Source organism: Mustela erminea, chromosome 11 (assembly GCF_009829155.1).
Source record: "Mustela erminea isolate mMusErm1 chromosome 11, mMusErm1.Pri, whole genome shotgun sequence".
Classification (NCBI taxonomy): Eukaryota; Metazoa; Chordata; class Mammalia; order Carnivora; family Mustelidae; genus Mustela; species Mustela erminea.
In genome coordinates, this window is record NC_045624.1 from 91,231,796 (window position 1) to 91,481,189 (window position 249,394).

The following is a 249,394-nucleotide window of genomic DNA, read 5'->3' on the forward strand; positions in this document are numbered from 1 at the left end:
TAGAGGCCAGGCATTTGTCCTAAAGAAGTCTGATCACATTCTTAAGAATCAAGAAGGAGATCAAAATTAAGTTTCCTCTTCTTTGTATGTGGTGGGTTTTAGGTTCTTTCTTCTACTTGATGTCCAAAGGCACGTGTTTCACAGAAATAAAACTGATTGTAAATAAACAACAACAAAAAAACCTTCCCAGTTTTAAATGAGACATTGTTTTAATTCTAATACATTAAAGTTTTTACATTATATTCATTAGTGAATATAGAAAAATACAGTCACTTATATTTTCACCTCCTCTACATACTGAGCATTTTCTTTACATCCATGTTTGTAGAAATATTCACGTACATACAGATTATGTCCTACTTAGTGTGTGTGCATGTGTGGGTGTATTATCTATTATTTCTAAAGTAGATCTGCCAATGGTAGATGCTAATACTGTTGAGGACTTGCATGTATCCAGTATAATTAACTCACCTCATTCATACAACTCTAGGAAACAGGGCACACCCTATTTTCATTTTATGAATGAGAAAGTAACAGCACAGAGAGTTCAAATAACTGTAGACCCAAGATTTAAACCCAGGCATGTGGAATTCAGAGTCTAAGCACTTAACCCTTCCCCAACCCTACCTTTCCAGTGTTAGTGCCGCTCTCATTGGGTTCTTGTGAGATCAGGAACATGGTGCCTGTGACACACTGGGACAGATCTGAGCACACCCACCAGTCATGTAACAGGTTATACTGTCACCACCGGATCATCTTCAACCAAACAAATGAATTTGCTTATATTTGAAGGAGAAACACCTGGGCACCTTCACTTGCTGTGGCTCCCTTGGGGTCAGTGCCCCAAAGAAGACATCATAGGGACTATCTCAGGGAATGACTTAGAAATGTAGAATTGACCAACATTACAACCAGTGCTGACTTTGAAGGCTCAGTTGTTGGGCTGTCCCTCACCTTGGACTCTCAGTTAGATTGCACCAAATGAAAGAACATGTAGGCAAAAATAGACTTTTGATTGTTTTTTATTATGCGTATTATGAAAAACAGTACAAAATTCAGGTATCAAAGATTGCAGCTTCTGGATGTGTAGAATAAAAAGCTAGTTGGCTGTGGTTTAACTGTCCTTATTTCATCTTACAACACCCGAGCCAATGCTTACAGAGTGCCATCCAGTAGGGGCCGGTTTGACTTCAAGTATGTACCACAAGTCAACCACATTTGACAGAGCACGTAGACAAAAACAAAACAAAACAAAACAAAACCCTGGGAAAAGAAAACACCATCACCACACCAGGGCCCTCCTTCCACCCACACTGTTTCCTGAACCACCACCCTTCCCTCTCTGCATCTCCCAGTCCAGGGCAGCCCAGGTCCAGCTGGGGAAGGAATATTTGTAGAAATATACACATACATGTAAATGAGTGTCCAACTTGTAGTATGTGTATGTGTGCCTGTGCGTTTCTATTATTTCCAACTTAGAGTTGCCAACAGTAGATGCAAATGCTGTTGAGGACCTGCATGTACCCAACAAAATTATCTCATCTCAGCTACACAACGACAGAAGACTAATCACTCTAACTCTAAAGACTAATCACTCTAACTCTATCTGACAAATGAGAACAAGAGCACCAAGATTCAGATCCAGGCACTTGGGATGCAGAGTCAAGCACTTATCCTTGGGACAGGTCTAAGCACACCCACCAGTCATGCGACAGGTTATACTGTTGCCAATAGAGTATCTTCAACCAAATGATCTGAATCTACTGACTTTTGAAGGAGAAATAAGCTGGGCACTTCACTGGCTGTGGTTTCCCCTGGGGCAAGTGCCCCAAAGATGGCATCATAAGGACTATCTCAGGGTAAGAATTAGAAATGTGGAATTGACGATTATTACAACCAATGTTGAACTGGATGGCTCAGTTGTCATACTGTTCCTTACCTTAGACTCTGAGTTAAATTGCACCAAATGAAAGAACACAAAAGCAAAGTAGATTTTTTTTAATTGCTTTTATTGTGCCCATTATGAAAAGCAGTACAAGTTCCAGGTAGTGAGGATGGTGGTTTCAAAGTATGTAAGATAAAAAGCTTCCAGGTAATCATCTTGTTAAAAAGTCCAAGAGACTGCATGCTGGCTGTACTCAGAAGCATGGGGACTGGGTGGCTGAGGAGCTGGTGGACATTAAGGAGACAGCAGTGCTGAAACCCCATGGCCCCGCCCCTGAGTCATGGCAGAATTTGTTCTAGCTGCAAAGTGAAAGCTTCTGTTTGCCCAGTGGTGCATAAATCAGTTCTGCAATAATGACGCAGTAGAAAAAGACACATGAGAATGGAAATAACCCAATCTCAGAAAGAAAACCCCACTTGATCCTTAGCAGAGACTTTTAGGGACAATAGCCAATGGGAAAAAGTGGAACCTTGTGCCACCATGTGTTAGGAACTCTTCCCATTGCTCTAGAGTGCTGGTCCCCCAAGCAGAGAGACAATGATGATGGAGTAGACCAGGCTTTTCAGGAAGAGGAGGAGGTAGGTGTAGTAGGCAGATGTGTTCATGAGCTGCAGCTGCAGGGTGTCTAAAAGAAGCATTTTATTAATTTCACGTGTTGTTTTGAAAGGCTAGGATTTATTAATGGGTGAGGGGTGATGGTATACATTTCTGCTGACTTAGGTTCAAGTGACACACTCACACCAGCACAAACAGATAGTAAACATCTACATCACCACCACCACCACCACCACCAAAACAACTCAGAACCTAGTTTGTAGGTTACGTCAGTCACACATCTGTGAAATTCACCTCGAATTTTCCAAAGTATTAAAAAGTAAGGTTGTGTTTATAAAGAATGAATCCAATGGGAAAAAGGCATTGATGAGAAATATATTTTAGCATTTCTTCCTCCCTACCATGTCTCTAAGTAAAATAAGAGGAAATATCCATTAAGTACAAACTAAATGTCACTTATTTTGAGAACTTTGCATGCAAAGCCTGAATCTTATTTAATTTTTATAACCTATGAGATCATTATCTTCATTCCTATTTTACAAATAAACAAAGAACACAGAGAAAATCTATTTGTCTAATTTCATCCAAGTAGTAAGTACGAGAATCCAGATTTCAATCCCAGCAACATGGCATTTAAGAACACTTTCTAGGCTGCTCATGTATAAAGTGGGAATAAAATCTTTCACAGTGAGTACTAAAAGAACTAAACAAGATATATTCACAGTCCAACACAACACCTCTGTTTGAGAAGCTCTCAGTGTCAGTTCATGTTATTAACCACCAGCAAGAACAGAGGCTTAAAAATATAAAAGCAAAATGATAGCATGTCCTTAGTCAGTAAAAACAAAGGCCACAGAAGTAAGTGAAGTCTGTTGTGGAAGGAATTCAGAGCACATCACTGCATCCCTAATTTATAGTCTTTTCACACCCAAAACACCATTTACTGTGTGAAGAACACTCCTGAGAAATGATGAACTGACATAAAATATCACTCAGCTTTATTGCAAGATCCAGCCATTCTGAGGCTTCTCCCTGAAGTCAGGGAAATTCAACAGTTACATTGATCAGGAGGAAAAAATGCTACAGCATAAAATAAAGGCAAACATAGAGCAAAACTTACCATTTTTATCATTCAGAGACGCTTTTGTGGAGTTAATAGCAGTAAGCTCTAAAGAAATGAGAGCAAGTGTTATTTATTTTTTCACATCCCTTTTTTGATGTTTCTATATTGTGGATAGAGGATAGATAGATGATAGATAGGAGGACAGAACTGATCAACAAAGAGAAGAGAGACATTACAAATATGAGCTCCACAATTCCAGAAACAGTTGGTCTGATTTTACGTAATTCAGTAGATCAATTAATATACTGTATTTCTGCATCTAAAGATGTTGCAAATCATGAATGATGCATTTTTTCTTTTTTTCCTTACAACTGGAAGGTAACGTTTAAGACTATCATGTTTCCTTCTGTGCTTGTAGCTCCTAGCACAGTTTTTCTGTTGCAAAGAAGATGTTCTTTTTATTTATTTATTTTTAAAGATTTTATTTATTTGTCAGAGAGAAAGCCCAAGCTTCTAAGAACCAGCACTAGAAATCTTCTGTAGAATTGCATTAACAGAAATGTCTTCATTAGTTTTGTTGCTATGAGAAGACCTTGGGAGATATTCCTTTAAGAGATAGGTGCCACGTAAAACACATCATAAACAAGAACTTTTCTCTTACCATAATAATCACCATGGAACTTACTCTATTTTTTACTTTTCTTTGATCACTAGAAAAACCAAAACCTAACAGGATAGTTCAGCCCAATTGTTGAATTAAATTTATGCATTGTTCACTTGCTTCCTCTCTGTTAGTTGCAGAAGTTAAAAATTAGGGCTGTCTGTATAATCTTATTTTAGTTAATTTTAGGAAAGGATACAAGTAAATATAATAAATATACAAATAAATTCATCCATGTTATGTTTTCAACAGCAAGCATTTTCTGACATAATCTCATTTGCTCTTCCTCACAATTCAGGTGGAAGCAAAGGTAAATGTTTAATCCAAATTTGATCATTGGACAAACTAAGAATTTGTGAAATAAGAAAAATGCAACCCAGGAAATTTTAAAAATCTAATTGCCTATATTTATCAGCCTGTTCATGAATTGGGCAACATTCTATCTATCAAACAGAGGAGAACCCCAAAGGGTAGAGGAAAGAGGTTTTTCAAGATAGACAGGGAGTGAAAAAGAAATTATTAGCAAGAGTCCATACTTTCCGGCAAGGTCATGCTCCTAAGGTAATGGCCCTCCATTTTGTCAGCAAAATTCCTAGTGCTGGTCAGGAAATTCCCATGTCTACTGGTTACGGGTTACACTTCTGGGTGTTAAAACTGCAGTTGGGTAGGTATGAAAACTTGGTGTACTGATTTGTGGCCTTCAGCTAAAGGAGTGCATTTTGAGCCTGTGGTTGTTCTTTTTAACAGTCTTTTTAGCAGATCCTTTTGATCAGACTCTCAGTTTAACTGAGAGATGGGTTCTAGATTGAAAGCATTAACACCACGCTCCAGAACTGCTCTGAAGTTCTCAGTATTTGTTGTTCTTCTGGGTGATATTAACAATTCTTGACTTTTTCACTTAACCCTTGTGGTATTCACAGGTTACCACTTCAGGTTTACAATTTTTGAGTTGGCCATTCTCTTCATTCTTTTGTGATGTTACAGTCTTAGAAAAATAATTTGCTTGGAGATTACTGGCTTTGAATTTGCATGTCAAGCTTTTGAGACAATGTAACACACCAGGCAGATTTTTAATAATGTCTATAAACAGGATAACTCCCCATGTTTGAAGAGCTATTTGATGCCATGGTGCCCAAGACTCAAAGCAATTAAAATCAAGAAAGTAAGAAAGACACTGCTGAAGGAGTCACTCTGTTAAGCCACATGGTTTGCACAATAATCTGTTGCTCAGTATTAATGTCCCCAATAGTGTTCATCTGTTCATCTGGTTATAGCACCCGGTATTGCCTACAGCACAGATCCAGCCTTGATCAGCCATAAGCAAAGGCTATCTCACTTTGAAAAGCTGTTTTGGCCAGAGTCTAAGGATTTTTGTTGGGTAGCCATCACTTTAGCAAGGGATTCCAAAACAATTTCAAGAATGGAGGGAAAAATCTTGATCATACCTCATTTACAGTTATCCCTCACCAGAGAATTAGGGCCAGTCACAAGAGTAAATACTGGAGGTTTCTTGGTAGTTCCTACTAAATCTGGATATAACTTTAGGGGAGTCAGACAATGGGATGTCTTATTTACCCTGAGAAAATTTAGGACCAAGGTTAAATTATTAACCTTGCTCTTAATTCCAGAGGTTAAGCCCCTTGGCAATGATGTGGGAGAGACAGGCCATTACCAGAGTAAAGGAAAAGAGAAGAGGGAGAAATGATTTCACATTTAGTTAAATATGGATTCTTAAATCCTTGTTTTGGTGAAAGCAGTCTATTTCGATGTCAGCTACTTCTCTTTCCCTCAATTTGATTCAGAAACTCCAGGGTCTGGGCAGGACCAGGTGTCAGGTGGAGATTTCCATAGCTGTGTGATGTGCAACTGAAGTTCAATACCTTTATTTTTACAGCAGGAGCACTAGGTAAGTTCCCTCTTCTACTGGGGTTTGGGGGCTATCTTCTTTTAATGTTGTGTCTAAAATACCTAAATATTTGTGACTGAGAGGATCCTGGGGTCATTTGGGCACCATCCTCCGAAGGTAGATATGGGGGTGTCTGTAATGCCATGAATTTGGTAGTCTTCTGTTTATGGCTGCCATCTTTTCAGAGTGGAAAATCAATTCAGGCTACAATGAGTGCTCAAAGGAGCAAAGAGTGGAACAGTCTTATCGTCTTTGGTTTTAGGTACCTCTTCCATTATTAACTTTTTATTAGTCTTTTGCAATGAGTCTTTAAATGAAAGGACCTTGGAATGTTTAACCCTAAAGGCTTCTGTTTAATTGAGAAACCCTTTCTTTTAAGGGCACTTCTTAATGATCTTATCGAGTAGGAGAGTTCCCCCATATGGCCATTGTATTTTTAGGTGGTCATTGCCCTGAGGCCTGGCAGTAATTTTGTAGAACATTAGCCTCAAATGGAGTTAACCCACACCCCAGTACAGCCATATCTGGCCACAAGTGAGTTAGACCCCACATTTCTCTCTGGCATTATTTTGAGGCCTTCAACCTGATGGTTACCAAGCCAGTTCCCAAGGACACACAACAGACTTGATTTTGTAATTTTACAAGGTATATGTAATCTGGGAATATAGGTCTTAGGTAAAAAATACACATGTATGTCAGAAAATTGTGTGCTTGACTGTTTAGAATGTAAGGATCCCATTAGCTAAAACATGGGCTTCTCAGAACCAAACACCTAAAAGTGATGTGTCCTGGAATTGGGGATTGTGTGTGTTTTACATGGTAGCTCCTTGCACAGAAGTTTTCTTGAGGTTGATGGGTGACCTGGTGCTGATACAACCTATTTTGTGACTAACTCATACTGTCAAGGAAGTGCTCTTGAGGTAGCAAATGCTCTCACAGCCTCCAAATGCTTGATTCCTGCCTGCATTTTTTGTGGCTTTTTCCACCTTTCCCTGTTACCAGTAGCTTTGTCTACACAAATGAAGACAGACAATTATGTGCACATAATGTATGGGAGGTAAAAGATGTTACTGCGTTTTGGCCACAAGAAGACTCTATGCATCACCAACAATTCTCCAAGGAACTTGATGAAGTTTCCACCTGGGGCATTTGATCTAGATCATTAGGGGCTTGACTCCTGGCAGGCCCTCTTGTCCCTTCAGTTGTCTCTGTGTGACTAATGCCAGATCAGTGGGGCTCCAAATCTTCTAGCTCAACTTAACAGTGGCATACCACTCTGCCAGTCCAGGCTGACCTGCCCTGTTAGATTAGGAGTTCAAACACAAAGAGAGCAGAGCTTAGAACCAAAGAACTCACCCACAGCCCTTGGAATAAGTGAGAATGCTGAACTCAAAGGGCTCACAGTTAACACCTCTTTGTTTTTCTTTGTCTCTGAATGTCCCTGGGAGTCTACTTCGTATTCCAGTGTTGGCAGCAAATCTGTTAAAGAATAGAAATTCAGCCAAGTAAATGTTAAAGATCTCTAATGGTGCTATTAATCAATTAAGGAATAACACAGCAACCCATTATCAAATAGAGGGGAGCTCCAAAAGACTACAGGAAAGGAAAAGGTTTTAACAGTAAGGAGGGGAAAAAAGGAAATTCTTATAAAAAAAATCCATTGTTTTAGGCAGTCACCCTCCCAAGGGGAAAGAGTGGGTCAATCAAGAAACTTTCTGGGGCTGAACAGGAAATTTCCATATTGACTGGTTGAAGGTTATTCTTTTGGAGGGTTTAGATTGCACTTGGATTAAGTATTAAGTCTTGCTTTACTAACTTGAGGCCATAAACTAAGGGTTGCTATTTTGGGTCTTTCAACACTCCACGAAGACAAAGTCTTACTTCAGAAATTCAAGCTTGTATATAGCAAAGCTCTTCACAGTTCTTGTTATGTACTCTTTCCCCATTGCTTAAAAAGTAGCCTATGAACCACAGGGAAAATTACAAACTGATTCTTTCTTATGGGCTCTCTGTGGCCTTGGTCTGTGATGTTAATGTCAGGACTTGACTTGACTTCTGAGTCTAGTGAGTTACTGAATCACAATGGGATCTGGGCACATTCTGCTGTTTGCCCACACTGTCTAAGTATGACCAGTGTCTACACCAATGGGGCTCTTTTGGGATACCGTGTCTGAATCATAAGTGACCCTGAGTGATTAGGAAAAGAAGTATCTATTGTAGAAGTATCTATTGTACTATCTATTGTAGCCATCCTCCTTGGGACAGTAGTTCATCCTGCATCTCTTTCAGGCCTGGCACACACTAGGACTGCAATAGATGTTTGCTGAGTCACTTTAACTCATGGTAAGAAATACATTCATTGTGCAGAATGGAAGAATGTACACATTAACCTCATCCATCTCTACTTACTAAATTTTATCTTATGGTGGTATATAAAATACAATTCTGAAAAACCTAATATCATACTATTATCTACCTTAGCAGCCAAATTATTATTTTTTTGTTGTTGTTGAGCCACAATCTGGTTCCTTTAAATGGACAGCATTTTGACCCCTATAACTCTTGTTTATGGGTTATACTTTGAGTAGAGAAAGAATGAAGTGAGAAGGACTTTGCTGAGTAGAACATTCTTGAAAGCTGTATAGTTGTTCTTATTTCCTGATCAAGTAAAGTCATCAAAAGCGAACTCCCTGAACATTTCTTTTGTGTGAGGTTGCTAGGTGTTTCCCTGTGTATTATTTCATTTAATCCATGAAATGACTATAAAGAATATCACTGTGACATTAATATTTTAGATGATAAACCTGAGGTGAGAAAGGTTAAATGAATTATTCTTTTTGTTCTTCTCTGTATGTTCCAAAGCCCATACTGTTTTTTTATTTTTATTACTTTTTAGGATTTTATTTATTTATTTGTCAGAGAGAGAGAGGGAGCACAAACAGGAGGGCGGCCGGCAGAAGGAGAAGCAGGTTCCCTGTTAAGCAAGAAGTCTGGACTCAATCCCAGAACCCTGGGCTCATGACCTGAACTGAAGGCAGATGTTTAACCAACTGACCCACCCAGGTGTCCACAAGCCCATGGTATTTTTTTTTTTAATTAAAAAAAAAAATATATATATATATTTATTTATTTATTTATTTTGAGAGAGAGAAAGAGAGCTCGCACTTGGAAGACAGGGCAGAGGGACAGAAACTCAAGCAGACTAAGTGCTGAGAATGGAGCCCCAAACTGCGTTCCATTTCACAACCCTGAGATGACCTGAGCTGAATGAAGAATCAGATACTCAACCAATTGAGCCACCCAGGCACTGACACAGCCTATACCATTTGACTTCGATGAGTAAAGAGCAACGTATTTATGCTACCATTAAAGGCAACAGCATTAAAGAAAAAAATTTCTAATTGCTTGTTTTCATTAATACTTGACAGAAAAGGTTGAGTTTTCCCTTTGAAACAAAGGGTTCTGGGAGGTTGTGTTTATGTTTACATGTACCTACCTTTCTTTATTGAAGGAAAAAATATCTCTTGATCAACATTTCCCTTCTCCTGCTCATGGTTGATGATACATTTGTGTCTTGATCCATTGATGCTCCAGTCACGGTCAGCCAGCTGAATTTCCTATATGTGTTCTTAGTCTTCATGGTGTCTCCCTGCTGGGATTTCAGAATTGTTTTGTCATCCTTTTCTTGCCAATCTATCTTGAAAACATCAGGGAAAAAATCCTCAAGAAGACAAAGATATGTTCCAGCCTTACAGAGTTTTATTTCAGCAATTGAAGGAAAGAAAATTGTAGGCTTGGGGGTAATGTCTTCATCAGGACTTTTATCTGTGGGAGAAAATGGAATAACAAAACATTATTAGAGAAACACAAATATATTGTGTGGTTTGAGACCACCCAGCATAGAGTAAACAGAAGGAAAGATTTCCATAGAATTATTGCCTACTATGGCCTTTCATTCACAGTGAATTATGAGGTGCTTATCTTCTTAATTTCCATGCGAAAAGAGGTTATAGAGGTTATGTAACTTGCCCAAAGTCACAGCTCTTAAGTGAAAAGGCCTGGATCAAAACATGGCATATTTTTACACAATACAGTCACTTGTTTGAATGGGAATCTATCAAGTTAAACTTTTAGTTACAAATATGGATCCCATGACCACCTCTGAGTACTGGAATTCTATTCTTCTTGATTTCTGATTTTTTAAAAAGATTTTTATTTATTTATTTGACAGAGAGAGAGATCACAAGTAGGCAGAGAGGCAAGCAGAGACAGAGGGGAAAGCAGACTCCCTGTTGAGCAGAGACCCTGATGTGGGGCTCCATCCTGAGCTAGCACTGGAGCACTTCTCTCACAGGTCTCATCAGATAATGGAAATGCCCTAAGGTGACATGATAAGTGGGTAGTCTTTAACAAGCTAGTTCTCCTTTCCTCGTATGTCAGAGTGACCTCATTAGGTTGCATGCGGAGTGAACAGGGAATGTAAGCAAAGCTTGTTGCCTGTCCCAGATGCATAGAAAAAGCTCAAGAAATGTTGGGGATTGGTGTTTCATCTTAAAACTGGACTGGTTGCAGTAGATGATTTCTGGGGTCCTCTTATAGGGATTATAGTTATAGGGAATATTACAGCCATGGAAAATCAGGGGGGGGTATAGATAGAGAGAGAGAGAAAGCATATTTTAAGCTCTAAAGAGTAAGGGGCCATGAGGAAACTTTCAGCAAGGTTGCAGAACTCAAGAGTATCTCTCACATTGGCTAGGAAGCAAGGAGTATAAGTTGTTCTTGAAGAACAGATTCAGATAACAGTTCTGGACCTCAGAACTTAGTAAAAATTCTTCTCAAACTGGTAAATAGTTGCTTGTCTTTCATGAGAGAGTATTTTTTTAAAGGTTATAAAAAAGTTATAACAAACTTTTTTTTTAAGGTTATAACAACATATATATATATATATATATATATATATATATATATGGAGACAGGTTATTATTAAGTAATAACTTAATTGAGTGTCAAGCATTGTGCATATTGATTCCTTCCCTGCAAGCATAAAACATGGGTTATTCATCCCATTCTGCAGATGAGACAGAGGCTAGGGATGTTGAGTAACTTACTTGAGATTGTCCAGCTAAGAGCACACCAAGAGCATTAAGTCCGCCAGGTTTTCGAAGACTGGGCCTACGTAACCTACATTGTGATTCAGGAATTAATTTTGTCTTCATTGAGATGTTGCTTTGAATAAAAATTGTAATCTTGGTTTCAATAATGAGCTTCCTGCTTGAAATCTGTATTTTGCTTATTCCTTACACTGACTTCTTCCTCCCTCTGCTGGTCATTGCAGGTATGACATATATCTTACAGTTACATCTCTCTGTATGGGAGCCCAGGTAAACAAAGTTTGTAACAGCAAGGATTAGCTTAGTGAGTGGAGAAGCCCAGAAATGCTAGACAGGAAACCAGTTTTTCCGGTTGTATACTCAGTGTGCTTGTTAGTTTTAGGTCAGTGGCTCATCCTTGCAGGGATCCAATTTCCCCAGCCTCAAATGAGAGGATTGACTGATATGCTTAGTGTCGTATGTACCTGTGAAAACTATAGGGATTTGCTTGTGAGTGTGCATATTTTTATGTTTATATAAATGGCACAGCATTCCTATCAATCCATGTCTGTCCATCTGTCTGTCCCCCAATTCACTGGTCCTCGGTGCTGCTCCTGGTACCACTGGCTGCACCACTGGATTCATCCACTGACAGGGACAGACACTCGTGTTGCTGCCCAAACTGGCTGTCACCAGCAAGGCTGTCCCTGACAGCTCAGGGACTCTGCATCCTGGGAATAAGCATTTCCCCAGGAATCTGATCCCAGGGTGGCTGGTCCCAGTAAATACACAGACACGTTCTCCATAAACATTGCCCGTGCTCTTAATCTGACAGTGAAGTTTTTACAGACCTGATGGCTCCCACGGAGCATCCCATTGTTTGAGGACGTAATGGGCTCCTGTCTGAGATGAGGAAACTGAGGGTCTCTGTTTGTACCTGGTGTCCATGAAGTGTCTCCCTCTGAGACGAGCTTCTCCATGTGCTTCAGGTGCAGCAAAGTAAAGGCTAGCTCACAGAGGCTACAGTGCACAGCAGAGCCATGCTACCTACACTATGGCCGGGCCCCCTGTATCCTGCCTGTGAGCCCTGGAGTCAGTGCTCCTGCTGCTGTTTCTTGACTTCTCATCTGCAGAAAGGAAAATCAGTAGCTACCTCATAGTTTCACAAAGATTAAATAATGTAATACATGCAGAATGCTTAGGAGTGTGTTGGACAAATGAAGATCATTAGTTATTACATTTACTATTAACAGTAATTGATTAATATTGTATATGAATAAAATAAATAATGACATTAACATTTAATTATTAAAATTAAGATTATACTAAATCATTTTTAATTAGTTGTGACTTGAAAGAGTTTAGTTTCTTAGATATCTTTTCTGAGTTTTAGTTGTTACAACTATCCTCAGCTTATTATCCAAACTTTGTCTAAAGAACTTTCATTAAATAGAGATCTCAATATTATTGTCACAAAGTCTTGTGGACAACATACTTTGCATACTATGGAGTCCTGTTTAAGAAAATGTGTCCCTCTCCAGCACCATGAAAGCATTCTATCATTTCTTGTCATATTCATATTCAGATTTGGGTCCACGTTGATCCTGGTGTTAGCGTGTCTGGACTCCTGTGAACTCATCATCACTCAGTCTCTCCTTTATTTGCTCCTTGAACTTGTACATAGGATCCCTGCAGCAGATTCAGAACAAAGAACAGGTCAGTAGAGACTTTATCAGTTACTGGGTAAATGAAGAAGTGAGTTGTATTGATTTCATGTGGAATTCAGTAAGAAACTGAGTGGGCACTGGCAGAGAAGTGAGCTGGTGAAGAACTCTGATGATATTCATTCCTGAGGAGCTTACATTGAGTACAGAGTTATAGAGGGAAAAGGGGGGCATCACGTTACCTGATTTCAAGCTTTATTACAAAGCTGTGGTCACCAAGACAGCATGGTACTGGCATAAAAACAGACACATAGACCAGTGGAACAGAGTAGAGATCCCAGATATGGACCCTTAACTCTATGGTCAATTAATCTTCGACAAAACAGGAAAAAATATACAGTGGAAAAAAGACAGTCTCTTCAATAAATGGTGCTGGGAAAACTGGACAGCTCTATGTAGAAGAATGAAACTCGACCATTCTCTTACACCGTACACAAAGATAAACTCAAAATGGATAAAAGACCTCAACGTGAGACAGGAATCCATCAGAATCCTAGAGGAGAACATAGGCAGTAATCTCTTCGATATCAGCCATAGCAACTTCTTTCAAGATATGTCTCCAAAGGCAAAGGAAACAAAAGCGAAAATAAACTTTTGGGACTTCATCAAAATCAAAAGCTTCTGCACAGCAAAGGAAACAGTCAAAAAAACAAAGAGGCAACCCACGGAATGGGAGAAGATATTTGCAAATGACAGTACAGACAAAAGGTTGATATCCAGGATCTATAATGAATTCCTCAAACTCAACACACACAAAACAGGCAATCATATTAAAAAAATGGGCAGGAGATATGAACAGACACTTCTCCAATGAAGACATACAAATGGCTATCAGACACATGAAAAAATGTTCATCATCACTAGCCCTCAGGGAGATTCCAATTAAAACCACATTGAGATATCACCTTACACCAGTTAGAATGGCCAAAATTAACAAGACAGGAAACAACATGTGTTGGAGGGGATGTGGAGAAAGGGGAACCCTCTTATACTGTTGGTGGGAATGCAGGTTGGTGCAGCCTCTTTGGAGAACAGTGTGGAGATTCCTCAAGAAATTAAAAATAGAACTTCCCTATGACCCTGCAATTGCACTCTTGGGTATTTACCCCAAAGATACAGATGTAGTGAAAAGAAGGGCCATCTGTACCCCAATGTTTATAGCAGCAATGGCCACGGTCGCCAAACTGTGGAAAGAACCAAGATGCCCTTCAACGGACGAATGGATAAGGAAGACGTGACCCATATACACTATGGAGCATTATACCTCCATCATAAAGGATGAATACCCAACTTTTGTATCAACATGGACGGGACTGGAAGAGATTATGCTGAGTGAAATAAGTCAAGCAGAGAGAGTCAATTATCATATGGTTTTACTTATTTGTGGAGCATAAGAAATAGCATAGAGGTCATGGGGAGTTAGAGAGGAGAAGGGAGTTGGGGGAAATTGGAAGGGGAAGTGAATCATGAGAGACTATGGACTCTGAAAAACAATTTGAGGGGTTTGAAGTGGCGGAGGGGTGGGAGGTTGGGGTACCAGGTGGTGAGTATTATAGAGGGCATGGATTGCATGGAGCACTGGGTGTGGTGAAAAAATAATGAATACTGTTATGCTGAAAAGAAATAAATTTAAAAAAAAGAATATTCTTGCATAGATATTGAGCCTGTGATTGATCTTTTCTATTCCATATGATCTAATAATGTTATATGTCTGTAAATATAAAATATCAGAAAAAATAATGGCCAAAAATGTGGCTTGTATGAAAAGAAACTCCTGGTTATTAAGGTTGTCAGAATTTTAGTGATACATGGATGTTAGTAGTATATTTCTCTTAGTGTCAGGCTATAAACCTAATGAGTATCAGAATGTAAAATGCCTCCTTTTCTAGGAACCTCACTGTTTGCAGAGAGACTGTGTATGTGTGTGTGTGTCTGTGTGTGTGTGATGATTTAATAACAAATACTGACTCTCCCGCTGTTTTAATACTTACAGAGTTGCACACCCAATGTCCCCTGACTCCCCTTCTGTCAGTCAGGCTACTATTGGCATCACTCTGGGCAGCTGTCATGTTACTAGGAATCCTAGTTGGGGGATGGAGGGACGAGGTCATATAGGATGATCGGTGGGCTCCCCAACCACTGGGTGTGTCCCGCCTCTGCCTTTCAGTGTTCACTTCTGTGGGGAGACTTCTTTTGCATGGTGGACGTTGTGGGGGACAAAACTTAGTTTGCCAACACACCAACCTGCTAGACTCTGGGAGGAGGGAGACCATCAGAAGCCAGGGAAGGATGGGGCACCACAGAGAAGCCCACATTGGCCTGGTGCGTGTTCAAGGGCTGGAGACAGAGTGATGTGGGCAGGAGCCCAGCCTGGCAGAGCTTTTCCAGGCATTAGGAGCTTCTGGCTCAGACAGGTGTCTTTTGGGAACAGGTGCCTTCCCCAGGTCAAATGTCTAGCTCAAATGGTGCTGGATTATGTGTCTGTCAGCTGATGACAGCAGTGACCAGTACCTTTTACTCCCAAAGTGATCCTGTCACAGGTACAGCCTCCCACATGTTCTGTACCATCATCGTCTATAATGGTGAAGCCTCGTTTTGCAGTGTGAGCTCCTGGAGACTGCAATTCTCTCTCCTGGTCACGACTGTCCTTCCAGCTTTTTCCTCAGGGGCTTTCGGCTGGGAGTTCCCCATCATCCCATTCCCTTCTTGCCTGAATGCTCTTGTGGTTACTTGATTTCCAAATGTCACCTCAACAGGCAGAAGAAGAACCAGTTAGTGTCTCCCCAGGTTAGGCTCCTGAGACAGCTGGGACTGAGCTAGAAGGAAGACCCAGGAAGGGTTGATTTGAAGGGAGTTGCATTCAGGGGTGTAGGGATGTATGTGAGGTGGGTCTCGGGTCTCCATTCTTCAGTGAGCCCAGAAGAAATCCAGAGCAGCTGGAGGACAAGGTGGGGAGAGAACGTGGCTCCTCTCTCCAGCTGTCAGGCCAGTCTTCTCCAGAAGACAGTGTGAGCCCTGGGGGAAAGGACATTCTAATACCTGAAACAGCCAGTGCCTCTTTGTTCCTGGTGATCCCAGTCCCAGGACACTAAGCACTGTGAGCATCTGAATGGCCCTGCCCCTCAGGGAAAGAGAGATGGAAAGCAGTCAGGCTGAGCTGAGACAGCAGCTCTAAAAGTCAGCAACCCTCGAGTCTCCTGTGGTTTCAGAGGTGCTGTAAGCCTGTGCTTGAAAGGCCCACCTATAGCCCCTCAGACTTGTTGTGCCAGGGACAAAGCTTTCCACACCCTCTGTGTGTGCAGCATCATCAGTCTCATCTTCCAAAGCTAATTTTGGGTGAGCCCCTTCCCCCCTCTGCTTCTAAAGGTTGAACATTATCATTCCTCTAGCTTTCTTCTCTTTCAAGGTGTTTTGGGTGTTCATGTTAATTTTAGTGTATGCTTGATAACTTGCGCCCCAAATGCCTGCTCCACTGAATCTTTAATGAATTTGCTAAGAACTACCATCATGACAATATTGAGTCTTCTAACCTATAACATGGATCATCTCTGGATTTATTTAGATATTTTTAATTTTTCTTAATTTTATTAATTCATTTTATTCTTAATTTTTCTTAGATTCTTAAATTTTCTTATATTTCTTAATATTCTAATTCTTAAATTTTATTAATTTTTCTGCAATATTTTGTAATTTTCCACATACAATATTTGCTCTTCTTTTCTTTTCTTTTTTTTTTTTTTAAGATTTTATATATTTATTTGACAGACAGAAATCACAAGTAGGCAGAGAGGCAGATAGAGAGAGAGGGGGAAGCAGGCTCCCTACTGAGCAGAAAGCCCGATGCAGGACTTGATCCCAGGACCCTGAGATCATGACCTGAGCTGAAGGCAGAGGCTTGAAACCACTGAGCCACCCAGGCGCCCTGCTCTTCTTTTTTTAAATTAATTCCTAAATGTTTTATTTCTTTTGGTTCTATTGTAAGTGGAATTGTTTCTTAAATTTCATTTTCAAGTGGTCAAGCCAGTATGTAGAAATCCAACTGATATTTTGTACGTTGAATGTGTACTTTGTGACGATGCTGACCTTGTTCATAAGTTCTACTTTTGGTTTTGTGTGCGTGTAGATTCTATGGAATTACCTACAAACAAGACCATGTCATCTGTGGTTGAAGACGTTTTGGCATTTCCTTTTCCATCTGCTAGAGATCTTCGTATTTTTTCTAGTCGCACTATCTAGAATCTGTATTACCATGTTGAACAGAAGTGTCAAGAGCAAACATCCAGGTCTGGTTCCTGTTCTTTGGGGAAAAGCATCCAGTCCTTCAGCATTGAGTATGATGTCAGCTGTGGGTTTTCATAGATGTCCTTTATCAGGTAGAAGGTGTTCCTTTGTGTTGAGATTGTTTCTTCTGCCAATGGAACTATTCTCTTAAAGCACTCTAGTAAGTATTTCATTTCAGGTTACAACTTTTCTATTCTAGATTTTATTTCTTCTAAATACATGTTTGTGTTGTAACTTTGGTATACTTGTAACAATATGCATTTTTGGTTTTTTGTATTTATTTCATTTATTTGTTTATTTTTGGCTCCTGTCCACCACCAGCAGGTCCAGGAAGTCGCAGTCACCACGGTCCAGGTAGAGCAGCAGCGCGCACGTGGGGCTGGTGCACAGCCTGAAGCTGAGCTCTCCGCTGCTTGCCCAGTTTGACCAGCGCGCATAGGGAGCCCAGGGCCCAGGGCCGCCGCCCAACTGCAAGCCACCAGCGCCTGCCTCCAATGCCAACGCGCGTAGCAGCAATGGCGGTGATGGCAGCAATGAAGGCCACCACAGGCTCTGCGCCCAGATGCTGCTCAAGCTTCATAGTTAAGGGGGCAGGGGGCGGGCAGGGGGCGGGCAGGGGCCGGGCGTCACCCGCGTGTCCACCGCGCGGAGCAGGACTCCCTCACCGGCTCACAGTACCATGGGCCTGGCTGCGAGGCAAGACACAGAGGCCCAGGTACCGGATACCCAAGACTGAGGTAGCGGTGGCAAAGGCACCCCTCCTTCGCTGCGGGCTCCAAGGAAGGATGCTGGAGGGATGCCTTAGCAGCCACCAAGAACAAAGCTGTGATCCTCCTTAGTATTTTAAAGGTGTTTTTGAACATGAACTTGTTACAGCTACTTCGAAGTAACCGCACACCTCAAAGAGTTTGTATTGAGTGGTAGGGGTTATCACCCCCAAACAACAGTCACATTTTTGTGATTCTTTGACGGTCTTATTATTTTTTATTGAAAAATATTTTGTTGAAAATATATTGTGGCAACTTGAGATTGTGACTTTCTCCAGAAGGTTGCTTTCATTGCTGTCTGCATGCTGAGAAAGCTGCTTGGATTCATCTGTGATAGTCTGTCTCCTGCGGTATGTGACTGCTCATGCCTCTCCTGTTTTCTTTCCTAGTTATTTTAGTTTTCAGCCTAGCTTCCTGGCAATCACCCTGTGTCTACACAGCTTCATGGTTGCCAAGATTACTTAGGGATGTGTCCCAGCAACTTGATTAAGACTTAGCTTCTGCCATATGGTTTTGTTGTAGGTCTTGTGGAGCACATTCCTATTTTACACAATTAGCACATAGATTGTACATGCTAAAGTGTACGTCTTCTCAGCTTATACTTTTTCTGAGTCTTTTCATGGCTCCTCTGCATAAGACGGTCAGCTCACTGTCAACCAGCCATGTGTGGCTGGGTTGGGCTTTTTTGAGTCCCTGCTAAGCACGCACACAGCTTCAGCCGAGCACATGCTTGCTGCAGTCATGACCCCAGCCGCAGACCCGCAGAGCCCCTGGCCTTCCTGCTTGCACACCACACAGCTTGTCAGCTCCCCTTCTCATCGCTGCATCCCAGATTAACCAGCTCCTCACACTGTGTGACTTTGGATCCCATTCACAAGGCCTCTCCCATTTGGGAGGAAACTTCCGGCTCACGATGCTCAGTGTGGGAGCTGGGGAAGAACAGGAGCAACGCAGACGAGTGCACTGCTGTCGTTCCTGAATTCTGTAGGTTTTCAGCTATAAACCATTCTCAGACAATCGTGCAAATCAGACATTTCCCAACCACCGAAATAGTCACTTTTGTTGCTCTAGTCTGGTTTAATTTTTAGCATTCATGGGAAGATTTGTTGACCATAAAGAGGACCTTGCTAACATTCACTTTTAAATTATGTAAACTATACATATTACTATGTTTTAATCCAATCTTTGGCTTTATTTAGAACTTGGAAATAATCCCAAGACATGTCAGCCCCATGAGGCTCAAACGCCATTATCTTGACAGGTGGGCAGTGAGCCTAGAACAGGAAGACATGGTGTGACCATCTCCTCAGACTCGTTTCCGGGTGAGAAGGCATGTAATCTGCCCCAGTGTCTCTATAGCAGTTTAATAGGCTGGAAAGTGAAGGCTCCCAAAAGCGATGCCTTGTCTGTGTATTTTACCACAAACTTCTCCTGAACTATGGGACATTTATGAGGTTAAGATGTGGAACACATCTTTTCTTAAGGTTCTCTGCTATTTATTTGCCTGTACCAGATAGGTTCTTGGCTATAATGCAACAGACATTCTCAGGAAAAGAAAATATCTTACTTGAGGTATACTATCTGAAAGAATTAAAGCAACTGTGAGGCAGGCTGCTTCCTTCGTGTGTGAGTTGGCTCTATCCCTTACCTGCTACCCTGGTCTTCCTGCGGCTACCTTTTTTTATGTTCCTTCCCTCATTGTGAGAGTAATACAGTCTTTTTTATTTTTTTAATATTTTATTTATTTGACAGAGAGAGATCACAAGTAGACAGAGAGGCAGGCAGATAGAGAGAGAGAGAGAAGGAAGCAGGCTCCCCGCTGAGCAGAGAGCCTGATGCGGGACTCCATCCCAGGACCCTGAGATCATGACCTGAGCCGAAGGCAGTGGCTTAACACACTGAGCCACCCAGGTACCCCAATACAGGCTTTTTAAAAAAAAAAATGTGCATAGAACAAGATCATAGAACTTGTGAACTCTGTGACACATCACTGTGGACAGTTTGTCTCTTATTTTGTGTTTATATGTTCACATAATTGTTGTCATATCACCAATATTATTCATATCTTGTTTTAAATTCTAATGTAAAAGTAATAAAGTCATTTTGCTGTAGAGATTTTGGAAGATCCAGAAATGATTGAAATCACCTGGGTATTTCCTTCTCTTTCTGATTTGCACATACACATACACACACACACATATATATATATATGTATATATGTTTTTATTTTTATAAATATGGTCTTATGGGATATACAGGTTTTTCATTACATATTTGCTTTTGCTTGATAGCATGAGTATTTACTGAATTGTTGCTTAATACATAAATATAAATTTTAGTGCAAAATATTTCATGGAAATATAATAATTATTTGACTTTTTTCTATTCTTAGACATTTAGACTTTTTCTGGTTTTAGAGAAAAATGTGCATGAAGGAAAACAAGTATTATTTTGTCAGAGCTATTTCATGAATAAAAAAGTGCTAGATGTAATGACACAAATGTGTGCATTTGTGCAGGTCAGGTAAGCTCCATCTGTGCTGTTCTGAGAATAGACCAAATGACAGAAGTGCCACCAGGAGGGGTGTGGGAGTCTGAGGATTAACCAGAAAGAGTTTTATAAGGTGGAGAAAGGGGCTAGGAGGGTATGTACATTCTGGTGTTGGGACCCAAATCTCCAGAACTTGGTGGTGTGGTCACATAATATCCTGTCTCAGGTGGAGAGCCACATATACACCAGGTCCACTGATGATGTCTAAGCAAGAGGTGAATGTACAATGTACCCTGAGATTACAATGTACCCTCCCACACATGCTGGGCTGAAAGAGTAACATGGGCTCATGCTCACGGAAGCCAAAGCTCACACAGATGTTGGTTCTCTGTATAGAACAAGAGGAGTGAAGTCTAGGGTGAGAATATGCTTTGTGAAATCAGACTGTAAAAGTCAAAGCAGTGATGTCTGCAGTAGAATTTTGTTTCCCCAAGGCCTGAACAGAGTGGATCCTGGGATTGGGCACAATCTCTGTTCCATGTTTGGGTGGGGTGTGGGTGTGGACACTTACTTTTTATGCTCACATCACTGAACACCCCTCCTCTGCTGGGCACCCCCCCTCAAACACACTTATCTGTTGTGCAAGTCTTCTACTGAGCATTGCTCAGCCTGCCAATGCTGAGCAGTCACTTGTCCCTGTAGGGACTGGCATGACTCAGTCTGTGAAATTCAGTGACACAGTTGAACTCAGAGCCTCCATATGTCCATGTGTTCTTGTGAGGAAAGAAGCACCTGCTGTTGTGTCATCTACAGTCACCCTGTGCTAGTAACTTCATGGGCATGGGTCTCATGTCACCCTGCCTACACGGACAAAATGAGACCAAAAGTCTGAGCCTCAGTAAATCACATGCCATGGAAAAGCACAGATCCTGGTGGAATGTCAGGGGTCACCTAGTGCTACAAGAAATCTCTGCTGTTTCCTTCAGAACAGTGTCATCAGAGTGGACTGAGTGTGCAGCAACTCAACAGCCCTGGGCTTACAATCCTAACTCACATAGCAGCTACAAGAATGAACTTGGTAAAAATAGAGGGACCCTCACCCATAACCAAAGAGTATATTTGAGAGCATGTGTGCAGATGGATATATTCTTTACATTAGTTGTGGCCTTTTGGAAATGAGTAAAGTTGGCTCTGGTTTAACTGTTCTTTTTTTTTTTTTTTTTGGTTTAACTGTTCTTATTTCATCTTTCAGCACCAGAGCTAGTGGTTGCAGAGCCCCAACCAGCAGGGGCCAGCTTGACTTCAAGCACTTCCAGGAATCAACCACATTTGAAGGAGAACATAGCGCCCTCCTTCCACCCACACTGTTTCCAGGATCACCACCCTCCCACCCTCCCCCTCTTTGCACCTCCCAGTCCAGGGCAGCCCAGGTCCAGTTGGGGAAGGAACATGCTGGAGAGTTGAGCCACAGGACACAGCGCCTAGGACCCCCAGCAGTGACCTTAGCTCACATGACTTAAGTAATTTGCTATTTTCCTCTCTGTGCTGCCATGCTTTCCACATGCAGAAATAGTTCCACACGTCTGAATAAGGGCCCAGACATGTGTCCTAAGTGGTCTGAAGAAATTTTTGACAAGGAGTAGATCAAAATTAAATTTCCTCTTTTTTTTATCCTGTGGGCTTTATGTTGTTTCCACATGGGAACCTCTAGTTGGTTTCCAAAAGCACCTGTTTCCCAAGAACTGAATCTGATTGTAAATTAAGAAAAAATCCTTCCCAATTTTAAATGACATATTCTTTAAATTCTAATATATTGAAGTTACTACATTAAATGGATTTGTTAACAAAAATAGAAAAAATAAACAATCACTACCTTTTTCACCACTTAACACACTGAATATTTTGATTTACATCCATGTGTGTAGAAATATACACATACATATTAATGAGTGCCCTAATTGTTAATGTGTTTGCATGTGTATGTGTGTGTTTCTCTTATTTCTAACGTAGAGCTGTCAACAGTAGAGGCTAATGTTGTTGAGCACTCACAGGTACCCAGGAAAGTTAACTCATTTTATCCACACAACTCCAAGAGATGGGTCACTTCAACTCCATTTCACAAATGAAAAAATTATGTCAGAGGGTTCAAATACCTATAGAACCAAGATTTAAGCTCAAGCATATGGAGTTCAGAAGTCAAGTACTTAATGCCTTTGCCATTTTACCTTTTCAGTGTTAGTGCAGCTCTCTTGAGATTCTTGTGACATCAGGAAGTTTGGTGCCTGTGACACACTGGACCAGGTCTGAGCACAGCCACCAGTCATGTGACATGTTATAGTGTTACCACCAGAGTGTATTCAACCAAATGAGTCTGAATCTGCTAAATTTTGAATGAAAAATAACCTGGAAACCTTCATTGTCTGTGGCTCACGTAGGATCAGTACCCCAAAGAAAGCTTCATAAGGACTATTTCAGAGAAAGAATTAGAAATGTGGAATTGACCATTATTACAAGTGATGCTGAATTGGAAGACTCAGTTGTCATGCTGTCCTTTACTTTGGACTCTCAATTAGCACTAAATAAATTACACAGAGGCCAGAGAAGGCTTTTGATTGCTTTTATTGTGCCTATTATGAAAAACACACAAATGTTAGGTAACAAGCATGTGGGCTTGCAGGTATATAAAATAAAGACTTCAAGGCAGTTATCTGGTTTAAGAGTTCAAGGAATGAGGTTGTAAGGTGTATGGTGTCTGTACACAGAGGCATGGGGACTGGGTGGCTGGGAGCTGGTGGACAACAATGAGCGGGTGGTGCAAAAGACTCTGTGGATGCCCCCTGGCCCAGCCCCTGAGTCATGGCAGAATTTGTTCTAGCTGCAGAGTGAAAGCTTCTGTTTGTCAAGGGGTTTGTAAGCCTGTTTTTGGATAATGACACAAGAAAAGACACATGTGAACTGAAATAACCCAATATCAGAAAGAAGGATCACTAGATCCTCAGCAGATACTTTTAGGGACACTAGCCAATGGCAAGAAGTGACACCTTGTGCCACCATGTGTTAGGAACTCTTCCCACTGCCACTGAGTGCTGGTCTCCCAAGCAGACAGATGATGATGATGACGGAGTAGATCAGGCTCTTCAGGAGGAGGAGGAGGTAGGTATAGTAGGCAGATGTGTTCCCAAGTTGCAGCTGCAGGGTGTCTAAAAGAAGCATTTCATTAATTTCACATGTTGTTTTGAAAGGCTAGGACTTATTAATGGGCGTAGGGTGACTGTATACACTTCTGATGACCTAGGTTAAAGTGACACACTCACACCAGCACAACTGGAGAATAAACACCTACATCACCATCTCCACCACCACTGGCCCCAAGACAACTCAGAACACAGTTTGAAAACACAGTTTTCAAACATCTATGAAATTCACCTAGAACTTTCCAAAGTAATAAAAAGTAAGGTTGTGTTTTAATGAATGAATCCAGTGGGGAAAAGGCATTGGTGATAAATAGCTTTTGACATTCCTTCTTCCCTACCATGTTTCGAAGTAAGAATAAGAGGCAATATAAGTTCTGTAGAAATTTCATGGATAGCAATTAGCTTAAAACAAATACAACTTTGTTGGACTTTGTAACACCTCAGAATTGCGTTGGATCTTATAAATCTGACTCATGAAAAAAGAAAGAGTAAGAGGCAATATCCACTAAGTACAAACTAGCTGTTACTTATTTTGGCAACTTTGTATGCACAGCTTAACCTTATTTAATTTTTCAATAACCTATGAGATTATTATTATTTTCACTCCCATTTTTACAAATAATCTGAAGACAGAGAGAGAAGGGCTGATTTCATGCAACTAGTAAGTACCAGAAGCTAGATTTCAAATCCAGCAATACCTCATTTAAGAACACTTTCTCAGCTCTCTATAATTCTGCATATTCATGTGCAAAAAATAACAAAGATATAAAAATGATTAAGCAAAACTATAAGCTAGTATGATGATAATGAAGAAGGTGATGATGATGGTTACAGCCCACAAGTCTCTTGATACTGGACATGGAGGGTGGATCAGCAGGGCTAGAACCAATGTTCTTCATCATTACCTCTGTTCATATGTTGGGAGAAAACACCAGGAGCTAGTACTTACGATGTAGCAGCTAAGTGAGATACCTATGCTAGACATTTCACATATGTCACGTTATATCTTCTATGAATGAGTTAGGTGTTATTTGTGTCATTTTGGTGTGTTCCAAAAATGTAAATAGTTTAGCCACAGTCATGCAACTTATATTTAAAAGAGTGGAGTTTAAGTCCACTCTGTGGCACCAGAAGCCCTGCACTCAAACCCCCTCCCCATGTGTACACCTGTCTCAGGGTCTCGGCTTTGGGGATTAGAGCAAGAATAAAAACTAAAAGAGTATATGAACTCTTGATTCAGATGGTCTGGTATGAAGCCCTAGATCTTGCTGTGTGGTATGGAGACAAATAAATTTAGCTCATTGCCCCCCTGTGTAAAATGGGAATAAAATCCTCACAGTGAGTATTAGGAGATTTAAACAAAATGCACTCCCAATGCAGCACCTTCTGTATGAGAAGCTCTCAGTGTCAGTTCATGTTATTAACCACCAGCAAGAACATTTCTTTTAGAAATTTAGAAGCAATCTGGAAAAAAAAAATCTAGAAGCAATTGATATCCTGTTTTCCTCAGTCAGTAGTAACAAAGGTCACAGAAGTGAATGAATTCCACTGTTGAAAGAATTCAGAGCACATCACTGCACCCCTAACTTATCGTCCTCTCACACCCAAAGCAGCATTTACTATGTGATGATGATTCCTGAGAGATGATGGATTGTCTTAAAATATCACTCAGTCTATTGTCCAAGATTAAGCATTCTGAGGTTTTTCCCTGAAGCCAGGGCAGTTCAATGGTGATGTTGACGAGGAGGAAAAAATGCTACAGCAGAACATAAAGGCAAACATAGAAAAAAACTTACCATTTTCATCATTCAGAGAAGATTTTGTGGAGTTAATAGCAGCAAGCTCTGAAAGAAATGAGTGCAAGTATTATTCAATTGTTCAAATCCATTATTTGATGTGTATCTGTGATGTGGATAGATAGATGATAGATATTTAGATGATAGATAGATGATAGATAGATAGATGATAGATAACAATTAGTAAGCAGAGAGGAGAGTCTTTACTAATATGACCTCTGGAATCCCAGAATTGATTGTTCTGAGTCTGTGTAATTTGGTAAATCAATTCAAAATTGTATTTTTGTACATGAAGATGTTGAACTTTATGAATTATGCATTTCTTTCCTTTTTTCCCCCATAGCTGGAGGGTAAATGCCTAAGACTACCATATATATATGGTAGTCTTAGGTATTCATATATATATATATATGATTATATATATATATAATATAATAATTATATTATATATATATATATATATGATTTCTTTTCAGCAAAACAGAATTCATTGTTTTTTCACCACACCCGGTGCTCCATGCAATATGTGCCCTCCTTAATACCTACCACCTGGCTGCCCCAACCTCCCAATCCCCACCCCTCCAAAACCCTCTGGTTCTTTTTCAGAATCCATAGTCTCTCATGGTTCACCTCCCCTTCCAATTTCCCTCCACTCTCTTCTCTCTATCTCCCTATGTCCTCCATGCTATTTGTTATGCTCCACAAATAAGTGAGACCATATGATAATTGACTCTCTCTGCTTGACTTATTTCACTCAGCATAATCTTCCAGTCCCATCCATGTTGATACAAAATTTGGGTATTTATCATTTTTGTTCCAATTTTAGTATATGTGCTGCCGAAGCGAGCACATATTTATCATTTTTGATGGAGGCATAAGACTCCATAGTGTATATGGGTCACGTCTTCCTTATCCATTCGTCCGTTGAAGAACATCTTGGTTCTATCCACTGTTTGGCAACCATGGCCATTGCTGCTATAAACACTGGGGTACAGATGTCCCTTCTTTTCATTGCATCTGCATCTTTGGGGTAAATACCCAGGAGTGCAATTGCAGGGTCATAGGGAAGCTCTATTTTTAATTTCTTGAGGAATCTCCACACTGTTCTCCAAAGTGGTTGTACAACTTGCATTCCCACCAACAGTGTAAGAGAGTTCCCCTTTCTCCACATCCTCTCCAACATATGTTGTTTCCTGTCTTGCTAATTTTGGCCATTCTAACTGGTATAAGGTGGTATGTCAATGTGCTTTTAATTTGAATCTTCCTACTGGCTAGTGATGATGAACATGTTTTCATGTATCTGATAGCCATTTGTATGCCTTCATTGGAGAAGTGTCTGTTCATGTCTTCTGCCCATTTTTTGATATGATTGTCTGTTTTGTGTGTGTTGAGTTTGAGAAGTTCTTTATAGATCCTGGATCTCAACCTTTTGTCTGTACTGTCATTTGCAAATATATTCTCCCATTCTGTGGGTTGCCTCTTTGTTTTTTTGACTGTTTCCTTTGCTGTGCAGAAGCTTTTGATTTTGATGAAGTCCCAAAAGTTCATTTTCACTTTTGTTTTCTTTCCCCTTGGAGACATGTCTTGAAAGAAGTTGCTGTGGCTGATATTGAAGAGATTACTGCCTATGTTTTCCTCTAGGATTCTGATGGATTCATGTCTCATATTGCCAAAGACTATTTTGTTTTCCTTCTCTGCTCATAGCTCCTAGCAAGTGCCTACTGCAAAGTAGGTGTCATATAAAAATTTGTTGAATGGAAAAATAACCAGAAACTGGCTGCTGTACAGTCCTCAGCACCCACTGCTGACTTGAAGTACAGTTCCCAAGATGAATCCATCCAACCCTAGAATCACAGCAGAACCTTACATGTTGGAAGGAGTCTGGTTTAGGTTACTTTCCCATCTAAGCAAAATAAAGCAGTCCTATCTTTCAAATCATACAAACTTCAATATCCTCACATACTGCACATGATTTTGTGGAGTGGTAGTATTTGTAGACATGACAACAGTATGAATGAAAGTTAATACCTATTAAATGATTACTACTCTGCCAGACACTGTGTTAAATGTTCACATGTATTACGTCATCTGATCCCCCAGTTACACTCATATAAGCTGAATTTGCAGGACTCCGTCTTACCCAGAAGGAAATAAAATTTAAAGAGTCTATGTACCTTGCAAAATCATGCAAGTGATTGTTAGAGCCAGCCCTCAAAGGATGATGGTGGGCATTTACATGAGTGAGAGCATGTGAAAAGCACCTTGTAAAACACCCCATAGAAATGGAACATAATTCCCCATTGTACACTGTCAAACACCATCTATTCCAGATATCTTAGTCTTTCATCTTAGCCAATGACCTTTTCATTACAGATACTCATTTTTAAAAATATTTTATTTATTTATTTGAGAGGGAGAGAGCATGAACAGGGAAAAGAGACAAAGGTAGAGGGAGAAGCAGATTCCCCACTAAACAGAGAGCCTAGGGGCACTTAACTTAGTCAGTTAAGTGGCTTTCTTTGGTTTAGATCATGATCCTGGGTCCTGGGATCCAGCCACCCTTCAGGTTCCTTGCTCAGTGGGGATCCTGCTTCTCCCTCTCCCTCTGTTTGCCTGTAGCTCCCCCTACTTATGCCCCCCCTCTTCCTTATTCTCTCTCTCTCTCTGTGTCAAATAAATAAATAAATTACTAAAAATATAAAAAAATAAACAGGGGGTCCAAAGCAGGACTCAATCCCATGACCCTGGGATCAAGACCTGAGCCAAGGGCAGGTGCTTAACCAACTGAGCCACCCATTCACCCCTGAATGTGAACTTGTTTGTAGGGATAGAATGAAGACCGTGTCACATTTAGAGCCATCTAAACACACACAAAAAAGGAGTTGTATTTACCTATAGTGTAAATACAAAACAAAGACAAAACAAAACACAAAATCACCCAACATACATACTAAGACAAAATTCAGTGAAATGATCATTGACCACAGGATACAGGAAGAGAGAGTTGTAACGCTCTTTTGTTTTATCCTTTTTCTGATCTATTTAACTTTGTCCACAGAGACATGGTTATGGTGTGCAATTTTATGTACTCCACACAATCTTATTTTGGTGGGCTTTTGAAGAAATAGGTTTGAGATATAACATTTGAATATATCCCAGAAAGGAAAATGTTACTATAATTATGTTAATTATAATTATAATTACTATAATTGTTAGATGATCATATTATATATAATTACTATATATAATATACAGTATATAAAATACTATATACAACTATAAATAATTACTAGAATTCTTAGATGTTAAAATATCCTCAAGAACTTACTTTACAGTGCCTTAAAGATCTCCTTTTTTTCCATACAGTGACTTTATTGATCATATTTATATCTGAAATTAATATAACACTGTATGTTTACTGAGAGTAAAATAAAACTTTAGAAAAGATAAATGAAAATCTCTTATCATCATGTATTGTTTGACATAAAGACAGTACAGTAACAAGTTTCGTATAAAACCTGTACATTGGATCTAGGTGCTCTTTCTCAAGACTTGTCAAAAATGAGGACAAGATGAGTTTTATCTCTTGAGAATCACTTCATCATTCTGTGCTTTCATGTATCTATATACATATATATAAGTTTTTATCAAAAACAAAAACAGGGATGCCTGGGTGGCTCAGTCAGTTGTACATCTGCCATTGCCTCAGGTCATGATATCTGGGTCCTAGGATCTAGCACCACATCAGGCCCCCTGCTCAGCAGGGAATCTGCTCCTCTCTCTCTTTCTCTCTCTCTCTCAAATAAATAAATAAAATCCTGAAAAAAAAAAAAGAAAATTCTGTGAACCAAAATTAGAAATCTGCTATTGAATTGCATTAACAGAAATGTCTTTTTTAGCTTTCTTGCTATGAGAACTTGGAGACATTCCTTTCAGAAATGCTAAGTAAAATACGTCATATACACAGGAACTTCTCCCTTACCATAATTCTCACCATGAAACTTACTATACTTTTTACTTTTCTCTGCACACTAGAGAAATCAAAACCTAACAGGATACTTCAGCCAAGGGGTTACATTAAATTTATGCCTTGCTCATTTGCTTCCTGTCAGTTATAGAAATTAAAACATTAGGGCTGACTTATAATCTTATTTAAGTAAATTTTAGGAAAATATATAAATAAATACAATGAATATAGTAATAAATTCTCCCATGTTGTGTTTTCAACAAGCATTTTCACTGGCATAATTTCATTTGATCTTCATCATAGGTCAGGTAAAAGTAAATGTTTAATGTGAATATTGTCATTGGAGCAACCAGGAATCTGGGAAATACCAAAAATTCAAAACTGGGTAATTTTAAAGATTTAATTGGCTGTATTTATAAGCCTATTCATGAGTCAGGTATCATCCTATCTAGGAAGTAGAGTGGAGCTTCAAAGGCCAATAAGAAAGAGGTTTTTCAAGATAGGGAGTGAAAAAGAAATTATCAGCAAGGAAACCATTGGCTGAGGCAAGGTCATCCTCTTATGGGGAATGGAGGGGGACCATCAGTAAACTTCCTAGTGCTGACCAGGAAGTTCCCATGTCCACTCATTAAAGATTACATTCCTGGGTGTTGACTCGGCAGTTGGGTAGGTATGAAGACTTAATGACTTGTGGCCTTAAGCTAACTGAGTATATTTTGAACCTGTGGTTTTCCTTTATAACAACTCTACCTTTTGATCAGACTCTCAGATGAATGGAGAGATGGGTTCTAAATTGAAGGCATTAACACCACTCTCAGCAACTGCTCTGACATTCTCACAGTAATTGTTGTTCCTTTGGGTGATAACCTTTTTCTTAACCCTTGTGATAGTCACAGGTTTCAACTTCAGCTTTACAATTTTTGAGTTGGTCATTCTCTTCATTCGTTGTAATGTTCCAGTCTTAGATCATTTGCTTGGAGATTACTGGCTTTGTATTTGCATGTAAAGCTTTTGAGAGGACATAGCACACCAGGCAGATTATTATGATGCCTCTAAACAGGATAATTCCTCATGTTTGTCATAGTCCCCAAGACCTGAAGCAATTAAAATCAAATAAGTAAGAAAGACACCATTAAAGAGTGACTTTTAAGCCACATGGCTTGCACAATGATCTGATGTTATTGGGTTTTAATTTTCCCAATAGTGTTCAACTTGGTATAGAACATGGTGTTGCCTACAGCAAAGATCCAGATTGCTCAGCGGAGTCATAATCAAGGGCTATTTTACTTTCAAGAACTGCTTTGGTCAGAGTCAAAGAGTTTTACTTGTTTGTTTGTTTGTTTTTTGTTTTTTTGGGGAGGCTACTCTTTGCTTTAGGAGAGCATCTGCAACAACTTCAAGAATGAAGGGAAAGATCTTGATTGTACTTCTTTATAATTATCCCTCACTGAAGAAGTAGGACCAGCCAAAGGAGTGAATCCCGGTGGTGTCTTGGTAATTCCTAACTAACTTCCAATAGAACTTTAGGGTAATCAACCAATAAGATGTCTTATGACCTTGAGAAAAATTAGGATTTTTTTAGGGTTATATTTTCTGCTAGGTAGCTCTTATTCTAGAGATTAGGCCTCTTGGCATTGACCTGGGAGAATCAGGCCATTGACAGAGTAAAGGAAAAGAAAAGAGGGAGAAAGGATGTCATATCTAAAGTATGAAGCTTGGAACCCCTGTCCAGATGAAAGCAGTCTATTTGGATGTCAGCTACTTCTCTGTCCCTCAATTTGATTCAGAAACTCCAGTGTCTGGGCAGGACTAGGGGTCAGGTGGAGACTTCTGTAGCTGTGGAATGTGTACAAGGTTCAACTATTAGTTTTATAGCAGGAACACTTAGTAATGTCCCTCTTCTATTGGAAATGTCCAGGGCTATCTTCCTCTGATATTATGTCTTAAATACCTAATCACCAGGCTGCACCCTGTGACTGAGAGGACCCTTTAATTGTGCTTTGAGAAGGTTTCTGTAACCTGATGATTACAGGCTTGAGCATCAGACAATGAGGACTCACATCCAAAGGATCAGCAGAAGTTTGTACACTGAGACAATTCCAGGAAGTTTGCAAGGTTTTCCTAAAGGCTCCTGTGATTTTCCCTGTGAATTATGTGCCCTAGTCACTGGAGATCACAGAAGGTGTACCCAAAGAGGAAACCCATTTTTAAGAATGTCTTTGCAACAATGAGGACATCAGCCTCTTGACAGGGAAAGGTTTTACCTCACCCAGAAAATATATAAACAATGACAAGAGCATATTGACAACATGTACCAACTGGCAGTGGAATGAAGTCCAGCTGCAGGTGTTCAAAGAACCCAGAGGGAGGAGGCATGAAGCCTCCAGAAAGCAAGCAATTTTTCCAGAATTATGGACCTGACAGGTCAGACAATGGTGTTTTATACTTTTGAAGTCTCCAACCTGGTGGTTACCAAGCCAATTCCTTAAAACACAAAAGGACTTTTAGATTTGCAATTTGGGCTCACCTGGGTGGCTGAGTCTGTTAAGCATCTGCATTCAGCTCATGTCCTGATCCTGGGGTAATGGGATTAAGCCCCATTTGAGGCTCCCTGTTTAGTGGGAAGTCTGCTTTTCCCTCTCCTTCCGCCCCACAACTCATGGTCTACAAAAAAGACTAAAAATTATGCACACATTAGTGTATGGCCAGTAAGAGATGTAACTGAGTTCTGGCCAAAGAATACTCTTGTGCAACACCAATTCTCCTGGACAATTCCTGAGGGTTCCACCCGGGGGAACTCAGTATAAACATTTAGGGGCTTGGTTGTGTGCCAGGTCAGTTGGCTTCTGGGCAAATATACTAGCTCAACAGAGCTGAAAAAACAAAACAAAACATGCTACCTCGACTTAACACTAGCATAACACTCTGCCAGCCCAAGCTGGCCTGCCCTGTAAAGCAAAATCAATTACAGTAGGAGTTTAAACAAAAAGAGAGTCAAGCATAGAGCCAAGAACTCACCCACAGCCATTGGATCAGGTGAGAAATATCCTGAATTCAAAGGACTCACGGTTACCAGCTCTATGTTTCGCTTTGTTACTGAATGTCCCTGGGAGTCCATTTCAGATTCTGTCACAGCCATAAAACCTGTTAACGAACAAAAATTGGAACTAAGTAAATGTTAAAAATCTAATAGCATTATTAATCAATGTATTAATGAATCACTCAGCATCCCGTCTAGGAGTAGAGTGGAACTCAAAAGGATTAGAGGAAAGGAAACCTTTTTAACAATAGCGAGGGAGTAGAAAAAGAAAATTCTTAGCAAAGAATCCACTGTTTTAGGCAAGGTCATCTTCCTAAAGAGAAAGAGGGGATCCATCAGGAATCTTTCTGGGGCTGATCAGGAAATGCCCATGTTGACTGGGTAAATGTTACCCTTCTGGAGGGTTGAAATTGTACTTGGGTTAGGTATTAAGTCTTGGTTTAGTGACTTGGAGCCTTAAACTGAGTGTTACCATTTTAGGCATGTGGGTTTTTTTTTTTCCCCCAACGTTCCAAGAAGACAAAAATTTACTTCAGAAATTTAAACTTGTATATAGAAAGCTCTTCACAGTTCTTCTTACATGTTTGTTTCCCACTGCTTAAAAATTGCTTGTGAATCACAGAGAAAAGTATAAACTGGCTACTTCTTAGGAGCCTTCTGTAGCCTTGGTCTGTGATGTTTATTCCAGGACGTTACTGAATCTACTGAGTTACTGGATCACCATGGGCTAGGAAACTTTCAGTTGGCTGCCCACAATGTCTAAACTGGTGTCTACACCAATGGGTCAACATTGGGACACCATGCCTGAATCATACCTGAATCATAAGGGACCCTGAGTGATTAGGAAAAGTCTATTTGCATTACGGTAATGATCCTCATTGGGATAGTAGTTCATCTTGCATCCCTTCCAACCTGGCATTCACTAGGACGGCCATAATGTTTGCTGAACAGCTTTACTAATGGAAAGAAATGTATTCATTTTGTAGAATGAAAGAAACTCTATACATATGAGCCTCACCCAATCTTTACTAATGGCACTTCACCTTTTTCTGGTATATAAAATTCAAATCTGAAAACCTCAAGATCATACTAAAACCTCAGTAGCCAAATTACTATTTTAAGTTGAGTTGTGATTTGGCTCCATCAAATGAACACCATTTTGTGCCCTGTAACTCATTGTTAATGAGTCATACTTTGAGTAGAGCAAGGTTAAAGTGAGAAGGACTGTAATGCCAAGAAGAATATTCTTGAAAGATATATAATTGTTCTTCTTTCCTGATCAAGTAAAATCATGAAAAGTGGACCCTCTGAACATTACATTTAAAAAGGAGGAGGGCACTCTGGCGAGATGGCAGAGAAGTAAGAGACCCTGTTTCAACCAGTCCCCTAAAGTGAGCTAAATATCTACTAGAACACTCTGAACACCATGAAATCGGCCTGAAATGTAAGATTATATACTTCTGGATTTCTGTGGGGGCAGAAGATCATCAGTGGAGGGGTAAAGCAGAGTGGGAGTGTTTGGATTGATATCAGAGGATAAACAGAAGGAGAGGGAGCCATCAGAAGGGAGACATTGGGAAGTAATACAACAATATGAAAGTGTCCTGTGCTCACAGACCAGCATTAACTTGGAGTCTGGTAAAAAGTACAAAAAAAGAACAAAAGGTCTTGAGGAAAAATTGGTAGAATTGCTTGGCCACAGGCTTGTACCTAAGCCCATGGTTCGAGGTTGGTCACAGCTTGTGCCCACTCAAGCCTGAGAGCGCCCGACAGGGGCTCCTGCCAGTGGTCCCTGAGCCTGCAACTTCCCAATCCTTGCACCACCACTGGGGTTGGGTACACCCCAGCCCAAACTGAGAGAGCCTAATACAAGCTCTTGCCTGAAGTCCCTGGGCTGACAGCCTTCCATGACCTGCACTGCCACTGGGTTTGAGTGCACTCAGGATGGGCATGGACTCCAGACAGTCAGCAACAACAGTCACCAGAATCAGGCTAGCCTGGACCAATATTGCTCATTATTTTAGGGCACGGCGGTGCAGAGACAAGTGTGGTCCTCAGGACGACCACTGAGGTGGTGGGTGGGAACAGGCAATGCTGTGGCAGTTTGCAGTGTTCAATGGAGTTTGCAGAGGGCAAGTCTGTGTACTCTGAACAATCCAGAGGGGAGTAGACAGAGGCTTCTCTCTGAGGCGGAGGTCTGGGTGTGGACAGTTTACTTTGCACTAACCCTCCAAAAAGCCACCAAAAGCCATGAAAGAACAAAAGCCTCCAGAGAACCAAAGCCTGAACAGCAGGTTTCCTCAGAGCCCAGCCCCTTGATAGGTGGCAGGGCAACTCTGCCCATGCAAGACTGACTGAAGAACAATGCACAGGCCCTGCCCCCAGAAGACAAACTGAAAAGAACAAGAGGACAATAACCACAGGATCTCCATAAAACTGGAAAACCCTAACAATAGGGGGAAAACAATATTTTAAGCTCCCATTATTGCCTCCAAAAGTGTATATTTCATGAACACAACTTTTAAAGTGATTTGTTCTCATTCTTATTCTGTTATTTTTTAAAACTTACTTAGCACTACAACTAGATGTTTATTACAACACATTACATAATAACATTTTTAACTTGAACATTTTTCATACATATACCTGTGTTTCTTTTTTTAATATATAAATATAGATAGATATAGATATAGATATAGATAGATATAGATATAAGCTTCAAAGTAGTCTTTTATTTCCCTATTCAATACTAACCCTATATATAAAATAGTTTTAATTTCCCTGTATCTCTGGAAAGTTGAGTCCTTTAACAAACATAACAAGATACACTCAGGATGAACTGAAATAACCTTCCTCGCCCACATCATGGGTTATAAACACATTCCCATCTTATTCTGTCAGTGTTTATGCATATTTGTTTCTGTTTATGTACTATATAAATCTTATTCTTGGAGCTCATTTTGGCTGTTTTGTTTTTTTCTTTTCTTTTCTTGGTTTTCTTGTTGGTTTTTTTTGTTTATGTACCTTATAAATCTTACATTTGGGGCTCATTTTTGCTGTTTTGTCCCCTTTTTTTTCCTTTTCTCTCTTTTTTTTTCTTTTTTCTTTCTTTTTGGTGGGGATTTCTGATTGCTCCAAAACTTGGTAAGGTGCACCTTGGCTAGATTGTGTTTGATGTATCCAGTATGTATCCTTTCAAACATCTCTTACCAAAATGACTAGGAAGAGGAACAGCAAAGAGAGGAGAAATTCAGAGACTGTGACCTCTGCCACAAAACTATTGGATGTGGACATAAACAATATGTTGGAAATAGAACAGGGTAATAATTATCCAGACAATAGCTAGGTTGGAGAATACCATTAGTGGCAAAAGAGAATCAGTAGGACAGAAGTATGAGTTGATCCAGCAGAACTTAAAAATGCTATCAATGAGATTCAATCTAATCTCAATACTCTAACAGCTAGGGTAAATTACATAGAAGATCGAATTAATGATCTGGAAGACAAGCTGATAGAAAAGGAGTATCAGGAGGAGACCTAGAACAAACAGATTAAAAGCCATGAAAACAGAATTAGGGAAATAAATGATGCCATAAAACATTCCAATGTCAGCATTACTGGGATTCCTGAGCGGGTGGAGAGAGAGAGGATTAAAGATATAGTTGAAAAAAATCCTGGATGACAATTTTCCTAATCTGGGAGATAGAACAAGTGTTCATTTTCTAGAGGCAGAGAGGACACCCCTGCAAAATTAATGCATCTAGAGTGATCTCTGGACAATTAATTGTGAAAATCATGGGTCATAAAATCAGAGAGGATGTGTTAGAGAGATTCCTTATGTACAGAGGAAGGACCATCAGAATAATGTCAGACCTAGTCCACAGAAACCTGGCAAGCCAGAAAGGGCTAGCAGGACATATTCAGGGCACTAAATGAGAAGAACATGCAGCCAATAATACTTTATCCAGCAAGGCTGACATTCAGAATGGATGGAGAGATAAAGAGCTTCCAAGAACGGCAAGATTTAAAAGAATATGTGACCATAAAGCTGGAACTACAAAAAATATTAAGGAGGGTTCTATAAAAGAAGAAAGAACCCAAGAGTAACATAGAACAGAAATTTACAGAGACAATCTATAGAAACAAGGACTTCACAGGCAACATCATGAAAATAAAGATTTATCTTTCAATAATCGCTCTCAATGTGAATGGCCTAAATGTACCCATAAAATGGTGCAGGGTTGCAGACTGGATAAAACAACAGGACCCACCCATATGCTGTCTATAAGAGACATATTTGGAACCTAAAAATAAACCCAGACTGAAAGTACAGGCCTCAAAAGAAAGCTGGGGTAGTGCTTCTTATATAAAATAAATTAGATTTTAAGCTAAAGACTATATTCAGAGATACAAAAGGACACTACATTATTCTTAAAGGGTCTGTCCATCATAAAGATCTAACAATTGTCAAGTGTTTAAGCCCCTAGCATTGGAGCAGTCAACTACATAAGCCAGCGGTTAATCAAAATAGTCATGTTGATAGGAATACATCAATTGTAGGGGAATCTTAACACATCACCAGCAGCAACAGAGAGGTCATCTAAGCAGAAAAACAACAAAGAAACAAGATCTTTGAATGACATATTGGATCAGATGGACCTTATAGATATATACAAAACATTCCACCCTAAAACAATAGAATACTTATTCTTCTTGTGCACACATGGTACTTTCTCCAGTTTAGACCACATACTGGGTGGCAAATCAGTGCTGAACCAATACCAAAAGACTAAGATTATTCTTAGACCACAATGCTTTGACATTGGAGCTCAACCACAAGAAAAAGTTTGGAAGGAATTCAAACACTTGGAAGCTAAAGACCATCCTGTTCAAAAATGTTTGGATCAACCAGAAAATCAAAAAAGAACTTAAACAATTCAAGTAAACCAATGAGAATGAAGACTCATCAGTCTAAAACCTACAGGATATGGCAAAGGCAGTCCTAAGGGGAAAATATATATTCATCCAAGCCTCAGTCAAAAAAAATGAAAAATTCCCAATTACACAAACACTCGTTACACCTTAAAGAATGGGGAATCAAAAACCAATTAAGCCAATCCCACAAATGAGAAGGAAAATAATTAAGATTAGAGTAGAGATCAATGTATTAGAATCTAGAGATACAGTAGAACACATCAACAAAATAGAGGCTGGTTCTTTGAAACAATTAATAAGGTCAATAAACCACTGGCCAGACTAGTTCAAAAGAAAAGAGAGAGGACTCAAATGAACAAAGTTATAACTGAAATGGGAGAGATCATGACTAACACCAAGGAAATAGAAATAATCATCAGAAATTGTTATCAACAACTGTATGCCAATAATTTAAGCAACATAGAAATGCATGCATTCCTAGAGACCTATATTCCAAGACTGAAACAGGAAGAAATTGCCAATATCTAGTAACAAGATTGAAGCAGTGATCAAGAACCTCCCCCAAAACGAGTCCAGAACTGACAGATTCCCTGGAGACTTCTATTAAACATTCAAGGAAGAGATAATACCTATTCTCCTGACATTCTTTCAAGAAATAGAAACAGAAGGAAAACTTCCAGACTCTTTCTATGAAGGCAGGATTACCCTAATCCCCAAACCAGGTAAACTCCCAACAAAAAGGAGAATTTTAGACCAATATCCCTGACGAATGGACTCCAAGATTCTCAATGAGATCCTAGCAAATAGGATCCAACAGTACATTAAAGAGATTATCCATCATGCCCAGGTGGGATTTACCCCTGGGATGCAAGGTTGGTTCAACATTTGCAAATCAATCAATGTGACAGAACAAATCAATAAGAGAAGAGAGAAGAAACACATGATCTTCTCAATTGATGCAGAAAAAGCATTTGACAAAATATAGCATCCTTCTGTGATTAAAACTCTTCAGAGTATAGAAATAGAGGGAACATTCCTCAACTTCATAAAAATCTGTCTATGAAAAACCCACAGGGAATATCATTCTCCTATGGAAAAACCTGACAGCCTTCTCAATGAGATCAGAAAGATGACAAGGATGCCCACTCTTGCCACTGTTGTTCAACATCATAGTAGAAATCCTAGCAACAGCAATCAGATGACAAAAAGAAATAAAATGTATTCACAGGGCAAAGAAGTCAAACTCTCTCTCTTTGCAGATGACATGATACTTTATATGGGCAACCCAAAAGACTCCACACCCAAATTACTAGAACTCATACAGCAATTCAGTAATGTGGCAGGATACAAAATCAATGAACAGAAATCAGTTTCTTTCTTAAACGCGAACAATGAAAATATAGAAAGGGAAATTAGGGAATCGATTCCATTTACTAGAGCACCGAGCACCACAAGATACCTGGGAACAAACTTAACCGAAGAGGTGAAGGATCTGTACTGGAAGGACTAGAGAATACTCATGAAAGAAATTGAAGAAGACACAAAAAGATGGGAAAACCTTCCGTGCTCATTTATTGGAAGAATAAACATTGTTAAAATGTCTCTACTGCCCAGAGCAATGTGTACTTTCAATGCCATCCCGATCAAAATTCTACAGGCATTTTTCAAAGTGCTGGGACAAACAGTCTTAAAATTTGTTTGGAATAAGAAAAGACCCTGTATTGCCAAGGAAATGTTGAAAAGGAAAAACCAAGCTCAGGGCATTATGTTGCCTGATTTCAAGCTTTATTACAAAGTGGTGATCACTAAGACAGCATGATACTGACACAAAAACAGAAACATAGATCAATGGAACAGAATAGAGGGCACTGATATGGATCCTCAACTCATGGTCAACTAATCTTCGATTAAGCAGGAAAAAAAAAAATATCCAGGGCAAAAAAGACCATCTCTTCAATAAATGGTGGTGAGGAAATAGGACAGCTATGTATAGAAGAATGAAATCGACCATTCTTTTATACCATGCAAAAAGATAAACTCGAAATGGATGAAAGACCTCAATGTGAGGCAGGAATCCCTCAAAGTCCTGGAGAACAAGGGCAGTAACCTCTTCAACATCCACCACAGCAACTTCTTTCAAGACATGTCTCCAAAGGCAAAGGAAACAAAAGCGAAAATGAACTTTTGAACTACATCATGGTAAAAATCTACTGCACAGCAAAGGAAACAGTCAACAAAACTATGAGGAAACCCACGGAATGGGAGAAGATATTGCAAATGACGCTATAGACAAAGGGCTGATATCCAAAATCTATAAAGAACTCCTCAAACTCAGCACCCCAAAAAACAGATAATCAGGTCAAAAAATGTCCAGAAGACATGAACAGACAGTTCTCCAACGAGGAAATACAAATGGCTAACAGACACAGGGAAAAATGCTCATCATTATTAGCCATCAGGAAAACTCAAATCAAAACCACATTGAGATACTGTCTTATGCCAGTTAGAATGGTCAAAATTATCAGGACAGGAAACAACAAGTGTTGGAGAGGATATAGATAAAGGGGAACACTCAGTGTTGTTGGGAATGCAAGTTAGTGCAGCCACTTTGGAAAACAGTATGGAGATTCCTCAAGAAATTAAAAATAGAGCAACCATATGATCCTGCAATTGCACTACTGGGTATTTACCCTGAAAATACAGATGTAATGAAAAGAAGGGCCATATGTAGCCTGATATTCATAGCAGCAATGGCCACTATCACCAAACTGTGGAAAGAGCCAATAGGCCCTTAACAGATGAATGGATAAAGAAGATATGGTCCATATACTGAACTGTAATATTACCCAGTCATCAAAAGGATGAACACCCAACTTTTGTATCAACATAGGACCGGACTTGAGCAGATTATGCTGAGTGAAATAAACCAAGCAGAGAAAGTCAATTATTATATGGTTTCACTTAATTGTGGAGAATAAGGAATAACAGGGAGAATATTCGGAGAAGGAAAGGAAATGTGAATTGGGGTAAATTGAATCATGAGATACTGTGGACTCTTAGAAAGAAACTGAGGGTTTTGGAGGGGAGTGGGTGATGGGTCAGCCAGGATATTAAGGGTATTAAATGGGTATTAAGGAGGGCACGTGTTGCATGGAGCAGTGAGTGTGGTGCATAAATAATGAATCTTGGAACACTTAAAAAAAAAATAAAATTATATTAAAAAATAAAGTGAGGTTAAAGTTATTTTTTTTAAATATATTTAAGAGAGAGAGAGAGAGTGAGAGAAAACATGAAAGGGGGTAGGGTCAGAGGGAGAAGCTGACTCCCTGCTGAGTAGGGAGCCTCATGTGGGACTTGATCCTGGGACTTCAGGATCATTACCAGAGCCAAAGCCAGTTCTTTAACCAACAGAGTCACCCAGGCGCCCCTCTCTGAACATTTCTTATGTGCAAGGTTGCTAAGCGCCTTCACATGTATTGTTTCATTTAATCCATACAATAAGTAGGAACTATATCACGGTGACAATAATATTTTGGATGATGAAACTAATGTGAGAAAGGCTAAGTGAGTTTGTCTTTCTTTTTTTTCTCTCTCTTTTTTTTTTTCTCTTCCACGGGCCATATTATTTTTTTTTTTTAAAGATTCATTATTTATTTTGAGAAAGACAGAATACGGGGAGAAGAGGCAGACAGAAAGAATCTCAAGCAGACTCTGGGCTGAGCATGGAGCCCGACAGCGGTCTTGATCTCAAGAGCATGAGATCATAACCTGAGCTGAATAAATGAGGAGTCAGATGCTCAACTGACTAAGGTATCCGGGTGCCTTCAAAGCCCATGCTATTTGAATTCTATTGGGAAACAGCGGGACATTTATGCCATCATTAAAGAAAACAACATTAGAGAAAATATTATATATATTTGTTTTCATTAATACTTGACAGAAAAGGGGCACCTAGGTGGCTCTGTGGGTTAAAGCCTCTGCCTTACGCTCAGGTCATGATCCCAGGGTCCTGGGATTGAGCCCCACATCAAACTCTCTGCTAAGCAGGGAGCCTGTTTCCTTTCCTCTCTCTCTGCCTGCCTCTCTGCCTACTTGTTATCTTCGTCTGTCAAATAAATAAATAAAATCTTTAAAAAAAATACTTGACAGAAAAGGTAGGGTTTTCCCTTTGAAACAAAGTGTTCTGTGTGGTTATATTCATTTTTATGTGCACATACCTTTGTTTACTGAAGGAAAAAGAATCTCTTGAACAACTTTTTTTCCACTTTCGTGGTTGACGATACATTTGTGTTCTTTATCCATTGACGCTCCAGTCACGGTCAGCCAGCTGAATTTCATGTATGTGTCCTTAGTCTTCATGGTGTCTCCCTGCTGAGATTTCAGGATTGTTTTGTCATCCTTTTCTTGCCAATCTACTTTGATAACATCAGGGAAAAAATCCTCAAGAAGACAAAGATATGTTCCAGCCTTATGGACTTCTACTTCAGCAACTGAAGGAAGAAAAACTGTGGGCTTGGGAAAAATATCTTCATCAGGAGTTTTATCTGTTGAAGAAAATGGAATAACAATTAGAACATAACTAGAGAAACACAAACATTGTGTGGTTTGGAAACAACCAGCACATAGTAAAGGGGAGGAAAGTTGCTATAGAATTAATGCTTTTTGTAGCTTTTCATCCACAGAGGGTTATGAGGTGCTTATTTTCTTAGTTTCCGTGGGAAAAGAGGTTCTAGAGGTTAGGAAACATGACAAAGTCCCAGACATTTAAGTGAAAGAGCCTAGATCAGAACACAGGATATTTTTAAATAACACACAGTCACTTGTTTGAATGGAAATCTATCAAGTTACACTTTTAGTTACAAATATGGGTTCCAAGCCCATTTCTGAATATTAGCTTTCTTCTCCTTGATTTCTGATTTTATAGAACATCTTGTTCTCATATCTGAACCACTGCAGGATTTTGAGTAGGACAATGTTTAATGCTGCACCTCCAAATAATTTACAATGCCTGAAATTTAGAAACCAAATGGCCATATATCCAAAACTTCTATTTAAAAAAAAATTTATTATTTTCAGAAATGTTATTAGAGTAACCTAATCTTTACTTCAGGAAATGTTCACTAAAAGCTAATTTTATATTGGCATTTCATTTGAAGTTGAAGCATTACTGAGAAGACACCACATTTTGACTCTTCGCAATTCCCTTTAAATCTGAATCTGCCCTCTAATCGTCCTGAACTTGTTGTAGTACCCCTCAATTGCCTTTCATTTCTCCTGATGAATAAAGTCACATATAATGATATAATGTTAACAGCTCTGGTCAGAGTTTCTTGTAAATTTAATGTCAAATTTTATAGTGAAACATCATGGTTCTCAAGGGCATATCACTTGAACACTGGGAAATTGTTTGGTTATACATTTATTATTAACTAATGATTCAAATTACAAATAGTAATACTCTTTCCAATTTGAGTTCAAACTGAAACACAAAAGCTTTATTAATTTTTTCTTTCCAGTCGTTTGGAGTTAGAATAATAATTTCGTGGCCATTTCCTAAGAAATGACTAGGATTTCTCCCTTGAGAAAAAAGGGGAAAAAAATTCCTCAGAATTTTTGCCTGTGCACCAGAGCTCCCGATTTTTATACTAAATGAGTAAACAATGAGTTTTTTAATTCATTCTGTAAATAGGTATTAGATCATAATGCACTTGTTTTAATTTTGTACATCTTCCTGATAGTACAAATAGTATTTTACTGATTATAATAGAAAGACACTGTATTTTTCCTCAACCATATATTTTGGTTTTTAATTTAAAAAGCACGTTATATAAAGCAAGATTTATTTTTCAAATACATGGTATTCCCATAATTTTTGCTCCTACTCAATACATTAAAGAATCTAATTTTTATCTTACAAAGTTTGGTTTCTGTTAGTAATACTTCTGATTCATCATAGTAAAGAACTTGATAATCCAGTCATGGGCTTGGGAAAATCTGGATGGTAAGTCATTCTGCCTACATCCTGTCACTTTTCTTTATCTAGAGTCCTGGGGATTCATTCTTTTTAGGAAAAAAGGTATCTTGAACTTCCATAACTTTTTCAATGTGATAGATAACTGAGCATTAAGTAATATTCTTCATTTTTTATGGATTCTGCCTATGTTTTATGGAATTTCTATTACATATTTTTTTCAACATTCCTCATTTTAGGATTTTATTTATTTTAGAGAGAGAGAGAGAGTGGTGGGGGAGAGAGCGGGATTCCTGAGCAAGCTCCACACTCAGCCTGGAGTCCAACACAGAGCTCAGGGCTCAATTCAACTACCATGAGATCATGATCAGTTGTTTTATAGAAGAGCCACCTAGGTGCCCCTCACTATTCTTTATTAAACTTATTAAGAGTGTTTTTTATGGCCACAATCATTTCATTGATTTACAAAACAGAAACTGATTTACAAAATAAATATTTTTTTCTAATACATTTATATTATTCATAATCACAAAAATTTTCAGGTTAATTGCCTGAGTTTATATATTTGATGAATATAAAGCTGTATGAATCATATATAAATTAACCAAATGCAATGACATTTTCAATTAAGTATGATACTTTGAATCTGCATATTAATACTAATTCAAAATTCCTCTATTTTATTCTTCTCATTTTATTAAAAATACTTAAAGCTATTTCTTATGTAAATATGACTTTCAAATTGATGACATTTCTAAGTATATTTAAACATAGTAAAAAAAAAAGTAGTAACTGTATTTCTAAAAATATTCCTAAGTATTTTCTAAATAAAATTTAAAATTCTAGTTGTTTTTCTGCTAAATACCAATATGAAGCCCATGTTTGTGTTTGACATGATATCATAAGATAAAGGATTAAAATTTATGTAGCCACAACAACTTAAAAATTTAAAAAAACAAATTTGAATTTCATTTTTATGCCAAGTAAGGGAAAAGTCCATTAAACAAACTCCTCTAAAAAAAAAAAACTTCAGGTTTTTTGTGTATCAGTGGACAGTAAGGTAATTTTCCACTAGAGTGGTTAGAAGTAAAGCCAAATCCTCTGGAGAATTTCTGCTCTGTCAGTATGATTGGTTAAAAATCACTCTCCAGGGGCGTCTGGGTGGCTCAGTGGGTTAAAGCCTCTGCCTTCAGGTCCTGGGATCGAGCCCCACATCGGGCTCCCTGCTCGGTGGGGAGCCTGCCTCCTCCTCTCTCTCTGCCTGCCTCTCTGACTACTTGTGATCTCTATCTGTCAAATAAATAAATAAAATCCTTAAAAAAAAAATCACTCTCCATACTGGATACAATTCTCCCTCTAGGTTTGAAATGAGGCAACATGTATGCAACACTTGTTAAGTGTTATGTGCCCAGTACCTTATTTACAGTCTCTCATTTAATTTTCATATGCCCCCTGTTATCCCATCTTTTGGATTAGGAAGCTGAGACCAGAAAATAATCACCCAAGTTCACAAAAGCAACAAGTTGTGGAGCTGGAACACAGGTCAGTCTGAGTCCAAAGTACAAATCTCTGACAACACGCTTTCACCATCAGAATAGACAATGTGTCAACTCACACAAGTTATTATCTGATCAACTTTGTTCTTGAGTCAAATTCTTTCAAGACAATTATGCATGTTCTGCATAAGCACTTCATGCAAGTCCACTTGGACACAAGGTCAGATGCTGTTACAGTGTTTGCACAATGTAGTCTATGCCGACCTTTACCAGAAGGATTGGTATAAAAATCTCTCCTAAAATTTTCACATCTAAACATGCTACGAAAATGAGACACTATAATCATAATTAACATTACCATAATTATTAGCAATTTATTTGTGATTATTGTTACTCCAACATGACATTTTATTCTCATGGGACCAAACTTTCCCTTACTAATGGGAATGCAGTATTTGGGGATAACAATTGGACCTATGTCATGTTAGATTGCTAGACTGTCACCTGCCTGACCAGGTCTGCTGAAGGCCACCATCTGTGAATGACATTAAATGTCATGATGCCCGCAGTAAAGATGCAGTGGGAGCATGAAATGCATTTGTTAAGGATCATTTATTTTATTTCGTAAAATGTATGTGGAAGGAAATGCCCAGTCTTTCACTTTGCATTCCTCCTAAAGGACTCATGCATTGAAGTCTTTTTTTTTTCTCATTTTGTGGTGGGGAAAACAACATGTGTGAAAATTGGGTGGGTTTCGTTTTTTTTCAGTTAATAAAAAGTATGTACTCTAATTCATATTTCTCCTACCTTTGAACATAAAATTATACCCTACGCTTTGTACTTTTTTTCTTCTACTTCCCTAAATGCTTTTGATCTTCTATTTTTATTTTATTGCCTAACTGTACTTGCGTATTTTATTTTAGGCCTTCTCAAACAGATTTTATAAGTAGGCAGTATAAATAAATTAGAAATAGTTTGTATATTAGAGCTTGTTTCTGTTTCTGCCCGACGCTTGGTAATTTAGTGAGGTCTACCTTGAAGTTGACATGAAAAATGGGAGACACTACATCAAAAACTAATCATGTACTGTATGGTGACTAACATAATAATAAAAAAAAGAAAAATGGGAGAAGATGTTTGCAAATCCCACTCTGTGATATAAATACAAAACATTCAAAATTCAAACACACTGAAATGGCAGAGCTTAAGAGGAAGCTTTCATCCCCCGAATTATGCCTCATAAAACAGAGGTTGCCTTATGTTTCAGTTTGGGCAACTTCTCATTTTAAACAATGGTCTTGTAATACTCTACTTTGATTAAACAATGCACTTGGACAAGATATCAACTGGAAATAAACTCAATTAAAACTAGTTTAGAGGTAGTACCAGTTAAAAAAAAAATTAAGAACTTTCATAAGGATTTGGTAAACATTACCTGGGACTAAAGTCTCTATACAATACAAAACTTACATTGTACATATACATAATGACAGAATAAATGAAAAAATGCTTTTGTTTTCTAAGTGGATTAAGGTCTCTTCCAATTAAATATCCAATGTTCTCATCATCAAGGTACCCCCAAACTTACATTCCTACCCTAAGATGACTCAGAAATTTGTTTTAATGAATACATTTTAGATGCATGTAAAGAATCTGAACACAAGTTTTACAGAAATTTGAGGCAGAAAAAAGCAGTATTTTTCAGGTGATATTTGTAATAATACAATTTTAATTTATAGGCATAATCCATTGAAGGTATAAACTATTAAAAGTGAATATTTGAGGGATGCCTGGGTGGCTCCTTCTGTTAAGTGTCTGCCTTTGACCAGGATCATGATCCCAGAGTCCTAGGATAGAGAACCTTGCTTGGGATCCATGATCATTGGGAGTCTGCTTCTCCTTCTCCGTCTGCTCTCCCCCCTAGCTCCTATGTGCTCTTGCTTTCTGTCTCTCTCTCATGTGTGCATGCTCTGTCTCTCAAATAAATAAAAAATAAAACATTTTATTTAAAAAGTGAATATTTGATTTTTATGTACATTAGTATAATTTTATATATACAATTACAAAACCTCTCCCTTGTTTACATCCAGACGTTTCCACTGGAAATGGAGAGATCAGCTTAGGTTGAGGCTAACAATATATGAGGTACTGCTTACTACATTCTGCTTGTTTTTAGAAACATGTTAAAATGAGTCATAGAAATTGGAAGTATTCTGCAAATACTGACCAATTGTTCTAAAGTGACCTGTAGACTAGATCAAAATTAACACATTTTTCTATACTCCTGATTTGAGAAGAACTCCACTGGATGATAATTGGAATTTGTAGAACTAACTTTTTTAATGATGGATCATGTCTCAACTTATGCAATAGATATTTTCATATTTAATTTTATTTAGTTCTGCAACATCTACTTGAGATGGTGGCTACACTGACAGACTGAATGGATGGAAATATAGCACATGTTAACAGAATACGTGTCATTATACATCTTTGATACTTTATTTTTTCTCTTTTCCAATTTTTCCCTAATGGGCATATATTATTTTTATAATTTTAAGAAAGTGATAATGATGCTAAATTTATTTGCTGAAGAATGATTATATAGGAAGTGATAGATCCTGACTCATAGTCCACATTTTTCTCTGCACCACAATCTCCCAAAAAAAAAGTTTTCAGGACTTTCTGAGGATTACCTCTGTGTCACCATTATTTAATTAGATTGCTAATTACATTGCAGTCAATTGGGAAAGAAACAGTCCTACTAAGTTTCTTTTCGGGCACCTGGGTGGCTCAGAGAGTTAAGCCTCTGCCTTCTGCTCAGGTCATGATCTCAGGGTTCTGGGATCAAGCCCCACATCAGGCTCTCTGCTCAGCAGGGAGCCTGCTTTGACCTCTCTCTCTCTCTCTCTCTCTCTCTCTCTGCCTATTTGTGATTTGTCTGTCAAATAAGTAAATAAAATCTTTTAAAAAAAAGTTGTTTTTTAATTTATGAATTCATGTTTGCCTATGATGACAAGAAAAACACCAAAATATATCATTCCTTTCATTTTTCCAAAGTTTCACCACCCTTATGAAAATTCTTTGAAAACATTTATTCAACTAGATTCTGTAGGGTAGAAACATTTGTGTGAGATGTTCTCCCTCATCCAAAATTTTATCTCTAAGTCTAATGAAGAATGAAAAAATTTACTAGGCCGAATTTGGAAAAACCAAACCTAGCTTATGACATTCTTGGATATGTCTGTGCAGTTAAATATGTCAATACCTGATATGAATTGCCTTCAAACAGAAATGCAAGTTTATCAATTTTTTGTTCATTCCTTTCCTTTGGTTATTTTTAGAATCTAAAAAATAAGATACACAAATTTATGTACAAATCTCTCAACACAGAAATCCTTAAGGGATTAATGGTTCTACCCCTTAGGAACTCCAGATGCTCTAGCTAGATAGCTCCTTGTTAATATCCTCCAAGCTAGATCAGGAAGCAACTACCCCAGGACTGGGACAGAGTCAACAACCTCTCTTAGTAACCCTCTGCTATTTATGACCAAACTCGGACCAAACTTAGAACTCTGAGCCAGCACCAGCACCTACCCTGCCTCCCACCCCCGACCCACATCACCTACCTCCTCTCCCCACTTTATAGGGAAGAATTTTAAAATATCTTACCTGTAACCCTGAGCAATGTGCCAGGACCAAACACTTTTTTGGCCGACCAGCTACCCCAGATACACTGTCTGAAAAGCTTTTACAAAAAACTTCCTGTGTGACTCCTTTAAAATGAGGCCATATTCTTTCAATATTTATGTAAATATATATAAATAGACACTGCTAACATTAAACAAAGATGAATCTCAGGCAAAATCACATTAGATATGTACATAGTCAAGAATGGATGACCTGACCCCTCTCTGCCTGGACAGCTGGTGGCTGCCTTTCCCATCTCAATTACACACATTGGAGAATCTGATTTTACCTTTAGTCACCATGTTCATGGACTTCTAAATCTTTTTTCTTAAAAGGTTTTCATGTATCATATCAGTTTTTTTCCTAGAGTGTAATTTATAGTTACTATTTCTGTGATTTTAACAAGAATAAAGATATAAATAATATTTTTTAAAAATTTAAAAATTAATTTTAAGTTAATATTGAAAAAATTAATATATGAATGTTCAGTATTTTATAGGTATATATATACTTTTTATCTCTACACACTGAGGAGTGGTTAACTGGCTTGATTATAAATTAAATTCTTTCCAGAATTCAGCTTTCACTGATACAAGAACAGATGAGTTATTAAAGAGTGAGAAATATTAACCCATTTATTGCTGAAAAACTGTTTTTTGAACTTCAAATTACCCTAACAAGTTCCAGGATATTGATTTAAAACCCTGAGCTGCTCATCAGAAGATCTTAATTTGGTTTGGTCTTTTTGCCTCTGTCCCAGCAGGAGTGCAAAGGCAGCTCTGCGTTCTGCAGCTGAGTCCTACATAGAGTACAACTGCTCCTGTTCTTCTGCCAGCTTCTATATTCCCAACAGATTTGATGCTAATACAGAAAGATTGAAAGGATTGGTGTCAAAAGGACTTGTCCCTTTATAAAAATACCCTAACCATTGGGGCGCCTGGGTGGCTCAGTGGGTTAAGCCGCTGCCTTCAGCTCGGGTCATGATCTCAGGGTCCTGGGATCAAGTCTCGCATCGGGCTCTCTGCTCAGCAGGGAGCCTACTTCCTCCTCTCTCTCTCTGCCTTCCTCTCTGCCTACTTGTGATCTCTCTCTGTCAAATAAATAAATAAAATCTTTAAAAAAAATACCCTAAGCATCACATTGTGAGAATTTAATAAATGCATATTCAACATGACCTACTTGATGTCTTGGGAGGAAGAGAAGCAATTTTAATGCCATGATTAGAAACAGAAACATTGTTTTCTGCATGAAGAGTCATAAAATTTTGAGCTATCACTATTACACATTCAACTGCATACTTTATTTAAAAGGTCAGACTACAAAAGGCTATATATTCAGAATACATTGATGGCTTAATGTTTCTCATAGCATATAATGGCTAGACCATGCAGTAAGGAACAAACAAGTATCTATTGTGTCCCAAACTTTGCCATAGTAACTAGTCATGTGAATGTAGGCAAATAACTGAACTCTCTAAGCCTCAGTTTCCCATCAGTGAAATTGGAATGAGAAGATTCCATGTATAATGCTGTTAAGGATTGAGACAAGGCACAGAAACAAGGCAGTATGGTGTCTGACTCTCACTAAATGTTAGTTAATAGTATTATTATCTTTAATTGAATGGTTTGGGGTGCCTTAATCAAATTTTCCACTAAAAAATGTAGATTTTGTAAGCAATAAGTATCTATTACATAAATTAAGAAAGCAAAGGAGTTCTTGAATCTGACGTTTTATGTGTCCGGCTATCACAGGCCAAAATACATGGGGCTCAGTCAAGTTGCAATATATAACACTTATCCACTAGGCTACAAGCTTTTTGAGTGTTGTCACTGTGTCTTGTGCATCCTTTTACCTCTAGTGTCGAGTGTAGAAACTGTCTTCAATAAATGAACAACCAAGGATGCAAAACCATGCTGACAGCTTCTTTTCATGGACTCTCGATATGAAATGGTTTTCTGAGCTCACAAATTCCATTAAACTGGACCATCTCTAGGCAATATTACAAAAGCCACCAAAGCACAGATTTTGACTAAACTCAGCCTACCCACTAAGAAACTAAAGTAATAACATTATGTTGATTTATTGATGTTCTATGATTGTCCACTGAAAGAGTTAAATTTTTGCACTGCTCTTAAAGATGAGATCAAAACCAATCATCTAGGCTTTGCAGATTATTAGAGAAAGGAACACTATTCATTAAGTAGGAGCAGTATTAAGACTATAGGTACTTCATCAAAGAGTGTCTCACTTAAAAGGCCACCTACATGAAAAACATCTTGAACAAATAACAAATATGTCACAGCCATGATCTCAGAAATATTTTAATTTCAAGCCTGCATCTATAGTTTTGTGTGTATATTTTCTACAAATAGAATTTCAATATGCTTGCAAGCAAGGAAGTAAATAAACCATTCACAAAGTAGTTTTATTTCCATATACAGTGACAAGTTTTGTCGCTATATATGGAAACATTTTTTAGCTGCAAAATTCCTATCTAAATGCTAAATTGATTCTACATGTTTTTTCTAAAAAGCATCTATCAGTTTTTCATTCATAGTACCTAAAAATAACAAAGTTACTTACCAGGAGAAGCTATTATAAGCTTAGTTTCTTCCACAGATATCTTGATCCAGCCTGGTTAACGGTTATCACACTGGTTAGAGCTTCTACAGAAATGTAAGCCTTCCCCTGAGGTTCATGTCAGGGTCAGCAGGTACTGACCTTGTACTGGCAGTGTGGTCTTTTGAGGTCATTAAAAGTTCTTGAATATAGGCTTCATGGCATCTGATATTTTATAAATTTCCCCAGATTAATAGATTTAAATATCTGCTTTGTTGGAGGGAGCAATCATGGAAAGTGCTGATAAAGAATAGAGATGAAGAAAGCAAATAAAAAGAAAGAGAATGGGAGGGAGAGAGGAAGAGAGAGAGACAGAGAAAGAAAAAAGAAAAAAAAAGAAAGAAAGAACAATGGAAGGAAGAAAGGAAGAGAGAGAGGGAGAGAAGGAAGGAATGGGAGGGAGGGAGGGAAGGAGAAAGAAAGTGAAAAAGAAAGAAAGAAAGAAAGAAAGATCAGGATAAAGTGGTCAACCAATGACTTTGCTAAATTACCAGAAACAGTGTTCAGAGAATTAAGAGGTTTTGATTTCCAGGGGTTCTAGTGTGAGAAACTGCTCTGAGATGCATCAAAGGAAACCTCTTCTGTTCTCACAAACACTGGCCTACTGTGTCAGCAGTTAAGGGTTATATTTCTGAAGGGGACAGGCTTCACTAACTGAAGAAGCTGACATGCCAACAGAAATATACTTGAGAAATGTGGACAATGGTCTCCAGTTTTTAGTAAGCCACTTTTACCATTCAGCAACACAAATCCTCACCAGGGAAAGCAAAATGAGAAAACACTTTCTAGGATGATAGTATTTTCCTGAAATAAAAGGAAAAAATTGTAGAATTCTATCTCCCACAGAAAAATAGATTCCTTATTAAAACTCAGATTGGAAAACAAACCCTCTGCTATGCTGAAAGAAGAAGCCTCTTGGAAGCTATTCTGTGATCTTTGGAAATATACCTGTGACCTTGCCTCTGTGGATAACTAGCTTTGACAAGGCATTTGCCCTCCCTGTTTTCCCACATCCCATCTGCTGTGTGAGCATTAAGCTGCGTATGTGCAAAAGGCCCTTCCTGTTCCAACAGTTTATGAAGCTGTGATTAAGAGCCAGAAAGGGTCTGCTGTGGCTGCTCAAGTGAGAAAGCAGTTGAAGGTTAGTAATGGAGAAGGTTTCCTTACAGATCCCTTCTGACTTTGTGACATTGCAAGATCCCAGCATGCACAATAGCAGGGTTTCCTGAGACTTCATGACATTAAGGGTTATCAAGGAAAAGACTCTGTTGTCTTTCTTATCTGAACCAAAGCAGGAACTGGGCTTGTGTCGTTCATAATCCTGGATGAGTTATCCAGGATTCATTTCAGCAGTTCTCCTTTTTGTTGGTAGCACTGTTGAATAGGCTCTCCAAGGACCCTAGAGAGCTTGCATCATAGGTGCATGCTTCTGTCTGCTGTCCTGGCAAAGGAGACTCGATCCTGAGAAATTCTATCTTCATTTGAAAAGCAAAGGAGAGAAGTCAGAGGCAATTGCATAAACTGACAGTGGACATGAAAACAGTGAACCAAAGAGACAGGAGTTTAGTCAACCTACAAATCAAGCTGGAGACACATGTCCATTCATGGGGTTGGCGTTGCCCTGGGGTAGTCAGAATTTTCTCCAAAATGGGCATCCATCAGGACTGGGGAGATGTTAACAAAATGGTTCTTCAGAGGCAGGACTGGGGAGGAAGTTTTGTTTTAAAACCGATGAAAGACCTTCACAGTAAGATATGTCTCAGTGGCATTTTACTATGTTCCTGGCATAAAAAACTCTCAGATCCCAAAACACCCCTGTTATAATAACTCAATGTTATCTTCTTTTGGGGGACAACACTTTCACTTTTTTCCTTTAAGTTTTACTTCAGTCCCACCTATCGTTGAACTCTTTTTCTCTCTGCGTTAATGGCTTTCTCACCATATTTGGTAAGAGTATGGAGAGTATAAAGCTATCAGAAAAATGGAAGAAAAGATGTATTACTGTATATAATAACAATGGCATAATAATCCCACAATGTTATGCAGGACTTTATGCATTTTATATACTTTATAAAATGAACTTTATATACAACATTATGCATTTTATAGATCAGTAGTCTGAAGAAAATTCACAAATTTGGAAGAATTTGAACAATTACTGTAGTAATTACTTTAGGTGTTATGATGTTACAACACTCTTGTGGGTAAGAAAAATGGTGGAGGAAAAAAATCCTTTGTTTTACTACCCTGGACTCTCTTCCTATTCACAATTCTTAGCTTTTCAAAAGAAAGCAAACATTACTGTTGTTTGGAGGACAATGTAAGTTGTGACATTTAAAGAGTCCCTGAGTTCCTGTGGTGGCTGAACTGGGTCAGTGAAGCAGTTCCGTTGTAAGGGAACTGTGATGTATTGACCCTGTGCTAGACTCGTCCTGTATGTAACGGTGTTCATTCCCTGACAACCCCATGAGAAAGACTGAGTAACTTCCCTGGATTGTGGCAGTTAAGTGGCTGAGCAAAAATTCAAACAAGTTCTCCATCACTCCAAAGGCTTTGTAATTTCCATCATTCATTCATTCATTCATTCATTCATTGTATAATATTGAACACATTGGGATGGCTTCCTTCCCAGAAAACTTCTTATAGATGGAGAAACACAAAAAATTCACATGTCCAAAAGCCAACCTCGTCCCCACAGAGGTAAGGATAAAGATAAAGTGACTTTGGGTCACTTAGGTTTAAGTAGTCAGGAGTAGGCTAGATTTGAAGTTTGTTGTTGTTATGTTATGAGGGTTTGAATTTGTTCTTTTCAGAGTCCAGACACCTAAAAGTCCTCTAGTTGTATTTTGTCTTTGTCTCCTCACCTGTCTTTGAGTCCTCTCCTTGTTCTGCTCCCCAGAAAGAGTCTGTTTCTAGAAGCTCTCTGAGCTCTGTCGCACTGTGCCTTTTGCCCAAGGTTTGCTAATGTGGTGGTAAAAGGACAGGGAAGCAGATATTGTCTGGTATCTTTACTAAGTCCCAATTTTAAGGGGATACAGTGAAATTGGGTCTTAAAGACATGGTCTTCACCAGTATTCCTGCCTCTTTTCCAGAGGTGGAACATTTTCAATCCTTGTCTCCCTCCCCATCTGCAGGAGGTTCCCACCAACTTCAAGCTGAGTTTGGATGCCCATCCTTGAGCAGATGAAAGCATGTTACTTTTGGACAGAAAGGAGATCTTCTGGGCAAAGTTTCAGTGATTGCCTCCTTTGCCTTTCTTCAACTGCCATGGGATTCCACCAGGGCCTTCCTCTGCAATGAAGTCACTTTTTTCTATGGTGGGTAGATTAGGTCTGGATGGATCATAGCTCTTGTTCCCCTCCTGCAGCACCAAGGGAAGCTTTCTCTGGATTGTCCCTGATCTTCCATGTAAGAATTTTGTGGGGTTCTCGAGAAGACACAAAAATATCCCTTATATATTCCTAAGGTTCACACATTTCCTCCAGTCTATGGAGCTTTTATTATTGCATTAGCAAGTTCTACTTGAATCATCTGATCAGGTGAATGTGTTTGACAACATCTGTCCAAGGTGAGCAAAGCTCACCTCCTGTTTCTCCCTGCAAGTGCCTGTCTGTCTCCAGTTTTTCTAAAATCCATATACCCTGCAACCTCAATTCCCTGAACGACTCAAACAAATTATTAAGTTTTATTCCTACTTTTTTGAATATTATTGTAAAATTGTAGCAGTGCCATTTTCGCCTCTCTACATCTCTGAACTCAGGTGGCTCCTGTGCAATATATTTTGGTTTGTTGTTATTTTTCTATTTTCCTTCCACTAAAAGTCTAAAAATTGGGCACCTGGGTGTTTCAGTCAGTTAAGCCTTCAGCTCAGGACATGATCCCAGTGTCCTGGGGTTAAGTCCAGCATTGCCCCCCTCTGCCTCTGCCTCTGCCTCTCTCTCCTTTTTATTCTCCTTGCATTTTGCTTGTTTTGTTAATGGCATTGGTTATTTTTCTTGAAGAACATTGACCTATCATTTTGTAGAATGTCTTATATTCTGAAATTTAAAAAATTTTTCCTCAAAAATTTTTTCTTAAAGAGAAATAATAAATAATAAATAATAAATTAAAATAAAATTCAGAGAAGTAAATTTCAGATGATTTAGCCTTAATTCTACTATTTGTCTTTTCCATTGTTAAGTTGGGTTTATTTCCTTACTGAGTTGTGACATTTCTCTTAGTACTCTGAACACTAGTTTTATCCCTGATTTGTCTTTTGAAAGTATTTTCTTCTAGTACATGGCTTTTCCTTCCATTTTCTTAACATTTCCTATTTTTTTTTTTTTTAAGTCTTGCAAGATAAGAAATGTTAAATTTGAGGAAGTGCAGTTTCTCAAACCTTTCTTTTATGAACTTGTTTTTGGTGTCCTAATTGAGCAATCTTTGCCAAACCCAAGGTCACAAAAAATTTCTTCTGTATTTTCATCCAGACCTTTCATTTTTTAAGTTATACATTTATGACCTATAAAACATTTTTAATTAGTTTGTATATATGGTGGTTAGTATTGATTTTTACTTTTTTATTTGTTGTTGTTTTCTTCACATAGATGTACAACATATCATTTGTTGAAAAATCTATTTTCTGTTTATTGGATTACTTTGGTAACATGTTAGAAATTAGTTAAGCACTTATGTGTCACATTAGCTGTGAATTATTTTCCTTTTAGCTATGTATCTATGAATTCACTAATGCTCTGCTGTCTTGTCATTGAAGTTTCATAGTAGTGTTAAAACTCTTTTCCAAACTGGTCTGGCAATGGTATGCCCTTTACCTTCCTATATGAATTTTGTAACCAGTTTATCGATTTCTATGAAAAGTCCTCCTGGATTTTCATTGGGATTACACTGAATCTACTTAGCCTTTGGAGAACTTTTGACATCTTATATATATTAAGTCTTCTAATCTATGCACATGGTATACCTCCCCATGTATTTAGTTCTTCTTCAACTCTCTCATTAAAGTTTTATTGTTTTCAGCATACAAATCCTTCATATTTTTAGAAAAATTTTTACTATGTATCCTAAAGGGTTTTTTTTTCATATTGTAGTTATGGCTATAATAAATGATACTTTTTTTAAATATTTCAGTTTCCAATTGTGAATTGCTAGTATATAAACACAATTGCTTTTGCCTCTCACATCTATTTTACAGTGTATAGTCCTCCATTGTGAGCATGTGTCATCATTTACTTAAGCAGTCTACTATGTCTGGATATTTATGTAATTTCACATTTTGCAGTTACCCAATGAATACCTTTGGCATAATTTTTTCAAAGTGTTGAGATTGTACCTTTAAAGTAAATTTCTGAAAGTATTTTTGCTAGGTTGAAAGACAAATGCCTATGAACTTTTGTTCGATATTTCCAAATTCCCCAATGAAATGGTTGTATTTTACATCTTACCAGAAATGTATGATTGCCTGCTTTCTTTCACAGCTTTGTCAACAGAAAAATAATAAACTTTTATTCTTTTATTAACTTTGTATAAATTTAAGAGCTATTTATAAATTTTGTTTTCATAAATAACCTTTTCATATCTTTTGTCATTTTCTTATAGGATATTTTAAATGTTTTACCTCCATGTTTAAAATGTATTTTTAATTTGAGGATAATTGACCATTACGTGCTATACAGGTTGTAATATTTCCTCATGGTTTGCCATTTGTCCTTTAACTTATGGTGCTTTTTGCCATGAAAACTTTGTTTTCATTTTCATGGAGTAAACTTTGTCAATATTTTCTCTTATTTCATCTTGAATTTTAGTTATAGTCACAAATTCATTTCATCAGTCTTTCTTGCACAGAAAGTGTTGTCAAATGTTCTCTGCAGCATCATGTAATAAGTATTTGTTGTGCCCAGCGTGACAAATCGACCAAGAAAACGTGAGGGTAAAAGGATGGTGAAAAGAAATTAAGAGACAAAGAGATGGGGGCAGGAAGGACACTAAGGAGGATGTCCAACAGTGCCAATTTTATTCCACATCTTACAATCATTTATAAGGCAGACCACAATAGGAGGAATACTACATCAGTACCTAGTCAGATGACCGCAAGTTTCTATAACAAGTTTACATTAACTACAAGCAAACATCGTGATGCCAGGTAGTCTCAGCTAAAGCCATTAGCAAGACAATCAACCAGGGAGTGGGTTATGGGAGGTACAGGAACAAGGACCAACTTAGAATTCATGACCCTGACGACATTGTTCCCTTCTGTAGGGAGAGTGTGTGGGAAGTCACATAGGTGAGTGCATGACACATAGCACAGACCCTTTCTCAGTGTTACTCAACTTTCCCATCCTTAACCCCTTGTCAAGGTGTCCAGACTTTAAAGGAGACACAAGTCAGGGCCTGGTTTGATCCACGGCTCCAACCATGCCGTAGCCTCCAACATCTCCCCCTTCTTTTTTAAATAAAGCAAGCATATGAATTTGTGCCTGAGCCTGCAGTCGTTGTTGTCCTGTACAAAACAAGGAAACTCTCCATCCCACGAGCAATATAGCCAAGGCAATGAATATAATGATAAAAATCCAAAAGGAATATTTCATTGTATTTCTAGGATTAAACCCATGCAACCCATCCAAAATCTGAGATACTATAGCAGCAGGATTTTGTACATCTAGTTGTGAATGCCCTATATTAGCAATTTCCTTTTGCAACTCTGCAAGATCTAGACTTACTTTACTATGAAACCATATTCCTTGCAAATGATGTTTAACAGCATCTCAAGAATAATTCAAGGCTTTCAAAGGAGTGATGCAGATATGTTGAAATCCTCCATGACATACTAAAGACATTTGAGTTCTTAACACCAATAATTGCTGCCCCAAAATTCTACTGCTTCTTCCAATCCTTCCAACCAGCTTAAAATTTTTTGTTCTATATGCTCCTGAGTAGCCAAGGCATTAGAGATATTTTGGGCTAAAGAATTCACATGTGTGGCAGTTTGTACAGATTGCAAAAGAGCTATAGTAGAAACAGTAGCCATAGTAATTAGAGAAATTAATACAGTTATCCCAACAATAAGTAACCCTATAAAGCGCTTAACTCTTTTCACCTGTGCCTGTAATTCTAACGCTAACTGATACCCATAATTGGCATACCAGGGATTCTCCATTTCCTCCGGGAGGAACACATATGGAGGTTGCATAGTTACAAACACTATCATGGGACCTGTGCCTGACGAAGGCAGGGACACAGGTAGACAATTTGTTAACACACAATGGTCACAAAGGATATTATACAATAGATGTCCCCCTTGGAAAGAGGTGAGAACTATTGATCCGGAGCCCACTATCAGTAAAAAAGGTCTAGGAACACAGGCCCACAAAATCAGATTATAGTCTTTTTGTGGCAGTATAACCACTCCTGGCTATTTGCACTCCGATTGGTCACAGGGCAGCAACCAGTTTCCAGAGTTCTGCATGAAACATCCCTCCGACTGTAAGTGGGGGAGATGTCTTCTTCTCCGTCTGTTCTGGCTGTTCAATGTGAGGCGAGCCATCCTCTGTTGGAGACCTGAGGATTCAGCACCACCTTTCTGGCATCCAGCGTGGGGTGTCCTCATCCTGCGAAAAAACACAAACAAAACCCCACATCCTCTGCAGAGGACAGGATCAGGACCCTTCCATACTCCAGTCAAAGGATCTTTTCACCAGGCATATGGAAGTGGAAAAAAATCAGGATGCCAAAAGTGTTCAGTTGCTGTGCGACCTATATCGTTGACATTCAAAAAATTTTAAAATATAAAGAGTTAAAATTAAATGCATATGAGGAGAGTATATCACTGTTCCCTATAGTATCTCCCCCTCTTTTACTTTTTGAGATATTATTTAAGAGTACCATTAGCTCTTTTGACAATGGCTAGTCCTTGTGAATTATAGGGGATGTCCATTGAATGTTCTGATTTGTTTGCAAATAAGTATTTTTACATTTTTGTAAGTCACAGATATCTTAAGAAAAAAATATCCCCAGTCTGGAAGAGCAAACATTAGAGAACCAGCAATGTTTAAAATAAGATAAAACATTAAGAGACACAACATTACAACTTCATTCAGTTCATCTAGTCTCATGTTACTAATTCTGGTTTACTCCGAATGCAGCTTTTACTTCTGGAAATTTTTACCCATTTTAGTTCCCAGGATTTTAACATATCAAAGACCTGTATTTGTCCTGAAAGTTTTTATATGAATCTCCTTTAAGACAAAACTATTTTATATGAGAATAAAACAAAACATAAAAACTGGGTTTTCTCTGGGCAGGCAAAGAGAAAACCATTTATAGATCAACTAACCTAAGAAAACTTTGCCCTTTTAAACAGAGAGAAAACCATTTACATTTTCTTTTTAACAGCAGATTAATTAATCCAGGAAAACTTTGTACTTGAGTGGATCATCAATATAGATTCGTCATGACACAGGGCTTTAGTCTTTCTTTCTTAAATATTATGCCTCATTTGAACAGAAACATTTTACAGGAAAAGATTCATTAGTCTTTTTTCTCCTCTTGTGAATAAATCCACCAAAACTGATCTATTATGGTTAAATTTTTAACATATTTCAATGTTTCCTTTTTTAAGCTATAAACCAAGGCAAATAAAAGTCATTTCCCCCAAGCCTCTTATGACTTACTATATACCCTTAAGTTTATCTCCTTTCAGTGTAATCAGACATTTTCACTTTAAGACAAAACTACTCATTCTTTTAGGTCTTCTTTTTTGTGTATACAGTTAATCTTAGTCCGTCCTGATCATACTTAAAATTCCTTTTTTGAAGATTTCCTCTCATGAACCTTCTACAACTTGCTTTTGCATTCAGGTTTTGTCCCAAGCCATTTCTTTCCAAACAACCATTTCATTTAGGACAAAATTACCTTCTCTTACCCTCAACAAAATGTACTCCCATTCCTTAAATATTTCTCTTTTTTTCCCTTTTTTTAAAGATTTTTATTTATTTATTTGACAGAGAGAAATCACAAGTAGGCGGAGAGACAGGCAGAGAGAGAGAGAGAGAGAGAGAAGCAGGCTCCCCGCTGAGCAGAGAACCCAACATGGGACTCAATCCCAGGACCCTGAGATCATGACCTGAGCCGAAGGCAGCAGCTTAACCCACTGAGCCACCCAGGCGCCCCTCTTTTTTTTTTTTTTTTTTAATTTATTTATTTTTTTATTTATTTTCAGCATAATGGTATTCATTATTTTTGCACCACACCCAGTGCTCCATGCAATCCATACCCTCTCTAATACCCACCACCTGGTTCCCCCAACCTCCCACCATCCCCCCACCCCTTCAAAACCCTCAATTGTTTTTCAGAGTCCTTAGTCTCTCATGGTTCACCTCCCCTTCCAATTTCCGTCAACTCCCTTCTCCTCTCTAACTCCCCATGTCCACCATGCTATTTGTTATGCTCCACAAATAAGTGAAACCATATGATAATTGACTCTCTCTGCTTGGCTTATTTCACTCAGCATAATCTCTTCGAGTCCCATCCATGTTGCTACAAAAGTTGGGTATTCGTCCTTTCTGATGGAGGCATCATACTCCATAGTGTATATGGACCACAACTTCCTTATCCATTCGTCCATTGAAGGGCATCTTGGTTCTTTTCATGGTTTAGCGACCGTGGCCATTGCTGCTATAAACATCGGGGTACAGATGGCCCTTCTTTTCACTACATCCGTATCTTTGGGGTAAATACCCAGGAGTGCAATTGCAGGGTCATAGGGAAGTTCTATTTTTAATTTCTTGAGGAATCTCCACACTGTTCTCCAAAGAGGCTGCACCAACTTGCATTCCCGTCAGCAGTGTAAGAGCATTCCTCTTTCTCCACATCCCCTCCAACACATGTTGTTTCCTGTCTTGCTAATCCTCTCTCCCCATTCAATGCTACCCCTATAGGTAAACCAATTTTTAATCCCCTTTTATCTTAGGAAAGTTGAGTCCTTTAACAAAGATATCAAGATACATCCAGGAAGAATCAAAACAACCTTCCTCGCCCACACTGAGAATTTTAATCACTCTCCCATCTTTTTCTTCCACCAGTGTTTCTGTGTATTTGTGTTTGTCCTGATAGTATATAAATCTTACACTTGGGGTTCTTTTTGACGAAGTTCTTCCTTCATTTGCATATATATATTTTTTTTCTCTCTTGTCATGTACTTTTATCAGTCTTTTTTTTTTTGTCTGTTTTTGTTTGTATACTTCATAAATCTTACCTTGGGGCCCATTTGGACTGAACCTTCTCTTTCATCTTCCCTTTCTTTCCTGTCTCTCTCTCCCTCTCTCTTTTTTTTTCTTTTTCTTTTCTCTTTTCTCTCATTTGGGTGGGGAATCCTGATTGCTCAGAAGTGTTCCAGGGTGCACCCTGACTGCACCACGGTCGATACGTCCAGCTACATCTGTTCAGCCATCTCTCACCAAAATGACTAGGAGGAGGATTGCCCAACAGAAGAAAAATACAGAGGATGGACCTTCTGCAGCAGAGCTAACGGCTATCAACTTAGACAATGTGTCGGAAAGAGAATTCAGGCTAACAATTATCCAGGCAATAGCTATATTGGAGAAAGCCATGGATGACCAAACGGAATTGATTAGGGCCGAGCTAAAAGCAACCGGACAGGATGTTCACAATGTTAGGGCAGAGCTAAAAGCTACCAGGGCTGAGGTTCACAATGCTTTCAATGAGTTCCAATCTAATCTAAATTCTCTCAAAGCTAGGGTAACTGAGACAGAAGATAGAATTAGTGATCTGGAGGACAAACAGATAGAGAGAAAGGATCAGGAGGAAGCCTGGAACAAACAGCTTAGAAACCATGAGAACAGAATCAGGGAAATAAATGATACCATGAAATGTTCCAACGTCAGAATTATTGGAATCCCTGAAGGGGAGGAGAAAGAAAGAAGTCTAGAAGATATAGTGGAACAAGTTCTTCATAAAAATTTTCCCAATCTCGTGAATGAAACCAGCGTTCATGTACTAGAGGCCGAACGATCTCCACCCAAGATTATAGATTCTAAAAAAACATCAAGGCACCTGATAGTCAAATTGAGGAATCATAATCGTAGATATAATCTCTTGAAATCTGCTAGGACAAAGAGGCTCCTTACTTACAAAGGAAAGCCCATCAGAATAACGTCAGACCTGTACACAGAGACCTGGCAAGCCAGAAAGGGCTGGCAAGATATATTCAGGGCACTTAATGAGAAGAACATGCAGCCAAGAATACTTTATCCAGCAAGACTGACATTCAAAATGGATGGAGAGATAAAGAGTTTCCAAGACTGGCAAGGCTTAAAAGACTATGCAACCACCAAGCCAACACTGCAGGAAATATTAAGGAGGGTTCTATAAAAGAGGAAAAATCCTTAAATCTTTCTTACATATCTCCAACTTTCCTATATACAGGGTTGATTTCTCATATCCATCAGCCTTTCTATACCAGTGTCTCCTTTTTTTCTTCCTAAGACAGTGAGTTTTCTGGGTTTCCCTCCCATTGTAAATGATGTCGCAGACAAAGGGAGGGGGATCTTTCAGATGCTGTCCTGCTCAAGTCCCTTGCAGGAACTTAGGAGCTTCTTAGCTAAGGTCTGTCCATATAAACCCCAGACCAGGCTACTCCGTGGAGTAGATGACCGTTATGCCATATGACGGCCGGTGAGACTCAGGGTGCAGCCTACTCAGACTTCGTAGCTGAAGCAGTCAAGCCATACAGACACATTCACATAGTCAGGCACTCTTCAGATTCAAACAGGTTGGACACCCTCCCCTCTGGGTATCCCTGGCTAATGGGAGGTGATCAGTCTCCCCTTCCATTCTTTACAAATGGGTCTAGCTCAGACAGTGGCCCAGGGGCTGTTACAACAGAACTCAGTTAAGCACAAAAGATGCTTACCAACAGATTTCAAAAGCACAAACCTAGTTCTAGTGACTAGCGCTCAAGCATTTTATCCCATTTGATTTTAAGTTTCAGGTTAGCAAAGACTTTGAAAGCTACTTTAACAATTACCCATTAAAACTTTGAGACAGACAATTAACCATCAGTTTAGTCATCTCCTTGCTAACAGATTTTAACCCAACAGATTTTAATACAGATTTTAACTTTAAGAAGTTTAAGAACACGAGCTTATTTAACTTTAAGGAAAAATTCTTAGGTTTCACATTTACTACTCAAAAGACATGTTCATCCTAATTAACCCAACAAACCTAACTTAGTTCAAATACTGATTTACATTCCACCTGGTTCCACTCCGTTTCGAATGTTTACCTGAGACCTGGATGGGAAGATCTGGAGTGGGGGGGGAAGGTGTTAGGTCCAGGGGGCGCTCTTCTTGTTAGAATCATGAGAAGCTATAGAGGTTAACTCTATAGAATGTTGCGGATCTAAAGCCTCTCAAATATCTTCCCAAACTTTCATGGTTCCTTCAGGGCAAGCACATGATCCTCTAATTCTCAATTGATTTTGATTTTCTTGCCTACTTTCTGCCAAATTTGTAAATTTAGGTTCCTCCTTTAGGGAACCAAGGACAAAGATCATACACCACACCAAAAAATTGCTGTAAAGCCTTCTTTGAGTGCTTAGACCCCTTCTGCTTTAAAAGGGCCTGCAATGCCGTAACAAAAAGATCCTTTTGCACAGAATGAGACTGCCCCATATTATTTTACTCCTGCCCTCACCCGTCAACCTGGGCTCCTCTTACTGAAATCTTGATAATCACTTACCTGTACCTGCGCACTCCCTTGAAACATGCTCACAGTCTCTGTTCGGGTGCCACTTGTCATGGCCGGGGCGACAAATTGACCAGAAAAACGTGAGGGTAAGAGGATGGTGAAAAGAAATTAAGAGACAAAGAGATGGGGGCAGGAGGGACACTGAGGAAGATGTCCAACAGTGCCAATTTTATTCCACATCTTACAATCATTTATAAGGCAGACTACAATAGGAGGAATACTACATCAGTACCTAGTCAGATGACCGCAAGTTTCTATAACAAGTTTACATTAACTACAAGCAAACATCGTGATGCCAGGTAGTCTCAGCTAAAGCCATTAGCAAGACAATCAACCAGGGAGTGGGTTATGGGAGGTACAGGAATAAGGACCAACTTAGAATTCATGACCCCCACGACAAAATTTTCCCTTCTGTAGGGAGAGTGTGTGGGAAGTCACATAGGCCAGTGCATAACACATATCACAGACCCTTTCTCAGTGTTACTCAACTTTCCCATCCTTAACCCCTTGTCAAGGTGTCTGGACATTAAAGGAGACACAAGTCAGGGCCTGGTTTGATCCATGACTCCAACCATGCTGTAGCCTCCAAAGTATTTTATTTAGTTTTTTGGCCTAAGGTCTCTGTTTTGAGTCCTCACATCCGCCACTGTAGCACAAAAGCAGTCACAGACAGCAAATGAATAGGCATGGAAGCACTCCATAAATGGCAGCAGGTGTTCTTTTTGTATTACTAAGAATAATAAAGGAAAAGAGTAGGTTATAGGTTTTGTTTCATATTTTGCTATTGAAGGAGCAGGAGGCTGGCTGAGGACAAAGCAAAATCTGGTGGCTTGCACCCCCCCTTCACCCGCTCCCCTCCATATGTGTAGCATTCCTCAGGCACCCCTGACTGCCATAGAGCGATGAATAGTTAACTTGCAGAAATCACAGTCCTGCAAGGTAGGAGTCTCCCTTGGTTTGCAAATGTCTTTGAGATTTACAACAAAGAAGTTACCTTATCAATAGCCCTAATGTCACCCTCCCCTCCATGAAAAAACGAAGGAGGCGGAGGTAGAAAGAAAAGTAAATAAAGTTAAATTTCTTCTAAACCTTAATCTCACTAACAAGGACGTTTGATAGCAGGAATGTAACATTCCACCAGGAGACTCCCAATTGTCTTTATGTTAGTGCCTCATTAGAGGGAAAGTGGCCTTGGCTTGATAGTAACCAGGCCTTCAATATCCTGATAGTGTTTTTTTTTTTTTTTTTTTTTCGCATGCGTGGGCTAACCAGCCAGTTCTGCTTCTGTAAGATTGCTTTGTCTGCTTTTGCGCGCGGGTCCCCTGACCCAATCCACTGACGCCAAGTATGCCTGTTCAAACTGTCAATCAATCAGCTCAGCCCCACCCAAAACTTGTTTGTATCTGTCTATAAAAATCCTGCACCAACCCAGCTCCGGACCTCTCGGCGTTAATTGTCAACGAGCGGCGCAGAGGTCCAGGTTCGAACCTGCAATAAACGACCCTTGCTGCTTGGCTTTGACTCACGTCTCTGGTGGTCTTTTAAGGTGGGGGTAATATTCAGTTGGCATTTCACTATATTACGTTCAAATATGCCAGAATAACCCACATAAGTGATGTAAACTCTGAATATAGTGAATATTAGATATGCTCCAAGCACTTGGAAGAAGTTTGTGTGTATAATTTAAGTTACCCCCCCCAACAGTTTCTTCAGTTAAATATGATTATAATTTCTATTTTCAAGTGAGGAAAATGAATCAAGGATATTTTAAGCAACTTATCTAGAGTAGGACAGTATGGGCAGGATGGATATGTCACAAACGGGCACTGAGGAAACACTGAGAAATAGGGAAACAAAATAAAAATAAATGTCACTCACAGTATATTATTCTGGGACAATGATTGATAAACATGTTCAATAGAGGGCCAAATAGTCAGCATTTCAGGCTTTGTGGGTTTCTGTTGCAACTACTCAACTCTGCCTTTGTGGTGCAAAGCAGCTTCAGACAATTTGTAAGCACAAGGTCAAGGCTGTGTTTCAATGAATGCTTACAAAATTGGGGCTTATCTGGCAGGGGAGAGTTTCCAGACCCCCTGTTATATGGTAAATACTATTGTCATTATGGTTAATTGTAGCTTTTTAATTTTTTTCTTTTTTCTTTTTTTTCAGGGAGTTATAGAGCTCTAATAGTATTAGATGGGAAAATATAAATATATAACCATTTTGTGGGGGAGGAGTCAAGATGGCAGAGAAGTAGCAGGCAGAGACGATATCAGGTAGCAGAAGATCAGCTAGATAACTTATCAAACCATTGCAAACACCTACAAATCCAACAGGAGATTCAAGAGAAGAAGAGCGACAATTCTAGAAACAGAAAACTGACCACTTTCGGAAAGAGAGGATCGGTGGAGAAGTGAATCCAAAGCAAAGGGAAGATAGACCGTGGGGGATGGAGCCGGCTCCCTGCAAGTGGCAGAGCAAAGGAGCACAAAATCAGGACTTTTAAAAGTCTATTCCGCAGAGGGACATCGCTCCAGAGGCTAAACTGGGGTGAAGCCCATACGGGGTCAGAGTGTCCCCAGGACACGCAGGGTCACAGAAGGATCGGGGGTGTCTGAGTGTCCAAGAGCTCACAGGTAGTAGAACGGATGGGGGAAGCCAACTACAGAGCCCAAGCCATGGAGTGAGCTCTCAGCTCGAGGTTACCTTGAACCAGTCACAGGCTGGGTGAGCTCAGAGCATAGCCAGAGGCCAGGGAGATGGGAGTATTGAGTGCTTTTCTCTGAGGGCGCACTGAGGAGTGGGGCCCTGAGCTCTTGGCTCCTCCAGGCCGGAGACTGGGAGGCCGCCATTTTCATTCCCAGCCTCCGGAAATCTATGGAAAGCTTTCAGGGTACAAAAGCTCCCACAAGCGAACCCGAGTGGATTACTTAGCCTGGACCCTGGCAAGAGCGGTGCAATTCCACCTGGGGCAAAGACACTTGAGAATCACTACAACAGGCTCCTCCCCCAGAAGATCAACAAGAAATCCAGCCAAGACCAAGTTCAATTACCAAGGAGAACAAAGGAATTCCAGAGGAGGAGAAAGCAAAGCATGGAACTCATGGCTCTCTCCCCATGATTCCTTAGTCTTGCAGCTAATTAATTTTTTTTATTATTTTATTATTTTTTCTTCTGTTAATTTTTTCTTAACTTTCACCCTTTCCTTTTTTAACGTTTTTAAACTAGTGTATCTTAACAATACCTTTAATTAAAAAACAATACTCTTTTTTGAATCTTCATTATTATAGTCATATTTTATCCTTCATTGTATCTAACTTTATTTTTTGTATGCACATAGGGTTTTTTCTTCTAAAAAAATTGGGGTACAACTTCTTCTAATAGATTAAAATATACCCTAAATCTAACTCTGATCATGTTCTAGTCTCTAGCCTAGGCAAATTCCCTCCACTTCCTTTTTCTTTATTCTCCCAAACACCTTAATTTTTCAACTCCTTTTTTAGATATATTAAAAAATTTTTTTTAATCTTTATAGGTATATTCCATCCCTTCATTGTGTTTACCCTTATATATGTTTTTCATTCTTTAAAATTTTGGGAGATAGTTTCTTATAAGAGTCCAAAATTTAGTGGGTGACCCTGTTCTAGTCACCCGTCTAATATATATATATATTTTTCTTTGTTTTCTTTTTTTCTTTTTATTTTTTCTGAATATTTCTCCACCTCATGAATTGGGGGTCTGTTCTGATTTAGTTAAAGTGCATTTTTCTGAGGTCTTTGCCACCCTTTTTGTATATTATTTGCTCCTTCATATATTCTTATCTGGACAAAATGACAAGGTGGAAAAACTCACCACACACACACACACACACACACAAAGAACAAGAGGCAGTACCAAAGGCTAGGGACCTAATCAATATGGACATTGGTAATATGTCCAATCTAGAGTTCAGAATGATGATACTCAAGTTTCTAGCCAGGATTGAAAAAGGCATGAGAGATATTAGAGAAACTCTCTCTGGAGGTATAAAAATCCTTTCTGGAGAAATAAAAGAAAAAAAAATATATAGCCAAGTTGAAATTTTAAAAAGATATCAATGAGGTGCAATAAAAAATGGAGGCTCTTACTGCTAGGATAAATGAGGCAGAAGAAAGAATTAGTGATATAGAAGATCAAATGACAGAGAATAAAGAAGCTGAGCTAAAGAAAGACAACAAATACTGGACCAGGAGGGTAGAATTTGAGAGATAAGGGACACATAAGATAAAACAACATGAGAATAACTGGGATTCCAGAAGAAGAAGAAAGAGAGAGGGGAGCAGAATGTATATTGGAGAGAATTATTATAAAAAAAAATTCCGTAATATGGCAAAGGGAACAGGCATCAAAATCTAGGAGGTGCAGAGAACCCCCCTCAAAATCAATAAGAATAGGTCCACACCCTGTCACCTAATAGTAAAATTTACAAGTCTTAGTGACAAAGAGAAAATCCTGAAAGCAGCCCGGGAAAAGAAGTCTGTAACATACAATGGTAAAATTATTAGATTGGCAACGGACTTATTCTCAGAGACCTGGCAGGCCAGAAAGAACTGGCATGGTATATTCAGAGCACTAAACGAGAAAAACATGCAGCCAAGAATACTATATCCAGCTAGGCTATCATTGAAAATAGAAGAAGAGATTAAAAAAACTTCCAGGACAAAGAAAAACTGAAAGAATTTGCAAACACCAAACCAGCCCTATAGGAAATATTGAAAGCGGTCCTCTAAGCAAAGAGAGACCCAACAAGTAGTAGATCAGAAAGGAACAGAGACAACATACAGTAACAGTCTCCTTACAGGCAATACAATGTCACTAAATTCATATCTCTCAATAGTTACCCTAAATTTTAATGGGCTAAATGCCCCCAATCAAAAGACACAGGGTATCAGAACAAATAAAAAAAAAATTCATCAATATGCTGCCTACAAGAAACTCATTTTAGTCCCAAAGACACCTCCAGATTTAAAGTGAGGGGGAAAAACAATGTACCATGCTAATGGACATCAGAAGAAAGCTGGGGTGGCAATCCTTAGATCAATTAGATTTCAAGCCAAAGACTATAATAAGAGATGAGGAAGGACACCATATCATACTCAGAGGGTCTGTCCAATAAGAAGATCCAACAATTTTAAATATCTATGCCCCTAACATGGAAGCAGCCAACTACATAAACCAATGAATAACAAAATCAAAGAAACATATCGACTATAGTACAATAATAGTAGGGGACTTTAACACTCCTCTCACTGAAATGGACAGATCATCTAAGCAAAAGGCCAACAAGGAAATAAAAGCTTTAAATGACACACTGTACCAGAGACATCACAAATATACTCAGAACATTTCATCCCAAAGCAACAAAATACACACTCTTCTCTAGTGCACATGGAACATTCTCCAGAATGGATCACATCCTGGGTCATAAATCAGGTCTCAACCGGTATCAAAAGATTGGGATCATTCCCTGCATATTTTCAGACCACAAATCTCTGAAGCTAGAACTCAATCACAAGAGGAAATTTGGAAAGAACCCAAATACATGGAGACTAAACCTCATCCTTCTAAAATATAAATGGGTCAGCCAGGAGATTAAAGAAGAATTGAAGAACAATGGAAACAGAAGAAGAATGTAAACAAATGATAATGAAAGCACAACAGTTCAAAATCTGTGGGACACAGCAAAGGCAGTCCTGAGAGGAAAATATATAGCGGTACAAGCCTTTCTCAAGAAACAAGAAAGGTCTCAGGTACACAACCTAACCCCACACCTAAAGGAGCTGGAGAAAGAACAAGAAAGAAACCCTAAGCCCAGCAGGAGAAGAGAAATCATAAAGATCAGAGAAGAAATCAATGAAATAGAAACCAAAAAAACAGTAGAACAAATCAACGAAACTAGGAGCTGGTTCTTTGAAAGAATTAATAAAATTGATAAACCCCTGGCCCGACTTATCAAAAAGAAAAGAGAAAGGACCCAAATAAATAAAATCATGAATGAAAGAGGAGAGATCACAACTAACACCAAAGAAATACAAACTATTATAAGAACATACTATGACCAACTCTATGCCAACAAATTTGACAATCTAGAAGAAATGGATGCATTCCTAGAAACATATAAACTACCACAACTGAACCAGGAAGAAATAGAAAGCCTGAACAGACCCATAACCAGTAAGGAGATTGAAACAGTCATTAAAAGTCTCCAAACAAACAAAAGCCCAGGGCCAGACAGCTTCCCGGGGGAATTCTACCAAACACTTAAAGAAGAACTAATTCCTATTCTCCTGAAACTGTTCCAAAAAATAGAAATGGAAGGAAAACTTCCTAAATCCTTTTATGAGGCCAGCATCACCTTGATCCCAAAACCAGACAAGGATCCCATCAAAAAAGAGAATTACAGACCAATATCCTTGATGAATACAGATGCAAAAAATCTCACCAAAATACTAGCCAATAGGATTCAACAGTACATTAAAAAAATTATTCCCCATGACCAAGTGGGATTTATTCCAGGGCTGCAAGGTTGGTTCAACATCCATAAGGCAGTCAATCTGATACAATTCACTAATTAAAGAAAGAACAAGAACCATAAGATACTCTCAATAGATGCTGAAAAAACATTTGACAAAGTACAGCATCCCTGCCTGATCAAAACTCTTCAAAGTGTAGGGATAGAGGGCACATACCTCAATATTATCAAAGCCATCTATGAAAAACCCACCGCAAATATCACTCTCAATGGAGAAAAACTAAAAGATTTTCAGCTAAGGTCAGAAACATGGCAGGGATGTCCATTATCACCACTGCTATTCAACATAGTACTAGAGGTCCTAGCCTCAGCAATCAGACAACAAAAAGAAATTAAAGGCATCCAAATTGGCAATGAAGAAGTCAAACTATCACTCTTTGCAGATGATATGATACTATATGTGGAAAACCCAAAAGACTCCACTCCAAAACTGCTAGAACTTGTACAGGAATTCAGTAAAGTGTCAGGATATAAAATCAATGCACAGAAATCAGTTGCATTTCTCTACACCAACAACAAGACAGACTAAAAAGAAATTAAGGAGTCAATGCCACTTACAATTGCACCCAAAACCATAAGATACCTAGGAATAAACATAACCAAAGATGCAAAGAATCTATACTCAGAAAACTATAAAGTACTCATGAAAGAAATTGAGAAAGACACAAAGAAATGGAAAAATGTTCCATGCTCCTGGATTGGAAGAAAATATTGTGAAAATGTCTATGCTACCTAAAGCAATCTACACATTTAATGCAATCCCTATCAAAATCCCATCCATTTTCTTCAAAGAAATGGAACAAATAATCCTAAAATTTATATGGAACCAGAAAAGACCTCGAATAACAAAGGGATATTGAAAAAGAAAGCCAAAGTTGGTGGCATCACAATCCCAGACTTCAAGCTCTATTACAAAGCTGTCATCATCAAGACAGCATGGTACTAGCACAAAAACAGACACATAGATCAATGGAACAGAATAGAGAGCCCAGAAATAGATCCTCAACTCTATGGTCAACTAATCTTCAACAAAGCAAGAAGGAATGTCCAGTGGAAAAAAGACAGCCTCTTCAAGAAGTGGTGCTGGGAAAATTGGACAGCCACATGCAGAAAAATGAAATTAGACCATTTCCTTACACCACACACGAAAATGAGACTCAAAAATAGATGAAGGACCTCACTGTGAGAAAGGAATCCTTCAAAATCATTGAGGAGAACACAGTCAGCAACCTCTTTGACCTCAACTGCAGCAACGTCTTCCTAGGAACATCACCAAAGGCAAGGGAAGCAAGGGCAAAAATGAACTATTGGGATTTCATCAAGATCAAAAGCTTTTGCACAGCAAAGGAAACAGTTAACAAAACCAAAAGACAACTGACAGAATGGGAGAAGATATTTGCAAGCGACATATCCAATAAAGGGCTAGTGTCCAAAATCTATAAAGAACTTAGCAAACTCAACACCCAAAGAACAAATAATCCAATCAAGAAATGGGCAGAGGATGTGAACAGACATTTCTGCAAAGAAGACATCCAGATGGCCAACAGACACATGAAAAAATGCTCCACATCCCTTGGCATCCGGGAAATACAAGTCAAAACCACAATGAGATACCACCTCACATCGGTCAGAATGATTAAAATTAACAAGTCAAGAAATGACAAATGTTGGTGAGGATGTGGAGAAAGGGGAACCCTCCTACACTGTTGGTGAGAATGCAAGCTGGTGCAACCCCTCTGGAAAACAGCATGGAGTTTCCTCAAAAAGTTGAAAATAGAGCTACTCTATGACTCAGCAATTGCACTACTGGGTATTTACCCTAAAGATACAAATGTAGTGATCCGAAGGGGCACACACATCCGAATGTTTATAGGAGCAATGTCTACAATAGCCAAACTAAGGAAAGAACCTAGATGTCCATCAACAGATGAATGGATAAAGAAGATGTTGTGTATATACATATAATGGAATACTATGCAGCCATCATAAGAAATGAAATCATGTCATTTATAACGATGTGGATGGAACTAGAGAGTATTATGCTTAGCGAAAGAAGTCAATCAGAGAAAGACAATTATCATGTGATCTCCCTGATATGAGGAAGTCGAGTTGCAACATGGGGGTTTCAGCGGTTGGAAGAAAATAAGTGAAACAAGATAGGATTGGAAGGGAGACAAACCATAAGTGACTCTGACTCTCAAAACAAACTGAGGGTTGCTGGGGTAGGGGGTGGGAGAGGGTGGTGAGGTTATGGATATTGGGGAGGGTATGTGCTATGGTGAGTGCTGTGAAGTGTGTAAACCTGGTGATTCACAGACCTGAAACCCTGGGGCTAAAAATACACTATATGTTTATAAAAAAAATTTTAAAATTACAACAAAAAAGTTAAAAAAAAATAACCATTTTAAGTATTATATATACAAATATGTTTTACATTTTCACATAAATAATGTCATTATAAAATTCACAAACCAACAAAAATATTGAGAGCATTAGTGCTGAAAATACTGACTCTACCTTTGCCCTCCATCTTGATCAAGTCCTCTCCTGGGGCGACATGTTCTGGGACTCTTGGAGCTTAACATTCGCATCTTAGAAATGCCGAAATCTGAGGAAATTTGCTCTGGCCCTCACTTAATTTTTAAATTTCATGCATAATTCTTCTAAAAACAGGTTTTCAATGGCTACATAGTATCTTGTCACTTCAGAGCCACATAAATAAAGCTGTCCTTTCACTCCTATTCATAATTGTAGCGTTTCATGGTTGTCCTATGTTGAAAAGTCACAGTAGCTCCATCTCATGTGGGCAATTCAATACATTCATGTATTGCTCATCTGAGGATTAAATAAAATAATCTGTTTAAAATATTCAAAACAAATACTCTGAGAAACTTAATCCCTCTTATTATTCACTTCTTTCTTGAAAGAGTTCATTGTTCTCTGACTCCATATTTCATTCAGGGGGTCTTCTTAACTTTCTTCTGTAGATGTGTTAGGAGACAGGAGAGGCCTTGTTGAGACCTAGGCTCTCAGATTCGTTTTCCTGGAACCCACCCCAGTCAAGAACCATGGTAGGCAGGGTATGGAGCACGAAGATTCTCAGTTTGCCCTTGAGAAGGTTCTGACATTGCTGGGTCAGGAATTCATTTTGTGTCCATAACATCTCTGCCCTTGATAGCACCACCTGATTCTTAGAAGGAGAAACAGAGAATGAAGCTGTTGTCATGATCTCAGGGAACCAGAGGTAAACTGTATGCATGGTGACTATGTGGTCAGATATCCAATTACCAAAAGTATCAAGTTTTTCTGAAGTAAAGAACTTTCCTCTGCATTGGAAAGTGGACTCTAAGGAGATGGGGGAGGAGGTTTTGTAATTTCACACATTACTTGTGTGTATCACTATGTTGATGGAGACCATCCCGCTACTAACTACAGAATTTTATTCTCAACCACGATTTTTAATCTTAGTAATTTGTGAAAGACCTTCACCATCTTTTCTTTACAGATAAAAGGAGCATGCGTTATCCTTTTTAATCATCTGATCTGTATTCAGGATTTTTATTTTCCTTGCAGAATCCTGGAGAAAATGTTCTTATAGGTGTTTCCACCATCTTGGAGGTGCCTGATGTACTCAGGCCATGTTCCAATGGAGTAGTGCTCCTTTTGTCCTAGTATTGACCCTGAATGTGGAGTGAGGTGTTGCTTCTACCTCTATGGTACAGGGTTTATACCTTGGTGTCTTCTATAACTGAGATACCTGCCATTTACTTAGGGATATAACAATCAGTGGACTCCTCAATATGGCCATAGGATGGTAATAAATCCATGGAATTTTTGTGTTTCACAGATCATTGTAACTCCAAAAAACTGTAATGTCCATGGGTAAAATTGGAAAGTAATAAGAAATAGCTATGTAGTCTTTATATGCCTTTACTGTCTTCACTGAAAACCATTTAGGGACTAGAAATCTCCCTCTATTGTGCATTAACAGATAAATGGGTTTTCCTTGGTACCATTCACTATGTATATTCCGAGTTCCCTGACAGCCTAATTTAGTGGAATATCAGTTCAAACTGCTTTAATTTGTACCATAATTGTCAACCTCATATGGGCTCACCGTGTGAGCAGAATCTAAGATGTTTTCCTGCCAACCTCAGGAAATACAACAGAGAGACTTAGGCTGGGCCCCCAGCTGTGCAGCCTCTGTGGTTGCCCATATTGAGAAGAATGTGGGTGGGTCAGACCAAAAGTTGGTTCTTGTGCAGCTTCTCTTGGCAACTCTGATGCTGTGGATCCTAATCTAGCTGCCACAGAAGTACATGTCCCCATCTTGTTTCCTTAGGAAATTTATTTTCAAGGTTGAAGTGAAAGTTTGTTGTTCTTCCTACTTAAGTGACCCTAGGTAAGATGTGTTGAGACAACTGTGAGATATTCTATCCCTGATCTTGCTTCAGTCAGTACTAATACATGACTTCTTTGTTAATGTTCTCAGTGGTAACCTTGCAAGATATAAGGGCAATCTCAACTCTTGCTCTGGAGATTGATGTGGGTTGCTCCAACTTTGCCTGACCAAAGCCAACTGCAAGCAAAGAAGAGAAATTCCCATGAAAAAATTACATGGAAAAAAAAAACATAAATAATTTCCTGAGTTTCTTCTGTAAACTGAAGTTCCTGGGGGACAAGTCATAGGCCCGGGAGATGAGAAAATGAATGCTTTCAGGTGTGGCGTCTCGTTGCCTGGGCTGGCTTTCCTGTGACAAGTTAAGAAGTAAGGTTCCTGTTACAGAACTCCTCAGTTTAGGGGCTGAAGGGTGGGGCTGCTTCAAGTTTCTCAGAAGAAGTGGTGGCTTAGATATTTCTGTGAGTTGTTCTTGATCTGTCCCAGATGTGAGCAGGTCTGGGGCTTTCTGTGCCCCATGTAAGTGGGCTCCCATTCCAGAAAGTAATTCCTGGTAAATGGATTTTTTGGGGTGTGGCAGGATTATTCTCAAACCCACTCAACCATTACCCTGCAATCTCATACTGCAGAACCTTGCTCAGAAGCATGAGGACAGGCATTTTATATAGAAAAGTCAATTGATGGTTTATTGGCATTTTACTTATTTTCTGAAGACAGCTAATACCTGCATTTGTGTTGTAACACATTGGAATGATTTGTGTCACTCAATGTTCTATATTAATCTGCCCCTGGTGTCGGGGACAATGTAGTGTTCCTTATATTGTCCTGCAGTGAAGAAGTGGTTTAGTTCAATAATCAAGAGACGCCAATTGATCTGGGTTACTCCCTTTCTCTGCCACCTCACCCTGTACCAGCTGTGTGACCTGCATGAGTCACTGACCCCTTAGTACTTCAGTTACCTCAGGAGTCAGACGTGCTTGCTAATACTGCAAGAGAACATTTAGGTGATCTGGCTTACAGGCTAACATGTGCTGAAAAGTGAGAACACAGAGAGAGAACTCGGACACACTCACCCATATCCTCCTCCCCAACACACCCTCCCTCCATACACATGCAGGTGGGCTTTTCCCTCTTGGCAGGTTCCCCCTCATCTTTCTCAGGGAGAATTAACAGTGGCCCAATATGGTGGCCCCTCTAACAACCTCAATGAATTCTGAGCTCTGTTGTGATGACATCATGCTGGCACCAATCTTCCCACACCACCTCCCAGCAAAAGGAACTTGTTTCAATTCTAATTTATTGGACCTCTAGTGTTCATCTAAGGAATTGCAGTCCTTAAACCTTTAGTGAATTCCTGTTCAGAAGGCATGAACTTAATACCTTTGGCTCAACATTAAGCCTAAGTTCATTAAGCTCTAATTTTTTTAGATTTAAAATGGACCGATATTAATTAAATTACAGAAGATTTTTTTTTTTTTTACATGCACTAATAATAGCACACAGTGATACCCTGTCTCAGCGTGAACTTTACCCACATACTGAGTCTCTGGATGTTGAGATGATGGACAATAGTACAGCCTGTGTGCTGTCAGCCCCTACAAAAGACTTTCACTCCAAGAACACTTGGAAAGCACAGCTCTTGAGGTCAGCTGGAAATATGTGCAAGTATAATCCAAGATGGCTTCCTGGGAAGCTCCAGGAGTGTTTCAGACCAGAGGAGACTGAGGCTGGGACCCTAGCGGAGGGCTGGTTCTGGTGGCCACTGTAGGGAAGGATGTGGATGGGTACAGACCCAAGACGATCTTCTATTGGTTGTCTTCACAGTTCTAGAGTGGTGAGTACCATTGGCACAGTAGTAAATGACAACATCCTCTTTTTTTATAAAATTTATGGCAGGGATTGAAGTAAAAATTTGAGAAATCTTTTGCTTCAACTTTGCTCTTCCCACATACATGACTTTGAGTTGGAATTTTTATTGACCTTTCAAAAATCTGATGCTCCAAAGCCTGATTGTGTTTTTGCCCCTACCAGTGAATGACTACCTTTTTAATAATTGTTCTGGATTTCTTGCAATATATGTCAATATTTTCTTTACTTAAAAAAATTTTTTTCTTTATTTTTGTGGAATGGATATGTGGAAATGTTCCATCCTTGATGGAACTCTAAATAAAAGAAGAGCATTTCCAATGAACTTCCTTTGAAAAGATTTTATTTATTTATTTGAGAGAGAGACACAGACAGAGAGAGAGTACAAAAAGGGGCTAAATGGAGAAGCATATTCCCTGCTGAGTAGGGAACCCAACACAGGGCTTAATCCTAGGACCCTGGGATCATGACTTGAGACAAAGGATGACACTTAACCAACTAAGCCACCCAGGCTCCCCAAACTTCTAATAATTATAAGAAACAATACAGAATGTCTTTGCCCTCTCATCTAGATTGAAATGGTCCAGGAGTGTGACTCAAGAGCTCAAAAGAAGTAGAAAGTGAATGCTTAGAGCCATGACACCCCTTCTGCCAGGCTGTGTTCTATAGAAGCAGGCAGGATAGTGGGGACCTGGTGGCTGGATGCCTCCTGTCTTAGTGGCAGGAGGGCATGGCCTGAAATGGGGAGGATGAAAAAAGTGGTTGATGAGGTCGATGGCTGGGCCTTTAGTGCTGGCTGCTGACTTGTAGGGAATGAGGGCACTGTGTTTTGTAGGCTTCTTGCTGCTGTGCCCATCTCAAAATAAGACTGGTGGTATCTGGAGGACTGCTGGCTTAAATGTGAAGATACTATGAAAGAATCTTGATTTTTGTGCAAATGAGAATTGTTTCTACTTGCCAGGAACTATCCTATGAACATACTTTCTCAATATAATATTTTAAAATTTTGCATGCTTAATAAATGCTAACTTTCAGAAGAGGAAAGAAATATTTAGGGCACCTGGCTGGCTGAGTTGGAACGTGTCTGACTATTGATTTTGACTCAGATCTCAGAGTCTTAAGATTGAGCCACACATTGGGCTTGTGCTGAGTGAGGAGCATGCTTAAGATTCTCTCTCCCTCTGCCTCTCCCCACCCCTCTAAAATATGAGCTAATACTTAACAAGTATTTTTTATTCTTGAAGTATAATGCTAGATGTCCTTCACCTTTTCCATCCTCGCAGCAATTACATGATATGGATGCTTGCAGTTTTCATTCCATAGAACAGGGCAGTGAGGGTCAGAGGAGTGACAACTGAATCAAGGAAATTCACAAAGCTGCTAAGTAGGACATGTGGTTAAATATTATCCTTGAAGAAACAGAGAAAAAGACAAAGATGATGATAAAAATTCCCTTGAACATCTCACCAGGAGTGGAAACTCTCTCTATTATGGTCTCTGGACTTCTCGATTTCTTCTTTGAAGATACATGGACATAAATGCTGTTTTGTAGGCTGCAAATCCCTTGATGAGTCATAGATGCAATACACACAGGGTTTTGCATTCTTCTTCTTTCAGTTCACGTTATATTCTGAGCAACTCGACATGTCACTAAAGTATTTTTTCATACCACTTAGGAGCTGCCTGAATCTGTGCAGATTTATTAATCTCTTTCTGCCTCAAAAATCCTCATCTGAAAATAGATGTGATAGCAATCCTATCAGAGATGTTAGTGTACATTAAATAACTAAGAGCCTTTTGGTCTAATAACTGCTAGTCCAGGTTCTGAAATACAGTAAACTTTTGATAATAATTACATGTTTTCTACTAATATCATTTCACAAATTCAATATCCTCATATTGTCAACCATTATTATTTACACCAAATTTTCATGTGAAAAAGCTTCAGTGACCCTTTTGTAGTACTAACTTTGAAAATCAGTCACATATTATTACTATATTATTTTTATGCATTTATTTTTCCAATTTCCTCTTTTCCTCCATCTTTTCTTCAGCAAAGCTTTTTAGCTTGCCTTTTGTGATTTCCATATGGTTTTCTCTAAATGTATGCATGACTTAAAACTTGAAACAGTTCTGGGGCACCTGGGTGGCTCTGTGGGTTAAAGCCTCTGCCTTTGGCTCCGGTCATGATCCCAGGGTCCTGGGATCGAGCCCCATATTAGACTCTCTGCTCAGTGGGGAGCCTGTTTCCTTCTCTCTCTCTGCCTGCCTCTCTGCCTACTTGCGATCTCTGTCTATAAATAAATAGATAATATCTTTAAAAAAAAAAAACTTGAAACAGTTCTGCCTAAAACTTGAGTGTGGTTCTGTTACATACCATGTGGAGTTGATGTAAACTCTGGTTTGAGCCCTGCCTGAGGAGAAAAGAGAAGAAGCCAGGATGGCTGAGTTTTCCTCCTGAGGCAGCTGCTCTTTTTTCCCTCTTTTCCAATAAATACCATTTCTGAAGTGATCCATACTGGGTAGTTTGAATGTTGTGGAGGTGGAGGATGGTAGACCAGAAGGCCAATGGCCTACAACTATGAGGACTGACTCTTGCTAAGCAGGAAGCTTCATTTTGGGAATGAAAAGGACTAGGAGACAGAAAGAAGATACCGATGGTCACTCTGGAGAGAGGTCCCCTGGTCCACCATGGCTGCTAGGCGTTTCCTTACAGTCTCTGTGTCTGTGTTTGTGTTTATGCCTGTGTGTATCGGTCTGTGTGTGTGCATGCATGAGTGTGCAAATGCATTTGCATCGCTTTCTGTCCTGTGTGTTTGTGCATATGTGTGTCTCTGTGTATGTGTTGTATTAAGAGGTAGCAGTTGTGTGAATATGGCTAATTGGGGGAGCCCACACCTTCTACCTGACTGTATGTTAAGGAAGGCTGAGAAAGAGTATCTGACATTTTTCCTTCCTAGAGTGGAAACAAATGGATTCTTTCACTCAGATTCATAAGGTGTGGTATTTCCTGAACATAGACGAGGGTTTCAGATGCTAGGAGCCTAGAAGGGAGATAAATGGTCATTTCAGACACATTCATGGAAAAATATATTTTCTAATCTTGAATTATTTCAAACATGGAAGTAAACAAAGGCAGAATTTATCTTTTATTTATTATTTTAAACGTTTTAAAAAAATAGAAATTTTATTTTCTTTACTTTTCATAACTTTAACAGCTTTCAATATTGAAGACATTTTCTACATGGTAGGTGAGCACATTGCTCCATCATCTCATTTAATCTTCACAAAGCCTACTAAGTGGGTGGTTTTATTATTGGTTCTATATTTTATATGAGAAAATGGAGGCTTTGGACACACCAGATATTTTATCAAAGGTCTGACTTGAGTAAGTGGCAGAGCAATAGTCTGTACCAGAGGATCTATGTCTAGAACACACAATCTTAAATAAGATATTTTATTTCTTCCATACATACTTTTAATATATATATATTATATATATATATATATATATATATATATATATATATATATACCACTATGTAAAAGAATATACACGTATATGTACATAAGTATGTATGTATTTACAGAGGGGTCTATATATTTCTCTCAATGTACCAGAGTGTGTGCTTAGGATTCATTACAGGAAATACTCTCAATGTGCTGCTTTCTCAGTAATGCTTCCTGGGATTCATTGATTCACAGATTAATTCAGCAAGTGTGTATGGAGGCTGCACTAGAGACAAGGCTTGCACAGACCCTGGGAAGGTCACAGTCACAGAGAAAAAGGTCCTACTTGGGAGCACTCATCTTCATCTTCCTTCATTTGGCACCACACCTGGCCCTCATACTCATATGTCTATGACCTCAGTCCTGTGCCCTCTCTCCATTTCAAGCCCCTTCTCATAGAGCCTGAACCATAGATAATCTCTGGAAACCTCAGGAAATGAACTGCTATGTCCTGACTCTCAGGCACTTTTCAACAAATTCAGGCAGAAGCTCTCCACAGTAGGCAGTCGGGTCAATGGGAAGTTGCAGCAGGAAGCCTGGCATCCTAAAGGCACAGCTGATGGCTGTCTGCTTCTTTTCCCCTTGATTTTAGTCCTGAGGTACCTCTCAGGGAGCACAGGGTGGGGACTGAGGTTGAGGCTAGGACTGGGGCGGAGGTTGTCCTGTGGAAATGAGAGAGTCCAGAACTGAAGAGAGGTTCCTGGGGCTGATTGTAGGCTCTTCTAATACTTTGTACATTTGCACGTGGCTTCATCTACTGTGTTCTCTGGACTGTAAAGAAGAATTTCAGTAGAGGGGACAGGATGTCTCAGTGCTGCCTATTTCCTGTTCTCATCATATTGCCTATACGCATGTATTTTAAGAGACCTAATACATCAGATACCCAAAGGCTGATTCTTTTTTTTTTTTTTTTTTTGTACCAATAAATCGCTTTTTTTTGGTAGGTACAGCGTTGAGTAATTATCCTTTTTTCTACTGTGGGTATAGATATAGATATTTCTGGTTGCATCATTTTGGCTACTAACTGGAAAGAGAGAGAGTGAGACAGAGATATAGACACATATGTAGATAGAGACAGATATGGAGACAGAGACTGACAGATATGTAGATAAGGTATACCTAGTATAGATACAAATATTGCAAATGGGTGTCAAGGAAGACTTTTCTAAATTAATTGTCCCAATTATTTCATGGTAAGGAGTAGAGACAGATGCAAAATTTAAAAGAAGTACCAATGATAATACTGAGTCCTCCTCTAGGCTGTATGTTTAGTTCTTGGATTTCTCATCTCTTAATCTCAAAGCAGTTACTGCAGAAGGAGCATCTGCTCCACAGAAGACAACTGGAGATGCTCATGTCCTCAGACTCCACAGTCCGGGACCCATGGGGTCTATGCAAACCCTGACTTTTGTTGTTGTTGCTGTTTTACTGTATTGCTCACGATGGTCAGTTTTTCTCAAGGCTTTAAATTGTAAAATTTGGTTTCTAGATTCAAACAATAGTATTTTCATTGGTTCTTTGACAATACTTTTTTGTAAGTTAGTTTATTTTTTTAGAGTCATAAAACTTCACAGATTAAGTTTTTTAAAATGCTGTATCTTGTCTACATAACTCCATGTAATTACTACCTTCTGAACAGTCTCTTAGCACAGATATTTCCTTTTTAAGTAAATAAAACAGGACACAGTCTTTGCAGAATAATTAGAAAAAGTCACTTTTGGTCCAGGTTGACACAGCACTGCTCAGGGTATAGAGGAGGGTGGCCATGGGATGGGTTTTGGCCCCCATGGTGCCCCCTCACTTAGGCATATATGAGCAGGGCACACTGGTAACACCAAACAGAGGCTGCAACTTCAGTTTCCTTACAGGGAAAGGAAGTGTCATTTTTGTTGATAACATATACCTGTCATTTCTTCCTCATTCTGATTTTGGAGGGAGGTACTAACCTTACCAATTGAAAATAGATTCCTCTAGTTTGGAACAGCTTCATTCAAGTTAGGACAATCTCCTTGGGCACATTCCTCATTGTTTCTGTTTCTCTGTCTGTCTCCTGCTCATTCTCATGATGACATCACTAAGCATGGGGAGAGAGTTCCTTCTTCCAGTCTTCCTCCCGCCACCTTATTGCACAAGATCAGAACCTTCTTGTGCAACAACCAGCCCTGAACCCACCACCACTGACTTACACCATGCCATGGGCTGTAAAGTTTCCACCCTGTAGCTTCTGTTCTTGTTGAAGCATCAATTCTTTCTGCCATGATATAAGTGCATTTGCAGGATTTTCATGGTGATCATGAGATTTCCTCCAGAGATTGAACACCAAGCATATTATCTGGCAGCTAAATGGGTGGAATTCCACCTTCAGAATGAGCTTTTCACAACTACTGAATATCTCTGAACAGCTTACTTCTTTCTGAGATAATAATACCATTTCAACATAAGAGTCTATAACTAGGAATGCAAGTCAATAGAAAATTATGTCAAACCAGACATTTAAGACAGGGTTAGTGACATCTGTGGGGGGTACATTGATGGATACTCTGATGGATACATCAGAGTCCCTTTTCTCTTTCCTCTGATACTGAGGCATTACACAGCAAGACATGTATAAACTGCTAAATACAATGCCTACCTAGTATATAAGGAATTTTCAGTTAAAAAGAGCTATTATTAACATCTTATCTGGAACATTATGTTTATTAAATTTCATACAGAACTTAAATCTTTTTCTTTGAATGAACAAAGGAAAGAATCAAAGAAATCTATTGACCTATGGATTATAAATACTAATTCTACCACTTCCAGAATAAAACTAGATTTTTGGTAACTGTTTGGTAACTTCAACTTAAAAGTTAAAAAAAATCAAAAGGACAGAACTCACAGTAGGTAGGGATAATGAGTTTGTGATCAAACATTTAAATGTTAACTCATACATGACAGAAAGTTAGATGAAGGAAGGACAGAAAAGATACATCAATTATAACCAATGTGAGAAGCTGGATTTTTGTTGACATTATGAAAGTGGCAGGCATTTCTCGACTTTCTTTTTGTAAGAGTTAGGATTGGTTCACTAGTGTATACTTGTTTATTGTATTAATGAACATCCAGAACACTGAATTGAACTCAACATAATACTGGTTCATAAAGCCCTGTAATCATTTATTGACACAGAGATAGAGATCTCTTTACCTTTTGCTACTTAGATGATGATGACTTACCTAATAACTTGACAAATACCTCAGAATCCCTCATTTTCCTGAAGAACAAAAGCATTAAAAATAATCTATATGCTCCTCTCTATTAAGCTGGTCAACTAGAAAAGCACAACATTTAATGATAATTTCTCAACACTTGTCCAGTTTCCTGTTTTCTTACTGAGGGAACAGGGCACATCCTGTTCTGTTAAAGATGGGACTTTGGTGGCTTTGTGGAAGGTGAAATGAAAGGAACTAGATAAAATCTCCCAACTCTGCAGTTTGTTTTACTTATTTGGGGGCAAATATAACCCAAATACTTGACTATTACTTGATTTTTATTCTTTTGCTCCTCCATGTGTACAGTGGACCTCTCCTACCTTGCCCTGGACATTACGAAGTGGACCTTCAGGGACTGCACAGATGGTTTTCCTTATTCTCTGGTTGCTGTCTGGGAGTAGCCAGTGGGAGCATCAGCAAGAGACTGGGAAGTGGAAGAGAGTGAGGTCTGGGTTCCCTCCCTGAAGGGGGCCTGCATTGTCACAGGGGCCAACATATAGTGCCAACTCCTGCCATACCCAGAGGTTAATGCTCAGGAACAAGAGGTGCATGAGGGAGAAGTCTTTCCCTTTTATACCACTTAACCCACTGGAGGGATTTGTTTCTTTTCCCCAGGGCCCACTGGCTTGGAATTCTAGTATCCAAGAAGAAATGCTTTTGTCAGGTGACATGGTGATTATTTTTTTGAGCTTCAGTTTCCATTGGCCAACTTTGCATTTGAAAACAGAACAAAGATTCCCATGACTGTTTCCACAAAGGTTAAGAATCCTGGGGCACAAAGCAATGGGGGTAGGGGTGGGGTGTGGAGCATTAATCCTGAGGAGGAAAAGGGAAATTTCCCAGTACCCATCCTTTGTGCCCCTCAGCATCCATACTGTTAATTTGCCTGGGGGAGAAATCCATGCGCCCACAGCAGGAGGTACACACGGTCATACTTGAAAGCATATCTTCCTCTCTGCCTCCAGATGAACACATGAGGTTGATTTTCTATCAACCTTCTATGAAAGGCTTTCAGGCAAAAAAAAGTGGGAAACAACTTTGTTGAACAAAACTATGGTTGTGTACAATTCTGCTTGAGATGGTCTTATTCTCTCATCTGCAAATAGACAAAAGAGATATAAAAAAAATAAAAACAAAAATGAGGAAATTAAAATACAGTGTTAATAGGAAGACTCAGTATTGGTGTCACCGTCTATACCTGGTATCTGTTCTACAGAGACACAAAGAAACACTCAGGCCATGAAGGTACACAGAGCTCTGCGGGCATGAACCTTGTCTTTAACTTGGCACATGGAGTCAGTAGGAATCAGCAGAGAAAAAAGGTTTTGTTTTGTAAATGAAGCAAAGTTTTATGGAGAAGAGCAGAAAATGAGTGGTTAAGACATAGGCTATTCCACATATTTCTAACCATCAGATGTCACATGGTATGCCTAACTGCTCAGTAACATGCAAGAATTTGAATATTAAGTAAAATGTGAATTCTGTTTAACAGTAAATTTGAATATAAAAATCAAAAGCCATACAGGTTTTTCTATGAATCAATAAGGGTATGAGTGGCATGGTAAAAACTCTCCTGTTCCCAGTGTTTAGAAGTGACGTCTCCAAGGTGTGCCCTTTCCTCTACCCAAAACTGTGTTCCTGAACCCATTCTAGGGAGTGGAACATAAAGAACATCCAACACAAAACAGTCAACATAGATCTCCACGTGTGCCCAGAAATTTTCAGAACTGTGATTCTTAGAAAATGACTCTGATGTAACAGACATTAATTTTTCCACAGTATGAATGTGTGTGATCGGTTGGTAATGGATAATAGAACTATGAAAACTATGGTTTTATGGGGCACCTGGGTGGCTCAGTGGGTTAAAGCATTTGCCTTCAGCTCAGGTCATGGTCCCAGGGTCCTGGGATCAGGCCCTGTATCAGGCTCTCTGCACAGCAAAGCCTGTGTCTCGGCCTCCTTGTGATCTGTTTCAAATAAATAAATAAATAAATAATCTGTATTTTGAATGCTCAGTCAGCAGAATTTCTGTAGGGAATGATGGTGGAATATGAGATAAAGAGAAGATTCCATTCAAGAAACTTGATAGATGTAGTTGTTAGTAGATGGAGAAGAATATAGGACTGTAGGCTGAAAGGATTTGGGGGGTAAGATATGTAGTTCAGTTTGGGATATTTTGAGTTTAAGGTGTATTAGAGTTCTCCAGAGAAATAAAATACATATGTATGTATGCATATGTATGTGTTTATATATAAAAAAAAAATAATAATCTGAACAAAAAGAAAGAAAGAAAGAAAAGAAACTATGATTTTATGAGATGTTCTAAGACATTATTCAGCATTAATTTCATAATATAATGCTGCTTCTATTAGTCAAAATTATTGTGTCTCACCCACCTGAAAAGTGAAATAAATGAGTTGAGCCCAAATCATCAGGATATTTCAAGCATCCATCTATGCAAAATCCCCCACCCATGAGGTAATATGAGCCCCTCTCTAATAGTCAAAATGTCAGTCTCAGTTCAGCAGACATCAATGGAGTCAACACCGTACTTGGTCCTGTACATTCTAATAAGATGCTTTCAGTGTTGTTAGAATCAGCCATTTAAACAACCATTTAATTAGCAACCATTTACTTAGGATAGGAGGTTTTGTTGGTCTCTGGATGGTTTGGCTTTACTGTGTGTGGCCCAAGTGTCCTTGGTAAAGCTTAACTTATCCACAAGGAGAAGGGCAGCTAGAGGAAATGACTCCAAATATGACTCGTTTTTCCCTCCACATAGGGGTTGTTTGCTCAATACACAGGGCCATTCTCTTTTTAGGTTGTAACTCAAAGACACTATGGACCCATGTTGAAAACTGAGATTTACATTGACCTGGGATGACTTCTCTGACAGTGTCTTCATATGTACCTAATTTCTCTCTAACAAAACTCTAATACTCAGGTCTCAGAGTCACTCCCGTGTGGAGTCAGGCACTGAGAGAAAAGGGTTCAGGGGTATTAAGATATAGGAAGACAAATGAAGGACTATCCCCCAAACAGAGCAAAAGTAAGTTTCTGTCCCTCCCCCTCCACCACCTCCTGCACATGGTGGAGGTCTTCATCTTGACCCAGGCTTCATTAGAGGAAAGGGGCGTCAGCCTTTTTCACAATTAGAATCGTGTCAAATATAAATTCCCTAGTGCAAAACCTCAGGGAGACAGATAAGGAGTTAATGAATCTGAGGGACTAATTACCTACAAATGTTTTGGGCTTTCCTTTCAGCAATCATGTTTACCAGTGCTATTAAGTTGTACATAAAATTTGAATCTTCAATTGAAAAGGCATTTAATTCAGCTTAGACTTCCTCAGAGCTTTTTCTTTCCCCCCATATATGACAGTAGGTGTTTTCCTGTTTGGGACTAGAGGTTCAGTAATATAGTTTTTCTTTTCCTTTTTCCCCTTGAGAAGTTGACAAATTTTATATGAATTTAGTAAACATAGTGATATCTTATTGATATGATTTTTCTTTATTACAGAGGATCGACCCCATTACTGTGGTAGTTAAACTACTTCCCTGTACAGATGAAAGAACAGAAGTCCAAAGAATATGGCCCCCAAATCCCATATGCAGTAACATTCAAGGAGAATTGGAAGTAAGGGCTCTGGGTCTCATCCAGGGCTGTTGCATCAACCTGCCTGAGGATCATGTCTCCCCACATCAGTTGAGCACCAAGTATGTCAGTGCATGAGGGTGCTGAGAAGTTAGTCCTACCAACTGTTTGCTGTGCTTTGCTCACAGAGTCTTTACTGCAAAGTAATAGGCAGTGGGCAGGACAGCAGTTTGAAAACTGGAGTCAAGAGTCCACTTCCTATTTCAGTTTTCAATCATTTTATGGTAAATCTCTCTCTGAAATGATTTGCACAATATTTTATTCCCACATTCTTCTTTGGAGATGGCCAGAATTTTCCATCGCCAGCCTGTCACAACTCCGTTCAGTAGAAATAAAGATAAGTCACAATATGAGACTCATTTTCTAATGTCGCATTTTAAAAAAGTTAAGGAAACAAATAAAATTCTAGGATTATTTATTTTATTATTATTTTATTATTTATTTTATCCATATTTTATGGATATGTGACATATCCATACCAGGATTTCCCCATTTCTAAATTGAGGGTAGTAGCATTCATCTCAAGGGCAACTTCATTACTTCAAAATGTAATTAATATAGAAATTATTAAGAAGGTATTTCATCTTTTTTTTTAATAGTCTCCAGAACATGGCTTGTATGTTACACAAGCAGCCCATCTCAGGTTGAACTAGCTATGTTTCAAGTGCTCAGGAGCCACATGTGGCTAGTGGTCACTGCATTGAACAGCACAGATTCTGCTCGAAATGCTTCAAAACGCTGCACCGGACGACCTTCAGAGGAGACCCTCCAGACTGGACAGCTCCCTGGGTTTGTGCCCACCTGCATGCCAGGGGCTCCTTAGGTTGCAGGGTTCTGTGCAGTGGACCAGTGGAAAGGGGAAGGTTCATTAGTGAGGGTCAGGGTGCTGAGAGCTGACTCTAAAACAACCCCAGAGACCCAGAGTCATTGGAATGTGCCAGTCTTCAGTGCCCTGAGAGACTGAGACCTTTTTGCTCAGGGGCCTGGTCAGAGCACAGGGCTGTGGTATTCCCAGGCAGCACAGTAGTACACGCCCTCGTCACTTTTCTCCAGTTTCATCACCCACAGACTGCAGCTGTTTCTATTCTTGCCCTTCTTAGCAGTGACTTTGTCAGCTTTCAGGACATAATCCGATTGCACACGGAATGTGGACATGTCTAGGTAGAGGAGCCTCTTCGGTGCCGTACCCTCCTGGTGGCGGTACCAGTGGATGTAGTTGACCCAAGTGTCCACTTCGCAATCCAGAGGATGTGAACTGCCCACACGTGCCACCAACAAAGCAGTCTGACTCAGCTTGAGCCCTGCTCCACCACCTGCCAGGAGAGAGGGAAACAGCTGTAAGACAGTGATGGACAGGAACCTCAGGGTGTCCCCTGTCCTCTGCACCGGGGAGCAAGTCAGGACTTACCTGGAAACAGGAGAGCACACAGAATGGCAAGGGGACCCAGCATGGTTCTGTCTCCTACCTGGTGGAAAGAAACCCTGGGTGACCTTCTGGCTGCACCTGCTGGGAAGAGACTGCCTGGGTGTGTTGCAGAAGGCAGTGAAGACCTGAGCCTCTGTTTCCCAGAGGCACCTGCAGTTACTAGTGAGAAAGAGGCTGGGAGGAGAGAGGGAGGGGCCAGAGGGCTGGGACAGGTCTGACCACAAGGCAGGAGGGAACATCAATGTTTAGGCTGCTGAGAATCCTGAGGACTGTTGGTGCAAGGAGGGCACCAGTGATATAACAGCAATCCTTGATTGGACCTAAGCACCACACTAACTGGTTTCTGCTTATTGTTTGACCAAATGCTCTCCTGGGTGAGACAAATGACATAAGTGAAACAATTCATCCTGGAGGGTGTAGTGCCCTTTCTTCAAAGGGGAACAGTCCATGGATTGGGGAGCTCAGAGTCTCACAAGCAGGGGAGCACTCTGCCCAGGGGTTTGGGGCAAGAGGGAGTTTTATAGAGACTCCCACATCGGGCTCTCTGCTCGGCAGGGAGCCTGCTTCCTCCTTTCTCTCTCTCTGCCTGCCTCTCTGCCTACTTGTGATCTCCCTCTGTCAAATAAATAAATAAAATCTTAAAAAAAAAAAAAAAAAGGAGTAAAGGGAGGAATAGCAGGTCAGTCAGGGGATAAGGAGATAGTGCTTGGCTTAGGTTGATTGGCCGGGGTTGCAGACCTGACCTTACTTAGAACAGGGGAATCCTTGCAGATTCTTGGTGTTTGGTGCCTGCTTAGTCGGGATATACTATGTTTTTTGTCAAGGGCAGCATTTACAGGGACAGGGAAGTTACCTAAGTTTCAGTTTGCTGACTCGGCACCCCAGGCAGGAATGGATCCACCCTGGGTCTGGAAATGCATTTCAACAGGTGACAATTGTGTTCCTCTACTTCTCTTCTTGCTGTGGTACATCTGTGCTCTTGTGTTAGTGGTGCTGAGAGGTCATATTGTTAAAGATGGGCATATTTAAAAAAATAATAATAAGGGAAACTTTTGAGCAAGAAGCAAAGGGTAGCCAAGACTTCACCCCACATGCATATAGAGAGTGGAGGGTCCTGAACAAGACCCTGTGTTCTCCAGGAAGAGAGAAATCCCTCCTTGAGGGAGCAACACTTGCTGTCCCCCCAGGTCATCCTGCTGCTGCCATGAATGAAACTTCTCTGATGGCCCAGACCTCAGCCCCAGGGGAGAAACAGGGTCTTAGAGCAGGTGTGGACTCAGGCAGATCCTGTGCTAAGAGCCAGGTGCTGAAGCTTGGACATTTCACTGAAACTGAGAGGCTGGCATGCTTTCTCTGACCAGGGACAGCTTCCTTCTTCCCCTGGGAGAATGTGAGACCTAATCCAGATGCGCTTCTTTACTAGGTCACAGGGAATAAGTTGGATGTACATGCGATGTCAACTCTTAGTGAGCAGGAAACCTTAAAAACCCCAAACAGGAAAGCCATTGGTGTTTGGTTGAGAGAACTATAGATAAGATATTCTTTTCATCTTTAATTTAGATGTTTTAATACTTTGTGTCAAATACACACTTTTGTTAAAAATAATTCTCATTTGGGGCACCTGGGTGGCTCAGTGGGTTAAAGTCTCTGCCTTCAGCTCCGGTCATGATCCCAGGGTCCTGGGATCTAGCCCCACACTGGGCTCTCTGCTCAGCGGGGAGCCTGCTTTCCTCTCTCTCTCTTCCTACCTCTCTGCCTACTTGTGATCCCTGTCTGTCAAATAAATAAATAAAATCTTAAAAAAAAAATAATTCTCATTTATTAGATTAGCAACCCCTTTTGTTAAAACAGGTCATCGGTAATATCCTGGCCATTCACAGGCTATAGGATTACAGAGGCTTAGACATTTAAGATGAAAAGGAAAGCCCCCATTCCAGAAGCCTCATCAGTCCTCATCTTTAAAGATGAGCTCCCTAGTTCCTGTGACTCATTCAACATGACAGGACCTTGAGCAGTTGAGGCGGGATTAGAACCCCCACGCCTTCTTCTCTACTCTGTGCCCCCTCTCACTGAGTGGATCTGGCATTTCAAATTCAGTCACTACATGCAGAGCACCCCCCACGTCTCGGCACAGGGCCAGGCGCCTTTCCAAACATAAACTTTATTTGTGTAATCCTTGAAAATAATAAAATTCTGTAGGCACAATGGTACTCTCAATCAACAGATGATGACAGGCTCCTTGAAAATTCTTCACATCGGAATTTCCAAACAGTTTAACAAATCTGATAATCCCTGAATAGGGTTTATTAGAAGAAATGAACATCAATTATGTTGGTATACATTGGATTCTCCTCAAAGGATATATGGAAATGTGTGTGAGGGAGTGTGTGTGAATGTATTTGTGTATGTGCATACAAAATTAATTTGCTAGATAATTTCTTTTGTTCCTCAAGGGAAAAGGCAGGCTCACATAGGGTTGTCAGATTTAATGGGGAAAAAAGTTGCAAAGTGCTATGCGATATTTGGACACAAACTGCAAAAGTATTAAAGTATTTGTGTTCTTTTTTTAAATTTTTAAATTTTTTATTTTTTTATAAACATATATTTTTATCCCCAGGGGTACAGATCTGTGAATCGCCAGGTTTACACACTTCACAGCACTCACCAAAGCACATACCCTCCCCAATGTCCATAACCCCACCCCCCTTCTCCCAACTCCCCTCCCGCCAGCAACCCTCAAAAGTATTTTGTTTTTTATCCGAAATTCAGGGAAATGTAAATCAAATCCACAATGAGATGTCATCTCACTCACACCTGTTATAATGGCTATTATCAAAAAGCAAAGAAATGACAGGTTTCATCACAGAAGCTGCGAAGGAGGAAGAAAAGAGACTCTGGCTGACCATCCTTTCCTCAGGGACCCCATGTGTCAGGGACAGGAGGCTGCCCCAGGAGCAGCTCTGAGAGCAGACTCTTCCAGGCAAGCTCAGTGTCTTATAGCCCTGGAAGTTCTTCCAACTTGTGGTTTCAAAATTAGAAAAATATAAAATTGTCATCACACTAAAGCAGAGAGAGTGTTCTTAAAACAAAATGGTTGTAAGAGGAATAGACTTCAGAACCTCAGCCAAAGCTTCCCGTCTGCCTGCTTTTCCCTCAGGATCTCAGGCTGCCAGTGCTCGAGGTCTGCAGGAACAGCAGGTTCAGACTGACTCCATGTGCCTGGCAGCCTTCCAGACCTGCTGACCTCGGGAATGCCCAGCCATGGGGCTCAGCCTGGGAGCCCGGCTCCCTCCACGGCCAACAATGTCATCTGATCAATGATGTGCTGAGGGGGGACGTCCTTCTCAGTTCAGAGCTATCAAATGGAATGATACCTCGTAACTCTGGGAGGATTTATAGCACTGACAAGGATAGAATGACAGCTCCAGTCCAAGCCCTACCACCTGAGGATGTGTGTCCCTGGTCAAATCCCTGTAAATGGGAGTAATAATGCTCACTCTCCAGACACCATCCACCATGGGCCAAGGATTGGGCTGAGTTAGTTGCTTTGTAAATCAATATTATCAGCCAGTCTGAAGTACAATGTGATTCTTATAACCACTTGCTTCTTATAATGACATGCCAACATAGTTATAACAACCAGTTTTGGCAGAGCAGCTCATTGAAATCTTAAAACATTTCATCTCTGCAGTCACATAAGTAATGGAGCCTTGATTTAAACACAAGACTAACAAATGCAAACCTGTCACAGTGTTCATTCTATACATGTAGAATTCTCTCTTTATATATATACACATACACAGAGACAGAGAGAGTTATGTTTAAGCTCTAAAGATTAAGAGTAAGTAAGGTTGTCTTCCATCCAAGTACTAACCAGGCCCGACCCTGCTTAGCGTCCGAGATCAGACGAGATCGGGCGCGTTCAGGGTGGTATGGCCGTAGACAACTATCATATGATCTCCCTGATATGAGGAAGTGGTGATGCAACATGGGGGCTTAAGTGGGTAGGAGAAGAATAAATGAAAAAAGATGGAATTGGGAGGGAGACAAACCATAAGTGACTCTTCATCTCACAAAACAAATTGAGGGTTGCTGGGGGGGAGGGGGGTTGGGAGAAGGGGGTGGGATTATGGACATTAGGGAGGGTATGTGCTTTGGAGAGTGCTGTGAAGTGTGTAAACCTGGTGATTCACAGACCTGTACCCCTGGGGATAAAAATATATGTTTATAAAAAATAAAAAATTAAAAAAAAAGAGTAAGTAAGGTCATGAGAAAGATTTCAGAGAGGTTGCAGAACTGAGCAATATCTCTCACATGTCAAGGGAGCAAAGAACAGAAGCTGTTCTTGAAGAGCAGTCATTCTGGTAACAGTCCTGGGCCTCAGGACATAGTAGAAATTCTTCTAGCACTGTCGAATTAATAGTTGCTTTTCTTTTAGAGAGACTAATTATTTTTTTTTACGTTCATAACAGTAATCATTGATCCATTAAATAATGTCAAATACACTTTATTGAATGACATACATGGTACATATGGATTCCTTCCTTGCAAGTATAAAGTAGGTGTAATTCATCCCATTCTGAAGATGACAGAGTCTTCAGGAGGTTGAGTAGCCCCACTAAGAAGAGCTCACCCAGAACTTCAAGTCAGCTGGGTTAATAGGTTAATGAAGTATGTTCTCTATTTAACCTCCTTGGATGTTTTTCATTCAGATAGTATTTTATGTTCTCTCTGAGTTGTTGCTTTGAATGCAAATTACGATCTTATTAGGTTTTTCATTTGTTTTAAATAATGTGCTTCCCTCTTAAGAACTGCATTGTTTTACTTATTACTTACACTGACTTCTACCACCCCCTCCTGGCCATTGCAGGTACGTCCTGCACCTGATCATCTTCAGTATTGCTCACCAGGTCAGTGAAGTCTATTACAGCAAAGATTCACTTAGGAGTTGAAGGACCCAGAAATACAAAGCAGGAAAGCTGTTTTTTCCAACTGTGTACTCAGTGTGAGTGGTAGTTTTCTGTGAGTGCCTCATCCTTGCAATGCCCCCATTTCCCCAGCCTCAAATGAGAAAATAGACTGATAGGCTTGATGTCATATGTACCTGTAAAAACTACAGAGATTTGCCTGTGAATATGCATATTTACATTCATATACATGGAACAGCTGTCCTATAATCCATGTCTGTCCATCTGTCTGTCCCCCAAGTTCATTGCTCCTTGATGCTGCTCTTGGTGCCCCTGGTTGCAGCCACTGCATTAATTCATCCACCGACAGTGACAGACACTCGTGCTGCTGCCCAGACTGGCTGTCACCAGCAAGGCTGTCCCTGACAGCTCAGGGGCTCTGCACACTGGGAGTCCCCTGTCCCCCATGCTGTCAGTCAGTCTGCTGTTGACATGACTCTGGCCAGTGTCATGTTATTGGGAATCTTAGCTGGGGGATGGAGGGTCAAAGTCCTGTGCAATGATCTCTGGCTCCCCTACAAAAGGGGAGCTCTACCTCTGCATTTCAGGCCTCCCTTCTGTGGGGAGACTGCTTTTGCCTGTTGCACCTTCTGGGAGACAATACTTAGTTTGCCAACACACTAGCCTGCTGGACCCTGGGAGGAGGGAGAGCACCAACATCCAGGGAGGGATGTGGCACCACAGAGAAGCCCACATTGGCCTGGTGCGTTTTCAAGGGCTGGAGACAGAGTGATGTGGGCAGGAACCCAGCCTGGCAGAGCTTTTCCAGGCATTAGGAGCTTCTGGCTCAGACAGGTGTCTTTTAGGAGCAGGTGCCTTCCCAATGTCAAATGTCTAGTTCAAATTGTGCTGGATTATGTGTCTGTCAGCTGACAACAGCTGTGACCAGTGCCTTTTACTCCCAAAGTGATCCTGTCACAGGTCCAACCTCACATATGTTCTGTACCATCACCGTCTATATGGAGCCTTGTTTTTCAGTGTGAGCTCCTGGAGATTGCAATTCTCTCTCCTGGTCACGACTGTCCTTCCAGCTTTTTCCTCAGGGGCTTTCGGCTGGGAGTTCCCCATCATCCCATTCCCTTCTTGCCTGGACGATGATGTGGTTACTTGATTTCCAAATGTCACCTCAACAGGCAGAAGAAGAACCAGTTAGTGTCTCCCCAGGTTAGGCTCCAGAGAACAGCTGGGACTGAGCTAGAAGGAAGACCCTGGAAGGGCTGATTTGAAGGGAGTTTCATTCAAGGGGGGGTAGGGGTGTGGACGTGTGTGTGAAGTGGGTCTCCGATCTCCATTCTTCAGTGAGCCCAGAAGAAATCCAGAGCACCTGGAGGACAGGGTGGGGAGAGAATGTGGCTCCTCTCTCCAGCTGTCAGGCCAGGCTTCCCTAGAAGACAGTGTGAGCCCCGGGGGAAAGGACATTCCAACACCTGAAACAGCCAGTGCCTCTTTGTTCCTGGTGATCCCAGTCGTAGGACACTAAGCACTGTGCACATCTGAACGGCCCTGCCCCTCAGGGAAAGAGAGATGGAAACCAGTCAGGCCGAGCTGAGACAGCAGCTCTAAGAGTCAGTTTCCTGTGGTTTCATAGGTGCTGTAAGCCTGTGCTTGAAAGGCCCGCCTGTAGCCCCTCAGACTTGTTGTGCCAGGGACAAAGCTTTCGACACTCTCTATGTGTGCAGCATCATCAGTCTCATCTTCCAAAGCTAATTTTGGGTGAGCCCCTTCCCCCCACTGCTTCTAAAGGTTGAACATTATCATTCCTTTAACTTTCTTCTCCTTCAAGGTGTTTTGGGTATTAATGTTAATTTTAGTGTATGCTTGATAACTTATGCCCCAAATGCCTGCTCCACTAAATCTTTAATGAATTTGGTAAGAAATACCATCATGACAATATTAAGTCTTCTAATCTATAACATGGATCTTCTCTGGACTTATTTAGATATTCTTTAATTTTTTTCTCTGCAGTATTTGTACTTTTCCACATACAAGATTTGCTCTTCTTTTCTTAAGTTGATTCCTAAATATTTTATTTCTCTTGGTTCCATTGTAAATGGAATTGTTTCCTAAATTTCATTTTTCCGGTCAAGCCAGTATGTAGAAATCCAACTGATATTTTGTACGTTGAATGTGTACCTTGTGACGATGCTGACCTTGTTCATGAGTTCTACTTTTGGTTTTGTGTGCGTGTAGATTCTATGGAATTACCTACAAACAAGACCATGTCATCTGTGGTTGAAGACGTTTTGGCATTTCCTTTTCCATCTGCTGGAGATCTTCGTATTTTTTCTAGTCACACTCTCTAGAATCTGTATTACCATGTTGAACAGAAGTGTCAAGAGCAAATATCCCAGTCTGGTTCCTGTTCTTTGGGGAAAAGCATTCAGTCCTTCAGCGTTAAGTATGATGTCAGCTGTGGGTTTTCATAGATGCCCTTTATCAGGTAGAAGGTGTTCCTCTGTGTTGAGATTGTTTCTTCTGTCAATGGAACTATTCTCTTAAGCTCTCTAGAGAATATTTCATTTCAGGATACAAGTTGTCTATTCTAGATTTTATTTCTTCTAAATACATGTTTGTGTTGTAACTTTGGTATACTTGTAACAATATGCATTTTTAGCTTTTTGTATTTATTTCATTTATTTATTTATTTTTGGCTCCCGTCCACCACCAGCAGGTCCAGGAAGTCGCAGTCACCACGGTCCAGGTAAAGCAGCAGCGCGCACGTGGGGCTAGTGTACCGCTGAAGCTGAGCTCGCCCCTGCTCGTCCTGTATGCCCAGCACGCATAGGGAGCCCAGGGCCCAGTGCCGCTGCCCAGGTGCAGGCCGCCAGCGCCCGCCTCCAACAGGAATGCCCGCAGCAGCAATAGTGGCAAAGGGGACTAAGGCCCTTATAGGCTCCCTGCCCTGAGGCCGCTCAGGCTTCATAGCTAAGGGCACACAGGGTCGGGGGGCAGGCGTTCCCCGCACCAAGCGAGGCTCCCTAGCCAGCTCACAGTGCTGTGGGCCCGGCTGCGGGGCAGGCGCAGAGGCCCAGGTACTGGCTTCCCAGGGCAGCAAAGGAGGTGGCGAAGGCGCCCCTCCCCCCACTGCAGACTCCAATGAAGGATGCCTGAGGGATGCCTTAGCAGCCACCAAGAACAAAGCTGTGATCAACTTGAGTATTTAAAGATGTTTTTGAACATGAACTTGTTATAGGTACTTCAAAGTATTTGTCTGCTAAAGAGAATAACTACACACCTCAAAGAGTTTGTATTGAGTGGTAGGGATTATTACCACCTAACAACTGTCACACTTTTGTGATTCTTTGACGGTCTTATTATTTTTTATTTAAAAATATTTTGTTGAAAATATATTGTGGCAACTCGAGACTGTGACTTTTCTCCAGAAGGTTACTTTCATTGCTGTTTGCACGCTGAGAAAGCTGCTTGGATTCATCTGTGATAGTCTGTCTCCTGCGGTATGTGACTGCTCATGCCTCTCCTGTTTTCTTTCTTAGTTATTTTAGTTTTCAGCCTAGTTTCTTGCGAATCACCCTGTGTCTACACAGCTTCATGGTTGCCAAGATTTCTTAGGGATGTGTCCCAGGAACTTGATTAAGACTTCGCTTCTGCCAGATGGTTTTGTTGTAGGTCTTGCGTAGCACATTCCTATTTTTCACAATTAGCACATAGGTTGTACGTGCTAAACGGTACGTCTTCTCAGCTATAATTTTTCTGAGTCTTTTCATGGCTCCTCTGCATAAGACGATCACCTCACTGTCAACCAGCCATGTGTGGCTGGGTTGGGCTTTTTTGAGTCCCTGCTAAGCACGCACACAGCTTCAGCCGAGCACATGCTTGCTGCAGTCATGACCCCAGCCGCAGACCAGCAGAGCCCCTGGCCTTCCTGCTTGCACACCACACAGCTTGTCAGCTCCCCTTCGCATCGCTGCATCCCAGATTAACCAGCTCCTCACACTGTGTGACTTTGGATCCCATTCACAAGGCCTCTCCTAATTGGGAGGAAACTTCCAGCTCACTGTGCTCAGTGTGGGAGCTGGGGAAGAACAGGAGCAACGCAGACGAGTGCACTGCTGTCGTTCCTGAATTCTGTAGGTTTTCAGATATAAACCATTCTCAGACAATCGTGCAAATCAGACATTTCCCAACCACCGAAATAGTCACTTTTGTTGCTCTAGTCTGGTTTTATTTCTAGCATTCATGGGAAGATTTGTTGACCATAAAGAGAACCTTGCTAACATTCACTTTTAAATTATGTAAACTATACATATTACTATGTTTTAATCCAATCTTTGGCTTTATTTAGAACTCCCGAATAATCCCAAGACATGTCAGCCCCTTGAGGCTCAAACGCCATTATCTTGACAGGTGGGCAGTGAGCCTAGAAACAGGAAGACGTGGTGTGACCATCTCCTCAGACTCGTTTCCAGGTGAGAGGCATGTAATCTGCCCCAGTGTCTCTACAGCAGTTTAATAGGCTGGAAAGTGAAGCCTACTAACAGCGATGCCTTGTCTGTGTATTTTACCAAAAACTTCTCCTGAACTTTGTGACATTATGAGTTTAAGATGTGGAACACATTTTTCTTAAGTTTCTCTGGTACTTACTCGCCTATACCAGACAGGTTTTTGGCTATAATGCAGCAGACATTCTCAGGAAAAGAAAATATCCTCTTTGAGGTATATTATCTGAGAAGATTAAAGCAACTGTGAGGCAGGCTGCTTCCTTCGTGTGAGTTGGATCTATCCCTCACCTACTACCCTGGTCTTCCCGCGGCTACTTTTTTTATGTCTCTTCCCTGATTGTGACAGTAACACAGGCTTTAAAAAAAAAAAAAATTTGCAGAGAAAAAGAATCATAGAACCTGTGAACTCTGTGACACATCACTGTGGACAGTTCGTCTCTCATTGTGTGTTTGCACGTTCACATAATTCTGGTCATATCGCTGATATTATTCATATCTTGTTTTAAATTCTAATGTAAAACTAATAAAGTCATTTTGCTGTAGAGATTTTGGAAGATCCAGAAATGATTGAAATCACCTGGTTATTTTCTTTTTCTGATTTGCAAAAACACACACATATATGTATAGGTTTTTATTTTTATAAATATGGTCTTATGGAATATACAGGTTTTTCACTACATTTTTGCTTTTGCTTGATAGCATGAATATTTACAGAATCATTGCCTATTACATAAATATAAATTTTAGTGCAAAATATTTCATGGAAATATAATAATTATTTAACTTTTCTTCTATTCATAGAATTTTTGATTTTTTCTGGTTTTAGAGAAAAATATCCATGATAGAAAACAAGTATTATTTTGTCAGAGCTATTTCATGAATAAAAAATTGCTGGATGTAATGACACAAATGTGTGCATTTGTGTAGGTCAGGTAAGCTCCATCTGTGCTGTTCTGAGAACAGACCAAATGACAGAAGTGCCAATAGGAGGGGTGTGGGAGTCTGAGGATTAACCAGAAAGAGTTTTGTAAGGTGGAGAAGGGGGCGAGAAGGGTATGTACATTCTGGCATTGGGACCCAAGTCTCCAGAATTCGGTGGTGTGGTGACATAATATCCTGTGTCAAATGGAGAGCCACATATACACCAGGTCCACTGATGATGTCTAAGCAAGAGATGAATTTACAATGTACCCTGAGAAAGAGCTCTCTCCCAAACATGCTGGGCTGAAGGAGTAACATGGGCCCAAGGTCATGGAAGCCAAAGCTCACACAGATGTTGGTTCTCTGTATAGAACAAGAGTAGTGAAGGCTTTGGTGAGAATATGCTTTGTGAAGTCAGACTGTAAAAGCCAAAGCAGTGATGTCTGCAGTAGAGTTTTGTTTCCCCAAGTCCTGAACAGAGTGGATCCCGGGATTGGGCACAATCTCTGTTCCATGTTTGGGTGGGGTGTGGGTGTGGACACTTACTTTTTATGCTCACATCACTGAACAGCCACCCTCTGCTCCACACCCCCCCTCAAACACACTTATCTGTTGTGCAAGTCTTCTACTGAGCATTGCTCAGCCTGGCCCTGCAGTCACTTGTCCCTGTAGGGGACTGGCATGACTCAGTCTGTGAAATTCAGTGACACAGTTGAACTCAGAGCCTCCGTATGTCCACGTGTTCTTGTGAGGAAAGAAGCACCTGCTGTTGGGTCATCTACGGTCATCCTATGCTAGTAACCTCATGGGCATGGGTCTCATGTCACCCTGCCTACACGTACAAAATGAAACCAAAAGTCTGAGCCTCAGTAAATCACCTGCCATGGAAAAGCACAGATCCCGGTGGAATGTCGGGGATCACCTAGTGCTATAAGAAATCTCTACTGTTTAAGCCCCCATGTGGGTAGGAGAAGAATCAATGAAACAAGATGGGATTGGGAGGGAGACAAACCATAAGTGACCCTTAATCTTACAAAACAAACTGAGGGTTGCTGGGGGGAGGGGGGTTGGGAGAAGGGGGGTGGGGTTATGGACATTGGGGAGGGTACGTGCTTTGGTGAGTGCTGTGAAGTGTGTAAACCTGGCGATTCACAGACCTGTACCCCTGGGGATAAAAATACATGTTTATAAAAAAAAATTAAAATAAAAAAAAAAGAAATCTCTACTGTTTCCTTCAGAACAGTGTCATTGGAATGGACTGAGTGTGCAGCAACTCAACAGCCCTGGGCATACAATCCTAACTCACATAGCAGCTATAGGAATGAGCTTGGTATAAATAGAGGGACCCTCACCCACAGCCAAAGAGTATATTTAAGAGTAGAAGCTTGTGTGCAGGTGGATATTTTTGTTCCATTAGCTGTGGCCTTTTGAAAAGGAGCAAAGTTGGCTGTGGTTTAACTGTTCTTATTTCATCTTTCAGCACCAGAGCTAGTGGTTGCAGAGCCCCAACCAGCAGGGGCCAGCTTGACTTCAAGCACTTCCAGGAATCAACCACATTTGAAGGAGAACATAGCGCCCTCCTTCCACCCACACTGCTTCCAGGACCACCACCCTCCCCTCTTTGCACATCCCAGTCCAGGGCAGCCCAGGTCCAGTTGGGGAAGGAACGTGCTAGAGAGTTGAGCCACAGGACACAGTGCCTAGGTCCCCCAGCAGTGATATTAGCCCACACAGCTTAAGTAATTTGCTAGTTTCCTCTCTGTGCCTCCATGCTTTCCACATGCAGAAATAGTTCTACATGTCTGAGTAAGGGCCCAGACATTTGTCCTAAGGGGCCTGAAGAAATTTTTGACAAGGAGTAAATGAAAATTAAATTTCCTCTTTTTTGTATCTGATGGATTTTATGTTGTTTCAATATGGGATCCTCAAATTGGTTTCCAAAAGCACCTGTTTCACAAGAACCGAACCTGATTGTAAATAAAGAAAAACGCTTCCCAATTTTAAATGAGATATTGTTTAAATTCTAATATATTAAAGTTACTACATTAAATGGATTTGTTAACAAAAATAGAAAAATAAACCATCACTACCTTTTTTGCAATTACCACACACTGAATATTTTATTTTACATCCATGTGTATAGAAATATACACACACATATTAATGAGTGCCCTAATTGTTAGTGTGTGTGCATGTGTACATGTGTGTTTCTCTTATTTCTAATGTAGAGCTGCCAACAGTAGAGGCTAATGTTGTTGAGCACTCACAGGTACCCAGGAAAGTTAACTCATTTTATCTACACAACTCCAAGAGATGGGTCACTTAAAGTGCACTTGACAAATGAAAAAACTATGTCACAGAGAGTTCAAGTAGGCATAGAACCAAGATTTAAGCCCAAGCGTATGGAGTTCAGATGTCCAGCACTTAACCTCTCTGCCATTCTACCTTTTCAGTGTTAGTGCAGCTCTCTTGGGGTTCTTGTGACATCAGGAAACATGGTGCCTGTGACACACTGGAACAGGTCTGAGCACAGCCACCAGTATTGCAACATGTTATAGTGTCACCACCAGAGTGTATTTAACCCAATAGGTCTGAATCTGCTAAACTTTGCAGGAGAAATAACCTGGAAACTTTCGCTGTCTGTGGCTCACCTAGGATCAGTGCCCCAAAGAAAGCATCATAAGGACAATCTCAGAGAAAGAATTAGAAATGTGGAATTGACCATTATTACAAGTGATGCTGAATTGGAAGACTCAGTTGTCATGCTGTCCTTTACTTTGGACTCTCAGCACTAAATAAATTACACAGAGGCCAGAGAAGGCTTTTGATTGCGTTTATTGTGCCTATTATGAAAAACACACAAATCTGAGGTAACAAGCATGGTGGCTCCCAGGTTTATAAAATAAAGTCTTCAAGGCAGTTATCTGGTTAAAGAGTTCAAGGAATGCAGTTATAAGGTGTATTGTGGCTGTACCCAGAGGCATGGGGACTGGGTGGCTGAGAGCTGGTGGACAACAATGAGGAGGTGGTGCAGAAGACTCTGTGGATGCCCCATAACCCCACCCTGGAGTCATGGCGGAATCTATTCTAGCTGCAGAGTGAAAGCTTCTGTTCGCCCAGGGGTTTGTAAGCCTGTTCCCAGATAATGACACAAGAAGAAGACACATGTGAAATGAAATAACCCAATGTCAGAAAGAAGGCTCACTAGATCCTCAGCAGATACTTTTAGGGACACCAGCCAATGGCAAGAAGTGACACCTTGTGCCGCCATGTGTTAGGAACTCTTCCCACTGCCACTGAGTGCTGGTCTCCCAAGAAGACAGATGACGATGAAGATGGAGTAGACCAGGCTCTTCAGGAGAAGGAGGAGATAGGTATAGTAGGCAGATGTGTTCCCAAGTTGCAGCTGCAGGGTGTCTAAAAGAAGCATTTCATTAATTTCACGTGTTGCTTTGAAAGGCCAGGACTTATTAATGGGCAAAGGGTGACTGTGTACACTTCTGATGACTTAGGTTAAAGTGACACACTCCCACCAGCCCAACTAGAGAATAAACACTTATATCACCATCTCCACCACCACCGTCCCCAAGACAACTCAGACACAGTTTGCTGGTCAAGTCACTCAAACACCTGAAATTCACCTAGAACATTCCCAAGTAAGAAAAAGTAAGGTTGTGTTTATAATGAATGAATCCAATGGGAAAAAGGCATTGGTGATAAATAGCTTTTACCATTACTTCTTCCCTACCATGTTTTCAAGTGAGAATAAGAAGCAATATAAGTTCTGTAGAAATTTCAGGGATAGCAATTAGCTTAAAACAGATACAACTTTGTTGGACTTTGTAACACTTCAGAATTGTGTTGGATCTTATAAATCTGACTCATGAAAAAAGAAAGAGTAAGAGGCAATATCCACTAAGTACAAACTAGCTGTTACTTATTTTGGCAGCTTTGTATGCAAAGCTTAACCTTATTTAATTCTTCAATAAACTATGAGATTATTATGATTTTCACTTCCTTTTTTACAAATTAACTGAGAACAGAGAGAGAAGGGCTGATTTCATGCAAGTAGTAAGTACCAGAAGCCAGATTTCAATCCCAGCAACATGGCATTTAAGAACACGTTCTCAGCTGCTCTATATAATTCTGCATATTCACATGCAAAAAATAACAAAGACATCAAAATGATTAAGCAAAACTATAAATTAGGATGATGATAATGAAGATGGTGATGATGACGGTTACAGTCCACAAGTCCCTTGATACTGGACACGGAGGTTGGATCAGCAGGGCTAGAACCAAAGTTCATCATTACCTTTGTTCACATGTGGGGAGAAAACGCCAGGAGCTAGTACTTACGATGTAACAGCTAAGTGAGATACCTATGCTAGACATTTCACATATGTCACGTTATATCTTCTATGACTGAGTTAGGTGTTATTTGTATCATTTTTGGTGTGTTCAGAATATGTAAATGAAGGGTCCATGGACAAAAGGACGAGACCCATACAAAGGAAAAGTTACGCAGGGTTTTATTTTGTGCCAGCACTGAGAACCAAACCCACCCGTGGGGGTCGCCTTTCACAAAGGGAAGGCAACCCCCTCCTATTCTCATAGGCCAGTTATTGAGTAAAAGCCGTAGAGTTGAGCCTGGCCAATGAGAATGTGGGGCACAAAGAACGTCATACAATCAAGCTACGTTACACACGGTCGGCCAATCGGATTACACCCTACCTTATGATAGTCATTTAATTCAGCCTATCACCTTGGCTAGAATTGGCACCTTAGTTTGGCGCCTGAAAGGTGGGGCTCACATTCCTTAGCGGGTAGAGAGGTAATACGTGTGCTTTTACTGATTGCATGTCTCCACCTGACCAAACATATCCTGGTATCTGGACCCATTATCTCCACCATGATTGACATGTCCTGGTATTTGCGCTCCATTATCGGGGGCTATTCGGCCATATTTTACCAGCTGGCTGTATTTCACCAGCTGACTATATTTCACTGGTTCTGTTTCTAAGCACCTTCCTCTTGGGGGAAGGGGCAGGGTCAATCTAAGTTCACTACCTATATATCGGGATGGCTATTCTATGGGGATGAGGCCAGTACTGATCAAGTAAGCCCTTACAGTAAAATAGTTTAGCCATAGTCATGCAATTGATAATTAAAAGAGTGGAGTTTAAGTCCACTCTGTGGCACCAGAAGGCCTGCGCTCACACCCTTCCCCATGTGTACACCTGTCTCAGGGTCTCGGCTTTGGGAATTAGAGGAAGAATAGAAACTAAGATAGTATATGATCTTTCGATTCAGATGGTCTGGGATGAAGCCTTAGATCTTGCTGTGTGGTATGGAGACAAATAAAATCCTTCACAGTGAGTATTAGGAGAATTAAACAAAATGCACTCACAGTGCAGCACACCTTCTGTATGAGAAGCTCTCAGTGTTAGGTCATGTTGTTAACCACCAGCAAGAACAATTTTTTTTATCCTAGAAGCAATCTGAAAAGCAATCCAGAAGCGATTGATATCCTGTTTTCCTCAGTCAGTAGTAACAAAGGTCACAGAAGTGAATGAATTCCATTGTTGAAAGAATTCAGATCACATCACTGCACCCCTAATTTATAGTCCTCTCACACCCAAAGCAGCATTTACTGTGTGATGATGATTCCTGAGAGATGATGGATTGTCTTAAAATATCACTCAGTCTATTGTTCAAGATCCAGCCATTCTGAGGTCTTTCCTGAAGCCAGGGCAGTTCAAGGGTGATGTTGATGAGGAGGAAAAAATGCTACAGCAGAACATAAAGGCAAACATAGACAAAATCTTGCCAATTTCATCATTCAGAGAAGATTTTGTGGAGTTAATAGCAGCAAACTCTGAAAGAAATGACTGCAAGTATTATTCAAATGTACAAATCCATTATTTGATGTGTGTCTGTGTTGTAGATAGATAGATAGGTATATGATAGATGATAGATAACAATTAGGAGAGAGGAGCCTTTACTAATATGAGCCCCACAATTCCAGAATTGATTGTTCTGAGTCTGTGTAATTCAGTAAATCAATTTAAAATTGTATTTCTGTATATGAAGATGTTGAACTTCATGAATTATGCATTTCTTTCTTTTTTTTCCCCCCATAGCTGGAGAGTAAGTGCCTAAGACTATCTTATTTTCCTTCTGTGCTCATAACTCCTAGCACACTGCCTGCTGCAAAGTAGGTGTCATATACAAACTTGTTGAATGGAAAAATAACCAGAAACTGGCTGCTGCACAGTCCTCAGCACCCACTGTTGACTTGAAGTGATGTTACCAAGATGAATCCATCCAACCCTAGAATCACAGCAGAATCTTACATGTTGGAAGGAGTCTGGTTTAGGTAAATTTACCATCTAATCAAAAGAAAGCAGTCCTACCTTTCAAATCACACAAGCTTCAGTGTGATTCATCCCCAGATACCACACATGATTTTCTGGAGTGGTGGTATTTGCAGATATGACAACAATATGTATGAAAGCTAATACCTATTAAATGATTATTATTATGACAGACACTATGTTAAAGGTTCACATGTTTTATGTCATCTGATCCCCCAGTTACACTGATATAAGCTGAATTTGGAGGACTCCATCTTACCCAGAAGGAAATAAGATTTCAAGAGTCTATCATAGCAGTGATTGTTAGAGCCAGCCCTCAAAGGATGGTTGTGGGCGCTTAGATGAGTGAGAGCATGTGAAAAGCACCGTTTAAACTACCCCATAGAAATCTAACATAACTCCCCATTGTGCACTGTCAAACACCATCTATTCCAGATATCTTAGTCTTTCATCTTAGCCAATGACCTTTTCATTACAGATGCTCATTTTTTAAACAAATTATTTATTTATTTGAGAGGGAGAGAGTATGAGAAGGGGAAAGAGACAGAGGTAGAGGGAGAAGCAGACTCCCCACTAAACAGAGAGCCCAAGGGCACCTGGGTGGCTTAGTTGGTAAAGTGGCTTTCTTTGGCTCAGATCATGATCCTGGGTCCTGGGATCCAGCCACCCTTCAGGATCCTTGCTCAGTGGGTATCCTGCTTCTCCCTCTCCCTCTGCTTGCCTGTAGCTCCCCCTAATTAGGCCCCCCCCTCTCTTCCTCATTCTCTCTCTCTCTCTCTCTCTCGGTGTCAAATAAATAAATAAATAATTAAAAATATTAAAAAATAAACAGGGGGCCCAATGCAGAGCTCAATCCCATGACCCTGGCTGGGATTAAGACCTGAGCCAAAGGCCTGTGCTTAACCAACTGAACCACCCATTCGCCCCTGAATGTGAACTCATTTGCAGGGATAGAATGAAGACTAAGTCACATATAGAGCCATCTGACCACACACAAAAAATGAGTTGTATTTACCCATAGTGTAGAAGACAAAATAAAACACAAAAGCACCCAACATACATGCAAAGATAAAAATCAGTAAAATGATCATTGACCACAGGATACAGGAAGAGAGAGTCGCAAGGCTCTTTTGTTTTACCCTTTTTCTTTTCTATTTTCTTTTTTATTTTTATATACATATATACATGTTTTTATCAAAAACAAAAACAAGGATGCCTGGGTGGCTCAGTCAGTTGGGCATCTGCCTTTGGCTCAGGTCATGATATCTGGGTCCTGGGATCTAGCACCACATCAGGTTCCCTGCTCAGCAGGGAATCTGCTTCTCTCACTCTCTCTCTCTCTCTCAAATAAATAAATAAAATCTTTAAAAAAAAGAAAATTCCATGAACCAGTATTAGAAATCTGCTATAAAATTGCATTAACAGAAATGCCTCATTATCTTTGTTGCTATGAGAAGAACTTGGAGACATTCCTTTCAGAAATGCTAAGTAAAACACATCATATACACAGGAACTTCTCCCTTACCATAATTATCACCATGAAACTTACTATACTTTTTCCTTTTCTTTGCACACTAGAGAAATCAAAACCTAACAGGATACTTCAGCCAAGGGGTTACATTAAATTTATGCCTTGCTCATTTGCTTCCTTTCTCTTAGCTATAGAAATAAAAAACTTAGGGGTGACTTATAATCTAACTTAAGTTAGTATTAGGAAAATATATAAATAAATACAATGAATATACGAATAAATTCATCCATGTTGTGTTTTCAACAAGCATTTTCACTGGCATAATTTCATTTGATCTTCATCATAGGTCAGATAAAATAAATGTTTAACACGAATTTGGTCATTGGACAAGCTAGGAATCTGGGAAATAGCAAAAATTCAAAACTGTATAATTTTAAAAATTTAACTGGCTATATTTATAAACCTATTCATGAGTCAGGCATCATCCTATCTAGGAAGTAGAGAGGAGCTTCAAAGGCCAATAAGAAATAGGTTTTTCAAGATAGGGAGTGAAAAAGAAATTATCAGCAAGCAAACCATTGGCTGAGGCAAGGTCATCCTCCTATGGGGAATGGAGGGGGACCATCAGTAAACCTCCTAGTGCGGACCAGGAAGATCCCATATCCACTCAATAAGGTTGCACTTCTGGGTGTTGACTCTGCAGCTGGGTAGGTATGAAGATTTTAATGACTTGTGGCCTTAAGCTAACTGAGTATATTTTGAGCCTGTGGTTTTCCTTTTTAACAACTCTGCCTTTTGATCAGACTCTCAGCTGAACTGAGAGATGGGTTCTAAATTGAAGGCATTAACACCACTCTCAGCACCTGCTCTGACATTCTCACAGTAATTGTTGTTCCTCTGGGTGATATTAACAGGTCTTAACCTTTTTACTTAACCCTTGTGATAGTCACAGGTTTCAATTTCAACTTTAACAATTTTTGAGTTGGTCATTCTCTTCATTCGTTGAAATGTTCCAGTCTTAGCTCATTTGCTTGGAGATTACTGGCTTTGAATTTGCATGTAAAGCTTTTGAGAGGACATAACACACCAGGCAGATTATTATGATGCCTCTAAACAGGATAATTCCTCATGTTTGTCATAGTCCCCAAGACTTCAAGCAATTAAAATCAAATAAGTAAGAAAGACCCTATTAAATGAGTAACTCTGTTAAGCCACATTGTTGACACCAATATCTGATGTTATTGGGTTTTAATTTTCCCAATAATGTCCAACTTGGTATAGAACTTGGTGTTGCCTACAGCAAAGATCCATCTTGCTCAGCCAAGTCATAATCAAGGGCTATTTTATTTTCAAGAACTGCTTTGGTCAGAGTCAAAGGGTTTTGTTTGTTTGTTTATTTGTTTTTTGATTTTGGGGGGAGGCTATCCTTTGCTTTAGGAGGGTTTCTGCAGCAACTTCAAGAATGAAGTGAAAGGTCTTGGTTGTACTTCTTTATAATTATCCCTCACCGAGGAAGTAGGGCCAGCCAAAGGAGTGAATCCCAGTGGTTTCTTCGTAATTCCTAACTAACTCCCAATAGAACTTTATGGTAATCAACCAATGAGATGTCTTATTGACATTGAGAGAAATTAGGACCAGGGTTATATTTTTTGCTAGGTAGCTCTGATTCCAGAGATTAGGCCTCTTGGCATACAGGAGGAGATACAGGCTATTGACAGAGTAAAGGAAAAGAAAAGAGGGAGAAAGGATTTCATATTTAAAGTATAAAGCTTTGAACCCCTGTCTAGATGAAAGCAGTCTATTTGGATGTCAACTACTTCTCTTTCCCTCAATTTGATTCAGAAACACCAGGGCCTGGGCAGGACCAGGGATCAGGTGGAGACTTCCGTAGCTATGGAATGTGTACAAGGTTCAACTATTAGTTTTATAGCAGGAACACTTGGTAATGTCCCTCTTCTACTGGAAATGTCCAGGGCTATCTTGCTCTGATGTTGTGTCTTACATACCTAATCACCAGGCTGCACCCTGTAACTGAGAGGATCCTTTAACTGTGCTCTAAGAAGGTTTCTGTAGCCTGGTGATGACAGGCTTGAGCAACAGATACTGAGGACTCACATCCAAAGGATCAGCAGAAGTTTGTACACTGAGACAATTCCAGGAAGTTTGCAAGGTGTTCCTAAAGGCTCCTGTGATTTTCCCTGTGAATTATGTGACAGTTCCCTGTGAATTATGTGCCCTAGTCACTAGAGATCACAGAAGGTGTCTCCCAAAGAGGAAACCCATTTTTAACAATGTCTTTGCCACAATGAGAACATCAGCCTCTTGATAGGGAAAGGCTTAACCCCACGCAGAAAATATACAAATAATGACAAGGTCATATTGACAACATGTACCAACTGGCAGTGGAATGAAGTCCAGCTGCAGGTGTTCAAGGAACCTAGAGGGAGGAGGCATGAAGCCTCCAGAAAGTAAGCAGTTGTTCCAGAATTATGGACCTGACAGGTTAGACAAGGGTAGCTGTTTTGTACTTTTGAGGTCTCCAACCTGTTGGTTACCAAGCCAGTTCCTCAAAACACAAAAGAAGTTTTAGATTTGTAATTTGGACTCTCCTGGGTGGCCCAGTCTGTTAAGCATCTGCATTCAGCTCATGTCCTGATCCTGGGGTGCTGGGATCAATCTCCATTTGAAACTCCCTGTTCAGTGGCAAGTCTGCTTTTCCCTCTTCCTCTGCCCCACAACTCATGGTCTACACCAAAGACTAAAAATTATGCACATATTAGTGTGTGGCCAGTAAGAGATGTTACTGAGCTCTGGCCAAAGAAGACTCTTGTGCAACACCAATTCTCCTAGACACTTCCTGAGGGTTCCACCTGGGGAACTCGGTCTGAAAGTTTAGAGGCTTGGTTGTGTGCCAAGTCAGTTGGCTTCTGGGCAAATATATTAGCTCAACAGAGCTGAAAAAAACATGCTATCTCAACTTAACACTAGCATAACACTCTGCCACCCCAAGCTGGCCTGCCCTGTAAAGCAAAATCAATTACAATAGGAGTTTGAACAAAAATAGAGTAGAGCATAGAGCCAAAAACTCACCCACAGCCATTGGATCAGGTGAGTGAAATCGTGAATTCAAAGGACTCACGGTCAACACCACTGTGTTTCGCTTTGTTTCTGAATGTCCCTGGGAGTCCATTTCAGATTCTGTCGCAGCCATCAAACCTGTTAACGAACAAAAATTGGAACTAAGTAAATGTTAAAGATATAATAGTGTTATTAATCAGTCTATAATGAATCACTCAGCATCCCTTCTAGGAAGTAGAGGGGAACTCAAAAGGGTTAGAAGAAAGGAAACCTTTTTAACAATAGTGAGGGAGAAGAAAAAAAATTCTTAGCAAAGAATCCATTGTTTTAGGCAAGGTCAATTTCCCAAAGGGAAAGAGGGGATCCATCAGGAATCTTTCTGGGGCTGATCAGGAAATGCCCATGTTGCCTGGGTAAATGTTACTCTTCTGGAGGGTTGAAATTGTACTTGGGTTAGGTATTAAGTCTTGGTTTAGTGACTTGGAGCCTTAAAATGAGTGTTACAATTTTAGGCATGTGGATTCTATTTTTTTCCCCCAACGTTCAAGAAGACAAAGATTTACTTCAGAAATTTAAACTTGTATATAGAAAGCTCTTTACAGTTCTTGTTATGTGTTTGTTTCTCACTGCTTAAAAATTGCTTGTGAATCACAGAGAAAAGTATAAACTGGCTACTTCTTAAGAGACTTCTATAGCCTTGGTCTGTGATGTTTATTTCGGGACATTACTGAATCTACTGAGTTACTGGATCACCGTGGGCTAGGGCACTTTCAGTTGGCTGCCCACAAGGTCTAAACTGGTGTCTGCATCAATGGGGTGCCATTGGGACACCACACCTGAATCATACTTGAACCATAAGGGACCCCGAGTGATTAGGAAAAGACTATTTGCATTAGGGTAATGATCTTCATTGGGATAGTAGTTCATCTTGCATCCCTTCCAGCCTGGCATTCACTAGGACTGCAATAATGTTTGCTGAACAGCTTTACTAATGGAAAGAAATGTATTCATTTTGTAGAATGAAAGAAACTTTATACATATGAGCCTCACCCAAGCTTAATTAATGACACTTCACCTTTTTCTGGTATATAAAATTCAAATCTGAAAACCTCAATATCATACTAAAACCTCAGTAGCCAAATTACTATTTCAGGTTGAGCTGTGATTCGGCTCCATCAAATGAACACCATTTTGTGCCCTGTAACTCATTGCTGGTGGGTCATACTTTGAGTTGAGCAAGATTAAGGTGAGAAGGACTGTGATGCTGAGAAGAATATTCTTGAAAGATATATAATTGTTTTTCTTTCCTGATCAAGTAAAATCATGAAAAGTAGGCCCTCTGAATATTTCATTTTAAAAATGAGCGGGGCACTCTGGGAAAGATGGCAGAGAAGTAAGAGACCCTGTTTCTACCTGTCCCCTAAAGTGAGCTAAATATCTACTAGAACACTCTGAACACCCATGAAATCAGCCTGAGATATAAGACTATATATTTCTGGATCTCTATAGGGGCAGAAGATCATCAGTGGAGGGGAAAAGCAGAGTGGGAGTGTTCAGAGTTGTATCGGAGGATAAACAGAAGGGGAGGGAGCCACCAGAAGCAACATATTGGGAAATAATACAACAATATTAAAGTGTCCTGTGCTTGCAGACCATCATTAAATTGAAGTCTGGTTAAAAGTACACAAAAAGAACAAAGGGTCTTGAGGAACAATTGGTAGAATTGGGCGGCCTCAGGCACAAACCTAAGCCCATGGTTCAAGGGTGGTCACAGCTTGCACCCACCCAAGCCTGAGAGACACTGACAGGGGCTCTGCCAGTGGTCCCTGAGAACGCAGCTTTCCACTTCTTGTACCACCACTGGTGCTGGGCATACCCCTACCCACAACTGAGAGCCTCGTACAAGCTCCTACCTGAGGTCCCTGGGCCCACAGCCTTCCATGACCTGCACTACCACTGGGTCGGAGTGCACCCAGGATGGGCATGGACTCCAGACAGTCAGCAACAACAGTCACCAGAATCAGGCTCAGCTGGACCAATATTGCTCACTGTTTTAGGGCACTGGGGTGCAGAGACAAGTGTGGACCTCAGGGTGACTACCGAGGTGGTGGATGGGAGCAGGCAATGCCTGTGGCATTTTGCAGTGTTCAATGGAGTTTGCAAAGGGGAAGTCTGTGTATTCTGAACAATCCAGAGAGGAGTAGACTGAGACTTCTCTCTGAGGCAGAGGTCTGGGTGTGGACAGTTTACTTTGCACTAACCCTCCAAAAAGCCACAAAAGGCCATGTAAGAACAAAAGCCTCCAGACAAAAGCTTGAAAAGCTGGTTTCACAGAGCCCAGCCCCTTGACAGGTGGCAGGGCAACTCAGCCCAGGCAAGACTGACTGAAAAACAATGCACAGACCCTGCCCCCAGAAGACAAGCTGAAAGAACAAGAGGACAATAACCACAGGATCTCCATAAAACTGTAAAACCCCAACAATAAGGGTAAAACAATATATTAAGACCCCAGTATTACCCCCAAACCTGTATATTTCATAAACAAATTTTTAAAAATTTGTTCTCATTCTTATTTTGTTATTTTTTAAAATAACTCACCACTACAACTAGATGTTTAATACAGCACATTACATAATAACTTTTTAACTTGAACTTTTTTCTTACATATACGTGTTTCTTTTTTAAAAAATATGTATATATAGATAGATATAGATATAGATGATAGATAGATGATAGATAGATAGATAGATAGATAGATATAAGCTTCAAGGTAGTCTCCCCCCCCCCATTCAATACTACCATTATATATAAACCAGTTTTAATTTCCCTGTATTTCTGGAAAGTTGAGTCCTTTAACAAAAATAACAAGATACACTCAGGATGAACTGAAATAACCTTCCTCACCCATATCAAGGCTTTATAAACACCTTTCCCATCTTATTTTGTCAGTGTTTATGTGTAGTTGTTTATGTTTATGTATTGTATAAATCTTATTCTTGGAGCTCATTTTGGCTGCTTTTTTTTTTTTCTTGGTCTCCTTTTCTTTTATGTAAGTCTTACTTATGTGAATCTTACTTACTTACTTACGTTTACTTATGTAAATCTTACTTTTGAGGCTCATTGTGGCTGGGTTTTTTCTCCCCTTTTTTTCTCCTTTTCTCTCTCTGTTTATCTTTCTTCTTTCTTTTTGGTGGGGATTTCCAATTGCTCCAAAACTGTCCAAGGTGCACCTTGACTAGATCATGCTTGATATATCCAATGTATATCCCCTCAACCATCTCTCGCCAAGATGACTAGGAGGAAGAGCACCCAAGAGAGGAGAAATTCAGAGACTATGACCTCTGCCACAGAACTATTGGATATGGACATAAACAATATGTTGGAAATAGAATTCAGGGTAGCAATTATCCAGACAATGGCTAGGTTGGAGAAGACCATTAGTGGCAAAAAAAGAATCTTCAAGGATAGAAGTAAGAGTTGATCCAGCAGAAATTAAAAATGCTATCAATAAGATCCAATCTAATCTCAATACTCTAACAGCTAAAGTAAATGTGGCAGAAGTTTGAAGTAATGATCTAGAAGACAAGCTGAATAGAAAAGAAGTATCAGGAGGAGACCTAGAACAAATAGCTTAAAAGCCATGAAAACAGAATTAGGGAAATAAATCACACCATGAAACATCCAATGTCAGAATAATTGGGATCCCTGAAGGTGTGGAGAGAGAGAGTGAGGACTAGAAGATATTGTTGAAAAAATACTGGATGAAAATTTCCATAATCTGGCAAATAGAACAAGTGTTTGCTTCCTAGAGGCAGAGAGGACACGCCCCAGAATCAACGAGTCTAGAAAGAGCTCCAGACAGTGATTTGTGAAAATCATGAGTCATAAAATCAGAGAGGATGTGTTAAGGACAGTTAGGGGAAGATTCCTATGTACAGTGGAAGGACTAGCAGAATAACGTCAGACCTGGTCCACAGAAACCTGGCAAGCCAGGGCACTAAGTGAGAAGAACATGCAGCCAAGAATACTTTATCCAGCAAGGCTGACATTCAGAATGGATGGAGAGATAAAGAGCTTCGAAGAACGGCAAGGTTTAAGAGTATGCGTCCATAAAGCTGGAACTACAAGAAATATTAAGGAGGTTTCTATAAAAGAAGAAAGAACCCAAGAGTGACACAGAACAGAAATTTATGGAGACAATCTATAGAAACAAGGACTTCACAGGCAACATCATGACAATAAAAACTTATCTTTCGATAATCACTCTCAATGTGAACGGCTTAAATGCAGCCATAAAATGGCACAGGGTTGTAGACTGGATAAAACGACAGGACCCACCCATATGCTGTCTATAGGAGACATATTTGGAAACTAAAATAAAACCAGACTGAAACTGAAGCGATAGAGAGCCATCGTTCAGGCCAACGGGGTTCAAAAGAAAGCTGGGGTAGTGATTCTTATATCAAATAAATTAGATTTTAAGCTAAGGACTGTATTCAGAGATGCAGAAGGACATGACATCATTCTTAAAGGGTTTGTCCACCAAGAAGATCTAACAATTGTAAATATTTATGCCCCTACCATTGGATCAGTCAACTATATAAGACAGCAGTTAATCAAAATAAAGAGTCATAATGATATGAATGCATTAATTGTAGAGGATCTTAACACACCACTGCCAGCAACAGAGAGATCATCTAAGCAGAAAATCAACAAAGAAACAAGATCTTTGAATGATACATTGGATCAGATGGACCTCGTAGATATATATACAAAACATTCCACCCTAAAACAATAGAATACTCATTCGTCTTGAATGCACATGAAACTTTCTCCAGAATAGGCCACATACTGGGTTGCAAATCAGTGCTGAACCAATACCCAAACACTAAGATTATTCTCTGCATGTTCTTAGAACACAATGCTTTGACGTTGGAGCTCAACCACAAGAAAAAGTTTGGAAGGAATTCAAACACTTGAAGGCTGAAGACCATCCTGCTCAAAAATGTTTGGATCAACCGGAAAATCAAGAAAGAACTTAAACCAATCAAGGAAACCAATGAGAATGAAGACACCTCAGTCCAAAACCTACAGGATATGACAAAGGCAGTCCTAAGGGGAAAATATATAGTCATCCAAGCCTCGGTCAAAAAAATTCAAAAATCCCAAATACATAAACTCTCCTTACACCTTAAAGAATGGGGAATCAAAAGCCACTGAAGCCAACCCAAACACAAGAACTAAAATAATTAAGATTAGAGTAGAGATTAATGAGTTAGAATCTAGAGATACAGTAGAACACATCAACGAAATAGAAGCTGGTCTTTGAAACAATTAATAAGGTTGATAAGCCACTGGCAAGATTGATCCAAAAGAAAAAAGAGAGGACCCAAACGAACAAAGTTATAACTGAAATGGGAGAGATCACAACTAACACCAAGGAAATAGAAACAATCATCAGAAGTTGTTATCAACCACGGTATGGCAGTAAGTTAAACAACATAGAAGTGCATGCATTCCTGGAGACCTATAAATTCCAAGACTGAAACAGGAAGAAATGGACAACCTGAATAGACCAATATCTCATAACGAGATTGAAGCAGTGAATTGAACCCTCACAATAAACAAGAGTCCAGACCTGACAGATTCCCTGGGGACATCTATCAAACATTCAAGGAAGAAATAATACCTATTCTCCTGACATTCTTTCAAGGAATAGAAACAGAAGGAAAACTTCCAGACTCTTTCTATGACGGCACCATTATCCTAATCCCCAAACCAGGTAAAGCCCCCAACAAAAAGAATTTTAGATCAATATCCCTGATAAATATGGATGCCAAGATTCTCAACAAGATTCTAGCAAATAGGATCCAACAATACATTAAAGAGATTATCCACCATGACCAGGTGGGATTTATCCGTGGGATGCAAGTTTGGTTCAACATTTGCAAATCAATCCACATGATAGAACAAATCAATAAGAGAAGAGAGAAGAAACACATGGTCCTCTCAATTGATGCAGAAAAAGCATTTGACAAAATGCAGCATCCTTCTGTGATTAAAACTCTTCAGAGTATAGAAATAGAGGGAACATTCCTCAACTTCATAAAATCTGTCTATGAAAAACTCACACTGAATATCATTCTCCTATGGAAAACCTGACAGCCTTCTCCATGAGATCAGAAAGATGACAAGGATGCCCACTCTTGCCACTGTTGTTCAACATCATAGTAGAAATCCTAGCAACAGCAATCAGACAACAAAAAGAAATCAAATGTATTCAAATTGGCAAAGAAGTCAAACTCTCTCTCTTCACAGATGACATGATACTTTATATGGGAAACCCAAGAGACTCCACACCCAAAATACTAGAACTCATACAGCAATTCAGGAATGTGGCAGGACACAAAATCAAGGAACAGAAATCACTTGCTTTCTTATACACTAACAATGAAAATATAGAAAGGTAAATTAGGGAATCGATTCCATTTACTAGAGCATCAAGAACCACAAGATACCCGGGAACAAACCTAACCAAAGAGGTGAAGGATCTGTACTGGAGGAACTAGAGAACACTCATGAAAGAAATTGAAGAAGTCACAAAAAGATGGGAAAACCTTCCATGCTCCTATATTGGAAGAATAAACATTGTTAAAATGTCTCTACTGTCTAGAGCAATCTATACGTTCAATGCCATCCCGATCAAAATTCCACAGGCATTTTTCAAAGTGCTGGGACAAACAGTCTTAAAATTTGTTTGGAATGAGAAAAGACCCCGTATTGCCAAGGAAATGTTGAAAAGGAAAAACCAAGCTCGGGGAATCATGTTGCCTGATTTCAAGCTATATTACAAAGCTGCGATCACTAAGACAGCATGGTACTGGCACAAAAACAGACACATAGATCAGTGGAACAGAATAGAGAGCCCTGATATGGATCCTCAACTCATGGTCAACTAATCTTTGATAAATCGGGAAAAAACATTCGGAGTGGGTGGGGGAGAAAAAGTCTCTTCAATAAATGGTGCTAGGAAAATAGGAGAGCTATGTATGGAAGAATGAAACTCGACGATTCTCTTATACCATACAAAAAGATAAACTTGAAATGGGTGAAAGACCTCAATGTGAGGCTCAACATCCTGGAGAACATAAGCAGTAACCTCTTCAACATCCACCACAGCAACTTCTTTCAAGACATGTCTCCAAAGGTAAAGGAAACAAAAGTGAAAATGAACTTTTGAACTACATCATGGTAAAAACCTACTGCACAGCAAAGGAAACAGTCAACAAAATTATAAGGAAACCCACGGAATAGGAGAAGATATTTCCAAATGACGCTATAGACAAAGGGCTGATATCTAAAATCTATAAAGAACTCCTCAAACTCAGCACCCAAAAAAACAGATAATCAGGTCAAAAAATGTCCAGAAGACATGAACAGACAGTTCTCCAAAAAGGACATACAAATGGCTAACAGACACAGGGAAAAATGCTCATCATCATTAGCCATCAGGGAAACTCAAATCAAAACCACATTGAGATACTGTCTTATGCCAGTTAGGATGGTCAAAATTATCAGGACAGGAAACAACAAGTGTTGGAGAGAATATAGATAAAGGGGAACACTCAGTGTTGTTGGGAATGCAAGTTAGTGCAGCCACTTTGGAAAACAGTGTGGAGATTCCACAAGAAATTAAAAATAGAGCTACCATATCACCCTGCAATTGTACTACTGGGTATTTACCCTGAAGATACAGATGTAATGATAAGAAGGGCCATATGTAGCCCAATGTTCATAGCAGCAATGGCCACTATCACCAAACTGTGGAAAGAGCCAATAGGCCCTTCATAGATGAATGGATAAAGAAGATATGGTCCATATACTGAACAGTAATATTACCCCATCATCAAAAGGGATGAACACCTAACTTTTTTTTTTTTTTTTTTTTTATTTCCAGCATAACAGTATTCATTATTTTTGCACCACACCCCGTGCTCCATGCAATCCGTGCCCTCTATAATACCCACCACCTGGTACCCCAACCTCCCACCCCCCGTCCCTTCAAAACCCTCAGATTGTTTTTCAGAGTCCATAGTCTCTCATGGTTCACCTCCCCTTCCAATTTCCCCCAACTCCCTTCTCCACTCTAAGTCCCCATGTCCTCCATGCTATTTGTTATGCTCCACAAATAAGTGAAACCATATGATAATTGACTCTCTCTGCTTGACTTATTTCACTCAGTATAATCTCTTCCAGTCCCGTCCATGTTGCTACAAAAGTTGGGTATTCATCCTTTCTGATGGAGGCATAATACTCTATCCCCAGGGGTACAGGTCTGTGAATCACCAGGTTTACACACTTCACAGCACTCACCAAAGCACATACCCTCCCCAATGTCCATAATCCCACCCCCTTCTCCCAAACCCCCTCCCCCCAGCAACCCTCAGTTTGTTTTGTGAGATTAAAAGTCACTTATGGTTTGTCTCCCTCCCAATCCCATCTTGTTTCATTTATTCTTCTCCTACCCACTTAAGCCCCCATGTTGCATCACCACTTCCTCATATCAGGGAGATCATATGATAGTTGTCTTTCTCTGCTTGACTTATTTCGCTAAGCATGATACGCTCTAGTTCCATCCATGCTGGCGAGGATGCGGAGAAAGGGGAACCCTCCTACACTGTTGGTGGGAATGCAAGCTGGTGCAGCCACTCTGGAAAACAGCATGGAGGTTCCTCAAAATGTTGAAAATAGAACTGCCCTATGACCCAGCAATTGCACTATTGGGTATTTACCCTAAGGATACAAACGTAGTGATCCAAAGGGGCACATGCACCCGAATGTTTATAGCAGCAATGTCCACAATAGCCAAACTATGGAAAGAACCTAGATGTCCATCAACAGATGAATGGATCAAGAAGATGTGGTATATATACACAATGGAATACTATGCAGCCATCAAAAGAAATGAAATCTTGCCATTTGCAACACCCAACTTTTGTATCAACATAGGACCGGACCTGAGCAGATTATGCTGAGGGAAATAAACCAAGCAGAGAATGTCAATTATCATATGGTTTCACTTATTTGTGGAGCATAAGGAATAACAGGTAGAATATTAGGAGAAGGAAAGGAAATGTGAATTGGAGTAAATTGGAGGGGGAGATGAATCATGAAAGACTGGACTCTTTGAAAGAAACTGAGGGTTTTTGGAAGGGAGTGGGTGATGGGTCAGCTGGGTGATGAGTGTTAAGGAGGACACTATTGCATAAACAATGAATCTTAGAACATTGAAAAAATAAAATAAAATTATATTAAAAATAAGGTGAGGATATTGCTCTGAAAAAAATTTTAAATTTTTTAAAAATTTATTTAAAAGAGAGAGAGAGAGAGTGATAGAAAATTGAAAGGGGGTAGGGTCAGAGGGAGAAGCTGACTCCCTGCTGAGTAGGGACCCTCATGTGGGACTTGATCATGGGACTTCAGGATCATCACCTGAGCCAAAGGCAGTCATTTAACCAACAGAGTCACCCAGGCGCCCCTCTGAACATTTCTTATGTGCAAGGTTGCTAGGTGCTTTCACATGTATTGTTTCATTTAATCCATACAATAAGTAGAAACTATATCACGGTGACAATAATATTTTGGATGATGAAACTGATGTGAGAAAAGCTAAGTGAGTTTTTCTTTTTTTTCTCTGTATGTTCCATAGGCATACTATTTCTTTTTTTAAGATTCATTATTTATTTTGAGAAAGAGAGAGTACAGGGAGAAGAGGCAGACAGAAAGAAACTCCAGCAGAGCCTGTGCTGAGCATGGAGACCGACGGAGCCCGACGGCGATCTTGATCTCAAGAGCCTGAGATCATGACCTGAGCTGAATAAATGAGGAGTCAGATGCTCAACTGACTGAGGTATCTGGGTTCCTTCAAAGCCCATACTATTCAAATTCTATTGGAAATAGTGGGATATTTATGCCATCATTAAAGAAAACAACATTAGAGAAAATATTATATGTACTTGTTTTCATTAATACTTGACAGAAAATGGGCACCTAGGTGGCTCAGTGGGTTAAAGCCTTTGCCATAGGCTCAGGTCATTACCCAGAGTCCTAGGATTGAGCCATGCATCAGGTTTTCTGCTAAGCAGGGAGCCTGCTTCCCTTCCTCTCTCTCTGCCTGCCTCTCTGCCTAATTGTGATCTCTGTCTGCCAAATCAGTAAATAAATTCTTTAAAAAATATATTTGACAGAAAAGGTAGGGTTTTCCCTTTGAAACAAAGTGTTCTGTGTAGTTGTATTCATTTTTATGTGCACATACCTTTGTTTATTGAAGGAAAAAGAATCTCTTGATCAACTTTTCTTCTGTTATTTTTGTGGTTGACAATACATTTGTGTTCTTTATCCATTGATGCTCCAGTCACGGTCAGCCAGCTGAATTTCATGTATGTGTCCTTAGTCTTCATGGTGTCTCCCTGCTGGGATTTCAGAATTGTTTTGTCATCCTTTTCTTGCCAATCTACCTTGATAACATCCGGGAAAAAATCCTCAAGAAGACAAAGATATGTTCCAGCCTTATGGACTTTTACTTCAGCAACTGAAGGAAGAAAAACTTCTTCATCAGGACTTTTATCTGTTGAAGAAAATGGGATAACAATTAGAACATAACTAGAGAAACACAAACATTGTGTGGTTTGGAAACAACCAGCACATAGTAAAGGGGAGGAAAGTCGCTACAGAATTAATGCTTATTGTAGGTTTTCATCTGCAGAGGGTTGTAAGGTGCTTATTTTCTTAGTTTCCACGGGAAAAGAGGTTCTAGAGGTTATGTAACTTGACAAAGTCACAGACATTAAGTGAAAGAGCCTAGATCAAAATGCAGAATATTTTTAAACAATACACAATCACTTGATTGAATGGAAATCTATCAAGTTACCCTTTTAGTTACAAATATGGGTTCCAAGCCCATTTCTGAATATTAGAATTCTTCCCCTTGATTTCTGATTTTATAGAACATCTTGTTCTCATATCTAAACCACTGCAGGATTTTGAGTAGGACAATGTTTAATGCTGCACCTCCAAATAATTTACAATGCCTGAAATTTAGAAACCAAATGGCCATATATCCAAAACTTCTATTTAAAAAAAAAAATGTATTGATTATTTTCAGAAATGTTCTTAGAGTAACCCAATCAATTAATGTAATGGTCAGAATTTTGTTTTGCTTCAGGAAATGTTCACTTAAAGCTAATTTTATATTGGAATTTCATTTGAGGTTGAAGCATTACTGAGAAGACAACACATTTTGACTCTTCGCATTTCCCTCCAAATCTGAATCTGCCCTCTAAGACTACTGAACTTGTTGTAGTACCCCTCAATTTTCTTTCATTTAACCTGCTGAATAATGTCACATATAATGATATAATGTTAACAGCTCTGGTCAGGGTTTCTTGTAAATATAATGTCAAATTATATAATGAAACTTCATGATTCTCAAGGGCATATCATTTGAACACTGGGATATTCTTTGGTTATATATTTATTATTAATTAATGATTCAAATTATAAATAATAATACTCTTCCCAATTTGAGTTCAAACTGAAATACAAATGCTTTATTGATTTTCTCTTTCCAGTCGTTTGGAGCTAGAATAATAATTTCATGGCTGTTTCCCAAGAAATGACTAGGATTTCTCCTTTGAGAAGAAAGGGGAAAAAAATTCCTCGGAATTTTTGCCTGTGCACAAGAGTTCCCAATTTTTATACTAAATGAGTAAACAAACAATGATGAGTATTTTAATTCATGCTGTAAGTAGGTATTAGATCATAATATACTTCTTTTAATTTTGTACATCTTCCTTAGAGTATAAATAGTATTTTGCTGATTATAATAAAAGACACTGTATTTTTCCTCAACTGTATATTTTGGGTTTTAATTTTAAAATCATATTATATAAAGCAAGACTTATTTTTCAAAGTACATGGTATTCCAATAATTCTTGCCCCTACTCAATATATTAAAGAAGCTAATTTTCATCTTACAAAGTTTGGTTTCTGTTAGTAATACTTCTGATTCATCATAGTAAAGAACTTGATAATCCAATCTTAAGCTTGGGAAAATCTGGATGGTAAAACATTATGCCTACCTCCTGTCACTTTTCTTTATCTAGGGTCCTGCAGTCTCATTCTTTTCAGGATAAAAGGTATCTTGAACTTCCATAACTTTTTCAATGTGATAGTTAACTGAACATTAAGTAATATTCTACATTTTTTATGGTTTGTGCCTATATTTTGTGGAATTTGTATTACGTATTTTTTTCAGCATTCCTCTTTTTAGGATTTTATTTATTTATTTTAGAAAGAGAGAGTGGTGGGGGAGAGAGCGGGATTCCTGAGCAGGCTCCACACTCAGCCTGGAGTCCAACACAGAGCTCAGGGCTCAATTCAACTACCATGAGATCATGACCAGTTGCTTTATAGAAGAGCCACCCAGGTGCCCCTCACTGTTCTTTATTAAACTTATTAAGAGTGTTTTTTATGGCCACAATCATTTCATTGATTTACAAAATAGAAACCAGTTTACAAAGTAAATATTTTTTCTAATACATTTATATTATTCATAATCACAAAAATTTTCAGGTAAATTGCTCGAGTTAATATATTTGATGAATATAAAGCTGTATGAATTATATATAAATTAACCAAATGCAATGACATTTTCAATTAAGTATGGTACTTTGAATCTGCATATTAATATTAATTCAAAATACCTCTATTTTATTCTTCTCATTTTTATTAAAAAATACTTACGGCTATTTCTTATGTAAATATGACATTCAGATGATATTTCTAAGTATATTTAAAAGTAGTAAAAAAAGTAGTAACTATTTCTAAATATATTCCTAAGTATTTTCTAAATAAAATTTAAATTTTTAGTTGTTTTTCTGCTAAATACCAGTATAAAGCACATGTTTGTGTTTGATATGATATCATAAGATAAAGGATTAAATTTATGTAGCTACAAAACTTAAAAATTAAAAAAAAACCACAAGTTTGAATTTCATTTTTATGCCAAGTGAGGGAAAAATCCATTAAGCAAACTCCTCTAAATTCAGGTTTTTTGTATATCAGTGGACAGTAAGGATACTTTCCTCTAGAGTGGTTAGAAATAAAGCCAAATGCTCTGGAGAATTTCCACTCTGTCAGTATGATTAGTAACAAACCACTCTCCATACTGGATACAATTCTCCATACTGGATGCAATTCTCCCTCTGGGTTTGAAATAAGGCAACATCTATGCAACACCTGTTATGTATTATGTGCCAAGTACCTTATTTACAGTCTCTCATTTAATTTTCATATGCCCCTGCTCATACATCCTGTTATCTCATCTTTTGGATTAGGAAGCTGAGACCAGAAAATAATCACTCAAGATTGCAAAAGCAACAAGTGGTGGAACTGAAGCTCAAGTCAGTCTGAGTCCAAAGATCAGATGCTCTGATAACACCTTTTCACCATCGGATAAGACATTGTGTCAACTCACACAAGTTATCTGGTCAACTTTGTTCTTGAGTCAAATTCTTTCAAGACAATTACACATGTTCTGCATGAGCACTTCATGCAAATCCACTTGGACACAAGGTCAGATGATTTAACAGTGTTTGCACAATGTAGTCTATGCCGACCTTTACCAGAAGGATTGGTATAAAAATCTCTCCTAAGATTTCCACATCTAAACATGCTACAAAAATGAGACATTATAATTATAATTATCATTACCATAATTATTAGCAATTTGTTTGTGATTATTGTTACTCCGACATGACATCTTATTCTCATGGGGCCAAACTTTCCCTTACTAATGGGAATGCAGTATTTGGGGATAACAATTGGACCTATGTCATGTTAGATTGCTAGACTGTCACCTGCCTGACCAGGTCTGCTGAAGGTCACCATCTGTGAATGACATTAAATGTCATGATGCCCACAGCAAAGATGCAGTGGGAGCATGAAATGCATTTGTTAAAGATCATTTCTTTCATTTCGTAAAATGTGTGTGGAAGGAAATGCCCAGTCTTTCACTTTGCATTCCTCCTAAAAGACTCGTGCATTGAAGTCTTTTTTTCTCATTTTGTGGTGGGGAAAACAACATGTTTGAAAATTTGGTGTGTTTCATTTTTTCAGTTAATAAAAAGTATGTACTCTAATACATGTTTCTCCTACCTTTGAACATAAAATTGTACCCTACGCTTTGTACTAGATAATCACAGGCCTTTTTTCTTCTACTTCCATTAATGCTTTTGATCTATTTTTATTCCATTACCTAACTGAACTTGTATATTTTATTCTAGGTCTTCTCAAATAGATTTTGTAAATAGGCAGTATAAAAAAATGAGACATAGTTTGTATATTAGAGCTTGTTTCTGTTTCTGCCCGGAGCTTGATAGTTTAGTGAGGTCTACCTTGAAGTTGACATGAAAAATGGGAGACACTACATCAAAAACTTATCATGTACAGTATGGTGATTAACACAATAATAAAAAAAATAAGAAAAATGGGAGAAGATGTTTGCAAATCCCACTCTGTGATATAAATATAAAACATTCAGAATTAAAACACACTGAAATGCCAGAGCATAAGAAGAAGCTTTCATCTCCCAAATTATGCCTCATAAAACAGAGGTTGCCTTATGTTTCAGTTTTTGCAACTTCTCATTTTAAACTAGAGTCTTCTAATACTCTACTTTGATTAAACAATGCACTTGGACAAGATATCAACCAGAAATAAACTCAATTAAAACTAGTTTAGAGGTAGTACCAGTAAAAAAAAAATTAAGAAGTTTCATATGGATTTGGTAAATATTACTGGGACTAAAGCCTCTATACTATATGCTTACATTGTACATATACATAATGACAGAATAAATGAAAAGATGTTTTTATTTTTTAGGTGGATTAATGTCTCTTACAATTAAATATCCAATGCTCTCATCATAATGGCATCCCCAAACTTACATTCTGACCCTAAGATGACTCAGGAATTTGTTCTAATGTATACATTCTAGAAGCATGTGAAGAATCTGAACACAATTTTTATTGAAATTTGAGGCCAAGAAAGCAGTATTTCTCAGGTGATATTTGTAATAATACAATTTTAATTTATAGGCATAATCCAATGAAGATTTAAACTATTAAAATTAAATACTTAAGGTATGCCTGGGTGGCTCTGTCTGTTAAATGTCTGCCTTTGACCAAGGTAATGACCCCAGAGTCCTGGGATAGAACACCTTTCCTTGGGATCCCTGATCATTGGGAGTCTGCTTCTCCTTTTCTGTCTGCTCTTTCCCCAGCTCCTGTGTGCTCTCTCTTTCTCTGTGTCTCTCTCTCATGTGTGTATGCTCTGTCTCTCAAATAAATTAAAAAAATACAACATTTTATGAAAAAAGTAAATATTTGATTTTATATATATTAGTATAATTTTATATATACAATTACAAAACCTATCCCTTCCTTACATCCAGATGTTTCCACTGGAAAGGGAGAAATCAGCATAGGTTGAGACTAACAATATATGAGGTACTGCTTACTACATTCTGCTTATTTTTAGAAACATCTAACAATGAGTCTTAGAAATTGAAAGTATTCTGCAAATACTGTCCAATTGTTCTAAAGAGTCCTGTGGACTAGATCAAAATTAATATATTTCTCTATACTCTTGATTTAAGAAGAATTCCACTGGGTGATAATTGTAATCTGTAGAACTGACTTTTTTAATGATATTTCAGGTCCTAACTTATGCAACAGATACTTTCATATTTAATTTCATTTAGTTCCACAACATCTATTTGAGATGGGGGCTACACTGACAGACTGAATGGATGGAAATATAGCAAATGTTAACAGAATATGTGTCATTATAAATATTTAACACTTAATTTTTTCTCTTTTCCAATTTTTCCCTAATGGGCATGTATTATTTTTATAATTTTAAGAAAGTAATAACCAATGAATCTAAATTTATTTGCTGAAGAATGATTATATAGAAAGTGAGAGATCCTGACTCACAGTTCACATTTTTCTCTGCACCACAATCTTCCAAAAAAAAGTTTTTAAGATTTCTGAATTACATCTGTGTCAGCATTATTTAATTAGATTGCTAAAGTTTATATTGCAGTCAATTGGGAAAAAACAGGACTAGAAATTTGCATTTCAATTTGTGAATCCATGTGTGCCTATGATGACAACAAGAAAAATACCAGAATATATCATTCCTTTCATTTTTCCAGAGTTTCACTAGCCCTATGAAAATTCTTTGAAAACACTTATTCAACTAGATCCTGTAGGGTAGACACATCCGTGTGAGATGTTCTCCCTCATCCAGGCAAAATTTTATCTCTAAATCTAATGAAGAATGAAAAAATTTACTAGGCCAAAATTGGAAAAACCAAACCTAGCATTGACATTCTTGGATATTTGTGCAGTTAAATATGTCGATATCTGATATGAATTGTCTTCAGACAAAAATGCAAGTTTATCAATTTTTGTTTATTTCTTTCCTTTTTTTTTTTTTTTTTTTTAGAATCTAAAAAATAAGATACACAAATTTCTTTACAAAGCTCTCAACACAGAAATCCCTAAGGGATTAAAGGCTCTACCCCTTAGGAATTCCAGATCCTCTAGCTAGTTAGCTCCTTGTTAATGTCCTCCAAGCTAGATCAGGCAGCAACTATCCCCAAGACTGGGACAGAGTCAACAACCTCTCCTAGTAACCCACTGCTATTTATGACCAAATTCGGACCAATCCTAGAACTCTAAGCCAGCACCAGCTCCTAGCCTGCTGCTCCCTACCCCCCACCCACATCACTTATGTCCTCTCCCTACCTTATAGGGAAGAATTTAAAAATATCTTACCTGTAACCCTGAGCAATGTGCCAGGACCAAACAGTTTTTTGTACCACGAGCCACCCCAGGTACACTGTCTGAAAAGCTTTTACAGAAAACCTCCTATGTGCCTCCTTTAAAATGTAGCTATATTCTTTCAATATTTCTATATATATGTAAATAGACATTGCTAACATTAAATAAAGATGAATCTCAAGCAAAATCATGTTAGATATGAACTTAGTCAAGTATGAATGACCTGACCCCTTTCTGCCTGGACAGCTTGGGTCTGTCTTTTCCATCTCAATCACACACATTGGCGAATCTGATTTTATCTTTTGTCACCATGTTCCTGAAACTTCTAAATATTTTTTCTTAAAAGTTTTTCATGTATCATATCAGTTCTTTTCCTAGAGTGTAATTTATAGTTACTATTTCTGTGATTTTAACAAGAATAAAGATAGAAATAATATTAAGAAATAAATATTTAAAAATTAAATACTTTTAAAGTTAATATTTAAAAATTTAATATATGAATGTTCAATATTCTATAGGTATATATATATACTTTTTATCTCTACACACTGAGGAGTGGTTATCTGGCTTGATTATAAATTAAATTCTTTCCAGAATTCAAGAACAGATGAGTTATTATAGAGTGAGAACTATTAACCCATTTATTGCTTAAAGACTATTCCTAAGAAATTCAAATTACCCCAACAAGTTCCAGGATATTGAATTAAAACCCTAAGCTGCTCATCAGAAGATCTTAATTCGGTTTGGTCTTTTTGCCTTTGTCCCAGCAGGAGGGCAAAGGCAGCTCTAAGTTCAGCAGCTGAGTCCTGAATACAGTACAACTGCTCCTGTTCTTCTGCCAGTTTCCATAGTCCCAGCAGATTTGATGCTCCTGCAGAAAGATTAAAGGAATGGTGTCAAAAGGACTTGTCCCTTTATAAAAATACCCTAAGCATCACATTGTGAGAATTTAATAAATGCATATTCAACATGACCTACTTGATGTCTTGGGAAGAATTTTAGTGCCATGATTAGAAACAGAAGCATTGTTTTCTGCATGAGGAGTCATACAAATTCTGAGCTATCACTATTACACATTCAACTGCATAGTCTATTTAAAAGGTCAGACTACAAAAGACTATATATTCAGAATACATTTATGGTTTAATGTTTCTCATAGCATATAATGGTTAGACCATGCAGTAAGAAACAAACAAGTATCTATTGGGTCCAAACTTTGCCATAGTAATTAGCGATGTGAACGTAGGCAAATAACTGAACTCTCAGCAGTGAAATTGGAATAAGAAGATCCCCTGTATAATTCTCTTAAGGATTGAGACAAGGCACAGAAACAAGGCAGTATGGTATCTGATTCCCAATAAATATTAGTTAATAGTATTATTGTCTTTAATTGAATGGTTTGGGGTGCCTTAACCAAATTTTCCACTAAAAAATGTAGATTTTATAAGCAATAAGTATTTATTATATAAATTAAGAAAGCAAAGGAGTTCCTGAATCCAACATTTTATGTGTCTGGGAATCACAGGCCAAAATACATGGGGCTCCATCAAGTTGCAATCTATAACACTTTCCACTAGGCTACAAGTTTTTTGTGTTGTGACTGTGTCTTGTGCACAAGTGTTGTGACTGTGTCTTGTGCACATTTTTACCTCTAGTGTCAAGCATAGAAACTGTCTTCAATAAATGAACAAACAAGGATGTAAAACCCTGCTGACAGCTTCTTTCCATGGACTCTGGAGATGAAATGGTTTTCTGAGCTCACAAATTCCATTAAACTGGACCATGTCTAGGCAATATTACAAAAGCCATGAGAGCACAGATTTTGACTAAACTCAGCCTACCCACTAAGGAACTAAAGTAATAACATTATGTTGATTTATTGATGTTCTATGATTGTCCACTGGAAGAGTTAAATGTTTGCACTGCTCTTAAAGATGAGACCAAAACAATAATATAGGCTTTGCAGATTATTAGAGAAAGGAACACTATTCATTAAGAAAGGAGCACTATTAAGACTATAGGTATTTCATCAAAGAGTGTCTCACTTAAAAGGCCACCTACATGAAAAACATCTTGAATAAATAACTTACACAAATATGTCACAGGCAAGGTCTCAGAAATATTTTAATTTCAAGCCTGCATCTATAGTTTTGTGTGTATATTTTCTACAAGTAGAATTTCAATATGCTTGCAAGCAAGGAAGTAAATAAACCATTCACAAAGTAGTTTTATTTCCATATATATATAGTGACAAATTTTGTCACTATATATGGAAACATATTTTAGCTGCAAAATTCCTGTCTAAGTGCTAAGTTGATTCTACACATTTTTTCTAAAAAGCATCTATCTGTTTTTCATTCATAGTACCTAAAAATAACAAAGTTACTTACCAGGAAAATGTATTATAAGCTTAGTTCCTTCTACAAATATCTTGATCCAGCCTGGTTAACGGTTACCACACTGGTTAGAGCTTCTACAGAAATGTAAGCCTTCTCCTGAGGTTTGTGTCAGGGTCAGCAGGTAGAAACCTTGTACTGGAAGTTTGGTCTTTCAAGGTCATTAAAAGTTCTTGAATATAAGCTTAATGGCATGTGATATTTTATAAATTTTCCTCAGATTAATTGATCAAAATGTCTGCTTTGATGGAGGCAGCAATCATGGAAAATGCTGATAGAAAATAGAGATGAAGTAAAAAGAAAGAGAAATGGAGGGAGAGAGGGAGAAGGAAGAAAGGAAGGGAGGAAGAGAGAGAGAGGGAGGGAGAGAGGGGAGGGAGGGAGGGACAGAGAAGGAAAGTGAAATAAGAGAAAAAGAAAGAAGAAAGAAAGGGAGAAAGAAAGAATGCAAGAAAGAAAGAAGAAAGAAAAGAAAGAAAGAAAGAAAGAAAGAAAGAAAGAAAGAAAGAAAGAAAGAAAGAAAGAAAGATCGATCGATCAGGACTAAGAGTCAAGCAATGACTTTGCTAAATTACCAGAGACAGTGTTCAGAGCATGAAGAGGTTTTGATTTCCAGGTGTTCTAGTGTGTGAAACTGCTCAGAGATGCACCAAAGGAAACCTCTTCTGTTCTCACAAACACCGGCCTAGTGTGTCAGCAGTTTACGGTTATATTTCTGAAGGGGACAGGCTTCACTAACTGAAAAAGCTAACATGTCAACAGAAATATTCTTGAGAAATGTGGACAATGGTCTCCAGTTTTTAGTAAGCCACTTTTACCATTCAGCAACACAAATCTTCACCAAGGAAAGCAAAAGGAGAAAATACGTTCTGGGATGACACTACTTTCCTGGAATAAAAGGAAAAAAAATTGTAGAATTCTATCTCCCACAGAAAAATAGATTCCTTATTAAAACTCAAATTGGAAAACAAACCCTCTGCTATGCTGAAAGAAGAAGCCTCTTGGAAGCCATTCTGTGATCTTTGGAAATATACCTGTGACCTTGCCTCTGTGGATAACTAGCTTTGACAAGGCATTTGCCCTCCCTGGTTTCCCACATCCCATCTGCTGTGTGAACATTAAGCTAGTATGTGCAAAAGGCTCTTCCTGTTCCAACAGCTTATGAAGCAGTGATTAAGAGCCAGAAAGGGTCTGCTGTGGCTGCTCAAGTGAGAAAGGAGTTGAGGGTTAGTAATGGAGAAGGTTTCCTTACAGATCCCTTCTGACTTTGTGACATTGCAAGATCCCAGCATGCACAATAGCAGGGAGATTCCTGAGACTTAATGACCTTAAGGGTTATCAAGGAAAAGACTCTTACCTGAACCCAAGCAGGAACTGGGCTTGTGTCATTCAATATCCTGGATGAGTTATCCAGGATTCATTTCAGCAGTTCTCTTTTTTATTGTTACCACTGTCGAATGGGCTCTCCAAGAACCCTAGAGAGCCCAAATCATAGATGCATGCTTCTGCCTGCAGTTCTGGCAAAGGAGACTTGATCCTGAGAAATTCTATCTTCATTTGAAAAACAAAGGAGAGAAATCAGAGGCACTTGCATAAATTGACAGTGGACATGAAAACAGTGAACCAAAGAGACAGGAGTGTAGTCAACCTACAAATCAAGCTGGAGACACATGTCCATTCATGGTGTTGGCGTTGCCCTGGAGTAGTCAGAATTTTCTCAAGGATGGGCATCCATCAGGACTGGGGAGGTGATAGCGAACTTGTTCTTCAGAAGCCATGATTGGGGAACAAGTTTTGATTTAAAACCAATGAAAGACCTTCACAGTAAGATATGTCTCAGTGGCATTTTCCTATGTTCCTGACATAGAGAATTCTCACGTCCCAGATGACTGCACCAAAACACCCCTGTTACAATAACTCAATGTTATCTTCCTTTTGGGGACAACACGTTCACTTTTTTTCCTTTAGGCTTTGCTTCAAACCCACCTATCCTTGAAATCTTTTTCTCTGAGTTGTGGATTTCTCAACATATTTGGTAAGAGTGTGGGGGAAGTATAAGGCTATAAGGAAAACTGGAAGAAAAGACTTATTACTGTGTAAAATGACAATGAGATAATCCACAACTTTATGCAGAACTTTATCATTTTATATACTTTATAAAATGAACTTTATACACAACTTTATACATTTTATAGATCAGTAGTCTGAAGAAAATTCATAAATTTGGAAGAATTTAAACAATTACTATAGTTATTACCTTAGGTGTTATGATGTTACAACACTCTGCTGTGAGTAAGAAAAAACTTGGAGGAAAAAAAATCTTTTGTTTTCCTATCCTGGACTCTCTTCCTATTCACAGTTCTTAGCTTTTCCAAAGAAAGCAAACTTTTACTCTTGTTTGGAGGACAATGTAATATGTGACATTTATTTTATTTTTTTTTTAAAGATTTTATTTATTTATTTGACAGACAGAGATCACAAGTAGACAGAGAGGCAGGCAGAGAGAGAGGAGGAAGCAGGCTCCCTGCTGAGCAGAGAGCCCGATGCGGGGCTCGATCCCAGGACCCTGGGATCATGACCTGAGCCGAAGGCAGAGGCTTTAACCCACTGAGCCACCCAGGCGCCCCAATATGTGACATTTAAAGAGTCCCTGAGTTCCTGTGGTGGCTGAGCTGGGTCAGTGAAGCAGTTCCATTGTAAGGGGAAAGGACCCTGCGATGTATTGACCCTGTGCTAGACCCGTCCTGTATGCAACCTTCTTCAGTCCCCAACAACCCCGTGATAGAGACTGAGTAACTTCCGTGGACTGGGTCAGTTAAGTGGCTGAGCAAGAATTCAAACAAGTTCTCTATCACTCCAAAGGCTTTGTAACTTCAATCATTCATTCATTCATTCATTCATTCATTGTATAACATTATACACACTGGGATGGATTCCATCCCAGGAAACGTCTTATAGAAGGAGAAACAGAAAAAATTCACATGTCCAAAAGCCAACCTAGTCCCCACAGAGGTGAAGATGAAGATAAAGTGACTTTGGGTCACCTGGGCTTGAGTTAAGTAGTCAGGAGTAGGCTGGATTTGAAGTTGGTTGTTACTATGTCATGAGGGTTGAAATTTGTTCTTGTCAGGGTTCAGACACCTAAAGTCCTCTAGTTGTATTTTGTCTTTGTCTCTTTACCCATCTTTGAGTCCTCTCCTTGTTCTGCTCCCCAGAAATAGTCTGTTTCTTGAAGCTCTCTGAACTGTGTCCCACTGTGACTTTTGCCCAAGGTTTGCTAACGTGGTGGTGAATGGTAAGGGAAGCAGACATCCTCTGATATTTTTACTAAGTCCCAATTTTAAGCAGATACAGTGAAACTGGGTCGTAAAGACATGGCCTTCACAAGTATTCCTGTCTTTTTTCCAGAGGTGGAACATTTTCAATCCTTGTCTCCCTCCCCCATCTGCAGGAGGTTCTTACCAACTGCAAGCTGTGGTTGGAGGCCAATCTTTGAGCAGATGAAAGCGTGTTACTTTTGGACAGAGGGGAGATTTTCTGGGCAAAGTTTCAGTGATTGCCTCCTTTGCCTTCCTTCAACTGCCATGGGATTCCACCAGGGCCTTCCTCTGCAATGAAGTCACTTTTTTCTATGGTGGGTAGATTAGGTCTGGATAGATCATAGCTCTTGTTCCCCTCCTGCAGCACCAAGGGAAGCTTTCTCTGGATTGTCCCTGATCTTCCATGTAAGAATTTTGTGGGGTTCTGGAGAAGACACAAAAATATCCCTTATATATTCCTAAGGTTCACACACTTCCTCCAGTCTATGGAGCTTTTATTATTGCATTAACAAATTCTACTTGAATCATCTGATCAGGTGAATGTGTTTGACAACATCTGTCCAAGGTGAGCAAAGGCTCACATCCTGTTTCTCCCTGCAAGTGCCTGTCTGTCTCCAGGTCTTCTAAAATTCATATGCCCTGCAACCTCAATTCCCTGAACGACTCAAACAAATTATTAAGTTTTATTCCTACTTTTTAAAATAGTATTGTAAAATTTTATCAGTGCCATTTTTGCCTCTCTACATCTCTAAGCTCATGTGGCTCCTCTGTCTTATTTATGTTTTTTGTTTGTTTGTTTGTTTTTAATTTTCCTTCCATTAAAAGCCCAAAAAGCCTAGGCACCTGTGTGTTTCAGTCAGTTAAGCCTTCAGCTCAGGACATGATCCCAGGGTCCTGGTGTTAAGTCCAGCATTGCCCCCCTCTGCCTCTGCCTCTCTCTCTCTTTTTTATACTGCTTGCATTTTGCTTGTTTGTTTTTAATGACATTGATTATTTTTCTTGAAGAACATTGACCTTTCATTTTGTAGAATGTCTTATATTCTAAAATTTTTTTTTAAATTTCCTCAAAGAAATTTTCTTAAAGAATAATAATGAATAATAAAATAAAATAAAATTCAGAGAAGTAAATTTCAGATGATTTTAGCCTAAATTCTACTATTTGTCTTTTCCATTGTTAAGTTGGGTTTATTTCCTTACTGAGTTGTGACATTTTTCTTAGTACTCTGAACACCAGTCTTATCCCTGATTTGTCTTTTGAAAATATTTTCTTCTAGTACATGGCTTTACCTTCCATTTTCCTGACATTTCCTATTTTCCATTTTTAGTCTTGCAAGATGAGAAATGTTAAATTTGAGGAAGTGCAGTTTCTCAAACCTTTCTTTTATGAACTTGTTTTTGGTGTCCTAATCGAGCAAACTCTGCCAAATCCAAGGTCAAAAAAAATTTCTTCTGTATTTTTTAAGTTATACATTTGTGACCTATAAAACATTTTTAATTAGTTCGTATACATGGTAGTTAATATTGATTTTTACTGTTTTTTATTTGTTGTTGTTGTAGTTTTCTTCACATAGATGAACAATGGTTCCAGTATCATTTGTTGAAAAGTCTATTTTCTGTTCATTGGATTACCTTGGTATCATATTTGAAATTAGTTAAGCACTTACGTGTCACATTAGCTGTGAATTATTTTCCTCTTAGCTATGTATCTATGAATTCACTATTACTCAACTGTCTTCTCATTGAAGTTTCATAGTAGTGTTAAAACTCTTTTCCAAACTGGTCTGGCAATGGTATGCCCTTTGCCTTCCTATATGAATTTTGTAAACAGCTTATTGATTTCTATGAAAACTCCTCCTGGATTTTCATTGAGATTACACTGAATCTACTTATTCTTTGGAGAACTTTTTGTTGTTGTTGTTTATTTTTTCTAATTTTTTTTTATTTTTTATAAACATATAACACATTTTTATCCCCAGGGGTACAGGTCTGTGAATCGCCAGGTTTACACACTTCACAGCACTCATCATAGCACATACCCTCCCCAATGTCCATAACCCCACCCCCCTTCTCCCAAACCCCCTCCCCCCAGCAAACATCAGTTTGTTTTGTGAGATCAAGAGTCATTTATGGTTTGTGTCCCTCCCAATCCCATCTTATCTTATTTATTCTTCTCCTACCCCCTTAACCCACCATGTTGCATCTCCACTTCCTCATATCAGGGAGATCATATGATAGTTGTCTTTCTCTGATTGACTTATTTCGCAAAGCATGATACCCTCTAGCTCCATCCATGTTGTTGCAAATGGCAAGATTTCATTTCTTTTGATGGCTGCATAGTATTCCATTGTGAATATATACCACATCTTCTTGATCCATTCATCTGTTGATGGAAATCAAGGTTCTTTCCATCATTTGGCTATTGTAGACATTGCTGCTATACACATTAGGGTGCATGTGCCCCTTCAGATCACTATGTTTGTATCTTTTTTTTTTAATTACAGTTTTTTTTAAATTTTTTAAATTTATTTATTTATTTTCAGAAAAACAGTATTCATTATTTTTTAACCACACCCAGTGCTCCATGCAATCCGTGCCCTCTATAATACCCACCACCTGGAAACCCAACCTCCGACCCCCCCACCACTTCAAACCCCTCAGATTGTTTTTCAAAGTCCATAGTCTCTCATGATTCACCTCCCCTTTCAGTTTCCCCCAACTCCCTTCTCCTCTCTAACACCACTTGTCCTCCATGCTATTTGTTATGCTCCACAAATAAGTGAAACCATATGATAGTTGGCTCTCTCTGTTTGACTTATTTCACTCAGCATGATCTCTTCCAGTCCGGTTTATGTTGCTACAAAAGTTGGGTATTCATCTTTTCTGATGGAGGCATAATACCCCATAGTGTGTATGGACCACATCTTCCTTATCCATTCATCTGTTGAAGGGCATCTTGGTTCTTTCCATAGTTTGGTGACCGTGGCCATTGCTGCTATAAACACTGGGGTACAGATGGCCCTTCTTTTCATGACATCTGTATCTTTAGGGTAAATACCCAGTAGTGCAATTGCTGGGTCATAGGATAGTTCTATTTTCAACATTTTGAGGAACCTCCATGCTGTTTTCCAGAGTGGTTGTACCAGCTTGCATTCTCACCAACTATGGAGGAGGGTTCCCCTTTCTCTGCATCATAGCCAGCATCTGTCATTTCCTGACTTGTTAATTTTAGCCATTCTGACTGGTGTGAGGTGATATCTCATTGTGGTTTTGATTTGTATTTCCCTGATGCTGAGGGATATAGAGCACTTTTTCATGTGTCTGTTGGCCATCTGGATGTCTTCTTTGCAGAAATGTCTGTTCATGTCTTCTGCCCATTTCTTGACTGGATTATTTGTTCTTTGGATGTTGAGTTTGCTAAGTTCTTTATAGATATTGGACACTAGCTCTTTATCTGATATGTCACTTGCAAATATCTTCTCCCATTCTGTTGCCTTTTGGTTTTGTTAACTGTTTCCTTTGCTGTGCAAAAGCTTTTTATCTTGATGAAATCCTAATACTTCATTTTTGCCCTTGCTTCCCTTGCCTTTGGCGATGTTCCTAGGAAGACGTTGCTGCAGCTGAGGTCGAAGAGGTTGCTGCCTGTGTTCTCCTCTAGGATTTTGATGGATTCCTTTCTCACATTGAGGTCCTTCTTCCATTTTGAGTCTATTTTTATGTGTGGTGTAAGGAAATGATCCAATTTCATTTTTCTGCATGTGGCTGTCCAGTTTTCCCAACACCATTTATTGAAGAGGCTGCCTTTTTTCCATTAGACATTCCTTCCTGCTTTGTCGAAGATTAGTTGACCATAGAGTTGAGGGTCTATTTCTGGGGTCTCTATTCTGTTCCATTGATCTATGTGTCTGTTTTTGTGCCAGTACTATGCTGTCTTGATGATGACAGCTTTGTAATAGAGATTGAAATCTGGAATTGTGATGCCACCAACTTCAGCTTTCTTTTTCAATATTCTTTGGCTATTCAAGGTCTGGTTCCATGTAAATTTTAGGATTATTTGTTTCATTTCTTTGAAAAAAAATGGATGGTATTTTGATAGGAATTGCATTAAATGTGCAGATTGCTTTAGGTAGCATAGACATTTTCACAATATTTATTCTTACAATCCAGGAGCATGGAACATTTTTCCATTTCTTTGTGTCCTCCTCAATTTCTTTCATTAGTACTTTACAGCTTTCTGAGTCTAGATTCTGTGCCTCTTTGGTTAGGTTTATTCCTAGGTATCTTATAGTTTTGGGTGCAACTATAAATGGGATTGACTCCTTAATTTCTCTCTCTTCTGTCTTGTTGTTGGTGTAGAGAAATGCAACTGATTTCTGTGCATTGATTTTATATCCTGACACTTTACTGAATTCCTGTACAAGTTCTAGCAGTTTTGGAGAGGAGTCTTTTGGGTTTTCTACATATAGTATAGTATCATCTGCAAAGGGTAAGAGTTTGACTTCTTCTTTGCTGATTTGGATGCCTTTAATTTCCTTTTGTTGTCTGATTGCTGAGGCTAGGACTTCTAGTACTATGTTGAATAGCAGTGGTGATAATGGACATTCCTGCCATGTTCCTGACCTTAGCCAAAAAGCTTCAGTTTTTCTCCATGAGAATGATATTTGCGGTGGGTTTTTCATAGATGGCTTTGATAATATTGAGGTATGTGCCCTCTATCCCTACACATTGAAGAGTTTTGATCAGGAAGGGATGCTGTATTTTGTCAAATGCTTTTTCAGCATCTATTGAGAGTATCATATGGTTCTTGTTCTTTTGTTAATGTGTTGTATCACATTGATTGATTTGCAGATGTTGAACCAACCTTGCAGCCCTGGAATAAATCCCACTTGGTCGTGGTGAATAATCCTTTTAATGTACTGTTGAATCCTATTGGCTAGAATTTTGGTGAGAATTTTCGCATCTGTGTTCATCAAGGATATTGGTCTATAGCTCTCTTTTTTGATGGGATCCTTGTCTGGTTTGGGGATCAAGGTGATGCTGGCCTCATAAAAGGAGTTTGGAAATTTTCCTTCCATTTCTGTTTTTTGGAACAGTTTCAGGAGAATAGGAATTAGTTCTTCTTTAAATATTTGGTAGAATTCCCCCAGGAAGCCATCTGGCCCTGGGCTTTTGTTTGTTTGGAGATTTTTGATGACTGTTTCAATCTCCTTACTGATTATGGGTCTGTTCAGGCTTTCTACTTCTTCCTGGTTCAGTTGTGGTAGTTTATATGTCTCTAGGAATGCATCCATTTCTTCCAGATTGTCAAATTTGTTGGCGCAGAGTTGCTCATAGTATGTTCTTAATTGTCTATATTTCTTTGGTGTTAGTTGTGATCTCTCCTCTTTCATTCATGATTTTATATATTTGGGTCCTTTCTCTTTTCTTTTTGATACGTCTGGCCAGGGGTTTATCAATCTTATTAATTCTTTCAAAGAACCAGCTCCTAGTTTTGTTGATTTGTTCTATTGTTTTTTTGTTTGTTTGTTTCTATTTCATTGATTTCTGTTCTGATCTTTATGATTTCTCTTCTCCTGCTGGGTTTAGGATTTCTTTCTTGTTCCTTTTCCCCTTTGGAGAACTTTTGACATCTTATATATATTAAGTCTTCCAATCTATGCACACAGTATACCTCCCCATGTATTTAGTTCTTCTTCAACTCTCTCATTAGTGTTTTATCTTTTTCAGCATACAAATCCTTCATATTTCTAGAAAAATTTTCACTGTGTATCCTAAAGTTTTTTTTAAATATTGTAGTTGTGGGTATAATAAATGATACCTTTTTAATATTTCAATATCCAATTATGAATTGCTAGTATATAAACACAATTGATTTTGCCCCTCTACATCAATTTTACAGTGTATAGTCCTCCACTGTGAGCATGTGTCATCATTTACTTAAGCAGTCTACTATGTCTGGAGATTTATGGATATATAATTTCTGGATATGTAATTGGATATATATATATATATATATATATATATATATATATATATAAATATATAATTTCACATTTTGCAGTTACCCAATGAATACCTTTGGCATATTTTTTTCAAATGTTGAGATTGTGCCTTTAAAGTAAATTTCTGAAAGTACTTTTGCTAGGTTGAAAAGCAAATGCCTATGAACTTTTGTTTGATATTTCCAAATTCCCCAATAAAATGGTTGTATTTTACATCTTACCAGAAATGTATGATTGCCTGCTTTCTTTCACAGCTTTGTCAACAGAGAAATTATAAACTTTTATTCTTTTATTAACTTTGTATAAATGTAAGAGCTATTTGTATATTTCTTTTCATAAATAACCTTTTCATATCTTTTGCCATTTTCTTGTAGGGTGTATTAAATGTCTTACCTCCATTTTTAAAATGTATTTTTAATTTGAGGATAGTTGAACATTATGTGCTATACAGGTTGTAAATATTTCCTCATGGTCTGTCATTTGTCTTTTAACGTATAGGGCCTTTTGCCATGAAAACTTTGTTTTCATTTTCATGGAGTAAACTTGTCAATATTTTCTCTTATTTCATCTTGGATTTTAGTTATAGTCACAAACTCATTTCTTCACTCTTTCTTGCACAGAGAGGGTTGTCAAATGTTCTCTGCAGGGTCAGATAACAAGTATTTTATTTAGTTTTTTGGCCTAAGGTCTCTGTTTTGAGTCCTCATATCTGCCATTGTAGCACAAAAGCAGTCATAGACAATTAGGAAATGAATAGGCATGGAAGCATTCCATAAATGTCAGCAGGTGTTCTATTTGTATTACTAAAAATAAAAAAAGAAAAGAGTAGGTTATGGGTTTTGTTTCATATTTTGCTATATTACATTCAAATATGCCATAATAACCCACATAAACAATGTAAAACCTGAATATAGTGAGCATTAGATATGCTCCAAACACTTGGAAGAATTTTGTGTGTATAATTTAATTTACTCCCCTAAACAGTTTCTTCAGTTAAATATGATTATATTTTCTATTTTCAAGTGAGGAAAATGAATCAAGGATATTTTAAGCAATTTATCTAGAGTAGGACAGTATGGGCAGGATGGATATGTCACAAACAGTCATTGAGGAAATACTGAGAAATAAGGAAACAAAATAAAATAAAAGTCACTCACTGTATGTTATTCTAGGGCAATGACTGATAAATATATTCGACAGATGGCCAAATGCTCAACATTTCAGGCTTTCATGGTTGTCCTGTTCAGAAAAGTCACAGTAGCTCCATCTCCCCATGTGGGCAATTCAATACATTCATGTACTGCTCTTCTGAGGATTAATACAATAATCTGTGTAAAATATTCAAAACAGATACTCTGAGAAGCTTAATCCCTCTTTTTATTCACTTCCTTCTTGGATGAGTTCATTGTTCTCTCTCCATATTTCATTCAGGGGGTCCTCTCAACTTTCTTCTGTAGATGTGTTAGGAGACAGGAGAGGCCTTGTTGAGACCTAGGCCCTCAGATTCGTTCTCCTGGAACCCACTCCTGTCAAGAATCATGATGGGCAGGGTATGGAGCATGAAGATTCTCAGTTTGCCCTTGAGAAGGTTCTGACATTGCTGGTCAGGAATTCATTTTGCTTCCATAACATCTCTGCCCTTGATAGCACCACCTGATTCTTAGAAGGAGAAACAGAGAATGAAGCTGTTGTCATGATCTCAGGGAACCAGAGGTAAACTGTATGCATGGTGACTATGTGGTCAGATATCCAATTACCAAAAGTATCAAGTTTTTCTGAAGTAAAGAACTTTCCTCTGCATTGGAAAGTGGACTCTAAGGAGATGGGAGAGGAGGTTTTGTAATTTCACACATTACTTGTGTGTATCACTATGTTGATGGAGACCATCCAGCTACTAACTACAGAATTTTATTCTCAACCACGATTTTTAATCTTAGTAATTTGTGAAAGACCTTCATCATCTTTTCTTTACAGATAAAAGGAGCATGTGTTATCCTTTTTAATCATCTGATCTGTATTCAGGATTTTTATTTTCCTTGCAGAATCCTGGAGAATAAGTTCTTACAGGTGTTTCCACCATCTTGGAGGAGCCTGATGTACTCAGGACATGTTCCAATGGAGTAGTGCTTCTTTTGTCCTAGTATTGACCCTGAATGTGGAGTGAGGTGTTGCTTCTACCTCTATGGTACAGGTTTTTTACCTTGGTGTCTTCTGTAACTAAGATACCTGCCATTTGCTTAGGGATATAACAATCAGTGGATTCCTCAATTTGGCCATAGGATGGTAATAAAATCATGGAATTTTTATGTTTTGCAGATTGTTGTAAATACAAAAAACTGTAATGCCCATGAATAAAATTGGAAAGTAATAATAAGAAATACTTATGTAGACTTTATACACCTTTACTGTCTTCATTTTGAACCATTTGGGGACTAGAAATCTCTCTCTACCCAGCATTTTATCAGACAAATGGGTTTTCCTTGGTACCATTCACTATGTATTTTCTGAGTTCCGGACAGCCTAATTTAGTAGAATATCAGTTCAAACTGTTTTAATTTGTACCATAATTGTCAACCTCATATGGGCTCACTGTGTGAACAGAATCTAAGATGTTTTCCTGCCAACCTCGGTAAATACAACAGAGAGAGACTCAGGTTGGGCCCCCAGCTGTGCAGCCTCTGTGGTTGCCCATATTGAGAAGGATGTGGGTGGGTCAGACCTGAAGATGGTTTTTGTGCAGCTTCTCTTGGCAACTCTGATGCTGTGGGTCCTAATCCAGCTGCCACAGAAGTACATGGACCCATCTTGTTTCCTTAAGAAATTTATTTTTAAGGTTGAAGTGGAAGTTTGTTGTTTTTCCTACTTCAGTGATCCTATGTAAGATGTGTTGAGACAAATGTGAGATATCCTATCCCTGATCTTGCTTCAGTCAGTACCAATAGATGACTTCTTTGTTAATGTCCTCAGTGGTAACCTTGCAAGATTTCCAGCATACTCATCTCTTGCTCTGGAGATTGATATTGTGGGTTGCTCCAACTTTGCCTGCCCAAAGCCAACTGCAAGCAAAGAGAAATTCCCAAGAAAAAATTATATGGAAAAAAAGCAACAACAAATAATTTCCTGAGTTTCTTCTGTAGACAGAAATTCCTGGGGGACAAATCCTAGGCCCTGGAGATAAGAAAATGAATGCTTTCAGCTATGGCATCTCATTGGCCGGGCTGGCTCCCCTGTGACAAGGTAAGAAGTGAGGTTCCTGTTACAGAACTCCTCAGGTCAGGGGCTAAAGGGTGGGACTGCTTCAAGTTTCTCAGAAGAAGTGGTGGCTTAGATATTTCTGTGGGTTTTTCCTGATCTGTCCCAGATGTGAGCAGGTCTGGGGCTTTCTGTGCCCTGTGTAAGTGGGCTCCCAGACTGGAAAAGAATTCCTGGTAAATGGATCTTTTTGGGGTTTGGCAGGATCATTCTCACACCCACTCAACCATTCCCCTGCAATCTCATACTGCAGAACCTTGCTCAGAAACATGAGGACAGGCATTTTATATTAAAAATTCAATTGACAGTTTATTGGCATTTTACTTATTCTCTGAAGACAGCTAATCCCTCAGCTCCTACATTTGTTGTAAACACATTGGAATGATTTGTGTCACTCAATGTTCAATATTAATCTGCTCCTGGTGTCGGGGACAATGTAGTGCTCCTTGTATTGTCCTGCAGTGAAGAAGTGGTTTAGTTCAATAATCAGGAGAAGCCAATTGATCTGGGTCACTGCCTTTCTCTGCCACCTCACCCTGTACCAGCTCTGTGACCTGGACAAGTCACTGACCCTGTAGTACTTCAGTTACCTCAGGAGTCAGACGTTCTTGCTAATACTGCAAGAGAATATTTAGGTGATCTGGGTCACAGGGGCTAGCATGTGCTGAATGTGAGAATATGGAGAGAGAACTCGGACACACCCACCAATACCCAGCCCCCCTACACCCTTCCTCCACACACATGCAGGTAGGCTTTTCTGCTCTTGACAGATTCCCTCTCATCTTTCACAGGGAGAATTAACAATGGCTCAATATGGTGGCCCCTCTAATAACCTCAATGAATTCTGAGCTCTGTTGTGATGACATCATGCTGGCACAAATCTCCCCACACCTCCCACAAAAGGACCTTGTTTCAATTCTAATTTATTGAACCTCTAGCATTCATTTAAGGAATTGCAGTCCTTAAATCTTTTAGTGAATTCCAGTTCAGAAGGCATGAACTTAATACCTTTGGCTCAACATTAAGCCTAAATTCATTAAGCTCTATTTTATTTTAGTTTTAAAATGACCAATAGTAATTAAGTTACAGAAGAATTTTTTTTTTTTTTACATGCACTAATAATGGCACACAGTGATTCCCTGTCTCAGCGTGAACTTTACCCACATACAGAGTCTCTGGATGCTGAGATGATGGACAATAGTACAGCCTGTGTGCTGTCAGCCCCCACAAAAGACTTTCACTCCAAGAACACTTTGAAAGCACAGCTCCTGAAGTCATCTGGAAATATGTGCAAATATAATCCAAGATGGCTTCCTTGAAAGCTCCAGAAGTGGTTCAGACCAAGAGAGACTGAGGCTGGGACCCTAGTGGGGGGCTGATTGTGGTTGGCACTGTAGGGAAGGATGTGAATGGTACAGACCCAAGAAGATCTTCTGTTGCTTGTCTCCACAGTTCTAGAGTGGTGAGTACCATCGGCACAGTAGTAAATGACAACATCCTCTTTTTTTATAAAATTTATGGCAGGGATTGAAGTAAAAATTTGAGAAACCTTTCTCCTCAGCTTTGCTCTTCCCACCTACATGACTTTGAGTTGGGATTTTTATTGACCTTTCTAAAATCCAATGCTCCAAATCCTGATTGTGTTTTTGCCCCTACCAGTGAATGACTACCTTTTAAATAATTGTTCTGGATTTCTTGCAATATATTGCATATTTTTCTTTACTTAATTTTTTCCCTTTACTTTTGTGGAATGGATATGTGGAAATGTTTCATCTTTATGGAACTCTAAGTAAAAGAAGAGCATTTCCAATGAACTTCCTTTGAAAAGATTTTATTCATTTATTTGAGAGAGAGACACAGACAGAGAGAGTGTACGAGAAGGGGCAAAAGGGAGAAGGATATTCCCTGCTGAGTAGGGAACCCAACACAGGGCTCAATCCTAGGACCCTGGGATCATGACCCGAGACAAAGGATGACACTTAACTATCTAAGCCACCCAGGCTCCCCATACTTCTAATAATTATAAGAAACATTACAGAATTTCTTTGCCCTCTCATCTAGACTGAAATGGTCCAGGAGTGTGATTCAGGAGCCCAGAGGAAGAAGAAAGTGAATACTTAGAGCCAAGATACCCCATCTGCCAGGCTGTGTACTACAGAAGCAGGCAGGATAGTGGGGACCTGGTGGCTGGATGCCTCCTGCATTAGTGTCAGGAGGGCATAGCCTGAAATGGGGAGGATGAAAAAAGTGGTTGATGAGGTCGATTGCTGGGCCTTTAGTACTGGCTGCAGCCTTATAGGGAATGAGGGTGTTTTGTAGGCTTCTTGCTGCTGTGCCCTTCTCAAAATAAGACTAGTGGTATCTGGAGAACTGTTGGCATAAATGTGAAGGGACTATGAAAGAATCTTGATTTCTGTGGAAATGAAAATTGTTTCTACTTGCCAGGAGCTATTTTATGAACATGATTTCTTTATATAATATTTTGCAATATTGCATGTTTAAAATATTAACTTTCAGGGGGCACCTGGGTGGCTCAGTCGGTTAAAGTATTAACTTTCAGAAGAGAAAGTATTTGGGGCTCCTGGCTGGCTGAGTTGGTAAGTGTCTGACTCTTGATTTTGGCCCAGATCTCAGAGTATTAAGATTGAGCCGCCCATTGGGCTTGTGCTGAGTGTGGAGCATGCTTAAGATTCTCTCTCCCTCTGCCTCTCCCCGTCTCTCTAAAAAATGAACTAATACTTAGCGAGAATATTTTATGCTTGAAGTTTTATTCTAGATGTCCTTAACCTTGTCCATCCTCACAGCAATTACATGATACGGATACTTGTAAGTTTTCATTCCATAGAACAGGACAGCGAGGGTCAGAGGAGTGACAACTGAATCAAGGAAATTCACAAAGCTGCTAAGTAGGACATGTGTTTAAATATTATCTTGAAGAAACAGAGAAAAAAACAACAATGAAGATGAAAAATTCCCTTGAGCATCTCACCAGGAACAAAAACTCTCTCCATTACGGTCTCTGGATTTCTCGATTTCTTCTTTGCAGATACATGGACATAAATATTATTTTGTGGGCTACAAATTCCTTGATGAGTCACAGGTACAATATACACTGCGTTTTGCATTCTTCTTCTTTCAGTTCACTTCATATTCTGAGCAACTCACCTTGTCACTAAAGCATTTTTTTATGTCACTTAGGAGCTGCCTGAATCTCTGCAAATTTCTTAATCTCTTTCTGCCTCAAATCCTCATCTGAAAATAGATGTGATAACAATCCTATCACAGAAGTTAGTGTACATTAAATAACTGAGAGACTTTCAGTCTAATACATGCTAATCCAGGTTCTGAAAATAGTAAACTTTTGATAGTAATTACATATGTTTTCTATTACTATCATTTCACAAATTCAATATCCTCATACTGTCAACCATTATTATTTATACCAAGTTTTCATGCGAAAAACCTATGGTGAACCCTTTGAAGTACTAACCTTGAAAATCAGTCTCATATTATTAGTATTTTATATTTATGCATTTATTTTTCCATATTCCTGTTTTCCTCCATCTGTTCTCTTTTGCCTTTTATGATTTCCATATGGTTTTCTCTAAATGTATTAATGACTTAAAACTTGAAACAGTTCTGCCTAAAACTTGTGTGTGGCTCTGTCACATACCATGTAGAGTTGATGGGAACTCTGGTTTGAGCCCTGCCTGCGGAGAAAAGAGAGGAAGAAGCCAGGATGGCTGAGTTTTCCTCCTGAGGCAGCTGTTCTATTTTCCCTCCTTTCCAATAAATACCATTTCTGAAGTGATCCATACTGGGTAATTGAATGTTGTGGAGGTGGAGGTCGGTAGACCAGAAGGCCAATGGCCTACAACTAAGAGGACTGACTCTTCTTATGCAGGAAGCTTCATCCTGGGAATGAAAAGGACTAAAAGACAGAAGGAAGGCACCCATGGTCACTCTGGAGAAAGGTCCCCTGGTCCACCATGGCTGCTAGGAATTTCCTTACAAACCCTGTGTCTGTATTTGTGTTTATGTCTGTGTGTACCTGTCTGTGTGTTTGCATGGATGAGTGTGCATATGCACTTGCATCGCTTTCTGTCCTGCGTGTTTGTGCATATGTGTGTCTCTGTGTGAGTGTTGTATGAAGAGGTAGCAGTTGTGTGAATGTCTCTAATTGGGGGAGACCACACCTTCTACCTGACTGTAGCTTAAGGAAGGCTGAGAAACAGTATCTGACCTTTTTCCTTCCTATACTGTGAACAAACTCTTTCTTTCACTCAGATTCATAAGGTGTGATATTTTCAGGACATAGACAAGGATTTCAGATGCTAGGAGCCAAGAAGGGAGATAAATTATCATTTCAGATACATTCATGGAAAAATGTGTTTTCTCATCTTGAACTATTTCAAACATGGAAGTAAACAAATGCAGAATTTATCTTTTGTTTATTATTTTAAACGTTTTCAAAAATAGAGATTTTATTTTCTTTATTTTTCATAACTTTAAGAGCTTTCAATATTGAAGGCATTTTCTACATGACAGGTGAACACATTGGCTCCATTTTCTCACTTATTCTTCACAAAGCTTACTAAGCAGTGATTTTATTATTGGTTTTATATTTCATATGAAAAAATGGAGGCTTTGGACACACCAGTTATTTTATCAAAGGTCTGACATGAGTAAGTGGCAGAGCAATAATCTGTGAGGATCTATGTCTAGAGCACACAATCTTAAACAAGATATTTTATTTCTTCCATACATACTTTTAATATATAATATATCATACACCACTATGTAATAAAAATATGCATGTATATGTACATAAGTATGTATATATTTACATTTCTCTCAATGTACCAGAATGTGTTCTTAGGATTCATTACAGGAAATGTTCTTCCTCAGTAATGTTTCCTGGGATTCACTGATTCACAGATTAATTCAGCAAGTGTGTATGAAGGTTGCACTAGAGACAAGGTTTGTGCAAACCCTGGGAAGGTCACCAAAACGGAGAAAAAGTTCCTACTTAGGAGCACTTGTCTTCATCTTCCTTCATTTGGCACCACACCTGGCCCTCATTGTCATGTCCATGACCTCAGTCATGTACCCTCTCTCCATTTCAAGCCCCTTCTCATGCCGCCTGAACCATAGATACTCCCAGGAAATATCAGGAAAAGAACTGATATGTCCTGACTCTCAGGCAGAAGCTCTCCACAGGAGGCAATCAGGTCAATGGGAAGTTGCATCAGAAAGCCTGGCATCCTGAAGGCTCAGCTGGTGGCTCTCTGCTTTTTTTCCCCTTGATTCTAGGACTGAGGTACCTGTCAGGAAGCACAGGGTGGGGGCTGAGGCTGAGGTTGGGACTGGGGCGGAGGTTGTTCTGTGGAAATGGTGAGAGTCCAGAACTGAAGAGAGGTTCCTGGGGCTGACTGTCGCTCCTCTAATACTTTGTACATTTGCACATGGCTTCATCTATTGTGTTCTCTGGACTATACACAAAGAATTTCAGTAGAGGGGACAGGATGTCTCAGTGCTGCCTATTTCTTGTTCTTATCATATTGCCTCTAAGCATGTGTTTTAAGAGACCAAATAAATCTGATACATCAGATAACCAAAGCCTAATTCTTTTTTTTTTTTTGTACCAATAAATCACTTTTTTTGGTAGGTACAGCATTGAGTAATTATCCTTGTTTCTACTGTGGATATAGATATAGATATTTCTGGTTGTATCATTTTGGCTACTAACTGGAAAGAGAGAGTGAGACAGAGATATAGACACAGATATGGAGATAGAGACAGATATGGAGACAGACACTGACAGATATGCAGAAACAGGTAAGACTAGCATAGATAGAAATATTGCAAATGGGTGTCAAGGAAGACTTTTCTAAATTAATTGTCCCAATTATTTCATGGTAAGGAGTAGAGGCAGATGTGAAATTTAAAAGAAGTACTGATGATAATTCTGAGTCCTCCTCTAGGCTGAATGCTTAGTTCTTGGATTTCTCATCTCTTAATCTCAAAGCAGTTACTGGGGAGGGAGCATCCCCTCCACAGAAGACAACTGGAGATGTTCCAGCTGATTTCCTCTGACTCCACAGTCCAGGACCCATGGGGTCTATGCAAACCCTGACTTTTGTTGTTGTTGCTGTTTTACTGTATTGCTCATGATGGTCAGTTTTTCTCAAGGCTTTAAATTGGAAAATTTGGTTTCTAGATTCAAACAATAGTATTTTTATTGGTTCTTTGACAATACTTTTTTGAAAATTAGTTTATTTTTAGAGTCAGAAAGCTTCACAGATTAAGGTTTTTAAAACGCTGTTTCTTGTCTACATAACTCTGTAGTTTCTACCTTCTGAACAGTCTCTGTAGTACAGATGTTTCCTTTATTCAGTAAATAAAACAGGCCACAGACTTTGCAGAATAATTAGAAAAAGTCACTTTCGGTCCAGGTTGACACAGCCCTTTTCAGGGTATAGAGGAGGGTGGCCATGGGATGGGTTTTGGCCCCCATCGTGCCCCCACACTTAGGCATATATGAGCAGGGCACACTGGTAACACCAAACAGAGGCTGCAACTCTGGGTTTGCTACAGGGAAAGGAAGTGTAATTATTGTTGATAAAATATACATGTCATTTCTTCCTCATTCTGATTTTGGAGGGAGGTGCTAACCTTACCAATTGAAAATAGTTTCCTCTGGGGGGGAGGAGTCAAGATGGCGGAGAAGTAACAGGCTGAGACTGCTTCAGCTAGCCGGAGATCAGCTAGATAGCTTATCTAAAGATTGCAAACACCTGAAAATCCATCGGCAGATCGAAGAGAAGAAGAACAGCAATTCTGGAAACAGAAAAACAACCACTTTCTGAAAGGTAGGACCGGCGGAGAAGTGAATCCAAAGCGACGGGAAGATAGACCCCGGGGGGAGGGGCCGGCTCCCGGCAAGCGGCGGAGCAACGGTGCACAAAATCAGGACTTTTAAAAGTCTGTTCCGCTGAGGGACATCGCTCCAGAGGCTAAACCGGGGCGAAGCCCACGCGGGTTCAGCGTGGCCTCAGGTCCCGCAGGGTCACAGAAGGATCGGGGGTGTCTGAGTGTCGCAGACCTTGCGGGTATTGGAACGGGAAAGCCAGCTACAGAGACAAAGCCGACAGTAAGCTCACAGCTCGGTGTTACCTTGAATGGTCGCAGGCTCGGAGAGCTCGGAGCGCGGCCGGAGGTCAGGCAGACGGGAGTAACTGGGCGCTGTTCTCTGAGGGCGCACTGAGGAGTGCGGCCCTGGGCTCTCGGCTCCTCCGGGCCGGAGACCAGGAGGCCGCCATTTGTATTCCCGTCCTCCGGAACTCTACGGAAAGCGCTCAGGGAACAAAAGCTCCTGAAAGCAAACCCGAGCGATTTACTCACCCCAGCCCCGGGTAAGGGCGGTATAATTCCGCCTGGGGCAAAGACACTTGAGAATCACTACAACAGGCCCCTCCCCCAGAAGATCAACAAGAAATCCAGCCGAGACCAAGTTCACCTACCAAGGAGTGCGGTTTCAATACCAAGGAGAGCAGCAGAATTCCAGAGGAGGAGAAAGCCAAGCACGGAACTCATGGCTTTTTTTTTTTTTTTTTTTAATAATAAATTTTTTTTTTTTTTATTTCCAGAATAACAGTATTCATTATTTTTGCACCACACCCCGTGCTCCATGCAATCCGTGCCCTCTATAATACCCACCACCTGGTACCCCAACCTCCCACACCCCGTCCCTTCAAAACCCTCAGATTGTTTTTCAGAGTCCATAGTCTCTCATGGTTCACCTCCCCTTCCAATTTCCCCCAACTCCCTTCTCCACTCTAAGTCCCCATGTCCTCCATGCTATTTGTTATGCTCCACAATTAAGTGAAACCATATGATAATTGACTCTCTCTGCTTGACTTATTTCACTCAGCATAATCTCTTCCAGTTCCGTCCATGTTGCTACAAAAGTTGGGTATTCATCCTTTCTGATGGAGGCATAATACTCTATCCCCAGGGGTACAGGTCTGTGAATCACCAGGTTTACACACTTCACAGCACTCACCAAAGCACATACCCTCCCCAATGTCCATAATCCCACCCCCTTCTCCCAAACCCCCTCCCCCCAGCAACCCTCAGTTTCTTTTGTGAGATTAAAAGTTACTTATGGTTTGTCTCCCTCCCAATCCCATCTTGTTTCATTTATTCTTCTCCTACCCACTTAAGCCCCCATGTTGCATCACCACTTCCTCATATCAAGGAGATCATATGATAGTTGTCTTTCTCTGCTTGACTTATTTCGCTAAGCATGATACACTCTAGTTCCATCCATGTTGTCGCAAATGGCAAGATTTCATTTCTTTTGATGGCTGCATAGTATTCCATTGTGTATATATACCACATCTTCTTGATCCATTCATCTGTTGATGGACATCTAGGTTCTTTCCATAGTTTGGCTATTGTGGACATTGCTGCTATAAACATTCGGGTGCATGTGCCCCTTTGGATCACTACGTTTGTATCCTTAGGGTAAATACCCAATAGTGCAATTGCTGGGTCATAGGGCAGTTCTATTTTCAACATTTTGAGGAACCTCCATGCTGTTTTCCAGAGTGGCTGCACCAGCTTGCATTCCCACCAACAGTGTAGGAGGGTTCCCCTTTCTCCGCATCCTCGCCAGCATCTGTCATTTCCTGACTTGTTGATTTTAGCCATTCTGACTGGTGTGAGGTGATATCTCATTGTGGTTTTGATTTGTATTTCCCTGATGCCGAGTGATATGGAGCACTTTTTCATGTGTCTGTTGGCCATCTGGATGTCTTCTTTGCAGAAATGTCTGTTCATGTCCTCTGCCCATTTCTTGATTGGATTATTTGTTCTTTGGGTGTTGAGTTTGCTAAGTTCTTTATAGATTCTGGACACTAGTCCTTTATCTGATATGTCATTTGCAAATATCTTCTCCCATTCTGTCAGTTGTCTTTTGATTTTGTTAACTGTTTCCTTTGCTGTGCAAAAGCTTTTGATCTTGATGAAATCCCAATAGTTCATTTTTGCCCTTGCTTCCCTTGCCTTTTGCATTGTTCCTAGGAAGATGTTGCTGCGGTTGAGGTCAAAGAGGTTGCTGCCTGTGTTCTCCTCAAGAATTTTGATGGATTCCTTTCGCACATTGAGGTCCTTCATCCATTTTGAGTCTATTTTTGTGTGTGGTGTAAGGAAATGGTCCAATTTCATTTTTCTGCATGTGGCTGTCCAATTTTCCCAGCACCATTTATTGAAGAGGCTGTCTTTTTGCCATTGGACATTCTTTCCTGCTTTGTCAAAGATTAGTTGACCATAGAGTTGAGGGTCTATTTCTGGGCTCTCTATTCTGTTCCATTGATCTATATGTCTGTTTTTGTGCCAGTACCATGCTGTCTTGATGACGACAGCTTTGTAATAGAGCTTGAAGTCCGGAATTGTGATGCCACCAACGTTGGCTTTCTTTTTCAATATCCCTTTGGCTATTCGAGGTCTTTTCTGGTTCCATATAAATTTTAGCATTATTTGTTCCATTTCTTTGAAAAAGATGGATGGTACTTTGATAGGAATTGCATTAAATGTGTAGATTGCTTTAGGTAGCATAGACATTTTCACAATATTTATTCTTCCAATCCAGGAGCATGGAACATTTTTCCATTTCTTTGTGTCTTCCTCAATTTCTTTCATGAGTACTTTATAGTTTTCTGAGTATAGATTCTGTGTCTCTTTGGTTAGGTTTATTCCTAGGTATCTTATGGTTTTGGGTGCAATTGTAAATGGGATTGACTCCTTAATTTCTCTTTCTTCTGTCTTGCTGTTGGTGTAGAGAAATGCAACTGATTTCTGTGCATTGATTTTATATCCTGACACTTTACTGAATTCCTGTATAAGTTCTAGCAGTTTTGGAGTGGAGTCTTTTGGGTTTTCCACATATAGTATCATATCATCTGCGAAGAGTGATAATTTGACTTCTTCTTTGCCGATTTGGATGCCTTTAATTTCCTTTTGTTGTCTGATTGCTGAGGCTAGGACCTCTAGTACTATGTTGAATAGCAGTGGTGATAATGGACATCCCTGCCGTGTTCCTGACCTTAGCGGAAAAGCTTTCAGTTTTTCTCCATTGAGAATGATATTTGCGGTGGGTTTTTCATAGATGGCTTTGATGATATTGAGGTATGTGCCCTCTATCCCTACACTTTGAAGAGTTTTAATCAGGAAGGGATGCTGTACTTTGTCAAATGCTTTTTCAGCATCTATTGAGAGTATCATATGGTTCTTGTTCTTTCTTTGATTGATGTGTTGTATCACATTGACTGATTTGCGGATGTTGAACCAACCTTGCAGCCCTGGAATAAATCCCACTTGGTCGTGGTGAATAATCTTTTTAATGTACTGTTGAATCCTATTGGCTAGTATTTTGTTGAGTATTTTCGCATCTGTGTTCATCAAGGATATCGGTCTATAGCTCTCTTTTTTGGTGGGATCCTTGTCTGGTTTTAGGATCAAGGTGATGCTGGCCTCATAAAATGAGTTTGGAAGTTTTCCTTCCATTTCTATTTTTTGGAACAGTTTCAGGAGAATAGGAATTAGTTCTTCTTTAAATGTTTGGTAGAATTCCCCCGGGAAGCCGTCTGGCCCTGGGCTTTTGTTTGTTTGGAGATTTTTAATGACTGTTTCAATCTCCTTACTGGTTATGGGTCTGTTCAGGCTTTCTATTTCTTCCTGGTTCAGTTGTGGTAGTTTATATGTTTCTAGGAATGCATCCATTTCTTCCAGATTGTCAAATTTATTGGCGTAGAGTTGCTCATAATATGTTCTTATAATAGTTTGTATTTCTTTGGTGTTAGTTGTGATCTCTCCTCTTTCATTCATGATTTTATTTATTTGGGTCCTTTCTCTTTTCTTTTTGATAAGTCGGGCCAGGGGTTTATCAATTTTATTAATTCTTTCAAAGAACCAGCTCCTAGTTTCGTTGATTTGTTCTACTGTTTTTTTGGTTTCTATTTCATTGATTTCTGCTCTGATCTTTATGATTTCTCTTCTCCTGCTGGGCTTAGGGTTTCTTTCTTGTTCTTTCTCCAGCTCCTTTAGGTGTAGGGTTAGGTTGTGTACCTGAGACCTTTCTTGTTTCTTGAGAAAGGCTTGTACCGCTATATATTTTCCTCTCAGGACTGCCTTTGTTGTGTCCCACAGATTTTGAACCGTTGTATTTTCATTATCATTTGTTTCCATGATTTTTTTCAATTCTTCTTTAATTTCCCGGTTGACCCATTCATTCTTTAGAAGGATGCTGTTTAGTCTCCATGTATTTGGGTTCTTTCCAAACTTCCTTTTGTGGTTGAGTTCTAGCTTTAGAGCATTGTGGTCTGAAAATATGCAGGGAATGATCCCAATCTTTTGATACCGGTTGAGTCCTGATTTAGGACCGAGGATGTGATCTATTCTGGAGAATGTTCCATGTGCACTAGAGAAGAATGTGTATTCTGTTGCTTTGGGATGAAATATTCTGAATATATCTGTGATGTCCATCTGGTCCAGTGTGTCGTTTAAGGCCTTTATTTCCTTGCTGATCTTTTGCTTGGATGATCTGTCCATTTCAGTGAGGGGAGTGTTAAAGTCCCCTACTATTATTGTATTATTGTTGATGTGTTTCTTTGATTTTGTTATTAATTGGTTTATATAGTTGGCTGCTCCCACGTTGGGGGCATAGATATTTAAAATTGTTAAATCTTCTTGTTGGACAGACCCTTTGAGTATGATATAGTGTCCTTCCTCATCTCTTATTATAGTCTTTGGCTTAAAATCTAATTGATCTGATATAAGGATTGCCACTCCTGCTTTCTTCTGATGTCCATTAGCATGGTAAATTCTTTTCCACCCCCTCACTTTAAATCTGGAGGTGTCTTCGGGCTTAAAATGAGTTTCTTGGAGGCAACATATAGATGGGTTTTGTTTTTTTATCCATTCTGATACCCTGTGTCTTTTGACAGGGGCATTTAGCCCATTAACATTCAGGGTAACTATTGAGAGATATGAATTTAGTGCCATTGTATTGCCTGTAAGTTGACTGTTACTGTATATGGTCTCTGTTCCTTTCTGATCTACCACTTGTAGGCTCTCTCTTTGCTTAGAGGACCCCTTTCAATATTTCCTGTAGAGCTGGTTTGGTATTTGCAAATTCTTTCAGTTTTTGTTTGTCCTGGAAGCTTTTAATCTCTCCTTCTATTTTCAATGATAGCCTAGCTGGATATAGTATTCTTGGCTGCATGTTTTTCTCGTTTAGTGCTCTGAAAATATCATGCCAGCTCTTTCTGGCCTGCCAGGTCTCTGTGGATAAGTCAGCTGCCAATCTAATATTTTTACCATTGTATGTTACAGACTTCTTTTCCCGGGCTGCTTTCAGGATTTTCTCTTTGTCACTGAGACACGTAAATTTTACTGTTAGGTGACGGGGTGTGGGCCTATTCCTATTGATTTTGAGGGGCGTTCTCTGAACCTCCTGAATTTTGATGCTCGTTCCCTTTGCCATATTGGGGAAATTCTCCCCAATAATTCTCTCCAGTATACCTTCTGCTCCCCTCTCTCTTTCTTCTTCTTCTGGAATCCCAATTATTCTAATGTTGTTTCGTCTTATGGTGTCACTTATCTCTTGAATTCTCCCCTCGTTGTCCAGTAGCTGTTTGTCCCTCTTTTGCTCAGCTTCTTTATTCTCTGTCATTTGGTCTTCTATATCACTAATTCTTTCTTCTGCCTCATTTATCCTAGCAGTGAGAGCCTCCATTTTTGATTGCACTTCATTAATAGCTTTTTTGATTTCAACTTGGTTAGATTTTAGTTCTTTTATTTCTCCAGAAAGGGCTTTTATATCTCTCGAGAGGGTTTCTCTAATATCTTCCATGCCTTTTTCGAGCCCGGCTAGAACCTTGAGAATTGTCATTCTGAACTCTAGATCTGACATATTACCAATGTCTGTATTGATTAGGTCCCTAGCCTTCGGTACTGCCTCTTGTTCTTTTTTTTGTGTTGAATTTTTCCGTCTTGTCATTTTGTCCAGATAAGAGTATATGAAGGGGCAAGTAAAATACTAAAAGGGTGGCAACAACCCCAGGAAAAAATGCTTTAACCAAATTAGAAGAGATCCAAAATCGTGAGGGGGGAGAAAGGGGATAAAAAGAGGTTCAAAAAGGAAGAAAGAGAAAAAAAGAAAAAAGAAAAAAAAAAGAAAAGAAAAAAGAAAAGAAAAGAATTTAAAAAAAAGGAAAACACCTAAGAAAAATGTAAAAAAGAAAAAATATATATATTAGATAAACTAGTAAAAAATCGTTAAAAAAGAAAAAGGTAACAGTTAAAAAAAAAAAAAAATTTTTACCCGAAGGCGAGAAAAAAAAAAAAAAATGAAAAAGAAAAAAATTAAATTAACTGCAAGACTAAAAAAAATCACAGGGAAAAAGCCATGAGTTCCGTGCTTGGCTTTCTCCTCCTCTGGAATTCTGCTGCTCTCCTTGGTATTGAAACCGCACTCCTTGGTAGGTGAACTTGGTCTCGGCTGGATTTCTTGTTGATCTTCTGGGGGAGGGGCCTGTTGTAGTGATTCTCAAGTGTCTTTGCCCCAGGTGGAATTACACCGCCCTTACTCGGGGCCGGGGTGAGTAATCCGCTCGGGTTTGCTTTCAGGAGCCTTTGTTCCCTGAGCGCTTTCCGTAGAGTTCCGGAGGACGGGAATACAAATGGCGGCCTCCTGGTCTCCGGCCCGGAGGAGCCGAGAGCCCAGGGCCGCACTCCTCAGTGCGCCCTCAGAGAACAGCGCCCAGTTACTCCCGTCTGCCTGACCTCCGGCCGCGCTCCGAGCTCTCCGAGCCTGCGACCAGTTCAAGGTAACACCGAGCTGTGAGCTTACTGTCGGCTTTGTCTCTGTAGCCGGCTTTCCCGTTCCAATACCCGCAAGCTCTGCGACACTCAGACACCCCTGATCCTTCTGTGACCCTGCGGGACCTGAGGCCACGCTGAACCCGCGTGGGCTTCGCCCCGGTTTAGCCTCTGGAGCGATGTCCCTCAGCAGAACAGACTTTTAAAAGTCCCGATTTTGTGCGCCGTTGCTCCACCGCTTGCCGTGAGCCGGCCCCTCCCCCCGGGGTCTATCTTCCCGTCGCTTTGGATTCACTTCTCCGCCGGTCCTACCTTTCAGAAAGTGGTTGTTTTTCTGTTTCCAGAATTACTGTTCTTCTTCTCTTCGATCTGCCGATGGATTTTCAGGTGTTTGCAATCTTTAGATAAGCTATCTAGCTGATCTCCGGCTAGCTGAAGCAGTCTCAGCCTGCTACTTCTCCGCCATCTTGACTCCTCCCTCCGGAACTCATGGCTTTTTCCCTGTGATTTTTTTTTTTAGTCTTGCAGTTAATTTAATTTTTTTCTTTTCCATTTTTTGTTTTGTTTTTTTTTTCTCGCCTTCGGGTAAAATTTTTTTTTTTTTTTAACTGTTACCTTTTTCTTTTTTAACGATTTTTTACTAGTTTATCTAATATATATATTTTTTCTTTTTTACATTTTTCTTAGGTGTTTTCCTTTTTTTTTTTTAATTCTTTTCTTTTCTTTTTTCTTTTTTTCTTTTTCTTTTTTCTTTTTTCTTTTTTTTTCTTTCTTCCTTTTTGAACCTCTTTTTATCCCCTTTCTCCCCCCTCACGATTTTGGATCTCTTCTAATTTGGTTAAAGCATTTTTTCCTGGGGTTGTTGCCACCCTTTTAGTATTTTACTTGCCCCTTCATATACTCTTATCTGGACAAAATGACAAGACGGAAAAATTCAACACAAAAAAAAGAACAAGAGGCAGTACCGAAGGCTAGGGACCTAATCAATACAGACATTGGTAATATGTCAGATCTAGAGTTCAGAATGACAATTCTCAAGGTTCTAGCCGGGCTCGAAAAAGGCATGGAAGATATTAGAGAAACCCTCTCGAGAGATATAAAAGCCCTTTCTGGAGAAATAAAAGAACTAAAATCTAACCAAGTTGAAATCAAAAAAGCTATTAATGAAGTGCAATCAAAAATGGAGGCTCTCACTGCTAGGATAAATGAGGCAGAAGAAAGAATTAGTGATATAGAAGACCAAATGACAGAGAATAAAGAAGCTGAGCAAAAGAGGGACAAACAGCTACTGGACCACGAGGGGAGAATTCAAGAGATAAGTGACACCATAAGACGAAACAACATTAGAATAATTGGGATTCCAGAAGAAGAAGAAAGAGAGAGGGGAGCAGAAGGTATACTGGAGAGAATTATTGGGGAGAATTTCCCCAATATGGCAAAGGGAACGAGCATCAAAATTCAGGAGGTTCAGAGAACGCCCCTCAAAATCAATAGGAATAGGCCCACACCCCGTCACCTAACAGTAAAATTTACGTGTCTCAGTGACAAAGAGAAAATCCTGAAAGCAGCCCGGGAAAAGAAGTCTGTAACATACAATGGTAAAAATATTAGATTGGCAGCTGACTTATCCACAGAGACCTGGCAGGCCAGAAAGAGCTGGCATGATATTTTCAGAGCACTAAACGAGAAAAACATGCAGCCAAGAATACTATATCCAGCTAGGCTATCATTGAAAATAGAAGGAGAGATTAAAAGCTTCCAGGACAAACAAAAACTGAAAGAATTTGCAAATACCAAACCAGCTCTACAGGAAATATTGAAAGGGGTCCTCTAAGCAAAGAGAGAGCCTACAAGTGGTAGATCAGAAAGGAACAGAGACCATATACAGTAACAGTCAACTTACAGGCAATACAATGGCACTAAATTCATATCTCTCAATAGTTACCCTGAATGTTAATGGGCTAAATGCCCCTGTCAAAAGACACAGGGTATCAGAATGGATAAAAAAACAAAACCCATCTATATGTTGCCTCCAAGAAACTCATTTTAAGCCCGAAGACACCTCCAGATTTAAAGTGAGGGGGTGGAAAAGAATTTACCATGCTAATGGACATCAGAAGAAAGCAGGAGTGGCAATCCTTATATCAGATCAATTAGATTTTAAGCCAAAGACTATAATAAGAGATGAGGAAGGACACTATATCATACTCAAAGGGTCTGTCCAACAAGAAGATTTAACAATTTTAAATATCTATGCCCCCAACGTGGGAGCAGCCAACTATATAAACCAATTAATAACAAAATCAAAGAAACACATCAACAATAATACAATAATAGTAGGGGACTTTAACACTCCCCTCACTGAAATGGACAGATCATCCAAGCAAAAGATCAGCAAGGAAATAAAGGCCTTAAACGACACACTGGACCAGATGGACATCACAGATATATTCAGAATATTTCATCCCAAAGCAACAGAATACACATTCTTCTCTAGTGCACATGGAACATTCTCCAGAATAGATCACATCCTCGGTCCTAAATCAGGACTCAACCGGTATCAAAAGATTGGGATCATTCCCTGCATATTTTCAGACCACAATGCTCTAAAGCTAGAACTCAACCACAAAAGGAAGTTTGGAAAGAACCCAAATACATGGAGACTAAACAGCATCCTTCTAAAGAATGAATGGGTCAACCGGGAAATTAAAGAAGAATTGAAAAAAATCATGGAAACAAATGATAATGAAAATACAACGGTTCAAAATCTGTGGGACACAACAAAGGCAGTCCTGAGAGGAAAATATATAGCGGTACAAGCCTTTCTCAAGAAACAAGAAAGGTCTCAGGTACACAACCTAACCCTACACCTAAAGGAGCTGGAGAAAGAACAAGAAAGAAACCCTAAGCCCAGCAGGAGAAGAGAAATCATAAAGATCAGAGCAGAAATCAATGAAATAGAAACCAAAAAAACAGTAGAACAAATCAACGAAACTAGGAGCTGGTTCTTTGAAAGAATTAATAAAATTGATAAACCCCTGGCCCGACTTATCAAAAAGAAAAGAGAAAGGACCCAAATAAATAAAATCATGAATGAAAGAGGAGAGATCACAACTAACACCAAAGAAATACAAACTATTATAAGAACATACTATGAGCAACTCTACGCCAATAAATTTGACAATCTGGAAGAAATGGATGCATTCCTAGAAACATATAAACTACCACAACTGAACCAGGTAGAAATAGAAAGCCTGAACAGACCCATAACCAGTAAGGAGATTGAAACAGTCATTAAAAATCTCCAAACAAACAAAAGCCCAGGGCCAGACGGCTTCCCGGGGGAATTCTACCAAACATTTAAAGAAGAACTAATTCCTATTCTCCTGAAACTGTTCCAAAAAATAGAAATGGAAGGAAAACTTCCAAACTCATTTTATGAGGCCAGCATCACCTTGATCCTAAAACCAGACAAGGATCCCACCAAAAAAGAGAGCTATAGACCGATATCCTTGATGAACACAGATGCGAAAATACTCAACAAAATACTAGCCAATAGGATTCAACAGTACATTAAAAAGATTATTCACCACGACCAAGTGGGATTTATTCCAGGGCTGCAAGGTTGGTTCAACATCCGCAAATCAGTCAATGTGATACAACACATCAATCAAAGAAAGAACAAGAACCATATGATACTCTCAATAGATGCTGAAAAAGCATTTGACAAAGTACAGCATCCCTTCCTGATCAAAACTCTTCAAAGTGTAGGGATAGAGGGCACATACCTCAATATCATCAAAGCCATCTATGAAAAACCCACCGCAAATATCATTCTCAATGGAGAAAAACTGAAAGCTTTTCCGCTAAGGTCAGGAACACGGCAGGGATGTCCATTATCACCACTGCTATTCAACATAGTACTAGAGGTCCTAGCCTCAGCAATCAGACAACAAAAGGAAATTAAAGGCATCCAAATCGGCAAAGAAGAAGTCAAATTATCACTCTTCGCAGATGATATGATACTATATGTGGAAAACCCAAAAGACTCCACTCCAAAACTGCTAGAACTTATACAGGAATTCAGTAAAGTGTCAGGATATAAAATCAATGCACAGAAATCAGTTGCATTTCTCTACACCAACAGCAAGACAGAAGAAAGAGAAATTAAGGAGTCAATCCCATTTACAATTGCACCCAAAACCATAAGATACCTAGGAATAAACCTAACCAAAGAGACACAGAATCTATACTCAGAAAACTATAAAGTACTCATGAAAGAAATTGAGGAAGACACAAAGAAATGGAAAAATATTCCATGCTCCTGGATTGGAAGAATAAATATTGTGAAAATGTCTATGCTACCTAAAGCAATCTACACATTTAATGCAATTCCTATCAAAGTACCATCCATCTTTTTCAAAGAAATGGAACAAATAATGCTAAAATTTATATGGAACCAGAAAAGACCTCGAATAGCCAAAGGGATATTGAAAAAGAAAGCCAACGTTGGTGGCATCACAATTCCGGACTTCAAGCTCTATTACAAAGCTGTCGTCATCAAGACAGCATGGTACTGGCACAAAAACAGACACATAGATCAATGGAACAGAATAGAGAGCCCAGAAATAGACCCTCAACTCTATGGTCAACTAATCTTCGACAAAGCAGGAAAGAATGTCCAATGGCAAAAAGACAGCCTCTTCAATAAATGGTGCTGGGAAAATTGGACAGCCACATGTAGAAAAATGAAATTGGACCATTTCCTTACACCACACACAAAAATAGACTCAAAATGGATGAAGGACCTCAATGTGCGAAAGGAATCTATCAAAATTCTTGAGGAGAACACAGGCAGCAACCTCTTTGACCTCAACCGCAGCAACATCTTCCGAGGAACAACGCAAAAGGCAAGGGAAGCAAGGGCCAAAATGAACTATTGGGATTTCATCTAGATCAAAAGCTTTTGCACAGCAAAGGAAACAGTTAACAAAATCAAAAGACAACTGACAGAATGGGAGAAGATATTTGCAAATGACATATCAGATAAAGGACTAGTGTCCAGAATCTATAAAGAACTTAGCAAACTCAACACCCAAAGAACAAATAATCCAATCAAGAAATGGGCAGAGGACATGAACAGACATTTCTGCAAAGAAGACATCCAGATGGCCAACAGACACATGAAAAATTGCTCCATATCACTCGGCATCAGGGAAATACAAATCAAAACCACCATGAGATATCACCTCACACCAGTCAGAATGGCTAAAATCAACAAGTCAGGAAATGTCAGATGCTGGCGAGGATGCGGAGAAAGGGGAACCCTCCTACACTGTTGGTGGGAATGCAAGCTGGTGCAGCCACTCTGGAAAACAGCATGGAGGTTCCTCAAAATGTTGAAAATAGAACTGCCCTATGACCCAGCAATTGCACTATTGGGTATTTACCCTAAGGATACAAACGTAGTGATCCAAAGGGGCACATGCACCCGAATGTTTATAGCAGCAATGTCCACAATAGCCAAACTATGGAAAGAACCTAGATGTCCATCAACAGATGAATGGATCAAGAAGATGTGGTATATATACACAATGGAATACTATGCAGCCATCAAAAGAAATGAAATCTTGCCATTTGCGACAACATGGATGGAACTAGAGTGTATCATGCTTAGCGAAATAAGTCAAGCAGAGAAAGACAACTATCATATGATCTCCTTGATATGAGGAAGTGGTGATGCAACATGGGGGCTTAAGTGGGTAGGAGAAGAATAAATGAAACAAGATGGGATTGGGAGGGAGACAAACCATAAGTGACTTTTAATCTCACAAAACAAACTGAGGGTTGCTGGGGGGAGGGGGTTTGGGAGAAGGGGGTGGGATTATGGACATTGGGGAGGGTATGTGCTTTGGTGAGTGCTGTGAAGTGTGTAAACCTGGTGATTCACAGACCTGTACCCCTGGGGATAGAGTATTATGCCTCCATCAGAAAGGATGAATACCCAACTTTTGTAGCAACATGGACGGGACTGGAAGAGATTATGCTGAGTGAAATAAGTCAAGCAGAGAGAGTCAATTATCATATGGTTTCACTTATTTGTGGAGCATAACAAATAGCATGGAGGACATTGGGACTTAGAGTGGAGAAGGGAGTTGGGGGAAATTGGAAGGGGAGGTGAACCATGAGAGACTATGGACTCTGAAAAACAATCTGAGGGTTTTGAAGGGACGGGGGGTGGGAGGTTGGGGTACCAGGTGGTGGGTATTATAGAGGGCACGGATTGCATGGAGCACGGGGTGTGGTGCAAAAATAATGAATACTGTTATGCTGGAAATAAAAAAAAAAAGAAAAGAAAATAGTTTCCTCTGGTTTGGAACAGCTTCTTTCAAGTTAGGACAATCTCCTTTTGCACATTGCTCATCGTTTCTGTTTCTCTGTCTGTCTCTGCTCATTCTCATGATGACATCACTATGCATGGGGAGAGAGTTCCTTCTTCCAGTCTTCCTCCCCCCCTCTTCTAGCCCTTTGCCCTGCTGGTCTTTAGGAGTGGTCTCTTCATCAGAATCTTCTTGTTTAATAACCATCCCTGAACTCACCACCATTGACTCACACCAGGCCATGGGATGTAAAGTTTCCACCCTGCAGCTTCTGTTCTTGTCAAAGCATAAATTTTTTCTGCCATGAAATATGGACATTTGCAGGATTCTCATGGTGATCATGAGATTTCCTCTAGAGACTGAACATCAAGCATATTATCTGGCAGCTAAATGGATGGAATTCCATTTTGTTCATTGCCAGCACCTTCAGAATGAGCTTTTCACAACTACTGAAAATCTCTGAACAGCTTTCTTCTCTCTGAGAGAATCATTCTATTTCAACATAATAGCCTATAACTAGGAATGCAAGTCAGTGGGAAATTATGTCAAACCAAACATTTAGGACAGGGTTAGTGACATCTGTGGGGTTTACATTGATATCCATCAGACTCCTTTTCCTCTTTCCTCTGATACTGAGGCATTATATAAAAAGAAGTATATAAACTGCTTAATACAATGCCTACCTAGTACATAAGGAGTTTTTGTAAAAAAAAAAATAGCTATTATTAACATCTTATCTGGAACATTATGTTTCTTAAGTTTCATAAAGAGCTTAACTCTTTTTCTTTGAATGAACAAAGGAAAGAATCAAAGAAATCTATTGACCTATGGATTACAAATACTGACTCAACCAAAATAAAATAAAACTGGATTTTTGGTAACTGTTTGGTAACTTCAGTATAAAAGTTTAAAAAAATCAAAGGGACAGAACTCACAGTAGATAGGGATGATCAGTTTGTGATCAAACATTTTTATACATGACAGAAAGGTAGATGAAGGAAGGACAGATATTCCGGCCGGCACGACAAGAGGGAGCAGGGTTGAAGGACAGGAGAATGAAGAAAGGCAATGTGGGGACAGGAGGGACACAGGCGAATGTATCAAGAAAGTGTCAGTTTATTTTGCAGAGTTCTGATTTATACCACACAGTAAGAGAATCGCCTTCTGTACATCTAGTTTCTATTTTGGCCTGAGAGTAGCTGGCCATGCAGAGATATCAGACAGCCTTGACCTTCGTGGTTTGGACACTTAGGCTATAACTCAATATTCTCAAAACACAGGAGCCTTATTAACTTAGTCTTGAGACAGCAGCTGCAATGGCAACAAGTCAAACCTTACAATATTCTCATAACAATCCAGGGAAACACGGTGGCACTCTAGCTCGCCACCCATAAAAGTCCTTGGTTAAGCCGTTCCCAAGAACTGCTGCTCTATTGGGTTAACCGCTTCTAGGCACGAGGATCCCAATAGACAGAAAAGATACATCAATTATAAACAATGTGAGAAGCTGGATTTTAGTGGATATTATGAAGTGGCAGACATTTCTCTACTTTCTTTTTGTACGAGTTAGGATTGGTTCACTACTGTACACGTGTTTATTGTATTAATAAACATCCAGAACACTGAACTGAATTCATCATAATACTGGTTCATAAAGTCCTCTAATCATTTATTGACACAGAGATAGAGATCTCTTTATTTGTGACTACTTAGGTGGTGACGACATATGTAATAACTCGAGAAATACCTCAGAATCCCTCATTTACCTGAAGAACAAAAGCATTAAAAATAATGTATACATTCCTCTCTATTAAGCTAGTCAACTAGAAAGCACAACATTTAATGATAATTTCTCAATACTTTTCCAGTTTCCTGTTTTCTTACTGAGGGAACAGGGCACATCCTGTTCTGTTAAAGATGGGACTTTGGTGGCTTTGTGGAAGGTGAAATGAAAGGAACTAGATAAAATCTCCCAACTCTGCAGTTTGTTTTACTTATTTGGGGGCAAATATAACCCACATATACTTGATTACTACTTAATTTTTATTCTTTTGCTCCTCTACATGGACGGTGGACCTCTCCTTACCTTGCCCTGGACATTACGAAGTGGACCTTCAGGGACTGCACAGATGGTTTTCCTTATTCTCTGGTTGCTGTCTGGGAGAAGCCAATGGAAGCATCAGCAAGAGACTGGGAAGTGGAAGAAAGTGAGGTCTGGGTTCCCTCCTTGAAGGGGGCCTGCATTCTCACAGGGGCCAACATATAGTGCCAACTCCCGCCATACCCAGAGGTTCATGCTCAGGAATAAGAGGTGCATGTGGGAGAAGTCATTCCCTTTTATACCACTTAACCCATTGGAGGAATTTGTTTCTTTTTCCCAAGGCCCACTGGCTTGGAATTCTAGTGTCCAAGAAAAAATGTTTTTGTCAGGTGACATGGGGATGGTTTTTTGAGCTTCAGTTTCCATTGGCTAACTTTCCATTTGAAAACAGACCAAAGATTCCCATGACTATTTCCTCAAAGGTCCATGGGCACAGAGCAATGGGGTTGGGGGAGTGGAGCATTAATCCTGAAGAGAAAAGGAGAAATTTCACAGTGTTCATCCTTTGTGCCCCTCAGCATCCATACTATTAATTTGCCTGGGGGAGAAATCCATGCCCCCACAGCAGGAGACACAGGGTCATACTTGAAAGCGTATCTTCCTCTCCATCTCCAGATGAACACATGAGGTTGATTTTCTAGCAACCTTCTATGAAAGGCTTTTAGGCAATAATAGTGGGAAACAACTTTGTTGAACAAAACTATGGTTGTGTACAATTCTGCTTTAGAGGGTCTCATTCTCTCATCTGCAAGTAGACAAATGGGATTTTAAAAAATGAGGAAATGACAATACAGTGTTAATAGGAAGACTCAGTATTGGTGTCACTGTCTATACCTGGTATCTGTTCTGCAGATGGGGAAAGAAACACTCAGGCCTTGAAGGTACACTGAGATCCACCAGCATGAATCTTGTCTCTAACTTGGCACATGGAGTCAGTAGGAATCAGCAGAGAAAAAAGATTTTGTTTTGTAAATGAAGCAAAGTTTGATGGAGAGAGGGGGGATATAGTGGTTAAAACAGAGACTATTCCACATATTTCTAACCATCAGATGTCACATGGTACAGCTAAGTGCTCAAAAACATGCAAGAATTTTAATATTAATTAACATGTGAATTCTATTTAACAGTAAATTTCTGAAACAAACAAACAAACAAACAAACAAAAGCCATACAAGTTTTCTATGAGTCAATAAGGGTATGAATGACATAGTAAAAACTTTCTTTTTCCCAACATTTGGAAGTGACCTCTCTACCCAAAACTGTGTTCCTGAACCAATTCTGGGGAATGGAACATAAAGAACATCCAACACAAAACAGTCAACATAGGTATCCAGGTGTGCCAAGGAATTTTCAGAATTGTGATTCTTAGAAAATGACTCTAATGTAACAGACATGAATTTTTCACAGTATTAATGTGTGGTCAGTTAGTAATACATTATAGAACTATGGAAACTATCATTTTATGGGTGGATAAAAAACTATCATTTTATGGGTGGCTCAGTGGGTTAAAGCCTCTGCCTTCAGCTCAGGTCAAGATTCCAGGGTCCTAGGATCAGGCCCCGCATCAGATCTCTGCTCAGAAGAGAGCCTGCTTCCCTTCCTCTCTGCCTGCCTCTCTGCCTCCTTGTGATTTCTGTCAAATAAATAAATAATCTTTAAAAAAAATCTATGATTTTATGAGATGTTCTTAGACATTATTCAGCATTAATTTTATAATATAATGTTGCTTCTATTAGTCAAAATCATTGTGTCTCACCCACCTCAAAAATGAAATAAATGAGTTGAACCCAAATCATCAGGATATTTCAAGCATCCATCTATGCAAAATCCTCCACCCATGAGGTAATGTGAGCCCCTCTCTGATAATCAAAATGTCAGTCTCAGTTCAGCAGACATCAATGGAGTCAACACCGTACTTGGTCCTGTATATTCTAATAAGATGCTTTCCATGTTGTTAGAATCAGGCATTTAAATAACCATTTAATTAGCAACCATTTACTTAGGATAGGAGGTTTTGTTGGTCTCTGGATGGTTTAGCTTTACTGTGTGTGGCCTAATGTCCTTGGTGAAGCTCAATTTATCCACAAGAAGAAGAGCAGCTAGAGGAAATGACTCCAAATATGACTCGTTTTTCCCTCCACATAGGGGTGGTTTGCTCCACACACAGGGCCACTCTCTTTTTAGGTTGTAACTCAAAGACACTATGGACCCATGTTGAAAACTGAGATTTACATTGATTGAACTGGGATGACTTCTCTGACAGTGTCTTCATATGTAGCTAATTTCTTTCTAACAAAACTCTAATAGTCAGGTCTCAGAGTCACTCCCCTATGGAGTCAGACACTGAAAAGAAAGGGTTCAGTGGTATTAGGATATGGGAAGACAAATGAAGGACTATTCCCCAAACAGAGCAAAAGTAAGTTTCTGTCCCTCCCCCTCCACCACCTCCTGCACATGGTGGAGGTCTTCATCTTGACCCAGGCTTCATTAGAGGAAAGGGGTGTTGGTCTATTTCACAATCAGGCATGTGTTCAATATAAATCTCCTAGTGCAAAAACTCAGGGAGACAGATGAGGAGTTAATGAATCTGAGGGATTCATTACCTATAAACTGGGCTTTCCTTTCAGCAATCATGTTTACCAGTGCTATTAAGTTGTACATAAACTTTGTTTCTTCAATTGAAAAGGCATTTAATTCAGCTTAGACTTCCTCAGAGCTTTTTCTTTCCCCCCACATATGGCAGCATGTGTTTTCCTGTTTGGGACTGGAGGATCAGTAATATAGTTTTTCTTTTCTTTTTTTTTCCCTCAAGAAGTTGACAAATTTTATAAGAATTTAGTAAACAAAGTGATATCTTATTGGTATCATTTTGTTTTATTACAGAGGATCGACCCCATTACTGTGGTAGTTAAACTACCTCCCTGCACAGATGAGAGAACAGAAGTCCAAGGAATACGGCCCCCAAATCCCATATGGAGTAACATTCAAGAAGAATTGGAAGTGAGGGCCCCGGGTCTCATCCAGGGCTGTTGCATCAACCTGCCTGAGGATCATGTCCCCCCACATGAGTTGACCACCAGATATGCCAGTGCATGAGGGTGCTGAGACATTAGTCCTACCAACTGTTTGCTGTGCTTTGCTCACTGAGTCTCTACTGCAAAGTTATAAGCAGTGGGCAGGACAGCATTTTGAAAACTGGAATCAAGTGTCTACAACCCATTTCAGTTTTCAAGCATTTTATGGTAAATCTCTTTCTGAAATTACTTTCACAATATTTTATTCCCACATTCTTCTTTGGAGATGGCCAGAATCTTCAATTGCCAGCCTGTCAAGCTCTGTTCAGTAGAAACAAAGATAAGTCACAATATGAGACTCATTTTCTAATGTCGCATTATAAAAAAGTTAAAGAAACAAATAAATTCTAGGATTATTATATTTACTGTGAGATATCCAAACCAGGATTTCCCCATTTCTAACTTGAAGGTAGTAGTATTCCTCTCAAGGGCGACTTTTTTGCTCAGGTCAGAGCACAGGGCTGTGGGATGTCCAGGCAGCGCAGTAGAACACGCCCTCGTCGCTTTTATCCAGTTTCAGCACCGACAGAGTACAGCTGTTGGCTATCCTTGCCCTTCTTGGCATTGACTTTGTCCGCTTTCATAGGAAAATCCCATTGCACATTGGAACTGTACATGTCTAGATAAAGGAGCCTCTTCAGTGCCGTACCATCCTGTTGGCAGTACCAGTGGATATAGCTGATCGAGCTGTCTGTTGGCAATCCAGAGAAGGTGAACTGCCCATGTGTGCCACCAACAAAGCAGACTGACTTAGCTTGAGTCCTGCTCCACTGCCTGCCAGGGGAGAGGGGAACAGCAGTAACTCAGTGATGGACAGGAACCTCAGGGTGTCCCCTGTACTCTGCACTGGGGAACAAGTCAGGACTTACCTGGAAACAGGAGAGCACACAGGATGGCAAGGGGACCCAGCATGGTTCTGTCTCCCAGCTGGTGGAAAGGAACCTGAATGACCTTCTGGCTGCACCTGCTGGGAAGATACTACCTGGTTGTGTTGCATAAGGGAAGTGAAGACCTGAACCTCTGTTTCCCAGAGGCACCTGCAGTTACTAGTGAGAAAGAGGCTGGGAGGAGAGAGGGAGGGGCCAGAGGGCTGGGACAGGTCTGACCACAAGGCAGGAGGGAACATCAAGAATCACTGAGAATCACTGAGGACTGTTGGTGCAAGAAGGGCACCAGTGGTATAACAGCAATCCTTGATTGGACCTGAGCACCACACTATCTGGTTTCTGCTCATTATTTGACCAAATCCTGAAAGTCACCCTTGACATGAATGCTACTACCCTCAATTTAGAAATGGGGAAATCCTGGTTGTTATTTAAGTAACTCTTCCAAGGCTGCATGCCTACAGGGATTTCAGTGGGGATGTGAGCCAGGTCTGGCTGGAGACAAATCTCAAGCCTCCAATAGCCACTTTGTACCGACAGAGCAATGGGTGTGCAGGCTGCTCCGGAGGCAGGGATAAGCACAGTGCAGAGATCCCTGCTGAAAAAGCAAGAGGTCCCCTGAGCTAGTCCTGGACCATTTCTCCCAGAGGTCTCCTCAGAAGATGGAAATGCCCTAATGTGACATGACAGCTCTGCAGTCTTCGGCTAGCTAGTCTTCTCCTTTTCCCCATTTGTCAAAAGGACCTTATTAGGTTGCGTGCAGAGTGAGCAGGGAATGTGAGCAAAGCTTGTAGTCTGTCCCAAATGCATAGAAAAAGCTCAAGAAATGTTGGGGATCCGTGTTTCATCTTAAAACTGGATTGGTTGCAGTAAATGATTTCTGACGTCCTCATAGTGTAGAATTTCAGGAAATACGATAGTCCTGTAAAACTAAAGGTGTGTGTGTGTGTGTGTGTGTGTGTGTGTGTGTGTGTGGTCAAAGGAAGAAACCTGCATTGAGCCAGGGGGCAGAGGAGACCAGGGGGCAGGACAGGTCAGATCCAGTGTGAGATCCTTAGAAACGGTAAAGGCAGAGCCTCAGGAGGGTCAGCTGAGAAAGGCATCAGGCATCTGAAATGAAGTTTCCAGAGGTAAAGGTAGTAAAGTAAGTACAAGTTTCCCTGCCTGTTATCAAAAGTAGAGGAGGACTTCCTGGGTCTAGTTATGGTAATTAGTTATGCTAATGAGAACCTGTTGGCCTGGATGGAGAAGGCAGGAAGGGGACTTGGCTGGGGCAGGGAGGTGTGGGTCCTTCACACCCACTACTAGACCCAGCTTCTGAGCTCCTCTTCTTGGTAAACACTGAGAGGCACACATGCTGAGCTCTAACCAAGATTCAAGGCTCAAGTATCCCAAAATGCAGGCTCTGAGGTTGTGCTGAGCTGGTGAGGTGCTGAGTAGAATTTTCTGCTAAAAGAATAATCCAGGGCCATCATTCAGACACTCAGCAGGTGTCTAGGGCAGCTCTCCTAAATGTTAAGTAGGGAAGAGAGTGAGAATGATGGTGACAATGGGGACTGACATCTGCACAGCATAACAACAGGGGGAAAGAGTTTGCATATGGAAGATGAGCAGTGTGGGGGGTGAGAAAGCCCATGGATTCTTCTCTTCCTGCTATCTCTCTTTTCTAGATTTTCACCAGTAAGGAAATCTTCCTTTGGGGGAGAAAATCCATAACCTTCTATTCTTTCATGAAAATAAATTTTATGTCCATTGTCAACATTCAGAACTCTGTTTCTCTCAATTACTGTTCCCATTTGTCTACAAACACTGCTGACATTAAGGGCTCAACACCTGTTGGCTATGAGCAGTCTTAGTTCCTGCCAAACCTCCAGCCAAATGCTCCCCTGGGTGAGACAAATGACAAAAGTAAAACAATTCAGCCTGGAGGGTGTAGTGCCCTTTCTTCAAAGGAGAACAGTCCATGGGTTGGGGAGCTCAGAGTCTCACAAGCAGGGAAGCACTCTGCCCAGGGATTTGGGGCAAGAGGGAGTTTTATAGAGACTTTGAAGCAGTAAAGGGGAAACAGGGAGGAATAGCAGGTCTGTCAGGGGATAAGGAGAGAGTGTTTGGCTTAGATTGATTGGCCGGGGTTGCATACCTGATCTTACTTAGAACAGGGGAATCATTGCAGATTCCTGGTGTTTGGTGCCTGCTTAGTTGGGATATAGTGTGTTTTTGTCAAGGGCAGCATTTACAGAAGTTACCTACGTTTTGGTTTGCTGACTTGGCCCCCCCAAGGCAGGAATGGATCTATCCTGGGTCTGGAAATGCATTTCAACAGGTGATAATTGTGTTTCTCTACTTCTCTTCTTGCTGTGGTGCATCTGTGCTCTTGTGCAAGTGGTGCTGAAAGGTCATATTGTTAAAGATGGGCATATTTAAAAAAATAATAATAAGGGAAACTTTTGAGCAAGACACAAAGGGTAGCCAAGGCATCATTCCACACTCATGTAGAGAGTGGAGGGTCCTGAACAAGACCCTATGGTCTCCAGGAAGAGAGAAATCAGGTGTCTTTTGAGGGTGCAACAATTCCTGTCCCCCCAGGTCATCCCTCTGCTGCCATGAATGAAACCACTCTGATGCCTCCTCACCTCAGCTCCAGAGGAGAGACAGGGGTTCAGAGCCGGTGTGGACTCAGGCAGACCGTGTACAAAGAGCCAGGTGCCGAAGTTTGGACATTTCATTGAAACTCTGAGAGGCTGGCATGCTTTCCCTGACCAGGGACAGCTCCCTTCTGCCCCTGGGAGAATGTGAGACCTAATCCAATTTAACTTCTTTACTAGGTCACAGGGAATAAGTTGGATGTACATGCGATGTCAACTCTTAGTGAGCACAAAAAGCTTAAAAACCCAAAACAGGAAAGCCATTGATGTGTATGTTTGAGAGAACTCTAGATAAGATATTCTTTTCATCTTTTTTTTTAAATTTGTTTATTCATTTGACACAGAGAGAGAGATAACAAGTAGGCAGAGAGGCAGGCAGAGAGAGAGGGAGAAGCAGGCTCCCTGCTGAGCAGAGAGCCCAATGTGGGGCTCGATCCCAGGACCCTGGGATCATGACCTGAGCTGAAGGCAGAGGCTTTAACCCACTGAGCCACCCAGGCACGCCTCTTTTCATCTTTAATTTAGATGTTTTAATACTTCGTGTCGAATACACACTTTTTATTAAAAATGTTTCTCATTTGTTAGATTAGCAACCCCATTTTTTAAAAGAGGTGATTGGTAGTATCCTGGCCTTTCACCAGCTATAGGATTATAGAGGCTTAGACATTTAAGTTGAAAAGGAAAGCCGCCATTCCAGAAGACTCATTAGTCCTCATCTTTAAAGATGAGAAAACAGCTCCCAAGTCCCAACATGACAGGACCTTGAGCCGCTGAGGCAGGGTTAGAACCCCCACCCCCTCCTCTCTACTCTGTGCACCTCTCACTGAGTGGATCTGGCATTTCAAATTCAGTCACTACATGCAGAGCACCCCCCACATGTCAGGCACAGGGCCAGGCACCTTTCCAAACATAAACTCCATTTTTTTAACCCTTGAAAATAAAATTCTGTAGGCACAATGGTACTCTCAGTCAACACATGATGACAGGTTCCTTGAAAATTCTTCACTTCGGACTTTCCAAATAGTTTAACAAATCTGATAATCCCTGAATAGGGTTTATTAGAAGAAATGAAGATCAATTATCTTGTTATATATTGGATTCTCCTCAAAGGATATATGGAAATGTGTGTGAGGGAGTGTGTGTGAGTGTATGTGTGTATGTGAATACAAAATTAATTTGCTAGATAATTTCTTTTGTTCCTAAAGGAAAAAGGCAGGCTCACATAGGGTTGTCAGATTTAATGGGGGAAAAAGGTTGCAAAGTGCTATGCGATATTTGACACAAACTGCAAAAGTATTTGTTTTTTATCCGAAATTCAGGGAAATGTAAATCAAATCCACAATGAGATGTCATCTCACTCACACCTGTTATAATGGCTATTATCAAAAAGCTAAGAAATGACAGGTTTCATCACAGAAGCTGGGAAGGAGGAAGAAAAGAGTCTCTGGCTGACCATCCTTTCCTCAGGGACCCCATGTGTCAGGGACAGGAGGCTGCCCCAGGAGCAGCTCTGAGAGCAGACTCTTCCAGGCAAGCTCAGTGTCTTATAGCCCTGGAAGTTCTTCCAACTTGTGGTTTCAAAATTAGGAAAATATAAAATTGTCATCACACTGAAGCAGAGAAAGTATTTTAAAACAAAATGGTAGTAAGAGGAATAGACTTCAGAACCTCAGCCAAAGCTTCCCGTCTGCCTGCTTTTCCCTCAGGATCTCGGGCTGCCAGTGCTCGAGGTCCGCAGGGAACAGCAGGTTCAGACTGACTCTACATGTCTGGCAGCCTTCCAGACCTGTTGACTTCGGGAATGCCCAGCCATGGGGCTCAGCCTGAGAGCCCGGTTCCCTCCACAGCCCACGATGTCATCTGATCAATGATGCGCTGAGTGGGGACGTCCTTCTCAGTTCAGAGCTGTCAAATGGGAACTTGGGAGATTCTGAATGATACCTCCTAACCCTGAGAGGATTTATTGCACTGACAAGGATAGAATGACGGCTCCAGTCCACGCCCTGCCACCTGGAGGATGTGTGTCCCTAGTCAAATCCCTGTAAATGGGGATAATAATGCTCACTTTCCAGACACCATCCCCCATGAACCAAGGATTGGGCCGAGTTAGTTGTTTTGTTAATAAATATTATTTGTTAATAAATCTGTGTATGCAGCATCATCAGTTTCATCTTCCAAACCTAATATTGGGTGAGCCCCTTCCCCATACTGCTTCTAAAGGGTGAACATTATCATTCCTCTTTCTTCTCCTTCAAGGTGTTTTGGGTGTTCATGTTAATTTTAGTATCTGCTTGATAACTTGTACCCCAAATGCCTGCTTCACTGAATCTTTAATGAATTTGCTAAGAACTACCATCATGACAATATTGAGTCTTCTAACCCATAACATGGATCCTCTCTGGACTTATTTAGATATTCTTTAATTTTTTTCTCTGCAATATTTGTTCTTTTCCACATTCAAGATTTGCTCTTCTTTTCTTAAATTGATTCCTAAATATTTTATTTCTTTTGGTTCTATTGTAAATGAAATTGTTTCCTAAATTTCATCTTCAAGTGGTCAAGCCAGTATATAGAAATCCAAATGATATTTTGTACATTGACTGTGTACCTTGTGACGATGCTGACCTTGTTCATGAGCTCTACTTTTGGTTTTGTGTGCGTGTAGATTCTATGGAATTACCTACAAACAAGACCATGTCATCTGTGGATGAAGACGTTTGGCATTTCCTTTTCCATCTGCTAGAGATCTTCGTATTTTTTCTAGTCGCACTCTCTAGAATCTGTATTACCATGTTGAATAGAAGTGTCAAGAGCAAACACCCCAGTCTGGTTCCTGTTCTTTGGGGAAAAGCATTCAGTCCTTCAACATTAAGTATGATGTCAGCTGTGGGTTTTCATAGATGCCCTTTATCAGGATGAAGGTGTTCCTCTGTGTTGAGATTGTTTCTTCTGCCAATGGAACTATTCTCTTAAGCTCTCTAGTGAGTGAAGATTTCATTTCGGGTTACAAGTTTTCTATTCTAGATTTTATTTCTTTTAAATACATGTTTGAGTTGTAACTTTGGTATACTGCGTACAATATGCATTTTTCCTTTTTCTATTTATTTCATTTATTTATTTATTTTTTGCTCCTGTCCACCACCAGCAGGTCCAGGATGTCGCAGTCACCACGGTCCAGGTAGAGCAGCAGTGTGCAGGTGGGGCTGATGCCCAGTCTGAAGCTGAGCTCGCCCCTGCTCATCTTGTATGACCAGTGCGCATAGGGAGCCCAGGGCCCAGGGCCGCCACCCAAGTGATGCTGCCAGCTCCAGACTCCAATGCCAATGCCTGCAGCAGCAATGGCGGCAAATGGGAAATCAGCCTTTATAGGCTCCCCGCCCTGGCGCCGCTCAGGCTTTATAGCTATGCGCGCATGGGGCGGGCAGGGGGCAGGGGCTCCCTCGCCAGCTCACAGTGCCATGGGCCCGGCTGCCGGGGGAAGCGCAGAGACCCAGGTACCAACTTCATAGGGTCAGAGGCTGTGGCAGTGGTGGCGAAAGGGCCTTTCCCTTGCCTCGGGCTCCAACTAAGGATGTGGGAGGGATGCCTTAGCAGCCACCAAGAACAAAGCTGTGATCCTCTTGAGTATTTTAAATGTGTTTTAGAACATGAACTTGTTACAGCTACTTCGAAGTAACCACACACTTCAAAGAGTTTGGATTGAGTGGTAGGGGTTAAAACCCCTTAACAATAGTCACACTTTTGTGATTCTTTGACAGTCTTATTATATTTTATTGAAAAATAATTTGTTGAAAATATATTGTGGCAACTTGAGACTGTGACTTTTCTCCAGAAGGTTGCTTTCATTGCTGTTTGCATGCTGAGAAAGTTGCTTGGACTTCACCTGTGATAGTCTGTCTCCTGCGGTATGTGACTGCTCAAGACTCTCCTGTTTTCTTTTATTAGTTATTTTAGTTTTCAGCCTAGCTTCCTGCAAATCACCCTGGGTCTACACAGCTTCATGGTTGCCAAGATTTCTTAGGGATGTGTCCCAGCAACTTGATTAAGACTTCGCTTCTGCCAAATGGTTTTGTTGTAGGTCTTGGGTAGCACATTCCTATTTTACACAATTAGCACATAGATTGTACGTGCTAAAGTGTACATCTTCTCAGCTATTCTTTTTCTGAGTCTTTTCATGGCTCCTCTGCATAAGACGGTCACCTCACTGTCAACCAGCCATGGGTGGCTGGGTTGGGCTTTTTTGAGTCCCTGCTAAGCACGCACACAGCTTCAGCCGAGCACATGCTTGCTGCAGTCATGACCCCAGCTGCAGACCAGCAGAGCCCCTGGCCTTCCTGCTTGCACACCACACAGCTTGTCAGCTCCACTTCGCATCGCTGCATCCCAGATTAACCCAGCTCCTTACACTGTGTGACTTTGGATCCCATTCACAAGGCCTCTCCTAATTGGGAGGAAACTTCCAGCTCACTATGCTCGCTGTGGGAACTGGGGGAAGAAGGGAACAACGCAGACGAGTGCACTGCTGTCGTTCCTGAATTCTGTAGGTTTTCAGATATAAACCATTCTCAGACAATTGTGCAACTTGGACATTTCCCAACCACCGAAATAGTCACTTTTGTTGCTCTAGTCTGGTTTTATTTCTAGTATTCATGGGAAGATTTGTTGACCATAAAGAGGACCTTGCTACCGTTCACTTTTAAATTATGTAAACTATACATATTACTATGTTTTAATCCAATCTTTGGCTTTATTTAGAACTCCCGAATAATCCCAAGACATGCCGGCCCCATGAGGCTCAAACGCCATTATCTTGACAGGTGGGCAGTGAGCCTAGAAACAGGAAGATGTGGTTTGACCATCTCCTCAGACTCGTTTCCATGTGAGAAGGCATGTAATCTGCCCCAGTGTCGCTACAGCAGTTTAATTGGCTGGAAAGTGAAGCCTCCCAACAGCGATGCCTTGTCTGTGTATTTTATCACAAACTTCTCCTGAACGATGGGACATTTATGTGGTTAAGATGTGGAACACATCTTTTCTAAAGGTTCTCTGGTATTTATTTGCCTGTACCAGATAGGTTCTTGGCTATAATGCAGCAGACACTCTCAGGAAAAGAAAATATCCTCTTTGAGGTATATTATCTGAGAAGATTAAAGCAACTGTGAGACAGGCTGCTTCCTTCATGTGAATCGGCTCATTCCCTCACCTGCTACCCTGGTCTTCCCACGGCTACGTTTGTTATGACCCTTCCTTGATTGTGACAGTAATACAGGCTTTTTACCTGTGGTCATAACACCGATATTATTCATATCTTGTTTTAAATTCTCATGTAAAAGTAATAAAGTCATTTTGCTGTAGATATTTTGGAATTCCCAGAAATGATTGAAATCACCAGGTTATTTCCTTTTTCTGCTTTGCAAAAACACACACATATATGTATTGGTTTTTATTCTTATAAATATGGTCTTATGGGATATACAGGTTTTTCATTACATATTTGCTTTTGCTTGACAGCATGAGTATTTACCGAATTGTTGCCTAACACATAAATAAAATTTTTCTGCAAAATATTTCATGGAAATATAATAATTATTTAACTTTTCCTCTATTCTTAGAATTTTTGACTTTTTCTGGTTTTAGAGAAAAATATGCATGATAGAAAACAAGTATTATTTTGTCAGAGCTATTTCATGAATAAAAAACTGCTGGATGTAATGACACAAATGTGTGTATTTGTGCAGGTCAGGTAAGCTCCATCTCTGCTGTTCTGAGAAAGACCATCAGGAGGGGAGTGGGAGTCTGAGGATTAACCAGAAAGAGTTTTGTAAGGTGGAGAAGGGGACGAGAAGGGTATGTACATTCTGGCGTTGGGATCCACATCTCCAGAATTTGGTGGTGTGGTCACATAATATCCTGTGTCAGGTGGAGAGTCACATATACACCAGGTCCACTGATGATGTCTAAGCAAGAGGTGAATTTACAATGTACCCTGAGAAAGAGCTCTCTCCCACACATGCTGGGCTGAAGGAGTAACATGGGCCCATGCTCACGGAAGCCAGAGCTCACACTGAAGTTGGTTCTCTGTAGAGAACCAGAGGAGTGAAGTCTATGGTGAGAATATGCTTTGTGATGTCAGACTGTAAAAGCCAAAGCAGTGATCTCTGCAGTAGAGTTTTGTTTCCCCAAAGCCTGAACAGAATGGATCCCGGGATTGGCACAATCTCTGTTCCATGTTTGAGTGGACACTTACTTTTTATGCTCACATCACTGAAAACCCCTCCTCTGCTGGGCACCCCCCCCCCAAACACACTTATCTGTTGTGCAAGTCTTCTACTGAGCATTGCTCAGCCTGCCAATGCTGAGCAGTCACTTGTCCCTGTAGGGGACTGGCATGACTCAGTCTGTGAAATTCAGTGACACAGTTGAACTCAGAGTCTCTGTATGTCCATGTGTTCTTGTGAGGGAAGAAGAACCTGCTGTTGTGTTGTCTATGGTCACCCTGTGCTAGTAACCTCATGGGAATGGGTCTCATGTCACCCTGCCTACACGGACAAAATGAGACCAAAAGTCTGAGCCTCAGTAAATCACATGCCATGGAAAAGCACAGATCCTCGTGGAATGTCGGGGATCACCTAGTGCTACAAGAAATCTCTGCTGTTTCCTTCAGAACATTGTCATCAGAGTGGACTGAATGTGCAGCAACTCAACAGCCCTGGGCTCACAATCCTAACTCACATAGCAGCTACAAGAATGAACGTGGTATAAATAGAGGGACCCTCACCCACAGCCAAAGAGAATATTTGAGAGCAGAAACATGTGTGCAGGTGGATCTCTTCTTGCCATTAGCTGTGGCCTTTTGCAAAGGAGCAAAGTTGGCTGTGGTTTAACTGTTCTTATTTCATCTTTCAGCACCAGAGCCAGTGGTTGCAGAGCCCCAACCAGCAGGGCCAGCTTGACTTCAAGCACTTCCAGGAATCAACCACATTTGAAGGAGAACATAGCGCCCTCCTTCCACCCACACTGCTTCCAGGACCACCACCCTCCCACCCTTCCCCTCTTTGCACCTCCCAGTCCAGGGCAGCCCAGGTCCAGTTGGGGAAGGAATATGCTGGAGAGTTGGAAGACAGGACACAGCGCCTAGGACCCCAGCAGTGACATTAGCACACACGGCTTAAGTTATTTGCTAGTTTCCTCTCTGTACCTCCATGCTTTCCACATGCATAAATAGTTCCACATGTCTGAGTAAGGGCCCGGACATGTGTCCTAAGAGATCTGAAGAAATTTTTGACAAGGAGTAAATCAAAATTAAATTTCGTTTTTCTTGTATCTTGTGGGCTTTATGTTGTTTCCACATGAGAACCTCTACTTGGTTTCCAAAAGCACCTGTTTCCCGAGAACTGAATCTGATTGTAAATAAAGAAAAAAATCCTTCCCAATTTAAATGAGATATTGTTTAAATTCTAATATATTAAAGTTCCTACATTAAGTGGATTTGTTAACAAAAATAGAAAAATAAACCATCACTACCTTTTTCACCACTTGCCACATACTGAATATTTTGTTTTACATCCATATGAATAGAAATACACACACACACATATTAACGAGTGCCCTAATTGTTTGTGTGTGTACGTGTGTACATGTGTGTTTCTCTTATTACTAACTTAGATCTCCCAATAGTAGAGGCTAATATTGTTGAGCACTCATGGGTACCCAGGAAAGTTAACTCATTTTATGCACACAACTCCAAGGGATGGGTCACTTTAACTCCATTTGACAAAAGAGAAAATTATGTTACAGAGAGTTCAATAGCTATAGAACCAAGATTTAAGCCCAAGCACTTGGAGTTCAGAAGTCAAGCAATTAACCCCTCTGCCATTCTATCTTTTCAGTGTTAGTGAAACTCTCTTGGGATTCTTGTGAAATCAGGAAACATGGTGCCTGTGACACACTGGAACAGGTCTGAGTACAGCCACCAGTATTGCAACATGTAATACTGTCACCACCAGAGTGTATTCAACCAAATGAGTCTGAATCTGCTAAAGTTTGCAGGAGAAATAACATGGAAACCTTCACTCTCTGTGGCTCACGTAGGATCAGTGGCCCAAAGAAAGCATCATAAGGACAATCTCAGAGAAAGAATTAGAAATGTAGAATTGATCACTTATTACAAGTGATGCTGAATTGGAAGACTCAGTTGTCATGCCGTCCTTTATGTTGGACTCTCAGTTAGCACCAAATAAATTACACAGAAGTCAAAGTAGACTTTTGATTGCTTTTTATTGTAACTATTATGAAAAACACACAAATATCAGGTAATAAGCATGGTGGCTTCCAGGTATTAAAATAAAGACTTCAAGGTAGCTATCTGGTTAAAGAGTTCAAGGAATGAGTTGTAAGATGTATGGTGGCTGTACCCAGAGGTATGGGGACTAGATGACTGCCAGCGTGTGGACAACAATGAGGGGGTGGTGCAGAAGACTCTGTGGATGCCCCTTGACTCCAGCCCAGAGTCATGGAAGAATTTGTTCTAGCTGCAGAGTGAAAGCTTCTGTTTGCCCAGGGGTTTGTAAGCCTGTTCTCAGATAATGACACAAGAAGAAGACACATGTGAACTGAAATAACCCAATCTCAAAGAAGGCTCACTAGATCCTCAGCAGATACTCTTAGGGACACTAGCCAATGTCAAGAAGTGACACCTTGTGCCACCATGTGTTAGGAACTCTTCCCACTGCCACTGAGTGCTGGTCTCCCAAGCAGACAGATGACGAGGAAGACGGAGTAGACCAGGCTCTTCAGGAGGAGGAGGAGGTAGGTATAGTAGGCAGATGTGTTCCCAAGTTGCAGCTGCAGGGTGTCTAAAAGAAGCATTTCATTAATTTCACGTGTTGTTTTGAAAGGCTAGGACTTCTTAATGGGCGAAAGGTGACAGTATATACTTCTGATGACTTAAGTTAAAGTGACACACTCACACCAGCACAACTGGAGAATAAACACCTACATCTCCATCTCCACCACCACCGTCTCCAAGACAACTCAGACACAGTTTGCTGATCAAGTCACTCAAACATCTATGAAATTCACCTAGAATGTTCCCAAGTAATAAAAAGTAAGGTTGTGTTTATAATGAATGAATCCAGTGGGAAAAAGGCATTGCTGATAAATAGCTTTTAACATTACTTCTTCCCTACCATGTTTCAAAGTAAGAATAAGAGGCAATATATGTTCTGTAGAAATTTCACTGATAGCAATTAGTTTAAAACAGATACAATATCTGGACTTTGTAACACATCAAAATTGTGTTTGGGTCTTATAAATCTGACTCATGGAAAAAGAAAAAAAAAGAATAAGAGGCAACATCCATTAAGTACAAACTAGCTGTAACTAATTTTGGCAACTTTGTATGCAAAGCTTAAATCTTATTTAATTTTTCAATAACTTATGAGATTACTATTATTTTCACTCCCTTTTTTACAAATAAACTGAAGACAGAGAGAGAAGGGCTGATTTCATGCAACTAGTAAGTACCAGAAGCCAGATTTCAATCCCAGCAACACGCCATTTAAGAACACTTTCTCAGCTCTCTATATAATTCTGCATATTCACACACAAAACATAACAAAGACATCAAAGTGATTAAGCAAAACTATAAATTAGGATGATGATAATGAGGAAGGTATGATGGTTAGAGCCCACAAGTCCCTTGACACTGGACAAGGAGGTTGGATCAGCAGGGCTAAAACCAACGCTCTTCATCATTACCTTTTTCATATGAGGGAAGAAAACGCCCGGAGGTTGTACTTACGATGTAGCAGCTAAGTGAGATACCTATGCTAGACATTTCACATATGTCACGTTATATCTTCTATGACCGAGTTAGATGTTATTTGTGTCATTTTTGGTGTGTTCAGAAAATATAAATAGTTTAGCCATAGTCATGCAACTGATAATTAAAAGAGTGGAGTTTAAGTCCACTCTGTGGCACCAGAAGGCCTTCACTCACACTCCCTCCCGATGTGTACACCTGTCTCAGGGTCTTGGCTTTGGGAATTAGAGGAAGAACAGAAACTAAGATAGTATATGATCTTTCGATTCAGATGGTCTGGGATGAAGCCCTAGATCTTGCTGTGTGGTATGGAGACAAATAAATTCAGCTCTTTGTCCTCCTATGTAAAATGGGAATAAAATCCTTCACAGTGAGTATTAGGAGAATTAAACAAAATGCACTCACAGTGCAGCACCCCTTCTGTATGAGAAGCTCTCAGTGTCAGTTCGTGTTATTAACATCCAGCAAGAACAATTCTTTTTTTTTTAACCTAGAAGCAATCTGAAAAAAAAAAAAAAAAATCCAGAAGCAATTGATAACCTGTTTTCCTCAGTCAGTAGTAACAAAGGTCACAGAAGTGAATGAATTCCATTGTTGAAAGAATTCAGATCACATCATTGCACCCCTAATTTATAGTCCTCTCACACCCAAACCCAGCATTCACTGTGTGATGATGATTCCTGAGAGATATTCGATTGTCTTAAAACATCACTCAGTCTATTGTTCAAGATCCAGCCATTCTGAGGTTTTTCCTGAAGCCAGGACAGTTCAATGGTGATGTTGATGAGGAGGAAAAAATGCTACAGCAGAACATAAAGGCAAAGATAGACAAAATCTTACCATTTTCATCATTCAGAGAAGATTTTGTGGAGTTAATAGCAGCAAACTCTGAAAGAAATGAGTGCAAGTATTATTCAATTGTTCAAATCCATTATTTGATGTGTGTCTGTGTTGTGGATAGATAAATGATAGATAATTAGATGATAGATAGGTAGATGATAGATAACAGTTAGTAAGCAGAGAGAGGAGCCTTTACTAATATGAGCCCCACAATTCCAAAATTGATTGTTCTGAGTCTGTGTAATTTAGTAAATCAATTCAAAATTGTATTTCTGCACATGAAGATGTTAAACTTCATGAATTATGCATTTCTTTCTTTTTTTCCCCTACAGCTGGAGGGTAAATGCCTAAGACTATCTTGTTTTCCTTCTCTGCTCATAGCTCCTAGCACAGTGCCTACTGCAAAGTGGGTGTCATATGAAAACGTGTTGTATGGAAAAATAACCAGAAACTGGCTGCTGTACAGTCCTCAGCACACACTGCTGACATGAAGTGCTGTTACCAAGATGAGTCCATCCAACCCTAGAATCACAGCAGAATCTTACATGTTGGAAGGAGTCTGGTTAGGTCAATATCCCATCTAAGCAAAAGAAAGCAGTCCTACCTTTCAAATCACACAAGCTTCAGTATCCCCAGATACTGCACATGATTTTATGGAGTGGTGGTATTTGCAGACATGACAACAATATGAATGAAAGCTAATACCTATTAAATGATTATTACTGTGCCAGACACTGTGTTAAAGGTTCACATGTATTATGTCATCTGATCCCCCAGTTACACTGATATAAGCTGAATTTGGAGGACTCTGTCTTACCCAGAAGGAAATAAGATTTAGAGGCTATGTCCCTTGCAAAATCATAGCAGTGATTGTTAGAGCCAGCCCTCAAAGGATGGTTGTGGGTATTTAGATGAGTGAGAACATGTGAAAAGCACCGTGTAAAACACCCCATAGAAATCTAACATAACTCCCCATTGTGCACTGTCAAACACCAGATACCTTAGCCTTTCATCTTAGTAAATGACCTTTTCATTATGGATGCTCATTTTTAGAAAAATTTATTTATTTATTTGAGAGGGAGAGAGCATGAGCAGGGGAAAGGCAAAGGTAGAGGGAGAAGCAGACTCCCCACTATTCAGAGGATTAGGGATGCCTGGGTGGCTCAGTCAGTTGGGCATCTACCTTTGGTTCAGGTCATGATATCTGGGTCCTGGGATCTAGCACAACATCAAGCTCCCTTCTCAGGAGGGAATCTGCTTCTCTCTCTCTCTCTCTCTCTCTCAAATACACAGATAAAATGTTAAAAAAAAAAAAAAAGAAAATTCCATGAACCAGTATTAGAAATGTGCTATAGAATTGCATTAACAGAAATGCTTTTGTTACCTTTCTTGCTATGAGAAGAACTTGGAGACATTCCTTTCAGAAATGCTAAGCAAAACACATACACACAGGAACTTCTCCCTTAACATAATTCTCATCATGAAACTTACTATACTTTTTACTTTTCTCTTACAAACTAGAGAAATCAAAACCTAACAGGATACTTCAGCCAAGGGGTTACATTAAATTTATGACTTGCTTGTTTACTACTTTTCTGTTAGCTGTAGAAATAAAAAACTTAGGGCTGACTTATAATCTTACTTAAGTTAGTTTTAGGAAAATATAGAAATAAATACGATGAATATAGGAATAAACTCATCCATGTTGTGTTTTCAACAAGCATTTTCACTGGCATAATTTCATTTGATCTTCATCATAGGTCAGGTAAAAGTAAATGCTTAACATGAATTTGGTCATGGGACAACCTAGGAATCTGGGAAATAACAAAAATTCAAAACTGAGTAATTTTAAAGATTTAACTAGCTATATTTTAAACCTATTCATGAGTCAGGCATCATCCTATCTAGGAAGTAGAGAGGAGCTTCAAAGGCCAATAGGAAAGAGGTTTTTCAAGATAGGGAGTGAAAAAGAAATTATCAGCAAGGAAACTATTGGCTGAGGCAAGGTCATCCTCCTACGGGGAATGGAGGCGGACACTCTGTAAACTTCCTAGTGCTGACCAGGAAGTTCCCATGTCCACTCACCAAACGTTGCATTTCTGGGTGTTGACTCTGCAGCTGGGTAGGTCTGAAGACTTTGATGACTTGTGGCCTTAAGCTAACTGAGTACATTTTGAGCCTGTGGTTTTCCTTTTTAACAACTCTGCCTTTTGATCAGACTCTCAGCTGAACTGAAAGATGGGTTCTAAACTGCAGACATTAACACCACTCTCAGCAACTGCTCTGACATTCTCACAGTAATTGCTGTTTCTCTGGGTGATATTAACAGGTCTTAACCTTTTTAATTAACCCTTGTGATATTCACAGTTTATCACTTCAGCTTTACAATTTTTGAGTTGGTCATTCTCTTCATTCATTGTAATGTTCCAGTCTTAGAACATTTGCTTGGAGATTACTGGCTTTGAGTTTACATGAAAGCTTTTGAGAGGGCATAACACACCAGACAGATTATTATGATGCTTCTAAACAGGATAATTCCTCATGTTTGTCATAGTCCCCAAGAATTGAAGCAATTAAAATCAAATAAGTAAGAAAGACCCTATTAAAGGAGTAATTCTGTTAAGCCACATGGCTTGTGCCATGATCTGATGTTATTGGGTTTTAATTTTCCCAATAGTGTTCAACTTGGTATAGAACATGGTGTTGCCTACAGCAGAGATCCAGTCTTGCTCAGTCGAGTCATAATCAAGGGCTATTTTATTTTCAAGAACTGCTTTGGTCAGAGCCAAAGGATTTTGTTTGTTTGTTTGTTTGTTTCTTGTTTTTTGGGGGGAGGTTACCCATTGCTTTAGGAGGGCTTCAGCAACAACTTGAAGAATGAAGGGAAAGGTCTTAATCATACTTCTTTATAAGTATCCCTCACTGAGAAAGTAGGGCCAGCCAAAGGAGTGAATCCCGGTGGCTTCTTGGTAATTCCTAACTAACTCCCAATATAACACTATGGTAATCAACCAATGAGATGTCATATTGACCTTGAGAAAAATTAGGACCAGGGTTATATTTTCTACTAGGTTGCTCTTATTCCAGAGATTAGGCCTCTTGGCATTGACCTGGGAGATACAAACCATTGACAGAGTAAAGGAAAAAAAAAAAAAAAAAAGAGGGAGAAAGGATGTCATATTTAAAGTATGAATCTTTGAACCCCTGTCTAGATGAAAGCAGTCTATTTGGATGTCAGCTACTTCTCTTTCCCTCAATTTGATTCAGAAACTCCAGTGTCTGGGCAGTACTAGGTGTCAGGTGGAGACTTCTGTAGCTGTGGATTGTGTACAAGGTTCAACTATTAGTTTTATAGCAGGCACACTTGGTAATGTCCCTCTTCTGCTGAAAATGTCCAGGGCTATCTTCTTCCAATGTTGTGTCTTACATACCTAATCACAGGGCTGCACCCTGTGACTGAGAGGACCCTTTAATTGTCCTCTAAAAAGGTTTCTGTAACCTGATGATTACAGGCTTGAACATCAGACAATGAACACTCACATCCAAAGGATCAGCAGAAGTTTGTACACTGAGACAATTCCAGGAAGTTTGCAAGGTTTTCCTAAAGGCTCCTGTGATTGTTCTTGTGAATTATGTGCCCTAGTCACTGGAGATCACATAAGGTGTCCCCCAAAAGAGAAACCCATTTTTAACAATGTCCTTGCCACAATTAGGACATCAGTCTCTTGGCAGGGAAAGGCTTAACCCCACCCAGAAAATATGCAGACAATGACAAGGGCATATTGACAACATGTACCAACTGGCAGTGGAATGAATTCCAGCTGCAGGTGTTCAAGGAACCGAGAGGGAGCAGGTATGAAAACTCTAGAAAGTAAGCAGTACTAGAATTATGGACCTGACAGGTAAGACAATGGTAAACTGTTTTGTACTTTTGAGGTCTCCAACCTGGTGGTTCCCAAGGCAATTCCTCAAAAGACAAAAGGAGTTTTAGATTTGCAATTTGGACTCACCTGGGTGGCCCAGTCTATTAAGCATCTTCATTCAGCTCATGTCCTGATCCCGGGTGCTGGGATCAAGCCCCATTTGAGGCTCCCTATTCAGTGGGAGGTCTCCTTTTCCCTCTACCTCTGCCCCATAACTCATGGTCTACACCAAAGACTAAAAATTATGCACACATTAGTTTATGGCCAGTAAGAGATGTTACTGAGCTCTGGCCAAAGAAGTCTCTCATGCAACACCAATTCTCCTGGACACTTTCTGAGGATTCCACCTGGGGAACTCAGCCTGAAAGTTTAGGGGCTTACTTGTGTGCCAGTTCAGTTGGCTTCTGGGCAAATACACTAACTCAACAGAGCTAAAAAAAAAAAAAAAAAAAAAAAGCTACCTCAACTTAACACTAGCAAAACATTCTGCCAGCCCAAGCTGGCCTGCCCTGTAATGCAAAATTAACTATAATAGAAGTTTGAATAAAAAGAGAGTGGAGCATATAGCCAAAAACTCAACCACAGCCATTGGATCAGGTGAGAAATATCCTGAATTCAAAGGACTCACGGTCACCACCTCTGTGTTTCGCTTTGTTTCTGAATGTCCCTGGTAGTCCATTTCAGATTCTTTTTTTTTTTTAAAGATTTTTTTAATTTATTTGTCAGAGAGAGAGAGAGTGTGAACACAGGCAGACAGAATTGCAGGCAGAGGCAGAGGGAGAAGCAGACTCCCTGCCGAGCAAGGAGCCCGATGTGGGACTCGATCCCAGGACGCTGGGATCATGACCTGAGCCAAAGGCAGCTGCTTAACCAACTGAGCCACCCAGGCGTCCCCCATTTCAGATTCTGTCACAGCCATCAAACCTGTTAAAGAACAAAAATTGGAACTAAGTAAATGTTAAAGATCTAATAGCATTATTAATCAATGTATTAATGAATCACTCAGCATCCCGTCTAGGAGTAGAGGGGAACTCAAAAGTATTAGAGGAAAGGAAACCTTTTTAACAACAGCGAGGGAGCAGAAAATGAAAATTCTTAGCAAAGAAGCCATAGGTTTAGACAAGGTCACTTTCCCAAAGGGAAAGAGAGGATCCATCAGGAATCTTTCTGGGGCTGATCAGGAAATGCCCATGTTGACTGGGTAAATGTTACTCTTCTGGAGGGTTGAAATTGTACTTGGGTTAGGTATTAAGTCTTTGTTTAGTGACTTGGAGCCTTAAACTGAGTGTTACCATTTTAGGTATGTGGGTTCTTTTTTTTCCCCCAATGTTCCACAAAGACAAAGATTTACTTCAGAAATTTTAACTTGTATATAGAAAGCTCTTCACAGTTCTTCTTACATGTTTCTTTCCCACTGCTTAAAAATTGCTTGTGAATCACAGAGAAAAGTATAAACTGACTACTTCTTAAGAGCCTTCTGTAGCCTTGGTCTGTGATGTTTATTCCAGGATGTTACTGAATCTACTGAATTACTGGATCACAGTGGGCTAGAGCACTTTCAGTTGGCTGCCAACAATGTCTAAAATGGTGTCTACACCAATGGGGCACCATTGGGACACCATGCCTTGGTCTGTGATGTTTATTCCAGGACATTACTGAATCTACTGAATTACTGGATCACAGTGGGCTAGAGCATTTTCAGTTGGCTGCCCACAATGTCTAAAATGGTGTCTACACCAATGGGGCACCATTGGGACACCATGCCTGAGTCATACCTGAATCATAAGGGACCCTGAGTGATTAGGAAAAGTCTATTTGCATTATGGTAATGATCCTCATTGGGATAGTAGTTCATCCTGTACCACTTCCAGCCTGGCATTCACTAGGACAGCCATAATGTTTGCTGAACAGCTTTACTAATGGAAAGAAATATATACATTGTGTAGAATGAAAGAAATGTTATACATGTGAGCCTCACCCAATCTTTACTAATGACACTTCACCTTTTTCTGGTATATAATATTCAAATCTGAAAAACACAAGATCATACTAAAACCGCAGTAGCCAAATTACTATTTCAAGTTGAGCTGTGTGGCTCCATCAAATGAACAGAATTTTGTGCCCTGTAACTCATTGTTAATGGGTCATACTTTGAGTAGAACAAGTTTAAAGTGAGAAGGACTGTGATGCTGAGAAGAATATTCTTGAAAGATATATAATTGTTCTTATTTCCTCATCAAGTAAAGTCCTGAAAAGTGGACCTTCTGGATATTTCATTTAAAAAAGGGAGGGGGGACTCTGGCAAGGTGGCAGAGAAGTAAGAGACCCTGTTTCAGGGTCTCCTAAAGTGAGCTAAATATCTAATAGAACACTCTGAACACCATGATATTGGCCTGAGGTGTAAGATTATATACTTCTGAATTTCTACGGGGGCAGAATATCATCAGTGGAGGGATAAAGCAGAGTGAGAGTGTTTGGATTGATATCATAGGATAAACAGAAGAGGTGGGAGCCACTAGAAGCGACATATTGAGAAGTAATACAACAATATGAAAGTGTCCTGTGCTCACAGACCAGCATTAACTTGAAGTCTGGTTAAAACCACACAAAAAGAACAATGGGTCTTGAGGGCAATTGGTAGAATTAGGTGGCCACAGGCACCGACCTAAGCTCATGGTTTGAGGGTGGTCACAGCTTGCACCCACCCAAGCCTGAGAGAGCCTGACAGGGGCTTCTCCCAGTGGTCCCTGAACCTGCAGCTTTCCAATGCTTGCACCACCACTGGGTCTGGGTACACTCCAGCCCATAACTGAGAGAGCCTGGTATAAGCTCCTGCCTGAGGTCCCTGGGCCCAGAGCCTCCCATGACCTGCACTACCACTGGGTCTGAGTGCACCCAAGATGGGCATGGACTCCAGACTGGTGGCAAAAGCAGTCACCAGAATCAGGCTGGCCTGGACCAATATTGCTCACAGTTTTAGGGCATGAGGGTGTAGAGACAAGTGTGGGCCTGAGGATGACCACCAAGGTGGTAGTTGGGAGCAGGCAATGCCTGTGGCAGTGTGCAGTGTTCAATGGAGTTTGCAGAGGGGAAGTCTGTGTATTCTGAACAATCCAGAGGGGAGTAGACTGAAGCTTTTCTCTGAGGCGGAGGTCTCGGTGTGGACAGTTTACTTTGCACTAACCCTCCAAAAAGCCACAAAAAGCTGTAAAAGAATAAAAGCCTCCAGAGAAGAAAAAGCCTGAAAAGCCTGTTTCCACAGAACCCAGCCACTTGATAGCTGGCAGGGCAATGCAGCCCATGCAAGACTGACTGAAGAACAATGCACAGGCCCTGCTCCCAGAAGACAAACCGAAAAGAACATGAGGACAATAACCACAGCATCTCCATAAAACTGGAAAACCTCAGTGATAGTGGGAAAACAATATTTTCAGCCCCCATTATTGCTCCCAAAACTGTATATTTCATAAACACAACTTTTTAAAAAATTTGTTCTCATTCTTATCCTATTATTTTTTTTAATTTACTTAGCACTACAACTAGATGTTTATTATAACACATTGCATGATAACTTCTTGAACTTTTTTCATACATATATCTGTGTTTCTTTTTGTATATATATAGATATAGATATAGATATATAGATATAGATATAAGCTTAAAGGTAGTCTTTTCTTTCCCTAATCAATACTACCCCTATATATAAACCAGTTTTAATTTCCCTGTATCTCTGGAACATTGAGTCCTTTAACAAACATAACAAGATACACTCAGGACGAACTGAAATAACCTTCCTTGCCCACATGAAGGGTTTATAAACACCTTTCCCATCTTATTCTGTCAGTGTTAAGGTGTATTTTTTTCTGTTTAGGTACTATATAAATCTTATTCTTGGAGCTCATTTTTCCTGTATTTTTCTTTTTTCTTTTCTTTTACTTTACTTGGTCTTCTGTTTTTTTCTTTTTGTTGTTGTTGTTGTTTAGTTTTTTTTTTTTGGTTGTTTATGTAAAACTTATAAATAAATCTTATAGATTTATTTATAAATCTTACTTTGGGGGCTCATTTTGGCTTGTTTTTTTTCCCCTTTTTTTCGCCTTTTCTCTCTCTTTTTTTCTTTCTTCTTTCTTTTTGGTCGGGATTTCTGATTGCTCCAAAACTAAGCAAGGTGCACCTTGACTGATTCGTGCTTGATATATCCAGTATACATCCCCTCAACCATCTGTTACCAAAACGACTTGAAGGAGAAACACCCAAGAAAGGAGAAATTCAGAGACCGTGACCTCTGCCACAGAACCATTGGATATAGACATAAACAATATGTTGGAAATAGAATTCAGGGTAAAAATTATCCAGACAATTTCTAGGTGGAGAACACCATTAAAGGCAAAACAGAATCTCTAAGGACAGAAGTAAGAGTTGATCCAGCAGAACTTAAAAATGCTATCAATGAGATCCAATCTAATCTCAACACTCTAACAGCTAGGGTAAATGATGCAGAAGACCAATTTAATGATCTGGAAGACAAGATGATAGAAAAGAAGTACCAGGAGGAGACCTAGAACAAAGAGCTTAAAAGCCATGAAAAGAGAATTAGGAAAATAAATTATGCCATGAAACATTCCAATGTCAGCATTACTGGGATCCCTGAGGGGATGGAGAAAGAGAGAGAGAATTAGAAGATACAGTTGAAAAGACACTGGATGAAAATTTCCCTAATCTGGGGAATGAAACAAGTGTTTATTTTCTAGAGGCAGAGAGGACACCCCCGAAAATCAATGCATCTAGAATGATCTCAAGACAATTAATTGTGAAAATCACGAGTCATAAAATCAGAGAGGATGTGTTAGGGGAAGAGATTCCTTATGTACAGAGGAAGGACTATCAGAATAACATCAGACCTGTCCACAGAAACCTGGCAAGCTAAAAAGGGCTAGCAAGACATATTCATGACACTAAATGAGAAGAACATGCAGCCAAGAATACTTTAGCCAGCAAGGCTGACATTCAGAATGGATGGAGAGATAAAGAGCTTCCAAAACCGGCAAGATTTATAAAGAATATGTGACTGTAAAGCTAGAACTACAAGAAATATTAAGGAGGGCTCTATAAAAGAACAAAGAACCCAAGAGTAACATAGAACAGAAATTTACAGAGACAATCAGTAGAAACAAGGACTTCACAGGCAACATCATGACAATAAAAACTTATCTTTCAATAATCACTCTCAATGTGAACAGCCTAAATGCCCCCATAAAATGGCGCAGGGTTGCAGACTGTATAAAATGACAGTACCCACCAATATGCTGTCTATAAGAGACATATTAGGAACCTAAAGATAAACCCAGACAGAAGTGACAGGCCTCAAAAGAAAGCTGGTGTAGTGATTCTTATTTCAAATGAATTAGATTTTAAGCTTAAGACTGTATTCAGAGATACAAAAGGATACTACATTGTTCTTAAAGGGTCTGTCCATCAAGAAGATCTATTAATTGTTAAATATTTATGCCCCTAGCATTGGAGCACTCAACTACATAATTCAGCTGTTAATCAAAATAAAGAGTCATATTGATATGAATGTATTAATTGTAGGGGATCTTAACACACCACTCCCAGCAACAGAGAGATCATCTAAGCAGAAAATCAGCAAAGAAACAAGATTTTTGAATGATACATTGGATCAGATGGATCTCATAGATATATACAAAACATTCCACCCTAAAACAATAGAATACTCATTCTTCTTGAGCACACATGGTACTTTCTCTAGTATAGACCACATACTGGGTTGCCAATTAGTGCTGAACCAAGATTATTCTCTGCATGTTCTTAGAACACAATGCTTTGACATTGGAGCTCAACCACAAGAAAAAGTTTCAAGGATTTCAAAACTTGGAAACTGAAGACCATCCTGCTCAAAAATGTTTGGATCAACCAGGAAATCAAAAAAAATTTAAACAATTCAAGGAAACCAATGAGAATGAAGACACATCAGTCCCCAAAAACTACTGGATAAGGCAAAGGCGGTCCTTAACTGACTGAGCCACCCAGGTGTCCAGCAAAGGCAATCCTAAGGGGATAGAAAATATATAGTCATCCAAGCGTCAGCCAAAAAAAATTCAAAATTCCCAAATACACAAACTCTCCTTACACCTTAAAGAATGGGGAATCAAAAGCCAATGAAGCCAACCCACACAAAAGAACTAAAATAATTAAGATTAGAGATTAATGAGTTAGAATCTAGAGAGACAGTAGAACACATCAAAGAAATAGACACTGGTTCTTTGAAACAATTAATCAGGTCGATAAACGACTGGCCAGACTGATCCAAAAGAAAAGAGAGACGACCCAAATGAACAACGTTATAACTGAAAAAGGAGAGATCACGACTAACACCAAGGAAATAGAAACAAGCATCAGAAGTTGTTATCAACAATTGTATGCCAATAAGTTAAGCAACATAGAAGCACATGCATTCCTGGAGACCTATAAATTCTAAGACTGAAATAGGAATAAATTGACAACCTGAATAGACCAATATCTCGCAACAAGATTGAAGCAGTGATTAGAACCCTCACAATAAACATGAGTCCAGACCTGACAGATTCCCTGGGGATTTCTATCAAACATTCAAGGCAGAAATAATACCTATTCTCCTGACATTCCTTCCAGAAATAGAAACAGAAGGAAATCTTCCAGATTCTGTCTATGAAGGCAGCATTACCCTAATCCCCAAACCAGGTAAAGCCCACATCAAAAAGAAGAATTTAAGACCAATATCCCTGATGAATATGGATGCCAAGATTCTCAACAAGATCCTAGCAAATAGGATCCAATATTACATTAAAGAGATTATCCACCAGGACCAGGTGGGATTTATCCATGGGATGCAAGGTTGGTTCAATATTTGCAAATCAATCAATGTGATAGAACAAATCAGTAAGAGAAGAGAGAAGAAACACATGGTCCTCTCAAACGATGCAAAAAAGCATTTGACAAAATACAGCATCCTTCTGTGATTAAAACTCTTCAGACTATAGGAATAGAGGAAACATTCCTCAACTTCATAAAGTTTGTCTATGAAAAACCCACAGTGAATATCATTCTCATATGGAAATCCTGACAGCCTTCCTACTGAGATCAGAAAGACGACAAGGCCACTCTTGCCACTGTTGTTCAACATCATAGTAGTAATCCTAGCAACAGCAATCACACAACAAAAATAAATAGTATGTATTCGAATTGACAAAGAAGTCAAACTCTCTCTCTTCGTAGATGACATGATACTTTATATGGGAAACCCAAAAGACTCCACACCCAAAATACTAGAACTCAAACAGCAATTCAGTAATGTGACAGGATACCAAATCAACGAACAGAAATCAGTTGCTTTCTTATACACTAACAATGAAAATATAGAAAGGGAAATTAGGGAGTCGATTCCATTTACTAGAGCACCAAGAACCACAAGATACCTGGAAACAAACCTAACCAAAGAGGTGAAGGATCTGTACTGGAAGAACTATAGAACACTCATGAAAGAAATTGAAGAAGACACAAAAAGATGGGAAAACATTCCATGCTTATGTATTGGAAGAATAAACATTGTTAAAATGTCTCTACTGCCCAGAAAAATCTGTACTTTCAATGCCATTCTGATCAAAATTCCAGAGGCATTTTTCAAAGTGCTGGCACAAACAGTCTTAAAATTTATTTGGAATGAGAAAAACCCCTGTTTGCCAAGGCAATGTTGAAAAGGAAAAACCAGGCTCGGGGCATCATGTTGCCTGATTTCAAGCTATATTACAAAGCTGTAATCGCTAAGACAGCATGGTACTGGCACAAAAACAGACACATAGATCAATGGAAAAGAATAAAGAGCCCTGATATGGATCGTCAACTCATGGTCAACTAATCTTTGATAAAGCAGGAAAAAATATATATCCAGGGGAAAAAAGACAGTCTCTTCGATAAATGGTGGTGGGAAAATAGGATAGCTACATATAGAAGAATGAAACTCGACCATTCTCTTATACCATACAATAAGATAAACTCGAAATGGATGAAAGACCTCAATGTGAGCCAGGAATCCATCATAATCCTGGAGAGCATAGGCAATAACCTCTTCAACATCCACCACAGCAACTTCTTTCAAGACATGTCTCCAAAGGCAAAGGAAACAAAAGCGAAAATGAACTTTTGAACTACAACATGGTAAAAACCTACTGCACAGCAAAGGAAACAGTCAACAAAACTATGAGGAAACCCACTGAATGGGAGAAGATATTTGCAAATGATGCTATAGACAAAGGGCTGATATCCAAAATCTGTAAAGACCTCCTCAAACTCAGCACCCAAAAAACAGATAATCAGGTCAAAAAATGTCCAGAAGACATGAACAGACAGTTCTCCAAAAAGGACATACAAATGGCTAACAGACACATGGAAAAATGCTCATTATCATTAGCCATCAGGGAAACTCAAATCAAAACCACATTGAGATACTTCTTATGCCAGTTAGAATGGTCAACATTATTAGGACAGGAAACAAGTGTTGGAGAAGATGTAGAGAAAGGGGAACACTCAGTCAGTGTTGTTGGGAATGCAAGTTAGTGCAGCCACTTTGGAAAACAGTGTGGCGATTCCTCAAGAGATTAAAAATAGAGCTACCACATGATCCTGCAATTGCAATTGAATACTGGGTATTTACCTAAAGATACAGATGTAATGAAAAGAAGGACCATATGTAGCCCATGCAGCAATGGCCACAATCGCCAAACTGTGGAAAGAGCTAATAGGCCCTTCAACAGATGAATGGATAAAGAGAATACGGTCCATATACTGAACAGTAATATTACCCCATCATCAAAAAGGATGAATACCCAAATTTGTATCAACATGGACAGGACTTGAGGAGATAATGCTGAGTGAAATAAACCAAGCAGAGAAAGTCAATTATCATATAGTTTCACTTACTTGTGGAGAATAAGGAATAAAAGGGGGAATAATGGAAGAAAAGGAAATGTGAGTTGGGGTAAATTGGAGGGGGAGATGATTCATGAGAGACTGTGGATGTTTAGAAAGAAACTGAGGGTTTTGCTGGGGAGTGGGTGATGGGTCAGCTGGGTGATGGGTATTAAGGAGGGCACATATTGCATTGAGCGGTGAGTGTGGTGCATAAACAATGAATCTTGGAACACTGAAAAAATAAAATAAAATTACATTAAAAAATAAAGTGAGGATATTGCTCTGAAAAACATTTTAAAGTTTTTTTTTTTTTTAATTATATTTAAGAGAGAGTGAGAGAGAGACAGTGAGAGAAAGCATGAAAGGGAGTAGGGTCAGAGGGAGAAGCTGACTCCCTGCTGAATAGGGAGCTTCATGTGGGACTTGATCCTGGGACTTCAGGATCATTACCTGAGCCAAAGGCAGTTGTTTAACCAACAGAGTCACCCAGGCGCCCCTATCAGAACATTTCTTATGTGCAAGGTTGCTAGGTGCTTTCACATGTATTATTTCATTTAATCCATACAATAAGTAGAAAGTATATCACTGTGACAATAATATTTTGTATGATGAAACTGATGTGAGAAAAGCTAAGTGAGTTTTTCTTTTTTTTCCTCTGTATGTTCCATAGGCAAACTATTTTTTTTTTTAAGGATTCATTATTTATTTTGAGAAAGAGAGAATACAGGGAGAAGAGGCAGACAGAAAGAAACTCCAGCACAGTCTGGGCTGAGCATGGAACCCGACGGCAGTCTTGATCTCAAGAGCCTGAGATCATGACCTGAGCTGAATAAATGAGGAGTCAGATGCTCAAACGACAGGTATCCGGGTGCCCTCAAAGCCCATACTATTTGAATTCCATTGGGAAATAGCAGGACATTTATACCATCATTAAAGAAAACAACATTAGAGAAAATATTGTGTGTGTGTGTGTGTGTGTGTGTTCATTAATACTTGACAGAAAAGGGGCACCTAGGTGGCTCTGTGGGTTAAAGCCTCTGCCTTAGGCTCAGGGCATGATCCCAGAGTCCTGGTATTGAGCCCTGCATCCAGCTCTCTGCTCAGCAGGGAACCTGCTTCCCTTCCTCTCTCTCTGCCTGCCTTTCTGCCTACTTGTGATCTCCTTCTGTCAAATAAATAAATAAAATCTTAAAAAAAAAAAAAAAACTTGACAAAAAAAGTAGGGTTCTCCCTTTGAAACAAAGTGTTCTGTGTAGTTGTATACATTTTTATGTGCACATACCTTTGTTTATTGAAGGAAAAAGGAACTCTTGAACAACTTCTCTGCTATTACTTTGGTGGTTGATGATACATTTGTGTTCTTTATCTATTGATGCTCCAGTCACGGTCAGCCAGCTGAATTTCATGTATGTGTCCTTAGTCTTCATGGTGTCTCCCTGCTGGGATTTCAGAATTGTTTTGTCATCCTTTTCTTGCCAATCTACCTTGATAACATCAGGGAAAAAATCCTCAAGAAGACAAAGATATGTTCCAGCCTTATGGACTTTTACTTCAGCAACTGAAGGAAGAAAAACTGTGGGCTTGGGAGAAATATCTTCATCAGGATTTTTATCTGTTGAAGAAAATGGAATAACAATGAGAACATAACTAGAGAAACACAAACATTGTGTAGTTTGGAAACAACCAGCACATAGTAAAGAGGAGGAAAGTTGCTATAGAATTAATGCTTATTGTAGCTTTTCATCCAGAGTGTTATGAGGTGCTTATTTTCTTAGTTTCCAAGGGAAAAGAGGTTCTAGAGGTTATGAAACATGACAAAGTCACAGACATTAAGTGAAAGAGCCTAGATCAAAACATAGAACATTTTTAAATAATACACAGTCACTTGATTGAATGGAAATCTATCAAGTTACCCTTTTAGTTACAAATATGGGTTCCAAGCCCATTTCTGAATACTAGGATTCTTCTCGTTGATTTCTGATTTTATAGAACATCTTGTTCTCATATCTAAACCACTGAGGGATTTTGAGTAGGACAATGTTTAATTCTGCACCTCCAAATAATTTACAATGCCTGAAATTTAGAAACCAAATGGCCATATATCCAAAACTTCTATAAAAAAATTATTATTTTCAGAAATGTTCATAGAGAAACCTAATCAATTAATGTAATGGTCAGAATTTTGTTTTGCTTCAGGAAATGTTCACTAAAAGCTAATTTTATATTGGAATTTCATTTGAGGTTGAAGCATTACTGAGAAGACACCACATTTTGACTCTTCGCATTTCCCTCCAAATCTGAATCTGTCTTCTAAGACTGCTGAGCTTGTTGTAGTACCCCTCAATTGTCTTTCATTTAACCTGCTGAATTAAGTCACATATAAGGATATAATGTTAACAGCTCTGGTCAGAGTTTCTTGTAAATATGATGTCAAATTATATAGTGAAACATTATGGTTCTCAAGGGCATATCACTTGAACACTGGGATATCCTTTGGTCAAACATTTATTATTAATTAATGATTCAAATTATAAATAGTAATACTCTTTCCAATTTGAGTTCAAGCTGAAACACAAATGCTTTATTAATTTTTTCTTTCCAGTAGATTGGAGTTAGAATAATAATTTCATGGCCATTTCTTAGTAATGACTATGATTTCTCCTTTGAGAAGAAAGGAAAAAAAAATTCTTCAGAATTTTTGTCTGTGCACCAGAGCTCCCGATTTTTATACTAAATGAGTAATCAAACAATGAGTTTTTTAATTCACGCTGTAAATAGGTATTAGATTATAATGCACTTGTTTTCATTTTGTACATTTCCTGATAGTACAAATAGTATTTTACTGATTATAATAGAAAGACACTCTATTTTTCCTCAATGATATATTTTTGTTTTTAATTTAAAAAGCACGTTATATAGGGGAATCTGCATGGCTCAGTGGGTTAAAGCCTCTGCCTTCGGCTCAGGTCATGATCTCAGTGTCCTGGGATGGAGCCCTGCATCGGGCTCTCTGCTCAGCAGGGAGCCTGCTTCCCCTCTGTCTCTGCCTGCTGCTCTGCCTACTTGTGATCTCTCTCTCTCTCTCTGTCAAATAAATAAATAAATAAATAAATAAATAAATAAATAGCACGTTATATAAAGCAAGATTTATTTTTCAAAGTACATGGTATTCCCATAATTTTTGCCCCTACTCAATACATTAAGGAATCTAATTTTCATCTTACAAAGTTTGGTTTCTGTTAGGAATACTTCTAATTCATCATAGTAAAGAACTTGATATTCCAATCATGAGCTTGGGAAAATCTGGATGATAAGACATTATGCCTACCTCCTCTCACTTTTCTTGATCAAGGGTCCTGGAGTCTCATTCTTTTCAGGAAAAAAAGTTATCTTGAACTTCCATAACTTTTTCAGTGTGATAGTTAACTGAGCATTAAATAATATTCCTCATTTTTTATGGTTTGTGCCTATGTTTTATGGAATTTCTATTACGTATTTTTTTCAACATGCCTGTTTTTAGGATTTTATTTATTTTAGAGAGAAAGAGGAGTGGTGGGGGAGAGAGCGGGAATCCTGAGCAGGCTCCACACTCAGCCTGGAGTCCAACACAGAGCTCAGGGCTCAATTCAACTACCATGAGATCATGACCAGTTGTTTTATAGAAGACTCACCCAGGTGCCCCTCACTGTTCTTTATTAAACTTATTAAGAGTGTTTTTTATGGCCACAATCATTTCATTGATTTACAAAATAGAAACTGGTTTACAAAGTAAATATTTTTTTCTAATACATTTATATTATTCATAATCAGAAAAATTTTCAGGTAAATTGCCTGAGTTTATATATTTGATGAATATAAAGCTATATGAATGATATATAAATTAACCAAATGCAATGACATTTTCAATTAAGTATGGTATTTGAATCTGCATATTAATACTAATTCAAAATTCCTCTATTTTATTCTTCTCATTTTATTAAAAAATACTTAAAGCTATTTCTTATGTGAATACGACTTTCAAGTTGATGACATTTCTAAGTATATTTAAAAGTAGTAAAAAAAAGTAGTAACTGTATTTCTAAATATATTCCCAAGTATTTTCTAGGTAAAATATAAATTTCAGTTGTTTTTCTGCTAAATAGCAGTATGAAGCCCATGTTTGTGTTAGACATGATATGATAAGATAAAGGATTAAAATTTATGTAGCTACAACTTAAAAATTAAAAAAAAAAACAAATTTAATTTCATTTTTATGCCAAGTGAGGGAAAAGTCCATTAAGCAAATACCTCTAAATTCAGGATTTTTGTGTATCAATGGACAGTAGGTAATTTTCCACTAGAGTGGTTAGAAGTAGAGCCAAATGCTCTGGAGAATTTCTGCTCTGTCAGTATGATTGGTTACAAACCACTCTCCATCCTGGATGCAATTCTCCCTCTAGGTTTGAAATGAGGCAATATGTATGCAGCACCTAAGTGTTATGTGCCAAGTACCTTATTTACAGTCTCTCATTTAATTTTCATATGCCCCTGCTCATACATCCTGTTATCCCATCTTTTGGATTAGGAAGCTGAAACCAGAAAATAATCACCCAAGTCCACAAAAGCAACAAGTGGTGGAGTTGGAGCTCAGGTCAGTCTGAGTCCAACATCCAGACTCTCTGACAACACCCTTTCACCATCAGAAGAGACAATGTATCAACTCACACAAGTTACCTGATCAACTTTGTTCCTGAGTCAAATTCTTTCAATACAATTACGCATGTTCTGCAGGAGCACTTCATGCAAATCCACTTGGACACAAGGTCAGATGCTTTAACAGAGTTTGCACAGTGTAGTCTATGCAGACCTTTACCAGAAGGATTGATATAAAACTCTCTCCTAAGATTTCCACAACTAAACATGCTATGAAAATGAGACATTATAATTATAATTAACATTACCATAATTATTAACAATTTGTTTGTGATTACTGTTACTTCAACATGACATTTTATTCTCATGGGGCCAAACTTTCCCTTACTAATGGGAATGCAGTATTTGGGGATAACAATTGGACCTATGTCATGTTAGATTGCTAGACTGTCACCTGCCTGATCAGGTCTGCTGAAGGTCACCGTCTGTGAATGACATTAAATGTCATGATGCCCACAGTAAAGATGCAGTGGGAGCATGAAATGGATTTGTTAAAGATCATTTCTTCCATTTCGTAAAATGTATGTGGAAGGAAATGCCCAGTCTTTCACTTCGTATTCATCCTAAAGGACTCATGCACTGAAGTCTTTTTTTCTCATTTTGTGGTGGGGAAAACATGTGGAAAATTTGGTGTGTTTCATTTTTTTCAGTTAATATAAAGTATGTACTCTAATACATGTTTCTCCTACCTTTGAACATAAAATTGTACCCTACGCTTTGTACTACATAATCACGGGCCTTTTTTCTTCTACTTCCATTAATGCTTTTGATCTTCTATTTTTATTTCATTGCCTAACTGTACTTGCATATTTTATTTTAGGCCTTCTCAAACAGATTTTGTAAGTAGGCAGTATAAATAAATGAGAAATAATTTGTATATTAGAGCTTGTTTCCATTTCTGCCTGGAGCTTGATAGTTTAGTGAGGTCTACCTTGAAGCTGACATGAAAAAGGGGAGACACTACATCAAAAACTAATCCTGTACTGTATGGTGACTAACATAATAATAAAAAAAAAGAAAAATGGGAGAAGATGTTTGCAAATCCCACTCTGTGATATAAATACAAAACATTCAGAATTAAAACACACTGACATGCCAGAGCATAAGAGGATGCTTTCATCACCCAAATTATGCGTCATAAAACAGAGATGGTTTTGTTTCAGTTTTTGTAACTTCTCATTTTAAACAATGGTCTTCCAATACTCTACTTTGATTAAACAATGCACTTGGACAAGATATCAAATGGAAATAAACTCAATTAAAACTAGTTTAGAGGTAGTACTAGTAAAAAAAAAAAAATTAAGAAGTTTCATAAGGATTTGGTAAACATTACCTGGGACTAAAGTCTCTATACAATACAACGCTTACATCGTACATATACATAATGACAGAATAAATGAAAAACTGCTTTTATTTTCTAAGTGGATTTTGTCTCTTCCAATTAAATATCCAATGTTCTCATCATCAAGGTATCTCCAAACTTACATTCCTACCCTAAGATGACTCAGAAATTTGTTTTAATGAATACATTTTAGATGCATGTGAAGAATCTGAACACAAGTTTTACAGAAATTTGAGGCAAAAAAAAGCAGTATTTTGGTGAGTGCTGTGAAGTGTGTAAACCTGGTGATTCACAGACCTGTACCCCTGGGGATAAAATATATATGTTTATAAAAAATAAAAAATTAAAAAAAAGCAGTATTTCTCAGGTGATATTTGTAATAATACAATTTTAATTTACAGGCATAATCCAATGAAGATATAAACCATTAAAAGTGAATATTTGAGGGATGCCAGGGTGACTCCTTCTGTTAAGCTTCTGCCTTTGACCAGGATCATGATCCCAGAGTCCTGGGATAGAGAACCTTACTTGGGATCCATGATCATTGGGAGTCTGCTTCTCTTTCTCTGTCTGCTCTCCCCGCTAGCTCCTGTGTGCTCTCGCTCTCTGTCTCTCTCTCATGTGTGCATGCTCTGTCTCTCAAATAAATAAAAAATAAAACATTTTATTTAAAAGTGAATATTTGATTTTTATGTACATAGGTATAATTTTATATATACAATTACAAAACCTCTCTCTTATTTACATCCAGATGTTTCCACTGGAAACGGAGAGATCAGGTTAGGTTGAGGCTAACAATATATGAGGTATTGCTTACTACATTCTGCTTATTTTTAGAAACATATAACAATGAGTCTTAGAAATTGAAAGTACTCTGCAAATACTGACCAATTATTCTAAAGTGACCTGCAGACTAGATAAAAATTAATACATTTTTCAATACTCCTGATTTGAGAAGAACTCCACTGGATGATAACTGAAATTTGTAGAACTAACTTTTTAAATGATGGATCATGTCCCAACTTATGCAATAGATATTTTCATATTTAATTTCATTAAGTTCCACAACACCTACTTGAGATGGTGGCTACATTGACAGACTGAATGGGTAGAAATATAGCAAATGTTAACAGAATACATGTCATTATACATCTTTAATACTTTATTTTTTTCTCATTTCCAATTTTTCCCTAATGGGTCTATATTATTTTTTATAATTTTAAGAAAGTGATAACCAATGAAGCTAAATTTATTTGCTGAAGAATGATTACATAGGACGTGACAGATCCTTACTCATAGTCCACATTTTTCTCTGCACCACAATCTCCCAAAAAAAAGTTTTCAGGACCTTCTGAATTACCTCTGTGTCACCATTACTTAATTAGATTCCTAATTATATTGCAGTCAATTGGGAAAAAAACGGGCCTAGAAAGTTTCTTTTCAGGCACCTGGGTGTCTCAGAGGGTTAAACCTCTGCCTTTGGCTCAGGTCATGATCTCAGGGTCCTAGGATCAAGCCCCACATTGGGCTCTCTGCTCAGCGGGGAGCCTGCTTTCACCTCTCTCTGTCTGCCTATTTGTGATTTGTCTGTCAAATAAGTAAATAAAATCCTTTAAAAAAAAGTTGTTTATCAACTTATGAATTCATGTTTGCCTATGATGACAAGAAAAACACCAAAATATATCATTCCTTTCATTTTTCCAAAGTTTCACCAGCCTTATGAAAATTCTTTGAAAACATTTATTCAACTAGATTCTGTAGGGTAGAAACATCTGTGTGAGATGTTCTTCCTCATCCAAAACTTTATCTCTAAGTCTAATGAAGAATGAAAAAATTTACTAGGCCAAATTTGGAAAAACCAAACTTAGCTTATGACATTCTTGGATATGTCTGTGCAGTTAAATATGTCAATACCTGATATGAATTGCCTTCAAACAGAAATGCAAGTTTATCAATTTTTTGTTCATTCCTTTCCTTTGGTTATTTTTAGAATCTAAAAAATAAGATACACAAATTTATGTACAAATCTCTCAACACAGAAATCCTTAAGGGATTAATGGTTCTACCCCTTAGGAACTCCAGATGCTCTAGCTAGATAGCTCCTTGTTAATGTCCTCCAAGCTAGATCAGGAAGCAACTACCCCCAGGACTGGGACAGGGTCAACAACCTCTCTTAGTAACCCTCTGCTATTTATGACCAAACTCAGACCAAACTTAGAACTCTGAGCCAGCACCAGCACCTACCCTGCCTCCCACCCCTGACCCACATCACCTACCTCCTCTCCCTACTTTATAAGGAAGAATTTTAAAATATCTTACGTGTAACCCTGAGCAATGTGCCAGGACCAAACACTTTTATGGCCAACCAGCCATCCCAGGTACACTGTCTGAAAAGCTTTTACAAAAAACTTCCTGTGTGACTCCTTTAAAATGTGCCCATATTCTTTAAATATTTATGTAAATATATATAAATAGACACTGCTAACATTAAACAAAGATGAATCTCAAGTAAAATCACATTAGATATGTACATAGTCAAGAATGGATGACCTGACCCCTCTCTGCCTGGACAGCTGGTATCTGCCTTTCCCATCTCAATTACACATATTGGAGAATCTGATTTTTCCTTTAGTCACCATGTTCATGGACTTCTAAATCTTTCTACTTAAAAGGTTTTCATGTATCATATCAGTTTTTTTCCTAGAGTGTAATTTATAGTTACTATTTCTGTGATTTAAACAAGATATAAATAATGTTTTAAAAAATAAATATTTAAAAATTAAATAATTTTTAAGTTAATATTTAAAAATTTTTTATATGAATGTTCAGTATTCTACAGGTATATATATATACTTTTTATCTCTACACGCTGAGGAGTGGTTATCTGGCTTGATTATATATTAAATTCTTTCCAGAATTCAGCTTTCACTGATACAATAACAGATGAGTTATTAAAGAGTGAGAAATATTAACCCATTTATTGCTGAAAAACTGTTCTTTGAATTTCAAATTACCCTAAGAAGTTCCAGGATATTGATTTAAAACACTTAGCTGCTCATCAGAAGATCTTAATTCGGTTTGGTCTTTTTGCCTCTGTCTCAGCAGAAGGGCAAAGGCATGTCTGAGTTTTGCTTCTGAGTCCTACATACAGTACAACTGCTCCTGTTCTTCTGCCAGCTTCTAGAATCCCAGCAGATTTGATCCCAATACAGAAAGATTGAAAGGAATGGTGTCAAAAGGACTTGTCCCTTTATAAAAATACCCTAAGCACCACATTGTGAGAATTTAATAAATGCATATTCAACATGACCTACTTGATGTCTTGGGAGGAAGAGAAGCAATTTTAGTGCCATGATTAGAAACAGAAGCATTGTTTTCTGCATGAGGAGTATACATATTTTGAGCTATCACTATTACACATTCAACTGCATAGTCTATTTAAAAGGTCCGACTACAAAAGACTATATATTCAGAATACATTTATGGCTTAATGTTTCTCATAGCATATAATGGTTAGACCATTCAGGAAGGAACAAACAAGTATCTATTGTATCCCAAACTTTGCCATAGTAACTAGTCATGTGAATGTAGGCAAATAACTGAACTCGCTAAGCCTCAGTTTCCCATCAGTGAAATTGGAATAAGAAGATCCCCTGTATAATTATCTTAAGGATTGAGACAAGCCACAGAAACAAGGCAGTATGGTGTCTGACTCTCACTAAATATTAGTTAATAGTATTACTGTCTTTAATTGCATGGTTTGGGGCTCCGTAATCAAATTTTCCACTAAAAAATGTAGATTTTATAAGCAATAAGTATTTATTATATAAATTAAGAAAGCAAAGGAGCTCCTGAGCCCAACATTTTATGTGTCGGGAATCACAGGACAAAATACATGGGACTCCATCAAGTTGCAATCTAGACTACTTATCCACTAGCTACAAGCTTTTTGAGTGTTGTCACTGTGTCTTGTGCACCCTTTTACCTCTAATGTCGAACCTAGAAACTGTCTTCAAGAAATGAACAACCAAGGATGTAAAACCATGCTGAAAGCTTCTTTTCATAGACTCTGGAGATGAAATGGTTTTCTAAGCTCAAAAATTCCATTAAATTGGACCATCTCTATGCAATATTACAAAAGCCACCAGAGCACAGATTTTGACTAAATTCAGCCTACCCACTAAGAAACTAGAATAATAACATTATGCTGAGTTATTCATGTTCTATAATTATTCACTGGAAGAGTTAAATTTTTGCACTGCTCTTAAAGGTGAGATTAAAACCAATCATATAGGTTGCTGAATATTAGAGAAAGGAACACTATTCATTAAGAAAGGAGCACTATTAAGACTATAGGTACTTCATCAAAGAGTGTCTCACTTAAAAGCCACCTGCATGAAAAACATCATGAACAAATAACAGTATGTCACAGTAATGGTCTCAGAAACATTTTAACTTCAAGCCTGCATCTATAGTTTTGTGTGTATATTTTCACAAGTAGAATATTAAAATTCTTGGAAGAAAGGAAGTAAATAAACCATTCACAAAGTACTTTTATTGCCATATATAGTGACAAGTTTTGTCGCTACATATAGGAAACATGTTTTAGCTGCAAAATTCCTGTCTAAGTTGATTCTACATATTTTTTCTAAAAAGCATCTATCAGTTTTTCATTCATAGTACCTAAAAATAGCAAAGGTACTTACCAGGAGAAGCTATTATAAGCTTAGTTCCTTCCACAGATATCTTAATCCAGACTGGTTAATGATTATCACACTGGTCAGAGCTTCTGCAGAAATGTAAGCCTTCTCCTGAGGATCATGTCAGGGCCAGCAGGTAGAAACCTTGTACTGGCAGTGTGGTCTTTGGAGGTCATTAAAAGTTCTTGAATATAGGCTTCATGGCATCTGATATTTTATAAATTTCCCCAGATTAATAGATTTAAATATCTGCTTTGTTGGAGGGAGCAATCATGGAAAATGCTGATAAAGAATAGAGATGAAGAAAGCAAATAAAAAGAAAGAGAATGGGAGGGAGAGAGGAAGAGAGAGAGACAGAGAAAGAAAAAAGAAAAAAAAAAGAAAGAAAGAACAATGGAAGGAAGAAAGGAAGAGAGAGAGGGAGAGAAGGAAGGAATGGGAGGGAGGGAGGGAAGGAGAAAGAAAGTGAAAAAGAAAGAAAGAAAGAAAGAAAGATCAGGATAAAGTGGTCAACCAATGACTTTTCTAAATTACCAGAAACAGTGTTCAGAGAATTAAGAGGTTTTGATTTCCAGGTGTTCTAGAGTGTGAAACTGTTCTGAGATGCATCAAAGGAAACCTCTTCTGTTCTCACAAACACCAGCCTATTGTGTCAGCAGTTCAGGATTATATTTCTGAAGGGGACAGGCTTCACTAACTGAAGAAGCTGACATGTCAACAGAAATATACTTGAGAAATGTGGACAATGGTCTCCAGTTTTTAGTAAGCCACTTTTATTATTCAGCAACACAAATCCTCACCAGGGAAAGCAAAATGAGAAAACACTTTCTAAGATGATAGTATTTTCCTGGAATAAAACGAAAAACATTGTAGAATTCTATCTCCCACAGAAAAATAGATTCCTTATTAAAACTTAAATTGGAAAACAAACCCTCTGCTATGCTGAAAGAAGAAGCCTCTTGGAAGCTATTCTGTGATCTTTGGAAATATACCTGCGGCCTTGCCTCTGTGGATAACTAGCTTTGACAAGGCATTTACCCTTCCTGGTTTCCCACATCCCATTTGCTGTGTGAGCATTAAGCTGCGTATGTGCAAACGGCCCTTCCTGTTCCAACAGCTTATGAAGCTGTGATTAAGAGCCAGAAAGGGTCTGCTGTGGCTGCTCAAGTGAGAAAGGAGTTGAGGGTTAGTAATGGAGAAGGTTTCCTTACAGATCCCTTCTGACTTTGTGACATTGCAAGATCCCAGCATGCACAATAGCAGGTTTTCCTGAGACTTAATGACCTTAAGGGTTATCAAGGAAAAGACTCTGTTGTCTTTCTTATCTGAACCAAAGCAGGAACTGGGCTTGTGTCGTTCATAATCCTGGATGAGCTATCCAGGATTTGTTCCAGCTGTTCTCCTTTTTGTTGGTAGCACTGTCGAATAGGCTCTCCAAGGACCCTAGAGAGCTTGCATCATAGGTGCATGCTTCTGTCTGCTGTCCTGGCAAAGGAGACTCGATCCTGAGAAATTCTGTCTTCATTCGAAAAGCAAAGGAGAGAAGTCAGAGGCAATTGCATAAATTGACAGTGGACATGAAAACAGTGAACCAAAGAGACAGGAGTTTAGTCAACCTACAAATTAAGCTGGAGACACATGTCCATTCATGGGGTTGGCGTTGCCCTGGGGTAGTCAGAATTTTCTCCAAAATGGGCATCCATCAGGACTGGGGAGATGTTAACAAAATGGTTCTTCAGAGGCAGGACTGGGGAGGAAGTTTTGTTTTAAAACCGATGAAAGACCTTCACAGTAAGATATGTCTCAGTGGCATTTTACTATGTTCCTGGCATAAAAAACTCTCAGATACCAAAACACCCCTGTTATAATAACTCAATGTTATCTTCTTTTGGGGGACAACACTTTCACTTTTTTCCTTTAAGTTTTACTTCAGTCCCACCTATCCTTGAACTCTTTTTCTCTCTGCGTTAATGGCTTTCTCACCATATTTGGTAAGAGTATGGAGAGTATAAAGCTATCAGAAAAATGGAAGAAAAGATGTATTACTGTATATAATAACAATGGCATAATAATCCCACAATGTTATGCAGGACTTTATGCATTTTATATACTTTATAAAATAAACTTTATATACAACATTATGCATTTTATAGATCAGTAGTCTGAAGAAAATTCACAAATTTGGAAGAATTTGAACAATTACTATAGTAATTACTTTAGGTGTTATGATGTTACAACACTCTTGTGGGTAAGAAAAATGGTGGAGGAAAAAAATCCTTTGTTTTACTACCCTGGACTCTCTTCCTATTCACAATTCTTAGCTTTTCAAAAGAAAGCAAACATTACTGTTGTTTGGAGGACAATGTAAGTTGTGACATTTAGAGTCCCTGAGTTCCTGTGGTGGCTGAGCTGGGTCAGTGAAGCAGTTCCGTTGTAAGGGAACTGTGATGTATTGACTCTGTGCTAGACTCGTCCTGTATGTAACGGTGTTCATTCCCTGACAACCCCATGAGAAAGACTGAGTAACTTCCCTGGATTGTGGCAGTTAAGTGGCTGAGCAAAAATTCAAACAAGTTCTCCATCACTCCAAAGGCTTTGTAATTTCCATCATTCATTCATTCATTCATTCATTCATTGTATAATATTGAACACATTGGGATGGCTTCCTTCCCAGAAAACTTCTTATAGATGGAGAAACACAAAAAATTCACATGTCCAAAAGCCAACCTAGTCCCCACAGAGGTAAGGATAAAGATAAAGTGACTTTGGGTCACTTAGGTTTAAGTAGTCAGGAGTAGGCTAGATTTGAAGTTTGTTGTTGTTATGTTATGAGGGTTTGAATTTGTTCTTTTCAGAGTCCAGACACCTAAAAGTCCTCTAGTTGTATTTTGTCTTTGTCTCCTCACTTGTCTTTGAGTCCTCTCCTTGTTCTGCTCCCCAGAAAGAGTCTGTTTCTAGAAGCTCTCTGAGCTCTGTCGCACTGTGCCTTTTGCCCAAGGTTTGCTAATGTGGTGGTAAAAGGTCAGGGAAGCAGATATTGTCTGGTATTTTTACTAAGTCCCAATTTTAAGGGGATACAGTGAAATTGGGTCTTAAAGACATGGTCTTCACCAGTATTCCTGCCTCTTTTCCAGAGGTGGAACATTTTCAATCCTTGTCTCCCTCCCCATCTGCAGGAGGTTCCCACCAACTGCAAGCTGAGTTTGGATGCCCACCCTTGAGCAGATGAAAGTGTGTTACTTTTGGACAGAAAGGAGATCTTCTGGGCAAAGTTTCAGTGATTGCCTCCTTTGCCTTCCTTCAACTGCCATGGGATTCCACCAGGGCTTTCCTCTGCAATGAAGTCACTTTTTTCTATGGTGGGTAGATTAGGTCTGGATGGATCATAGCTCTTGTTGCCCTCCTGCAGCACCAAGGGAAGCTTTCTCTGGATTGTCCCTGATCTTCCATGTAAGAATTTTGTGGGGTTCTCGAGAAGACACAAAAATATCCCTTATATATTCCTAAGGTTCACACATTTCCTCCAGTCTATGGAGCTTTTATTATTGCATTAGCAAGTTCTACTTGAATCATCTGATCAGGTGAATGTGTTTGACAACATCTGTCCAAGGTGAGCAAAGCTCACCTCCTGTTTCTCCCTGCAAGTGCCTGTCTGTCTCCAGTTTTTCTAAAATCCATATACCCTGCAACCTCAATTCCCTGAACGACTCAAACAAATTATTAAGTTTTATTCCTACTTTTTTGAATATTATTGTAAAATTGTAGCAGTGTCATTTTCGCCTCTCTACATCTCTGAACTCAGGTGGTTCCTGTGCAATATATTTTGGTTTGTTGTTATTTTTCTATTTTCCTTCCACTAAAAGTCTAAAAATTGGGCACCTGGGTGTTTCAGTCAGTTAAGCCTGCAGCTCAGGACATGATCCCAGTGTCCTGGGGTTAAGTCCAGCATTGCCCCCCTCTGCCTCTGCCTCTGCCTCTCTCTCCTTTTTATTCTCCTTGCATTTTGCTTGTTTTGTTAATGGCATTGGTTATTTTTCTTGAAGAACATTGACCTATCATTTTGTAGAATGTCTTATATTCTGAAATTTAAAAAATTTTTCCTCAAAAAATTTTTCTTAAAGAGAAATAATAAATAATAAATAATAAATTAAAATAAAATTCAGAGAAGTAAATTTCAGATGATTTAGCCTAAATTCTACTATTTGTCTTTTCCATTGTTAAGTTGGGTTTATTTCCTTACTGAGTTGTGACATTTCTCTTAGTACTCTGAACACTAGTTTTATCCCTGATTTGTCTTTTGAAAGTATTTTCTTCTAGTACATGGCTTTTCCTTCCATTTTCTTAACATTTCCTATTTTCTTTTTTTTTTTTTTAAGTCTTGCAAGATAAGAAATGTTAAATTTGAGGAAGTGCAGTTTCTCAAACCTTTCTTTTATGAACTTGTTTTTGGTGTCCTAATTGAGCAATCTTTGCCAAACCCAAGGTCACAAAAAATTTCTTCTGTATTTTCATCCAGACCTTTCATTTTTTAAGTTATACATTTATGACCTATAAAACATTTTTAATTAGTTTGTATATATGGTGGTTAGTATTGATTTTTACTTTTTTATTTTTTGTTGTTTTCTTCACATAGATGTACAACATATCATTTGTTGAAAAATCTATTTTCTGGGACGCCTGGGTGGCTCAGTTGGTTAAGCAGCTGCCTTCGGCTCAGGTCATGATCCCAGCATCCTGGGATCAAGTCCCACATCGGGCTCCTTGCTCTGCAGGGAGCCTGCTTCTCCCTCTGCCTCTGCGTGCCATTCTGTCTGCCTGTGCTTGCTCTCTCCTCTCTCTCCCTCTGATAAATAAATAAAATCTTTAAAAAAAAAAAAAAAAAGAAAGAAAAATCTATTGTCTGTTTATTGGATTACTTTGGTAACATGTTAGAAATTAGTTAAGCACTTATGTGTCACATTAGCTGTGAATTATTTTCCTTTTAGCTATGTATCTATGAATTCACTAATGCTCTGCTGTCTTGTCATTGAAGTTTCATAGTAGTGTTAAAACTCTTTTCCAAACTGGTCTGGCAATGGTATGCCCTTTACCTTCCTATATGAATTTTGTAACCAGTTTATCGATTTCTATGAAAAGTCCTCCTGGATTTTCATTGGAATTACACTGAATCTACTTAGCCTTTGGAGAACTTTTGACATCTTATATATATTAAGTCTTCTAATCTATGCACATGGTATACCTCCCCATGTATTTAGTTCTTCTTCAACTCTCTCATTAAAGTTTTATTGTTTTCAGCATACAAATCCTTCATATTTTTAGAAAAATTTTTACTATGTATCCTAAAGGGTTTTTTTTTCATATTGTAGTTATGGCTATAATAAATGATACTTTTTTTTAATATTTCAGTTTCCAATTGTGAATTGCTAGTATATAAACACAATTGATTTTGCCTCTCACATCTATTTTACAGTGCATAGTCCTCCATTGTGAGCATGTGTCATCATTTACTTAAGCAGTCTACTATGTCTGGATATTTATGTAATTTCACATTTTGCAGTTACCCAATGAATACCTTTGGCATAATTTTTTCAAAGTGTTGAGATTGTACCTTTAAAGTAAATTTCTGAAAGTATTTTTGCTAGGTTGAAAGACAAATGCCTATGAACTTTTGTTCGATATTTCCAAATTCCCCAATGAAATGGTTGTATTTTACATCTTACCAGAAATGTATGATTGCCTGCTTTCTTTCACAGCTTTGTCAACAGAAAAATAATAAACTTTTATTCTTTTATTAACTTTGTATAAATTTAAGAGCTATTTATAAATTTTGTTTTCATAAATAACCTTTTCATATCTTTTGTCATTTTCTTATAGGATATTTTAAATGTTTTACCTCCATGTTTAAAATGTATTTTTAATTTGAGGATAATTGACCATTACGTGCTATACAGGTTGTAATATTTCCTCATGGTTTGCCATTTGTCCTTTAACTTATGGTGCTTTTTGCCATGAAAACTTTGTTTTCATTTTCATGGAGTAAACTTTGTCAATATTTTCTCTTATTTCATCTTGAATTTTAGTTATAGTCACAAACTCATTTCATCAGTCTTTCTTGCACAGAAAGTGTTGTCAAATGTTCTCTGCAGCATCATGTAATAAGTATTTGTTGTGCCCAGTGTGACAAATCGACCAAGAAAACGTGAGGGTAAAAGGATGGTGAAAAGAAATTAAGAGACAAAGAGATGGGGGCAGGAAGGACACTAAGGAGGATGTCCAACAGTGCCAATTTTATTCCACATCTTACAATCATTTATAAGGCAGACCACAATAGGAGGAATACTACATCAGTACCTAGTCAGATGACCGCAAGTTTCTATAACAAGTTTACATTAACTACAAGCAAACATCGTGATGCCAGGTAGTCTCAGCTAAAGCCATTAGCAAGACAATCAACCAGGGAGTGGGTTATGGGAGGTACAGGAACAAGGACCAACTTAGAATTCATGACCCTGACGACATTGTTCCCTTCTGTAGGGAGAGTGTGTGGGAAGTCACATAGGTGAGTGCATGACACATAGCACAGACCCTTTCTCAGTGTTACTCAACTTTCCCATCCTTAACCCCTTGTCAAGGTGTCCAGACTTTAAAGGAGACACAAGTCAGGGCCTGGTTTGATCCACGGCTCCAACCATGCCGTAGCCTCCAACATCTCCCCCTTCTTTTTTAAATAAAGCAAGCATATGAATTTGTGCCTGAGCCTGCAGTCGTTGTTGTCCTGTACAAAACAAGGAAACTCTCCATCCCACGAGCAATATAGCCAAGGCAATGAATATAATGATAAAAATCCAAAAGGAATATTTCATTGAATTTCTAGGATTAAACCCGTGCAACCCATCCAAAATCTGAGATACTATAGCAGCAGGATTTTGTACATCTAGTTGTGAATGTCCTATATTAGCAATTTCCTTTTGCAACTCTGCAAGATCTAGACTTACTTTACTATGAAACCATATTCCTTGCAAATGATGTTTAACAGCATCTCAAGAATAATTCAAGGCTTTCAAAGGAGTGATGCAGATATGTTGAAATCCTCCATGACATACTAAAGACATTTGAGTTCTTAACACCAATAATTGCCTCCCCAAAATTCTACTGCTTCTTCCAATCCTTCCAACCAGCTTAAAGTTTTTTGGTCTATATGCTCTTGAGTAGCCAAGGCATTAGAGATATTTTGGGCTAAAGAATTCACATGTGTGGCAGTTTGTACAGATTGCAAAAGAGCTATAGTAGAAACAGTAGCCATAGTAATTAGAGAAATTAATACAGTTATCCCAACAATAAGTAACCCTATAAAGCGCTTAACTCTTTTCTCCTGTGCCTGTAATTCTAATGCTAACAGATACCCATAATTGGCATACCAGGGATCCTCCACTTCCTCCGGGAGGAACACATATGGAGGTTGCATAGTTACAAACACTATCATGGGACCTGTGCCTGACGAAGGCAGGGACACAGGTAGACAATTTGTTAACACACAATGGTCACAAAGGATATTATACAATAGATGTCCCCCTTGGAAAGAGGTGAGAACTATTGATCTGGAGCCCACTATCAGTAAAAAAGGTCTAGGAACACAGGCCCACAAAATCAGATTATAGTCTTTTTGTGGCAGTATAACCACTCCTGGCTATTTGCACTCCGATTGGTCACAGGGCAGCAACCAGTTTCCAGAGTTCTGCATGAAACGTCCCTCTGTTCTGGCTGTTCAATGTGAGGCGCACCATCCTCTGTTGGAGACCCGAGGATTCGGCACCACCTTTCTGGCATCCAGCGTGGGGTGTCGTCATCCTGCGGAAAAACACAAACAAAACCCCACATCCTCTGCAGAGGACAGGATCAGGACCCTTCCATACTCCAGTCATAGGATCTTTTCACCAGGCATATGGAAGTGGGAAAAAATCAGGATGCCAAAAGTGTTGTGCGACCTATATTGTTGACATTCAAAAAATTTTAAAATATAAAGAGTTAAAATTAAATGCATATGAGGAGAGTATATCACTGTTCCCTATAGTATCTCCCCCTCTTTTACTTTTTGAGATATTATTTAAGAGTACCATTAGCTCTTTTGACAATGGCTAGTCCTTGTGAATTATAGGGGATGTCCATTGAATGTTCTGATTTGTTTGCAAATAAGTATTTTTACATTTTTGTAAGTCACAGATATCTTAAGAAAAAAATATTCCCAGTCTGGAAGAGCAACATTAGAGAACCAGCAATGTTTAAAATAAGATAAAACATTAAGAGACACAACATTACAACTTCCTTCAGTTCATCTAGTCTCATGTTACTAATTCTGGTTTACTCCGAATGCAGCTTTTATTTCTGGAAATTTTTACCCATTTTAGTTCCCAGGATTTTAACATATCAAAGACCTGTATTTGTCCTGAAAGTTTTTATATGAATCTCCTTTAAGACAAAGCTATTTTATATGAGAATAAAACAAAACATAAAAAATAGGTTTTCTCTGGGCAGGCAAAGAGAAAACCATTTATAGATCAACTAACCTAAGAAAACTTTGCCCTTTTAAACAGAGAGAAAACCATTTACATTTTCTTTTTAACAGCAGATTAATTAATCCAGGAAAACTTTGTACTTGAGTGGATCATCAATATAGATTCGCCATGACACAGGGCTTTAGTCTTTCTTTCTTAAATATTATGCCTCATTTGAACAGAAACATTTTACAGGAAAAGATTCATTAGTCTTTTTTCTCCTCTTGTGAATAAATCCACCAAAACTGATCTATTATGGTTAAATTTTTAACATATTTCAATGTTTCCTTTTAAAGCTATAAACCAAGGCAAATAAAAGTCATTTCCCCCAAGCCTTCTATGACTTACTATATACCCTCAAGTTTATCTCCTTTCAGTGTAACCAGACATTTTCACTTTAAGACAAAACTACTCATTCTTTTAGGTCCTCTTTTTTGCGTGTACAGTTAATCTTAGTCCGTCCTGATCATACTTAAAATTCCTTTTTTGAAGATTTCCTCTCATGAACCTTCTACAACTTGCTTTTGCATTCAGGTTTTGTCCCAAGCCATTTCTTTCCAAACAACCATTTCATTTAGGACAAAATTACCTTCTCTTACCCTCAACAAAATGTACTCTTATTCCTTAAATCTTTCTTTTTTTTTCTTTTTTTAAAGATTTTTATTTATTTATTTGACAGAGAGAGATCACAAGTAGGCGGAGAGACAGGCAGAGAGAGAGAGAGAGAGAGAGAGAGAAGCAGACTCCCTGCTGAGCAGAGAACCCAACATGGGACTCAATCCCAGGACCCTGAGATCATGACCTGAGCCGAAGGCAGCAGCTTAACCCACTGAGCCACCCAGGCGCCCCTCTTTTTTTTTTTTTTTTTTAATTTATTTATTTTCAGCATAATGGTATTCATTATTTTTGCACCACACCCGGTGCTCCATGCAATCCATACCCTCTCTAATACCCACCACCTGGTTCCCCCAACCTCCCACCATCCCCCCACCCCTTCAAAACCCTCAATTGTTTTTCAGAGTCCTTAGTCTCTCATGGTTCACCTCCCCTTCCAATTTCCGTCAACTCCCTTCTCCTCTCTAACTCCCCATGTCCACCATGCTATTTGTTATGCTCCACAAATAAGTGAAACCATATGATAATTGACTCTCTCTCTGCTTGGCTTATTCCACTCAGCATAAACTCTTCGAGTCCCATCCATGTTGCTACAAAAGTTCGGTATTCATCCTTTCTGATGGAGGCATCATACTCCATAGTGTATATGGACCACATCTTCCTTATCCGTTCGTCCATTGAAGGGCATCTTGGTTCTTTTCATGGTTTAGCGACCGTGGCCATTGCTGCTATAAACATTGGGGTACAGATGGCCCTTCTTTTCACTACATCCATATCTTTGTGGTAAATACCCAGGAGTGCAATTGCAGGGTCATAGGGAAGTTCTATTTTTAATTTCTTGAGAAATCTCCACACTGTTCTCCAAAGAGGCTGCACCAACTTGCATTCCCGTCAACAGTGTAAGAGCGTTCCCTTTTCTCCACATCCCCTCCAACACATGTTGTTTCCTGTCTTGCTAATCCTCTCTCCCCATTCAATGCTACCCCTATAGGTAAACCAATTTTTAATCCCCTTTTATCTTAGGAAAGTTGAGTCCTTTAACAAAGATATCAAGATACATCCAGGAAGAATCAAAACAACCTTCCTCGCCCACACTGAGAATTTATAACCACTCTCCCATCTTTTTCTTCCACCACTGTTTCTGTGTTTTTGTGTTTGTCCTGATAGTATATAAATCTTACACTTGGGGTTCTTTTTGATGAGGTTCTTCCTTCATTTGCATATATATATATATTTTTCTCTCTTGTCATATACTTTTATCAGTCTTTTTTTTTTTGTCTGTTTTTGTCTATATACTTCATAAATCTTACCTTGGGGCCCATTTGGGCTGAACCTTCTCTTTCATCTTCCCTTTCTTTCCTGTCTCTCTCTTCCTCTCTTTTTTTTTCTTTTTCTTTTCTCTTTTCTCTCATTTGGGTGGGGAATCCTGATTGCTCAGAAGTGTTCCAGGGTGCACCCTGACTGCACCACGGTCGATACGTCCAGCTACATCTGTTCAGTAATCTCTCACCAAAATGACTAGGAGGAGGATTGCCCAACAGAAGAAAAATAGAGAGGATGGACCTTCTGCAACAGAGCTAACGGCTATCAACATAGACAATATGTCGGAAAGAGAATTCAGGCTAACAATTATCCAGGCAATAGCTATATTGGAGAAAGCCATGGATGACCAAACGGAATTGATTAGGGCCGAGCTGAAAGCAACCGGACAGGATGTTCACAATGTTAGGGCAGAGCTAAAAGCTACCAGGGCTGAGGTTCACAATGCTTTCAATGAGTTCCAATCTAATCTAAATTCTCTCAAAGCTAGGGGTAACTGAGACAGAAGATAGAATTAGTGATCTGGAGGACAAACAGATAGAGAGAAGCCTCTAGGAAGCCTGGAGCCTCCAGCCTTCCAGGAGGAAGCCTGGAACAAACAGCTTGGAAACCACAAAAACAGAATCAGGGAAATAAATGATACCATGAAATGTTCCAACGTCAGAATTATTGGAATCCCTGAAGGGGAGGAGAAAGAAAGAAGTCTAGAAGATATAGTGGAACAAGTTCTTCATGAAAATTTTCCCAATCTCGTGAATGGAACCAACGTTCATGTACTAGAGGCCGAATGGTCTCCTCCCAAGATTATAAATTCTAAAAAAACATAAAGGCACCTGATAGTCAAATTGAGGAATCATAATTGTAGATATAATCTCTTGAAATCTGCTAGGACAAAGAGGCTCCTTACTTACAAAGAAAAGCCCATCAGAATAACATCAGACCTGTACACAGAGACCTGGCAAGCCAGAAAGGGCTGGCAAGATATATTCAGGGCACTTAATGAGAAGAACATGCAGCCAAGAATACTTTATCCAGCAAAACTGACATTCAAAATGGATGGAGAGATAAAGAGTTTCCAAGACTGGCAAGGCTTAAAAGACTAGGCAACCACCAAGCCAACACTGCAGGAAATATTAAGGAGGGTTCTATAAAAGAGGAGAAATCCTTAAATCTTTCTTACATATCTCCAACTTTCCTATATACAGGGTTGATTTCTCATATCCATCAGCCTTTCTATACCAGTGTCTCCTTATTTTCTTCCTAAGACAGTGAGTTTTCTGGGTTTCCCTCCCATTGTAAATGATGTCACAGACAAAGGGAGGGGAATCTTTCAGATGCTGTCCTGCTCAAGTCCCTTGCAGGAACTTAGGAGCGTCTTAGCTAAGGTCTGTCCGTATAAACCCCAGACCAGGCTACTCCGTGGAGTAGATGACCGTTATGCCATATGACGGCCGGTGAGACTCAGGGTGCAGCCCACTTGGACTTCGTAGCTGAAGCAGTCGAGCCATACAGACACATTCACACAGTCAGGCACTCTTCAGATTCAAACAGGTTGGACACCCTCCCCTCTGGGTATCCCTGGCTAATGGGAGGTGATCAGTCTCCCCTTCCATTCTTTTCGAATGGGTCTAGCTCAGACAGTGGCCCCAGGGCTGTTACAACAGAACTCAGTTAAGCACAAAAGATGTTTACCAACAGATTTCAAAAGCACAAACCTAGTTCTAGTGACTAGCGCTCAAGCATTTTATCCCATTTGATTTTAAGTTTCAGGTTAGCAAAGACTTTGAAAGCTACTTTAACAATTACCCATTAAAACTTTGAGACAGACAATTAACCATCAGTTTAGTCATCTCTTTGCTAACAGATTTTAACCCAACAGATTTTAATACAGATTTTAACTTTAAGAAGTTTAAGAACACGAGCTTATTTAACTTTAAGGAAAAATTCTTAAGTTTCACATTTACTACTCAAAAGACATGTTCATCCTAATTAACCCAACAAACCTAACTTAGTTCAAATACTGATTTACATTCCACCTGGTTCCACTCCCTTTCGAATGTTTACCTGAGACCTGGATGGGAAGATCTGGGGGGGGGGGGTGTTAGGTCCAGGGGGCGCTCTTCTTGTTAGAATCATGAGAAGCTATAGAGGTTAACTCTATAGAATGTTGCGGATCTAAAGCCTCTCAAATATCTTCCCAAACTTTCATGGTTCCTTCGGGGCAAGCACATGATCCTCTAATTCTCAATTGATTTTGAATTTCTTGCCTACTTTCTGCCAAATTTGTAAATTTAGGTTCCTCCTTTAGGGAACCAAGGACAAAGATCATACACCACACCAAAAAATTGCTGTAAAGCCTTCTTTGAGTGCTTAGACCCCTTCTGCTTTAAAAGGGCCTGCAATGCCGTAACAAAAAGATCCTGTTGCACAGAATGAGACTGCCCCATATTATTTTACTCCTGCCATCACCCGTCAACCTGGGCTCCTCTTACCGAAATCTTGATAATCACTTACCTGTACCTGTGCACTCCCTTGAAACATGCTCACAGTCTCTGTTCGGGTGCCACTTGTCATGGCCGGCGCGACAAATTGACCAGAAAAACGTGAAGGTAAGAGGATGGTGAAAAGAAATTAAGAGACAAAGAGATTGGGGCAGGAGGGACACTGAGGAAGATGTCCAACAGTGCCAATTTTATTCCACATCTTACAATCATTTATAAGGCAGACTACAATAGGAGGAATAATACATCAGTATCTAGTCAGATGACCGCAAGTTTCTATAACAAGTTTACATTAACTACAAGCAAATATCGTGATGCCAGGTAGTCTCAGCTAAAGCCATTAGCAAGACAATCAACCAGAGAGTGGGTTATGGGAGGTACAGGAATAAGGACCAACTTAGAATTCATGACCCCCACGACAAAATTTTCCCTTCTGTAGGGAGAGCGTGTGGGAAGTCACATAGGCGAGTGCATGACACATAGCACAGACCCTTTCTCAGTGTTACTCAACTTTCCCATCCTTAACCCCTTGTCAAGGTGTCTGGACATTAAAGGAGACACAAGTCAGGGCCTGGTTTGATCCACGACTCCAACCATGCTGTAGTCTCCAACAAGTATTTTATTTAGTTTTTTGGCCTAAGGTCTCTGTTTTGAGTCCTCACATCCCCCACTATAGCACAAAAGCAGTCACAGACAGCAAATGAATAGGCATGGAAGCATTCCATAAATGGCAGCAGGTGTTCTCTTTGTATTACTAAGAATAAAAAAGGAAAAGAGTAGGTTATAGGTTTTGTTTCATATTTTGCTATATTACGTTCAAATATGCCAGAATAACCCACATAAGTGATGTAATATAGTGAACATTAGATAAGCTCCAAGCACTTGGAAGAAGTTTGTGTGTATAATTTAAGTTACCCCCCCCAACAGTTTCTTCAGTTAAATATGATTATATTTTCTGTTTTCAAGTGAGGAAAATGAATCAAGGATATTTTAAGCAACTTATCTAGAGTAGGACAGTATGGGCAGGATGGATATGTCACAAACGGGCACTGAGGAAACACTGAGAAATAGGGAAACAAAATAAAAATAAATGTCACTCACAGTATATTATTCTGGGACAATGATTGATAAACATGTTCAATAGAGGGCCAAATAGTCAACATTTCAGGCTTTGTGGGTTTCTGTTGCAAGTACTCAACTCTGCGTTTGTGGTGCAAAGCAGCTTCAGACAATTTGTAAGCACAAGGTCAAGGCTGTGTTTCAATGAATGTTTACAAAATTCGGGCTTATCTGGCAGGGGAGAGTTTCCAGACCCCCTGTTCTATGGTAAATACTATTGTCATTATGGTTAATTGTAGCTTTTTAATTTTTTTCTTTTTTCTTTTTTTTCAGGGAGTTATAGAGCTCTAATGGTATTAGATGGGAAAATATAAATATATAACCATTTTTGGGGGGAGGAGTCAAGATGGCTGAGAAGTAGCAGGCAGAGACGATATCAGGAAGCAGAAGATCAGCTAGATAACTTATCAAACCATTGCAAACACCTACAAATCCAACAGGAGATTCAAGAGAAGAAGAGCAACAATTCTAGAAACAGAAAACTGACCACTTTCGGAAAGAGGATCGGTGGAGAAGTGAATCCAAAGCAAAGGGAAGATAGACCGTGGGGGGTGGGGCCGGGTCCCTGCAAGTGGCAGAGCAAAGGAGCACAAAATCAGGACTTTTAAAAGTCTATTCTGTAGAGGGACATTGCTCCAGAGACTAAACTGGGGTGAAGCCCACACGGGGTCAGCGTGTCCCCAGGACACACAGGGTCACAGAAGGATCGGGGGTGTCTGAGTGTCCAAGAGCTCACAGGTAGTAGAACGGATGGGGGAAGCCAACTACAGAGACCAAGCCATGGAGTGAGCTCTCAGCTCGGGGTTACCTTGAACCAGTCACAGGCTGGTGAGCTCGGAGCATAGCCAGAGGCCAGGGAGATGGGAGTAATTGAGTGCTTTTCTCTGAGGGCGCACTGAGGAGTGGGGCCCTGAGCTCTCCAGGCCGGAGACTGGGAGGCCGCCATTTTCATTCCCAGCCTCCAGAAATCTATGGAAAACGTTCAGGGTACAAAAGCTCCCACAAGCGAACCCGAGTGGATTACTTAGCCTGGACCCTGGCAAGAGCGGTGCAATTCTACCTGGGGCAAAGATACTTGAGAATCACTACAACAGGCTCCTCCCCCAGAAGATCAACAAGAAATCCAGCCAAGACTAAGTTCAATTACCAAGGAGAACAACCGAATTCCAGAGGAGGAGAAAGCGAAGCATGGAATTCATGGCTCTCTCCCCATGATTCCTTAGTCTTGCAGCTAATTAATTTTTTTTATTATTTTATTATTTTTTCTTCTGTTAATTTTTTCTTAACTTTCACCCTTTCCTTTTTTAACGTTTTTTATCTAGTGTATCTTAACAATACCTTTAATTAAAAAACAATACTCTTTTTTGAATCTTCATTATTATAGTCATATTTTATTCTTCATTGTATCTAACTTTATATTTTGTATGCACATAGTTTTTTCTTCTAAAAAAATTGGGGTACAACTTCTTCTAATAGATCAAAATATACCCTAAATCTAACTCTGAGCATGTTCTATTCTCCAGCCTAGGCAAATTCCCTCACTTCCTTTTTCTTTATTCTCCCAAACACCTTAATTTTTCAACTCCTTTTTTAGATATATTTAAAAAAATTTTTTTATCTTTATAGGCATATTCCATCCCTTCATTGTGTTTACCCTTATATATGTTTTTCATTCTTTAAAATTTTGGGAGATAGTTTCTTATAAGAGTACAAAATTAAGTGGGTGACCCTGTTCTAGTCACCCGTCTAATATATATATATTTTTTTCTTTGTTTTCCTTTTTTCTTTTTATTTTTTCTGAATCTTTCATCACCTCATGAATTGGGGGTCTGTTCTGAATAGTTAAAGTGCATTTTCCTGAGGTCTTTGCCACCCTTTTTGTATTTTATTTGTTCCTTCATATATTCTTATCTGGACAAAATGACAAGGTGGAAAAACTCACCACACACACACACACACACACACACACACACACAGAACAAGAGGCAGTACCAAAGGCTAGGGACCTAATCAATATGGACATTGGTAATATGTCCGATCTAGAGTTCAGAATGATGATTCTTAAGTTTCTAGCCAGGATTGAAAAAGGCATGAGAGATATTAGAGAAACTCTCTCTGGAGGTATAAAAACCCTTTCTGGAGAAATAAAAGAAAAAAAATATAACCAAGTTGAAATTTTAAAAAGGTATCAATGAGGTGCAATAAAAAATGGAGGCTCTTACTGCTAGGATAAATGAGGCAGAAGAAAGAATTAGTGATATAGAAGATCAAATGACAGAGAATAAAGAAACTGAGCTAAAGAGAGACAAACAAATACTGGACCAGGAGGGTAGAATTTGAGAGATAAGGGACACATAAGATAAAACAACATGAGAATAACTGGGATTCCAGAAGAAGAAGAAAGAGAGAGGGGAGAAGAATGTATATTGGAGAGAATTATTATAAAAAAAATGTCCCTAATATGGCAAAGGGAACAGGCATCAAAATCTAGGAGGTGCAGAGAACCCCCCTCAAAATCAATAAGAATAGGTCCACACCCTGTCACCTAATAGTAAAATTTACAAGTCTTAGTGACAAAGAGAAAATCCTGAAAGCAGCCCAGGAAAAGAAGTCTGTAACATACAATGGTAAAATTATTAGATTGGCAGCAGACTTATCCTCAGAGACCTGGCAGGCCAGAAAGAACTGGCATGGTATATTCAGAGCACTAAGCGAGAAAAACATGCAGCCAAGAATACTATATCCAGCTAGGCTATCATTGAAAATAGAAGAAGAGATTAAAAAAAACTTCCAGGACAAACAAAAACTGAAAGAATTTGAAAACACCAAACCAGCCCTATAGGAAATATTAAAAGCGGTCCTCTAAGCAAAGAGAGACCCAACAAGTAGTAGATCAGAAAGGAACAGAGACAACATACAGTAACAGTCTCCTTACAGGCAATACAATGTCACTAAATTCATATCTCTCAATAGTTACCCTAAATTTTAATGGACTAAATGCCCCAATCAAAAGACACAGGGTATCAGAACAAATAAAAAAAAAAAATCCATCAATATGCTGCCTACAAGAAACTCATTTTAGTCCCAAAGACACCTCCAGATTTAAAGTGAGGGGGAAAAACAATGTACCATGCTAACGGACATCAGAAGAAAGCTGGGTGGCAATCCTTAGATCAATTAGATTTCAAGCCAAAGACTTTAATAAGAGATGAGGAAGGACACTATATCATACTCAAAGGGTCTGTCCAATAAGAAGATCCAGCAATTTTAAATATCTATGCCCCTAACATGGAAGCAGCCAACTACATAAACCAATGAATAACAAAATCAAAGAAACATATCGACTATAGTACCATAATAGTAGGGGACTTTAACACTCCCCTCACTGAAATGGACAGATCATCTAAGCAAAAGGCCAACAAGGAAATAAAAGCTTTAAATGACATACTGGACCAGAGACATCACAAATATACTCAGAACATTTCATCCCAAAGCAACAAAATACACACTCTTCTCTAGTGCACATGGAACATTCTCCAGAATGGATCACATCCTGGGTCATAAATCAGGTCTCAACCAGAATCAAAAGATTGGGATCATTCCCTGCATATTTTCAGACCACAAAGCTCTGAAGCTAGAACTCAATCACAAGAGGAAATTTGGAAAGAACCCAAAACATGGAGACTAAACTGCATCCTTCTAAAAAATAAATGGGTCAACCAGGAAATTAAAGAAGAATTGAAGAACAATGTAACAGAAGAAGAATGTAAACAAATGATAATGAAAACACAACAGTTCGAAATCTGTGGGACACAGCAAAGGCAGTCCTGAGAGGAAAATATATAGCGGTACAAGCCTTTCTCAAGAAACAAGAAAGGTCTCAGGTACACAACCTAACCCTCCACCTAAAGGAGCTGGAGAAAGAACAAGAAAGAAACCCTAAGCCCAGCAGGAGAAGAGAAATCATAAAGATCAGAGCAGAAATCAATGAAATAGAAACCAAAAAAACAGTAGAACAAATCAACGAAACTAGGAGCTGGTTCTTTGAAAGAATTAATAAAATTGATAAACCCCTGGCCAGACTTATCAAAAAGAAAAGAGAAAGAACCAAAATAAATAAAATCATGAATGAAAGAGGAGAGATCACAACTAACACCAAATAAATACAAACTATTTTAAGAACATACTATGAGCAACTCTACGTCAACAAATTTGACAATCTGGAAGAAATGGATGCATTCCTAGAAACATATAAACTACGACAACTGAAACAGGAAGAAATAGAAAGCCTGAACAGACCCATAACCAGTAAGGAGATTGAAACAGTCATTAAAAATCTCCAAACAAACAAAAGCCCAGGGCCAGACAGCTTCGCGGGGGAATTCTACCAAACATTTAAAGAAGAACTAATTCCTATTCTCCTGCAACTGTTCCAAAAAATAGAAATGGAAGGAAAACTTCCTAAATCCTTTTATGAGGCCAGCATCACCTTGATCCCAAAACTAGACAAGGATCCCATCAAAAAAGAGAATTACAGACCAATATCCTTGATGAATACAGATGCAAAAATTCTCACCAAAATACTGGCCAATAGGATTCAACAGTACATTAAAAGGATTATTCCCCATGACCAAGTGGGATTTATTCCAGGGGTGCAAGTTTGGTTCAACATCCATAAGGCAATCAATGTGATACAATTCACTAATAAAAGAAAGAACAAGAACCATAAGATACTCTCAATAGATGCTGAAAAAGCATTTGACAAAGTACAGCATCCCTTCCTGATCAAAACTCTTCAAAGTGTAGGGATAGAGGGCACATACCTCAATATTATCAAAGCCATCTATGAGAAACTGACTGCAAATATCACTCTCAATGGAGAAAAACTAAAAGATTTTCAGCTAAGGTCAGGAACATGGCAGGGATATCCATTATCACCATTGCTTTTCAACATAGTACTAGAGGTCCTAGCCTCAGCAATCAGACAACAAAAAGAAATTAAAGGCATCCAAATTGGCAAAGAAGAAGTCAAACTATCACTCTTTGCAGATGATATGATACTATATGTGGAAAACCCAAAAGACTCCACTCCAAAACTGCTAGAACTTGTACAGGAATTCAGTAAAGTGTCAGGATATAAAATCAATGCACAGAAATCAGTTGCATTTCTCTACACCAACAACAAGACAGACTAAAAAGAAATTAAGGAGTCCATCCCATTTACAATTGCACCCAAAACCATAAGATACCTAGGAATAAACCTAACCAAAGATGCAAAGAATCTAGACTCAGAACTATAAAGTACTCATGAAAGAAATTGAGGAAGACACAAAGAAATGGAAAAATGTTCCATGCTCCTGGATTGGAAGAATAAATATTGTGAAAATATCTCTGCTACCTAAAGCAATCTACACATTTAATGCAATCCCTATCAAAATCCCATCCATTTTCTTCAAAGAAATGGAACAAATAATTCTAAAATTTATATGGAACCAGAAAAGACCTCGAATAACAAAGGGATATTGAAAAAGAAAGCCAAAGTTGGTGGCATCACAATCCCAGACTTCAAGCTCTATTACAAAGCTGTCATCATCAAGACAGCATGGTAGTGGCACAAAAACAGACACATAGACCAATGGGACAGAATAGAGAGCCCAGAAATAGACCCTCAACTCCATGGTCAACTAATCTTCAACAAAGCAGGAAGGAATGTCCAATGGAAAAAAGACAGCCTCTTTAAGAAATGGTGCTGGGAAAATTGGACAGCCACATGCAGAAAAATGAAATTAGACCATTTCCTTACACCACACACGAAAATGAGACTCAAAATGGATGAAGGACCTCACTGTGAGAAACGAATCCATCAAAATCCTTGAGGAGAACACAGGCAGCAACCTCTTTGACCTCAACTGCAGCAACGTCTTCCTAGGAACATCACCAAAGGCAAGGGAAGCAAGGGCAAAAATGAACTATTGGGATTTCATCTAGATCAAAAGCTTTTGCACAGCAAAGGAAACAGTTAACAAAACCAAAAGATAACTGACAGAATGGGAGAAGATATTTGCAAACGACATATCCAATAAAGGGCTAGTGTCCAAAATCTATAAAGAACTTAGCAAACTCAACACCCAAAGAACAAATAATCCAATCAAGAAATGGGCAGAGGACGTGAACAGACATTTCTGCAAAGAAGACATCCAGATGGCCAACAGACACATGAAAAAATGCTCCACATCCCTTGGCATCCGGGAAATACAAGTCAAAACCAGAATGAGATACCACCTCACATCGGTCAGAATGGTTAAAATTAACAAGTCAGGAAATGACAGATGTTGGTGAGGATGTGGAGAAAGGGGAACCCTCCTACACTGTTGGTGAGAATGCAAGCTGGTGCAACCCCTCTGGAAAACAGCATGGAGGTTCCTCAAAAAGTTGAAAATAGAGCTACTCTATGACTCAGCAATTGCACTACTGGGTATTTACCCTAAAGATACAAATGTAGTGATCCCAAGGGGCACACACATCCGAATGTTTATAGCAGCAATGCCTACAATAGCCAAACTAAGGAAAGAACCTAGATGTCCATCAACAGATGAATGGATAAAGAAGATGTTGTGTATATACATATAATGGAATACTATGCAGCCATCATAAGAAATGAAATCATGCCATTTATAACGATGTGGATGGAACTAGAGAGTATTATGCTTAGCGAAAGAAGTCAATCAGAGAAAGACAATTATCATATGATCTCTCTGATATGAGGAAGTCGAGTTGCAACATGGGGGGTTTCAGCGGTTGGAAGAAAATAAGTGAAACAAGATAGGATTGGAAGGGAGACAAACCATAAGTGACTCTGACTCTCAAAACAAACTGAGGGTTGCTGGGGGTAGGAGGTGGGAGAGGGTGGTGAGGTTATGGATATTGGGGAGGGTATGTGCTATGGTGAGTGCTGTGAAGTGTGTAAACCTGGTGATTCACAGACCTGAAACCCTGGGGCTAAAAATACACTATATGTTTATAAAAAAAAATTTTAAATTACAACAAAAAAAGTTAAAAAAATAACCATTTTAAGTATTATATATACAAATATGTTTTACATTTTCATATAAATAATGTCATTATAAAATTCACAAACCAACAAAAATATTGAGAGCATTAGTGCTGAAAATACTGACTCTACCTTTGCCCTCCATCTTGATCAAGTCCTCTCCTGGGGCAACATGTTCTGGGACTCTTGGAGCTTAACATTCGCATCTTAGAAATGCCGAAATCTGAGGAAATTTGCTCTGGCCCTCACTTAATTTTTAAATTTCATGCATAATTCTTCTAAAAACAGGTTTTCAATGGCTACAAAGTATCTTGTCGCTTCAGAGCCACATAAATAAAGCTGTCCTTTCACTCCTATTCATCATTGTAGTGTTTCATGGTTGTCCTATGTTGAAAAGTCACAGTGGCTCCATCTCATGTGGGCAATTCAATACATTCATGTATTGCTCATCTGAGGATTAAATAAAATAATCTGTTTAAAATATTCAAAACAAATACTCTGAGAAACTTAATCCCTCTTATTATTCACTTCTTTCTTGAAAGAGTTCATTGTTCTCTGACTCCATATTTCATTCAGGGGGTCTTCTTAACTTTCTTCTGTAGATGTGTTAGGAGACAGGAGACCTAGGCTCTCAGATTCGTTTTCCTGGAACCCACCCCAGTCAAGAACCATGGTAGGCAGGGTATGGAGCACGAAGATTCTCAGTTTGCCCTTGAGAAGGTTCTGACATTGCTGGGTCAGGAATTCATTTTGTGTCCATAACATCTCTGCCCTTGATAGCACCACCTGATTCTTAGAAGGAGAAACAGAGAATGAAGCTGTTGTCATGATCTCAGGGAACCAGAGGTAAACTGTATGCATGGTGACTATGTGGTCAGATATCCAATTACCAAAAGTATCAAGTTTTTCTGAAGTAAAGAACTTTCCTCTGCATTGGAAAGTGGACTCTAAGGAGATGGGGGAGGAGGTTTTGTAATTTCACACATTACTTGTGTGTATCACTATGTTGATGGAGACCATCCAGCTACTAACTACAGAATTTTATTCTCAACCACGATTTTTAATCTTAGTAGTTTGTGAAAGACCTTCACCATCTTTTCTTTACAGATAAAAGGAGCATGCGTTATCCTTTTTAATCATCTGATCTGTATTCAGGATTTTTATTTTCCTTGCAGAATCCTGGAGAAAATGTTCTTATAGGTGTTTCCACCATCTTGGAGGTGCCTGATGTACTCAGGCCATGTTCCAATGGAGTAGTGCGCTCCTTTTGTCCTAGTATTGACCCTGAATGTGGAGTGAGGTGTTGCTTCTACCTCTATGGTACAGGGTTTATACCTTGGTGTCTTCTATAACTGAGATACCTGCCATTTGCTTAGGGATATAACAATCAGTGGATTCCTCAATATGGCCATAGGATGGTAATAAAACCATGGAATTTTTATGTTTCACAGATCATTGTAACTCCAAAAAACTGTAATGCCCATGGGTAAAATTGGAAAGTAATAAGAAATAGCTATGTAGTCTTTATATGCCTTTACTGTCTTCACTGAAAACCATTTAGGGACTAGAAATCTCCCTCTATTGTGTATTAACAGATAAATGGGTTTTCCTTGGTACCATTCACTATGTATATTCCGAGTTGCCTGACAGCCTAATTTAGTGGAATATCAGTTCAAACTGCTTTAATTTGTACCATAATTGTCAACCTCATATGGGCTCACCCTGTGAGCAGAATCTAAGATGTTTTCCTGCCAACCTCAGGAAATACAACAGAGAGACTTAGGCTGGGCCCCCAGCTGTGCAGCCTCTGTGGTTGCCCATATTGAGAAGAATGTGGGTGGGTCAGACCAAAAGTTGGTTCTTGTGCAGCTTCTCTTGGCAACTCTGATGCTGTGGATCCTAATCTAGCTGCCACAGAAGTACATGTCCCCATCTTGTTTCCTTAGGAAATTTATTTTCAAGGTTGAAGTGAAAATTTGTTGTTCTTCCTACTTAAGTGACCCTAGGTAAGATGTGTTGAGACAAATGTGAGATATTCTATCCCTGATCTTGCTTCAGTCAGTACTAATACATGACTTCTTTGTTAATGTTCTCAGTGGTAACCTTGCAAGATATAAGGCAATCTCAACTCTTGCTCTGGAGATTGATGTGGGTTGCTCCAACTTTGCCTGACCAAAGCCAACTGCAAGCAAAGAAGAGAAATTCCCATGAAAAAATTACATGGAAAAAAAAAAACCATAAATAATTTCCTGAGTTTCTTCTGTAAACTGAAGTTCCTGGGGGACAAGTCATAGGCCCGGGAGATGAGAAAATGAATGCTTTCAGGTGTGGCGTCTCGTTGCCTGGGCTGGCTTTCCTGTGACAAGTTAAGAAGTAAGGTTCCTGTTACAGAACTCCTCAGTTTAGGGGCTGAAGGGTGGGGCTGCTTCAAGTTTCTCAGAAGAAGTGGTGGCTTAGATATTTCTGTGAGTTGTTCTTGATCTGTCCCAGATGTGAGCAAGTCTGGGGCTTTCTGTGCCCCATGTAAGTGGGCTCCCATTCCAGAAAGTAATTCCTGGTAAATGGATTTTTTGGGGTGTGGCAGGATTATTCTCAAACCCACTCAACCATTACCCTGCAATCTCATACTGCAGAACCTTGCTCAGAAGCATGAGGACAGGCATTTTATATAGAAAAGTCAATTGATGGTTTATTGGCATTTTACTTATTCTCTGAAGACAGCTAATACCTTTGTGTATTAACACATTGGAATGATTTGTGTCACTCAATGTTCTATATTAATCTGCCCCTGGTGTCGGGGACAATGTAGTGTTCCTTATATTGTCCTGCAGTGAAGAAGTGGTTTAGTTCAATAATCAAGAGACGCCAATTGATCTGGGTTACTCCCTTTCTCTGCCACCTCACCCTGTACCAGCTGTGTGACCTGCATGAGTCACTGACCCCTTAGTACTTCAGTTACCTCAGGAGTCAGACGTGCTTGCTAATACTGCAAGAGAACATTTAGGTGATCTGGCTTACAGGCTAACATGTGCTGAAAAGTGAGAACACAGAGAGAGAACTCGGACACACTCACCCATATCCTCCTCCCCAACACACCCTCCCTCCATACACATGCAGGGGGGCTTTTCCCTCTTGGCAGGTTCCCCCTCATCTTTCTCAGGGAGAATTAACAGTGGCCCAATATGGTGGCCCCTCTAACAACCTCAATGAATTCTGAGCTCTGTTGTGATGACATCATGCTGGCACCAATCTTCCCACACCACCTCCCAGCAAAAGGAACTTGTTTCAATTCTAATTTATTGGACCTCTAGTGTTCATCTAAGGAATTGCAGTCCTTAAACCTTTAGTGAATTCCTGTTCAGAAGGCATGAACTTAATACCTTTGGCTCAACATTAAGCCTAAGTTCATTAAGCTCTAATTTTTTTAGATTTAAAATGGACCGATATTAATTAAATTACAGAAGAATTTTTTTTTTTTACATGCACTAATAATAGCACACAGTGATACCCTGTCTCAGCGTGAACTTTACCCATATACTGAGTCTCTGGATGTTGAGATGATGGACAATAGTACAGCCTGTGTGCTGTCAGCCCCTACAAAAGACTTTCACTCCAAGAACACTTTGAAAGCACAGCTCTTGAGGTCAGCTGGAAATATGTGCAAGTATAATCCAAGATGGCTTCCTGGGAAGCTCCAGGAGTGTTTCAGACCAGAGGAGACTGAGGCTGGGACCCTAGCGGAGGGCTGGTTCTGGTGGCCACTGTAGGGAAGGATGTGGATGGGTACAGACACAAGACGATCTTCTATTGGTTGTCTTCACAGTTCTAGAGTGGTGAGTACCATTGGCACAGTAGTAAATGACAACATCCTCTTTTTTTATAAAATTTATGGCAGGGATTGAAGTAAAAATTTGAGAAATCTTTTGCTTCAACTTTGCTCTTCCCACATACATGACTTTGAGTTGGGATTTTTATTGACCTTTCAAAAATCTGATGCTCCAAAGCTTGATTGTGTTTTTGCCCCTACCAGTGAATGACTACCTTTTTAATAATTGTTCTGGATTTCTTGCAATATATGTCAATATTTTCTTTACTTAAAAAAATTTTTTTTCTTTTTTTTTGTGGAATGGATATGTGGAAATGTTCCATCCTTGATGGAACTCTAAATAAAAGAAGAGCATTTCCAATGAAGTTCCTTTGAAAAGATTTTATTTATTTATTTGAGAGAGAGACACAGACAGAGAGAGAGTACAAAAAGGGGCTAAATGGAGAAGCATATTCCCTGCTGAGTAGGGAACCCAACACAGGGCTTAATCCTAGGACCCTGGGATCATGACTTGAGACAAAGGATGACACTTAACCAACTAAGCCACCTAGGCTCCCCAAACTTCTAATAATTATAAGAAACAATACAGAATGTCTTTGCCCTCTCATCTAGATTGAAATGGTCCAGGAGTGTGACTCAAGAGCTCAAAAGAAGTAGAAAGTGAATGCTTAGAGCCATGACACCCCTTCTGCCAGGCTGTGTTCTATAGAAGCAGGCAGGATAGTGGGGACCTGGTGGCTGGATGCCTCCTGTCTTAGTGGCAGGAGGGCATGGCCTGAAATGGGGAGGATGAAAAAAGTGGTTGATGAGGTCGATTGCTGGTCCTTTAGTGCTGGCTGCTGACTTGTAGGGAATGAGGGCACTGTGTTTTGTAGGCTTCTTGCTGCTGTGCCCATCTCAAAATAAGACTGGTGGTATCTGGAGGACTGCTGGCTTAAATGTGAAGATACTATGAAAGAATCTTGATTTTTGTGCAAATGAGAATTGTTTCTACTTGCCAGGAACTATCCTATGAACATACTTTCTCAATATAATATTTTAAAATTTTGCATGCTTAATAAATGCTAACTTTCAGAAGAGGAAAGAAATATTTAGGGCACCTGGCTGGCTGAGTTGGAACGTGTCTGACTATTGATTTTGACTCAGATCTCAGAGTCTTAAGATTGAGCCACACATTGGGCTTGTGCTGAGTGAGGAGCATGCTTAAGATTCTCTCTCCCTCTGCCTCTCCCCACCCCTCTAAAATATGAGCTAATACTTAACAAGTATTTTTTTATTCTTGAAGTATAATGCTAGATGTCCTTCACCTTTTTCATCCTCGCAGCAATTACATGATATGGATGCTTGTAGTTTTCATTCCATAGAACAGGGCAGCGAGGGTCAGAGGAGTGACAACTGAATCAAGGAAATTCACAAAGCTGCTAAGTAGGACATGTGGTTAAATATTATCCTTGAAGAAACAGAGAAAAAGACAAAGATGATGATAAAAATTCCCTTGAACATCTCACCAGGAGTGGAAACTCTCTCTATTATGGTCTCTGGACTTCTCGATTTCTTCTTTGAAGATACATGGACATAAATGCTGTTTTGTAGGCTGAAAATTCCTTGATGAGTCATAGATGCAATACACACAGGGTTTTGCATTCTTCTTCTTTCAGTTCATGTTATATTCTGAGCAACTCGACATGTCACTAAAGTATTTTTTCATACCACTTAGGAGCTGCCTGAATCTGTGAAGATTTATTAATCTCTTTCTGCCTCAAAAATCCTCATCTGAAAATAGATGTGATAGCAATCCTATCAGAGATGTTAGTGTACATTAAATAACTAAGAGCCTTTTGGTCTAATAACTGCTAGTCCAGGTTCTGAAATACAGTAAACTTTTGATAATAATTACATGTTTTCTACTAATATCATTTCACAAATTCAATATCCTCATATTGTCAACCATTATTATTTACACCAAATTTTCATGTGAAAAAGCTTCAATGACCCTTTTGTAGTACTAACTTTGAAAATCAGTCACATATTATTACTATATTATTTTTATGCATTTATTTTTCCAATTTCCTCTTTTCCTCCATCTTTTCTTCAGCAAAGCTTTTTAGCTTGCCTTTTGTGATTTCCATATGGTTTCCTCTAAATGTATGCATGACTTAAAACTTGAAACAGTTCTGGGACACCTGGGTGGCTCTGTGGGTTAAAGCCTCTGCCTTTGGCTCCGGTCATGATCCCAGGGTCCTGGGATCGAGCCCCATATTGGGCTCTCTGCTCAGTGGGGAGCCTGTTTCCTTCTCTCTCTCTGTCTGCCTCTCTGCCTACTTGCGATCTCTGTCTATAAATAAATAGATAATATCTTTAAAAACAAAAAAAAAACTTGAAACAGTTCTGCCTAAAACTTGAGTGTGGTTCTGTTACATACCATGTGGAGTTGATGTAAACTCTGGTTTGAGCCCTGCCTGAGGAGAAAAGAGAAGAAGCCAGGATGGCTGAGTTTTCCTCCTGAGGCAGCTGCTCTTTTTTCCCTCTTTTCCAATAAATACCATTTCTGAAGTGATCCATACTGGGTAGTTTGAATGTTGTGGAGGTGGAGGATGGTAGACCAGAAGGCCAATGGCCTACAACTATGAGGACTGACTCTTGCTAAGCAGGAAGCTTCATTTTGGGAATGAAAAGGACTAGGAGACAGAAAGGAGACACCGATGGTCACTCTGGAGAGAGGTCCCCTGGTCCACCATGGCTGCTAGGCATTTCCTTACAGTCTCTGTGTCTGTGTTTGTGTTTATGCCTGTGTGTATCGGTCTGTGTGTGTGCATGCATGAGTGTGCAAATGCATTTGCATCGCTTTCTGTCCTGTGTGTTTGTGCATATGTGTGTCTCTGTGTATGTGTTGTATTAAGAGGTAGCAGTTTTGTGAATATGGCTAATTGGGGGAGCCCACACCTTCTACCTGACTGTATGTTAAGGAAGGCTGAGAAAGAGTATCTGACATTTTTCCTTCCTAGAGTGGAAACAAATGGATTCTTTCACTCAGATTCATAAGGTGTGGTATTTCCTGAACATAGACGAGGGTTTCAGATGCTAGGAGCCTAGAAGGGAGATAAATGGTCATTTCAGACACGTTCATGGAAAAATATATTTTCTAATCTTGAATTATTTCAAACATGGAAGTAAACAAAGGCAGAATTTATCTTTTATTTATTATTTTAAACGTTTTCAAAAAATAGAAATTTTATTTTCTTTACTTTTCATAACTTTAACAGCTTTCAATATTGAAGACATTTTCTGCATAGTAGGTGAGCACATTGCTCCATCATCTCATTTAATCTTCACAAAGCCTACTAAGTGGGTGGTTTTATTATTGGTTCTATATTTTATATGAGAAAATGGAGGCTTTGGACACACCAGATATTTTATCAAAGGTCTGACTTGAGTAAGTGGCAGAGCAATAGTCTGTACCAGAGGATCTATGTCTAGAACACACAATCTTAAATAAGATATTTTATTTCTTCCATACATACTTTTAATATATATATAAAATATATATATATATATATATATATATATATATATATATATATATATACCACTATGTAAAAGAATATACACGTATATGTACATAAGTATGTATGTATTTACAGAGGGGTCTATATATTTCTCTCAATGTACCAGAGTGTGTGCTTAGGATTCATTACAGGAAATACTCTCAATGTGCTGCTTTCTCAGTAATGCTTCCTGGGATTCATTGATTCACAGATTAATTCAGCAAGTGTGTATGGAGGCTGCACTAGAGACAAGGCTTGCACAGACCCTGGGAAGGTCACAGTCACAGAGAAAAAGGTCCTACTTGGGAGCACTCATCTTCATCTTCCTTCATTTGGCACCACACCTGGCCTTCATACTCATATGTCTATGACCTCAGTCCTGTGCCCTCTCTCCATTTCAAGCCCCTTCTCATAGAGCCTGAACCATAGATAATCTCTGGAAACCTCAGGAAATGAACTGCTATGTCCTGACTCTCAGGCACTTTTCAACAAATTCAGGCAGAAGCTCTCCACAGTAGGCAGTCGGGTCAATGGGAAGTTGCAGCAGGAAGCCTGGCATCCTAAAGGCACAACTGATGGCTGTCTGCTTCTTTTCCCCTTGTTTTTAGTCCTGAGGTACCTCTCAGGGAGCACAGGGTGGGGACTGAGGTTGAGGCTAGGACTGGGGCGGAGGTTGTCCTGTGGAAATGAGAGAGTCCAGAACTGAAGAGAGGTTCCTGGGGCTGATTGTAGGCTCTTCTAATACTTTGTACATTTGCACGTGGCTTCATCTACTGTGTTCTCTGGACTGTAAAGAAGAATTTCAGTAGAGGGGACAGGATGTCTCAGTGCTGCCTATTTCCTGTTCTCATCATATTGCCTATACGCATGTATTTTAAGAGACCTAATACATCAGATACCCAAAGGCTGATTTTTTTTTTTTTTTTTTTTTTTTTTTTGTACCAATAAATCACTTTTTTTTGGTAGGTACAGCGTTGAGTAATTATCCTTTTTTCTACTGTGGGTATAGATATAGATATTTCTGGTTGCATCATTTTGGCTACTAACTGGAAAGAGAGAGAGACAGAGATATAGACACATATGTAGATAGAGACAGATATGGAGACAGAGACTGACAGATATGTAGATAAGGTATACCTAGTATAGATACAAATATTGCAAATGGGTGTCAAGGAAGACTTTTCTAAATTAATTGTCCCAATTATTTCATGGTAAGGAGTAGAGACAGATGCAAAATTTAAAAGAAGTACCAATGATAATACTGAGTCCTCCTCTAGGCTGTATGTTTAGTTCTTGGATTTCTCATCTCTTAATCTCAAAGCAGTTACTGCAGAAGGAGCATCTGCTCCACAGAAGACAACTGGAGATGCTCCAGCTCATGTCCTCAGACTCCACAGTCCGGGACCCATGGGGTCTATGCAAACCCTGACTTTTGTTGTTGTTGCTGTTTTACTGTATTGCTCACGATGGTCAGTTTTTCTCAAGGCTTTAAATTGTAAAATTTGGTTTCTAGATTCAAACAATAGTATTTTCATTGGTTCTTTGACAATACTTTTTTGTAAGTTAGTTTATTTTTTTAGAGTCATAAAACTTCACAGATTAAGTTTTTTAAAATGCTGTATCTTGTCTACATAACTCCATGTAATTACTACCTTCTGAACAGTCTCTTAGCACAGATATTTCCTTTTTAAGTAAATAAAACAGGACACAGTCTTTGCAGAATAATTAGAAAAAGTCACTTTTGGTCCAGGTTGACACAGCACTGCTCAGGGTATAGAGGAGGGTGGCCATGGGATGGGTTTTGGCCCCCATGGTGCCCCCTCACTTAGGCATATATGAGCAGGGCACACTGGTAACACCAAACAGAGGCTGCAACTTCAGTTTCCTTACAGGGAAAGGAAGTGTCATTTTTGTTGATAACATATACCTGTCATTTCTTCCTCATTCTGATTTTGGAGGGAGGTACTAACCTTACCAATTGAAAATAGATTCCTCTAGTTTGGAACAGCTTCATTCAAGTTAGGACAATCTCCTTGGGCATATTCCTCATTGTTTCTGTTTCTCTGTCTGTCTCCTGCTCATTCTCATGATGACATCACTAAGCATGGGGAGAGAGTTCCTTCTTCCAGTCTTCCTCCCGCCATCTTATTGCACAAGATCAGAATCTTCTTGTGCAACAACCAGCCCTGAACCCACCACCACTGACTCACACCATGCCATGGGCTGTAAAGTTTCCACCCTGTAGCTTCTGTTCTTGTTGAAGCATCAATTCTTTCTGCCATGATATAAGTGCATTTGCAGGATTTTCATGGTGATCATGAGATTTCCTCCAGAGATTGAACACCAAGCATATTATCTGGCAGCTAAATGGGTGGAATTCCACCTTCAGAATGAGCTTTTCACAACTACTGAATATCTCTGAACAGCTTACTTCTCTCTGAGATAATCATACCATTTCAACATAAGGGTCTATAACTAGGAATGCAAGTCAATAGAAAATTATGTCAAACCAGACATTTAAGACAGGGTTAGTGACATCTGTGGGGGGTACATTGATGGATACTCTGATGGATACATCAGAGTCCCTTTTCTCTTTCCTCTGATACAGAGGCATTACACAGCAAGACATGTATAAACTGCTAAATACAATGCCTACCTAGTATATAAGGAATTTTCAGTTAAAAAGAGCTATTATTAACATCTTATCTGGAACATTATGTTTATTAAATTTCATACAGAACTTAAATCTTTTTCTTTGAATGAACAAAGGAAAGAATCAAAGAAATCTATTGACCCATGGATTATAAATACTAATTCTACCACTTCCAGAATAAAACTAGATTTTTGGTAACTGTTTGGTAACTTCAACTTAAAAGTTAAAAAAAATCAAAAGGACAGAACTCACAGTAGGTAGGGATAATGAGTTTGTGATCAAACATTTAAATGTTAACTCATACATGACAGAAAGTTAGATGAAGGAAGGACAGAAAAGATACATCAATTATAACCAATGTGAGAAGCTGGATTTTTGTTGACATTATGAAAGTGGCAGGCATTTCTCGACTTTCTTTTTGTAAGAGTTAGGATTGGTTCACTAGTGTATACTTGTTTATTGTATTAATGAACATCCAGAACACTGAATTGAACTCAACATAATACTGGTTCATAAAGCCCTGTAATCATTTATTGACACAGAGATAGAGATCTCTTTACCTTTTGCTACTTAGATGATGATGACTTACCTAATAACTTGACAAATACCTCAGAATCCCTCATTTTCCTGAAGAACAAAAGCATTAAAAATAATCTATATGCTCCTCTCTATTAAGCTGGTCAACTAGAAAAGCACAACATTTAATGATAATTTCTCAACACTTGTCCAGTTTCCTGTTTTCTTACTGAGGGAACAGGGCACATCCTGTTCTGTTAAAGATGGGACTTTGGTGGCTTTGTGGAAGGTGAAATGAAAGGAACTAGATAAAATCTCCCAACTCTGCAGTTTGTTTTACTTATTTGGGGGCAAATATAACCCAAATACTTGACTATTACTTGATTTTTATTCTTTTGCTCCTCCATGTGTACAGTGGACCTCTCCTTACCTTGCCCTGGACATTACGAAGTGGACCTTCAGGGACTGCACAGATGGTTTTCCTTATTCTCTGGTTGCTGTCTGGGAGTAGCCAGTGGGAGCATCAGCAAGAGACTGGGAAGTGGAAGAGAGTGAGGTCTGGGTTCCCTCCCTGAAGGGGGCCTGCATTCTCACAGAGCCCAACATATAGTGCCAACTCCTGCCATACCCAGAGGTTAATGCTCAGGAACAAGAGGTGCATGAGGGAGAAGTCTTTCCCTATTATACCACTTAACCCACTGGAGGGATTTGTTTCTTTTCCCCAGGGCCCACTGGCTTGGAATTTTAGTATCCAAGAAGAAATGCTTTTGTCAGGTGACATGGTGATTATTTTTTTGAGCTTCAGTTTCCATTGGCCAACTTTGCATTTGAAAACAGAACAAAGATTCCCATGACTGTTTCCACAAAGGTTAATAATCCTGGGGCACAAAGCAATGGGGGTAGGGGTGGGGTGTGGAGCATTAATCCTGAGGAGGAAAAGGCAAATTTCCCAGTACCCATCCTTTGTGCCCCTCAGCATCCATACTGTTAATTTGCCTGGGGGAGAAATCCATGCGCCCACAGCAGGAGGTACACACAGTCATACTTGAAAGCATATCTTCCTCTCTGCCTCCAGATGAACACATGAGGTTGATTTTCTATCAACCTTCTATGAAAGGCTTTCAGGCAAAAAAAAAGTGGGAAACAACTTTGTTGAATAAAACTGATTGTGTACAATTCTGCTTGAGATGTTCTCATTCTCTCATCTGCAAGTAGACAAAAGAGCTGTAAAAAAAAAATGAGGAAATTAAAATACAGTGTTAATAGGAAGACTCAGTATTGGTGTCACTGTCTATATCTGGTATTTGTTCTGCAGAGAGGAAAAGAAACACTCAGGCCACGAAGGTACACTGAGTTCTCCGGGCATGAACTTTGTCTCTAACTTGGCACATGGAGTCAGTAGGAATCAGCAGAGAAAAGAGATTTTGTTTTGTAAATGAAGCAACATTTGATGGAAAAGAGCAGAAAAAGAGTGGTTAAGACAAAGGCTAGTCCACACATTTCTAACCATCAGATGTCACATGGTATGCCTAAGTGCTCAACAACATGCAAGAATTTTAATATTAAGTAACATGTGAATTCAATTTAAAAGTAAATTTTAAAATAAAAATCAAAAGCCATACAGGTTTTTCTATGAATCAATAAGGGTATGAGTGACATGGTAAAAATTCTCCTATTCCCAATGTTTAGAGGTGGCATCTCCATGGTGTGGCCTTTCCTCTACCCAAAACTGTGTTCCTGAACCCATTCTGGGGAGTGGAACATAAAGAACATCCAACACAAAACAGTCAACATAGATCTCCACGCGTGCCCAGAAATTTTCAGAATTGTGATTCTTAGGAAATGACTCTGATGTAACAGACATTAATTTTTCCACAGTACTAGTGTGTGATCAGTTGGTAATGGATAATAGAACTATGGAAACTACGGTTTTATGGGGCACCTGGGTGGCTCAGTGGGTTAAACCTCTGCCTTCAGCTCAGGTCATGGTCCCAGGGTCCTGGGATCAGGCCCTGTATCGGGCTCTCTGCACAGCAGAGAGCCTGCTTTCCTCCCTCTATGCCTGTCTCTCGGCCTCCTTGTGATCTGTTTCAAATAAATAAATAAATAAATAAATAAATAAATAAATAATCTGAACAAAAAGAAAGAAAGAAAGAAAAGAAACTATGATTTTATGAGATGTTCTAAGACATTATTTGGCATTAATTTCATAATATAATGCTGCTTCTATTAGTCAAAATTATTGTGTCTCACCCACCTGAAAAGTGAAATAAATGAGTTGAGCCCAAATCATCAGGATATTTCAAGCATCCGTCTATGCAAAATCCCCCACCCATGAGGTAATATGAGCCCCTCTCTAATAGTCAAAATGTCAGTCTCAGTTCAGCAGACATCAATGGAGTCAACACCGTACTTGGTCCTGTACATTCTAATAAGACGCTTTCAATGTTGTTAGAATCAGCCATTTAAACAACCATTTAATTAGCAACCATTTACTTAGGATAGGAGGTTTTGTTGGTCTCTGGATGGTTTGGCTTTACTGTGTGTGGCCCAAGTGTCCTTGGTAAAGCTTAACTTATCCACAAGGAGAAGGGCAGCTAGAGGAAATGACTCCAAATATGACTCGTTTTTCCCTCCACATAGGGGTTGTTTGCTCAACACACAGGGCCACTCTCTTTTTAGGTTGTAACTCAAAGACACTATGGACCCATGTTGAAAACTGAGATTTACATTGACCTGGGATGACTTCTCTGACAGTGTCTTCATATGTAGCTAATTTCTCTCTAACAAAACTCTAATACTCAGGTCTCAGAGTCACTCCCGTGTGGAGTCAGGCACTGAGAGAAAAGGGTTCAGGGGTATTAGGATATGGGGAAGACAAATGAAGGAATATCCCCCAAACAGAGCAAAAGTAAGTCTCTCCCCCTCCTCCACCTTCTGTACATGGTGGAGGTCTTCATCTTGACCCAGGCTTCCTTAGAGGAAAGAGGCGTCAGCCTTTTTCACAATTAGAATCGTGTCAAATATAAATTCCCTAGTGCAAAACCTCAGGGAGACAGATAAGGAGTTAATGAATCTGAGGGACTAATTACCTACAAATGTTTTGGGCTTTCCTTTCAGCAATCATGTTTACCAGTGCTATTAAGTTGTACATAAAATTTGAATCTTCAATTGAAAAGGCATTTAATTCAGCTTAGACTTCCTCAGAGCTTTTTCTTTCCCCCCATATATGACAGTAGGTGTTTTCCTGTTTGGGACTAGAGGTTCAGTAATATAGTTTTTCTTTTCCTTTTTCCCCTTGAGAAGTTGACAAATTTTATATGAATTTAGTAAACATAGTGATATCTTATTGATATAATTTTGCTTTATTACAGAGGATCGACCCCATTATTGTGGTAGTTAAACTACCTCCCTGTACAGATGAAAGAACAGAAGTCCAAATAATATGGCCCCCAAATCCCATATGCAGTAACATTCAAGGAGAATTGGAAGTAAGGGCTCTGGGTCTCATCCAGGGCTGTTGCATCAACCTGCCTGAGGATCATGTCTCCCCACATCAGTTGAGCACCAAGTATGTCAGTGCATGAGGGTGCTGAGAAGTTATTCCTACCAACTGTTTGCTGTGCTTTGCTCACGGAGTCTTTACTGCAAAGTAATAGGCAGTGGGCAGGACAGCAGTTTGAAAACTGGAGTCAAGAGTCAACTTCCTATTTCAGTTTTCAATTGTTTTATGGTAAATCTCTCTCTGAAATGATTTGCACAATATTTTATTCCCACATTCTTCTTTGGAGATGGCCAGAATTTTCCATCGCCAGCCTGTCACAACTCCGTTCAGTAGAAATAAAGATAAGTCACAATATGAGATTCATTTTCTAATGTCGCATTTTAAAAAAGTTAAGGAAACAAATAAAATTCTAGGATTATTTATTTTATTATTATTTTATTATTTATTTTATCCATATTTTATGGATATGTGACATATCCATACCAGGATTTCCCCATTTCTAAATTGAGGGTAGTAGCATTCATCTCAAGGGCAACTTCATTACTTCAAAATGTAATTAATATAGAAATTATTAAGAAGGTATTTCATCTTTTTTTTTAATAGTCTCCAGAACATGGCTTGTATGTTACACAAGCAGCCCATCTCAGGTTGAACTAGCTATGTTTCAAGTGCTCAGGAGCCACATGTGGCTAGTGGTCACTGCATTGAACAGCGCAGATTCTGCTCGAAATGCTTCAAAACGCTGCACCGGACGACCTTCAGAGGAGACCCTCCAGACTGGACAGCTCCCTGGGCTTGTGCCCACCTGCATGCCAGGGGCTCTTTAGGTTGCAGGGTTCTGTGCAGTGGACCAGTGGAAAGGGAAAGGTTCATTAGTGAGGGTCAGGGTGCTGAGAGCTGACTCTAAAACAACCCCAGAGACACAGAGTCATTGGAATGTGCCAGTCTTCAGTGCCCTGAGAGACTGAGACCTTTTTGCTCAGGGGCCTGGTCAGAGCACAGGGCTGTGGTATTCCCAGGCAGCACAGTAGTACACGCCCTCGTCACTTTTCTCCAGTTTCATCACCCACAGACTGCAGCTGTTTCTATTCTTGCCCTTCTTAGCAGTGACTTTGTCAGCTTTCAGGACATAATCCGGTTGCACACGGAATGTGGACATGTCCAGGTAGAGGAGCCTCTTCGGTGCCATACCCTCCTGGTGGCGGTACCAGTGGATGTAGTTGACCCAAGTGTCCACTTCGCAATCCAGAGGATGTGAACTGCCCACACGTGCCACCAACAAAGCAGTCTGACTCAGCTTGAGCCCTGCTCCACCACCTGCCAGGAGAGAGGGAAACAGCTGTAAGACAGTGATGGCCAGGAACCTCAGGGTGTCCCCTGTCCTCTGCACCGGGGAACAAGTCAGGACTTACCTGGAAACAGGAGAGCACACAGAATGGCAAGGGGACCCAGCATGGTTCTGTCTCCCACCTGGTGGAAAGAAACCCTGGGTGACCTTCTGGCTGCACGTGCTGGGAAGAGACTGCCTGGGTGTGTTGCAGAAGGCAGGTGAAGACCTGAGCCTCTGTTTCACAGAGGCACCTGCAGTTACTAGTGAGAAAGAGGCTGGGAGGAGAGAGGGAGGGGCCAGAGGGCTGGGACAGGTCTGACCACAAGGCAGGAGGGAACATCAATGGTTAGGCTGCTCAGAATCACTGAGGACTATTGGTGCAAGGAGGGCACCTCTTCCTACCTCTCTGCCTACTTGTGATCCCTGTCTGTCAAATAAATAAATAAAATCTTTAAAAAAAAATAATTCTCATTTATTAGATTAGCAACCCCTTTTGTTAAAGCAGGTCATTGGTAATATCCTGGCCATTCACAGGCTATAGGATTACAGAGGCTTAGACATTTAAGATGAAAAGGAAAGCCCCCATTCCAGAAGCCTCATCAGTCCTCATCTTTAAAGATGAGCTCCCTAGTTCCTGTGACTCATTCAACATGACAGGACCTTGAGCAGTTGAGGCGGGATTAGAACCCCCACGCCTTCTTCTCTACTCTGTGCACCTCTCACTGAGTGGACCTGGCATTTCAAATTCAGTCACTACATGCAGAGCACCCCCCACGTCTCGGCACAGGGCCAGGCGCCTTTCCAAACATAAACTTTATTTGTGTAATCCTTGAAAATAATAAAATTCTGTAGGCACAATGGTACTCTCAATCAACAGATGATGACAGGCTCCTTGAAAATTCTTCACATCGGAATTTCCAAACAGTTTAACAAATCTGATAATCCCTGAATAGGGTTTATTAGAAGAAATGAACATCAATTATGTTGGTATACATTGGATTCTCCTCAAAGGATATATGGAAATGTGTGTGAGGGAGTGTGTGTGAATGTATTTGTGTATGTGCATACAAAATTAATTTGCTAGATAATTTCTTTTGTTCCTCAAGGGAAAAGGCAGGCTCACATAGGGTTGTCAGATTTAATGGGGAAAAAAGTTGCAAAGTGCTATGCGATATTTGGACACAAACTGCAAAAGTATTAAAGTATTTGTGTTCTTTTTTTAAATTTTTAAATTTTTTATTTTTTTATAAACATATATTTTTATCCCCAGGGGTACAGATCTGTGAATCGCCAGGTTTACACACTTCACAGCACTCACCAAAGCACATACCCTCCCCAATGTCCATAACCCCACCCCCCTTCTCCCAACCCCCCTCCCGCCAGCAACCCTCAAAAGTATTTTGTTTTTTATCCGAAATTCAGGGAAATGTAAATCAAATCCACAATGAGATGTCATCTCACTCACACCTGTTATAATGGCTATTATCAAAAAGCAAAGAAATGACAGGTTTCATCACAGAAGCTGGGAAGGAGGAAGAAAAGAGACTCTGGCTGACCATCCTTTCCTCAGGGACCCCATGTGTCAGGGACAGGAGGCTGCCCCAGGAGCAGCTCTGAGAGCAGACTCTTCCAGGCAAGCTCAGTGTCTTATAGCCCTGGAAGTTCTTCCAACTTGTGGTTTCAAAATTAGAAAAATATAAAATTGTCATCACACTAAAGCAGAGAGAGTGTTCTTAAAATGGTTGTAAGAGGAATAGACTTCAGAACCTCAGCCAAAGCTTCCCGTCTGCCTGCTTTTCCCTCAGGATCTCAGGCTGCCAGTGCTCGAGGTCTGCAGGAACAGCAGGTTCAGACTGACTCCATGTGCCTGGCAGCCTTCCAGACCTGCTGACCTCGGGAATGCCCAGCCATGGGGGCTCAGCCTGGGAGCCCGGCTCCCTCCACGGCCAACAATGTCATCTGATCAATGATGTGCTGAGGGGGGACGTCCTTCTCAGTTCAGAGCTATCAAATGAATGATACCTCGTAACTCTGGGAGGATTTATAGCACTGACAAGGATAGAATGACAGCTCCAGTCCAAGCCCTGCCACCTGAGGATGTGTGTCCCTGGTCAAATCCCTGTAAATGGGAGTAATAATGCTCACTCTCCAGACACCATCCACCATGGGCCAAGGATTGGGCCGAGTTAGTTGCTTTGTAAATCAATATTATCAGCCAGTCTGAAGTACAATGTGATTCTTATAACCACTTGCTTCTTATAATGACATGCCAACATAGTTATAACAACCAGTTTTGGCAGAGCAGCTCATTGAAATCTTAAAACATTTCATCTCTGCAGTCACATTAGTAATGGAGCCTTGATTTAAACACAAGACTAACAAATGCAAACCTGTCATAGTGTTCATTCTATACATGTAGAATTCTCTCTTTATATATATACACATACACAGAGACAGAGAGAGTTATGTTTAAGCTCTAAAGATTAAGAGTAAGTAAGGTTGTCTTCCATCCAAGTACTAACCAAGCCCAACCCTGCTTAGCGTCCGAGATCAGACGAGATCGGGCGCGTTCAGGGTGGTATGGCCGTAGACAACTATCATATGATCTCCCTGATATGAGGAAGTGGTGATGCAACATGGGGGCTTAAGTGGGTAGGAGAAGAATAAATGAAACAAGATGGAATTGGGAGGGAGACAAACCATAAGTGACTCTTCATCTCACAAAACAAACTGAGGGTTGCTGGGGGGAGGGGGTTTGGGAGAAGGGGGTGGGATTATGGACATTGGGGAGGGTATGTGCTTTGGTGAGTGCTGTGAAGTGTGTAAACCTGGTGATTCACAGACCTGTACCCCTGGGGATAAAAATATATGTTTATAAAAAATAAAAAATTAAAAATAAAAAAGAGTAAGTAAGGTCATGAGAAAGATTTCAGAGAGGTTGCAGAACTGAGCAATATCTCTCACATGTCAAGGGAGCAAAGAACAGAAGCTGTTCTTGAAGAGCAGTCATTCTGGTAACAGTCCTGGGCCTCAGGACATAGTAGAAATTCTTCTAGCACTGTCGAATTAATAGTTGCTTTTCTTTTAGAGAGACTAATTATTTTTTTTTACGTTCATAACAGTAATCATTGATCCATTAAATAATGTCAAATACACTTTATTGAATGACATACATGGTACATATGGATTCCTTCCTTGCAAGTATAAAGTAGGTGTAATTCATCCCATTCTGAAGATGACAGAGTCTTCAGGAGGTTGAGTAGCCCCACTAAGAAGAGCTCACCCAGAACTTCAAGTCAGCTGGGTTAATAGGTTAATGAAGTATGTTCTCTATGTAACCTCCTTGGATGTTTTTCATTCAGATAGTATTTTATGTTCTCTCTGAGTTGTTGCTTTGAATGCAAATTACGATCTTATTAGGTTTTTCATTTGTTTTAAATAATGTGCTTCCCTCTTAAGAACTGCATTGTTTTACTTATTACTTACACTGACTTCTACCACCCCCTCCTGGCCATTGCAGGTACGTCCTGCACCTGATCATCTTCAGTATTGCTCACCAGGTCAGTGAAGTCGATTACAGCAAAGATTCACTTAGGAGTTGAAGGACCCAGAAATACAAAGCAGGAAAGCTGTTTTTTCCAACTGTGTACTCAGTGTGAGTGGTAGTTTTCTGTGAGTGCCTCATCCTTGCAATGCCCCCATTTCCCCAGCCTCAAATGAGAAAATAGACTGATAGGCTTGATGTCATATGTACCTGTAAAAACTACAGAGATTTGCCTGTGAATATGCATATTTACATTCATATACATGGAACAGCTGTCCTATAATCCATGTCTGTCCATCTGTCTGTCCCCCAAGTTCATTGCTCCTTGATGCTGCTCTTGGTGCCGCTGGTTGCAGCCACTGCATTAATTCATCCACCGACAGTGACAGACACTCGTGCTGCTGCCCAGACTGGCTGTCACCAGCAAGGCTGTCCCTGACAGCTCAGGGGCTCTGCACACTGGGAGTCCCCTGTCCCCCATGCTGTCAGTCAGTCTGCTGTTGACATGACTCTGGCCAGTGTCATGTTATTGGGAATCTTAGCTGGGGGATGGAGGGTCAAAGTCCTGTGCGATGATCTCTGGCTCCCCTACAAAAGGGGAGCTCTACCTCTGCATTTCAGGCCTCCCTTCTGTGGGGAGACTGCTTTTGCCTGTTGCACCTTCTGGGAGACAATACTTAGTTTGCCAACACACTAGCCTGCTGGACCCTGGGAGGAGGGAGAGCACCAACATCCAGGGAGGGATGGGGCACCACAGAGAAGCCCACATTGGCCTGGTGCGTTTTCAAGGGCTGGAGACAGAGTGATGTGGGCAGGAACCCAGCCTGGCAGAGCTTTTCCAGGCATTAGGAGCTTCTGGCTCAGACAGGTGTCTTTTAGGAGCAGGTGCCTTCCCAATGTCAAATGTCTAGTTCAAATTGTGCTGGATTATGTGTCTGTCAGCTGACAACAGCTGTGACCAGTGCCTTTTCCTCCCAAAGTGATCCTGTCACAGGTCCAACCTCACATATGTTCTGTACCATCACTGTCTATATGGAGCCTTGTTTTTCAGTGTGAGCTCCTGGAGACTGCAATTCTCTCTCCTGGTCACGACTGTCCTTCCAGCTTTTTCCTCAGGGGCTTTCGGCTGGGAGTTCCCCATCATCCCATTCCCTTCTTGCCTGGACGATGATGTGGTTACTTGATTTCCAAATATCACCTCAACAGGCAGAAGAAGAACCAGTTAGTGTCTCCCAGGTTAGGCTCCTGAGAACAGCTGGGACTGAGCTAGAAGGAAGACCCTGGAAGGGCTGATTTGAAGGGAGTTGCATTCAATGGGGGTAGGGGTGTGGGTGTGTGTGTGAAGTGGGTCTCTGGTCTCCATTCTTCAGTGAGCCCAGAAGAAATCCAGAGCAGCTGGAGGACAAGGTGGGGAGAGAACGTGGCTCCTCTCTCCAGCTGTCAGGCCAGGCTTCCCTAGAAGACAGTGTGAGCCCCCGGGGAAAGGACATTCCAACACCTGAAATAGCCAGTGCCTCTTTGTTCCTGGTGATCCCAGTCCCAGGACACTAAGCACTGTGAGCATCTGAACGGCCCTGTCCCTGAGGGAAAGAGAGATGGAAACCAGTCAGGCTGAGCTGAGACAGCAGCTCTAAGAGTCAGTTTCCTGTGGTTTCATAGGTGCTGTAAGCCTGTGCTTGAAAGGCCCGCCTGTAGCCCCTCAGACTTGTTGTGCCAGGGACAAAGCTTTCGACACTCTCTATGTGTGCAGCATCATCAGTCTCATCTTCCAAAGCTAATTTTGGGTGAGCCTCTTCCCCCCACTGCTTCTAAAGGTTGAACATTATCATTCCTTTAACTTTCTTCTCCTTCAAGGTGTTTTGGGTATTAATGTTAATTTTAGTGTATGCTTGATAACTTATGCCCCAAATGCCTGCTCCACTGAATCTTTAATGAATTTGGTAAGAAATACCATCATGACAATATTAAGTCTTCTAATCTATAACATGGATCTTCTCTGGACTTATTTAGATATTCTTTAATTTTTTTCTCTGCAGTATTTGTACTTTTCCACATACAAGATTTGCTCTTCTTTTCTTGAGTTGATTCCTAAATATTTTATTTCTTTTGGTTCCATTGTAAATGGAATTGTTTCCTAAATTTCATTTTTCCGGTCAAGCCAGTATGTAGAAATCCAACTGATATTTTGTACATTGAATGTGTACCTTGTGACGATGCTGACCTTGTTCATGAGTTCTACTTTTGGTTTTGTGTGCGTGTAGATTCTATGGAATTACCTACAAACAAGACCATGTCATCTGTGGTTGAAGACGTTTTGGCATTTCCTTTTCCATCTGCTGGAGATCTTCGTATTTTTTCTAGTCGCACTCTCTAGAATCTGTATTACCATGTTGAATAGAAGTGTCAAGAGCAAATATCCCAGTCTGGTTCCTGTTCTTTGGGGAAAAGCATTCAGTCCTTCAGCGTTAAGTATGATGTCAGCTGTGGGTTTTCATAGATGCCCTTTATCAGGTAGAAGGTGTTCCTCTGTGTTGAGATTATTTCTTCTGTCAATGGAACTATTCTCTTAAGCTCTCTAGCAAATATTTCATTTCAGGATACAAGTTGTCTATTCTAGATTTTATTTCTTCTAAATACATGTTTGTGTTGTAACTTTGGTATACTTGTAACAATATGCATTTTTAGCTTTTTGTATTTATTTCATTTATTTATTTATTTTTGGCTCCCGTCCACCACCAGCAGGTCCAGGAAGTCGCAGTCACCACGGTCCAGGTAAAGCAGCAGCGCGCACGTGGGGCTGGTGCACCGCTGAAGCTGAGCTCGCCCCTGCTCGTCCTATATGCCCAGCACGCATAGGGAGCCCAGGGCCCAGTGCCGCTGCCCAGCTGCAGGCCACCAGCGCCCGCCTCCAACAGGAATGCCCACAGCAGCAATGGTGGCAAAGGGGACTAAGGCCCTTATAGGCTCCCTGCCCTGAGGCCGCTCAGGCTTCATAGCTAAGGGCACACAGGGTCGGGGGGGCAGGCGTTCCCCGCACCAAGCGAGGCTCCCTAGCCAGCTCACAGTGCCGTGGGCCCGGCTGCGGGGCAGGCGCAGAGGCCCAGGTACTGGCTTCCCAGGGCAGCAAAGGAGGTGGCGAAGGCGCCCCTCCCCCCACTGCAGACTCCAATGAAGGATGCATGAGGGATGCCTTAGCAGCCACCAAGAACAAAGCTGTGATCAACTTGAGTATTTAAAGATGTTTTTGAACATGAACTTGTTATAGGTACTTCGAAGTATTTGTCTGCTAAAGAGAGTAACTACACACCTCAAAGAGTTTGTATTGAGTGGTAGGGATTATTGCCACCTAACAACTGTCACACTTTTGTGATTCTTTGACGGTCTTATTATTTTTTACTTAAAAATATTTTGTTGAAAATATATTGTGGTAACTTGAGACTGTGACTTTTCTCCAGAAGGTTACTTTCATTGCTGCTTGCACGCTGAGAAAGCTGCTTGGATTCATCTGTGATAGTCTATCTCCTGCGGTATGTGACTGCTCATGCCTCTCCTGTTTTCTTTCTTAGTTATTTTAGTTTTCAGCCTAGTTTCTTGCGAATCACCCTGTGTCTACACAGCTTCATGGTTGCCAAGATTTCTTAGGGATGTGTCCCAGGAACTTGATTAAGACTTCGCTTCTGCCAGATGGTTTTGTTGTAGGTCTTGGGTAGCACATTCCTATTTTTCACAATTAGCACATAGGTTATACGTGCTAAACGGTACGTCTTCTCAGCTATACTTTTTCTGAGTCTTTTCATGGCTCCTCTGCATAAGACGATCACCTCACTGTCAACCAGCCATGGGTGGCTGGGTTGGGCTTTTTTGAGTCCCTGCTAAGCACGCACACAGCTTCAGCCGAGCACATGCTTGCTGCAGTCATGACTCCAGCCGCAGACCAGCAGAGCCCCTGGCCTTCCTGCTTGCACACCACACAGCTTGTCAGCTCCCCTTCGCATCGCTGCATCCCAGATTAACCAGCTCCTCACACTGTGTGACTTTGGATCCCATTCACAAGGCCTCTCCTAATTGGGAGGAAACTTCCAGCTCACTATGCTCGCTGTGGGAACTGGGGAAGAACAGGAGCAACGCAGACGAGTGCACTGCTGTCGTTCCTGAATTCTGTAGGTTTTCAGCTATAAACCATTCTCAGACAATCGTGCAAATCAGACATTTCCCAACCACCGAAATAGTCACTTTTGTTGCTCTAGTCTGGTTTTATTTCTAGCATTCATGGGAAGATTTGT

General features: G+C 39.6%; 1 pseudogene and 1 gene segment (V, D, J or C); both read right to left on the reverse strand.

Annotated features, from left to right (window-relative positions):
• Window positions 1-2,009: 2,009 nt before the first annotated feature.
• LOC116568786 lies at window positions 2,010-17,805 on the reverse strand (annotated as a pseudogene).
• Window positions 17,806-23,083: 5,278 nt separating this feature from the next.
• Window positions 23,084-241,938, reverse strand: LOC116568649. The segment is given in 7 exon segments: window positions 23,084-23,682; window positions 25,473-25,520; window positions 109,918-110,043; window positions 120,221-120,532; window positions 126,810-126,871; window positions 241,248-241,554; window positions 241,650-241,938. Coding segments are annotated over 7 exon segments (1,041 nt in total).
• Window positions 241,939-249,394: the final 7,456 nt, after the last annotated feature.